This window comes from Telopea speciosissima, chromosome 3, assembly GCF_018873765.1.
Source record: "Telopea speciosissima isolate NSW1024214 ecotype Mountain lineage chromosome 3, Tspe_v1, whole genome shotgun sequence".
Lineage (NCBI taxonomy): Eukaryota > Viridiplantae > Streptophyta > Magnoliopsida > Proteales > Proteaceae > Telopea > Telopea speciosissima.
Window position 1 is genome coordinate 70500146 of NC_057918.1, and position 259124 is coordinate 70759269.

General features: G+C 38.7%; 9 protein-coding genes and 1 pseudogene across 13 annotated transcripts; 9 read left to right on the forward strand and 1 right to left on the reverse strand.

Annotated features, from left to right (window-relative positions):
• Window positions 1–23759: 23759 nt before the first annotated feature.
• Window positions 23760–48980, forward strand: LOC122653747 (annotated as a pseudogene).
• Window positions 48981–52825: 3845 nt separating this feature from the next.
• On the forward strand, window positions 52826–53324 carry LOC122655482 (polygalacturonase non-catalytic subunit AroGP2-like). The gene is made up of 2 exons (XM_043849673.1): window positions 52826–52909; window positions 53061–53324. The coding sequence occupies exons 1-2, from the start codon at window positions 52859–52861 to the stop codon at window positions 53322–53324; spliced, it is 315 nt and encodes a 104-aa protein (XP_043705608.1). The 5' UTR covers window positions 52826–52858.
• Window positions 53325–65748: 12424 nt separating this feature from the next.
• On the forward strand, window positions 65749–93653 carry LOC122654461 (26S proteasome non-ATPase regulatory subunit 1 homolog A-like). Its single transcript, XM_043848556.1, has 15 exons — window positions 65749–65836; window positions 65929–66139; window positions 67783–67846; window positions 77079–77184; window positions 77283–77394; window positions 77478–77646; window positions 80039–80176; window positions 80263–80624; window positions 89846–89981; window positions 90083–90331; window positions 90429–90649; window positions 90746–91004; window positions 91487–91719; window positions 91809–92328; window positions 92945–93653. Exons 2-15 carry the CDS (start codon window positions 65997–65999, stop codon window positions 93269–93271), a joined length of 3039 nt encoding a protein of 1012 aa, XP_043704491.1. The 5' UTR covers window positions 65749–65836; window positions 65929–65996; the 3' UTR covers window positions 93272–93653.
• A 1209-nt stretch (window positions 93654–94862) lies between these two features.
• On the forward strand, window positions 94863–113367 carry LOC122656364 (60S ribosomal protein L13a-4). 2 transcript variants are annotated; one of them, XM_043850845.1, is made up of 5 exons: window positions 94863–94880; window positions 110945–111259; window positions 111382–111498; window positions 111607–111694; window positions 113050–113367. In XM_043850845.1, exons 2-5 carry the CDS (start codon window positions 110988–110990, stop codon window positions 113191–113193), a joined length of 621 nt encoding a protein of 206 aa, XP_043706780.1. In that variant the 5' UTR covers window positions 94863–94880; window positions 110945–110987; the 3' UTR covers window positions 113194–113367. The 2 variants fall into 2 exon arrangements, with proteins under 2 accessions (XP_043706780.1, XP_043706779.1); XM_043850844.1 differs by lacking the exon at window positions 94863–94880 and having other exon boundaries at window positions 110903–111259.
• Window positions 100378–101877, forward strand: LOC122656363 (transcription factor FAMA-like). The gene is made up of 3 exons (XM_043850843.1): window positions 100378–101085; window positions 101250–101669; window positions 101752–101877. The coding sequence occupies exons 1-3, from the start codon at window positions 100393–100395 to the stop codon at window positions 101848–101850; spliced, it is 1212 nt and encodes a 403-aa protein (XP_043706778.1). The 5' UTR covers window positions 100378–100392; the 3' UTR covers window positions 101851–101877.
• Window positions 113368–114922: 1555 nt separating the features above from the next.
• On the reverse strand, window positions 114923–142433 carry LOC122656955. The gene is made up of 14 exons (XM_043851661.1): window positions 142311–142433; window positions 142143–142216; window positions 141922–142033; window positions 140576–140658; window positions 139718–139783; window positions 139045–139145; window positions 137180–137298; window positions 134849–134889; window positions 123127–123215; window positions 119975–120134; window positions 119773–119889; window positions 117071–117115; window positions 116198–116326; window positions 114923–115467 (listed from the first exon to the last, which is right to left on the reverse strand). The coding sequence occupies exons 1-14, from the start codon at window positions 142372–142374 to the stop codon at window positions 115333–115335; spliced, it is 1335 nt and encodes a 444-aa protein (XP_043707596.1). The 5' UTR covers window positions 142375–142433; the 3' UTR covers window positions 114923–115332.
• A 19788-nt stretch (window positions 142434–162221) lies between these two features.
• Window positions 162222–164470, forward strand: LOC122656203 (F-box protein CPR1-like). The gene is made up of 2 exons (XM_043850675.1): window positions 162222–163444; window positions 163981–164470. Exon 1 carries the CDS (start codon window positions 162251–162253, stop codon window positions 162968–162970), a length of 720 nt encoding a protein of 239 aa, XP_043706610.1. The 5' UTR covers window positions 162222–162250; the 3' UTR covers window positions 162971–163444; window positions 163981–164470.
• Window positions 164471–170048: 5578 nt separating this feature from the next.
• LOC122653463 (probable LRR receptor-like serine/threonine-protein kinase At5g48740) lies at window positions 170049–182943 on the forward strand. 2 transcript variants are annotated; one of them, XM_043847295.1, is made up of 16 exons: window positions 170049–170181; window positions 170751–171294; window positions 171387–171838; window positions 171954–172071; window positions 172158–172226; window positions 172315–172383; window positions 172464–172532; window positions 172730–172801; window positions 172899–172967; window positions 173059–173303; window positions 173390–173595; window positions 180704–180834; window positions 180964–181022; window positions 181128–181317; window positions 181395–181527; window positions 182401–182943. In XM_043847295.1, the coding sequence occupies exons 1-16, from the start codon at window positions 170106–170108 to the stop codon at window positions 182617–182619; spliced, it is 2721 nt and encodes a 906-aa protein (XP_043703230.1). In that variant the 5' UTR covers window positions 170049–170105; the 3' UTR covers window positions 182620–182943. The 2 variants fall into 2 exon arrangements, with proteins under 2 accessions (XP_043703230.1, XP_043703229.1); XM_043847294.1 differs by having other exon boundaries at window positions 180704–180830; window positions 180954–181022.
• A 7823-nt stretch (window positions 182944–190766) lies between these two features.
• LOC122654714 (protein PHR1-LIKE 3-like) lies at window positions 190767–222545 on the forward strand. 2 transcript variants are annotated; one of them, XM_043848928.1, is made up of 8 exons: window positions 190767–190984; window positions 191130–191323; window positions 205299–205375; window positions 205682–205736; window positions 206059–206140; window positions 206233–206302; window positions 206406–206848; window positions 222410–222545. In XM_043848928.1, the coding sequence occupies exons 2-7, from the start codon at window positions 191134–191136 to the stop codon at window positions 206832–206834; spliced, it is 903 nt and encodes a 300-aa protein (XP_043704863.1). In that variant the 5' UTR covers window positions 190767–190984; window positions 191130–191133; the 3' UTR covers window positions 206835–206848; window positions 222410–222545. The 2 variants fall into 2 exon arrangements, with proteins under 2 accessions (XP_043704863.1, XP_043704864.1); XM_043848929.1 differs by lacking the exon at window positions 222410–222545 and having other exon boundaries at window positions 191129–191323; window positions 206406–207038.
• LOC122654715 (probable calcium-binding protein CML22) lies at window positions 207958–209414 on the forward strand. Of its 2 annotated transcripts, none has more exons than XM_043848931.1 (5): window positions 207958–208026; window positions 208200–208400; window positions 208504–208706; window positions 208803–208977; window positions 209088–209414. In XM_043848931.1, exons 1-5 carry the CDS (start codon window positions 208011–208013, stop codon window positions 209198–209200), a joined length of 708 nt encoding a protein of 235 aa, XP_043704866.1. In that variant the 5' UTR covers window positions 207958–208010; the 3' UTR covers window positions 209201–209414. The 2 variants fall into 2 exon arrangements, with proteins under 2 accessions (XP_043704866.1, XP_043704865.1); XM_043848930.1 differs by having other exon boundaries at window positions 207962–208026; window positions 208152–208400.
• Window positions 222546–259124: the final 36579 nt, after the last annotated feature.

Below are 259124 nucleotides of genomic sequence, written 5' to 3' on the forward strand. Positions count from 1 at the left end.
CAAGGAGGAAGCAAAGCAACCAAGAGCAAACAGGTTAGAAGGCAGTTTAAATTTGAATTTGAAGTCTGGGTCCCAAGCTGAGGTAAAAGGAACAGAGCAGATATGTGGATCTGAGAATTCAATTGAGCAACCCAGTGACCGTCTCATGGTTGATAAACGAATGCAGACCAAGATGAAAACTGACCACTCAGAAATGTGGGATCTAAGAAGGTCCACCTCACCATCCAAAAAACATAACAAGATTGACACACAAGAGGTTCTGTAATGTCCATATTTTCTAATTCTTGCTGCCTATATTACTTGTATATCTCTTATTCCAAGTTGTTGGAGTTTTCTAAAGCTGTTCTCTTGATCTTAGTGCATAATTTTGAATACAACTGTTTTAGCAAATTCCTAGTTTCTGTTTTATAGACGCCATGATTCCCATGACCCATAATTCATGTATGATGTTCTTACAGTCAACTTTCCATGAAATGTTTAACCAAATATCAAGAGAAATCATTGAATTTTTGCTTGGATTTGTGTTTCTAATATTCATGATTGAGTCTTGGAAACAAATACAGAAGTAATCATTGTTTTGATTTTTAATTTGTTTTCCAAATATCTTCTAATTTAACCTTCTCAATGAGGGTCCACTTATTGATTCATTTACTTACTGATCTAATTGTTTATTTTCAGGTAAATCAGAAGTTTATTTACCATTTGAGTCTGCACTTTCCCTTCTTTAGAATGATGTTTTAAAGAAGAAAATGAAAGAAGAAGAGTAGAATGGGAAGAAGAAGTTGAAGGAGACAAAATATAAGAAGCATTGCAGAAGAGATGGAGAGTGGGAGCTGCTGCCCTGTTGCAACAGGGCTGGAGGTCATGTGAAACCATATGAGATGGTGAAAGGGTGAACAGTTGGTGGATCCACTGATGAGTGTTGTGAAACCATATCAGCCGGGTTCAAGAGATGTCCAACAATGTTAGGTCGCTCACACTATCAATCAATCTGGCCAAGAAGATTGATAACTCTTTCAGCTTAATAGCCAAGAAGATGATGAGGAAGCAGGTGAGGATGACAAAGCTGATGAAGTGGATGACAAGCAATCTGTACTAAAACTCTTCTTCATGACAAGTGAAGAAGAAGGAATCTCAAGTTGAACACCAAAAAGCCTCAGACCTCCAACAACACTTCCTGTGTAAATGGTGCAACTCCTTGAATTAATTATGTCCCATGTTCCCACAATGTGAACATTTCCTGCCCATTTTCACCCAGACAGAGAACTTCAAAAACCAACCACCGACACCCACACATACAAACCAGAGAATGAAAGATAATGAGATACTCTCACTAGTGACTACTACTTAGGTTTGGTTGTGGAATACAGGTATATATATATATATATGAATGTATTTGATGATGGAGGATGTAGCGTTTAATAAGAAGGAAAGTGTAGGAAGGATAATTGGATGGACATGGTTTTGTTGTTGGATATTTTCCATTGTGGGACTCCAAATCAAAAAGAAATACAACAGTTAAGGAGAGTCCGACCACCATCTTTGTGTGGGTCAAAAATTTTATTTTAAAAAAATCTATAAATAAAGAGTACCTATAGTTTGGAAGACATATTATAGTGTTTAGGTAGGGACCTAGTTAATTATTTATTTTCATCTACAAATGCATTTATCTGTTCATCCATTTGGTACAAATCCCACATTAATATATTTTTGTTGTTGGGTCTTGGGAATGAGATTCACAAATTCCTAATGCTAATGTATGATCTAAATTAAAGCTTCTGTATGATGATCCAATCCCTCTCTTGGCATGATATTTTCTGTTTTGCTCCAATGAGTCTCACGGCTTTAAAACGTGTCATATCCAATAAATTAAGGAGGTTACTCTTTATCTCTTCCTAACTCGTTGTAAGACTACATATAGTCCCAACAACCTACTCAAGTGATGCAACCCACCTGCACCTCATGAGCCTACTCATGGAACATTCCAAATGGATAATTCCATATGGAACAGAACAGTAGGGTGGATTAATACAACATAAGAAAGAAAGGGGTGGGAGAGTGTGAGTGTGTGAGTGTGTGTACGGGCAGCAAGAGGTGGGTGAGTTAGCCATAGCGAATGATCCATGAATTAAAAAAAAATTCTCAATATGTAAGGAACAAGGGAGAGTTTAAAGGACTTGGAATATTGAACTCTGGTTTGGAGATCCATGTACCTCTCATTTGGAAGCTTGTGACAAAGACATAAAATCCTGAAATGATTTCATATGTGCCCCAAATTCAGCCAGCATTTGTTCCTGCTTAGCCAACCTTGCATCCTGTTCATGCTCTCTCTTTCCACCGAGATATTTCCTCTCCCTGTTGAGAGACAATCTCTTTCAACTCGATCATTTTGCTTTCTTAGGTCTGCAATCTGAGATGCATTATGTTGGGTGCGCATTGCCTCTTTGCCCCACATCTTTGTTGGGGTTACTCCAGCACCCATCAAGCGGACTCTCGCATGAGAATCCTGTCCAGTAGCACCTTTGAAGATTTCTTCCCGGACTTCAGGGTTTTGTTGATCTTCTTCACTTCTCTTACTAAGCTCTATGTTTATGCTGTTCTGCAAGTTATAATGAACAAGAACACTTTAATTTAGGGAATATAGAAGAGGTCAACTGAAATAGCTAAGTTGGAATGCAAACCATTATCCTTTCTGATTCAGGGTCTATGAAATTTTCAGTCTTCGTCGATCTATGTGTCAAATCAAACATCTCAATACGAGAAGGAGATAAACGTTCTGAATGCTCAATTTTCTTAAAAAAAAAAAAAAGAATAGAAAGAAATATCAGAAAATGTTGGGACTAAGAGATAGCCAACTTCAATAAAAGAAATATTAATGTAAAACAAATCACTTACCTTCCTTTCACGTATTACTGCAAAGGAAGTACTTCCTGTCGTATGGCGCATTATTTGTTTGGCCTTAATATCTTTATTTCGCTGTGAAAGTTCCTACCAAGAATATTGCATTCAATTAAAACTGCAAAGACAGTAAACGTAGTAAAAAGTATTTAAACTACATTCAGTTCTATAGAAAAGTATGTTTACCAAATGGTTATTGTCCCCCCACATCTTGAACATAGCTTCCGATTGTTCTTTAGACATACATTTCAGATCAATGTTTGCAATACGTTCTGGATCCGTCTCATACTTATTGAAATGTTCAGATTTCAATAGAGATTTGTAATCCCTCCATCGAGCACAAAGTTTCTCTAGGATCCAACTCCGGCTAGATTCCGGTATGTCAAATTTCTCCTAAAAGAAAAAAAAAAAGAAGATATTAGTGATCATATTATTATTATGTAAGCCATACAAATTATGGATCTGATATTAATAATACCATGACTTTGGCGCATGCATCATCTTTGTACACTTGCGGCACTTTTCGCCAATCAGGGTACGTTAATGGTAACAAGTCGGCGTTTTTTGCTAACAACCCAATCCAAGTAGCTATTTTGGTTGTCCTTGTAGAGTTTGCTTGGCCATACTTGTTTACACCAATACAAATTTTTTCCCCACTAGGCATGTTTACAATGTCTTTTGCCATTGTTTTGCCCCTCTTGCCTCTTCCCCTACGAACTGTAAATGGCCCAACATAAGAAGAAATTAATCATCTGTAACAATAATACTTGACATCAAATTTAAAGAGTAACATTACAATTGACTAACCCGGAGTAGTAACGCCACTATCCTCCTGGGTCCAATCCTCCGACCCAGGAGGCTGGGTCGAATCATCCTGACTCATGATTCTTCCCTGTTTCACTCCTGCAAAATCAATAAACTCAAATCATATATCAGATAAATTTTCTATATGACAATATCAATAGTGTAAACTGATGAAAGTAATTAATCCATAATTACATGACTTTTGGTGTGAAGTATACATTAATGTAAGCAACGGATATGACCCACTATCAAGTAAAAAAATCTGAAGTCTTTCTATGTCACTACAAGACTAAAAATCGATATAGAATTGGGAGATGATGATCCAATTGCTCAATCTATCTTTCCCTCATATAGAGAAATAAGACCTTTAAATATCTCTCTAATTTGATGTCTCTCTACTGTAAAATTGTGTGGTTGCATTTGCTGAAGCCTGAAACATAAAATGTTGTGGCTGAGTGTTATGGTGATGTATCTACACATTCTCAGACCAGTTTGTTCTCAACTGAGCATGGTTTATAATTCAACCTGTATTCATTTTCTTTGGATGATTTGATTCCTTGCATTCCATAAAAATAAACAAGTAATAGAAAAAATAGAAAGAACGACTTATCCAAGTTGGAGAAAGAGGAACTTATGGTTGTGTTTATCAAATCAAAAAGAGAATAAGCTTAATCTATGTGACTAAAAGACTAAAAATCGATATAGAATTTATTGGATATTGGACTTTGAATGTTAGTGAAGGAATAAAGAACGCATTGCATTTAAGTCAGTACATTTCCATTTATTTCTCAAAGGATATGCGACTTACTTGATTTTAATGTTCAATCAATTTGATATATCATCATCTGAACTTTCCATTGAATTGATCAATCCGATGGGGGTGTCAATTATAATACCTTCCACATCAGATCTTACCCAACTAAGACTGGCATCACCATCATCCCCTGAATGTTCTACATATTGTCTATATTGTAATGTACTGGTATATGTCTCGATCTAAATCATCACGATCCGGATCCCGCTGTCCCATATCAAAAATATCCCTACTTTTAGGCCTCATGGTAACTTGCCATTCAGGCCTATGAGAATCTACAATGTAAAACACTTGCTCTGCTTGTGATGGAAGTACAAATGGTTCGGCAAGCTGATCTCGGCTACTATACAATAAATGGTTAAAATTGACAAGTACAAACCCCAACTCATCTTCCTCTACTCCCTTTCTGTTATCAACCCAATCACAATGAAATAATATTACTTTGAGATCCTCTGCATATTCCAATTCAACTACTTTTTTCAACAAACCATAATACGTGATAATTCCTTCAATAGGATGTCTATCTCTTGAACTGGAGTAATCTTCTAAAATTGCCGTAATAAGGACCCCGCTATTTTGAGTTTTCCTATGCTTCTCATGTGACTTACTACGAAACTTGATGCCATTATAGATGTATTCATTATAACTTCTCACATCCAAGTTAGGACCTCGAGCAAGCCATCTGATATGATGAGGCACCTCCTCCCCATTCTGGCGTAGATGCAAGATCTGATGACACAATATTAAGCCACATATAAGAAGATATAGGCTCTAACCTAGCTCCCAAACAATTGAAATGTGTTGCACTTACATGCTCATTGAACCAAGTTGGAAACTCCTTGGCATGTCTTATCGAAATAAGATGTGGGCGAGATTTACGACCCATTAATCTTTGCAACTTCTCTTTGTGGAGCCTAGAAGTATGTACATAATTTTCTTAAGAACTATTACTTTCTCATAAACATATAAAATATAAAGTTCAATCAAATATAAATATATTGTAAATAGAACATTGATATGTAATACTTACTTTCGGTATTCATTTAATCCATCATAGTTCTTTAGCACGTACCGATGAGCCTGGTCCCTTTCTTGAATGTCTAGTCGTAATATCTCACACTTCCCTACAGGCCTACCTGTTCTTGAGAAAATAGAGATTGGATGTTCTAGTTCTGTTGAACCTGCATTTCTGATCGCTCTATTCGACCTTGTTTCCACACCTTCAAAGTATCTAGAGCAGAAAGTCAAACACTCATCCCCTATGTATCCTTCTGCTATTGATCCCTCTGGCCGACTAAGATTGCGCACGTAGTCCTTAAGTTGTTTAAGGAACCTAAACACAAATAAATTTATGACATTATTTAATGATCATAATATGAAACCTACACTAGTAGCTTCACTTTTTAAGCCAAAAATTTCAAACTAACCTCTCTATTGGATACATCCAACGGTATTGTACTGGACCAGCCAAGCTAGCTTCATGGGCTAAATGAATAATCAAGTGAACCATAATATCAAAGAATGAAGGTGGGAAAAGCTTTTCCATATTGCTAAGTGTTATGCCAACACTTTCACCAAGCCTCTTAAAGTCCTCCTCTTTCCCAACTTTACTACACAAATCCCGAAAAAATGCACATAATTGTATTAATATAATGGTAACATTCTTAGGCAACACACCACGCAATGCTACCGGAAGAAGTTGTTGCATCATGATATGACAATCATGGCTCTTCATTCCTAATATGTTACGTTCTTGCACACACCGTGAGATATTAGTGCAAAGGCCATCTGGAACTTTTACACCCCTTAAAACGGAACAAAACAAATCTTTGTCAGCAGTAGACATTGTGTAGCATGCTGGAGGTATGAATATTTTATCCTTCCCTTCAATAAACTTTGGGTGAAGAACTGATCGTATTTCGATCTCTCTCAGATCTAAACGTGCCTTCACGTTATCCTTTGTCTTTTTTTTAAGATCCAACAATGTGCCAATGATACTATCACATACGTTCTTCTCAATATGCATCACGTCTAAATTGTGACGGATTAGATTAGATCTCCAGTATGGCAATTCAAAGAATATACTCTTATTCTTCCAATTAAATGGAAGCTTTGGCTGTTTTAACTTCCTTCGCCTCTTCTTCTTCTTTCCATGCTTGTCAATAATATCTTTCCCAAATAAAGGAAACTGAACACCTTCCAGCTCCTCCAAAATATCGTAACCCGATAGTGGCTTTGGTTGTAGTTCATGTTCCTCATAGCCATCAAAGCTCTTTTTATCACGTCGAAATCTATGTCCTTGGGGAAGGAATCGACGATGACCTAAATAACAGTGTTTCCTCCCATATTTAAGCCAACGAGAAGTAGTATTCTTGTTGCAGCATGGACAAGCGAAAACACCTTTAGTACTCCAACCCGATAATACTGCATAAGCCGGGAAATCATTAATGGTCCATAACAAACATGCATTTAGCTTAAACTTCTCCTTCTTATATGCATCGTAAGTTACAACCCCAGTGTTCCATAATTCTTTCAACTCTTCTATCAATGGCTGTAAATATATATCTATATCATTGCCAGGTTGTCGTGGTCCAGGAATAAGCAAAGTAAGCATGAGATACTCTGGCTTCATGCACATCCATGGTGGCAAATTGTAAGGCATCACAACAACAGGCCATATGCTATACTTTACACTCATTGACTTGAACGGGTTGAATTCATCACTAGCTAAGCCAAGTCTGATATTACGAGGCTCCTCACTAAAAGTAGGATGCAACTTATCAAACTCTTTCCACGCTTGCCCATCAGCTGGGTGTCGTAACCTTTGATCATTTGTACAACCCTCGTAGTGCCACCTCATGTTAAATGAGGTTTTAGACGACATGTATAACCTTTGCAACCTTGGGATCAATGGAAAATGGCGTAATGTCTTAGCGGGGATTTTCTTATCTACTGATGTATATCTTGAAGTACCACATTTGGAGCAAGTCGTAGCTTTCTCTTGTCCCTTCCAATACAACATACAATCATTTGGGCACGCATCAATCTTGTTGTAATTAAGCCCCAAGTCCTTGATGATCTTCTTTGTTTCGTACATATTTTTTGGTAAAGTATTCGGCTCGGGAAGTGCCTCTTGCAACAACTCTAACAACATTGTGAATGCTTTGTCGGTCATTTTGCAAAGGCATTTTATGTGATATATACGAAGAATGAAGGACAGTCTGGTAAACTTCACGCATCCTGGATACAACTCCTTCTTTGCATCTTCCATCAATCGATCAAATTTATCGCCGACGGTACTCCCACCCTCTGTACACTCACCGGTGACACCATCCTCTATTTCTTCATTTGTATTTATTCCACGCATCTCATTTAACATAGTATGTGTAACATCATATGTTTCACCTTCCTCATGTACCACTGTGTTAACATGGTGAATTGTATGTGAAGATGAACCTTCCCCATGGTAACTCCATTTCGTATAATTCCATACGATTCCATCAACTATCAAATGTTCTAACACTGTATCTCTAGTCATGCGTAGTTGATTTACGCAATTTACACATGGGCATAGTATCCGATTTCCTACTGCAATACTAAAAAATGCATACTCTATGAATTTGTTGACTTCTAATTTATATTGTGAAGACAGTCGGAAATTTGGATCCCTTGACTTTCCAATCCAACTCCTGGGCATGGTTTATCAGTGGTCTGCAATCAAACTTGAGATAAGAAAACCAAAAACAAAGACTTAGATCAAAATCAATAGCTTTTTTGTAGGTTTAAAACAGATCTAAGATGAGGATAAGAACCAAGGTACACAGAATAGAAATAAAGGTAAAGTAAGGCTGAAACTGATTAGCAGAAAAGTATGATTTTTTTTTGGATGAATGAAAAGTATGAAATTAAAGCAAGTAGAATCAAGATAAAAGGGAGAATTAACTTGCGCAATGTAGAGAAAATTTAAAGAAAACTAACCTGATCTACTTGATCAACGGAGAAAAAAGGATGAAGGCTATGAAACAGGAATCCCACCTGATCCTATCATAGCTGTCATGGGGGTTAGGCGACCCAAGGCGGTGGAGAGGGCCAAAGTTGAAGGTGACACCAAGTAGGCGAACAAGGCGTCTAAGGCGCCCGCCTAGGCGACCAAAGCGCCTGGACACCTAGGCGATGCCTTCACAACTATGGATCCTATGCCAAATCCATAGCAGAACTATTGTGCTGTTACATGTTACTTCATTCAGATATATTAGCAGTTGACCACCTTAATTAATCACCCTTTTATTAGCAAGGACCTAGCTTGATGGTTGAACCAAAGCTCTTCACAATGGCTCATTTATGTTGGATAATAATTTGGTAATTAAGACTGTCTCTATTATTCAGAAAAATAGATCTCTTATTGATCTAGTAAATAGGTTAATAATAGTAAGGGCCACATCTACTAGGACTGCAACTATATTTTGGACATCATCGTGAAACCAAGCTTATTAGCCTTTTCCGGTGACAGCAAAATCTTGTGTGAGCATCTGAATAAGATATCCATGAAAGGCCAATTAGCTAGATCTTCCATCTTGGTTTGTCTCAGACCTTCCTTCTTCACAGTCTCTTCCCATATACTTCCCTTATCAGTCATGAATTCCGAAAACCGTAAATCCGATGAAAACATTTCTTCTTCAATCAATTTCACTCCAAATTTTATTCCAAATGCAGGCCAGATATCCTTCCAAGTGAAGCTTGGGCCATTTGTGACATTAAATGCTTGACCTTTAGTAGATGAGATATTTTCATTTGTTTATGCCCAAATATGTTGTTCAGCAACAAGCCGTGCATCTGCACCATCAATATAAACTTCTTCCCAACACTCTTTTGAACCTCCAAATAAGAAGGGAAGGTTAAGATATTTACATATTGAAGCATAGACACAAAGCCCACCTATGAAGTTATAATAAGTTCTATTACAAATCCCAATAAGCAATCCTGGTCTATGAACTGACCAAGCCACCTTCCCTTCTAGTTTCTCCATCAACAAATCCTCAAGAATGTAGTTGAAGATGTGACCTTCATCAACTCTTGGGCTATCTTCATAGTAAAGAATTGGTTTACTATTAGAAGGGCTAGGGCTAGTAAGAGAGAGATAGTGCTTACCTCCAGTTTGAAGAGAGACATGTTTTAATGCTTTGGCTTTAGGGAGAATAGCATTCAAAGCATTGGACATCATAGCTTTGTTCTGTTCACAACACTCAGGGGAATCCAATGGGTATTGGCTTGCCCAAGTGATCCAATACACATGAGTTACATCTTCAAGCAAAGAGACCTTCTCTGTAGTTTGAATTGGGTCTAAGAGGTCACATGAGATGAACTGATAGTTAGAACTTGGAATTTGGAGTTCACCAGCTTTACGAGCTATGCCATACACCTTCCATCCAACTCTAATTCTCTCAAACACATCCTTAGAAATGGCAAAAGGGATCGACAGCAGGCCCCCCACCTAGAATCGATTTTTTAGAATAGAAACATTGCCATACAGAGCCTTATTGGCTTCGTTTCTAATTCTGTCCAGCTACTTTCTATTTGCTATACTAATTTGTTCCTTAATTTCTATTTTAAGGCTTGCTATTTTTTCAGTTAAGTTGCTGTTTGCTACTGATTCTAACCTTCTATTTCTAATTTTAGTCATCACAACCTCTTGATTTTTCCCAATCTAACTGTCGGATTCACTTGTAATTTTAGCAATCCATTCCTCACACGTAATATGCGTTGTGATGAGAGTTGCAAACAGATCTTGCTAATATTGCTCTTTTGGAGGGTTATTGACAGACCTGCTGTTCTAGACCATAGCAGGCTATTGGTTCACAGCTTTGGGTGCATTTCTCAAGATTTTTTTGACACGATTCTTATGGACTTCAGTTACAGGTCCTTTCTGGTAATGTTGACTATGCAAATTTTAGGTAACATTGGAAACAAATTATTGGTGACTGTAAGTAATTGGAAGTCAGATTTTTCCCCCTCTGGTAAGTATTCTTATTCTTCTCTTTCTTTTCTCTTTTTTATTTGTGGCTAGTCATTCCTGTACCACCATATCCTAGGTACTGAACCAAACCAACCCTGTCACCACTAAATTACAAACAAAAACTCATCACTGCCCCAATCCATCTCAATATAGGGTGTGGTGAGGCAAAGCGGGATCCTATAAAACCCCAACCATACATGAAGTACTAAATGTTTCTAATTTATATCAATTTTGAAATACTGAAAGAAATAATAGTTACTACATTCAATAAGACTACAGGAGTCTAATGAGACAACATGCATAGTTGGTATAACAAGGTAGACAAATTACATAGCCGTTTTTGTTAGGAAGCAATTAAGAGGTTCTTCAGAAAACATTCTAAAAGGGAGATATACATGAAATAAACATACTATGGTATCCGTCGTTGAAAATTATCTTTGGCTACGAAACATATTTCTTACCGTCGCGAAAAATCATATTTCTTGTAGTGATGCTTAATCCCTACAACTGTTCGTTAACCTACTGGAGTTGTGTTGCTGATATATTGTGAGTTCTGACCTTTTCTTGGAGTTCTATTGCTGAAACTTCTCCTTCCTTATATTTCTCAATCTGCCCAGCAGATCTTTGAGATTATTTGGATAGTTCCTCCACCACTAGTATTCTTCCATTGACCAGAAGTTGAACCACATCCACTAGTTAGTTCTATTGAAAATTAGTCAGTTACTAATTCCGAACTTACTTACTAATTTCAGAACTATGTCTATATTTCCTAATTTAACCATTGGATCTCAATCACACTTAAAGGAGTTATTCATCCATCTTAGAGGCCTGTTCGACCTTGTTCCCCACCCCATCTGAGTTCTGATTTATCAGATATCAATAGTTTCCAATTCTGGTCCTGCAGTCCTACCTTGTGGGTGATTCTGTACTTTGTTGTTTTTGAACCTAGAATAAAAAGAATTATATTAAATAAATGAACCTGGAGATTTGACTTGTTTGGAGTTTTTTATGACTGAAGGAAGAGAGGAGATTTTGTGACTTGTTCAACAGAGAAAAATTCTGCACTTTTCTATGGAGTTTTAGGTGGACTAGGGCAGTTTGGTATTATCGTAAGATTACGGATCATATTAGAGATTGCACCTCCTATGGCAGGTGATCAGATATATATGATTAATACAAACTATATTTATATATTATTGTCCATTAATTGAATGCTTGTTACTTTGATCTCTATCTGCAGGTAAAACATATAAGATTGTACTACAATGATTTCAGTTTCTTTATTAGAGATCAGGAAATAGTGAACCCTTGGCTCATTTACTACTAAGTAACTAGCCTTCAAGCATCAATGATGCTGCTGCCGATTATATTATTGAAGTGGCACTGTTCTATAATGAGGCAACAGTTGTTCAAGAGGTTATAAACAAGTTACAGTTAATTTCAGGGCTAAGGAAGAACAAATTTTCATTTAATTATTAGTATTATTATTTTTCAGGTTATGGATCAAGTATTTTCACAATTAAGCCTACTGCCATAATCAAGTATTGCACAGATTAATGATACCTCCTACTTTGATTTAACAACCGGGTGGAGCAAGAGGACAAAAAACTTAGAAATAGAGGACTTTGGGAAGTGCCTCATCCATGGCTTAATGTTTTTAAACCAAAATCACAAATAAAACCATGTAAAGACCTTCTGCTCAAAACCATCTCTGCCATTCCCCCTAATGGACCAATGTTAATCTACTCAATTCTTAGACACTAGTAAGAATTAAACCCAAAAATGCTTATAGCTTTAAACGATATACAAATGCTTTAAACCCAGAAAAAATTAAGCTGTACAAATACTTATATCTTTAAACATATACAGAGCTTTAAACCCCAAAAAAAAAAAAAAAAAAACATGCTCAACAAAACCATGAAATGGAAACATTGCACTCAACCTTAAATAGAGAGAGAGAGAGAGAGAGAGAGAGAGAGAGAGAGAAAGAGACAAACCTTGCAGAGAGAACTCTGTTGCCACCGTAGGCAACTCGCTCAGAGGGGGGGGAGGCAGACAGTAGAGAAGGGAGTGGGAAGGTTGCAGAGATGGGGGAGGCGATAGTAGAGAAGGGGTTGCGGCTAGGGAATCAAAGAGGTGTGAGTCCGATTGGGGGTTTATGAGAGATGTGAGTCCGATTGGAGGTTAGGGTTTCACGATGAGAGAGGCTTTTGAAACACTGAAATTGTTGGTGGCAGGTTTGAGATCGGAAAATGTAAAACTCATCGGAAAAAGGAGGTACTCCAGCAGTAATGACAGCAGGCTAGAAATCAACAGAGGGAGGCCTTCCACTTCGATTTCGTGATGACGGTGAGGAATAGAACTCCGAGGAGCTAGCGCTTGACCGCTGATCTCTTCTCCGTCGTGCGAGAATGGGGTAGAGATGGTTGGCTAGAGAGAGAGAGAGAGAGAGAGAGAGAGAGAGAGAGAGAGAGAGAGAGAGATGTTTCATGAGGGAATGGGATAGAAGAACGCGGGAAGCTGGAAACTCAGGAGCCCGCTAAAAATTTAAGGCAATTGGGCGACGGTATCTTTAGTACTGTCGTTAAACATATCATAAAATCGCGACGATAAGACTTATACCGTCGTTATACATGTATAATCCACGACGGAAAAATATACACCGTCCCCTAATTTGAGTTTCTATGACAGATAATTTAGAGCCGTCGAGGAAAATAATATTTTGCTACGATATTTGGCTACGGACCATGTTTCTAACCGACGGAAAAAATACAATTCCACGGCGGAAAATACACACCGTTGCCCAATTAGAGTTTCCACGACGGATAGTCACAAACCGTCGCCGAAAATAATATTCTGCTACGCTACTATATTAACCGTCGTAGAAAATTATATTTGGCTACGGACCATATTTCTAACCGTTGGAAAAAATACAATTCCACGGGGGAAAATATACACCGTTGCCCAATTAGAGTTTCCACGATGGATAGTCACAAACCGTCGCGAAAAATAATATTCTGCTACGCTACTATATTAACCGTCGTAGAAAATTATATTTGGCTACGGACCATATTTCTTACAGTCGGAAAAAATAGGATTTCTTGTAGTGTTGAATCCGTGGATTAATATTATTTTAATCTTTTATGCCGGTAGGTTAATCTTGATATGAAAAGAAGTTGATATGGAGGATGTGTGATTATGAAGATATTTGATTTAATGTATTGATTTTAATGATTGACGTAACAATTTAATTGGATGATTGAGATTTTAGCCATTAATTAATGATTGGTAATATTTTATTGGACAAGATGAATTGTTTATGAATATTTTATATGTTCCGCGAATTGAAGATTTCCATGAATTGGATTTTACCATCATATTATATTCTAGAGGAATTATTTAATTAGATGAATTGATTGATAATTTTATGTGAATAGTTATTTGGCAAAGAATGGTTTATGGGTGATTTAATGGATTGAACTAAGCAATTGGCCTAAGTGATAAATGGATTGATTTATCACGGGTTCAATTTAAGTTATGGGTCACCTCATGGTTTAATTCATGATTAGTTCATAATGGATTCAGTTGGTTCAATTTAAGAGATTCTTAGAAGCAAGGTTACTAAAGAGATCAAGTGACAGGTATTATTGGAATGAAAAGAGTTAAGTAGACTTGCATGGATCCCTATTCGTTGAAAGGATAATGGAAAGAAGAATTTAGTGAGGGCAAGTTTGGAAATTAGATAGTACTATGTTAAATTACTTTTATATATATATATACTATTATATAGGTGCATGAACTCATGTATCGTGGTAAATCTTTTGTATGACTATTTATCCACCTTTCTTATTCAAATACCTTATTTCCTTCTTTAATTTTTTTCTTCATCTTTTCACAATCTCCCCAAATTATTGGTATCCTTCTTATTTATTTATTTGTTTGGATGTTTAGGTTTATTTATAGGCATCACATTCTCTATTCTCTCTTTAAGTTTTCAATGTAGGATAAAAATAACTTTTTGCTTCAAGAGAAGAGAAATGACTTAAAGAATGCACTCATTTTTAGTCTCGCATTCTACCAAAAAAAAAAAAAGATTTTTAATCTCACATTCTCACAATGAAAATTTAAAAAGGAAAGAAGGAAATGAGAGTCTATAAATAAAAGAGATAAATGATGAATATTTTCAAAATTGGTTATTAACTCAAGGAAATAGCTTTGTTGGCATAGACCAACACTTTACAATTAAGATTTAAGAAGTCACGAGTTCAACTCCTCTTGGGGCCAACCTATAAGATGAAAAAGTTGATTATTGGTTGGACTAATCAAATGGTCTAATTAAAAACTTGGCCAAGCCTGCACATAGTGAGCCCAGCTAGGCTGAGTCTTGGGGGGTTATGGTTCCTGTGTATCTGGACAATCGGGCTGTATGTACAGCACTAGTCTCAAGGCGACACGCTTTGACCGCCTTACCCCCGTCCAGCCGGATGCACAAAATCTTTTTCGGTCATGAGGACCTTGTGAGAAATTGAGAACTGATTTTTTTTTTGTTTTTGGGTAAAAAGAAATAGTGGCCCATAGGTGTTTTCGTGAATGATCCCTTTTGTGCAGTCTTTCAGGTGGTTGGTAGTTACCATATGTCCGGACAGAAAACTAATTCCCTTGAATTTAATTGGACATCCACCGAAATCCCTGGCACGCGGGGTTCCTGACTCCCAGAGGATAGAGAGAGTGCAGATCCACCGTTTTTTCTATTTCTCAGGGAAGTCACTCGTGTAGGCGCTTTCCATGAGTTACGCAACCAGCAGAGGCCAAGTCCAAGTTCTTTGAAGAGGTTTAGGGGAAATTTTTTGGTTCCGAAGAAATTAAATGCTCGCCGTCAAAAGTTTTGGTTCGTCGAAGAAGTGCACATAGAAGATACTATTCGTCATCCAGAAACATGGAAGTTTCTTCGTCAAGGTGCATCTCTCTATCTCTCTCTCTCTCACCTATGCGTGATTCTTGATTTCTTTCCATTCTGTTGAGAAGGATTGAGGATTTGTAACGTTACTAAGCTAGGGTTTAAGACAGGGTTTGAACTACTGCTCTTTTTGTCATACTTTTTCCTCTGTGAATGAATGATGCAAAAAGAGCTCCATAATCTCTTCATCACTTTTTTTTCTCTTCCTTTTTGTTTTTTTTTGTTGTTTCCCTTGGGCTTAAAAATAAATTAATCTGAGTTTGTACTTTTCTACCATTTGTCTTTATTTTTATTGAACATGAGAAGGAAGCATATGGGTACAATTGAGACCTAAGTGAAAGGAAAGAATCCAGTTATATGATGGGATTGATATCCTTGATGGGTACTAAGCCTGTCAACTATCATCATACCACTATTTTTGGGAAATAACATCTTGAACTTTAAAATGGAAGTAGTTTCCAATCCTTCCATTTTCCAATTCATTTATGAAAAAACAGAATGAGGTGAGAAAAGATTCCAAAGAAAGTCAAATTAAGTTACCCGACTCTTCTACTCAATCAAATGGCAAAAGTTGTCTCTCAAAAATACAGCTTCTGGTGCCATATTCCAGAATGGGTATGGTTGATAGAATCTTTTGAATTCAGGGGAGGGAAGAATTATTACTCAATACACAGGGGTGGGGTTTGTCATTCAGGCTTATTCGAGGGGAGGGGAGAGTAGTTTACCCTTTTTATTATTATATGTATTCGGATGGATTTTTATCGGAGTATTCAGATTTTTTTCCAGATATCTCTAAACGAATACGAATGTCCCTAAACGGATACAGATGCGGATCGGATTCGGATTTTCGAATTTCCATTTACATCCTTACTCACATGTAGTTAAAGAATATGAATGACGCCATTTATGTTTTTTTTTTTTTTTTTGGTTTGGTAATTAGAAGTGAGCCTCAGACATACACATATCCTAAAGCCAAGGAGAGGAATTTGGTCATTCTATCATACACATGATAGACAGGGCCCTCCAAGCCAGGGTATTTGCAACTCAGTTCAGATCCCTTGGAACAAACATAAAGAAAACATGAGCAAAAGAAGCACCCAGCCGCTTCGAATCATCAATAACAATTGCCGCTTCAAGAGGGGGGGAGCCATGAGCTTCCCTGTAGGAGTTGTATCACTTCTTTGTTGTCCGATTCTACCAGTCTACCACCAAATGAGTGATCCCCAATGAACCTGCTTTAGACAAAGCCATTTGAATAGCTAAGGCTTCCTCCTTTAGATGTGTGGTGAAGCAGTGAGGGATGGATAATGCATGAAGGATCCTCCCTTGAACATCCTTGAAAATAATTCCCAATCCACCAGATGACGAGCCTTGCTTAAGAGCAGCGTCACAATTCACCTTTACACTTCCTTGTGGAGGGGGCTTCCAACGATCCTCAGATTGGGAAGTAGGCACAGTAGTGGACCTTTGCAATGGAGGCTTTGCAGTAGCACTATTGAACTCAACGAAGACATTCTCAGCAACGGAGATTACTTCATGAGGAGTCCATGTCTTACCTCCAAAAATGTAGTCATTTCTTGCTCACCAGAGGTACCACACGATGAATGAAGCACAAGATAGAGTCTCCTTCGCTAGCTTCTTATCCCTTCTAAAAAGAGTGTCCCAGCTTTGCAACCATTCCGGAAAAGAAGGAAAATTACCTGGTGGTGGGAAGTAAGAGAGAGAACTTCCAAACCACACCCCCTAGCAAAAGCACATCCTAACAATAAGTGATCAGCAGATTCCTGGTTCTCTCCATATCTTTGGCAGTTTGGATCGATTGGGATTCTCGTAGAGTGGAGACCACCTCTAGTTAGCACTCTATATACGTTTCCAGACAGAAGTAGGAATCTGCTCCCACTTATGAACATGAGATGAAGATGCCTCTGATTCAGTGGAGCTCTGCAAGTTGTCGGACATCATGGGACTTCACCGTGAAATCCCCATTTTGTAAACCACTCCAGGCATGTTTATCGTCTCCTGGAAAGATGCTTAAATTTATGCTTTTGATAGCCTTCCTCTCTTCTGGCCTAAAAAATCGATGAAGTAGATCCATCCTCCAAGACCTGTTCAAAGGATTAATTAAGTCCGAAACTTTTGAGATAGAACAGTCAGCAGGTTTAGGACTCTGAATCTTATGGTTTGGCAATGAAGGTACCCACCCATCCAACCTTATATCAATGTCAACCCCATTTCCTACTCTCCACAATAAGCCCGATTGGGGCACCTTATGTCCCTCCAACAAACTTCTCCAACCTACATGAATTCCATGAAGATTCCCTGCATCCTCTGCTTGTTTGATGATTGAAGTGAGGGATTGAGAGCACAATATAAAAATAGTGGGAGAGATTGGGTCGCCTTGTCTTATGCCTCTAGAAGGAATAATCGAGCCCTTGATGCAGCCATTAATGAGCAGATTATATGTCACCGATCTAATACACGCCATAACAAGCCTAACCCAATGTACATCAAAGCCCATTCTCAGCAACATTCCTTCGATGAAATTCCACTCCAGCCTATCATAGGCTTTACGCATGTCTAACTTCAAAGCAAGGAATTTATCCTTCCCTTTCTTTTGCTTCTTAATATAGTAGAACATTTCATGTGCTACCATGATATTGTCAGAGATCAGTCTTGAGGGTATGAAGGCCGACTGGGTAGGTGCAATAATCTGGTGCAAAGCTCCATGTAGCCGCTCCGCTATCAGCTTTGTAATGACTTTAAAGGCAACATTGCAGAGGCTGATAAGACGGATCTGATCTGCTGACTCTGGACACTTTACCTTAGGAATGAGGCCGGTGTAGGTATGATTTAACACCACAAGAATATGCCCTGTAAACTCAGACACATAGTCAAAAAGTTCATCCTTAACAACATCCCAAAACTGTTGGAAATACACAGGTGGAAACCCGTCAGGGCCAGGAGACTTTTGTAGGGCCATTGCAAACAACGCCATTTTAACATCATCTAGGGAAGGGGCTGCACATAATACATTGTTTATCTCATCAGTTACGCACTATTGAGCCATACCAAGAACTTGTAATAAAGCCTGATTATCCATAGGCTCAGAGGTGTATAGATTCTTAAAATGGTCACATAAGAGGGAGGATATATCAACACAAAAGTGGTCCATTGACCTGATGGAAGCTTCAATTTAAGAATCTGGTTTCGATGTCTTCTCTGGATAATTGAGATATGAAAGAAAAAAGTGTTTCTGTCTCCACATTGCAGCCAAGCTATTCTTGATTTTTGTCTCCAGAACTCCTTTAGTTGCAGTTGTTCATCCAGCAGGCGTTGGAGCTCTAATTCATGGTCCTGAGAAAAGGATGTCATAGGGAGACCTTGCAACTTCTCGAGTTCCACCTTTAAGGCTTTAATCTTCACATGGGATATCTCCAAAAATGTTCCTGTTCCATTTCTTAAAAACAAGCTGGCTATGTTTTTTTTTTTTTTTTTGGGTGAATAAATAATGTATTACCAAGAGGGGAAAAACGACAAGAAGGGGGGGGGGAATATACAAAGGGAGAGAGGGGGGAAAGGGAAACGAATCACTAGGGGGTCCTCAAAAGGGAGTTATCTAAACCCCAGGATACAACAATATGCATGTTCCTTGGGGTGTCAGGGAGAGTCTTCGAAGGCAAAACACAAAGTTTGGAGGAGAGGGCAAAGAAGATGGCTTTCCAAATCAAGTTGAATGAACGAGAGTTGGAGGTCCATCTTCTAAGGTTCCTTTCCATCCAAATGTGATAAAGGGCTGCAAAAAAACAAGTCTTCCAATAGTGTCGCAAATAGTTTGCCCAGAAAAGCTCATGTCCAACCAAAGCCACTCTCTAGCAAAGGGGAGAGGTCTCCTATTGCGAGGCCAAATAAAGGTAAGGGCTTTTTTCCAGATGGTAGAAGAGAAGGGGCAGTAAAAAAATAGGTGATCTATGTCTTCATGGCCGGTCCAACAAAGGATACAAGAGGGGGAAACTGGGATTCTTCTGTGAAGAAGGAAGGGTTGTGTTGGGAGGCAAAGTCTGAGGGCTCTCCAGGCTAGAAAACTATGTCTGGGGATGTGGCCTTTGAACCAGATTAGTTTGTGCCATAAGACAGCTGGCTATGTTTTAGTTTTGATATAACCTTGTGAGAGGCATTACCAGGAGGAGTAATGGACCAGCCTTTGATTCCCACATCTCTACATTGATTGTTTGAGAGCCACATGGATTCAAACCTGAATGGTTTTTGACCATGTGACCTTCCACCCAATGTATCAATCAAAATTGGGCAATTGTTAGATCCTAAAGCTGGTTTCACAAATACATAGGCCTCTGGAAAGGAGTGGCGCCACTCAGGGTCACAAAGAGCTCGGTCTAACCAAATTTTGATGTTTGAGTCACCTGACCGTTTGTTATTCCAAGTGAAGGAAGGCTCATTAAATCCCAAGTCTAGGAAACAACAAGAATCCAAGGAGCGAAAGCTATCAGAATCTCTAGAATTTGGTTGAGCACCACCAGTTTTCTCTTGCCAAGACAAGTAGGAGTTGAAATCTCCTAAACAAAGCAAGTTACATTGTTTTGAGGGGCTAAGAGAGATGATCTTTTCCCATACCTGATGGCGTTTATGTCGCATCGGATATCCATAAACGCAAGTGCAAAAGAATGGTGGGTTGTCTGTAGTAGAAACCTCCATATCCACAATTCTGGAATTTGAACTGAGGATAGAGATATTAATCGCATCCAACCATAAAAGAGCCTAACCACCTCTAGTGCCTTCCAGATCTACCACATGGAATGAATGTTACTTTGATCGTCTTCTAAGCTTCTCAATGCTTGGCAATCTGCTTCTTTTCTCCATTATAAAAACAATGTCTGATTGATCACTCTTGAGGATATGGCGTAAGGAACCTATAATTGAAGGGCTCCCCAACCCTTGACAGTTCCATTCGAGGATCTTCATTGTGACCAATGGTGCTGGTTCTCTTCAGCCACCATGGGGGTAATGCCCTAAAAAATGGGACATAACAAAGGTTTGATCACTAGTAGACATCTCAGTGTCAGAGTCCAGAGGAGAGTCCTCAGCAGAATGGACCTGAGGGCGTTTAGGCGGTTGAGCAGGTTATGGTGCATGGGAAGATGATGGATTTGATGGGTGGTTGGTACATGGAGGTTGCGGTAGAAGTGGAGTGTATGGCTCAGAAGGAATGTGTGTGTAACTGAATTAGGCATTTGAACTGCTAGTAGAGTGGGACATGGAGCGTGGGAATTAAGTGTTACGTGTAGTAGGTTGCCTGATGTGGCAGATGGAGATTGGACTTGATTTTAGTGGGATAAGGAGCACTCTAAGAGATGTGGAAGGAGAGTGGAGAGGGCGTGTAGCACTTCTGGGGATTGAGGAAGTTGGTGAAAGTAGTTCAAAAGAGCAGTGGAGTCATGGCCTGTGGTTAGTGGGTGTAAAGGAACTGAAATTGGAGGGTCTGGCTTGGGTAATATGGAGGAAATGGGCATTATTGTATGTATGGAGAGTGGAGGAGTCCCATGCAACATAAGTGGGTGGTTACTGAGGGAGAGTGGAGCACAACTTACCGCACGTGTCTGAGATGTGTGATCATGGCCTACAACTCCTTCACCGGAGTTTGGTTCGTACTGATCGTAAGAACTTCTGGTGGCAGTGGCTAGCTGAGGTGCACCTTCAGAAGTGTTGAGGATCTCAACATGTTCAAGCAATCTGTTGTCAGGAGGAGAACAATGAATGTGAGGATGATACTGATGCCGAGAGAATGGCGGGCAATTTGGCTTCAGTTGGCATAGATGGGCAGCCCGATGAATCTGTTCCTCCTCAAATAGAAGTTTGTAGCGCAGCTCATTGTGACCTTAGAGGCCACAATAATAGCAAAATAACGGCAGTCTCTCATACTGAATATCGGCCTTTTAAGATTACCAGTCCGTCCTTTGATAAGTATGGATGTCGGAAAATTATCGCCCCCAGTACTATTGGGGGTGCTGTGCGCATCGTGCGGTGCAGCACCACCCATGTGTGCACAGTGGGGCAGTACTGGGGGTGATAAAGGTCCATGGACATCTTAAGTGGTTTCCGAGCATCAAGTTGAACATGGGCTCGAAAATATTGAATTCTCTGCCCTGATCGAACACCTGAAATATTCATAATTTCTGTTGAGGGCCCAACCTTCTGAACCAACTTCGCCATCAGGTGAAGATCATGTAGTTCCTCTGGCACTTCAAGGACATGAATCCATATGTCAAAATTGATGAAAGATCAATCCCTAGTAGGTTTCCACCTCTCCAGAATGATGAGATTACCAACAACTGACCATGGGCCCTCATTGAGGATGTTGTTGAGATCCATTGGATGTTGGAATTTAAACACATAGGTATGAGCAGCCAGTGGGGAGACAGTCACCGTTTGATCAACATGCCATGCTGAGATCAAGGCTTCAGAGACTACTTGTTTACAATAGGGCTTCCCTGCTAAGACAAATCCGACCACAGAGAGAGAGAAGCGTCGTGACTTAAACGATCTTCTGTCTCATCGTCTATTACAAATGCATCATCATCATTAGGGCTTGTATCTTCAGTGGTAGGGTCTGGGAGTGGTGGAGGCGGTGGGAGAGGAAGAGGTAAGGCTTAGGGAATCCATAACAGCTATAGAGAGACAAAGGAATGTAGTTCAGTGAGTAGCCGAAATGCTAGAAGAAGGGTTAACTCCAAAAGACGAGAGGAGAAACTACACACCAGAGTGGTGGAGACGCCGTTTATGTTTTTTAATGAAGTAGATATGTTTTCTCTTTTACATGATGGTGCTTTTGGAATTAAAGAAAATCTGGCTTCACATGCCAAAGAGAATTGTAGGAAAATGGTGTTGTTAATAAATCATCACTTGTTAGGGTGTTACCTAAATGGAGACGGGAACGCAATGGAAGAGGATTTCATACGAGTTTGATTATTTGCTTCACGAACTTGAACGATCTTCTTCAAGATCTTCGAATATTTTGAAAGATTTCTCCACGAAGAAGAACTCCACACCATAAATCCTTGGGAAGAGATGGAATCCCAAGAGCACACAATTACTTGGAGAGTAGGGAGAGAGAGAGGCAGATCCTGGTTGCCAATGTTATGATGGGACTTAGGGTTAGAGCATCTATTTATAGCCAAAACCCTAAGTCCCCCCCCCTTTACAGTCTTTCACTCAAACAAGGAAAGGGAGAGAGGGAGTCATTCACATAAAGTGAATGGCTCCCTCCCCTTGCTCACGGATTGGGTTAGGCCGCCCCTCATGGGTACCATGGATCGGATCCGATTAATAGGTATAAACATTTTGTGTTCAATATTTAATTTGTGTTTTCTTAGTTCTATACAATTTTCTATTGCTTTTATCACAATTTCTATAAAATATTTTGGTTGAAACTAATATGAGCTTTATCATCTTATATTGATCAAGCTGTGTCTTTGAATATCAGACTTATGGTTAACGAGAGGCTAAACCATGGAAGCACTTGCAAGTTGCAACGAGGTTCTGTTTAGTTGTTTTACTTCTTTATTCTCTCTCTCTCTCTCCAGCAAACATTTAACTCTTAACGTAATAGTTCACACGGTATTAAATCACCCATTAAGGCTACAAAGGAGGCTGGATTACTTCTTTAAAAAAAATTTTAATATTTAGTTGGAATTGAGTTCCTTGTCCGACTGGTAACCGTATCAAACCATAGGTTTCTTGTGGATAGGCAAATATATGTCAACATTTGACAGTTCTATAAACAAATTATGTTGATGATGTTGTTTCTATGGTTACATTATTTGGAACTTCGCATATGTATATGCTATTTTAAAATTTCAATTTTTATTTTACTACCAGAATCCAAACAATGTAATGAATGCATAACTTGGTGTTCTTGTGATTTCAAGTTCTTCCTCTTTCCTTGTATTTTGCTTTAATTCACGTTAATTCTAAAATATTTATTGGTTAAATTCATCTCATATTACTAAGTTTCTATTTTTTCTATTGATGCTCCTTGATTGAACATGGACTGAATAAAAAATAACTGTAGCTTCTTCCCCTTTTTCTTATTTTTCTATGAAAATTTTACCAATTATCTTGCTCTTTATAGATTTTGAGACAATTTCTGTTCTATTTGTTCATTAACAGGTTCAAAACTACTTCTAAGGGTGGTATTGAGACTCCAATATTGGTCTAAATATATTTGGAATACCTAAGGTGGAAATGGTTGGGATTTAGATGATAGAGTTTGTCCAACATTTTTACAAATGGGCCTGCATCAATTCCAAATGTGGTATAGCTGACATGATTTGCATTGAACATACTTGAACTAAGCCACTACATTGCAATCAGGATAAAAGAACATCTGCAAACATGGATGTTTTTGAAGAATCAAGAAATGATATGAATATCTGGATATTTTTTTCGCAGCCTTCTACAACCATTTTTCTGCATGGGTTTTCTGCTTCTTCACACCTAATTTTGTTATTAGTCTTATCCATTTCCTGGGCTTCCAAGAGAGGCATGATGCCCATTCTTAAAAATTCAAAACTAATGTTGAAGAATACATACTTTTTATACTATTGGTCAGTCCTTATATCTTGCATGGGGCTGTTTTTCAGTGATCTTCTTCTATGTGTGTTAAACTTCGTCTCTGGGTATATACAAGGTTGGTCTAATTTAAAGCTTGTTGCGCAGTTTGATTTTGCATTCAGAACACTCACTTGGTTTGTGGTATTTGCTTACTTGCACATCCAGTTTTCTCATTCAAGTGAGTGCAGGTTCCCCATTTTTTTAAGGATTTGGTGGGCCCTCTACTTTCTAATGTTTTATTCCTATCTTGTTATACATGTTGATTTGTATTGGAAACATTTGTCCTTACCATTCCTGCTATGGGTCTCCGATGCTATATCCATTATTGCTAGTTTGTTCTTGTGTTATGTTGGGTTGTTTGGCAAGGGGCGAGAAGATGAAGATTTCCATCTTTTGGATCCTCGTTTGAATATTAGTTCTACTCAAAACAATGGTAATGATGGACAAGGATCAAGTGTCGGTGGAGAGAGTATAATTCCTTATGCAAATGCTAATCTTCTTAGCATTTTCACTCTCACTTGGATGGGCCCTTTGCTAGCACTCGGGTATAAAAAAACACTAGATCTTGAAGATATTCCTCAGCTTGCTAATTGTGATAGTGCAAATGCGGTATTTTCTCATTTTAGAAATAAACTTGAATCTGATGGCAATGGTGGTCAAGTAAGCACACTCAAGTTGGTGAAGGCATTGATTCTCTCAACATGGAAAGAGATTCTGTGGACTGCTCTATTCTCCATTGTATGCACATTGGCTTCTTATGTTGGACCATACCTTATTGATGTCTTTGTTCAGTATCTCAATAGCCCTCACAAACTAAAATATAAAGGCTATGTGCTAGTATTGATTTTCCTTCTTTCAAAACTCATAAGGTGCTTCTCAGAGAGGCATTTGTTTTTTCAACTGCGAAAGATGGCAATTAAGGTCCGTGCTTCCTTGGTCACAATGATCTATAAGAAGGGTCTCAAACTTTCAAGCCTATCAAAGCAGGGCCACACTAGTGGGGAGAACGTTAATTTGGTGAGTGTTGATGTTGATAGAATTGGCCTTTATAGTTGGTACTTGCACGATATATGGAGGGTGCCTATTCAGGTTGTTCTGGCATTGCTGATCTTGTACAAGAGCCTTGGGGTTGCTTCACTTGTGGCTTTTGTTTCTACAATAATTTTGATGTTAACAAATGTTCCACTAGGAAAATTACAGGAGAAATTTCAAGAAGGACTGATGGATTCAAAGGATCAAAGAATGAAGTTGACATCTGAGGCCTTAAGGAATATGAGGGTTCTCAAGCTCCAGGGTTGGGAGATGAAGTTCTTGGCTAAGATAATTGAGCTCAGGAACTTTGAAACAAGATGGTTAAAAAAGTTACTTTATACATTAGCTATGGCTTCCTTTGTCTACTTGTGTTCACCTATGTTTGTATCCATGGTTACTTTTGGGTTCTGCGTGCTTATGGGAATTCCTCTAGAGTCAGGGAAGATTGTATCTGCACTTGCAACATTTGATTTATTGAAAGGGCCCATTTATAATCTCCCAGATACAATTTCCATGGTAGTTCAAACTAAAGTTTCCCTCAACAGGATAACCTCATTCCTTTGTCTTGATGAGCTTCAACCGAATATAGTACAAAAGCTTTCAAGAGATAGTGTTGAGGTTGCAGTTGAGATAGTTAGGGGGAATTTTTCTTGGAACCTTCATTCCCATAATGTCACATTAAAAGATCTTAATATTCGAGTGTACCGTGGTATGAGAGTAGCTGTTTGTGGTTCTGTTGGGTCAGGCAAGTCAAGTTTGCTTTCATGTATACTGGGGGAAGTACCAAAGGTATCTGGAGCCATTAACTTGAATGGGACGAAAGCTTATGTTGCATAGTCACCTTGGATACAAAGTGGTAAAATAGTAGATAATATATTGTTTGGTAAGGAGATGGATAAGGAAAGGTATGAGATGATCCTTGAAGCATGTTCATTGAAGAAGGACTTAGAATTATTTGCCTTTGGTGACCAGACTATCATAGGGGATAGAGGGATTAACTTGAGTGGTGGGCAAAAACAAAGAATTCAGATTGCACGTGCTTTGTACCATGATGCTGATATTTATTTGCTTGATGATCCATTTAGTGCTGTGGATGCTCACACAGGAACTCATCTATTTAAGGTAGCTACTCTTTGAGCTCTACTTCTAATCTTTCTTTGATTAAATGGCTTGAAACTATACATCTCAGTGCTTACATCATAAAAAAAATTTCCATAAAAAACTAAATTTGATATAAAAATTGATTACGGAGAATGTAGTCATGGTTATTTAAACAAACCAAACTAACAAACACATGATATTGTGCGATGCATGTTTTTGCATAAAACCTATGGTTTGATATTACTTATCATTATGAAAAATAAATTATATTAATATGTATAAATATTTAACTTTTATGTAACCATGAAATTTTTTTCTGAAGTGGTGAAATGTTAGTGTCTTAATTTTTGTGGCAGGAATGTTTGCTGGGAATATTGAATTCAAAAACAGTAATTTATGTTAGCCATCAAGTAGAGTTTTTACTTTCTGTTGATCTTATCCTGGTGAGAATATACCTTCTTTCTACCTCAACTTCAACTCCCTTAACTTAGTTTAAGATTGATTATTTATATTCTTTTTGGTAGGTTATGAGAGATGGAAGGATTACTCAAGCAGGAAAGTATGAAGAAATTCTTAGCTTAGGAACAGATTTTATGGACTTAGTGGATTCACATAAAAAAGCTTTGGTAGAACTTAAAACTGTCGAAGAGACTTCCATTCAAGATGATGAGGAAAGAGAAACCAAAAACTACAAAACAGAAAAATTGATTGGATCAAAAGAGCAACTTGTTCAAGAAGAAAGAAGAGAAAGGGGTGGAATTAGTCTTTCATTCTACTGGAAATATGTTACTATGGCATGTAAAGGGGGTTTTATACCAATGATATTGTTGACACAAATTGTTTTTCAGCTTCTCCTAATAGTCAGTAGTTATTGGATTGTATGGGCTACTCCCATTTCAGAGGATGTAAGACCTCATGTTAGTGGATCCACTCTCATCTTTGTTTATGTTGCTCTGACCCTTGGAAGCTCTCTTTGTGTATTTACAAGGTCCATGCTCATTGTAACTGCTGGATACAAGACAGCCACTCTACTCTTTAACAAAATGCATTTGTGCATTTTTCGTGCTCCATTATCATTTTTTGATTCTACTCCGAGTGGAAGGGTTCTAAATCGGGTTAGTAAATCTGCTTAATTACTCTTGGGATACAAATGATTTGTTTGATCAAAATAAAAGTATATATAATTTGAAATAACTCTATTTTTGTATATAGGCATCCATCGATCAAAGTGCAGTTGATACCACTATTCCACGTCAATTTGAAGAAGTTCTTATCTCAGTCATTGGATTCCTAGGAACTACTGTAGTAATGTCACAGGTTTCATGGAAAATGTTAATAGCTTTTATTCCGATGACTATAACATGCATATGGTACCAGGTAATTCTATAGCCACTTCCATTTCTCATGATTAACCCCAGATGATTAATATATACCCTATAGTTAACAACTTAACATGCCTTAGTACAAGTTGGTTCAAGCTTGCTTTGATAAGTGATTTCTAAATTTGCTTGGTTCACCCCAAAATTGATTTTGTGGTGCTTGCATCTATGCTTGGCTATGAAAATAGTGATTTAATTCTTAATATTCTTCTTAAATTTGTAAAGAATATATGCAAGTAATCCATGTAAAAAGGGGGAATCCTATAACCTTATTCCGACCTAGGATAATAAGTTCATGAGCTTGTGCTATAGTCCTAGATTGGTAGGAGACCTACTAGGAGCTAGTAACCAGGATTTGATATGAATTGGTGGTCTGATTAGGTCAAAATAAGGTTTTAAGTCAAAATTAGGGTTAGGGTTTGAGGTGTTGGTTATGCTAGGCATGTGTAGGGGAGTCTATCAGTGAAGGTTCTAAGATGTTTTGATGGGTGGAAGTGTGTAAACTTAGTTGACAACAGGTTAGGTTTACGGGTTTCGGGTTTTTGGAAAGTGGAAATTGGAGGGATCTAGGGTTTAGGGTGAAGGGATTGCAACCAAGTTTGGATCAAGTGATCCCTAGAGGGAATGGAGCACTAGGCCAGCTTTTGGTGATGTTCCGATGGTTAGGATGGGCAGGGCAAAAATTAGGGTTTATGGGGTTTTAATGGAAGTGAGGTTTTCTAGGGTTTGAATGGGGGATGGGGCAACAAAGTGGATCGAGTTCTTCTAAGAGGCAGGGGAGTACTCGATGGGAATTTGACAGATTGTGATGGTGGGTTTGGTCTGTGCAGGTTTTTGGTTATGGAAAAATTAAAAACAAAAGGGGGAAAGCTAGAGTTGGGGCTGTAGAGGATTAGAAGAAGAATGGAGGAGATGGGGATCTCTTCTAACTTACTACTGTTGCAAAAATTCTCTAGCAACAACTTGTTGGAAGTTACAACTTGAATAAAAAATTGTATTTTGACAAGACTTGAAGTAAAACTTGAAAACGAACCACCCGGGCTTTACATCGCAAGGTATTGATTGGACCAAACACCAATCCCACCAGTTTTGATCACACACAAATCAAACCTTCACGGTGGAAGAGAAGGTGTGGCAGCTTGAAAGCAGTTTTTAATTTCAAAAGTGGAGAGTGAAGTACTCCACAAATTCTATTGCTTAAATAATGGCCCAAGGGCCTTACTCCTATTTAGCCTAGGAGTATGAAACTCCTAACCGACTAACATTATTCCACCTCCCTTCTAAATTTGTGGGAGTGTGGACCCAAAAAGAAAAAAGAAAACTTCATTAATAAAGAGGTGATTTATTGAACCACTGGTTCAATTTAAAACATGAAAATAAACTAAGTATAGAGCTAATCCCATATTCATCCTATGTACTCCTACTTTAGGCCCATAAAAGTATCCTATTACATAGAAAACCCATGGGACTAAAGACCATAGTACTATATCTCGCGATATATCGGTATCTCGGGCCTACCGAGATATCCGAAATATCCGAGATATCGTGAAATATGCCCGAAATATTGCATTTTTTCTGTAATATTTTGGGGGTCCATCTCGGGGGGTATTTGGCCATATCTAGGCCTGAAACTTCATGGACAGCCTTATTTAAGCTTAATAAACACATTTAAACCATAGAATTGTAAAAATGTGAATTCAAATTGGTGTTTTGGGCTTGCACCCTTGATTGACATACGGTCGCCGACCCTAATGTATAAATAGTTAAATACACATAGATTAATGAAATCACAACTTAAGTTATAAATTACAAGTGCTAAACTGCTAATAGTAGTTGTTGTGCCTCCCTGGATCAATCCCACTCATGTCTCGCTGGAGTCGACGTCCATTGCTCTCTGTTTGAAGGACATATGTGGACCACGGTATAGAATCAGAGAAGAAACGAGTGTAGTCATCCACAAGTATCACGTAAATGGAATCATCAACATACTATAGGTAACCTATCCTAGGATATAAACTAGGGTTACCAATCGATCCAGTCCGTGAAGAAGATGATCCACTGTGATATGATGTTGGCGCCGACGCAAGAGGCGATGGCATTGGCTGCATGTATGGCTGGTGAAGTTGGTAGCTAGGTCCGCTAGGGTATGCAAAGATGTTATCTACAAAAGATGATCCAGTATGTCCCTGGGACTGGGACTGGTAGTCATAGTCCCCTACCCCACTAAACTGCCCATATGATGATGATCCATATCCATATCCACCGTAAGGTTGTGATGCACCATAATCCGATGCCAATGGAGTGGCATGTGTGTCAAAAGATGGGGCACACCAATGTCCAGTCGGTCCTCCCTCCCTATCACCCATACTCAAACCACCAACAGAGCTAGATAGGTTATCAATGTCCATGTGATTAGCTTGCAACTGTGTTTGTCGACCCCTACGCTTCCTGTTGTATATATGTAGGGGGCCTCTCGAGGGTGGGGGTGCGGGGGCACGTGCTCCGTGGTCCGTATCTTGTGTGGCATGATCAAACTGTGTCTCTCTAGTGAATCGGAGTGGCTCTACAGGTGCCGTATCCTGAGCCTCCTAGCCTACCACATAACGCTCTCGCATACCGTCAAATTCTTCACCAGCATCACCACCACCAGCATCACCATCACCACCACCAGCATCACCATCATCACCATCATCATCATTTGAGGACTTAGACCAGTCTTCATCATCAGCAACATTGCCACCAGTGGGCTGGAATGGTATGGGTGAGGCTTCCCTTGCATGTATCTGACCCTCGTCAGCCATATACTCGTCCACATCAGCACCAATCTCAGAAGCTATTATGGGGTCGGGCCTACCTCCCTCCTCATCCAACACTGGCTCACCTCTATCCCTCACCCAATCCACAATAGGGTCCTCATCTTCTGAGTCAACTTGAAAGATGTCAGCTAGATCAATGGTGCCCCTCTGTCCCTCATGTCCCATGCGTATGTATTGCAGTTTCAGCCTCAAGTTGTAGTGCACATACACCATGTCAGATAAACGTTGAGACCCCAATCTGTTGCACCTCTTGGAGTGGATGAGTGCAAAGGTACTCCAGTTCCTCTCAAAACCAGATGCAGAACATGTTTGGGCAAGGACTTTAATTGCTATTCTTCTTAAGTTTTCAGCTGATTCCCCATGCAACACCCACCATTCAGCTGCATTACAAGTTTACAACAAAAAAGACATGTGTCAAATGTTGTTTCAACTTTCAACTTTCAAATTTCAATACATATGTAATTTAAAACTTAAAAGAATTACCAGCATCACCAAGTGCTCTGCCTTGTATCGCAGCCTCAGTTCCAAAATTTCCCAATGCATCCCTAAATACCTTGATCTACACCCATGTGGAAAATTAGTAAGTACTTCTTCACTACTTATTTGAAAGCATCAATAAGTTGAGTTTCCAAATGAATTCACTTCATTGTTGCAAATTGCTTGTAGTGCACCATCTGGCTCCAACTTCTTCACTACTTGTTTCACAGCATCAATAAGTTGAGTTTCCAACCCAAGCCTATTGTTATATTGATACTTAGGGTTCAAGTAGTATGCTGAAATATGACATATAGAATAGAGGTATTGTCAAATGCATAGGTAATTAGTAAATAATAATACTATGAATTAGTAAACATAAAACAAATTTACTCACCGACCTTATCTTTGTGGATGCATAAGTTGATTCTCCCAGCGAGCATTTATGATATCTAAGAAGTGTTTGCTACTGCGAGGAGCCACACTATAGACACTATCTTTCATCAAGTCTATTGCAGCATATAGGACTGGCATGGTTGGGCCCTTCAGAGCGGAGTCAGCAACATGTAGAAATTTAACTACTGGCTCTAAAACTTTCACCACTTTGCTTAGTTTGGTCCAGAAGTCCTCAGATGACATCGTTGTTTGTGCTTCCCTCCCATTTGCAGTCTTGGAACCCTTCCATTCAAACCACTCCTCAGAAGCAAACATGCTTCTCAGCCCGGCCTTCTTTGTCTCAATGCTTTTGAGAGCAATGTAGTTGGTGGCAAATCTTGTGATGCCAGGCCTAACCAAGTCACCCCCACATTTTTTCCTCAATAGATTGAGTGCATAGGAGTGGTTGTATACAAAGTTGGTGACTTGTCTTGCACTTTCAACCACAGTCTTCACCAACTTTAACTTTCCCATATCTTTTAGCATTAAGTCAATGTAATGGGCTGCACAAGGAGTCCAGAAGAGCCGACACTTACTATTGTTCATCATCTTCTCACCGGCCAGCTTGAAGTTACTTCCATTGTCCGTTATAATCTGGACAACATTCTCAATACCCACATCTTTTTCCACTACTTCTTTTAACAATCTGTAAATATATTTTGCATCCTTTATCTCTTTGGATGCATCCACAGATTTGAGGAACACTGTCCTCCCATCATAATAAACCATGAAATTGATGATGGACTTTCTTGTAGGCCCAGTCCATCCATCTGCCATTATAGTCACCCCATATATCTCCCACATATTCCTTATCTCACTAATGTACTCATCAATCTCACTCTTTTGTTGAGGTAGATAAACATTCATTACCTCATATGGGGTGGGGCCCTTGAATCTGGGCCAGCCTCGCAATGGTATCTATCATGGTATCATAATGGGGGCCTTGTGCGATGTTCTTTGGGATGGTATGGTATAGCATCCACTTAGCTATTGATTCTTTAACTAATCCCTTCATCCCCTTCCATGCTCCTTTGATTGGGTTGATCGCTTCCTTTCTTCTTATGCAATTTAGGATCGATGTTGATGGTGGTACTGCATGGTAGAGGTGTTGGGGCTGCCCTCACACTTTGTGATCTTTTAAAAGGATTCAAAGTTCTAGGACCTCCAGAATCGCCGACTCCTCCACTACCTCCTACTCTTTGTCTCTCCGATCATCTTGAAAACTTACTCTACTCCTTGAAACATCCGCCTAAAATCCCTAGCCTCCTCTCTGTTTGTATGTCATCAGTGCTCGCAATGTCATCATCATCATCGAGGAGTCATCATCATCATCATCATCATCATTGTATCGTCTTCCTCCTCCCATCGAACTCCTCACTGTATCCTCAAGTTGTTCTCTTATCCTTTGTTTGTCAGCCTTCCTCTTCTTTCTTCCCCTCAAACTATCACCAATCTCCCTGGCTACTTCAGTAGGGACCATATGACAACCTACAACATCTTTAGATCCTCCAGTCAGATGTTGTTCAAGTCTACTGGACCCACCTCCCATAAATTGCATGTGACAATAGTTACATATAGATTTTCTCTTATCCCCATCAATGGGAGTACCATGTAACCATGCAATGTCACCCCTATGCTGGCTGGCTGGTCTCTCTTGTTCCCTCTGTTCTCTTTGTTCCCTCCGCCCCCTTTGTTGACTACTTTCCCCCACCTTTTGCTTGCCCTTCGACGTTGTCTATCACGATCCGCCATAATGATACTTGTTTATCGCAATGTAAGTAACACAAATAATTAAAAAACTTAATGTAGATGCACTTCAATTGACACTTTTAGATTACTAATACACTTGTATAGTTATTTAATATTTTTCCCCTAACCCTTATATTTTTCACATAATTAAAACCAATTTTTTATATATAATGTTAATATAAGTATTGACCTAACACAACAAAACCAAAAATTAGTAAACATAATATACATGTAATGCATCTCAAAACATATAGAAATAACTTTCATATTTTTTAAACTTAAAACTCATATTTTTCCTTATTTATTTCTGTTTTTTTAATTTTTTATATATTTTTCTTAATTTTTGAAAATTAAAAGAATTATTTAAGAGCAGAAAAATAAATCCGACACTGTGAAGCCGTAGATCGGCCATTGGTGTCTAACATATATTTAATTCATTACCATCTAAGTCATACTACCCCTAATTATTTCCTATTTTAGTTGTAGGAAAATGAATTTTTAAAACCAAAAAAAAAATATAAAAAAATACATATGGGAAAAAAATTTCGACACCGTGAGGCTGTAGATCGGCCTCTGGTGTCTAACATATATTAATATCATCAACATCCAACAACATTTGTACAAAGTTTTTTTTAAAAAAAATAGTTTTAGAGAAATAGAATTTACCTTAAATAATGAAAATAGGCTTGGATGATGAGCTTAGATGACCCTCCGACGTCTTTCCGGCGACAAGGAGCTTCAACAATGCTTGGATGAGGCTTGGAAGGGAGGAAGAAAAGCAAAAAATGAGGAAGAAGAGAGAAAATTTGATTTTCAGCAGCTCTCGGTCGAAATATCGACCAAGAGCTGCGAAATATGGAATAACAGGGGCCTTAGTGTAACACTATTTGTCACTTTTACAATATCTCGTGATATATCGTGAGATCCACGATATATCGTCGATATATCATAATATATCGACGAGATATTGTATTTTTTTGTTTCGGAAGTGTTTCGTATCTCGGGCATGTCGAGATTCATGAAATATAGCGATATATCGCCGATATATCGCGAGATTTTATACCATGCTAAAGACCCAACATGTGTAGAATCTAACCTTAGACTTATTCCCATCAAAATAAGCCTCTTTTGGTGATGTATTTGCATCAACATAGTCTTAGTTCATCGTCGAGAAATGAAAGAAGACTTCGCAATGTTGTTGTGTTTGGGTTGTGAAAGACCCAAAACGCAAGCTAGTAGGGAGAGGCATAACAATCTTACAGTATAAAGAGGGCAGAACTTGCACCTCAAGTAAAAAAGAAAAATAGGAACTTGACATAATAAGTGCAACACAAAAATAGAAACTACTCTAATTAACTTTGACTGAAATAAATTAGAAGCATAATAAGATATTCACTCCTTCAAGTGGACCCCACCATAAGTGAATATCGGCCAGCACTTGAACTGCCAAATTTTATCAATAAATTGACAATAATGCCCCCACAATTCTAGGTTTGAGAGACCCAGCAACTCCCAACCCTTCTCCTATGAGTCCCCTTAGTGTATTTCTTGCAAATAGCTTGGCTTCTGCATCAGCTCCCCTCCTCTTAGAAACATTCATCTCCGATGAATGGAGGAATGACATCTAGCTCTCATACAACTCTGGGTTAAGGCACTTGAAATCGTCCGCATGGATCCATGTGTTGTCCTTGATTGATCGGCCTTTCCATTTGACTAGGAAAGAATAATAATGCTTACCACCCCTCATCATGGTGTACTTGTCGTCAAGCACTTCTTCAATTGCATCTTCCATTGGAGTAGTAAACTGGGGAAGCCATAGAGCATGTGCTAAATCTCCTTCGTTAGAATGGTGTCCAAGGTAGATGTTAAGGTTGGCTACATTAAATACATTGCTGATCCTCATGTCTAATGGTAGCTTCAGCATATACGCATTGGTTCCAACGCGTTTTAGCACTAAATGGCCCCATCTTTCTTGGATGAAGCTTGTGATTGGCACCTGGAGGGTAACGTTCAGCATCCACACCATGACCATATCTCCTGGCTGAAACTCAACGTATCTGCGATGGCAGTTGGCGACTGCTTGGTACCCTTCGTTGTTGATGGCGATGCGGCGTCTAACGGCTGCATGCACATTGGTAATGTGCCGTAGGAACTCATAGCCTCAATGCTAACTCTAGCTTGAGGTGGCAATGGCCTAAATCAATGGGTCTCTTGGGCTGAAGTATAAGAATTATCTCAAATGGCGTCCTTCTAGTAGTACGGTTAATGGAGCTGTTGTAAGCAAACTCAAATGTCTAAGATAGAGGACCAAGTCTTCTCATGATCACTAACAAGGCAGCGAAGAAGATTCCCTAAGCTCCTATTAACCACTTCAGTCTGTCCATCGGCTTGAGGATGGAAGGCCATTGAGAACTTCAGCTTGGTGTTTGTTTTCAGCCATTGTGTCTTCCAAAAATAGCTCATAAACTTCACATCACGGTCGAAGACTATGGATTTAGGCAGGCCATGAATACGAACAACTTCTTTGAAAAAGATTTTGGCTATGTGGCTGGCGTCTAATGTTTTCTTGCAAGGGATAAAGTGTGCCATCTTAGAAAAACGATTAACCACCAAAAAAATAGTCATACCGTTCACGGGTAGGTGGTAACCAAGAACGAAATTCATGCTAATGTGCTGCCAAGGAGCATGTGGGGCAGGCAATGGAGTGTAAAGGCCTGTGTTTTGTTTATCTCCTTTGGCTATTTGACAAACACGACACTGCTAAACTATGTGTTGCACATCACTTAGCATATGTGGCCAGTAGTACAAGTCACCCACCAGTGCATAGGTCTTGTCCTTGCCAAAATGTCCTTCCATGCCACCGCCATGGAGCTCATAAACAAGGTGTTGCCTCATAGATGTGTTGGGGATGCAAAGGTGCGTCCCTAGGAATAAATAACCATCATGCAAAGAATACTTAGCATTGTTTCCACCTTGCTATAAATTTTGTAAAATGTTAGAAAAATCAACATCAGAAAAATACTCATCTTTAATATGCTCCATTCCGGTGCTATGGGCTGCAAAGGTGTTCACCATAATCGTCTTTCTACTCAACGCATCAGCAACCTGGTTCTCTTTTCCAACCTTGCATTTCAAGGAAAAAGTGAACTCTTGAAGGTAAGCAATCCATTTGGCATGCCGATTGCTTATGGACCTTTGAGAGTGTAGGTACTTTAAAGCTTTATGGTCTAAAAATAGGATAAATTCCTTTCTAATCAGGTAGTGTCGCCAATGCTTCAAGATTTGGATAACAGCATAGAGCTCAAAATCATAGGAAGAATACCTCTTCTTAGCATCACTCAACTTCTCACTACAAAATGCAATGGGGTGGCCAGCTTGCATAAGATCTCCTCCAATGCCTATGTGAAGCATCAGTGGCAACTTCAAACATCAACTCAAAATTTGGGAGGCGAAGAATAGGTGCCTGAGTCATTTTTTTCTTAATTTGGTGGAATACCTTAGTTGCTACCCATGTCCACTGGAATTGCACTTTGCTTCCCTTCATACATTCTGTTATAGGTGTCATTATAGCGTTAAAGTTCCTAATGAATCTCCAGTAAAAGGAGGCAAGGCCGTGAAGACTACGAACTTCAGTTAGGGTCTTGGGAATAGGCCAATCCACCACACTTTTAAACTTCTCCAGGTCAGCTTCAACTCCCTTTGAAGAGATAATAAATCGAAGGAATATTACCTTGGGCAGCATAAAGGAACATTTTTTGAGCTTAATGTAGAGCTTTTTATCACGTAGCACTCTCATAACGCGCCTCAAGTGTTTAAGATGTTCTTCTTGGCTGTGACTGTAAATGAATATATCATCAAAGTACACAACAAGAAACTTCCCAATAAAAGGCTATAGGACTTGGGTCATCACCCTCATGAAAGTACTTGGCGCATTGGTGAGACCAAAAGGCATAACTCGTCACTAACGTAGCCCATCTTTAGTTTTGAAAATTGTTTTCCAGTCGTCACCAGGGCGTATATGGATCTGGTGGTAGCCGATCTTCAAATCTATCTTAGAAAAGATAGAGGATCCAGTCAACATGTCCAACATGTCTTCAAGACGTGAGATAGGGAACCTGTACTTGACCGTGATTTTGTTTATGGTACGGCTATTGGTGCACATCCTCCAAGAACTGTCCTTCTTTGGTGTCATCAATGCTAGAACGACACAAGGGCTCATGCTTTTAATGATGAATCCTTTGCATAGCAACTCATCCACTTGTCTCTTCAACTCAGCATGCTCACTTGGACTAAGGCAATAGGTGGGCTGATTTGGTAGGACCGATCCAGGCACCAAGTCTATAGCATGCTAGATGTCTCTCATGGGTGGTAGATCATTTGGTAAGCCCTCTGGTACAAAGTTTTTAAAGTCAGCCAGCAACTCCTTTATAGGCTTAGGAACTTTCACTTCTTTTGCTGGTCCAACTTCTGTGGCAACAAGAGCAAGGATCAAACCTGTCTCTTTACTTGTAGACATAAATTCATGGTGAGGGGGTGCTAAAATTTTCTTTCCAGCCTGTTGTCCCTTGATTTGGCACGTCTCCTTCTTTGGGCTGCTTGGTAATGGACTTTAGTATGTGTTGCCTCTTTGCTTGGGCTACTCTCAACTTGGGCTTCATTAATGGAATGTTGAGGGGGTTCAACACCAATGGCTTCCCTTTGAAATCAAAGAAGCATTGGTTCATTCCACCCACTAGAACATTGTTGTCATACAACCACGGGTGTCCAAGCAGCACATTGGTGAGCACCATGGAGATCACATCACACCAAACACCTTCTTCATAACCTGAAATTTTTAAAGGGACAGAACAGCGTTGATTAACCTCCAAAGTATTACTATTTAGCAATGATACCTTATATGGCTGCAGGTGTGGTTCCACTTTGAGCTATCCATCCACCACACAAGCTTGAGAAATAACATTCACGCAGTTGCCACTATCAACAATGACTTGTTGTAGTTGGTCCACTAGTCAGAAGTGTATAAAATATGCAATGACGCCTCCAATCTTCGCCCTACTGTTCAGCTACTAGAATTCTTATGACCATGTTCACCTCATAGAAGTTTTGTTCACCATCATCATCCCAAAGGGTGTCATCATCTTCCCCTTCATGGTCAACGTCAACAGTCCATGTAGCATCAAGTTGAGACTCACAAATAAGCATCTTTGGGTTATTTTCTATTGATGAAATAACAGTGTTTGCCTTGCTTTGGGGCAGTACTTGGCAACATGTACTATGCCATCACAATGAAAACAATATGTAGAACTGTTTTCCCTACTAACCATAGGGGCCTTGCCTTTCTCTTTAGCAGTAAAAGAAGATCATGTAGGCTGTCCACTAGGGCAAGAAGGTGTGTAGGGCTTTTTTTTTCCAGCAGCTTGAGAATTGTAATGTCTAGGGGCTGCCTTCAATAAATCTTCCGCTTCAAGGGCCTTCTCAAAGCAATCATTGAGACTCTCAATTGGCACCACTCCCATCTTGTCATGAATTTCAACTTTCAATCCCAATTTGAAATGGGGGTGATCATCTTCCTAATTGATTCCGATACGGGCAACCAAATTGTTGAATTTGTCCATGTACTCCTCTACGGACAAGGTGCCTTGGCGAAGGGTGTTAAGCTGGTCATGCAACCTTTTACGAAAAGTGGAAGGTAAATATTTTGCCTTCAAGGATCTTTCATCTCCTCCCAAGTAATAGGTTCATTGTGTTGGCAGCGCAGTTTGTCTTCATAATTTCTCTACCATTCTCTTGCTTGTCCAGTCAACTTGGTACGAGCCAGCTTGAGTTTATGCTCCTCCATCAAAGTAAACCAGTTGAAGTAATCATCAAAAGTACACAGCCAATCATAGAAGATAATAGGATCAAATTTCCCATTGTAGTCTCTAAGTTCAAGCTTGACCTTGTGCTTGTCATCTTGCCATCTAGAACCAAAATCAGCAGCTTCATCATCATCAGGGTATTGGTTGCGTAGAACTCTTTAGGGTAGACGAGGAGGATGATTAGGACGAGTTTGAAGTCTTCCCAAAGTAGATGTCCAGAATTTTCCTTTATCTCCTGCATATCTCTCTTCAATGTTGCCATATCTTCAGATAACTATCGAATAGTTAGAACAAGTTCATTAGAATTTAGCGAATCATGAAGAGGATTGTTAGAACTATCCTCATCAGCCATAGCTCTAATACCAAATAATGTAAGACTAGGTTACTAGTCCCAAAAACCCACAAAATTCAAATTAGCAACAAAACTCAAAATTAGCAGAATAGGGTTCTAAATCAAACCAACCAAGAGAATAACACCAAAGTAGGGATCTAGTGTAGCTTGTAGAGAGGGAAGGCTACATTGAAAGTTTCATACAATTCCAGTGGTGGAATTGGGAGATCTAGCTTCAACATCAAATTAGCAGGTAGAGCTCTGTAGGCCAAACCAACCACCAGGTGGGGCTTAAGTTTGGATCGAGTGGAGGTCCCTTGGAGATGAAACTCTACTGCAATTTTGAGTCAGTTTTGATGAATGGTTGAAGAGATCGGAGTTGGTGATGAAATTATAAGGTTTAGGCTACAGAGCAAACAAGCCCACAGAATGGGCTTAAACTGGGATTGAGTAGGCCTCCTGTAGGTGTGTGTTAAAATATTGTATTAATTGCCATGGAGGGTATTTTAATTTTTCTGGTTATTTTCCCCTATAACCGACTCTAATTAAATAGTCGGCTATGTAGGAGCAATTCTATAATTTTTCTCTCCCCTCTTCTATTATAAATAAAGGGGCTTGGAGGAATTAATTACTTGATGTGGTCTAGGTCTACATATCTCACTATTGTTGGTCGTGGTCTCACTGAACATATCACTGGTACTGCCGAGAAGCCATTTGTTGTTGGTCCTCTTCAAGATCGATGGATCTCTAATGACTCTCAAGTCATGTCTTTTTTACTGAACTCCATGTAACCAAATTTGACCAATGGTTATTTGCTACTAGAAACTGTTGCTCAGATTTGGATGGCTACGAAGGAAACTTATGGACAGGTTGGAAACGATGCCCAGGTTTATGAACTCCACCAGAAGATTCATGAAACTACCTAGAAAGACCTTTCCATCTCTAAGTATTATGTTGTCCTTCATAGTCTATGGCAACATCTAGACCACTACTCTGATTATCGGCCCACTAATACAATCGATATTGCTGCCTATCGTAAGCATGTTGACAGGATTTGGATTTATATCTTCCTAGCTGGTTTAATTGCTGAATATGACCATATTCGAGTTCACATTTTGGGCAGAGCTCTATTCCCTACCTTGGAACAGTCGTATGCTTTAGTTCTTTCTGAAGAAAATCGTAGAGCAGCCATGCTACATGCTCCCATCACTGGCTGATCAGCTCTACAGACCGCTGCTACTGCTGCTCCTACTGCTCCTAGTGATTCTTCTAAAGGAACTATGAGATGTGAATGTTGTAACAAACTCTATCACAGCAAAGCCACCTATTGATAGCTTCATGGTAAACCAGCTGATTTTGAGGCCAAGCGTGCTGCTCGTGGGATATCAAAAAACAAAGCCAATCATACTGAGACTGTTCTCAGAGCTCCTACTACTGACGTTGGTCTCTCCCTGGATGAATTTCAGGCATTCCATCATATGTTACAGGCTTCTACTACATCTACTACATCGACTCCTGCCAATTAATCCGCCACTTTAGGTTCCCATTTTGCTCACTCAGGTATTCCGTTTGCTGGTCATTATGCATCAGTAGTCTCCACTCCTTAGATCATCGACTTTGGTGCCACTGACCATATGAATGTATCCTCTAGCCTATTGTTATCGCTATTCAACCACTTCTGAGAAAGACAAGGTTCTAGTGACTGATGGTTCTCTCTCCTCTATAGCTCTATCTCTAGTAAAGGCTCTGTCAGTTGCTCTCCTTCTATCATTTTATCCTCTGTTTTACATATACCTAATTTTACTACTAACCTTCTGTCCATTACTAGTCTTAGTCATGACTTGAATTGTAAAGTAACCTTTTTTTCTTTCCACTATGTTTTTTAGGATCTGGCAACTGGGGCGACGATTGGATGGGGTAAAGTGCATGGTGGATTGTATCTACTTGATGATGGTTATCCTCCTTCACCACCACCACCATCGCCCATTCATCAAACTTCAGTGGTCTCTTCTGAAGTTCAAAAATGGCATAATCGATTAGGTCACCCCCCTTAGGAATTTTATCTCATTTATTTTCAGCATTAGTTAAGCAATGTAATAAGGATGACCTTTTTGTGACGCTTGTGTTCTGGCCAAACAGATTCATTCAACTTATTCTATTTCTAATAAAATAAGTTTTTCCCTTTTTCATCTGGTTCATACTAATGTGTGGGGTCCTAGTCAAAAACCTTCTCTTTCCCATTGTTGGTTTGTTTCCTTCGTTGATTGTCACTCTAGGAGTACCTGTGTGTATTTGATGCATAATAAAAGTGATGTTTCTACCCCAAGGGGTCAGCTCAGTTGGCAAAAGTCCAACTCCTCAAATAAGAGGTCATGAGTTCAAACCACCTTGGGGCCTATCCTAGTAATATAATATATAAGCTCCTGATAAACAAAAAAAAAGTGATGTTTCTCATCTTCAACATTTTTATAAGTTGGTTCAGACCTAATTCATTGTCACTCTCAAAATTTTGAGGAGTAACAATGGCAAAGAGTATATGGAAGGTCAGTTCCAATACTACCTTGCTGCCCATGGGATCCTGTACCAGATCAGTTGTGTTGATATACCTGCCCAGAATGGAGTGGCTGAAAGAAAAATCCGCCACCTCTTAGAGGTGGCTCAGGCACTTATGTTTGCCCGTAATGTTCCTCCCCAATATTGGGGGGATGCTGTTCTTATTGCAGCATACCTTATTAACAGGCTGCCTACCCGAGTTCTTGACTCCAGTACCCATGCTGCCCTTTTAAATGGTTCTTCCTCCTTTATAGTTTCCCCTAAAATTTTGATTGTGTTTGTTATGTTAGGGATACTCGGTCCCCTAGTAAACTTGAGCCTCGTGGCCTTCGGTGCATTTTCTTGGGACATTCTCCCTCCCAGAAAGGTTATAAATGTTACCATCCACCCACCCGTCGTACCATGGTGAGTATGGATTTTATTTTCCATGAAACCCTTTCCTATTATCTCCCTCCACCTCTTCAGGGGGAGAATTCTAGTGAAGAGGTGTTGACTCTTGGGGCCCCTCTCCTTCTTGAGGCTCCCGTGTTAACTAGCTTGAACCCACTCCTATCCTTCACATAGAAGAGGATCCTATACAGAAGGAGACCTTAGATACTGGTAATGACACAGTTCCTGTTCAGGGTTAGCTTACTCCAGTCCAGAAAACCATTGGAGAATTTCAGAGGAGAATTAATGACTCAAATCTCAAAACATATCAGAGATGATGTTCCAAATACAAGCAACTTCCATCCACTGCACCATAAGTACCCATTCAGTTTTCGACTCTGGATCCAGATCATCCTCCCACTTCAGGTAGGACCCCTTCTCCTGAGTTTCCTATTGCTCTTCGCAAAGGTATTGGGACTTGTACTCAACATCTTATATCTCATGTTGTCTCCTATAATTCCCTTTCTCCATCCTTTCGTGCTTTTGTTTCCTCTCTTTCTTCTGTTCGTATTCCTCATAATTGGCAGGAAGCTCTTACAGATGGAAAGTGGAAGGCAACAATGATGGAAGAAATGAGAGCCTTACAAAAAAAATGATACATGGGATCTTATGGTTTTTCCTCTAGGGAAAAGACCAGTTGGATGTAAATGGGTGTTTGTGGTTAAACAGAAGGTTGATGGCTCTGTGAATCGATATAAGACACAGTTGGTGGCAAAGGGGTTCACTTAGACATATGGGATTGACTACCAGGAGACCTTTGCACCTGTTGCTAAACTAAACACTGTTAGAGTGCTACTATCTTGTGCTGTAAATATGAGATGGGATTTACAACAATTGGATGTGAAGAATACATTCCTCCATGACGAGCTTGAAGAGGAGGTATATATGGACATTCCACTTGGGTTCTCATGTGACAAAACCAACGGTAAGGGATGTAAGTTGAAGCGTGCTTTATATGGGCTAAAGCAATCACCTCGTGCCTGGTTTGGAAGATTTCATAAGGCTATGATTTTATGGGATATAAACAGAGCAATGCTGACCATACTCTCTTTATCAAAAGGAATGGTGATATGGTAACCATTCTCATAGTCTATGTGGATGATATTGTGGTAACTGGGAATGATGGTGATGAGATCAACAAGTTGAAGACTTTCCTTGGCCGTGAATTTGAAATAAAGGATCTGGGATAGCTTAAATATATTCTAGGTATAGCGGTTACACGATCTTTAAAGGGCATCTTTCTTTCTCAATGAAAGTGCATCCTAGATCTATTGTCTAAGACTGGGTTGTTAGGGTGTCACCCTGCTAATACACCTACGAAAGCTACTATAAGACTGAAGGAAAAAGAGGGTGAATCAGTTGACAAAGGTCGCTACCAGAGACTAGTAGGAAAACTTATTTACCTCTGTCATACATGACCAAACATAGCCATCGTCGTGAGTTTGGTAAGTCAATTTATACATGATCCTTATTCCTCTCATTTGGATGTTGTTCTTCGTATTCTTTGTTATTTGAAGTCAGCCCCGGGAAAAGGAATTCTTTTATCTCCTCATGACCATCTACTAGTTGAAGCGTATACTGATGCTGATTAAGCTGGATCTTTTGATAGAAAGTCTATATTTGGTTATTGCTCTTTTGTAGGTGGAAATCTTGTCATTTGGTGTAGTAAGAAACAAAACGTGGTAGCAAGGTCCAGTGCTGAAGCAGAGTTTCGTACTATGGCACAAGGCATTTGTGAGTTGTTGTGGCTTAGAGGTTTACTACAAGATCCCTGTCAGGCTCCCTATGATGTTGTATTGTGACAACAAGGCTGTCATTAGCATTGCTCACAATCCAGTTCAGCATAATTATACCAAGCATGTGGAGGTTGATAGGCACTTCATCAAAGAAAAGCTGGAAGGACTGATTTGTTTACCTTTTGTGAAGTTTGTTGATCAATTGGTTGATGTGTTCACTAAAGGGTAAAGTGGGAAAGTCTTTCATTCTATTTTAGTCAAGTTGGGCATGTTTGATATTTATGCTCCAACTTGAGGGGGAGTGTTAAAATATTGTATTAATTATCTTGGGGGGTATTTTAATCTTTCTAGTTATTTCCCCCTATAACCGACTCTAATTAAATAGAGTTGACAATGTAAAGGCAATTCTATAATTTTTCTCTCCCCTCTTCTATTATAAATAAAGCGGCTTGGATGTTCATTAATACATCCAAGCATTTTGCTCTAATACTTCTTTCCTTTTAATAGTGTGGTTCAACCCTCAAAACCCTGCTAGAAACAGAGTGTAGGTCTTCAAGTTATGGTGGTTCGATTGGGGCTAGAAGCAGGAGCAGCAGCCGACCAGCAACAAGGTGATTCGATCCTCCTTATTTAAGAACAGTAGCAGTAGCAGTAGCATTTGAGTGTCCTTCTTAATGGATGGAGCAATATATCACAACAGGACTTAGGGATCGATGGTGGGACAAAGAAGATGAAGAAGATAGAAAATAGAAGGTCGGGAAATAGATTGATTAGGCTCTCACAGTCAGGCTCCTTCAGCCTTTCAAGTCACACACACACACACACAACTTAGAAAGGAATCATACTTGCAGCAAAAGCAATTTTCATTCAACTATGTAAATCGTGGGGAGAGGCATAACAGCCTTACAATATAAAGAGAGCAGAACTTGCACCTCAAGTAAAAAAGAAAAATAGAAACTTGGCATAATAAATGCAACATAAAAATAGGAACTACTCTAATTAACTTTGACTGAAATAAATTAGAAACATAATAAGATCTTCACTCCTTCAAGTGGACCCAAGTCCCAAAATTTTGTCAATAAATTAACAAAAATGCCCCCACGATTATGGATTTGAGAGACCCAACAACTACCAGCCGACCCAACTTAAAGTTGGTTGGCCTATGGCCCATTGGGTTGGTCCACCAATTGGTGAAGTGAACCAGCCCTTCTCCCATGAGTCCCCTTATTGCATTTTGTGCCAAACATCTTGACTTCTGCATCACTATGTTATCAAAGTACAAAGTGCACCAAAATGAAATGGTTGTGCTTTTGATATGCATAAAATATCTTAGATATATATGGATAAAAATATAATATAGCCTACTAGTTCTATTGGTTGCTCCATCGGTTGGAGCTCAATAGAAAAATAAGATAATACTTAACAAAAGTTTACAAATAATAAATTAATAAACAATTTTTCATTTTTGTACTAAAATAATAAACCAGATAATAATTGTGAAAATAAATTATTAAATAATTTTAAAATGATAAATTTGTAAACAATCTTAAATTAGTAAATGGTAAATTAATAAATAATTAATTATCATAACTAAACACTAGGGATTAAAAGGAAAAAAGTCCATCGAAAAGCCTTGTCATAGTGATCAAACAATTTTAGGTCATGTGGATGGCTGCTTGAGCCAAGTTGATCATTCTATAGTTGTTCTCAATTTGAGTTAGTCACGTATCAAGTTTTAGACCCAAACTCCATTGTATGGCCCATCATTTTTGGACTTCTACTCCTGTATTTTCAATGATTGAGTTGAATTTGCCTAAAGTTGTGGAAGTTGAATTCTCAAGTAATCGGGGTTCAAATTTAATACATGGATGAGTGGTGATTTAGAGAATCCACATCGCTAAAAAATTGAGCACCAATGGAACTGTCATGTGGTAGATATTTGAGATGTCAAGGGAAGCTATCTAGGTGGACCTCCTAGGAATCGGTGACACATTATTAATTAGTTGAACATTTGTAATGGGAAACTCTTCTTCCTTCCCATCTTTCCTTTATATCCCTCTTTCTTCTTAAGTGAAGCACATGCTCTGCGCTTTATGCTAATAAGCATGCAAAGGCGCATTTATCCTAAATGAAGTTCATAGGCTGGACTACGCTACACTTGCGTTAAACTACACATTCATTTGCTAGGATATGGAAACATGCAATTATTAATTGAATTTTAAATTTGATAATATGAATAAAAAATTTGAATGAAAAAAGAAAATGAATACCACAAAATTCCAGATATAGTTATGTTCTTGTTTATTGAACTTTCTATTCTAGAATTTAGGGAAAGAAATTTTTGGATATAGACAACATACAAGTAATGTATATATTTTAATCAACATCAAATAAAAATAGAAAATAATATCCCTTCAAAAGAGAACCATTGAACTAAATAAAAAGAATGAAATATTTTCCTACAATTTCATCCATGATGGCTTTGTTACTATCAACCATCTAAATGCAAGTAGCTCACATAAAGAAATCTCTCATTTAAAAACGCCTATATAATTCTCTTACTAACTATATATTCATTACACTAATTTTACATTGTACCTAATTTCCTTTTTCATGAACCTTGTCTTGTAGCAATACTACATAACTACAGCACGAGAAGTATCACGACTAGTCGGAGTATGTCAGGCTCCAATTATACAACATTTTGCTGAATCTAGTTTAGGTTTAGCAACAATTAGGTGCTTTGATCAAGAAGAGAGATTTATAGACACAAACCTCAAGCTGGTGGATGGGTATTCTCGGCCCAAGTTTTATTTCTCTGGTGCAATGGAGTGGTTATGCTTCCGCATGGATATGCTGGCATCCATCACATATGCCGTCTCTTTGATTTTCTTGATCTCAGTGCAAAAGGGATTACTGAGTCCTGGTAAAAAGTTGAACTTAAGATCTTATAAAATCAACTCTTGGGGCAACCATGATTGATTGCTTGCATGAAAGCATGATTTTGAATTTATTTTGTTTTCTTCTCTCTCTTGCAGGTGTCCTAGGTTTAGCAATCACATATGGGCTTAAATTCAGTATGCATAGTGTTGTATGGGATCTTAGTATCCTTGAGAGTAAAATCATATCTGTTGAGAGAATACTACAGTACACCTGCATCCCTAGTGAATCCCCTCTGTTAGTAAAAGAAAATATGCCAAGTAATGAATGGCCATCACAAGGGAAGGTTGATATTGTTGATCTACAGGTAATCCCCAATCTGGATTCCTCGAGTCTTTCTCTCCTCGCTAATATCCTCGTTTTATGGAATAGACCCTCTGAAGCCTAATATTGCTGGACAGTTCTTCATGCTCTTATGGAATTTTGCTAAGCTTTGATTTGATTATTTAAGATGTATGTAGGTCAAGTATGCCCCACACCTTCCTCTTGTCTTGCGAGGAATCACATGTAGTTTCTCCGGAGGGATGAAGATTGGCATCGTTGGGCGAACGGGAAGTGGTAAATCAACTCTCGTTCAGGCTCTCTTCCGCATGGTTGAACCTGCAGCTGGTCAAATTTTGATAGATGGTATCAATATCTCCAAGATTGGCCTTCATGACTTGCGATCAAGATTGAGCATCATCTTACAAGACCCCATAATGTTTGAGGGGACTCTGAGAAGCAATATTGACCCACTTGAAGAGAACACTGATGATCAAATCTGGGAGGTGGGGATTTTTTTTCATTTGATGAGAAATATTTAATCAAATATGTTGGGCATATCTTTTTCTTGATTCGTCGACAAAACAAATGCATCTCAATTGAATGATTAAGACATGTATCTCTATGAACTTCTTTCTTGTGGTTGGATTTTTTTTTTTATTTTGCTTCAATTTTTGAAACCCTTTCCGTTGAGATATTAAATCATTTCATTAGATGTACTGGATCATCTTTAGGTCAAGTTTGTCCTAAGAGATTCTCTTGATAGAGATATAGGAAGTGCACTATTTTTCTGACTTGTATTCCATTCCACTTGTTATCCGTTTCCTTGTTCATTTCATCTTTTGCTTAGCTCATCTTTAACGATCAATTCTCTGTCATCTTGAATAATCAATCAAGGAGGAAAGTTGACATTGAGTTTTTGTTGTCTTAGGCTTTGGATAGATGCCAGCTTGGTAATGAAGTTAAAAAGAAGGAAGGGAAGCTTGATTCTGCAGGTTGGTTTCCTCTCATATTCACTATGCATCAAAGTTGTTCAACATCAATTTATCCATACATAAGTGCACAATCTCTTCAAAATTCTTCCTGTATAAAATGTCTAACTTTTAGTGCACAACTAACTCCTTTTCCGACAAAAAGTAGAGTAAGAAAAGTTAATGAAGATAAGATCTTGAACGGCTAACTTGTTGTCATAATGGCTATCACAGTTATTGAGAATGGAGAAAATTGGAGCATTGGTCAAAGGCAACTAGTCTGTCTAGGGAGGATATTACTCAAGAGGAACAAAGTGTTAGTACTCAATGAAGCTACTTCATCAGTGGATACTGCGACTGACTATCTAATTCAACAAATGCTTCGGCAACACTTCTCAGGGTCTACCATCATTACAATCGCACATAGGTTAACATCAATTCTTGATATTGATATGGTCCTCCTTATCGATAATGGTTAGTAGCCAATAATTAATACACTCCGATCAAATATGTTTAATTGAGTTCGGTAATACGTCTTCACATTCTTTTTTTGTGCTCACCAATTCAGAATATTGACATGTTTTATTGTCTTAAGCAGGCCTTGTACTAGAATATGATTCCCCAGCAAAATTGTTAGAGAACAAGTCCTCATCATTTGCAAAGCTTGTTAAGGAGTATACTCGAAGATTTAGTTCCTAGCTTTTGGAAGGCTAAATGAGTTTTGAATGTTCAGATGTGAGCAGACTGCATTAGGCACATGCATTGCTATTTTGAGTATGACATAAATTGTTGGGAGAAGACAGTGGAATAATTAATGAATATGTGTGTAATGATTTGAGTTGGCATTGGAAATTAGTTGATGTATTGGGGTTATAAAAGAAGAGAATGAAAAATGAAATCTTTTTCTTCATGTATGTTTACAAATATTGGGAAAAGTATTAGTAGTCAGACAATATCTTTAGACTACAAAAAATATCTATCATGTGGCATATTGGATAGAGCTGAAGGACAAGTAGAGGTCAAGGTTTTTTGCTCACATGTCAAACTTTGGCTAAAATGGAGTTGACCAATTGGCAATATATATATATTAAATGAAACAGCTAGTTGAGAATAAAAGTGAATATGCCAATACATAGGGGGTATATTAATGAATCTGAATTTTAAATTTGACATGTGCCACACCCTATACCATTTTTTCGTACAATCAAAGTTGCCACATTGCCTTCAATGAGGCAAAACTTATGGATAAAAATTATGTCATAAAGCTTATAAAACAAAAAATTTTGATCCCTGATTTTTTATAAAAAACAATTGTTTTATCTTTTCTATGTCTAAATTTTTCTTACAAATTCATGAATAAATTTTCAAGTATATCTTCTCAAAGTTTTCCTTCCATGGTCATTTAGTTAATCTAAAAAACTCTCAAAATTGATTCTTAGAGCATTAATTAAAATTTTCCTATATCCAACCATTTGGGAGGTTATTCTGATGTATAAAGTTTTAGATGGAGAAGGTTTTGGTTCCTTTTGTTGAACTTTCTATTCTTGAGTCGACTTTTCTTGTTTTTGTCATTTACTTTTTCGGGTAAGAAATCCTTGTCGAGTTCACAACATTTTGGGTTCTTTATATCAAACATATCATTTTAGTGTGTGTAATTGCAAAAATAAATTTAATACTTTTGTCTTCCTTGGCAACTTCTTTAGATGGTAAATACAATCTGGTCATCTGGGCGCACAAGTTTACAATTGAAGTTCTAACTAAGCTGTCTTATTAGAACTATAGTTTTCTCGGATCCGACTCCTCTCCAGGGAGCCTAGCCCCCAGTGAGTGCTCGGGGCATCCAAGGGTTAGGCTGTGCCACACACATCCTGGTGTATGCCCAATCAACCATGGGAATGTGTGCGGCACAGCCCAACAGCAGGATGCCCCCTGGGCGCTGGGCTCCCTGGAGAGGAGCTCAATCCCCTTACATCGCCCAAATAATTGTCATGTGACAAATCAGGTGAGGCCAAAATTTGTGGGTAGATAAGTTTAAGGTTCCCTATTAAAATGTTAAGTTTGGGGCCTATTGCATTTGAACTTGTGGCAAAATAAGGCTTTACATATCGATGAAAAAAAATATATCTTTCTTTATGCATTTCTATAAACCTGGGGAGAAGTTTAGTAGTAGAACTGTATCTTTAAAGTGTCACAAATATCTACCACAATGGATAGAGATGAAATTTTATGAACAGTTAAAGCCAAAGGTCCCTAGCATAGGTGTCAAGTTTTATTCAAAATGAAGTTGGCCAAATGGAAAAATAAATCATGAGAATCTAGTAAAAATAGGCAGTTGAAACTACAGTGAATAACCAATACATGGGAGGATATATGCTTGAATCTGAGCTAAAGTTGACATGTGGTGAACCCTAGACCATTTTCTAACTATCCATAAACTAGAAATTGCCACATCTCTTTTCCATGTGGCAAAACTTAGTGGTGGTCTATTGATACCCTCTAGAGATGCATGCTAGTCAAAAAACTTTTGCCTAAAGCTTCTAAAACAGAAAATGTTCATGTTGTTACATTAGATATGACCTATTTCATCTATTAATTACCAAAATTTCTTTGGATAACAACTATGCCATCTTTTCTATGCCTAAAGTTTTCTAACCAATTTGTGCTTATGGTTAAAATTTCCAAGTTTCCTATCCTCTCAACGTTTTCCTTCCATGGTCATGCATTTTGATCCAAAAGTCAAAAAAATTGGTTCCTAGAGTGGCAATTTGAATTGTTCGTAGAACCAACCACATGGAAGTTATTCTAACCTCAAAAAATAAAATAAAATGCATGGCTTAGGTGTTTCACAAAAAAAATGTCTTCATTTAAATAGAATTAAAGGACAACAATTCTTTGATCGATGTGCTTTTATTTAAGATGATTTCTTACATCCCAATTTTTCTTAAGTTAGAAATGTCAAAGGAAGTGATCTATAAACTTTTAAAAGGTTCTTGGGTCAGTAAATTATCTTTTTGGGCACAAAATACTTGTTGAGTTCACAGCATTTTAATTTGTGTAATGCTCACACTAAAATAAGTCCAAATACAATGGCTTTACACTCAATTTCAAAAAGAAATTCTTATGGTCCGCTAATCCAAATCCACACAATATCCACCACGTGGAGCACAACCCATTGAAATTGATTGTTTGGACATGAAAGTCCTACTCGGATTGCCCACATGTAAAAAAACAAATCTTAAGCTTCATCTCTATTATATGGCCCACCATGAAAGGGTTTGTACCTTTACACAACAATAGTTTCCTCCATGCCAAATTTCTTTTTTTTTGGTAGGACTCAAGGTTCCTACTTAAAAACATCAAGTTTGGGTATGGATTCGACACATGACAAAGAAAGGCTTTAATATCAGTTAGAAATAAAATTGTTGAATTATTTGAAACAAATGGATGGCGGCTAAGAAGGTTAACCTTTTGGGATTGGCGTTTGGCATGTGGTTTGTGTGATTACCAAAAAAAAAATGGATGGTCAAGAATAGAGGGGAAAATGTCAATAAAGGGGGGTGTAAGGTTCAATTTGGCTTTGAAATTTAAAAGCGGGCAATCCAAACTGTTCTCAATTATGCAACAGTTGAAATTACCACATTACTGGCTCATGTAGCAAAAACTAGTTTGGCTGTATAGAAACCTTATACCCAATGGAGCAAATTGGTTCAAACAAATCTGATTTTTCTTTTTATTCATTTATTTATTTATTTTTTGTAACAATTCTTGGTGTTTTATTATTACTTTGAAAATAGTTTGAAGAATTGTTGAAAATTGTTTGAGAAAGTGAAGTTAACTGAAGCAGCATCAAATGACCTCCCTTACTCGAATTGAGCTCGTCTCCAAGGAGGCGTGCGCCCAGGGTGCTGCCAGGGGGCATCCAGCGGCTGAGCTGTGCCGCACACATCTCGGTGCATGCCTAGGAATGTGTGCGGCACAGCCCAACGCTGGCAGTGCCCTAGGTGTTCCCTGCTCCCTGGAGACGATCCTGATCCCCCTTACTACCCTCAAACTTTGAACCATAATTATCCCATGAACCTTGTTCTTATTTGTTTTTACCCCCTCTTCCACTTCACTTGTGCTTTCAGCTAACCATATCAACTGTCCGAAGAGAAAAAAGCACACATCAATTATAAAATGAGAAAATAATAAAGGTAGAAGATTCACAGAGGATGTGGAATAATTACCAAACGAAATCATAAGATGCGTTAACAGAACGGTTTCATACATTGGAGGACATCGAGGTCATTTCATATGAAGAGAGAGAGGCATATCCTCCCCTGACGGCTCTGAGAACCTTTTCTCATATATCAATAAAATAAAAAAAATAAAAACCGAATTTATGAGAATGATCTGAATTCAAGGGTAATTTTGGTATCTAAAAATTTGAGGGCTAAAGGGTATTTGAAAGTTTGCTTTAAAGCTAGTACTCATAAAAGAAAATTTATTCATTTCTTTATATATAGGAGAAATTGGGAAACTACATAATACATTTACCCATGTAGAAGGCTGATAAAAACTTCCACCTATTTTATTTGTTAGTACCACAAAAATTCTCCCTCTCTATATAAATTCAAACACACACACACACTCCGATCCATGAAACAAACCCAACTCATCCTATTCTCTATTTCATTTCCATCATGACACATCCCATTCTATTGCTTGGACTTCTCATAGTAGCATACTTTAGTGTAAGAAAAAATTTGCACGCATTTCCGTTATTCATTCATTTTAACTTGGTTATTGCTTATATATATATGGGGGCGCTATTCTTCCATTTATATATTCATGTGTTCTATTTCTTATATGGTTGCTGTTATTTTTTCCCCTATGAATTTGCAGGTTTCTGAAGCTGAAAATGTCTTCTCACAATACTGGGAAGAGCATATTGGTCTTTCACACCCTCCAAATTGGTTAGCTGCAAAGGCCTCTCCATTGAGCTCCGATCAAGCGGCAACATTTATGAAACTTATGGAGGAAAATAAATTGGGTTCCCACTTGCGTTCCTTCTGTACGCAGGCTAATGTTGCTTGTTCTACAAATGCGGTGTTGAAGAAGACAATGAATGACACAACCCTGCCACCAATAGCCTGTATGGAGTACTGAGAGCATGGAAGGATCTTATGAGAATGTCACAATTGGAGCTATGAAACTCATCTATGGAAACCTCTCTGAACCACCAGCCTTATGTCATAGTTTACCATTCCTATTTCAAGCCTATTATTGCCATGTTTTACAGAAAGTAAAAGTATATGCAGTCGCTATAAATACTCGAAAGAAAATGAATCATGTGATCATGGCATGCCACTATGACACATCAACTTGGAATCCAAACCATCTTGCTTTTAAACTGTTGGGTTTTGGCCCAGGCCTAATTGAAGTCTGTCATTGGATAAATGAGAATGGACTTGTCTGGACAAAGACTCTAGGTTGATCAACCTTTGGAGATTTTATTATCTACCTTCCAGATCTCTTGATTGTGTTTTACATGTTATTACTTATGCTATTTGAAAGATAAATAATGACTTATTTTGGTTTGATGTTTTTGTCTTTCAAGCTTCAATATATTTTTGTTCTCATTTTATTGTCTTTCAGATCTCTTGTCATAAGCAGACATTGTACTGGAATATTATGATTTGTCAACCAATTTGCTAGAGATCAAGTCCTCAATCATTTGCAAAGCTTGTTAATACTGAAAGATATAGTTCCTAGTTTTTGAAAGACTAAATAAATGAATTTTGAATGTTCAAATGTAATTAAGCAGGTTGTGTTAGACTGAGGTGCTTTGATATTTTGAGTATGACGAAATGTTGTTATAGGATCAAGGTAGCATAAAATCATTTGATTTCGCATTGACATTGATCAATTAAACTATTGAGGGTTAAAAAGATGATAGAGGGGATCTAAGAAATCCTTTTATTGATACATGTTTATAAATCTTGGGAGAAGTTTTAGTAGTACAACGGTATCTTTAGAGTGCCACTCTACCAAAGAGATATTGGATAGAGCAGAAATTTCATAGAAAAGAAGAGCCTAAGGTCCGCCCGGACTTGTCAATCTGGCTAAGCAATGGTATAACATGTTTTTGGGAAAGGAATGTAAAGTACAGAAAGAAAGTGAAGCATGAAGTACATGTTTTTGGGAAAGGAATGTAAAATACAGGAAGAAAAAGTGAAGCATGAAGAATATAAGCTTTTTGTTTAATATGATCACATGCAATATAAAATTTTTGAGCAATGTATGTCCATAAGTATTACTTTAAATTGGTAGTCACGAGTAGGGTTTGGGTTGGACAACCCTTATCATATGGTCGTCACTTTGGGTATGCCTAAACATGTTTGATGTTGGGGTACGAATGCGAGTATGCACATGTTGATGAGTGTATTGGCGAAGAATCTTATTTTGTCGATTCCCTCATGTATTACTATCAGATGTAGGTTTGGGATAGACATGTGTCACCAAGACCCAGTACCTGAGAGGGCCTTATCACTGTATGACGTGAGCATATTCTTTGGTTCACCAATGACTGCGGTTCAAGAGAACTAAAGCCGGTGTTCTGAGAATGCGTAAATATCATGTGAGTGAAAGAGTCACTCAACATGGTCTCCACTGCTCAATTGAGGAACATCAAGGGGAGTTAGTTTGTGGATGGTCGGATTTAAATCAAGATCCTATACCGTTTTGTTAAATGGTTTTTTACAAAATATATTTTCATATAAAATGATAACTTTTTTTTATCCCGAATATTATCTGGGACCCAGGTTGGCCCCTAAAATTTTATTAAATAAAAACTTATCAAAGAATAAACAAATACAAGGGCCCCACATGCCCGCCTTATCCTAACCCAAAAACAGAGAGAAAACACTCCAACACTCTGAGAAAAGCAGCTCACCACCCATACAAGGCCCCCTACGAAACAAAGACTACTTTCTTAAAACTGGGAAACAAACTGCGTCCTCCCTAGTAATATGATGAAGCTCCAAAGGTAAATTTGAATCTCCACTAAAGAACTTATCTGATACCAACTCACAATGATAACTTATAATTATGTATTTGATTAAAGAGTTTAATCGTGTTTTGCGGATTTCGATCACGTACACAGACACTTCGATATGGACATGTACCATGGAATGGGGTTTGGCAGTACTAGTGTACATGCCCTAGATTTCATGACGATGATGTTGTTTAATGGAGGGTTGGTGCAAATTTGATATGCAGGGGTATTTCTGGGATTTGTTAATAATTAATTGATTTGTTTAAACTAGTATGGGCTTGGTGCTAATTAATTAAAGGCTCATTAATGTTTAAATTAATTAATTAAAATTATTCTCTTTTAGATTCTGCTTCTTCACTAATTAGAACCTTATCACTTAAGCCCATCAGAGTTTCAAGTCAAACAAGAGAGAGAGAGAGAGAGAGAGAGTCAGACTCTCACAAGGAATGGGGAAGCTCATAAGAGCTTCTCTTATTTAAACACACAAAAAAGGGGGGCAGATTTTTTGGAAGAGCAACCCCAGCCTTGGACGGATTTTTCTACCTCCCCCTCTAGAAAAATCATCCCCTGGCACTCTCGCTCCTCTCTCTCTCTCTCTCCTCCTTTGTTCTCTTACTCTCTAGAGCTTTGAGATTTGGTTAGGGTTTTAGAAACTTGGTTTTTCGGATTGGATCCAAGTTTTGGAGAAGAAATTCTGGTTTGGCTTAGGGCTTTGTTGATCGGCTCATTAGGGGAAGAACCATTATCTGGAGGAGGAGCAACACCTGAGGCTCAATAGGTTAGCAGATCTTAATGTTTATTTTGTACATTAAGTGTTTTAATTATTTTATAATCATGGAATATGAAAGAAACCCGAATCGATCTATTTTCCGCTGCGCATTCGGGTATAGGATGGTTCCCTCTTTCCATGGGATGGAAAGGAAATTTTTTTTTTCTTCTTGTGGATCTCATAATTTTATGGGACAAGAAAAGAGAGGGTTTGGTAATAATTTTTTATACCAAACCCTAATTAGAGGGTTCCCATTGGAGACCATGGGAAACCCTAATTTTAAAATAGGGTGCCCATGGGCAACCATGGGCAGCCCTGGGTGCAAAACCCTAGTATAATATTTATTTGGTTTCCTAGGGAAACCAAGGAGATGATCCCATGGACTGTAGTTTGCCAACACATTCAGTGTGGAGCCCCAGTGGGGATTCAAGAGTTGTATCATGTATCTATCCCTTCTCAATGTAAGAGGGGTGTGTGCACTCCCAAATTAGTGCTGGGATGTTGGGTTTGATCGGATCATTGGTGAGGCATCAAAATGGGTGTCTTTGCATCGACGGTGAGTGTTTGGTACATCCAAGTTGCCAAATATAAGCTTGAGTGTGAAACAAAATAAAATCGGAGATAAACATGGCAAGTTTGGGCTTCTCGGATTTGCATAGGGTCGACATTGAACTGGGGTTGAGTTGACATCGAGGAGGGGGTGAGTCAACATCGAGATGTTGTCGATGAACAGGTGTTGACATCGGTGGGGGTATTTTTAGTGTCGATAAAAATGTTCTGAGTGCTAATGTGAGATAGACAATAAAAAGGCTCTGCTCGATAGTTAAAGGGAGATGGGTCGATGTCAATGGAAGGTAGGGTTGATGTCAACTCGGGGTCTTTAAATGTCGGTCTTGGTTTGGGTGTCGACAGGAGTGGTTTGGGCTATCTGGCCCGGTTCTGTGTTAGGCTAGGCTGGTTCCAAAGAAGTCTGGGTTAGGGCTAGCCTTTCCAGAGGATCTTGGAGGGCCCTAGGGCTCTGGTTTTGGCTTCGATAAGGGTTAAAATGATCTGTGGATTGATTCGGGCAGGAAGCCTCTGGGGGAGAAGACAAAATGAGGTGTCTACACCTACAACACTGAGGTGAGTCTTATAATTCCTTTGGAATATAATTAGTAAATAGTAATGAGTCAACTAATTTTAAAAATTTTACAAATGCATATAGATAAAGAGTTTTAGGGAGGAAAGTTTTGGAACCGAATCTACAGGGTAAGGTCGGTCACACGGTGATGCTGGTACGCAATTCAATACCTTATTCTTTAAATTACATATGTATTGAAACTTGTGAAATGCAAATAACATGTCTTTTTTGTTGTAATGAAATTGGATGGTGGGTGTTGTATGGGAGTACGACAAAGAATTTAAGGGAAATAACAATCAATATCCTCTTTCAAACATGTTCCACTTCCAACTATGAGCGGAACGAGAGTACGTTTTCGCTCATCCACTCCAAGAGGCAAAACAGATTGGGTTCCCAAAGTCTAGCCGACTTGGTGTATGTGCACTATAATATGAAGCTGAAAATGCAGCACATACGAATGGGACAAGAGGGTAATAGGGACACTATCGATCTTGCAGACATTTTCCAAGTGGACTCAGACAATGAGAATCCTATTGTGGATTAGGTGAGGGATAGAGGTGAGACGGTGATGGATCAAACTGGAGGTAAGCCTAACCCCATGATAGTCACGGTGATGGGTGCTAATGTGGATGAGTAGATGGTTGGAGAGGGTCAAATACACTCACAGGAAGCGTCACCCATACCGTTCAAGCACACAGGTGAAAATGCTGATAAGGAGGAAGATGATTGGTCCATGTCCTCAGGTGATTGGGGTGATGCCTCGCATTTCATTCCTATTAATTTATTAGTAATTGTGTGGTGCTGGCAGGTATCTTATGTTTTTGCAGAAGCTTGAGTTAATTGGGTGTATTCTCGTATGCTTAAGGTATTGTTTAATCAATGATTTTTATTGTATGTTTATTTATATTTATTATTATTTTATTAGTTATGAGCATATTTTAAGAGTATTTTGTTTTTTAAGTATTTTATACCTTGTATAAGGCTATTGTTATTTATGGATTAAGAGGTTTATTTTGTTTAAGTCTTATAAGTCCTTGGGTTCATGTGGAAGAGAAGGTTTAACCAAGGGTTGGTTCACCTTGGGTTGTTTTAGTTCATTTTAAGTGAAAAATGTTATTTTTGCAATTAGAGGATTTGACCAAGGGTAAGATAAAGGTTGTACCCAGTGCACAAGGCTCCCGCATTTTAGCAGGGTCTGGGGAAGGTCTAATGTACGCAGCCTTACCCCTGTTTTCAGAGAGGCTGTTTCCAGGACTTAAACCCGTGACCAAGCATTCAGCAAGTGAGCACATGACAAAGGGTAAGATTGGAAATATAAAAGCTTAGTAATCATGCAAGTGATTCTATTGGTCAAAATCGAATAATGGAGAGTGATTTTAGTGACATTATAATGGGAAGATCATTGATGCGTTAGGATATTTACAAAATTGTCATTATGGCTTATAAGAGCATTATGTTGTAGGAAAAAGATTCTTTACACCAAAAGAAAGAGACGAGAAAGGCTTATAGAAGAAAGGGAGCCTGAAGAGCATTCTACTCTCTAAAATCCTTAATATTTGAGAGGAATTTGATGATTCTTGGTTTAAGAAGTTGATAAGAGCTTAAGAGAAAGAGACAAACCCAGTTTACTCCAGGATGAGCTTGAGTTTGAGGTATAACATTTGAAATTCGTTTGATTTTGGGTTGGTTTTGTATAATGATGTTAGAATAGTTTAGATGTGTTATCCCTGATCGGTTTTAAGTGATTTAAGAAGGGGATCCTTGGATTTCAAAAGACTGGAAGAGAATCATCATTTTTTAGTGAAAACAAGGTAAAAGAGATGGAAATGAATTGATTTTGCATCTAAGCTTTGATTTGTATCTTGGATGGTTTATTCATGTTAGTTATGATGTATTCTATTAGGTCGTAACTTAAATTGAAGAGTTGAAACGATTTGATTGAGGAATCAAAGAGAAACTCTAGTTCTTGAAGAACAAAGAGAGCATTCAAGGTAATTTTCTTTTTGGTTTTGTGGATTCTTAATGCATGTTTAATTAAACATGCTAGTATTTTTAGGATGCTTATTTTGATGGGATTATATGTTTAATTTTGTGCATATAGGTTTAGGTGTTGAAACTCTCCTTGATTACCCCATTTCTTGTTGAATTTTCAATTCTAGGCAGACTGACCTCTACGTTCTCGGGGTGGCATAACTCACTCATTTTAAATGAAAATAGGGTATTTAATGAGGCATTGGAAATTAGACTCATAGGGATTCATTATCTAGGTTTTGAGTTTTTTCATAAAATTCATGGAAGTGGGCCAATAACCCCCTGGAAGTTTGAGGCAGAGCATGAAAATTTTGCTGTATTTTGCCCAATTATCCTATATAATGCTCAATTCTTTTGAGTGCTTTCTTTAGGATTTTTTCAAGGACTATAAAGAAAAATTTTGGTGACTAAAATACCCTTGAATAGGATGTTTTCTACTGTAGGACCTCTACCTTAGACAAGAGAATGAGAACTCAGGAGATTAGTTGAAGTTTTGTATCGAAATGATCAAGTATTGGACTGTTGTGAGTAATCGAACTCAACTGATGGTTAAATATGGAATGTAATGTAGGAATATTATGTGCTATGAATTAGTAAATGATTATATTACAATATGATTGATTTTATGAAAAAGGAATGCTTATGTTCATGATGAGTGCTATGGATTATTATTGGTCATAGTACAAAGTGAGTAATCTAACTCAATTGATGGTTAGCTATTACTTGTAATGCATGAACGATGTGTGTTATGAAAAAGTAATGATCCTAGTACAATATGGATGATTCTACAATAAGTAATATGTATATGTCCATGCTTGTTTTGAAGGGTTATTGTGAGGACAATGACCGTATGGGGAGGGATAGCCACGTGTCGTCCAGCTCATCCCTCTTTTTTTTTTAGGGGGGGGGGGAAGAGAGAGGTGAATTGAATGTTGAAGTTGCAACCTAGAAGAGGGTCTAGGACCCATGATGTAAATGTAATGACTCTCATGCAACACCCTTTTGGGGACAAATGGTCTGTTGGTCTGGGTACGGGTCAAGTTACGGTCCGAGAAAGGTATTAGGCACCCCAGTCCGTCCGGACTTGCTGGTCTTCCTATTGCTAGGCATTATGGAATGAATAACATGCTTTAAAAGTATGCAAAATGCAAGTACAAATGCAAAGAAGTAAAATACAAGGGGAGTGAAGAGAACACATACCCGGAGGTTCGGCTGCAAGGCAAGGGTTAGTATACTAGAATGTAAAATGAAGGGTCCACAAACCTAAATAACCTAAACATGATTGACTCTAGGCTAAACATAATGATGTGATAAATGCATGTAAATGTAGATGATAATTTAATACATATGCATGGAGGAATCTGGGAATAATGCAAGAAAGAATATGTCAATGATGAATGTGTATGATGGAGTCTTAAATTACGAGGGATTGGGATCATGGAGATAGCTGCATGGGAGATGAGATACAACACATAAAAATGAAGAAGAAAGAAAAAACAATATAGGGTGTGATCACCGTTGTTAGAGTTAAAATAATTACCGCAAGCGTACGGGTCAATCGTAGCTACGGGTCGAACACGAGGAGATATACGCCACTCTATTTAACTAACTTAAAAGTAATGCAAAGTGAACCAAATTAAAGTGTTAAATTAAACTAATTAAACTAATGAAAATTAATGCATCCTAACTCATAAGCATCTAACAAAATTAAGGGATTAAATTGGCGTCCTAACACATGAGCATCTAACCTATCAAACTAAAGCGAATTGAAAGGAATAAAATTGCAGCCACACATAATAACCATATAAAAAGAAATAAGGGAATAAAAGTGCACCCACAAACCACAATCATATAAAAAAAAAAAAAAAGAAATAGAGGGAGAAGAAGAAGAAGATAGAGGAGAGGGAGAATGAGATACCTTGATGTGCTTGAACCGGATTGAACTTGCTTCCTCTTCTAAATCTCCAAGTCTTGTCATCAACTTAAAAACTTAGACTAGAAAGCTTAAAACTAAATTAGAATTATTACAACCATATTGAAGACATAAAATTAAAGCATGAATCAAAAGCATCACAACCATGAAATTGAAATTATAAAATCAAACTAGAACTTAGAAAACCAAAAACTAGAAGAAGAGAATAAGAGAAGAAAAAATTTCACTAATTAATTGAACTAAAAACTACACTAAAAACTGAATTAAAATTGAACTAGAAACTAACTAAAATTAAACTAAAAACTAACTTGTTACAATCCAAAGGGCAAGGGGTATTTATAAGGGGAAGGGAGAAGAGAGAAGAAGGAAGTGGTAGGAAAAATATTCCCTAAGAAAAGAGAATATTCTCTTCTCCTTCCTCTACATTGCCTTGAATCCCAAAAAAAAAGAAAAAAAATAGAACGAGGGAGAGAAAATAATCCTAGATACATAAACCTTCTATTTATTAAAAAGTAATTTTCTAATTCTAACTTGTGCTTCCTTTTCTTTGTAGGTGTCTTCTCCAAACAATGAGATCAAGGCATCTTTAACTTTTCAACCTTCCATAGATGAGAGAATATCTTTCAAAAGAATTCTATCTCAAGTAAAATTCCAAAAGTGCCCTTGAGAATTTGGAGGAGAGAGAGAGCAAGGGTGATGACTAGAATTCCACTCACAATTAATAAAATATCAAATCTATCCTTCAAAAACCGTAGAGCATGGGATGCTTATATGGGCCTCACTATTGTATTCCTTACGAAAAATCACCCAAAATAGATCCAAATTTCGTCCAATTTGGAGTTCGGGAGCCCAAGATATCTTAAGTTGAAGTTTGACTGCTCCAGAGCCTTCCAAATTGGAATCTTTCGGTTGACAGAAAAATAACTTCTGTGAATTGCGCTAAGACCCCTGGAATCCGAATTTCCACTTTATTTTGTCTCCGGCCGACTGTCAATAATTATAAATAAAACCCTATCCATGGAAACGGCCGTAACTTCTTCATTTCAACTCGGAATCAGGTGTTGTTTGAACCGTTGCAAAGCTGACTCGACGGGCTACACATCCATACTATTAATACCTCAAAATTATGCTAAGGGGTCCACTGTAATCACATTCAAATTTGATTGATTGGCTTGATTCTTTCAGTGCTCAATCCAAACTTGATTTTCTCGACTCCTGGGCGCTTCCGACTATTCTTAGCATCTTTTGCTCCATTTTCACAAGAATTCACCTAAAACCTAAAAAGCACAAGAAAGCACCGAAGTAACTCTGTCCTATATGGTAAAATGTATACTTTATGCCCTAAGATTTCACACATAAATGTGCTCATCAACTGTCTAGAAAGATGGGATCATACTCCTCTTGAAGATGCAAAACGCGATAAAAGTAAGAAAAACAGTGAAAATTGAATAAGATAAAAGACCAAAGGGCCTACGTAATGAAAGAATGTCGAAGTAAGAGTGTGGAGGTTTCCCTTATGTAACTCAAGAGATTCGTACGCTGAGCAAGTTTCGCCGCTTGTTGTGGCTGCTCTTGTCTCTTGTACTTGAATGCTTCATCGTCAAGCCGAAATTACCGGATTGGTGTCTTCAAGTCTTGATCTTAGGGTTTTCAAGCAAGGGGGTATTGCTCAAGAGGTGAGGGGAGGCAATAGGCTAAGGTCAAGTAAGGACCAAAGGCTAAGGACTCAAGTCAAGAGAGTCGGGAGCTGAATTGGGGCAAGCAAGGGCCAAGGAAGGATTGTCTATGAAGTAGGACCTGGCAAAGCTCATAGGAAGTGCATGTAACCCTTCTCAACATGAGAGGGGGTGTATTTATAGATGTAGAGGGGTATGTGTACTCCCAAATTCGTGTAGGGTTGGTGGAGTGAATCCAGTTCGTCAAAGATGACTGTCTTTACATCGACGATGGGTGTAAAGTCAAGGTAGGGACCAATGGGGTATGGGCAAGTGTTTAATTGCCTTTGGGGGTGTTTCTTGGGGCCTAAGGATGCCAAGATTGAGATCCAAAGTGCCAAAAATAGGCTAGGATGCTAAAGGAATCGAAATCAGAGCTAATCGTGGCAAGTTTGGGCTTCTCGGATTAGCAGTTATTCGACAGTGAAAGTGCCCGATTCGATATCGAAATGGGGTATGGTTGACATCGAGTGGCTGTCGATGAACTGGGCTCGACATCGAGGGTTGGTATTTGAGTGTCGATTGCCATTTTCTGAATGTCAAAGTGAGATAGACAGTAGAAATGTACTGTTCGATAGTGAGAGAGTATGGCTCGATGTCCATGGCAGGTGGGTTCGGTGTCGACTCGGGGCCTTTGAGTGTCGAGATGGGTTTCAATGTCGATGGACATGGTTTGGACTGTTTGGGCTGTTTGGGCTAGGTTTTGGGCTGGGCCAGGCTGGTTCCAAGGGGTCTAGGTCTAGCCTTTTCAGGGGTACTTAGACGGCTTGGGAGGCTCTGGTTTAGGCTCCAGCAAGGGGAAGGAGTGATCAATAAACAGATTTAGGTAGTGCACACTGACGCTACATCCATAGATACACCGGCTCTAGGCATTGGAGGGTGTTCATCATCGTTATAGGAAACCTTCGGGGATAAACAAAATGAGGTGTCTACAGTTATACTACATGAAATGATTTGCTTATTATTTAATCGACTGTTAAAAAGAATGTAAAGATTGTTATTAAGAGCATGATCATAGACATATGAGTTGATGTATAAATGTAATGTTAAGAGGAAATAAGAGTTCAACAAAAAAAAGAGGACATAAGAGAACCAATAAAAAAGAATGATAAAGAAAAAGAGTAAATGATTAAGAAAAGAAATGACCATCATGTGACCATGCAGAGTACATAAAGAGAAGTCTGGTCCTGAGGCTTGAATTTATAAGGGTTTCGCACTTTGAGCAGATTCGTCGGCATTTTTGTAGTGCCTATGAGCTGATCTGGATTTCATACTGGACATGAGAATTGTAGTTCGTCGAGTGCTCTTCGAAACACAACTAGAATCGTGTAATTATGAGTTTGGACGGCGACGTTACAGCGATACTCGTTTGGCACCTCAAAATTAAGGGCATTTTGTGTGTGCTCGTGCACACGTGCACCATCAAAACTTCAAATGATGATATCTCCCTTATCCGACCTCCGTTTGAGACGATTCAACTTGCAGAATTTTTGTCTTGGAGAGCTCTACGCACAGGGTATGAGAGAATATGTGGGTTGTAGCTTTCACCAGTGCAGAAATTGCAAAAATCTGCTTAGAGTTATTTTAGTCATTTGGTAGTGATTCGGCATGTTGGTGGCGATTCAGGAGTTTTTGGGCCTACATGGCAGCATAGGGAACCTCATTGTAGTGTCCTACAGTGCTTGACAGCCTTGGATACCCTCAGGTGAAGGCTAGATGCATCAAAATTTTTAATTTCATAAGGGTTCCGCACTTGCAGCAGATTCGTCGGCATTTTCGGAGTGCCTATGAACCTTTATTCTTTACATTCTTGTATACTAACCCTTGCTCTGTAGCCGAACCTCCAGGTATGTGCATCTTATCCTCCCTTGTATTTTACTTTTTTATAATTTTTCTCACATTTTACATTCTCTCTCAAAGCATGTTATGACCTTACTCAATTGTGCCTATCAATAGAAAGACCGGCAAGTTCGGGTGGACTAGAGTGCCTAATACCTTCCCCAGATCGTAACTTCACCCATACCCAACCAAAGGACCATTTGTTCCCCAAAAGGCATCACATGAGAGTCATTATATTTATATTTTTGGATCCTAAACCCTCCTCTAGGACCACCACCACCGTCACCACCACCGCTGCTACCACCATCACTAGCACCACCAACACTGCAACCACCTAAACAAATATAGAGAATATTTTCTTAGAAATTGAACTACCATAAGAATTTTTTTATTCTTGAAATATTTCATTTTGATACAACCAAAATAATTTTGTTGTTTTGACCAAAAGTCTATTTGTTGACAAATTCATAAAATCAATGCAAAATTGGAATGAAAATCATACGAAATCAAAACCCAATCTTGATTAATATTTAAGGATAAAAGATTTGTACAACACAAACTTAATTTCAAAATTGCATGCTAGCACCCCTCATAAGACTCAGTTTACTATAGCACACCCCCTGCAAAATGTATCATATGCCCCCTATTTTTAATGTTTTTCCATAGGGATGATGTTCTCTGTGCTACAGCACAGCCTACACCCAGACACATGGGCCTGCCATTCAGGAGGCAGCCTGCGCCTCCGGCACAGAAAACTTTCTCCCTTCCCCATAATGCCCCTCTTCCAAGGCATGAAATTACACACTGTCCGTATAGCAAACCTCTCCTATTTTAATTTTCCCAAATATTTTTTAATCAATGTTGTTGTACATATTATTCTATTAATCCAAAAAAAAAAAAAAGATTCTGATCCAACGGTTTTGACTGCAGGATGAAACTGACGTGGACTCCAATAAGACATCCATTTCAAAATTACAACTTGAGGGGTAAAATTAGAATGTTTCACACAGCAGCGTTTGGCAATTTTCTTAGACGGAGCAGGCAAGTAGGTGGGGGTTGCTGGATCCACAAGAAAACCAAACCCAGAGAGTATTCTATGGGTTATTTCTTCCTTTTATAAATCTTGTTGTAGTAGTCCTACTGTTAGTCTTGTCTCCCTGTCTCTGTGGTTTATTTCTTCGTCACCTCAGAGATTGAAAAGAGGAAAACGGAAGGTTGTTGAGGCCTTAAAAAGGTTTTTTTCATGTGTATTTCTTCATTTCAATCTAATAATTAGTAATTTATATAGATATAATTTAAGGGAAAACAGAGACGAAACCCTAAAAAAAAGGAGGTGAAGGGGAAGAAAGAGGAAGACCTGTTCGAGTTTGTATTGCCATGGCGACGATGGTGAGTTCTGCAAGTGGTCTCTTGGCGATGTTGAACGAGCCTCACCCTACGTTAAAGCTCCACGCTCTATCCAATCTCAACACATTTGTTGATTACTTCTGGCCCGAGATTTCCACCAGCGTCCCCATCATGTATGTGCTGATATCCTGGATTTGTTATTTCCCTTGAAGTAGTATTTTACACTAGTTCGTTCTGAATCTCTCTCCGTGGCAGATAAAGAAAGGTTCTTTTTTTGTGTTTTGTTGGAGAAATTGTTATTCAACGTTTGTAGATTGTTCTTATGGTTTGGTCTTGGGAGTTTTGAATTAGGGTTCGGGGTTGTGAAGAACTAAAGAACAAAGAATGTTAAGAGAATGATTTGGCTTTTTGGGTTAGGGTTTTCGAGATAATTACGGATTATTATTTTATCATGTGTCTTCTTACTGAATTTTGCTAAGGAATTTCCTATTGTGAATTATGGAGTTCCTCTTCTAGTTAGTAATTGTACTCTTGCGTTAACTGTGTTTTATACGGTCTTGGTTGGTCTATCATTTTCTTAGATTGGAAGACTGACACTTCGTACACACCTTGAACCCATTTCTGCTTGCTGGGTAAACTATGTTAGAACTCCTCAGATTATTAATTCAATTCGATTATAAAAGAATATATTGTACATTTATTAGGCATTATATTGTACACTTAGGGTCATTTCCTGATGCCAAGACGACTTCTTTGAAAATGTTACAGTGTACACTAGAAGTTCTTTGAATTTTTGGTGTGCAGCAAACACAAAATTTTATGATGAAAGGATTAAATGGATAAGTTCTTGGATATGATGGTGTTCATGTGTCCTCTGGGTTTGGTTTTTCAGTCAGTTTAGATTTAACTAATCTCTCCCAAGCTTGTTGCTGCTGATTTTGATTTCTTGCATGATCAAAAACCTGTTTGGTATTCTAAGTAAAGGCAAATCCAACCTATGACCATGGTTACCCTTTGGCTTACATAGTTACATATGCACCTGAGGGAGGGTTTCGTTAGATTGCAGCAGGCCTATATGTAAGGGTGATAAATGTGGATCACGTAATCAAACAGCTCAGCGGAAATGTGCATATTCTGAGATCTGCCCAGAGTACATCATTCAGCTCAAAGGATTTTGTATTTCAATTTGGAAATCGGTACTTGGTAGAAACTATTCTGGGTGAACTGGGAAGGTGAATTGGTAGTATTTTTTTTGACATTCAAATGATATCAATTTCTTCGTTAACTTAGCAGATACCATTATATCTGCTGGAAATTCTCTATCAATTAAAAATTTCAACTCGATACTTTGTTCTTGCATTCTTAGAACAGGAAGTATTCTTTTATTGTGCTGTGATCCTGTGATTAACTCTTGCTGAAAGGGAAAGGGAATCTTTGAGTTGGGTCTTCCCAATTCCTCATCTTGATTGTACATGTCAACAATGTTGCATGATGATGAACATTTATTTTATTTTGTTTTTGAACAAGCTGAAAAGCTATAGTGCGCAACAGTGCTCGTGGATCAGCTTTAATTTTAAAGTGTTCGGGCCTTTATGTTTCTCGACTTGACCAACAGAACGTCAGTCTGAGAGAATGTAGTTTCCTTTTGTTTAACTTTGCAAACAATGGGAAATTTATTGATAACATATATTTTATCTATATATGAACCCAAGCCCAAGACTACGGGTCTGGTTGTTCGTATATGTTGGAACTAGTTTATTATGGCATTCTAAATTCATAAGCATGATTTATTGATAGCATCCTTTTTTATGTACAGTGAAAGTCTGTATGAGGATGAAGGATTTACACAAAGACCACTGGCTGCCCTCCTCGTTTCTAAGGTACATCACGAGCTTCTGATTTCGCTCCTCTTTATTTTTAGTACTATTAGATCATTCTTCATGTTTTTTCCATCCTTGTTGTTTGCGTATCTGTATTTAGTGAAGTGCTTCAATTCAATTTTATGCTTTTGGGATACATACTAATTGCCAATATACAATATGTACTCATGACCAATGAATGAGGCAGTTTTATCTATTGCAGAATGCATTTTTCAGTTTTTCAATACAAATGTTGTAGCGGCACAATGAATTGCTCAGAGACAAGATGCTGAATTACGACTTTTCTCTTTATATTGATTATGGCTGTGTATCCTAAGGTTTTGAGTTAATGTTCCCTGAGATATGGGGTGACCTGTGTGTAACATGAGCAAGGGTTAGCTAGGGCATACCTTGTAAGTGACGCACTGCATCGGCGCCCGGATGCAGTGACAATTAGGCAAGGCTTCTCGCACCATGGACGAGTGTGGGTAAAGAAGAGTTCAGAATCAGAGTTGGGAGAATGATCTTGTCATTAATGACAGAGGTCATCTTTATTTAAAAAATTATAATAGAGTTACAACCCAAAAGGAGTAAAAAAGGTAAAAAGGGAAAATAAAGTGAAACTCTAATTTAACCTAATGTAAGGTGCTAACATTCTATTCCCACGGTTTTCAACAATCCCTCTCAAGTTGGTGCAAATATATCATACACGTTCAACTTGGAGACTAGTGGATGAAACACCTTACAATTCAACCCCTTTGTAAATACATCAGCAAGTCGATTGACAAAACTAACAAAAGGGATATAAAGAATTCGTTGCTCAAGCTTTTCTTTGATGAAGTGTTTGTCTATCTCAATATGTTTCGTTCTGTCATGTTGAACTGGAATATGGGCAATGCTAGTGGCAACCTTGTTGTCACAGTATTGGCTCATAGGACCTTCAGAAGTAGCCCCTAGATCACTCAATAATCCCATAAGCCACATGTGTTCACAAATCCCTTGGGCCATGGCACGATACTCTGCTTCAACATTAGACCGAGATACAACATGCTGTTTCTTGCTTCGCTATGTGACAAGGTTACCTCAAACGAAGGAACAATAACCAAAAGTAGATCTTTGATTATCAACTGACCTAGTCCAATCGACATCAGTAAACGCTTCCAGTCTTAGTGATGTAGATAAGTCACCTTAAGGGTTTATTTTATTGAAAATAAGCTTTGGGTTGGGTCATATATGTATTGAGACTTTAATCCCATGGTTTTACCTTGTAATTGGCCAATTTATGAGCCTAAAATATGGGTAGAAAGTAGGAAAACGGGATTTGCTTCATTAATTTAGTTAGAGTCCTATTCTGAGTCTGTTTTCTTTATTATTTCATTTTCCTAGTCAATTTATGTTACCTTAGTTAACATGGGTAGACAAGTCGTGCTTGGCGCGTTGGTCAAGTGCTCGCTTGCTGAATGCTTGGTCACAGGTTCAAGTCCTGGAAACAGGGGTAAGGCTGCATACATTTGACCCTCCCCAGACCTTGCTAAACGCGGGAGCCTTGTGCACTGGGTACGGCTTTTAGTTAAGGATAGGGTTAGGCCTTTCCTTTTTAGTGTATAAGTCTATTTTGAGTCTTCTATATAAGTTTGTAAGGGAGGCCAGCATTGTTCACGAATTTGATTAATGAATATTGGCTTGAGCCATTGTGATAATCCTGAGATAGGATGGGTGAGATGCCCATGCTGAAATAGCCAACCCCAAGCTTTCCCCATCCCCTTCCATCAATTCTTGATTCTAACCCTTAGTTTCAATCAAATTGAGTTCAAGAGTGCTACAAGCCTTTGGGATTTCTTCAATTGATTGTTAGGTCTAGTAGTAGTATGGGACAAGTAAATCAGCCAGCGAACCAGTCTCTGGTACTATTCTCTATCAACCGAATCACCCATGGCACTACATAGCTGGTGATTAACTTCAACAAGGGAGTCTATAGGCTTACATCCAAGCATTCCTGTTTCTTCAAGAAGGCGTATTTTCGTTGGGAAATAAAAATGCCCTTGTTTGATCTTGCAACTTCAATCCCAAGAAAATACTGGAGAGGTCCCAAATCCTTTGTTTCAAACTCCTTTGTTAACAGAGATTTCAGATGGGAGATTTCGGTATCGTTATCCCCAGTGATCACTATATCATCTACATCCACAATGAGGGTTGTAATTTGGGTACCACTCTTTTTTACAAAAAGAGTATGGTCAGCTTGCCTTTGTTGATATCCAAACTTCTGCATGGCTTTGAAAAAGCGACCATGCCCTAGGAGATTGTTTGAGTCCATAAAGGGACTTCTGCAATCTGCAAACTGTAAACATGGCCAATAGCAGATGAAGAGCCAAAACCTGGAGGCAAGTCCATATGCACTTCTTCTTTAAGATCTCCATTCAAAAAGGCATTCTTGGCATCCAATTGTTGAAGGTTCCACCCCAGATTGGCAGCACAGGACAACAATACCCTAACCAAATTCATCTTTGCAACCGGAGCAAAGGTCTCTTGATAATCTATCTAAGGATGTCAAAATGGAACCGAAACCGAATATCGGAACTAGAACCAACCGTTTACGATCGAATCGAACCGCCGCATAAAAATGATCCGGTTTTGACTTTATAGGTTCCCTTTCCGGTTCGGTTTTTATTTTCACTGCAAAACCGTGGTTTTAAACTGAATAAGAAACCGGAAAAACCGAAAAGAAACCGATACCTCTTACTCTAATACTAACCCATGCATCAATTGGATTAATTAATAACATATAATTAATTTAATAAACATAATTATTGCGTCAACATGAAACATAAAATAAGTAAAATGCCATGGGTTAACTATATATTATATTTGTTCAAGTATGAATTGAAAATTATGGATGATGTTAAAATGGATTAACAAAATCTACTTTTTAATAGAAGAAATAGTTTGTTCATCATGTGAGAGTTGAGAAGAAAAAAAAAAGGAAAAACAAAGAATAAGAAAGGAAAAGGACGGGTGAAGAAGGGAAGTTTTTTATTTTTATCACATAGGCATAGGAAATATGATGAATGAGGGAGAGAATGGGGAAACACGGGAATATAAAGGCCTTGAAAACCAAGGTTGTCTTCATTACTGATTCCCAAAACGACACTACACAAACTGCATGTAAACCAGTTGTGAATCGGATAACAAAAACCGAATAGAAACCGGTAAAACTGGACCATATGCAAAATGATTCTGATTTTAGCTGATTCCTATCCGGTTCGGTTTTGATTTCACCTTGTCAAAATGTAAACCGCACCGCAACCGAACCAAATAACCAGAACTGCACTGTTTGACACTCTTAAATCTATCCCATAGGTTTTGTTATTGGTGAAGCCTAATTTCGGTCTAGAATGTGCGGCTGTGATCTTCGGAGGGCCATTTCGGCCTCGAAACGATCTCGGATTGCCGAAAAATGGTGTATGGCTGTGAGTTGTGTTAGGCTCGTCGAGATCTTTGAAACGGTATATTTTGGGATATATGTTATGTTTTGGTCTGACCCTATCCAGTTTGGCAATTTCTGGGTCCAGGGGTATTTCTGTACTTCCTCTGGTTAAGGCTTCTCTATATAATGTTCTTATCTCTGAGAGAGTTGTGAGAGAGGTTTTGTAACATTTCCAGAGAATATTGAAATTTGTTCTGTTGCTCGACTGTGGATGTAGCTTCCATTTTGGGGGTGAACCACGTAAATCCTGTGTGTTTGTGTGTGCGCTTGTTCTTCTCTGTTTTTTCGTATTTCTTCTGCAAATCGCCACTTTTGGGCGTTGTTTTATTAATAGGTTTGGGTGAATCCCTTGGCAACTAGGCTTGCCTTATATCTCTCAATGGTGCCATTTGCCCTTTGCTTGTCTGTAAACACCCATTTGCATTCAACCAACTTCTCCCCTTCTGGGCGAGGGACAAGTTCTCAGGTACCATTTTTGTTCAAGGCCTGTATTTCGTCTAGCATGGCAGCTTTCCATCATTGCTCTGTGTATGACTGCAAATAGAGCTGAGTGGAGAGCGAAGATCCACATGAGCGAATCCATTGTAGTTGGGCTATGATGTTTATGACAATGGTGCTAATACTTTCCTTTCTTGAGGCCTGAAACTCAGTTATGATGCGGTCTGTTGCTAAGTCGGGTCGATGCCCTAGAGTTTTAGTTTGAGCTTGTATCATTGTTGTGTGCACCTTCCCTTGTACATTATTAACTTCTGTTACTTTTGGGATCCATGTAGCCGACCCCATTTAGTTGGGAAAAGGCTTTGTTGTTGTTGTTGATGGCTTTTTTCCAATCCTGTGGAATAAACACTGAGGACAAAGAGGAAACAAAGGGCTAATAGGAGGGTGATAAAGATTCATAAGAGACAAAATGGGAGATAGGCTGTTGTGTGCAGGAACGAACACCTTTTCTAATAGCAATGGGATGGTCATCATGTATAGAGTTAGCAGGATCAGGCATATTATCAAAAGTAGGAGAAATATTACCCGATGGTGAGGGCGAATCTGGTGGAGGCGTCGCAGCGGGTAATGGTTGGTCGTTCATGGTACCCTTTTTCTTGAATCTACTCTGAGTGTAGGTTATAACTTCCGGATCATGAACAGAGTGAGCCAATGTCTCCCCCTCACCATTGGTACTGTCATTCATAGGCTCCCCTTGGACTAGGAGCTCCCCCTGAACTGGAAGACTATTAATAACCATAGGGACAACTGGTAATGACAACTCTTCCTCAAGAGTCTCCCCCTGAAGAGGTGTCGTAAAATATGGTTCAGACTCGTGGAAGGTGACATCCATGGTGACATAGAGATGACGAGAAGGAGGGTGATAACACTTGTAAGTATTAACCCTTTTGAGAGGCCGAATAATGTAGTCCTAGATAGGTAGGAGACCTATTAGGAGCCAGACAACTAGGACCTGCTGGTTCGATGGGGGCAGAATTGAGGTTTTAGGTTAAGTTTAAGGTTAGGGTTAGGTCAATGAAAGTGTATCGTATATGGTAAAGCTAGGCAGGTGTAGGGGAGTCTAATGAACTAAGTTTTTTGGGTTTTGGATGGGTAGAATTAGGTTAGATGGATTTGGGCAGCAACTAGGGTTAGGGTTTTGAAAGGTGGAAGATGATGGAATCTAGGGTAGGGAATTAGGTGGTTGAATGGGCTTAATATTTAGGTCAAGTGTGGGTAGGGTGGAGGGGAATATATGCTGAAAGTTACAGCTAAATCAGAGGGTTAAATATGGAGTTATGGAGGTTTCCTAGTAGAGATAGGAGAGAGGGGTAAAAGTGTAATTTCAGACAATCGACTATCAGCCTCCTCCGTCGGCTCTGGCAAGTTCTCCCAGCAGGTAAGTAATTGTTTTTTTTTTATTTATTTGGTAGTTCTTCTTATTCTTCTCCTCCCAGTCCTCCAACGAGAGAGAGAGAGAGAGAGAGTCATCTTCTTCACTTCCGGCAACTCCTCTTCTCTTTTTTTTTTTTTAAATTTTTATTTATACGTAACACAGGCCAAGGCGGCAAGGCCACTCTCAGTCTCTCACAATCGGCGCACACATGCAGAGAGAGACAGAGGGAGAGAGTCGACACTCGACAGAGTGGTTTTTTTTTTCTTGCCTTGCAGAGTTGCAGGCTTCACTACAATTCCCTCTCTTCTTTCATTCTTCTTCTTCTTGTCTGGTTTCTCCTTGAATCCATCCCCTGTACTGGTTCACAAGTCACAACAGTTCCCCATGGTTGTGAATTGTGAACTAAGCTCGCTCATTCCTTCTTAAGCCACATGCAGTCATGCACTGGGCGACCTGAACTCCAGAATCTTAAGCCATAATACCTCTCTTGCTGTGAATTGGAGCTTTGCAAACAAAGCTAATTTCCTCTCTACCGCCACCTGCAATTTCTGGGACTTTTCTTTAAGTTGTTAGTTGCTATTTCTGGTGACTACCACTTGGAATCAACAGGACCTGGGTTGAGAACCTGGTCCAAAAGTTGCAGAATCATCAGAGTTCTAACGAAGGAGAAAACTCTTTCAAATTGCCTCTGTTTTCCTCCTCTTGTAGCAGCTTGAGCCATTGAAGATTCTATTTGATTACAGCATTCCCTCTCTGTTTTCTTTCTTCTTCCCTTGCACACAGCCACACACACAGAGAGACAGAGGGAGAGAATCGAGAGACAGAGATGGGGGGAGGGATTTATTAAAGTCAGTACTCAGTAGTTCAGCAAGACTATTGCTATCAATTATTTGATAGGCTAATCCATGGTTTCATAATTCATATACACTAATGGATATTACACTGTCATGAATTAAACCATAGTAGACTAGGAGTACACTTTCATGTTGATTTTTTATGTTATAGGGTATATATTATTGCATAATAAATGACATTAAAAATAGAGAAAATAAAAAATAAAACATGGTCGACATGTCGATATATCGATTAGACACCCCTCTATTGACTTGGATTGCCTGACGATGTGGCAACTATGGTAAGGTGTCTATGACTTATGTATTATTCATTGTACTTAGGTTGGGTGTCTGTGTAATATGCATTATGAACACTTCATTCTATCTTGTGGTTTGTAGTAGAAATTTTAAAGTGTTTAACTATTTCTTAAATAATTATTCAATATTATGTGCATAATTTACTTGCCAATTATGTCTTATATTATTCAAACAATGTGTAGAATAGGCAATATTACATTAAGGGTTCGGCCTTTACTGCCAACCAAGGGTGCAAATCCAAAACACCAATTTGTTTTTTTTTCCCTTTTATGATTTGATCCTTTAAATATGTTTATTAAGCCTAAAACAAGCTTACTTTAAAGTTTCAGAGCCAACTATGGCCATATTCCCACCGAAACATTTAAAAAAAAAAAGTCGCGCCAAGATTTCGAGATCTCAAAAAACTCAACTTGGTCGAGACCATGGTCGATATCTATCGAGTTTTAGAACCTTGCTGATGCAGATTCATCATCAAAATGGGCTTATTTCTTTATAAATAAGTCTAGGGTTGGGATATATATATATATATGTTGGGCCTTTGATCCCAAGGGTTTTTTATGTAATATGCCACTTTTGTGGGCCTAAAGTTGGGGTACATGAGTTGCATATGGGATTAGCCATTTACTTAGTTTATTTTCATGTTTTTAATGTTTTAAATTGAACCGGTCCAAAGTTGGTTTGAACCGGTGGTTCAATTTAAGTTATTTTATTAGTTTTTCTTTTAGTTGTTTAGTTGGGTTGGATTAGGATTCTATTTTGAGTCTATTTCAGTTTCCTAGTCAGTTTAAGTTAACTAATAGGTTAAGGATTTGATTAGGCCTTTCCTTTTTAGTGTCTAAGTCTATTTTTGAGTCTTCTATATAAGTTTGTAAGGGAGGTCAGCATTGGATACGAATTTGATTAATAAAAACTCAGCTTTATGCTTGCTGCCTTTGCTCCATTGTGAGTGTGCCTTGTGAGTAATATTAAGGTTGTCTTGTGAGTAATATCAAGGTGAAGGGATTGGTGGATCTCCAATCGACTCCTTGTATCGTGAAGATCGGGAGGGCTGCTACTTATCTCCTTGCATCTTGTAGATCGGGAGACCCCATTGTTCATCTTCAAAGCTGCTGCCATTGAAGATCAGTGTTCAAGTAAGTACTTTACAGTTTCAGCAATCACCCTTCTTCTCCTAATCCTCTAAACCCGGCCCCATCAATCCCCATTGCCAATACTCAAATCATTACTACTCTTCTCATCCACCATTAATACCATAGATCCCTTAGAATCCTAAAACCTGCAACTATTCTTCTTCCCTTCTAGAAGGTCACATGCAAGGTGATTTTCGTGAGAATTCTGCCCAGCCAAATCTAACCGTTAGAATTTGCTAAAAATTTGAACGAATCTTCCTCAAACCCTAAGAGAGACTCGATTCAAATTTCAGCACCATACACCCAGCCGATTGTCTGAAATTACAGTTTTACCCCTCTCCTACTTCTACTAGGAAACCTCCATAACTCCAGATTTAACCATCTGATTTAGCTGTAACTTTCAGCATATATTCCCCTCCACCCTACCCACACTCAACCTAAAGCCCTTGCCCTAACTCTACCTCTAAACCCTTGATTCTATCACTTCCCTATTTCCCAAAACCCTAACCCTAGTTGCTGCCCAATTACATCTAAACTACTACTCATCCAAAACCAATAAAACCTAGTTCATTAGACTCCCCTAAACCTGCCTAGCTTTACCATATAAGACTCATCCCCATTACCCTAACCCTAACCCTAAAATTTGACCTAAAACCTCAATCCTGCCCCCACCGAACCAGCAGCTTACAGATCCTGGTTGAATGGCTCCTAGTAGGTCTCCTTCCTATCTAGGACTACATTACTAGTTTTAAGCCTTGGTGTAATGGTCTCAACAGCTCGGATGAAGTTAGTTATATCTGGGCTGAGTTTGACTTCACCATCTGAAGGTTTTCACTTGGGAATAAAGGGAGATTTGCTTTTAGTGATTGGCTGGTTATTGATAGACCTGAATGGCCAATGGTTGTACTCCCATTTTATTAGGAGAGCCCTGACCTGGAACATCTCATTCTCTTGGGATAAGTCTTATAAATTACTGGCTGATGATCTTGGCATTGGAGAGGATGCGAGGAGTGTTATGCATACAAGGTTTTATCTACTAGTTTAATTTGGTTACTAGCTTCCCGAATTCCTGGAATAGTTCCAGTTTGACCTGCTGGAACCAATGAGCCATTTTGAAATCAACCACTTAATGCCAAGCCTAATTTATTTTGGCCATCATTGTGTGAAGGTCTTTTCCTTGTTACGTAAGCTTCTCCATCATCTGGAGAATACAATATAAGATTTTCAATGGCTGATTTCCTTGGTCTAAAGCTGACAAGATTATTTGGTTTTGTCATTAATGTTTCGTCTTCATTGCGAGTCCCCAACATTTTTGTGGTGTGGCTCATAACTCAACAGCTCAATAGTTGGTTCAGTTATGTATTCATATTTATTTCGTGTAGGGACACATACCAGTATCCTAAAATTATTTATCATAAACAGGAAATTAGTTGGCATTCATAAAATAGCTAATGATACTGTTGAGCTGTTATAAGCTTGGATCCAAAGACCATGAATTGACAAATATTTAGAAACTTGGGAACCATGATGCGCTGGTTGTTACTGCTTACAATTTTTTTTGCATCTTTATTATTTTTAATCTTTCCTTTACCTGTGTCATATGATTTGTCCATAGGTCTTTTACTATCTTGGTGAGCTCAATGACTCCTTATCATATGCCCTGGGGGCTGGACCACTGTTTGATGTTTCGGAGGATTCTGATTATGTTCATACACTTCTTGGTAAGAAGCTGCATTTTGTCTTGAACCACGAGTATATCGTCTATTGTTATTGGTGTATTTATGTGGTAATCAGGGGTTGTTTTTATCCTTACTTTCAGCTAAAGCTATAGATGAATATGCGAGTCTCAAGTCTAAAGCAGCAGAATCAAGTGAAAATGCAGAAAAGGTGGATCCTAGATTGGAGGCCACCGTTGAAAGAATGCTTGATAAGTAAGTGGGTCATTTCTATTGTTTTTCAGATGCTTCTTAACAGTATGACTGTCTGCTTGCTTACTTATTCTTGCTTTGTTTAGGTGCATCTCTGATGGGAAATATCAACAAGCTATGGGGATGGCTATTGAGTGCCGAAGATTGGATAAACTTGAGGAAGCGATTATAAGGAGTGATAATGTTCAAGGATCTCTTTCTTATTGCATTAATATTTCTCATTCCTTTGTTAATCGCAGGGAATATCGTCTTGAGGTACATAATCTTTTCATCCTTGCCCATCTTTGCCACCCCACCACCATAGTTATCAAGGCGGCAAGGCGACCATGGCGTTTGAGGGCTTTCCTAAGCGCCTTGGCTATAGGGCGGCCGCAAGGCGTCGCCTTGGCAAACAAGGCGTTTAAGTGTTCTTTTTTTATATAACCATTTTAATAGGCACAAATAGCATATTAATTTTTATACAATTCTACTTATATACTAAAGAAATATGAAAGAATTGAAGTATATAATCAAGGAATTGCAAAATAGCATAATCATAGAACTACAAAATCAGGGAATCACAATTACAAAATCAATGAATCACATTATGACTCACTCACATGATGTTAGAATTATAAACTCACATAATCACAGAATAAATAGTTACATAACCACTGATTGCATAACTTACAATAACAGATGCATTTCATAAATTATACTAAGGAATGCACAATTCACATTGAATCACAGAAATTACAGCAACAGCCACTCCGGCAGCAGCCAAAGCCACCGGCCACCACTAGTAGAAGCCAGCCATAGAAGAATAAGGTATACGAGAATAAGAAAAATAAAAAAAAATAGAAGATGGTCAGACACGGAACAAAGAAGAGGAAGAAGCTAGAAGAATAAAAGGAAAAAATGCAGCTGCCAAAGCCACTGGCCAGTGGCCTGAAGAAGTGAAGAAGTGCTGCTGGCCGGAAGAAGTGAAGAACTGAAACAAAAAAAAAAGGACACTTGCTGCTGGCCGGAATGCCAGAGTAAAGGAAGCAGCGGTGCCGGAAGATGTAAAAGGTCACCGCTGCAAAAGGAAGAAACACAGAAGGTTAGAAGAAAAGGGAGACTTTAGAAGAAGGAAAAAAAAAAAGGCACAACACTTCCGTGGAAGCTGGAGATGTCGCCGGTGGGGGTGGAGGCTGAAGATGGTTAGAGAAAGGGTTTAGACTTTAGAAGATAGAGGTTTAGAAGGAAAAAGAAAAAAATAATGCACAATACTTACCTTCAAGGCTGGAGACGTCGCCGGATGCCCGTGGAGGTTGAGGCTGGAGATGGAGATGTCGGTGGAGAGTGAAGAGGATAGAAGAGGTTCAGATTTTTTAAGGAGAAAAGAGAAAAAAAAAGAGCACAGTACTTACAAGGCTGGACATGTCGTCGCCTCGCCGGCCGCCGGTCGAGGATGGGGATGAGAGGGACTGAGGAGTGAGGTCTGAGGGAGTCGCCCTCGCCGCTGCTTCTTTTTCTCCTTTTCTCTTTCGCAGGTTTTCTTTCTTCTCTTTTGGTTATGGGTGAGACGGTGAGAGTGAAGACTTTCGTTTTTTTTTTTTCGTTTTTGTTTGGCTTAGGTGATTCCATGTAACACAATATACAGAAATAATGTATACCAGTCTATGAAAATATAAGAAATAGAATAAAACTCTACATATTTTAATTTTGTTTTGTTTTTAAATGATTTGGTGTATTGCAGTGTAAGAAAATCATATACACAAAACCAATAAAAATATAGAAAATAGAATAAAATGCAAAAAATATAATAAAATAATGAAATAACGCCTTTCCACTAAGGCGCCTAAACGCCTTGACCCTCCAAAACCGCCAGGACGCAAGGCGACGCCTTAATAACTATGCCCACCACAAGAGAAAGATTTGGCTATTGTGTGAATAATTTTTTATTTCCATCATAATTCATGGAGGGTTTTATTCTTACTTTCTCTATCATTCATATGCATATTGATATGATGAGGTTGGCTTTGTTATGGACTCCATGTTAACAAAATCACTGTTTTGGGCATGTAGTAGATATGCATCTGACACATGGCTTGGCTACACATTCAACACATTCAGTTGAACAAAATGCTTATTTCCTTTCCCTTCTCTTATTCGGTTCACAACTCAGTTGTTAAGTGTAAGAAAGAACTACATGTGCTGCTTTCAGTTATAGACTGGATATTTAGAGCAACTACAAACAGAGGCTAAATGATATTACTGAGATGAAACTAGTGCAATGCAGTGTTTTGACCGCTCCACTGGGGACTGTTCTAGCTGGAGAATGTGCTAGGTTAGTTCAATTAACTATGGATCCAGTATTGTCAATTAGTGAACAAAGTTTTCAATGCCTAAAACTTAGATGCTGGTTCGGAAGTATATGTTCTTATAAATGTCAAACCTAGTTCACCTCATGATATGAAAAACTTTCAGGTCTCAAAGTTGAGAAATAATCATCTTACTTATTAGCATTTTTCCTATGCTGGATGCTTTCCTTGAATTGAAGCATGTGTTTTTTGCTAAGACTTTGTTGAATCTTCAAAACCTTGTAATTGAGACCCTTAAAGGGATTCATGATTGTTATTGTCAATAAGACTCTGTTCTGATGCTGTCCTGCTTGTGCTAACAGGTTCTTCGGCTTCTTGTCAATATATATCAAAAATTGCCTTCCCCTGATTACTTGAGCATTTGCCAATGTCTAATGTTCCTGGATAAACCTGAAGAAGTTGCAGGAATATTGGAAAAACTTTTACGATCTGAAAATAAGGTATACCTGCTGTTTGTTTTCTATTAATTATAAAGTTTGTCCTGGTATTAGGAATTACAGCAATGCAGTTAAATGTGGTCTTGCAGGACGATGCTTTGCTGGCCTTTCAGATTGCATTTGATCTTGTAGAGAATGAGCACCAAGCTTTTCTGTTGAATGTTAGGGATCGCCTCTCCAGTCCCAAATTACGATCTTCAGTGGCTGAGCAGCATGGATCAAGCGAAGCAGATTCTGCTCAAAATGGGAATGCTTCTGCTGACAATGAAAATCTGACAAATGCATCAGGTGATGTTCAAATGACAGATGGCGCTCCTGCTCCCAATGCAGACATACATGAAATGGACCCAAATGAGGTGACTTATGCTGAAAGGCTGGCAAAGATCAAGCGGATTTTGTCTGGGGAGACATCGATTCAGTTGACTTTGCAGTTTTTATATAGCCACAACAAGTGAGTCCATCTTCTTCAAATGCTTGAAACTTAGGAACAAGTAATTACAACAACAACAATAGTAACAACTCAGCCTGATCCCAACTAAATGAGGTCGGCTGCATGGATCCATATCCTCCATTCATTCTGTTCGTGGTCATACTTGATACAAAGCCTAAGCTACGGAAGTCTTTCCTCATGACTTCTCCTAGTCATTTTTGGTGTGTCCCTGGCTAAAACTACAACTACAACTACAACTACAACTTGGCCTTATCCCAATTAAATGGGGTCGGCTACATGGATCCTTACCCTCCAATCAGTTCTGTTCAAGGTCATATTGGATACAAAGTCTAAGCTATGCATGTCTTTCTTCACTACTTCTCCTAGAGTCATTTTAGGTCTACCAGTCTACCATTGTCTTTTTTAGCTCCTTCAATTTGAATCAAATCACGCCTTTGTATTGGAGCATCTGAAGGCATCCGTTAAACATGGCCATGCCACCTTAAACGATTTTCTTGTAGCTTATCATGTATTGGAGCTACTCCTAAATCAGCTTTAATATGATCGTTCTTCCTTTTTGCTTCCTAGTTTTGCCACTCATCCATCTCAACATCCTCACCTCAGTTACACCGAGTTTATCTATAGGATGCTTCTCAACTGTCCAACATTCAACACCATACATTATAGCTGGTCGTATGACTATCCTATAAAAATTTCCTTGAGTTTTAAAGGAATTCATTGTTCACACAACATTCCTAACATATTTCTTCATTTCATCCATCCTATTTTAATTCTCTGTGAAACATTATCCTCTATATCATTTTTTTTTAATATTTATGGTTGATCTTATACAACAACAACAACAAACTCAGCCTTATCCCAACTTAATGGAGTCGGCTACATGGATCCAACAAACACAGTAGGGAAAACGAAGGTCTAAACAGAAATAGGGGGTGAAGAGGTGGGAAAAGAGGGATGGGGAATGAAAAACGGGAAATGACAGATGAAAGATGGAAAATAACAACAAAATGAAAGATGAAAGTAAGAGGAGTGAGACACAACCCAGCAACTTAGGAGAATCTCATCTAAATGGGGTCTGCAACATGGATCCTAACCCTCCATTAGGCTCTATCTGAGGTCATACTTGGTACAAGACCCCAAAAATGCATGTCCTTCCTCACAACTTCTCGTATGGAATTGTTAGGCTTGCCTCTAGTTCTTTTAGCTCCTTCAATCAGAATCATATCACTCCTCCTTACTGGGGCATCCCTAGGCCTCTATTGGACATGACCGTACTATCTCAAATGACTCTCTCAGAGCTTGTCATTGATCGGGGCAACTTCCAAGTCAGCTTTAATACGATCATTTCGTATTTTATCTTTCTGAGTTTTTCAACACATCCCTCTTAACATCCTCATCTCTGCTATACATAGCTTCTCAATATGATACTTCTTAACTGCCCAACATTCAGCCCTATACACCATTGCTGGTCCTACAACAGTCCTATAGAATTTTCCTGTAAGCTTTAAGGGAATACTTAGGTCACATAGTACACGTACCTCTCTACTTCAACTGTCCCACTTTAATTCGTTACGAAACATAATCCTTTATGTCACTTTCTTTATTTATGATTGACCCTAGATATCTAAACTAGTCATTTTGCGATATCTCTTTTTCCTCAATTCGCACCATGTCAGTATCCATCGTAGTGTGACTAGAATTACACATTATATACTCCTGTCTTTGTTATACTAATCTTAAAGCTTCTTGTTTCCAAGGTTGATCTCCATAGCTCTAACTTAGCGTTAATCTCTTCTTTTGTCTCATCCACCAAAACGATATCATCAACAAAGAGCATACACCACGGGACCTCGTCTTGAATGCTCTTGGTTAAGTCGTCCATAATAAGCTCAAATAGATGAGGGCTTAAGGCTGATCTTTGGTGTAACCCAATAGTAGTTGAGAATTTCTTGCCTCCCATAGATATAACACTAGTCACCACACCTTTATACATATTCTTTAATTACATCCACATATTTACTCAACACTCCTCTCTTCACTAGAATATGCCGGATTAATTTTCTAGGGACTTGGTCATAGGCTTTTTCCAGGTTAATAAAGACCATATGAAGATCCTTCTTGCTATCTCTATATCGTTCCTCCTCAATAGGTAGATAGCTTCTGTCGTGGATCTACATGGCATAAAGCCAAACTGGTTCACCGAGGTACGAGTCGTCTCAAACAATGCTTCAATAACCTTCTCCCAAAGTTCTATAGTATGGCTCATTAGCTTTATGCTTCTATAGTTATTGCAACTTTGGATATCGCCTATATTTTTGTAAATCGGGACAACTATGCTTCTCCTCCATTCATCTGACATCTTCCTTGTGTTCATAATGTTGTTAAACAGCTTGGTTAGCCATTAAACCCCACAACCTCCTAGGGTTTTCCACACTTCTATTGGAATTTCATCTGGGTCTGATGTCTTGCCTGCTTTCATTTTTCTTAGGGCTTTTTTAACCTTTGTTACACTAACCTTTCTTACATAACTATGACGGGTGATATCATGTGGAAGAAAATACTCGTCCGGGTCAAATCTACTCGACCCATCTCCATGTTGTAGGTCACAGATATGCTCATCCCTTACCAACACTCTTCCATCGTCAACCTTGATACACCTCATATGCTTAAAATCTCTGCTCTTCCTTTCTCTCATCTTAGCTATCTTATATATAACTTTTCCTCCTTCTTTTGTGTTTAGATTGAATAGAGATCCTCATATTTCTTTGCCCTAGCCATCCCCACAATCTTCTTAGCTTCTTTTCTGGCAGCATAATACATCTTTTTATCTTCTGTTTCATTAGTCCTTTGCCATGTCTTAAAACAATCTTTCTTGGTCTTTATGGCTACTTGGACCTCATCGTTCCACCACCAAGTCTCCCTAGGGTCCTGGCGACTACCCTTCGCTTCCCCAAGCACATCTTTGGCAACCCTCTTAATATAAGCATAGTCCGAAATCTCGCGAGATCTTGCCGAGATCTCGCTGAGATTCTCGGTTTTCCAATTTCCTGAGTCAAGATGGCCTACAAAACTTAAAATGTCAATATCTCTCCGAGATGGCGAGATCTCGGTATGACAGAGGAAAATTCCCATCTAGGTCCTTTATATGAGTGCCAGATCTCGAGATCTTGGTGGAAATTCTTGGTATACAGATGGAAATTCTTGGTATACAGATACCTATCTATGCCAGGAACCAAGACAGAGAAGACAGACACTTATTTATGCCTAATATCATTTAAGTAAATGTTTTTGTATTTGTATCATTTACTTAAGATATTATTCATAAATAAGCAAATACCCCCCCCATTTGAATCCAATAAAAATAGTTAAAAAATCAAATTCCAAAAGGAAAAAAAAGTCAACCCCCTAGTTCAAGAACAAAAACTGGATTTTCGGCGATGGGTGTAATTTTCAACTTTCTAATGCTGGGGCTTTTCTCAAATCTAAAAATTCCATAAATCTTATTATGGTAAAACATTGCTAAAAACCAAAAGCGCGGTAAAATATTCATTTGTTTTGATGTCCAAAAAATTATTTTCATTCGGAGCGATTTTGACACATTCGCGCACATCGAATTAAGTTTGACCGGTACATAACTCTTTCAATATAAATCAGATTTTAGCAATCTTGGACTTGTTGGAAAGCTATGTTTTGAAAGCTTTCCAAAAAGTCCAAGATTGCTTAAATCTGATTTATATTGAAGGAGTTATTTACCGGTCAAACTTAATTTGGTGTGTGCGAATGCTGTCAAAATCGCTCTGAATGAAAATATATTTTTGGACATCAAAACAAATGAATATTTTACCGCACTTTTGGTTTTTAGCAATGTTTTACTATATTAAGATTTACGGAATTTTTAGATTTGAGAAAAACCCCAGCATTAGAAAGTTGAAAATTGCACCTACGGCTGAAAATCCATTTTTTGTTCTTGAACTGGGGGGTTGACTTTTTTTCCTTTTGGAATTTGATTTTTTAACTATTTGTATTGGATTCAAATAGGGGGGTATTTGCTTATTTATGAATAATATCTTAAGTAAATGAAATACAAATACAAAAGCATTTACTTAAATGATATTAGGCATAAATAAGACTATTTGTCTTGTGTCTGTCCTGCTTTCTCACTAACTGAAACTCATATTTGGACTTTGTTTTTGCAAAATCTAATAATGTCATTGTGTTTAAATGGCCTAAAATAGGCTGTATACCGATTTTCAGACCCAAAAGAGGTCTAAAACCCACCGAGATGGGCTTCCGAGTCGGAAAAAAAAAAAAACACAAACTCGCTGAGATTTTGGCCCAACTTGGTTTTTTGCTGGGCCGAGATGGCTCCGAGACCCGAGTTTTCGAACCTTGAATACAAGACATCATCTCGTTCCACATCGCATTGTGTCTCCCTCAAAGTCCCACTTTCCTTGTTTGACCATAATATCAGTAAATGTCCTTAAGTGCTCTTCTTTTAATCTCTGCCACCTTATCTTAGGATGCATAGGTTCTCTCCTCCTACACTTCTATGTACTAAGGGACATATCTAAGACCATCGGTCTATGTTGGGTGGTAAGGCTTTCCCTAGGGATAACCTTATAGTCCTTACACACCAATTTGTCTGCCCTTCTTGTAAGGAAGAAACCTATTTGGCTGCGATGATTCCCACTTTTATAGATATCTTAGTGTTCCTCTCTTTTTTCGAAGAAAGTGTTCACAATTGGAAGAGCATAAGCTACCGCAAAGTTGAGGTCCCCTGGTCGTTCCTCTCCCCAACCCCATAACTGCCATGGCCACCTTCATATCCTCTACAATCACTCCCAACATGTTCGTTCAGGTTAGCTCTAGTAATAATCGATTCATACTGACCAAATCCCTGCATTAAATCATACAGGTATTCCCAAAATTGACGTTTAGTACTTTCATCGAATCCTATTTGGGGGGCATAGGTGGAAACGATATTGATATCTTCTTTCTCCAACGCCAGTTTGATGGATATAATTCTATCTCCTAGTCTTTTTACCTCTACTACATCTTTCTTTAGATCTTTGTCAACTATTATGCCCACTCCGTTTCTATCACTTTTGATCTCCCGAATATCCAAGCTTGAAGTCGTCCAACACCTTAGCTTTGTTACCCTTCCATCTAGTCTCTTGGATACACGCGATATTTATCCTTCGTCTCCTCATAACATCTATTAACTCCATACTCTTACCCGGTAAGGATTCAATTTTCCAGGAAGCAAGTCTTATCGTACGTTTCTGGGCTGGCAAATTTCTTCTCACTTGCCCTTGCATACTTATCATCGTGTCCGGGTGTCGATGCGACATGTCACAAACGGTGGATGCCCTAGCCAAATAAGGATGAAAAAACATGAAAATAAGAACGAAAAAGGGTTCAGGAAACCCGAGGATCCATGCAAGAGGTAATTGGCTAAATAAGTAAAGTGTCGGCTGCATACCTGACGCACCACTAGGAAAATAGATAAAAGTAGATACGAAAAAAAAGGGTAGAGGAGAGAGAATACCTAAAGTTATACCTAAATTTATGGTTGATCTTATATACCTAAAATAATCAATTCGTGGAATCTCCCTCACATCAATTTTCACCACCTCATTATCCATCCTAGTGTAACTAAAGTTATACCCTATATACTCTGTCTTTGTTCTACTTATCTTAAAATCTTTTGATTTCAAGGTTGATCTCCATAGCTTCAACTTGACATTAATCCCTGCTTTTGTCTCGTCTACCAAAACAATATCATCAAAAAAAAACATACACCAAGGAACCTCATCTTGTCTATCTCTAGTTAAATAATCCATGATAAGCACAAAAAAATAAGGGCTTAAAGCTTATCCTTGTTGTAGTCCAATTGAAATTGGGAATTCACTACATTGATCCTCCACAGTTCTTACACTGGTCACCACACCATTGTTCATATCTTTAATTATATGTCTACATATTCACTTGAAACACTTCTCTTCTCTAGTACTCTCCAGATTAACTCTCCTAGGACTCGGTCATAAATTTTTTCTAGGTCAATAATGACCATATGGAGATCATTTTTGCATTCTCTAAATCTTTCCATTAGTCTCCTAAGTAAATAGTTTCTATAGTGGATCTTCCCAGCATAAAACCAAATTGGTTTTCCATAAAAGTAGTTTCTTATCTCAAGCGAGTTTCAATAAATCTCTCCCATAATTACGTAGTATGAGACTTAGTTTTATGCCTCTATAGTTATTGCAGCTTTGAATATCTCAACTTTACTTTTGTACCTTGGAACCACAATGCTGCTTCTCCATTCCTTTTGGCATTTTCCTTGTGCTCATAATCTTATTAAACAGCTTGGTTAAGCCAAGATAAACCACAAATTCCTAAACTCTTCCACACTTCTATTGAGATCCCACCTGGACATGGTGCCTTGCTTACTTTCATCCTAAAAAAGTTTCTTTTACTTCAAGCACCTTAATTTTTCATATATATCTACGACATGTGATGTCTTGATGGGTCGTTCGGTCTTTTGGGACTCTATTACTCAAAATGTCTTCATTTAGTAGGCTATAAAATTAAACTTTCCATATCTTCTTAATGTCCTCTTCCCTTATTAGTACTTTACCATCTTCATTTTTAATACATCTAACATGGTTGAAATCTCTGCTCTCCCTTTCCCTCATTTTAGCTAGCTATCTCTTAAAACTAGTTTTCTGTCTTAATGGCTGCTTGAACCTCATCATCTCACCACCAAGTCTCTCTATAGGAATGACGTTTTCCTTTCGATTCACCTAGGACATCTTTAGCAACCTTCGTTAATACAAGCAGTCATCTCGTTCCGCATCGTATTAGGGCCTGCATGATAACACTTCTGTTTCGTTATTTTTTTGTTTTTTTGCCCCTGGGAACAAAAAAATAAGAGAAATCTGTTTTAATACCGGTTCTTTTTTTTGTTCTTGGGAATGAATCGGGACAAAAAAGTTGCTGAGAAATAGAAAAAAAGAAGCTCCATTTTGACGCTTCTTTATCCTAGAAATAAAAGGAAGAAATAAGGGGGAATTGCTCTTTAATGAGCACATGGTTAATATGATGGGCAAAGCAGTAACTTCATGTTCAAAATAAAACACCACCTCCAATGCAAATTCAACCACCGCCACCACCATTGCCGTTGCCACTACCTCCACCCCCATCCTCACCTCCGCCATTGCCACCACCACCACTACCACACCTTCGTCACCGTCATCACCACCTCTATGTTTGTATCACCACTATCGCCACCACCATCGCCACCGACACCACCACCATCTCCAACATCACCACCACCACCACCACCATCACCACCTCCGCCACCACCCCCTCCACCAGCGCCACCACCACCACCACTACCACCATCACCTTTGCAACCGCCACCATCACCACATCCATTGCCACCACCTCTACCTCCACCACCACCACCTCCAAATTTTTGGGTATTTAATGGCATTTTTGAAATTTTATAGAAGTTATAGAAATAGAAATGATTGTGCGTAACAAATGCGTTTCTGTTTCTTTTTTGGCCTAGAAATAGAAATTATTATATGTTATCAAACACATTTTCTTTGCCCAAAAATTTGGCCTAGTAACAGAGACACAAAGTCATTTCTGGAATAGAAACATGGCCCAGTTGCAGGCCCTTAGTGTCTCCATCAAAGTCTCACTTTCCTTGTTTGACCACTTTATTAGTAAATGATTTCAAGGTATCTCTTTTTAAGCTCCACCACCTTATCCTAGGACAAATAAGTTCACCTTTCTTACGATTCGGCGCAGTGAGACATAGCCATGACCACTATTTTATGTTGTTTGGTTAGGCTCTCTCCTGGTATAATTTTGCAGTCCTTATATAACAACCTAGCGGACCTTCTAGTTAGAATGTAATCTATTTGGCTACTATGATGCTCAGTTTTGAAGGTAATTAAATGCTCCTCTCTTTTCAAAGTATATGTTTACAATGGATTAATGGTAAGCCACTACAAAATCTAAAACTGAAATACCCTTCTCATTCCTTTCTCCAAAACCATGTCCTCCATGTACACCTTCATAGCCTCTATGATCACTTCGAACATGTCCATTCAGATCAACTCCCTATAATAATCTTTTCTCCTTGACTAAAACATTGCACTAATCCATCCACGTGTTCCCAAAATTGAAACTTACTATTTTCATCCAATCCTATTTGGGGTGCGTAAGCCTAATTATATGGACAACCTCTTTCTCCAGCACAAGCTTGATGGCTATAATCATATCACCAAATCTATTAACATCCTGCACATCATTCTTTAAATCTTTATCCACTACTATGCCGACTCCGCTTCTATTACTTTTATCCCCCGTATACGAAAGTTTAAAGTCATCCAACTACTTAGCTTTTTACCCTTCCATATAGTCTCTTGAGTACAAGCTATGTTAATCTTTCTTCTTCTCATAACATCTATCAATTCTAGACTTTTACACGTTAAAGAACCTATGTTCCACCTTGCTAATGTAATCCTACGCTTTTGGACTAGCTTCTTTACCCGCACTCGTCCACGCTGTGAGAACCCTTGCCTACTTATCACCTCATCCAGATGTCGATGTGGTGCGTCGCTTGTAGGGGACGCCATAGAAAACTCTTGCTCACTATTCTCTACACCCGGGTTGAAGTTTAGCATGTCGCTTGCGGGTAACTCCCTAGCATAACGTTGAAAATATAAGGTTCTAGAATCCATGTAAAAGGATTTTGGCTAGGGGTCTTTTTTTTGGTCCCAGTTTTCGGTCTGATGCACTAACCCAGTAACCCTCGTTTATCCGGGCTTCGAACTGGCAGCAAATACTTGCTGATTTAGGTCTGCCCCTGTATCTGTTAGTTAAATGTGGTTAAATCCAGTTGGGCTGTTAAACTTGTTTGCTGGGATAGAAAAAAAATATTTAAATTGAAAAATAGAAAATAGAAAACCAGTCGAAAGAATTGGTTGGTTTGCATGATTTGCAAGAAAACTGTAAAAATCTCTGTCCGTAAGCTACGGTGTTGATCCTATCTTTTTCCTTGAAGGGGTGGGGTGTTCGACTCAGTGAGTTGTCTGGTTTTCCAGTTCGTCTGGATCTTAAAACTGTGGGAACAGTTGGGTTGAAGTTTCTTCTGAAATTGTGTTTATAAGGTGCTTAAACTCAGATGATCATGCTTTTACGCATAGGTCGGATCTTTTAATACTGAAGACAATAAAGCAATCAGTTGAGATGAGGAACAGTGTGTGCCACAGCGCAACAATCTATGCTAATGCTATTATGCATGCGGGAACAACCGTGGATACATTTCTTAGGGAAAATCTGGTGAGTTCTTTTAATTTTTTATTCATCCTTTGCTATTGTTGCATTACTAGGGAATCTAATATTTAATGGTCATATACTAATCAAATTCTGTACCATGGCAGGACTGGTTGAGCAGAGCTACAAACTGGGCTAAATTCAGTGCCACTGCTGGGCTAGGTGTTATTCACAGAGGTCACCTGCAGCAAGGGAGGTCGCTGATGGCACCTTATTTGCCGCAGACGGGGGCTGCCGGGGGTGGTAGTCCGTACTCAGAAGGTGGTGCCCTTTATGCTCTAGGTTTAATCCATGCCAACCATGGTGAGGGTATCAAACAATTCCTTCGTGACAGCCTCCGCAGTACCAATGTTGAGGTGCTTATATGGCCGAGTTTAATTTGTAATTCATCCGATTCTTGTGTGTCTAGATATAAACCGGGCCATTACCTTCTGAATCTTGCACACATCGCAGGTTATCCAGCATGGGGCATGCTTGGGTCTTGGTTTGGCGGCTATAGGTACTGCTGATGAAGAGATTTATGATGAAGTCAAGAATGTCCTTTATACTGACAGTGCTGTGGCTGGTGAAGCTGCGGGCATTAGTATGGGCTTGCTAATGGTTGGAACTGCAAGTGAGAAAGCCAGTGAGATGCTTACATATGCACATGAAACCCAGCATGAGAAAATTATCAGGTAAAGCTTAGTTTGGATATTGAATAGGCTTCCAGTCATAACTATTCTTGTAGATTTAATTTTATCTGGTTATCTGAAATTCATAATATTGTGCAGGGGGTTAGCACTTGGAATTGCTCTTACAGTATATGGTAGGGAAGAAGAGGCAGACACATTGATTGAGCAGATGACTCGGGATCAGGATCCAATTTTGCGATATGGTGGTATGTATGCATTGGCATTGGCCTACAGAGGAACAGCAAATAACAAAGCCATCCGTCAACTACTGCACTTTGCAGTATCAGATGTAAGCGATGATGTAAGGAGGACAGCTGTACTAGCTCTTGGCTTTGTGCTTTACTCTGAACCTGAACAGGTTGGTATTTCCTATTCTCTTCCAGTATTGTTGTTCCTGAATCTTTGAATTGTTCCTTCATTTGGTGTAGCTGATTTGCCTAATCTCAGTGTCAGGTCTAGAGGATGTCTGGATCTTTATTTGGGCAAAATAGTGAAACTGCTTATGTAGAAAGGGAGAGATGGTGTGAGCTTATAAGATAATGGACCCCCATTATTCATTAGCACTTTTTGACTGAGAATTCTTTCAATTTGATAGTTGGCCTGAGATGTTCATGCACTAAGCTAATTGGGTTACTTGCTCTTTTGATCTAAATCTGACAATTACAATTCCTGTGCTTAGCCTTCGTTTTGTATGGTTATTTGTTTTTTTCTTTCTTTCTTCAGCCTTTATCTTTCATGTGGGTTTAACAGTCTACATCCAAAACAGCTTTTTGTTTAACGAACTTGACTGAATATTGAATACTTTTAATCATGCCAGTGACTCTGCTTTTGAATTTGCAGACTCCTCGCATTGTGTCCCTGCTCTCTGAGTCTTACAATCCACATGTTCGATATGGTGCGGCTCTGGCAGTTGGCATTTCCTGTGCTGGTACTGGTTTGGGTGAAGCTATATCTTTGCTTGAGCCTCTTACATCAGATGTTGTAGATTTTGTTCGTCAGGGGGCCCTCGTTGCAATGGCCATGGTCATGGTTCAGACCAATGAAGCCAGTGATACCCGTGTTGGAACATTTAGGTACTTTTGTTTTTGGTTATATTTGCACTTTATGCTTATAGTTTGTGTTTGTAGCATTACATCTTATCTGTTTGTCTTATATTGTGTAGGCGGCAGCTGGAGAAAATAATTCTTGATAAGCATGAGGATACCATGAGCAAGATGGGAGCTATACTGGCTTCTGGCATTCTTGATGCTGGTGGAAGGAATGTGACAATTAGGCTGCTGTCCAAGACAAAGCACGATAAAGTTACTGCAGTTGTTGGGCTTGCTGTTTTTAGTCAGTTTTGGTATTGGTATCCCCTTATCTATTTCATTAGCCTGTCATTCTCAACCACTGCATTCATTGGGCTCAACCATGATTTGAAAGTTCCGAGGTTTGAATTTTTATCACATGCAAAACCTTCTCTTTTTGAGTATCCCCGACCAACTACTCTGCCCACTACAACATCGGCTGTGAAACTTCCTACTGCTGTTCTGTCAACCTCTGCGAAAGCCAAGGCTAGGGCTAAAAAAGAAGCAGAGCAGAAGGTCGGTGCCGAAAAATCATCTGGGGAGGAATCTTCTTCTCTTGTTTCTAATGCAGGGAAAGGAAAATTATCTAGTGAGAAGGATGGGGACTCTATGCAGGTATGTGAACCCGTTTCTGTTTGCTTTGTTCTTGGGAGGTGCAAAAACTATACAACAAACTTACAATGCTTCAAACATAATTCTGCTGTTTAGAACACAATCTGATGATGATAAATTAGGTCACTCCTTCCTTGATTCCCTGCTCTTATAACTCAAGAATATAATGAAGTGGAGAAAAATCCTATACTTGTGCTAGTTGCAAGTTACAAAGAGTGTGAGCTGAACCAACATGCAAAAGCTCTGCCAGATATATTGTATAACATATGTATTGTCATTTAGGTCCTTTACCCTGTTAGCGGTCCTATAAGCTGGCTTCAATTTGTTCTTGTATGCCCTTTTATCCCTTCCATGCCAGATGGACCAGGTAATTGCCGTTGGAACTAAAAGCTGTTTCTTTTTCCTTTTCCTGTTCCTTGGTTTAGAAAGTTATTAAGATAGTACCTGTTTCACATCACTGTCCTTGGCCAGACAACTAACTAATCACTGAAAATTAGTATTCAAGACATCCGGGGTAATATAAGATGACGTGATGAATCACTTGTTAGTGCATGATACATATACGAGGAACATCCATCCTGAGAGAGATTAATGGACACTTGGTTACTTTGGTATGCAGGTTGATAGTGCATTGGAAAAGAAGGCAGAATCTGAACCATCGTTTGAAACTTTGATAAACCCTGCCAGGGTTGTACCTGCCCAAGAAAAGTTCATTAAGTTTTTGGAGGAAAGCAGATATGTGCCTGTGAAGTTGGCTCCTTCAGGGTTTGTTCTATTAAAGGACCTACGACCAACTGAGCCAGAGGTACTTTCTTTAACGGATTCCCCAACTTCTGTAGCCTCATCTGCAGGAGGAGGGTCAACTGGTGGTCAACAAGGATCAGGATCTGCTATGGCTGTTGATGAGGAGCCTCAGCCTCCTCAGCCATTTGAGTACACCTCATGATTGCGGTCTTCGTTAAGTTTATTTGGGGATTGAGTCTTGTTTTTTACCAGAGGAGGTGGTGCCTTATATGGACAAATGAGACAAACAATTGGGCAATGACTCCTTACCAGGCGGCTTGATATGAAGGGGATTGTCCCTTCACCATGGGTGAGTTGGCGGGCGATCTCATAAGCTTCTCCTGTGAAGCTGCTCCCCCAATTTGAATGAAGTGATTCGTAAGGGGAGCAGGACAATGAATCTGAGATCGTATTACCCAACTGTAACGTAGAAAATTGTTTATTTCCAAAATACTGATATTGAAAAGAACAAGGGTGCAGTAGCAACCTTTTTCTTTTTTGTAGTATGTCCTGCCTTTTTAGAGTTAAAAACCGTGCAAAACTCACCCATCTCTCTATTTGCTTTCATGAAGTTAACAAACAAAGAGTTTTCTTTATTGTTTTTGGTTTTTTTACTTTGAAAAGGTTAGAAGTTTACCCATACACGTAAAATAGGGTGTTGGGGAGGAGAGGGGAGGGGAGGGGGGTGGGGTTTTGAGTTTGTTTTGGTTTGGAGTGTGTTCCTAACTGAATGCAAGTCGGGTAAATATCAAATAGTGAATCAAATGTGGAACTGAATAAAAATCGAATTGTATCAGTTCAGCTTTGGTTTGGAAACATAGACTCCTACTCGATTTCGGTTTCTAGATGTTGTATTTTGAACCAACACAAAAGTGAACCGATAGACATCCATAAGGGATAGACATGTGTCATAGAGACCTAGTACCTGAGCATCTTGTCGTTGTAAAATATGAACGCATTCTTTGGTTTATCAATGACTGAGATTTTAAGAAATATATTTTGGGAATGTGCGAACATTTTGTGAGCGAAAAAATCACTCAACATGGTATCAACTGTCCGATTGAGCAACATCAAGTGAAAGGTTGTTTGTGGATGGTTGGATGAGCATCAGGATCTTGTAGCATTTTAGAAATGGTTTTGTACGTAAAATTTATTTTCACATAAAATGATAGATTATATGTAAATTTAGCTCGTCTCTAGGGAGGCGTGAGCACAGGGTGCTGCCAGGGGGCATCCAGCGGTTGAGCTGTGTTGCATACATCTTGGTGCACGTTTAGGGATGTGTGCGGCACAACCCAATGGTTGGCAGCGCCTTGGGCGTTCCCTTTTCCTTGGAGACTATCCTGATCCATTATATGTATGTTTTGATTAAAAATGTTTGATCGTGTTTTGCGGATTCTGACAAAGACGCTCTGATATGGACATGTAATATAAAGTGATGTTTGTTATCCAAAAAAAATATGGGATGAAGTTTGACAATATTTGTATACATGTCCTAGATTTCATAATGATGATGTCAATTAGTCGAGGGTTGGTACATAATAAGATATTATGTGAGGGTAATTTTGGAATTTGCTATTTTATAAAGAAAATTTGAAATTTGTTAATTGATTAATTTAATTTAATGGATGTGATGCTATTATTTTTTATTATCCATTAAATAGAAATAAATAATTGATTATTATTCCTTTTAAGATTCTGCTTCTTCAACAATTAGAAGCACATTATAAATAGACAGGTTTAAGCCACCTTGAGAGAGAGAGAGAGAGAGAGAGAATGAAGGAAGTACACCTCATGGGCACTATAAATAAATCGGCCAATAGGGGAGCCAAGCTTGATCGGATTTTTGGCTCTCTCCCTTTGGCCGAAAATCTCTTGGCATTCTCTCTCCTCTCTCTTGATCTTTTCTCTTCTTCTTCTTGCTCTCTTATTCTTGAGAGTTAGGGTTTCATCGGGTTTGGTGAAACCCTAGTGTTTTCTTGAAGATTTTGAAGAGATTCTTGGATTGGCTTGGAGAACCTTGGTTGCATCAAAGAAGGTTCAAGATTGTCTTACCTGGTGTGTTTGTTGGAGGAAAAAACATTATCTTGAGGATGGATAACATTTGAAGCTCTCCAAGTTACGAATCTTGATGTTTTCATTATCCCACATTAATGTTTTAATCATTTGTTATTTATGGGATATGAAAGGTTTTAACCCGAATCATTCTCTTTCCGTTGCACATTCAGACATGTGGTGATTTCCTTTTTCCATGGTGATGGAATTTTTTTTTTTTTAATCCTTTCCTTAATTCTTATAGAACAAATGAAGAGATGAATCAAGACATGATCCCATGACTACCAACACTCCGATGTTGTCTTAGTTTTAAGAGTCTTTCTAAACTTCCTCAGAGTATAGACTCCCTTTCACCACGAGAAAGCCGCAGTATTTTTCCAAAGCCCCACGGGTGGTCTCGGTTAAACCTTAGCTTTCTGTTTCACATGAATCTTGACTAACTTTTATCTACAGTAACCCTTTCTTCAAAGACAAGTAAGCTTTTAAATGTTGGACGCTTGGAAAATTTGAGTCCAATATGTTTAAAATCAGATGAGAAGCTTTAAGGTGATACAGACCCTCCTGACTTGCCACGTGTATGTTCTTGTCCATTTCAGACTTTAACCCCCTTACAACGTTTGATTAGTATGGGTCGATCCCTCTGCACAGTTACAATCTGGTCGGCCACGTGTACTACCATGCTTTGTTTATTTTGGGATCAAGTTTTTTTTCACCAACAGTGAAGAGAGAATCTCTTAATCCATGGTTTGGGAACCCTAAAATGGTGTGGTGAACCTTCATCACATGGTATAAAAATAAAAAAAAATAAAAAGGGTTGGGGGAGGGGGAGATAGGTATGGAATTGAGACTCAAAACTGAGATCAGAATTGACGGATTAAAAATAAAAAACGATCAAAAATTCGTAACAGATTATTAATGGTAACTCTTTTTTTACTCAATATTTCCCTTAGGCCAAACGTATTAAAAATGTTCATTATTTTTGTTTAGGGCAAGAGAACGCTAACCAGTCGTGTAGCCCCTGCACCAATGTGGTAGGCAATAAAAGTGTGAGCAGAGGCATTGGATCGGATATGATTTTCAATTTCAGTGGAAGTCTAACGGTTTTTTCACACATAAAGGAATTGGTTTGTGTCTAAACTCAAGAACCACGCGAGCCACACAACTGGTAAGTTCTTTTTCCCTTTTGTTTAATATTATCATAGATTTTATATAGGCTAAAAAAATACTTTCTTTAGACTTGTTAACTCTTTGAGAAAAGGCTGGGCACACAGCCCGCGTACCACGAGCTTGCGCCCACTATGTCTATCTCTCTCTTCCCCCTTTAAAATGGCCCACTGTCCTTCCTATATGATGCTCGTCCTATTCCTCCATTGGTGTAGTCCACTACGCGGGCGGTATTATGATTATCATTTATAGGAAATTTGTGTTTGCTTCTATAGATTTTGGTTATACAGGATGTGCACAGGAGGCAAAAGCAAGGGGATTATTCCAAGGAATGCAAGCAACTCAATCATTGAGAGGCACAATCTTAGGCATCTGGATTGATTAGATAACACAAAGATTAAAACGGCAATGATTTGCAATAATGATTCCTAGCATGCCATATAAAATAACATGCGATAGAAATAACTTGGAGTAGAAATTTCATATCTTGTAGAGATGGTGAAGATATATTGAGGAAATTAAAGAGCAATTCAAAAATTGAAAAAGCTTGGAGGAATTCAAGACGCAGACTCAACAATCCTGCCACTCAAATTCTCTCACAAAAGGAACAAGATATAAACAAAGAAAAAAGGATTATGTCTGGAAGCATGGCTCCTACACCCAAACACAGAATGGCCGAGGCGAAATAACCACCCCATCACCATGAAAGGCTCCTTGATGACTGCATTCCTTTGGAAAGGTACTGACAATAACATGTTTTTCCATTCCATTAGTTGGGATAGGGTTTGTTTACCTTTGTTACTAGACCTTTAATGCTAAGTTTTATTTGCTAATTTTTTTTTTGGGCCTTTTCCTTTTCCTTTTCCTTTTCCTTTTGTAGATTTTCCAAAAGAGTAAGAGCATAGTGGAGGGATTTTCATCTCTTCAAAGGAGTTGGTGTTTCGTGAAAAGATTATTGCATTAGAGTCGGACTTCTTCCAGGAGTGATTTTAATTTGGTCGTTGGGAGTATGGCTGCTAGAAGTCTTTTGGGTCTTTTTTTTTTTTTTTTTCTTTTACCTTGGTTAGCCTACTTCCTTGTGTCTCGAATCGGCCGAGTGTTAATTCCTTTATCAAGAAATGACAAGCACGACTGAAGTGTCTATACATACAAACAAATCCATTCACAATGTCAAGTTGGTTAAGAAAAGAATCAATGGCTTTCCCACTCCGTTTAGCTAAGCGGTTGTTATTATTTTAGCTGTTTGTATTTCGATCATTCCATATGTATGAACAAGAGCAAAAGGATTGACCCTCGACTCATCGTGAACTGGGTGATTTTTCACTCCCTTGTGTCAAGAAGGGCGAAGAAAACTTTGTGGCTCCGCTAGACGAGATGAAAAAAATGCTGTCACAAAAAATTATCACCTCAATTTGCTTACTCTTCAATTTTCTTAATTCTCTCTAATAGAGGGAGGTGGACCTCATCTAGACAATGTGTTCGAACAGGGGTAGGGTGGTAATTTTCACCCCCTATTAGATGGAAATGAGAAAATTAACGGACAGGTAAATTGGGGGGATAAAGATCCCACAATTGATTTTAAAAATTAAATGAAAATCTTCAATGGCCAGCTGTCATTTTGATCCAACAAAAAAAAAAAAAAAAGGGTTTTTTACAATTATCATCTTAAAAATTTTGATATCTACTATTATCTCCCTAAAAATTTTCAAATAACTATTACTCTCCCCTATTGCATACTAATAACTAACTCGCCTCTACCGTTACATATCCGTAACGGAAAGGATTAATCGTGAGAGTGTGCCGTTGTCACGAATTTTCTAGGATCAAAATGCTCTTTTGGGATGGGAATTATAAAAAAAAAACCCCACCCCCATCACCGTCCCTTCTCCTTCTTCTTCTTCCTCCTCTGCAACCCTGAAATTCCACTTCTTTTGCTCTCCAGATCCACTCTGTTACTTTCCTTGTCTCTTTTAGCTTTAAGGTATGATCAATTCTTTACTCTTTACTTCTCCTTGAATTGCGTTTCCCTAATTTATTTCTCTGTATTTTCTTTTCATTTAAAAATTTCATGGCTCGTCAGTGGTGTCCGCCGTCCGATGATTTTTGGTTTGGAAAGGGATGTTAAAAAAAAGGAAGAAACCTTTTGTTCTTCTATTGTATGTTTGGTGATTTTTTTTCTCTTGAGCTTCTCCATTCCTCGTATTGGATACCTTTTTAAGCATTTCTGGTGGACTGGATTATGTTTTGGATTGCCAAAATTTTGTTCCTGTGAATGGACGAGAAGATTCAAGGTAAAGAACAGGCATGGAATCATTTCTTCTCTAATCGGTTGTTGCTCACTGGATTAATGCAGAAGCCTCTCTTTCGTTTTTTGGGTATAGAGAAGGAGGTCTTGGAAAGAGAGCTAGAGAGAGATTGGGGCGGTTGGGGTTGCAGAGGAAGAAGAAGGAGGAAAAGAAAAAGGAGGAGCACGAGGAGGAGGAGGAGAAGAAGGGACGGTGATGGGGTGGGGTTTTTTTTTATAATTACCACCTCAAAAGAATATTTTGGTCTTAGAAAATTCGTGACAGCAGCATACTCTCACGAGAAACTCTGTGTATTACGTGTATGTAACGGTAGGGCCTAGTTAATTATTAGAATGCAACAGAGAAGGGTAATAGTTGTTTGAAAGTTTTTAGAAAGGTAATAATAGATATCAAATGGTATTGGTTCTAATTAGTATTGGTTCCAAGGTTTAGAAATATTAGTTTATCCGGACGATTTTGGTCCTTGTTTCATAAAGGTGGAACCAATTAAGATATGTAGTCTCCAGAACCGTCCCAATCAACATCCCTTACCTGTAAAGCCAATTCTATCCCTTTCATTCTTTTATTAATTTTAATTTTAATTTTATCTTCTTTCATCCTGATCCTTCAAGTATGAGACACGTGGTTAGTTATATAGTCCATTTTATTTCAAGTTTTAAGATTTTCACAATTTGTTGATTTATGATTTTAGGGATCTTTATCCTCTCAATTTACACAACAAGGCAGTAAATTACCGTCTTACCTTTGCCCAAGCGCTTTGCCCAAGTCGGTGTAAGGTGGTCATTTATTGTTTTGCTGTGTCTTGGCAGTAGGTCCTATCGCGCAGCTCGACAGTAGAGGATCCAAATTGTTCAACTTACCTGTCCTTCAATTTTCTCAATTCCATCTAATAGGGAGGACAGAAATGACTATCCTACCCCCTAACACACTGCCCGAGTGGTCCACCTCCCTCTATTAGAGGGAATTGAGGAAATTAACGGACAGGCAAATTGGAATTTGGATCATCTATGGTGCAGCTGCCCGCCTGTGCTATGCAGACACAGGGTTGTGTGCAAAGACCGCCTTACCCCTGCCCGAGCGACTTGCCCATGTGGGGGTAAAGCGGTCTTTGCATGCAGCCCTATATCTTCGCAGCATAGACAGGACGAGCAGCTGCGCCGTAGAAGATCTGCATCCGACAAATTGAGGTGGCAACACGATCCTGCCGGGCAGCTTGGCAGTAGATGATCTGATTTGGATAATTTTCCTGATTTTAGGAAAAGCAAAGAAAGAGAAAGAGCGTTGTTGGTCTGTGAGAAAATTAAATTGGAGGTGGTGAAAAGGTGGGATTTAATATCTCTCTCTCTCTCTCTCGCTCTCTTTCTCTCTCTCGTGTTCAAAGCTATCTTTGAGACGTAATAAAATGCATGCAAGGAAGGGGAAGTGGGTAAGCTTCTCCATCTATGATTCACCACTTCAAAGAAGAAAGTCTTATTAGATGTTCTTTGCTGTTCTCTTCCCCAGTGGATGAAGAAAAGAGAGAAAGAAATCTATTTTGCTCTGTAAACCCATAAATGATATAGCTAGCAAAAATTAGACTTGTAACCCCACAAGATGAGTACTCCAAAAAAACCCAATTCCAGAAACTGAAATCTAATCAAATATTTGTTTAGATTCTCAAACTCTTCCATTTACTACCTCTAAATTCATCTTTTATTATTACTTTTTCACTGATCTGGTTTACCTCTTCTTGAAGTCAACACCACAGTTATACACAGCTATGGATGACAAGGAAGAAGAAAACTACTCGGTAAGCTCTCACTCCATTCACTCTTATTTCAAATTATTTTCTCTCTCTCTTTCTCTGGGTATTTCTGTGGCCATGTTTTACTTGGAACCTCAATTGTTGCAGGCTAGCTTTACACCCTTGGATTACACTCTAGACCATCATTATCATCATCAACAGCAGCAGCAGCAGCTCCTTAGGCCATTCCATGGAGAGAATTCCAATGCTGGAATGGTGGATTACATGTTGAGTAACCCTCCACCTCAACAAGCATCACCAGCTGGTTTCTGCAGTGCCTCCTCTTCACCTCTAGATAGGTTGAGCTTTGCCGATGTGATGCAATTCGCCGATTTCGGACCCAAGTTAGCCTTAAACCAGACCAAGATCGCAGATGAAGAGACCGAGAAGGCAACAGTGGCTGAAGAGGAGGAAAGAGAGGAAGAAGAAGAAGGTCAGGTTTCTGAGAACACATTGGTGCAGCGGCGGCGGCAGCTTCGAATACTTCAAAAGAGCACTAGTTGTGAAGCTAATAAGATCCGGCGAAAGAGATCGAGGACTATCAAGACTAGTGAAGAGGTTCAGAGCCAAAGGATGACTCATATTGCAGTGGAACGAAATCGAAGAAAGCAGATGAATGAACACCTTAGAGTCTTGAGATCCCTCATGCCTGGTTCTTATGTTCAAAGGGTACTAATTTTAATTTCTTATACTATTCTTTATTTTTTTAGGGTTTCATCCAAATCCCCTCTCTTTAATGGCTAGCTTTTAAGGATGAGTTGTCTCAAATCCATAACAAGTGAAACCCTGAGCATTAAATGTTTTTTTTTTTTTGTGGTTACAATTTTGTACAGGGAGATCAAGCATCAATTATTGGTGGTGCGATTGAGTTTGTGAGAGAATTAGAGCAACTACTTCAATGTTTAGAGTCTAAGAAGCGGCGTAGACTCTATGGGAGCGGCGGTGAGCCTCCACTTCCAATTGTAGTACAATCTCAACCATCATTCAATCCTCCAATGTTTCTTCCAAATGATCAAATCAAGATTGCAGACTTTGATACTGGATTTTATGAAGAAACAGCTGAGAATAAATCTTACTTAGCTGATGTTGAAGTAAAGCTCTTAGGGTTTGATGCTATGATCAAGATCCTTTCTAGAAGAAGACATGGACAACTCCTTGAGACCATAGCTGCTCTTGAAGATTTGAATCTTGATATCCTTCACACCAACATCACCACCATTGAACAAACAGTTCTCTATTCCTTCAATGTCAAGGTAATACATCAAATCTTCATTAACAATTTAAATCTTAAAATGCTCCTCAAATTAATAATTAGTTCATCCTTATCTATTATAGGTTTCAAGTGAATCGAGGTTTACAGCTGATGATATCGCGAATTCAGTCCAACAGATATTCATCCATGCAAGCAGCATCACCACCAACAACACAATATGATATGCAGGAACTGAAAAATTAAGTTGCAGTAGTAGTCTTCTCTTAAGAAGGGCCTTTTTTTTTTCTTTTTTTTTTTAAAATTTTTAAGTTTGTTAGTGAAATTGAAAACTTTATCATCACATATAGGAAATGATGAGATATTTACTTTTCTATGTATGAATTTGTTTATTTGAATTGAAGAGCCCTTTGTGCAGTCATATCAGTAGTGTTTTATATATCCATGATAATGAGAAACAGCTTTTGTTTTCTTCTAGTGAGAGTTCTAGCTTGGTTGAATTTAGAACAAACACCAAATAAAATACGAATAAAAACTAAAACAGAGCAAGATGACACCGAGATTTAACGTAGTTCACACATCAGTATGGTGTGCTATGTCCTCGGGTGTAGCTGAAGATTTACATTACTATATTGTAAATCTCACTTACTTTACAATAAAGAGGGTAAAGGAAATAAATACTCCTCCATTAGATCGGGTTGATTTGTACCTATCGGCTCAAACCCTACGTTACCATCACAGATCTTAGAAAAAAATTCCATTTCAATCATCATAAAAAATATCGGAATGGATCATTTTTCAAAACGAGTACAAGAATTCGATACATATATAACAATTGAGAAGAGAGAAAGGTGGGGAAGAGTATAGGAGACAAGCTCTGGGAATAGTATTTGTCCGCACTTTAAAATGTTTATACATGTATCATGTAAGTGAGATAGTGAGAGTTGTGAAAAGGTCAACGTGCTTGGTACTGTATTGATGTAAGTTGACTTGTCAGTACTTTCAGTTTTGTTGGTTTTCGGATGTGGATGTTATTGTAGATCAGATGGTGGGGACTAGTAGACCTTGGACCCAATGAAACCCTAATAAGGGGAGTCCTATGGCTAGTGGGTTGCCCTAAATCTGCATGCCTTCACTCTGTATACAAAGCAGCTCAACTGATAATTAAGGGACAGTCAAAGGATAAGGGTACCCCTCCAGCAAGAACTTAGAATCAAAATCCTAAAATGAGTCAGTCTGATGGATGAATCCTAGCTAGTTAATGGACTGGTTGGACCACTCTACGCCGTGCATGAGGATATTGGATCTATGTGAACAACTGTCCATGTTTCTGGTATGACAAGGTTGACCCTACACACCCCACTGACCCAGTTGACTTGATGCCCTATTTTTATGATATAAAACACTAAACATCACTGCAAGGATACCCAGTTGAACCAAACAATCATTTTTTGGTGACACCATTAGATAAGCAGTATAAACCACGGCCAAAAGGTCGCAGCGCTCAAGCGCTGCCATTCCTTTATAATGTTAGCAGTACTCCATCAATCTGAACCGTTGAATTACTATCATTTAATCTGAAACGTTTATTTTATTAAACACATTACTTGTTCTTTACCCACATTCCACATAGTCCGTGAACTTTTCATCTCTTTCAAACACCTCTCTCTTCTTTTTCATACACCATCCCCCAAATCCCTTTCCCTTCCTTTGACCCATCGATACAAGATCGACCCAGAATCGATATCGGTCTCAACCGATACTAATCTAAATCGATCTATCAGTTAGGTTTACACTTTTTTTTTCTTTCAAAAGTTAGATTTTTTTTTTTACATTTTCACCCTTGTCCGTACCAACCCACCGATACGGGTTCGGCTAGAAATCGATATCGGTATTTGCAATCTAATACATATCGATCTCCATCTCCACCGATACCGATCTGGGACGGTATTTATCGGACTGCATCGATTAGGTTAACCTATGTTCTTCAAAAAAAGTACTTATTTTTTTAAACATATTTTTACCCTTGTCTATACTGACCCACCGATACAAGATCGACCCGGAATCGATATCAGTCTCAACCGATACCGATCTAAATCGATCTATCAGTTAGGTTTACCCTCTTTTTTTTGTTCAAAATTACATTTTTTTTTTTATATTTTCACCCTTATCTGTACCAACCCACCGATATGTGTTCGACTAGGAATCGATATCGAGTGGAATGACAAAAATGCCCTTACTTTTTTTTTTTTTTAAAAAAAAAAAAACCTGCAACCCTCGATTGGGGAAGATGGGTTGTAGGTATCATTCAACCCATTGGCAATCATCCCTGCAAACCCCTTTGATTGAACCCATTTGCAATCATCCCTTGAAACCATATGTGCTCAGCATTTATGCCTCTTCCAGACTCCGGAGGTGGCTCGGGAAAAATCTAGAGTTTTAAACCTCCCCATCACGGAGATCTGAAATCGTTCACATTCTAATAGAACCTTTGAAACCCAGATTGGATCAATCATATGCTCCAAAACAGCAGGAATTGGGATCGGGCATAGCGGATTCGATTTGAATCTGCCTATTTTTCTATCCGATTATGATTTGTATATATCCATGAGGTGAACCCAAAGTGGTAAACATCCGCCTGTTTGGTGGCTTGTCGACTTTGGAGCTGCAGAGATTCTCGATATATCGTAGATGAAGGCAAACATAATCCAATCTTAAGTGGTGTACAAGACATCATAAATACTTGTTAATTTGCCATACGAGATTGCGTGGCTTTGGTTTACAAGATAAAACTAGGGTTTAACATAATGAAATTGGATTTGGATTGACCCTCTCCCATTCCGATGCATCGACTTCATTTTGAATTGATCGGCTTATCGAATCAAAATTTCGAACATGAGTCAATCAAAATACAATGTGATGCACCTTGTGTTCCCATTTCCAAAGCCGAGTTAAATTCGCCCACAAGATTTCACATCGAATTCATACTTGTTAGCTCTGGGGAGTCAAAAACCTCACTTACGGTCACAGCTGCGACTGTGTCCATTCTATTATTTTTCATTTACTGGAACTGGAAGCCACAACACATGAAAAACCTGCTGGGTTTTGGTTAAAGCAAACGATCTGGGAAAGAAGAGTTCCCACTACATTACAACAACAGTCCAAAGTTTATTCTAAAAATCTTCCCAACTTGCAACCCATCTGAGAACACAGGGAAGAAGAAGAAAAGGAAGATTAGAAGAAATCGATGAATGAAGGAAAATGGGGGTTGAAGGATACCTGCAACTCATCTTCCCCAATCGATTTGGGGAAGATGGGTTGCAAGTTTTGTTTTTTTATTTTTTATTTTTAAAGTAAGGGTATTTTTGTCATTCCATTCTATCAAGGGCAAAATGGTCTAACCATGTACAAAAAAGAAAGAGATGAAAAGTTCACTGGCTATCTGGGTAAAGAACAGGTAATGTGTTTAATAAAATGTACATTCCAGATTGAATGGATTAAATGATAATAATTCAACGGCTGAGATTGATGGAGCACTGCTAACATCACTTTATAATGGTAGTGCTCAAGCGCTGCTACCGCCCGCCCATAAACCACATAGTTTGATGGAACATATATTTTGACTGCAGTGATATAGTACACTACTAACCTAGTGGTTCTGCCATGAAATATCAAAGAGTTATGTTAAGGCATTCACCAACAAATTCTGAATTCACAGCAAACTAATTATCCTGTAAGGGGCAAAGGGAAATATAGCTAATACCTCTAACTTCAATGTTGCAGGATAGTGTTTATAATAATTTTAAGGGCTGATGTTCTTTGTGTCGCTGCGTAGCCTGTGCCCAAACACATGTTCCTGCCATTCAGGGGGGCAGGGTGATCATTTTGCCCACCCCATGTGTCTGGGTGACCTAATTTTAATCCAAGACTTAATCCCCATGTAGCCTAAGTGTGTTCAAAACCTAAACATACAAGAAAGACTTAGCTAGGGTTATCTGATGATCCACATGTGGATTCTCACAGGGAATACAACTCTTGAACAAATCAGCAGCCATAGGTAGAACTACTATAACCTCGTGAAGATCACGATGAAGACATTCTTCAAATCACAAACTAGAGAGAAAAATCTCTCTACGTGCAAGAGAGAGAATGGAGATCTCTCTTGCACAGGTAGAAGAGAGAAATAGAGAAAATGTAGGTAAGAGGGAGAGAGTTTTCTGACTTGCGTAGAATACTCTCTCTTTAATTTCCTCCTACCTCCTCTTTTATAATCTCTGAACATGTTAAGTCAGTTGTCAGATATGCCAAGAGGTGAGATCTCATTAGGTGATTCTACTCATGTTTCTTTATATGAGTACAATTTTATTTCTAAAATAATGATCTTCTCATTTATAACAATTAAGCCCCCAAGTAAATAGTTTTCTTACAAATAAGTCTTTTCACTTTATAATATCGTAGAATATTAATGGACCTACATGGATGGAGTTTATTAGTGTCACCATCTTAGTCCATTGGAACACCGTAATCAGAAAATCTGAACCATTGATTGGAACACGATGGAATGTTCACTGTTAGCTTTTTTTCTAGAGCCTCATAAAAGAGGTATGTATGCTTGGGGAGGGGCTTCAAACAAGAAGCAATAATGGGATGAATGTTTTTATTGATGGCAACCGATGGTGGATTCTTAATCAAAAGTTTTTTGGGGTCTTGTGCTCTACTGATGGCAATGCTAAAGGTAAAATTTCAGATGAAATAGAATACGTTTCATTTGTCGATGCAACACTCACGATACACATTGCTACATGGCATCTCCCCCTCCCCTCTCTCAGATTCTCCCTCTGTCACCCCTATTTGCTCTGCACCCCGCCAACAATACCCAACCCCAACCCAAATAGAAGGCTTTCCACTACACCTCGAACTCCAACTCCTCTGAGGTCAACATGTTGTGTCCTTCTACATCGAATTATATGACCCTGCCCAAATCCTAGCCCTCTTTGACCACGTAGAACAAACCTCCCAAACCCAGCCCCATATTCCATGAAGGAAAGGTTGTGGGGGACAGCTAGGGTGTAGGGCTTGTAATGAATAAGAAGATGAAGGGGATGATAATGGATAATAATAGTAAAACTCATTTGATTACATCAAAGAAGAGTTCTCCATGCTCAGACCAACCATTAGGGTCCTTTTTGTGCCTTCTCCACCAATTGGTGGTAATCGTAAAAAATCTTCTTCTTTTCACTCCAAGAAGAATGGGAAGGGCTGTAGGCAAAGGCAGGGGCAACAAGGGGTGAGGGCAAGGGCAAAGGCACCTAGCATGGAGGGGAGGGGTTCATGGAATATATCATTATTTAAATAGTCATCAAGGGAAGTGTGGTTGGATGATGTTAAAGCTTGATATGTCTAAGGCTTATGGCTAACTTAAATGATGGTATTTGAGAGTTACGATTTTTTTGTTTTTTTTTTTGGTAGAAAGCAAGGCTATTCATTCATGCGTGCCCAACACCAAACAAAGTAAAGTACAAAACATAAAACCGATAGATAACATGATAAACACGAGGTATGGATATACAATATCCAAAACCAAGGAATGGAAACTGACCCGGTCGCACATGTCATTGACTGTGTCATCCATACTAGGGGTTGGTTCATAATCACTTCCCTAGAGAACAGGTTATAAACATAGCTAAGTTTAAGCACATACACAGACGTACCAATAAAAGGATTGCTATACGTGCCGAAAGTAAAAAATCCCCATTCCCCACGCATGCCGCCATACTGCCACAACCTACTTTCAAACAGACATGTCGTATAGGCAAGGGTCTGATGGATTGGCGAGTGGAACTTCAATTGACGGCAAGAAGACCACCAAAATTGCGACCACAATCTACTTTCAAACAGATCTGCAAAGATCTACTGGATCGACGAGTGATGCATCGTCCGGCGACAATAGGAGCATGTGGTTCAAGTAACAAGGAGAGGAATCACCACCTACCCTTCCAAGTTCCATAGCTGGGCGACTTGGGCCTACAAGGATCTATTTCTTCCTTTGTGGCCTTGCACGTATATATCCAACCCACATCCTTTATATGAGATTTTCTTTCCAGCCTTTACCCTTTTAAATTAGTCTTAGTCACATGGGCTTTGGGCCCAACGTGTTTGCTTGTGGAACCCACGGTCCAGGTTAATTGAATTGTTTAAATCGAAACCGGCAATTCGTTTAATAAATTAATGGTTTAATTTTAATTTAAAAATCAAACCGTTTAATAAACTATTCTGTAATGGTTTCTACCGTTTAAACCAATTATATAAGAGTGTATATATTAATATAATAAAGAAGAGACTGTATAATATTGTAACGTATGTATAATATAGCGCAAGAGATCTCTACTTGGTCACATGGTCTCTATACAAGCGTCTGGACCAATGGGTGAGCACGTCCACATGGCGAAGGAATTGAACCTTGACCATTTTGAAGTAGAACTAATCGCTAGAGCAAGTAAAGGAGGGATAGCAAGAGGAGCGCCAAGAGAGGCAGAGATACGGAGGTTGGGGGCTAGAAAGCGTTAGTGTGTGAGGTGGGTTAGCCCAAGAAAGGGTCTTACAGAGGAAAGCTTGGCTGCATGGGGAGAGGTTGATCCTGAAGTATCCATCATGTATCTTTATTAGGATGGACGAAAGCAATAGAGATACAGACAGAGACATAGATGGAGATGGATGTCGCTTCATTCTATTGACGACCAATTTATTTTAGAAATTATTGACCAGTACTGGATTTGTAAGATTAGGGCACGTCAGGTTGATTCCTGATTGATTTTGACTAATTCTGATCTGATTCAGATCCCGATTCCGTTCTTTTAAATCTTGATGATCTTGTGTGATGATCGCAAATGCATTCATCACCAAAATTATTATTATTTTTTTAAATAATGAGCATTAATATTAATATGTGTTTATTACGATTTGAAATGGAAACACTTTTTTTCCTCATATTTTTGAAAATATTGTAAAATTACATTTATTTTACTTTACAAAAAAAAAATAAAATAAAATTCATTGAATCATTGATATATAAGTATATAAAACAATTATTTACTTACTATGTTGCTAGCTCTAAAAAGGGTTACATATAACATATGGTACCAAATATGAATTACAACAATAAGGACTAACAAGTCCAGTCAACATTGCACTTAATTTTGTCAACTGGTGAAATAGGACCACAATCATTTCAAGGTAGGAGTTTCTTTAATCTCACGAAAATATTGGCATTATACTATATACATCATTAATTAATGGTAGTACTATCTGAATTCGTCACAAAATCCGGTTAATGTTGGTCCAACAGGGGAGTTATTGCCAGTTCAAGTAAATATGGGCTAATGTTATTGATTTAAGTTAAGTTAATTGAATTTGATGGTTTGGTGATGAATGAGTTAGATTGACCTTAGGACCAGTGTTGACACTACTGTTGGTCCACGATAAAGAGATAGGACTGTCGGAGTATGGTTTAGGGTGAAGCAGCGACCTCATTCGAGTTTTAAAAGACCTTTTAGTTAGAGTTTCTGGAAACCCAAAACACAAGAAGCGAAGGTAATTGTTTTACCTTCCATGTAGAAAAAGACTCAGGCTAAACAGGATTGAAACGAGCGAGATATAGCCAATCGAGCGGGAAAGGGTTAGAGGATCTGATCCTGGCAGCAAGATCTGGTGCCGATCGACAACTTCCAGTGTGTTGCCGGTCGAAATCGACAGGTCTGCCAATCAACCAAATCATCCCAATCAAGCTGTTGGTTGACCGGTAGGCGATCGAGAGGTTCAGCGGTACAACCAATTAACTATCAATCGATTGAAAAGTCATGGAGGTTGACCGACATAGCTTGAGAATGACCTTTAAGTTAGGGTTTTGACTCAGTTTTCTTATTTCATACTTAGAAAAAAATCGGAGGAAAAAGAGAAAGGAGAAAAGAGAGCTAGGGAGGAGGGATTCGATCACGAGAGCTTGAGGATTTGGACCCTAGGAGCATAGTGGCTCGAGAAAAACCAAAAAACAAAACTTCAGTTAGGGTATTGACGTCCAAAGGTAGGGTTTCTATCTTCCTTTAGCCCATCTAGGTTGTTAGAAGTAGTTTTATTGATTGTCTGGAGTCATATGAGAGTCTATTGAAGTATTGAAGTGGTTATGAGTGAAAGAGATGTGAATCCCATGGAGTTAATGGGGAAATGGATGGCAAAGGTACCATTCCCAAGCTATTTTCCCCGTATCGGTCGATCGGTGCGACCTAGAGGTTGACCAATAGCACCCCGGATGCCCTAGGAAAGGCTGTTTAGAGAGTTTTTTTAAGTGGGAATGGTAGGGGGGGGGGAGGCTTACATGCTATTCTAAGAACACTTAAAGAGGAGCTAATGTATATAAATTGTTATGTAGGGATCTTGTGAGTTAAAAATTGGAACGTTTAAGGTTGTTTAAGAGTAGTTGACCGACAAGTACACAGTAGAGACATTGACGTGAGGGGAATTCTATCACAATGCACATGTTTTGTAGTATTTCCTATTGCAACATGTTTCATTTATCATGTAGAAATTTTTAGCACAATGATCTAGTATGAATATGATCCTATAATGATGTGATTTGTAGTATGAATACTAGTCTAAGTATAATATGATTCTTATGAACCACATGAATAGAAGAATAGGAAGAGATTGAAAGAATGAAAAGCCAATTAATGTCATACTCAACAAACAACTCCGATCCATTGAGCAAGATTAGACACCCTAACTTAAGAAATGATCCAGATCCATTGAGCCTTGTGTAAGGGGCAAGAAATGGGTGAGACGTTGAGAGGGATGACACTCTACTCAAGAAATGATCCAGATTCGTTGAACTCCGTAGTGGGCAAGAAACAGGTGAGACGTTGAGGGTAGGCAAACAAACGCTCAAAAAATGACCCAGATCCATTGAGCTCCGCAGATTGGGCAAGAAACGGGCGAGGCGATCCGTTGAGCCCCAAAGGTCGGGCAAGAAACGGGTATGACCTAGAGGCTTAAGAGTAAAGAAGAGTGAGGTAAAGACAAGTAAGAAAAGAAAAGAAGGCCACATGCCTCCTTTTGGTTCTAACCCAATCCAACCATTGCTTATGTTTGGGTTAGCCAGGCCTGGTTGTGGCCAACCCTGACTACGTGTCGTATGACTGGTATCCCTACGGAGATGGCACAGAAGTAAATAGATAAGAAAAACAGGTCTAAAATGGAAAAACAAACCACAATATAAAGAAATAAACCCTAAGAGGGCATATCCCTAATAAGCGACGGATTGAGAGCGAGAGAGCGAGAGAGCGAGAGAGAGCAGTGACAGAGGAAGAAGATGGTCTCAGGGTCAGGGATCTGCGCTCGAAGAGTGGTGGTGGATGCTCGCCACCACATGCTTGGCCGCCTCGCGTCGATACTCGCGAAGGAGCTTCTCAATGGCCAGAAGGTAGTCGTCGTCCGCTGCGAGGAGATCTGCCTTTCGGGTGGTCTCGTTCGTCAGAAGATGAAGTATCTTCGTTTCCTCAGGAAGAGGATGAACACGAAGCCCTCCCATGGCCCTATTCATTTCCGTGCTCCTTCTAAGATTCTCTGGAGGACCATTCGAGGGTATTCTCTCATTTGCTTGTTTTCTTCATTCTGTATCCTAAAATGTTGTGTTGTGTTTTGTTTTTTTCCCCTTCGCTTTACTGATATACTTATTGTCTCTGTTTCTGTTTGGTTTTATGAAGGATGATTCCTCACAAGACCAAGCGTGGAGCTGCGGCGCTTGCTCGTTTGAAGGCTTATGAGGGTGTTCCTCCTCCTTATGATAAGATGAAGAGGATGGTTATCCCCGACGCTCTTAAGTGAGTTTACTCGTTGTTTGCATGTTTGTTCTGTTAATTGATTCGATTGGTTTCTGTTTTTAGCTTGGATCGATCACTAATTCTGTGCTTGGGTTATTGTAAAATCAGGGTCTTGAGGCTTCAACCCGGACATAAGTATTGTTTAATGGGACGCCTCTCCTCTGAGGTTGGATGGAACCATTATGACACTATCAAGGTACGTTTTGACTACTATTACGTATTTAGTTTATGCTTTATTTTGAATGATTGAAAGGTATGAGTTTTTGTATGTAGCAAGTTAAAAAAATTATCTTTTGGATTGTATTAGATAATCTAGCTGGACAGTTTGCATCAACGTTCTTAGCATGACTATTCTTTGCCATGGTTTTTTTATTCCACTGGGTTCTTCTGAGTTGGAAGAATGACTATTCATAAGCAATGTAGTTTATTTAACCTAGTGATATTGCTGATTCATTGATCGTCTTTGTTGTCTGTTATTTGAAGTTTTCAGTTCACACAATCTTATCTGCATTTGTTTTGGTTTTCGTTATTGAGAAACTTGGTATGACAAGGCATGTAATCTATATCAGATGATTGAGTAGCAGATCTAGTGACCTAAATGCACAGGCAGTGAAATTTTAACAGTTTGTATAAGAAAAACCTGTGTGTTAAGTTCGATGAGCAAGTCTTGCTATCTACCCTTTTGTGGGTTTTCATCTGGTAATCCCGGTTAGGTTCAGGTTACATGCCTTGTCATACCAAGTCCAATCCGGTCAGCTTCATACCCCACCATGGTCTAACCTGATTGCATTTCCTACGAGGTTGAATTTGCTGTCAATTTGGCTGGGTTTGTATTATTAATTTAGGCATTGTAACCTACCTACCGGGAGGAATGGTGTTTTGGTCATTAAAATAACTTGGTGGAAGTAGTCCAGAGTCCGTGTTAATAACATGTAATGCAATTTACCTGTAAGTTGGTTTTTTTATTTTTTTATTTTTGTGTTATTGTTTGTTGCTATTAAACACAGCTGGAGAATTTTGATCCTCTCTTCAATATGGACTAGTTAGTGTAGTGTGTTTGTGTTTTTCTGTGAGCTCATTTTATGGATGTAGGTTAACTGTTATGTTTTGCTCTTATGCTTCTAGTGCCTACTTGAAGCAAATACAATTTCATTGGGTGGACACCCCCACTGATCTCTTGTAGGTCTGGGTTTGTGCAATTTGTCATCTATAGTTGCAAAGCCCTTACAAGTAACTTTTAAAAAAATTCCCCTCTAATGTGGTTAAAATCAATATTTACCAATTTGAGCAGGCTTTAATGGCCTATATGTTCTACAAATGTGATGCTTGGTAAATTATCATTGCAAGTAACATTAGTATTCTTCTGCATAAAAAGATCATAGTAAAAGCACGGATCTGTTACATGTATGTTGGTCTAATAGTACTTATAGGTTGTGTTTTTTTTAAGGTCTCTCAACTTTGCAATTGAAAGTTGTAATCAATACAGTCAAGGATCATAGCTTAAGCACTACTTTGTTTCTTAATCATTTGTAATGATTATGTTACTTTCAGGAGCTCGAGAAGAAGAGAAAGGAGAGGGCTCAAGTTGCATACGATAGGAGGAAGCAGTTGACCAAATTGAGAGTCAAGGCAGAGAAGGCAGCTGAGGAGAAGCTTGGTGTCCAATTAGACGTTCTTGTTCCCGTTAAATATTAAGTGTTTTAAGATTTAGTTGTTTTTCAAATGAGAATTTTGCAGAGAATTGTTTTGTTATTGAATTTAACTTGAGTTTTGGCACTATCTTTGGGAAGAATGGCATAATGTTCTGATGCTTTTTGGTATTTTAAGTAGCATTGTAAAACTTTTGGATTCACTTGTCTTTTACCTGAATGAGATAGCGGAATTTGTTGGTCCAGCCTATTGGTCACAATGAAAAATAAGATTCTGGGAACCTTGGAATTCATTTTTAAGTTGACCGAAGAGAATTTTAAACATGTGAAAAGGGTTTCCTGTACTTGTAAAGTAATAACATGTATTGCTGGTTTACTTGGATATAGCCAAGTAATATTATATGTCGCACAATTAGCACGGTTAAATCTTCTGGGGTTTTGCTTCCACAAACAATCTTAAATGATCAGATCATTCAGGCCCTCAAGGAGTCTATCCAAGATTTTAAAACCTGGAATTGGACAGGAACTAACTCTATTATAATTTGTATACACCAGAATCTGCTGAGATCTTAGAATGCGGAATAGGAAAGGAACAAATAATTGACGTGTTTTGTTTCTTTATTTTTGGGAGAAAGTTTTCTTCGACCCATAGATGACGGTTCACCTACCATCTAAGGGTTAGCAAATCTTTATTGAGATTTAGTATGTTTCTACAATATCGTCTTGATGCCCTCTCCCACCCCAGTGAATGGGAACGCCATATTTTTATTTAAAATTTCCTACTGATTAACATTAAATTTCCAATTTGGTAACCTAGATCCCAATGTAACAAGAAGCCCCAATTCTAGAATTGGAATGTATAATTAAGGTGAAAATTTATATTGATGAATCGATTGAAATGTTGTATTATAGCTGTTCTCTTTGGAGCAATTACTACGAGGGTAAAAAAGGTTTATGTGGATGACCTGAGATTGGGCTTCATCACTGCAGTGACGACGGTCACATATCTTCCCTGCAGGCCATGTCTCTGTTTTGATGTGAAATGTCTGGAAGTAATATTCTCAATAATCTATTTTATATTTTTTTGGGTATGAAACTGAGGGCCTTGGTTAATGACTACATGTCTCTCGTGTTGCTTCATAATGGAAACGTTTCTGGTTCATTCGTTTTCTTCTACCCTATTTCTTACCATCCAGGCTTCACGGTTTTTTCCTCTTTTTTTCGATAAGGATCTAGGTTGCAAGATCTACACAACCATAGTTGCAATTTGCCCTCTTCTTGGAGATTAAGGGTAGACAATTTGTAGTTTTGTTTAACGATCCATTGTTTGATTCCAAATTTTCCTACTTCCCTATGTAGGGCATGAAAGTGTGTGATCATTTCCAGGAGTACATGCTATCAACAAGGTATATAGCTGTGTGCCCCTATATCCTATGTGATTCAAGAGTTTTTTGAGAAATGATAGATCAAACACTGTAGAAGGGGGATAGTCACAGATCAGAGAATGTTCAACTCTACACCAGGACAGCTTAGCAGGGCCTCTGGTGTAATGCTTGCATCCCAATAGTTAGTGGTCCTGCAACTGGTGGTATTACTACTGCAATATTTGTTCCTATTATCAATTTTGCATCAAATTGTTGCAAATGACGAGGGAGAAATTCCCATCTTCATTATTGAATTCCAAACATAAAATTAGTTATTTTGCCAGAACTCAAGTCTAGGGTCAAATACTCTCACCCCCCTCCCCTCCCATTAAAACAAATGTTGGAAACAGATGTTCAAAATGCCTATTCATATTACATATATCTTCTCGGACATGCATCGCACACCTAATTCGGCGAATCCAAGTTCTGAAATTTTTTACTTCGCAAAATTCATCACTGCTGAAGCTTCATGATGTACAAGCGTCCTAAATCTGCACTCAAAATTAGGGGGGACAACCTATGATCTTCCAACAAACATTGGCAGGTCATTCTATAGCTATAAATGTTTTTTGAAATAAACACTAAAAAATTTTATCTGCCGCAATAAATGAGGTCAGACCAATACCAGGATTGTTGTTTCACTGGGTAAGCAAATTGCTTGAGCATCTCCGTAGACCGTATATCCCTTTTTACCTGCTTCTCTATAATGCATTGGCTGTGGAGTACAAAATATGCTTTGGGGGAGTCAAAAGCCATGATCTCTATTTGGTATTGTGTGTCGGCACACTTAAGTAGACTTTAGTATTCTTGAAGTCATCAAGTAGTGGGTTGTACCCATCCTTAGTCCTTGTCTTCGAAGGCAGACCAAATTCTTCCATGAATGAAGCTGTATCAAGCTACACAAGGAGGATCAGTTAGAGCAATTACACAGGCAGACACAATAAAGAAAAGTTATTCACTAAAGACTATGAACAAATAAAGAGAAGACTGCAGATAACAAGAAGAAAAGTTCTCCTAGCACATAAGAGCCAAAAAGAAAAGAATTCAAAGCATAGGCAACATTTAGCTGAAAATGAAATTACATAGATGGGTTGCACTCTGATAAAACTAGTAAGAAAAGTTCAGAAATCAATGCACTAATGTAAACTAAGAAGTGCTACTAATAAGTGATAAGATTATGTGAAATTGACTGAGATGGTCTGATAATTTGAAATGAAAGCTTGTCATTGCACCATTAAGACAGAGTGCTCTGGGGACAGTGGAGATATCTAAAAGAAATATGGGAGACCAGAAAGGATTTCATCCAAAGAAGTGAAAAGCTGTGAGAGCTTAACATAACGCCCTGGATAGATTGAAATGGAAAAACAAGATTCTTGTCACTATGACATACTTGGCATAAGGAACTATTGAGTTGAATCCGATATGATATTAACTTTTTTGACACTAATTGTTGGCATTTAAGAAAGTGCAAGCAGGCTGCATTGATACTACCCTCTATTGAAGTTATACATTTACATGCCAAGTTTTGTGAAAAATCGACACTTTTGCAAATTTATTTTGCCCTTCAACATTCATGTCTTACAAAGGTTAACGAAAAAAAAATCAATGAATGAGGATAAAACTAACTGTGATTGTCCGTCTCTTCCTCCCTTGCTTGGACGGGTCATCCTTGTGCAGAGTCTTCCATCCAGAACAGTAGTGGTCAATTAGCTCCAAGAGCCAGAAGTCTGTTGGGAAGAAGATGTCAGCATCACCCTGCCATGGAAACAGCATGGAAATCTTAGAGACTAATCTAACTTGAATGAATATTACTCACTTAGAATTTGGCATGGTTTCGCAAGATGGTATAAGAACAACCTTGAAAAATATAGTTATCAAACTGTTGTTGCCATTTTTTATGACCAATCGAAATCAGATTGTTGCATTAATGCAATTTTCTGACAGGAAAAAGAGTTGTCTGTCTAAACTTTAGACCAGACAATGTTCGAATACTGATTGTGACATGACATATTAACTGCTGATAGAAGGGTACCAGGAATAAAGCTCACAATAAAAAAATGTCAAAAATATAAATGATGCTAGCAGTGAAGTTCTAATAATACTCTTCTCAAGGATGAATGGAAAATTAAAATAGCATTCTTTGTTGTAGAGACAAACTTGAATAACTGGGTATGTGGGAAAATTAAAATGCAGATGATAAAATAAAACTTGATAACATGATCGGATAAATGAGAATTAAAAAGACAGGGTGATGATTCGTGAAAAACTTTCCTCTACTCTCATGACTTATGCTGCCATCTAATGCACCTCCAATGCCAAGATTAATCACCAGAAGCAATGAAGATTATGGATTGATAATCAGAGACTATAAGAACTACGACAGAAATTGGTAAAGCATCTAAATTTGAAAGAGGTTTTTAATAATGCACTATCAAATAGATTGTTGTTAACTTGATTAGAAACTTTCTACATTACTGGACGACAAAAGAAAATGCATACCTTTGCATCCAGGTAGCTGCTATGATCTAAACTGCTGCCATCTTTCTGCAAGACATAGAGGAGATGTGGTGAATGAGACTTGACACATAGTCTACTAAAACTGAAAATGAGAATTTGTGAAAAAATAGAAAAGGTGAATTACGACCTTTATCATCGTGGAGCTTACGTTGGAAGACATTTGGTTAAATAAAGTAGGGATAATAGAACTACAACATTACTGTATGTATGTGCACTTTAACAGTGCTTACATTTTCCTTATCTTACTTGTAGTCTTAATTTGATGTAGCAGCTGAGACTCATAAACTTCTCTAATTTATGTGATTACATCATGATGGGCATTTGCTCATTCTCTGGGTCATAATTTACCCTTCACATTTGAATGAACTTGTGAAATGTTGTAGTTGCTTTGATGAATACCCAGTTAAATTGAACAAAAGAAAGGAGAAGAGCAAGCAGGTAAAAAAAGAAATAAGAAAATTGAGTAACTAGTAAGCTAGGATGAGTCCTTTAACAGAATTTCAATTAAAATAAAATTGAAATAAGAAACGTGCTGAGAAGATAATAAAGAGAGGTTGAGTCCTTCCTAATGTGCTTCTGATATAGATATAAACAGCACCAACAATAGGATATACAGAGAAAGAAATTCCAGATTCAAGAGAGATTGCATAAGATTAAACCAACAAATCAGAACAGCAGGAAACTCTGGTCGAGTGCCCCTTTTTATGGTATAATAGTTGTTGAAAAACTCAGCTAGATCCAACGGCTGGATCTGCTAATATGGCCAACTCCTAGTGGAACTAGAATAACTCAAAATCAGTCAAACTGGGAATCGAATGAATGATCAGATCACAGATCTAATATATTCAACAGAAACTTGATCTATGCTATTGAATTGATTTCAGGTGTAACAGATCCGTAAAAAACAGTGAAAGACTAGCCTTCAGAATAGCAAGAATCAATTTCCAGTCAAACTGGGAATCGAATGAATGATCAGATCACAGATTTTATATATTCAACAGAAACTTGATCTATGCTATTGCACAAATTCCACTTGGAGTAGGGTTGTATCATTCACGCAGCAGATTCAAAAACTGTTATCATAATGATGATAGAATACTCTCTTTAATGGTTTATAAAATCAGAACTGGAGTCAGACCTCTAGATCACCTTAATTCCAACAATCCTAGTATGACTAGAACAGCATTCTTACATGGACAAAACTGAGAATCGAATGCCAGTACAGACTAGGACAGATTTGAGAACTTGAGAAGAAATCAAAGAATGGAATGCAGTACCTGGGCTTCCCATCGCAAGGTATTGGTTGGATTCACCACCAATCGAGCCTTGCTTCACCACAAGGTAAGAGCACTGGTCATCCAGAAATCAATAACTCAGATCTGGTATGGGAGATATATTGATCCAGGCAGATAAACCAGCAGCATATAGTAGTCCTTTATGTAGATAGCATGATCAGACCTAATTCTCATGATGTTAACTAGATCTCCACAGAAATAATTGCAGCAAAAGGGGGCTGCATACCAGAGAAGAGATCGACACTAAAAACCTCTCAAAACCAGAATCGATGGAAGACCACTAAGTTATTATGAGAGCTCTGATACCATGCAATAAATCCGAACTTAAGAGACCACAAACCAGAGCAGTGGAAAGAAGAAGGAGAAGAGGAAGGTGCAAGAAAACCGATAGATAGGGAAGGGAGAGGTGAGCGATAGAAAGGAATAATGATCTATCACCCCAGCTAGTTTATATATTAATGCTGGAAGATTACTTAATCAAACTATGAAGTCTAAACATAATAGAAGACTAAAGCCTAGTTACAATAAGAAAAGCGAAAATAGTAATTATCTAAACTACTTAGACAATACAATCCCGCGGTATAGAGGTCCATGGACCCCCATGGACCACCAACCGAGACACTAACAGATACATATTGTGATAATTGTCATCATGATCAACTATTGGGTACTGTACGTTTGTTGGTGGTAACCTTGTTATTTGGCAGAGTGAGAAACAGACTACAGTGGCTTGATCTAGTGTAAAAGCGGAATATAGGACCCTGACGCATACTGCAACAGAATTTTTGTGGTTAAAGTCCTTTATTCAGGAGCTTGGATTTCTGGTTACTGAACCTATTGATACATATTGTGATAATCAAGCCACTATCTACTGTTGGTAATTTGGTTTTTCATGAACAGACTCCATTTTGTGCGTGATGTTGTGATGAAGAAATTGATCTACACTCCTTTTGTTGGCTCTGCTCATCAGCTAGATGATTTGTTTACCAAGGCATTGTTCCGGAATGTGTTTCTTCAAGGTTGTTCCAAGCTGAGTATGGGTGATGTTTACGCTCCAACATGAGGGGGAATGTTAAAGTTGCTACTTTATTCCTACTGTACTGTCTATTGTCTTACTATCAACCGTAGGGTTAAATTTAAGTCTCTTATGTTATTTGCTTATTTACTTGACAGGGTTACCTGTGTGATTCTCACTTTAAGTTCTATAAATAAACATACTGCTCACTGTAGGGTACAGTTTTTCTCTCCCACTGTGAACCTCTTCTCTCTTTGGTCTTTCCCCATCGCAGGTACTGTTTATTCCTGCCTTTGGTTTTGTCACAAAAAAAAAGCGACAAGGTTGAGAACCATAAAGCAACAATGATTACAAATAAGATACGACAAGTATACCTTTGTTGAAACCAATGGAGCTCTTTCACCAGCTATTTTCACATCAGGTAGGTAACTGAAGTCAGAGGCAATTATAGACATCTTTGGTAAGGCCCCATGTAGGACCTCCAGCAGTCGCTGCAAATTAAATGGGGAAGTGACTACCATTAGTACATTAATAAATATCATATAAAACTTGATGAAACAAATTCAGGTTCCATACCAAGCATCCAGTTGGTAACCAAGATCTTCGTGGTTTTGGGAAAACTTTTGACCAAATGCTTCTTGTGGCTGAAGCCTGGTCCTTGTCCAAGCCAATGATCTCAACACAACGCTTAATTAGTGGATCTTCTAGTGGCTTATATATTTCTGAGATCTGTAGACTATCAAGGAGAGGAAATTAGGTCTATACGAAGAATAGACTTCTGCTTTTGAGGTTTCTCCATCTTACTAAATTTCTTTAATAGTTATCAGAAAGGAATTGGATTTAAAAGGATTTAAGTATGAATACTGGATTTCAGATTGTTCCCAAGCAATATCGATTTGATGAGGGCAAAGTGGATCAACTATTTCACAATGAGGTACATATTGGATTCGTCTCACCAAAACTGGATCTAGATGGGATCCACTGACTCTTGAAATCTTACCAGGAGATCAACAAGTATGATAGATGTCACAGATCACATAGGGAAGAGGCTCGACAGTCGTCTCTTCAAATGTTTTGATTGACCCCACAGCTATTATTTGTGAAAATGGAGAATTGAAAATGAGGGAACTGTCTTTTCCTAATTTCTAATAATTATTATTAGGGAAAATTACACTGCCACCCCCTGAGGTTTGTACTAAATACAGAGCGACCCCCTGTGTTTCTAAATTATACAGCCGCACCCCCTGAGTTTAGGTTAGTTGTTACAGTCAGCCCCACTCCGTTAGTTAGGTGTTACGGTATTGGTAAAGTTTGCCTTAAAATGACTAATATACCCCTAATGGGGTGTGAGATTACCATTTTGCCCATAGGACATCCCTAACTTCATACCCCTTTCCAAGTTCACTGTTCTTCACATTCCCTCTCTTGAGAGCTCTCTGCAACTCTAATGGCACCCAGAAATAGAACAGGCAGTCCCGGCCTAAACCCATCTCCCCATCTTCCCATCTCCTCTTCTGCAAAACCCTAAAACCCCATCTTCCCGTCTCTTCTTCTACGAAACCCTATTTCCCCATCTTTTCTTTATACTGTGCTTAGTGGTGCTGCCGACGATGGCGGACAGCAGTTCCTCTGGCATTGCTGCAAATCCTCATCCTCAATTGAGCTGCTGTTGTTCCTCCTCTACAAATTAGTACGGTGATTCTAACAAATCCAAAGATTCACTGCTTTCCAGTTCCCACCATGGGTCCAATTACCACTACGAATAAAAAAGCAAAAGTAAAAAATTTTGGATTTTAGGTAAAAGTCATTGCAACCGTCTTCTGGTCCCGTCCCGGCATCCAGTTTACCTTATCTAATTCTCTATATATAAATAAATCCCATCAAGCAAACGGAATCGATGTGCCATAAAATCATAAACCAAGTGTAACAACAGCAGCAGAACCCCACCTTTTTCTCTTTAGAAACCAGAGGTTTTGCTTTCGCCTAAGGGAACACATTCCTTTACTTGATAAAAACCTCACTGTTCCTTCTCCATGGCTGAACCAAGGTGACTTTTTTCCTCTTTCTGTTTCTCTCTCTCTCTCCCACCCCAAATACGATTTGGGCTATTTCTTTATGGATCTTAAATGTTCCTAGCTCTTGCTGGGATTTTTATTTGTTGTAGTGCCATAGCCATTGTGACTGTTGACGTCCATAAGGCTAAGGATCTCATTCATTCAGGCCATCGTTACATAGACGTTAGGTATGTGGATTAGTTACTCTCTTTTACTTCTTAGGTTTCCTTTTGTTTCTCTCTTTCCTGGGTTACTGTTAATTTGTTCTTATTATGGGATTGCCATCGCTTCCATTCACAGGACCACAGAAGAATTTCAGAGAAGTCATGTTGAGGTTGAAAACATTTTGAACATTCCTTACTTGTTTTTCACTCCAGAAGGTATTCTATTCTGTGTTTTTTTTTCTTCAACTATTTCTCTGCTGAGAAACAAGAGATATTTAATTAATTTTGGTTCTATTTTCTTGTTGGAAATCCCAAAATTCAGGGAGGTCAAAGAATCCCCAATTTCTGGAGCAGGTTTTTTCCGCTTTGCAGCAAAGATGATCCTTTAAATTGTGTTATTTAACAGTTTTTGGTTGATGATCTTAGAAAAGGCCAAAGTTGGCATTTTACATTGTATTATTTAACACCGTCCACTTAGGAGGTGCGGCTGTATAATTTAGAAACACAGGGGGTCGCTCTGTATTCAGTACAAACCTCAGGGGGTGCCAGTCTAATTTTCCCTTATTATTATACGCACCTGATTTCCTAATAAGTAAATTAAACAAGTACAGAATCCCTGACGTTACTCATGTCAATTACGTTCACTCGAAAGAAAGCATCCTCTTGGAAATTTTCTTTCCAATTGGAAACAAAAATGGCTGAGGACTCTACAAAAATTTTGGAACATATGAGAAGGTATAAAACAAAGAGAAGAAAACCTGCAAGAAAGGGAGACAATGAAAAGCTATAAAGATTAAAAAAATAAGGGGGGTGCCACAGACCCAACAAACATCTCTCACCCCTGGCAATAGTTCCCAGCATCTAAGCTTAAATATACAGAACTTCCCCCGCAACCACACTATTTGTTCTCCGGCTGTTTGGGATAACTTCCCCAAGTTTGTAATTCCCCTAGAAAGGCTCCACCAACCCCCCCAAGCAAGGTGCACTGACTCTTATAAATGGACGAAGTACAAGTGTTAGATATCATTGCTGATTTACCTTTTTACCCTAAAACAACATGAATTTTTAAAAAGCTTTCCCTTTAGTGGACATTGTGACATTTAGGTAAGGTTCCTCCATTGCAACCTGGTGGTGTGGAGTCGAATCAGAAAACAACCTCTCTGCAAAGCGGGGGTACGGCTGCATACATATGCCCCTTTCCAGACCCGCCTCGTGCACTGGGTACACCCTGTATACAAAGTGGATCAGCCAAATCAATCTGCAATATCAGTTTCTTGCACACTCAATCGCTGATCAACTCCAGATTAAATTGATATTGCTCAGGAATTATCCAAAGTCTGATCTTATCTTCTCAATCCTTGTGTCCTTGAGTTGATCTTAGTATTTTGCAGACAAAGAAAGGCAATTGGAAGATTTTGTCCAAAGCAAAACATCCATGCACATGTGACATCCATGAAAGGAGAAAAGGAAGAAAAACAAAAGCATTCAAATTGACTACATCATTGCATACCTATCTCGTTGCTTCTCAAGCCAGACTTCCATCCACGGAGATACTTGATCTTTGGAATATACAACGTCATGTGGAAGATTATCAAGCACCTGTAGAGAGAGAGAAAATCAGTAAGTCTCCAATGCTAGAGAAAGAAAAGCAGTAAGTCTCCAATGCTTAGAAGTACCAAAGCTGTACAAATAGAAGGAAAGAGAGAGGGAATCAAAGGAATATTGACCAATCAGTTTAACAAGCATCCAACATAAGATTATTTGAATGCTACTGGCACTAATACTAGGAAAGGTCCTAGACGTGCTGATTTGTACTATCAAGGTGCCTTCCTTCCCCCCCCCCCCCAAAATGCTTGTCATAGTAGGGGCGTTGAATGCAGATAATGGATGCACCAACTCCAGGCTTCAGTCAGGTATCAAGCATCAAGCAAAGTTAAAATGCACCAAAGGGTTTGACAGTTTGAAATGGGAACTTGCAGAATACTTTATGAGGACACGGTTTGCAGTTGGCTAGAGAACAGGATGATGAATAGCGCTTCTACATGATTTCTCTAATTTGCTAACAGGGGTTCAATTGGGTTTCTCCTGCAGCTATCATCTATATCTGTTCAAGTTTATTATTACAACCAAGACCCAAAGTTAACTTTTTAAACAAGTAAAAAGGGTTGATTAAATGCTTTAAAATAGAGATAGAAGCATAGTTGTCAAGGCGACTAAGTGACCCAAGATAGTGGAGGGGAGCCTAGATTCCTAGGCACCCTGGGTAGATACTATATATATAAAATATATTATGCTAGTATCAACGTAGATGACATATCAATGCAAAATGATATAATTTTGCTAATAATGACCTAATATGAGAAAACCAAGATGTAATAAAGCAAGCATATGATATAATATAAGCATATTCATCAAAAAAACACAAGTAAAAACATAAATCAATGTGAAGTGTCAAAAAACTCATATAATATATGTTCCACTGTGAATTGGCATACACAATAACACCAGAAAATGGGCGGTTGAACAATAGTAGAGGTAATCATCTATATCTTCAAGAATTCTATATGTTATAGTTGAACTATATTGGCATACACAATAATAACATATATAATAAATAAGAAGAAGGGGGAAAAAAAGGAAGAAACTATACTCTATGGCGCCTGCCAATGCCACAAGGCAACGCCCAAGTGACCAAGGCAGTTGTTTTCCTGCTTCAAGTAAGACATGTTGACTTGGCCTAGGAAATCTACTTGGATGTGTAGGTGACTGATGCAGGAAGGCTAGGCTGCAAGAGAATAACACCAAAACTCCTATAGAAAATCAGGATCACAATGAACAAACACACAGAACATAGGGACAGAACTAAAAGGGCGTACCCAGTGCCTGAGGCTCCCGCCACTGCGGGGTGTGGGGAGGGTCATAATGTATGCAGCCTTACCCCTGCTTTCACAGGGAGGCTGTTTCCAGACTCGAACCCGTGACCACAATGGAGCAATGTAGGGACAGAATTAATAAATGTAAATCAAACCATTAGATGGGGCTGATGTTACATGAGGAGGAAGGTTCTGATATGCTGATTGTATGCTGAAAAAATAAAATCAACCAATGGCTAGATCAAGAGAAACAATTAAGAACAGAAAATAGAGAGTAACAAGAAACTAGGTGCAGTTTCCAATCCAATGGTTAGGACAAGTCCAGACTTGGATCGAAGGGCCTAGGGAAAGTGACACAGAGCATCCGGCTGGTTCAACAGCCCAGGTTCAAGTCCAGCCCAGTTCTGTCCTGCCTGGACTGAACTAACTCTGGCCCTTACAGCAATTCTGGACCCTTGGGACTGCCAAGTTCTGGCCTACAAGTCAACAAAAAGTCTTGTGACTTCTCAGCTCCCTAGAACAATTTATTATTTCTTTTAACTAGTCTCTAAGTTTCCTATTTCTTGTTCTTAGGTATTGAAGTTTCCAAGTTTATTGAGGATAGTTTCTATGTATGGGGAAATGTTTTCTAGATGTGGGAACTCCACTAAGATTGGGAAGACCAACAGTCCACTTTTGTGATGCATATAACCAAGAGACTTTTTGTGCTCTTCCTCCCCCATAAACAGAAATCGTGGAGGTTGTTTCTGCAGCCAGAATTGAAAAAAGGAACTCTTCTCTTGAAGGACCACATCCTATGGACTCAGGTGGGCTCTGGATCTCAACAACTAAATCCAAAAGTGGATCTCTTTTGCTGGACCTAGGTCGACTCCTAAGGTGAGACGCTAGTGGGGCTTTAGCTGTCTACAATTATCTTTTTTTTACTCTACTTATGAATTTCAGTTCATCATCATCTACCCAGCCGAAATCACCAAGTAAGTCAGCCTCCTTCATCACAACCCTTCCATTCATCCTCCTTTCATTGGCAATCTTTTCTCTCTATAAAACCCTCCATCCTTGGCCCCTTTCTTTACCTTCCATTATACCAGAATCGATCTTGGCAGCAGTCATCTTTGTCTACACCAATTTGGATGTAGTTGTTGAGATCCACAGCCCTGAAATTCTTAAGTAGAGAAAACAAAAGATAATTGTCGACAGCTAGAGTCCCACTAGTGTCTCACCTTAGGAGTCCACCCAAAGAGATCCACTTTTGGATGTAGTTGTTGAGATCCACAACCCACCCGAGTCCACAAGATATGGTCCTTCAAGAGAAGAATTCTTTTTTTTTTTTTCCAATTCTGGCTGCAGAAACAGCCTCCACGATTTCTATTTATAGGGAAGGAAGAGCACAAAAAGTCTCTTGGTTACGTGCATCACAAAAGTGGACTGTTGGTCTTCCAAATCTTGGTGGAGTTCAAACACCTAGAAAACATTTCCTCATACATAGAAACCATCCCCAATAAACTTAGAAACTTACTTCAATACCTAAGAACAAGAAACAAGAAACTTAGAAACTAGTTACAAGAAATAATAAATTGTTCTAGGGAGCTGAGAAGTCACAAGACTTTTTGCTGACTTGTGGGCCAGAACTTGGCAGTCCCAAGGGTCCACGGAATTGCTGTAAGGGCCAGAGTTGGTTCAGTCCACGCTGGACAGAACTGGACTGGACTTGAACCTGGGCTGTTGAACCAGCCGGATGCTCTGCATCAGAAAGGGATGAACAGCATCACTGAATATCAACATAATCTGATGGTTAGATCTTCTAAAATCAAAGGATGAAAATTATTAGATGATGCTGTCAAAACTAACTTATCGCACACTGGAAAACTCAAGAACAGGATTGGGATATTGAGGCACAGGAGCATTCAGTTGATCAAACATCAAAGCAATGACTGATACCTGTAAATGGCCTGTGACAATGATAGATGAATGCTGATCCTTCGCTGGACAGAATAGCAACTTAAGAACAAATGAAAAGAAAGAATAGGGAGAGGTAGGACAGGGAAGGGTCTCTCACCCACGGCCTCTCACCATATTTTGGTCTCTCACCAATGGCATCTCATCCTACTCTCTCACAGAACAACTGTCTCTCACAGCCCACAAAGCACAAGCTATGTTTTCTTTTCTCCAAACTCAAATCGTGGCCTTCGTCCAGCCCCTTCTCTTTATCAAATAGTGAGCAACTATTACAAAATCGGAAATTTCAAAAATAGAAACTACTCCTATCCTAAGATCTTTCTTCTAGAAAAGTTATAAATTACAAAGTAGTAATAAAAAGGAAATCTGCTCTTAGCTATCTAATAAAATCTAGCCTAAAATGACTTCAAAACAGAAAGCATAAACTAATTAAAATCTAACTTAAAACAACAACAACTCAGCCTTATCCCAACTAAATGGGGTCAGCTACATGGATCCTTGCCCTCCAATCAGCTCTATTCAAGGTCATACTTGATACAAGGCCTAAGCTATGCATGTTTTTCCTCACCACTTCTCCTAAAGGTCATTTTAGGTCTACCCTTGGCTCTTTTAGTTCCTTCAATCTGAATCAAATCACTCCTCCGTTCTAGAGCATCTGAAGGCCTCTGTTGAACATGCCCATGCCCCTACAGTTCCTACACTTGTCAACGCACCCTCATACATATCTTTAATTATGTCCACATATTTACTTGAAAGTTGAAACAGTTCTCTTCTCTAGTACTTGCCAAATTAACTCTCTAGGGACTTTGTTAGAAGCTTTTTCTAGGTCAATAAAGACCGTTTGGAGATCCTTCTTGCAATCTCTAAATCTTTCCATGAGTCTCCTAAGTAAATAGCTTCTGTCGTGGATCTTCCTGGCATAAAACCAAAATGGTTCTCCGAAATAGTAGTTTCTTGTCTCAGGTGGGTTTCAATAACCCTCTCCCATAATTTCGTGGTATGACTCATTAGTTTTATGCCTCTATAGTTATTGCATTTTTAAATATCTTATTTTTGTAAATCGGAACCACAATGCTTCTCCTCCATTCATCTAGCATTTTCCTTGTGCTCATAATTTATTAAACAGTTTGGTCAGCCAAGGTAGACCCCAGATTCTTAAGCTCTTCCACAGCTCTATTAAGACCTCGTCTGGGCCTTGTGCGCCTTGCCTACTTTCATCCTCCTTAAGCTTCTTTTACTTCAGACACCGTAATATGGTGTCTTGATGGGTAATGCAGTCTTCCAAAACACTATTACTCGAAGTGTCTTCATTTAGTAGGCAATGGTTAAAACTTACAAAAATAGAAAATAAATAAATAGCAATTAAACTAAACCAGCAAATAAATCTTCCTTCTCTTGCTATCTTCAACGGGACCCACACTAAGTGTATGTGAACAGTAACAACGTGAACAGTATTCTTCCCAAATTCTGTTTTGGTCTTTCTCTTCTTCATGCTTCAATCTACATCAGCGACGTCTCGACAACTATATGGGAGGTACCATTCTTGTATGTTAAGGTGCTTCTAAGTGGCCTCTGTTGCAGATTGATTTTGTTGTGAGATTGAGAAGTCTTAAGGACAGTAATTTGTCCAGCTTAGGAAGGATGGAAAATGTCTATGCACCAACTTATATGGGTCTTCCCTTAGGAGTCTCCTGAATGGTAAAGAATCTCCCCCAAAAACATTCCATCGAAGGAAAGTGGGTATCTCTCCGATGGTGGTAAAAGGGCTCCAGTTAAAGCTGCATTCCTTCCCCTGTTCATAATAATAATGGAATTGTTAGAATCTGAGAAGAAGAGTAATAGAGCTGAAGTGCTTGAATGATCAATGAGATCAGTCAAGCTTCTATTTATAAAGAGTCACTTAGAAGTGAAATTACACAGGTACCCCTACTCTAATTAACTCTAATATTTAGAGTTATTAGATAGGGGGAAAAAGGAAATAAAGAAAGGGAAAATTACATAATAGAATACCAAGTATACCCCCACAGTATACATCATACAATTCAACACTCCCCCTCAAGTTGGAGCATAGATATCAATCATGCCCAACTTGGATACAAAAGGATGAAATAACTTTCCACTCAGCCCCTTAGTGAACACGTCAGCAAGTTGATCTTCAGACTTCACGAAGGGAACACAAATACGACCACTTTTAAGTTTTTCCTTAATGAAGTGTCTGTCAATCTCCACATGTTTAGTACGGTCATGCTGAACTGGATTGTGGGCTATGCTAATTGCAGCCTTGTTCTTACAATATAGCATCATAGGAAAAGGAGTAGGAACACCAATGTCTTGAAGTAAACCTCGAATCCATAACAACTCACAAATGCCTTGGGCCATTGCACGAGATTCAGCTTCGGCACTTGATCTGGCCACCACATTTTGCTTCTTGCTACGCCATGTAACTAGATTGCCTCCAATAAGGTGCAATACCCTGTCACTGACTTACGATCTGGAGAGCCACCCCAATCAGCATCTGTATAGGCTTCAACCCTCAAGTGATCATGTGGGGATAAGAGAATTCCTTTCCCTGGAGCTGCCTTCAAGTAACGGAGAATGCGAAGAACAGCCTCCATGTGTATGGAATAGGGATCATGCATGAACTGGCTTACAAGGCTTACAGCAAAGGCAATGACAGGTCGTGTGTGAGATAAGTAGATCAGTTTTCCCACCAACCTCTGATAACGACCTCTTTCAACTGGTTCTCCATCACTTTCCTTTAGCCTGGTCTTAGCTTCAAGAGGAGTATCACTTGGATGACAACCCAACAGCCCTGCCTCTGATAAAAGGTCTACGATGTATTTCCTCTGGGAAAGATAGATGCCTTTTGATGATCTGGCAACTTCTATCCCAAGAAAATACTTGAGCTTTCCCAAGTCCTTGATCTCAAACTCGCGTCCGAGGAACTCCTTAAGGTGATTTATCTCCTCACTGTCATTTCTAGTCACAACTATGTCAACTACATATACAATAAGGATTGTGACCTTATCACCATTACGTTTGATAAACAGAGTGTAACCAGCATTGCTTTGTTTGAACCACACAGAAGTCATGGCCTTATGAAATCTGCCAAACCAAGCTCTAGGAGACTGTTTGAGGCCATATAAAGCACGCTTCAACTTGCAAACTTGGCCACTGGTTGTGTCAGAGGAAAAACCAGGAGGAACTTCCATGTACACTTCCTCATCAAGCTCTCCATGGAGGAAAACATTTTTCACATCAAGTTGTTGTAGATCCCACCCTAGATTCACAGCACATGACAATAAAACTCTAACTGTGTTTAGCTTGTCAACTGGGGCAAAGGCCTCTTGGTAATCAATCCCATAGGTTTGAGTGAATCCTTTAGCCACAAGTCTTGCCTTGTATCTGTCTACACTGCCATCAATTTTCTGCTTGACCATAAACACCCACTTGCACCCAACTGGTTTCTTCCCTGGAGGAAGAGCTACAATGTCCCATGTGTTGTTTTTCTTTAAGGCATTCATTTCTTCTACCATGGCTGTTTTCCACTTCAAATCTGTAAGGGCCTCCTGCCAATTGTGTGGAATACCAACAGAGGAAAGAGAAAAAACAAATGTACGATAGGAAGAAGATAATGCATCATAAGAAACAACATGAGATATGGGGTATTGAGTGCAAAACCTAGTACCTTTACGATCAGCAACAGGTAAATCAAGATCAAGAGAAGGTTGAGGAGAAGAGGGATTACCAGTGGAGCTCGGTTCTGGCTCAGGAGGCTCCAATTGGACAGGTTCAGGTGTTGTTATAGTAGTGATCTCAACTTGCTTGTTCTTCTTTAACTTCTTCCGATAAAAGGCTGTGAGGTTGGGATCATCTATCAACTTCTTGTTAACCTGAGGAGTAGGCTCCCCCTGTGTTGGAATCTGAGTGATGATAGGAGGAAAAAACTCATGGACAGCCACATCTTCACTATTACTAGTACTCTCCCCCTGAAGAGGAGGTGGGGAATAGTAGGAAACTGACTCATGAAAGATAACATCCATACTCACCATACTACGGAGAGTAGGAAGATAGTAGCACCGATAAACCTTCTGGGTTGGAGAATACCCAAGAAAAATACACCGCAGCCCACGTGGTTCAAACTTGCCAGGTGAATGTGTGTCACGGACATAACAAACACATCCAAAAGTACGGGGAGGAACAATAAAAGTGGAAGACCCCTCCAGTATTTCATTAGGAGATCGAGCATCCAAAAAACGAGTAGGCATGCGGTTTATGAGATAAGCAGCGGTAAGAATAGCATCACTCCAGTATTGGAAAGGGACATGGTGAGCAAACATGAGAGCACGGGCTAATTCCAAGAGGTGGCGGTTCTTTCTTTCGGCCACCCCATTTTGGGCAGGGGTGTCAACACAACTGGTTTGGTGAATAATGCCATGATCAGCTAGGTATTTTTGGAACTGGCCCTCTGTGTACTCGGTACCATTATCACTCCTAAGAATTCTAATGGTAACTTGGTACTGGGTTTGAACCATTTTATGGAATAGTTGAAAACAACGAAATACCTCACTCTTATGTTGCATCATATAAACCCAAGTAAGATGGGAATGGCAATCTATAAAAGTAACAAACCAACGATGACCAGAAATGGAAGTACGACAAGAGGGACCCCACACATCAGTATGAACCAAATGAAAAACAGCACTGCTTCTTTGATTAGTAGGAGAATAAGTAGAAAGAGTTTGTTTATCCATAACACAGGCTTCACAAAAATACTCAGTTCGATTACATTCTTGAACTAGTTTAGGAAACAAAATAGATAAAATCCCTAAGGGGGGATGACCCAAACGACAGTGCCATTGATACAAAGTAGTAGAAAATGCAGACGGAAGCTAAGGATGAGAAGAATGAAGCTGAGAAGGCAAGGTTGTTGATGTAGAAGTGCCCTCAAGCAAGTAGAGACCACCATGCACCCTACCCAATCCAATCGTCCTCCCATGCGCCAGCTCCTGGAAAACACAATGATCAGGATAAAATGTTACTTTACAGTTCAAATCTTGGGTCAAACTACTAATAGAAAGAAGATTAGTAGTAAAGTTAGGAATATGTAGAACTGAAGACAGGGTAAGAGAGGGAGAGCAGCTTATGGAACCCTTCCCAAATATAGAAGAGAGGGTGCCATCTGCTACTCGAACTTTGTCTTTACCAGATGAAGGGAAATACTTATGAAATAGATTTGAAGAATCTGACATGTGGTGAGTAGCACCGGAGTCTATAATCCACGGAGTGGAAACAACCGATGCACAATGACCACCGAAAGGAATACCTAATGGGCAAAATGGGAACCTGAAGTTGTTGGTGCATTGGCAGTGGAGGATGCAACAGAAGCAGATGAAGCCCTCAACATGCAATGGAAGGCCTGTAGCTCCTCTAGGGAAAGACCCACATCAGTAGGAGGTGAAGTGTGAACTGTCTCTGTGTGATGAGCTTTGGTCTTGGGTTTACCCTTGGCTGCATGTTTGGCTTCAAAGTCAGCTGGCTTCCCATGGAGCTTCCAACAAGTAGCCTTTGTGTGAAATGGTTTGTTGCAATGCTCACATCGAACAGCCTCTTTTGAAGAAGCACCCAAATGAGCTGAAATCTCTGTAGTGGGAGTAGGGCTGGCCCCAACTTGGAGGGCTGATCGGTCCATGGTAGGAGCGTGCAACATAGCAGCTCGGCAACTCTCCTCTGTGAGGACCAATGCATAGGACTGCCCCAAAGAAGGAAAAGGAACTCTACTCAAAATCTGAACCCGAATCTGATCGTACTCGACATTTAAACCAGCAAGGAAATCATACACTCGAATCTTGTCCACATGCTTGCGATATGCAGCAATATCTGCAGCATTAGTAGGCTGGTAGTCGGAATAATAATCAAGTTTCTGCCATAAGCTTCGGAGGGCTGCCCAGTACTGGGAGACAGATAGTTCCTTCTGGGTGGTGTCATGAACCTTCTTACGAAGTTCATACACCTGGGCATCATTCCCAACCTGACCATATATCTCCTTTGCACCTGCCCAGATCTGGGCTGCAGTATCTAGTAACAAATATCCAATAGAAATATCAGATTGCATCGAGTTGAGTAAGAAAGACATCACATTAGAGTCATTTGCAATCCATCTTTTCTTGGTAGGACCTTCTTCAGCTGGTTTAACAGTGGTGCCAGTGATGTGTCCAGTAAGGTCTCGGCCTACAATAGTCAAGTACATGGATCTGGACCACATCAAGTAGTTGGTACTGTCAAGCTTAAGGGCAGCAGCATAAGGGAGATAATCACTCCTAGGCTGTCCATCGGAGGATGCCGAAGTGACATCTGAAACAGTCCCTGAGCCAGTCATGTTGAAGATGCAGCAGTGTAGAAGGGCTGAGAAATGTAGCAACAGTAACCCAAGAAATCTTCAATGAACTGAGCTAAAAAATTTGATTGAATACTCTTCAATGAGGATGGAAGTAGTCCTCAAATTCAAACCAATTGGAGAAGGAGAACTATAAGAGGCAATTCATCAAACACCTGTTGAGCACCCTGGTAGCAGTGTAGAAGGGCTGAGAAGTGCACCAGCAGTAACTCCAAAAATACCCAATAGAAAAGGCTCAAATTTGGATAGAGTACTTTCCTAATATGAGAGAAACTACCCTAAAAAAATCAGCCTCAACAGAAAAGGGAAACCCTAAATCGATTAGGGTGTTAGGGTTTTGAAAAACCCTAAATGCTGAGATCGACTTTTCTGCTTTTTAGGGCTGAATCTGAAAATTTTTGATGGAGATGATCAATACACTGCTGTCCAAGGTATGCTGATGTGGATCTTCAAGAGGGAAGACTCGAACTCCAATAGTTGGCTCGATCTTCAATGGATGAAGACTCCAAAAATGCAGAAATAAAGGCAGCAACTCTTCTCAATCTCCAATGGACTGTCTTTAAGACATATTCTGATTGAAGTAAAGGAAGGACAGCACAAGATCAATGTCTACCTCATACGTGCTGTCCTTAGTACAAATTTAGGACCAAGGAGAAGAAGGAGAAGAAAAAAGGTTCGAAGCTGAAGAAGGGGCTGTTAGAGAAGGAGAGAAACAATGGAGATGTTTGTTCTAGTCTCTAGATCAGTTTCAGCTCTGATACCATGTTAGAATCTGAGAAGAAGAGTAATTGAGCTGAAGTGCTTGAATGATCAATGAGATCAGTCAAGCTTCTATTTATAAAGAGTCACTTAGAAGTGAAATTACACAGCTACCCCTACTCTAATTAACTCTAATATTTAGAGTTATTAGATAGGGGAAAAAGGGAAATAAAGAGAGGTAAAATTACATAATAGAATACCAAGTATACCCCCTTGGTATACATCATACAATTCAACAGGAATGTTAGAGAAATTCCAGAGGAAAGATGGCAAAATGTATACGCACCAACTGAGGAGGGCAGACTAGCGGGTCATAGGTCAATGTCCCTAGTGAACAAGGCATTACTATGCCATGGTTTTCTCTCCTCAGAGCATAGCAGTTTCTGGTGACAAGTCACTGTTTTTGCCATGGATAGCCTTTGGATGGGAAATAGCTCCTGCTGTAGCACATCAAGCTAGGCTTGGGAAGATCCTTTGTCAGTCAGGGACAGTAGACTGTTGTTTAGGGAAGTAAAAGCAATTCAGTGTACGTCCTACTAAAACTCTTCTTTCCAGAAGCAGTTTCATCTTTCCACATGGATTAATCTAGTGCACTGTTATTAAGGCATACAACTTTGGCATATGCCTTCCATCTCAGGTGCAGGGAATGCCACCTTGCCCTGCCACTCCTTCACTAAGGCATATGTTTTTGAGCCATCTTGGTGGGCTGCTCTACTGAAGCAGATAAAAAGTATAAGCTTTGTTAATCATCCGTTGTGGACCCAAGGTATTCCTCTAGTTGAGCAGACAAATCCTGCTTTGTAACCTTGCACAGTAATTAGGCTTTGTTAACCAATGCCTTGGTTATCTGTTATAGAACTTCTAGGGAAGTCAAACGAGGATGGTTTTCTAAAGAGCATCCCTGTGACAAGGCTCCCACTGCAGGGTCTGGGAAGGGCAAATGTTCGCAGCCTTACCCCCTGCTTCACAGGAGAGGCTGTTTCCAAGTTTTGAACCTGCAACCAACAGGTTTCAATACCACAATTTAACCATTGCACCAAGGCTCACCCACTAATTGAACTAAACTGGCATGTAACCATGTGATTCAGGTTTTATTTTTCCTCTCTCTTGGTCTTAGTTCTTGAAGAACCAAATCAATAGGCACTGGTGCAAGAATGCCAATCAATTCCAAAGAGATTACTGATATCTAATGATTTCAGATATTCATAAAAGATTGCCAAATGAAGATGACTGGTCGTAGCATGTACCTCGAGCATTATGACCCAACATGGCTGTGGATTCACATCTCCTGTTTAAAATTCAAAAGTATGTTGTCAGTTTCTGAAATAATGATAGATACCAGTGCAACTCCAGCTGCAGATTTCAAGAAATAAACATATAAAATACCAAATGTAGCAAAACAAGGTATGGAGAAAGAGAAAACTTGCACAAGACAAAAGCCTCAAGTATCAAAAGCCAAAATAACATTACATTTCTCTTCAGAAGTTGAACAATAATATAAACAAATTTCCTACATGAAACTATCACAGATTTTAGTGCTGATTGTTCACAATTCTGTCAGTGGCTCAACCACTCAGATGACCGCAAAGAATATTAGTTCGGGAAATAGGGAAGAAACAAAGGGAATTTTGGCAGGGTAACATTGTCAAGCACTTACCAGGTGTATGATGCTGGATGCATCAAGAAACGACACAGTGCAGGTGAAGACCCTGAAAGGGTCAACCCTATTAATGTACATAGGATTCAAATGTTCAAGGTTTTAAAGAATATGGGCTATGGAATGAAATCACAAAATTGAACAATGGGATATGACAAATTAGGATCAGAGACAAAATAGGAAAGTGCCAATAAAAGAAATTGACTTCATCTCAAACTTCAGAAATAGGATAAAGAACCTGAATTATTGGGAACGTTTGAGAAAAGATAAAATCCTCTCAAGATCTAAGGGCTGGCTGGTGTAGGATTGATTTCTTAAAGAGAAATTGTTATGATTAGTAGGAGCAATCAGCCAGTTATAAGATCAATAAAGGGTTGCAAAGGAAATTTATCGAAATTGATAATCTAATGAAAACAGGTCACGAACTTGATGAAAAATATCAAGAATATGAAAGAACAAACCTAGATCAGTAGGAAATCTAGTACCAACTATAGAATTTTTATGTAGTTCATGGGTCCTATTTCTTTTAAAATTTAAATAATTATAAAGGAGAGTCTACAGAGAGCTTTATGAACACGGTAGAAATCTTTCCTAGATCAAGAAGAAATTACTGAAGGTCTTGTTACATTGAAAAACAAAGTGTCCCAATATTAAAAAACAATGATGAAAGCAAATAACCAAATGTAAAATTTGATGATAGAGTCCAAAAAGTAGATTCAGGCAAGGACCAAATCTGCCATTCCATATTACTCAGCTCACAATTAACATTATTGAAGTTTGCAGAGTCCCTCCCACCCCCCACCCCCCTTCTATTCCAAAGGTGCACAACCTAAGGAATAATGAAGCAAGCAAAAGCCAGAGTGGTCCATGAGGGAATCACTTCAGGTTCAGGAAATCTGCACAGCGTGATGCAAAGGATGCCAACTAGATTCATAAAAGAGACAACAAGCCCATCATAGGCATGAGGTTGATAAGCAGATGGTCAACAGTTCTCAGACTATCTGAACAAACAAAACCACAAATCAGCCACCTGCTTCCTCTAGTCATGAGGTTGTCAACTGTAAAGTTCAGAATATCCGAATAGACAAAACCACCAACCAGACACTTGCTTCCACTAGAGTAGACATGAGATTGTCAACTGTAAAGGATCTTATCAAGGAAGCTAACTAAAGAAGAAATGAAACCTTGGTTGGTGCCAGAATTTTGAAAAATAAATTTACCCCAAAGGTTTTCCGATTATCTATATCCAATGATGAGATAAATGATCGCACTGAAAAGGGCATTTCGGATTCCCAAAATGATAGCCTTTTGTCCAACAAAGAAAGGAGAAGAAGGCCAATGCTCCAGGATCCAAGTTTTAAAGGGTATTCCTGCAGGCATCCAGTAGCCGATCCATATAAACACTCTTTCTTAGAAGCAATGCAAGGCCACAGAGACAGATTTTTAAAGGTTACAAAAGGGGAAGCTGAATGCATATAGACAAATGCGCAAGAGTGGGGTTGGGAAGGGGGTAACAGAAGTAAAAAAGTTTCCCTAAAGAGTTTGTACACCCCACTCTTCTCCTTGACCAGTAGAAGTATTACATCATAAATAAAAAACAAAAAGAAAAGCATAACAAAAGAACAAAAAGGATTAATCATGCCATCCTTTAAAGCTAATGTAAGCCAATACTTTGATTTAATTTACTAACTGCTATTCTCATACACAAAAAACAAAAAAAACAAAAGATTCATTTGACTATGTACAATCATTAATTATGGAGTGGGTTGCTTGCTCTTTTAGCTTCTGTGAACCAGATTAATCCTACTGCATCTGATCAGCTTAGGCAAAAAAGGTTAAAGAAATTTACAATGGTTATACAATTAAAAAGTACAGATTTTGAAAGCTACAAAAAGAAAGCACAGAGTTCAAGTCAGCATACCCCATCCAGTTCGGTCGGTAGCATCACGACATTCAACTCTATACCTTGATAAGTGACTGCGTACTTCACCAACAGTTTCCATCTGTTTCTTGGCCAGTGAAGAACTAATTTCTACTGAGCTACAATCAGTAAACACTTGCTTAGAAAAATTGGATGCTTACTCTGAAAACTGAAATAAATTTGGTAATAGTAAATGTATTAGGTCTCTATGATATTTAGACTTTGGTTGAAGCACCACTACTATGGAACCAAAACAAAAAGAACTCTCCTAGCACTTCAAAATGACCAGGAAAATTAGCCAAAGATTCCACCTCTATAGTGTCGAGGAAATATAGAACTCATTGATTTAAAATGGCAAGGATCTCATGAAAGATAGTACTTTATTAACTGAAAAGCATGTCTAGCATTTCCTGCAACACATTGAACCTTATTGAAGACTACTATAGGAAAAGATTTGTGCTATAGTTCTTTCAGGTACTGGGAGTGCACCATAGCACATGGCACGTGCAATGTAGCACAGCGGCCACAGCCTAGGATTCAAGATTCTTGGGCTTGACCGCTGCAACAGAAGGTAGTGGGCAGAGAGAAAGAAATTAATTCATGCTAGAAAATTTAGGGTTTTCAAGAACTAATGGTCTGAATTCTTTAATTAAGGAAAATCAAGAATAAGGGTTTTGTCTAGAAAAAGGAAAAGAAAAAGCATCTTTCGATGGGTAGGGAGAAAAAAAGTCAAAGGTTAGAGTTTTGATGATTAGGTAGGGAGTAAATATTGAAGTTGAGAACCTACCCATCTCAGCCTAATCAATTCCTCAACTCTACACAACCTAGTCATACTGCCTACTTTCTGTAATCACATAACATGCTCCATACACCTCACTATTCCACCACTATATTTTATATACTTTATTCTTTTAAAACCCTAGCCTGTTCTCTTCATCTGTCGGAAACACACTGAAACCTTAGCCATAGTTTAAAGCTCTAGTTTTGACTCTTCTTCAACCTTAGTCCTAAACAACAGTTTCTACTTCCTGTTTCACTTCTACTGTAGGCCACTTTGATATTTGATCTATGTCATTTTGCTATTGGATGGAAAGCAGAGAGTCCCTTTGCAGCCTTGGTTGCTATTTCCTTGTTCATTACCTAATACACTATGATTGAACAATTACTGCTGCTGTTTTCACGATTTTTCTTTTTCCTAACTGGTGAAAAAGAATTAGAGAAGTTCTAGAAATTGTATTTCTTGTTTGCACTATTCCCAACCACAAACTCTACAGCCAGCACAAGCCTATGCTCTTTGGAAATGGTTGAATATTGTTTTTAAAGGCAAAAGCGTTTGTAATACTAATCAGTTAAGCTCTTCCTCAAATTCCCAAAAATTCTAGCAAATGTGTTTTAGAGTTATTCCGTCTTTATAAGTGTGCTTATTATTAAACATCAGTAGAACTTCTTCCTATCAGCAGAGTCAGTTTTCATTTAACAACTCAGGAAAAAAAAAGAAGCCCTTGTTTAAGAGATATTAGCTCCACTAAAATGACCATGTAATCCCACGAGATACCAACAGCAACAGATTGAAAAGGATAAAAGGGAAGATAAAAAGGAAATGGAAGAAGGATGCCCAATGACAACTTAAAGGCCAACAATAAACAGTTGAATTTCCAAGTGGAATGCATGTAAACATATGAAAACTAGATCTCAATGCTGCCCTAAGTAGACAACAGATCAATCAGTTTCTTCACACAATATTTAACATTTAGCTCTCTTTAGAATTAGATAGCTATCAAGTGTGTGGACAAGAAAGTGCCTGATTTAATATATGAAAGTCTAACTTTTCCTTAATAAATAAACGAAGTTAAAAATTCACATACATGTAACTCATATTATTGTAAACTCTCGCAGGCGCGTTCAATATTATGTAATCCATAATGCACTTGGCACAAGTTCCAGATCCACCCCCAATTTCATATATCTGATTCCAAAAAAAGGGGGGAAAAAGAAAAGAAGGAAAATGATTGTTCTTTAGCCACAACATGCCAAAGGCTATAAATGAAAATGATAAAGACTAGCCACAACATGCCAAAGCCTATAAAAGAAAATGATAAAGACTGTCCATTATAAAAAAAAACACAATGCCAAAGCCACCACAGATAATGAACTAGAAGGAACATTATCACCAAATCTTAATGGAAGGAAAAGAGAGATCACTTCATCTTGGGAAGAATAACAGGAGATCTGAGTAGAAAACTCAGTTATAAACAGTGCTTGTAAATTGTAATAAACCACAACATTTATGACCTAATAGAAATGAAAAGAATGGATTTTCTGAAACTTTGGTGAAAACAATAAAAGGATCACATGTGAAGTACATACTCAAGACTACCCTGTTACTCTTAAGAGGGAAACCAATAAACAGTAAGAATCTAATAAAAATTACTACCACATATCAAGGTCAGGTGAAAACCAAAAAACAGTAAGTATCTAACAATAAACTACTCATCTACCAGGAATAAGATTTTCCTAAGAAAGAAATAGAAGGCTTACTTTAAGAGGAATGGAAAGGTTAGCAGTGCGCATTATGGCTTCAGCAATCCCATGTGCATACCAAGGCTGCATAAAATAAGTTCTCCATAACATGAGAATAATGTCAGCAAGGAAAAAGAAATCATCTTGACCAAGTGGAAAATAATATTTAACTTCTTTAGTATGTATGATGGTAAAGTCACAATGAAAGCTTAAATAGTGTTCAGATCATTTGAACACCCCCCCTTCCCCGCGCGAAAATTCTAAAACGGTGATCAATGCAAGAGGAATCAGCTCACAGACCAATGAATTTTAAGAAATATACTTATTTCATTTTATCTCTGTAACTCCATTGCCTGGGTGGCCCATTGGATTCCCTGATCGGTATGTGAGGCCAATCCCCTCACGATGACTGTCAGGGTAACAAAATTCTGTTCTTTTAGAAACAAAAAGAAAATTGATAAAAATGAGAGAATATGCAAATTTCAACAAAACATGCCGTGTAGAAACAATATGGCACATAGATTCGTAGACATCTTCTTAAAGCTAAATACTTTATTATGTTTTTCAAGGAGCTACATTTGTCCTTTGATTTCACATTAAACGTAAGCAACGAGCTGCAAGTGACTGAACACAATAAAAGGGAAAAGGAGGAAACGGTAACAAGAAAAATGGGAAGATAGTTACAAATACGACAGCTATATTTATAGTCCAATCACAGTCACCACACACTATAACAAATTAGGTTTTACAAAAAGAAGAAAAATTCTTCTCCCGTTATACTCCAAGGAAATTCATTTTACACTCCGGAGAACATCTCAATAAGAAGACCCTGCTACACTTTTATGGTCATAGACCAATTATATAATCAAACATTACCTTAAAAAGCTCCACAGGAGTAAACCATGATATGTCATTCTGCTTGTAAATATTATCCAAGTGCCGCATGTAAGCCTTCCTACCTGAAATATCAAAAGTTTATCAACAGGGTGACAAACATATATTGCAAAAACAATCATAATGTACAGACGATCAGTCCCTCAATATCTGTCCTTTTAACTACATTGTGGTTGAAAACCTGCTCAAGTAATCCTCCTCCCTCTCTCTCTCTCTCTCTCTCTCTCTCTCTCTCTCTCTCTCTCTTACAACAATAACAAACTCAGCCTTGTCCCAACTTAATGGGATCGGCTATATAGATCCAAACAAAACAAAGTAGGGAAAGCAGAGTTCTAACCAAAAAGGAAATGGGGACAGAGATGGGAAATAATAAAGAAAAAGGCAAATGAAAGATGTGAAATAAATACAAAAAAAAAAAAAAGAAGGATGAAAGATGAAAGATAGTAAGAGGAAAGAGGCGGCACAGCCCAGCACGTCAGGAGATTCTCAGCTAAATGGGGTTTGCGACATGGATCCTTGCCCTCCACTATGCATGTCCTTCTTCACCACTTCTCCTATGGTCATTTTAGGTCTGCCCCTAGCTCTTTTAGCTCCTTCAATCGGAATCATATCACTCCTCCTTACTAGGGCGTCCCTAGGCCTACGTTGTATATGACCATACCACCTTGAACGATTTTCTCGGAGCTTATCATTGATCGGGGCAACTCCAAAGTCTGATCTTATATGTTCATTATGCATTTTATCCTTCCTTGTTTTTCCACACATCCATCTTAACATCCTCATCTCTGCTACACAAAGCTTATCAATATGACACTTCTTATCTGTCCCCCCCCCCTCTCTCTTACGTTCTATTAAATCATAGGCACTTATATCTTTCCCTGACCAAGAAACATCTGGCAGTAAAGGTATGCTGGTTTGATTCAAAACACTCTTAATCCTAGTTTACACACTCATAAGCACCACAACCTCTTGAACCTAAATATACAATACATTGTTTTAGAACCAGAAATTTTAGTCCATCAACATCTACACTATATTTGACTCTCAACTTTTTTCAGCACATCGTAATCTCAGCAGGAAACTGAACTGGATTTCAATCTCAAAAGTTGGAATCACAACTCAATAATTATATTGTAATCCAAAAGAACGGGGGATATCCCAAATAGAAATCAGCAGTAAGAGTCATCTGCCGAAATATTAATTTAATAAGTTGGAACAATAAAAGGCTAATTCATAATTCCATCCGAGTCTCTGACAATAAACAAGCAGAAATACTTTTTTTTTAGGGGGGGGGGGGGGGGGGGAACTCTTCTATTCAATCTGATTACCTTCAAGCTGATTGAACTTGATGCTCTTCTCGAGCACTCCAACTGAACCCGATCTTTGAGAAAAATACCCATGCTTCGGGTCATACAATGCAGAACGAATGAAATCTCGAACCTGCAACAACGAAAGACAGAACAAAACAGAATTACTCAGAGAAAAAAGAAAAATGATCACTTGAATCCCAACAACGAAACAGACAACTATTAACAGAGAAAGAACTCACAAGAATGGGCGTGTCACCAACAATGTCAGTCGAGAAGAAAGCTACCGATGCGCATCCGATGTGTTCCGCTGAAGCTATGACAGAAAACTTCATTAACCAAAGAACCACAAAACATTAAAAACAGAGTCGAGAGAGTCGAGAGAGACGAGAAGAGACGAAGGTTGGTACTTTTGGCTGAACGCAAGGAGAATAACAGAGAAATCCTTCTAGGAGTCATTCTGCGAAGGGCCATCGCCGGCTGCTACGATGGGGAAACACTACACTGTGCCTGTGAACCGTGCGTGTTGGTAATCAGCATACTAGAATTAGTCATAATGACCTGAATACCCCTCAGGGGTGTCAAAAACCAACCCGAATCACAGAACCGAACCGAAATCGATATGATTATTTAGGGCTGCAAGTTTGGCCCTGTCGACCCGAACCCGCCCTAAGCCCGAACAGGGCCTGGGCTAAGATTTCTGTCCCTGAGGGCGAGTTAGGGCCAGAAATTCTTGGCCCTGGGTCAGGGTTGAGACCTCGGGTCAGCGTGACCCTGATTTTGGCCCTAAAGAAATTTCTTTATCTATAAAAAAATAGAAAATATTATTATAAACAAGTGCTTAGCGCCCTTGGCAATTTGTGTTGTGGAAAGATCAATTGCAACCCAAAGGTCTTGGGTTCAAGCTTCCTCTCTCACATCTTCTATAGTCTTATTATTTTAATTTAATTATTGCAAGGCCAGGGTCAATCAGGGCGGGCTTGGGCTGGACTTGGCCCGTCAGGGTCAGGGTTAGGGTCAAGGTCTTTAGGCCCTAAGTCAGGGTCAGGGCAGGCTTGGACCCAGCTAAGGGGACTCAGGGTTGGGCTTGGGTTTTAAAAAACTGGCCCAACCCGACCCTGTTGCAGCCCTAGATATGAACTTACTGGATTATATTCGGATTTGGGTTTTGTGACACCGAAACTAAACTGGACATCACCAAACCGATTAGACATCGAACCAAACTTAAAAATCGGACCAAAACTGATATAACCAGATAACCTAAAATTCATAAACAAACACATTTTTTCATACTTTTTAATATACTTACATGGCAAACCGAAACCAAACTGAATTGAAAACCCTTATTGGATCATGTGTTGGACTCACTAATTCTCACACTGAAACCAGTGAAACTGACGGATTAACAACCCTATCTAGGGATGTAAATGGATAGCCGAAAATACGTGTCTAATTTGTGTTCTAATCTGTTTAGCGGTTTCCAAATCTGAAATTTTGGTTTCTGAAAAAATATCTGAATCTGTCTAAAAGATAATCGGAGTAGGTTTTTTTTAATCCAACCATTCCAGTGGACTGGTCGAGACCAGCAGCATCGACAGAGCCAATGCCGGTTGTGTGAAGGCAGCAGATCGGGATCGAAGAGCAGTTGTTTAGCAAAGTTATGAGCCCGACATCCCATTATGTTCCTTTCGAAATCCAGCATCCGATCCTTTATTGGAAACACCTCACGATTGCACCTCACGAATCAATCATCTAGCTAACTGAACCGGATAACTTACCAGGACACTAACTGCTTAACATTCAACTCAACGAAATTAAGATATTTGAGGGTGACTTATCTCTACTATACTTGGCTCTGGATGGCAAACGAACTAATGGGTGTAGTACTAATTGCTATACCCGCACCCCGGGATATAATTATATATTATTTCTTCTCGTGAAGTGTAGATATTGCTGCCATATATGCTGGTGACCTGTTCTCCATGATGGTCAAACCTAGTTACAAAATCATTGACCACAGTACGGGTTTGCCTGTGGAGGAAAGATTCCTCAACCGCCAGTGGGGAAAGTTCATTGACGGCGACTTCGTTGACTATCCTCCAAGCACCAGCCCGGGAAGCGAGGAGTTTAGGAGAGAGCATCCTGGACCGTCACCTCAGTTGGATACTTCATTCAGTGATGAGCTTGGCATTGCCTTGGCGAAGCTATTCGAGGTCATGGGTGATAAACCATGATAGGGAAAAAGTAAGTTCTAGCCCTCAAGCTTTATTATTTATTCTTTCCTTGTTGACCTCAAAGTGCAGGTCAAGGTCTAAATCCGCTCGAGCTGTTTCATGTGAGAAGGGAATATTTAATTTTGGGTCCCACTTATCTTTGGGAAGTACATTGAAGACTTATACCCATCTCATGTGAACCCATCTTAAAGTGGGCTTTTCCCTAATTAAAGCTTGTGGGCAGGTCCACTTAACTTAAGGAGCCATTTAACTTGTATGGCCCATTTAACCCATTGACCCAAGGATGGGTTATTTCATTTACTTACCCACATAGAACTAATGGATCAACTCATTTAACTCTTGACCCATTTGGCTTAAGAGACCCAAGATCCACTTTTTATAAATAAGCCAAAGGGGGAGAGAGCATTCAATTCTCAATTACTTCTCCCATCTAACCTAAATCGTGGAGGAGAGAAAGAGGAGTGAAAGAGGAGGAGGAAGGTGGAGAAGCTTGGTGGAAGGTTGAGACCCCACCTCTTGGAGCCATAAATCGTGGAGCTCTCTTATCTTGGGGGTAGGTAAGCCATTTGAAGCCTTCTTTCTTCTTCTATTTTGGGTTTTAAAGGGTTGAGAAATGGGAGAGATTTGACCTAGAGTCTCTTGGAACCCAAGAAATAGATGGAACCTTAAAACCTAGGCTATGGTGGAGTTATTTCACTCTATTATGAGCTCTAATGTTAGTAGTCTCATTCTATTTGAGAGAGTTAGGGTTTGGACCCTATTATGCTTTAGGTTAGGTTCTTCTCGGTTCCTTCTCTTGAATCTATTGGGTTGAATGGACCTAGAGAGGTGTTAGAACCCTAATGAGCTTAGGATGGAGCTTCCTTGATGTTCCTATGCTTTAAACCACTTGAAAATGGAACCCTTGGAGGGGGATCCTTTGGATTTTGGACCTGCAGGTGTGAGGTTTTACATGTGGTTTGAGACCTGCAAGAAACCACCCTGAGATTACCTCCCTGAGAAGGCCCCTGGAAAGCTAGGATTTATGTGCGGTTTCATTTCCTGAGACAAACCACTCCTGCAACCACACTTGACTGAGACTATCCTAAGCCCCCGGTTTTCTAGGATTTACCTGTGGTTTCAGAAATTGGGCATGAAACCACTCCTGCAACCACTCTGCTTCTGAAACCTTGTACTTAAGTGGTTATGGGAGATATTTTGGGGATCCTTTCCCTTTCCTTGTTTAACCTTATTTTTTTTACTCCTTGTTTAGGTTAATATATCCATCTTGTGGCTTATTGCTTGATCGAGGCGACAACTTATAATCTTGGTGCTTGACATATATACTGTGAGTGGGTTTGGTCTTGTTTGGGCATGCTATCATTAACTATACATGTATCATGCTAATAGTTTATCTTATAAAGCATGTCTGTGCATTTTGCATACTTATTATTGGATTTGATACATTGATGTTGTGGTTATTTTCCTTTTCTTATTGGGTTACGATGTCGGTGAATACCAGAGCTGGAACCCCAGATAATATACATAATATGTTGATTGAATTCATATTGAACTGTATGCGCCATGTTGTGCTGGTAACCAGGCACTAAATCAGATAAAAAGTTGATGCGCTCGGATTACCTCTCGGAACGATAGGACTTGCATGTAGTATATCTGCGGCTAGGACTTTGCACCCTATTGCTACGACCCTTGCCAACAGGGGTTTAGGTGCTGGATAACCAGAGCCCGAATTCTGTGGTGTGAGAGAAAGCCAGTCATGGTAGTGATGGTTATATTGGGGTCTGTCACTGGAATGTTTTGGTGGTATTGCCCGGCGTAGGCTCCCTGATGACAATTGAGGTTTCATTGTGCTGATGAATGGAAGTGACCCACAGTGTCTCCCGAGTTATTACAGTAGCATATACCTCTGACTTAATTGTGTGATAGGTGAAATAAAAATGGAATTAACATGTGCATGCATCATTGGACTATGTGAATTGCGTGTTTGTGCATCCCCATCCCCTCACTGGCTCAGTGGAGCTAACCCCCTCGTGCGCACACTTTTTAGATTATGATGTAGGCGACGAATATCTTGCTGGACTTAGAGTTCAGACCTCGGGATACGATGAGATTGGTGAGGAGGAGCCGAAAACTGTGTTCGAGGAACATGACGACGAGTGTCCTTGCGATGATTGCGCCTACGGGCCGTGAGGATCTTGGGACTTGATCCCTTTTTTATTTACTTTTGGGACTTAGGCCTGTGTATAAATATTTACTGTTATACCCTTTTGATAGTTATTAGATGGTCATTCAAAATGTAACTAACTACTGTATTTATCATCTAGCCTTTGAACATCTTGTAACTATTTGATTTTATATGCTTCCGCAATACGAGTGATATTTGGAATGTAATATTATTTTTTTCGTATTCTGATATTATATTGTATTAATATTAATTATGACTGTGTATTGGGACACTGTGTCAGTGATCCGGGCAGCTTAGTAGGATGACACGCGTCGTCCTAGTCACCCTTTATATTATATTATATTCCTTATCAGGAATAGGGGCGTGACAGCATGGTATCAGAGCGAGATACTCTGCACCAGCCACAGTCTAGCGGACTTATGATTTACTCTATACAATAGGGTTCTAATTTAAAAGCTTCCAACAATGCATAATTGGAATGTGTGTGAATGCTAGGGAGAATACTAGTTTAGGGAGAAAGCCAAAGACAATAGCAAATAATAGGCGCAATAGTAGAAGGAAAAGACATATGTATACATATATTCTTTGGTTTCAGCTGTTTAGTATATTTTCCATAAGCCTGACGGAGAAATTACAAAATTTCAGCTGAACTATAGATTTCAAGTTCTTACAACCAAGAAATAGCTAAAATTACTAAATAGTAAGACAAATAACTAAGAGTCCAAAAGAGAGCATGGTGGGAATGGACAAGAGGTCTACTGCTCCATCTCATCATCACTGCTAGGCTCATCCTCTGTGCCCTCATCATGGAGGTAGGAGTGCAAGTCCTGCATCTGCTGCTCGAAGCTCTCGATTCGTCTATCTGATGCATCAAGCCTAGTGTTCACTCTATCAAAGCCCTGAGCCATGCTGGTGCTCATCTGGCCTAAAGCTGCAAGAATCCTGTCAATGTCAGACCCACTAGGAGCAGTGCCAGATGAAGAGGCCGCATGTGCAGCAGGCTGAGGAGGAGGCTCCTGTACATGAGGCTCAGGCCTGTAACCCTCTGCTGGGGGAATTGGTTCCCCATCACTATATGCGTCCATCACAATTCGCATCCTCGCCACTACATTGCAATCTAGAGGTGGATCTTCAGTTAAGTCTTGATCATCCCCGCTCAAGTCAACTCCAAAGTGCTAGAATATAGTGGTGAGCAGCCTCCCATATGGTAAATCTAAGTTCTTCTTGGGATTCTGCCCCGCATGATCCATGGTCCGCATGATAATGTAGGGTAGGCAGATTGGAATGCCTTTGTAGAGGTGATATGCCATGTAGCCTACAAAGATGGAAAGCATGGTGCGGTGACCTGCTATAGGCACGATGTTATGCTGCACAATTCGGCTCAGTATCCTTGGAGATTGGGCCAAAGAAGTCTCAGGCACCTTCTTCTCAAATGCCCCATGTGTAAACTCCCTGTATAATTCTCTGTATGCTTCTCTCCTGAGAAAAGAGTAGGGATTCTTCCATGGTGCGCAATAGGTCTTCTCTACCCAAATAGCTACATTGAGGATACCTGCCAACTGTGCCCCTGTGAATGAAATAGTGACTCCCTTGACATATGAGATGATTCGGTAGTTTCGTGTGCCTAGGTTCTCGGTGTGCAAGTTAGAGTAAAAGTGGTGGATGAGCTTGGGGTAAAATGGTTCTGGAAGGTTGAGGAGGTTAGACCACCCCAGTGCTTCAAATCTTGGCCCTACTTTATAGGCTTTGAGGTCTTCCGATACTACATCCCTCCCCTCCATAATACTTTTGAAGCGAAAGTAGTCTTGGTACAGCTCTTATTTCTCTAGGTCTTGAAACTATAGTGCATCCAAAACAACTGGGGCAGCTTGTTCAGCCCATGTACGTCTTATTCTAGGAGCCATTGAATTGCCCTAACTTGCAACCAAGAAAGGCCAAGAATATAGAAATATATCAAGTCAATGCTTAGATATTAAGGCCTAAGAGGATGTTCAATGAAAAGATTTGAGGAATTAAAACCTAGACCTTGATTCCTACCACAGATTTAATTAAATTACAGCAGGAAATTTTTACTAGAAAATTTTGTTGTGAATGGTTTAAGGAGTTAGGAAAAAGGGGAATGCATGGCCACCATGTGAATGTAATCATAGAGAATAAATGTACATGGCCACATTATGCTTAGAGAATATTATACTATGGAAACAATTAGTTCAAACAAGAATTGGACTGATTTGATAAGAAAATATGCTAAGAAATCCAAAAAGAAATTTTCAGATTTGGGTTGAAAGTAAACAATAGAAATCCATGGCCATGTTATACCTAGAACATGAGATTTTATACCAAATAGCAAGTTCAAACAATATATGGAGCTAATTGATAGTGAATCATACTTAGAACTTCAAAGAAAAAGAAATTTCAGATATGGTGATTGGAATTTAAATCATAGGGAACAACGATACATGGCCATGTCATGCTGGGACACAAGCTCTCTTATGAAATGATAAATTCAAACAAGCAAGGGGTGCATTTGATCATGAGGCATGCTGGAATCTCTAAAAGAAAATTTCAGATGTGATTCTTGAAGTCCCAAATGAAGAAGTAAATTGGTTATGGCTTGAGACAACCCAAATTTATATACATAAAGCCTACATAGCAAAATCGAACTTGATTTGGGCAAAAAAAAAAAATAATATAATAAAATAAAATTTTTGATTAGGGTTTTGAGATTTCTCTAAAATCCAACCCAAATCCATGATGAAGGTGCAAAATCGGGGGAAATACCTCACCTAGATTGCATATGATGGGAAACGAAGAGAGAATGGACAATAATCCATCTATTTAGCAAGGAGAAAATCAAAAAAACCCCAAGCCTTGTAAACCTGAAATCGATTTTTTAGGGTTTCTCCATGAGAGAAATCGAGGGGAGAAAGAGATAGACCGATAGAGGGGGAAGAAACCATACCTGAACTCGATCGGATCTGTTGAGGAGTGATTTGGAGTGCCAAAAATACACCAAGAAGGGAGATGGAGCAAGAACGATCGCGACTTTGGGTGTCTCCAGAGCGTAGGGTGTGTTTTAGAAATAGGGAATGGGTTTAAAAAAAAATCACGGGTTTGAGATTCTAATTTTTGGGCCATGCGGTTTTACCCTCGGTTGCAAAATTATGAAATCGACTGTGAATCCACAAATTTCCTGAGACCAAATTTTGGTTCTGTGAAAGCTCGGATTTACCTGTGGTTGCAGCTTAGTGAAACCACACCTAAAACCGCCCAGGCCAGAAAGGGGTTTTGGCTCTGTTCTGCTTAACCAACTTGTTTCTAATGCTTGTTACCCGGATTATTGTTGCCCTTGCCCCTCTTGTAGACTGTGTTTACCTTTGTATATCAATTTTTGGTTGGTTTGCCTATGATTGCTATTGTGCCTATAACTGTGAGTATTGACTATAACCAGGTGTGAACCATGGTTAATACACGATCAAATGCCAACCGTTCCCCTGCTAGAGAAGAGGTCGGCGAGACTTCGAATATGATTTTACCGATAGCACCACTAGTTAATAATAATGCGGATGTCGCCGCTTTGTTGAGCAATAGGTTGCAATCCATAGAACGAGAGCATAGGGAGGCACAACAAGAGCAGCGCCAATTTATGCAAAATATGACTGCTATGTTCCAAGACTTTGTTAGGGAAAGGCTGCCAATGCCCCCTCCTGTGCAAGTTAATCCTCCCCCACCTGCCCTTGTGGGTTCTGCCATACCTAGTGTTCCTCTGGCTCAAGCTACCATCGGAATTCCTTTGACAAAAGAGGTGCCAGCACCCACTCTACCTCCCACTTCAGTGGCTCCTCCAGCCCAAGTGGTGGCTCCGGCTTGGTCAGATGCCTCCAAGCTGTCAGAAAGGTTTCAAAAACACTGACCTCCGACCTTCTACAGGTTGGCTCATGATTCCATGTTCCCGGCAACATTTATAAGGGACCTGGAGATGATCTTTGAAGTGTTACAGTGCAATGACATAGACAAGATCCGGTGTGCAACGTACCAACTTCAGGGTGATTCTGATGCTTGGTGGCTCTCCTTTAAGGATCATTTTTGGGTAACTCATCCAGAGGCAACTTGGGCTCAATTTAAAGAAGTCCTCTTAAAAAACTTCTTTCCTCGGAACTTTCGTGATAAGGAGTCTAAGTTCATGAACTTCTATCAAGGATCTAAATCAGTCCTTGAGTACCAGCAGGCTTTTGAGGAGCTGTTCTATTTTGCCCCAATACACATGAAGCCCGAGGATGTGAAGGCTAGGAAGTTTGAGAAAGGGCTTAGACCTGGCATTAGTACTTCTGTGGTGCTTCACAAGTACCCCACTTATGCTGAGACGGTCCAGGCCGCCAAGGTGATTGAGGACCAGCAGAAGGAGAATTACAGAGCAATTTAGGTTGGAAAAAGGCCTGCAACCTCTTATGAACCTAAGGGATCTACAAGGTTTCGAAAGAGGGGATCCGACACTACCACTTCTCCAGTACAACCCCGTAGGTCAGATGCAGTGCAAGCACCAAGGACCACATCAGTTCCTCAGACTTACATATGCTACAATTGTAAGGAATTCGGGCATATGATTCGGGACTGTCCTCATCCTCGGATGATAGGACCTCCAAGTGTAGCTATGCAAAAGGTGCCCCAAGCCAAAGCAGCTGTGCGTTCTCTTCTTCCTACTCCGGCCCACAGATCTCAAGGTCGGGTGTATTCTGTGACAAATGAAGAGGCCCAGGCTGATCCTAGTGTTATTACAGGTAATGCACTCAACTCTTATGATGTGCATCTTTAGAGCTTTTATTTCTATGATTGGTTGTCTGTTGCTTATCAGGTGTGGTTATTGTTTGCTCTCAGCCTGCTTATGATTTATTTGATTCGGGGGCATCACATTCTTTTGTGTCCCCTAATTTTGCTAAGAAGATGTCCATTGAACCAAAGCTAATGGCCCAAAAATTAATAGTCAGTACACCAACGGGAAGCAAGGTTGAGCTTGACTCGGTTTATGATCCTTGCCCGGCATGTGTGTGTGGTCGTAGACTTGAAGCAAGCTTAGTACTGCTGGACATGAAGGACTTTGATGTGATTTTGGGTATGGATTGGCTATCAACTCACAAGGCCAGTCTAATCTATTCAGAGAGGAAGGTTCTATTCAAACCAATTGAAGGTGAAGAGTTTGTGTTTATGGGTACTAGGCGGGAGAGACCCAAGAAAGTTATCATCTCTGCCCTCCAAGTACAAAAGCTATTATTAGAGGGATGTCGGTGTTACCCGGCATCGGTGATAGACACTGAACTAAGGTTAGGCCTTCGGAAGAACTGTGTAATGAAAGATTTTCCAGATGTCTTTCCTGAAGACCTGACGCGGTTGCCACTAGATCGCGAGACAGAGTTCATGATAGATCTGATCCCAGGTGCAGCCCCAATGTCCAAAGCACCCTAAAGGATGGCCCCAACTGAGTTGAAGGAGCTACAAGAGTAGTTGAATGACTTGTTGAAGAAGGGTTTCATTAGACCCAGTGTGTCTCCTTTGGGAGCTCCTGTGTTGTTTGTGAAAAAGAAGGATGGAAGTATGCATCTGTGCATCGACTACCGTGAGCTCAACAAATTAACAATCAAAAATCGATAGCCTTTGCCTAGGATCGATGACCTATTCGACCAATTACAGGGTGCCAAGGTGTTCTCGAAGATTGATCTCCGATCAGGGTACCATCAGTTGAAGATCAGAGACAGTGATATCAGTAAGACAACATTTAGATCTCGCTATGGTCATTATGAGTTCTTGGTCATGTCCTTTGGGCTGACCAATGCCCCGGCCGCCTTTGTGGAGTTGATGAATCGGGTGTTCCACGATGTTCTAGATAAGTATGTTGTTGTCTTCATTGATGACATCTTGGTCTATTCCAAAAGCGAGGAGGAGCATGCAGACCATCTTCACCTAGTGCTGTAACGCTTGAGGGAGAAGCAGTTGTACGCCAAATTCAGTAAGTGCGAGTTTTTGCTGCAACAGGTGGCATTTCTGGGACACTTGGTTTCTGGCAAGGGTATAGAGGTTGACCCTGGCAAGGTGAAGTCAGTAGTTGACTGGGTGACACCCAAGAGTGTGGTAGACATTCGTAATTTTTTGGGACTAGCTGGGTATTACAGGAGATTTATAGAGAACTTCTCAAGGCTTTCCGCTCCTATGACACTACTGACCAGAAAGGGAGTGAAGTTCGAGTGGTCTGATAGCTGTGAAAAGAGCTTCAAGGAGCTCAAGCAGAGGCTGGTTTCCGCTCCAATACTTACCATTCCTAATGGTACTGGAGGGATGGTAGTCTACAGTGATGCATCTAAAATGGGCTTGGGTTGTGTTCTAATGTAAGATGGGAAGGTAGTGGCCTATGCTTCTCGACAATTGAAGGACTATGAGAAGAATTACCCGACCTATGATTTGGAGCTTGCAGCTGTGGTTTTCGCTTTGAAAATCTGGAGACATTATGTATATAGTGAGACGAGCGAAATATACAGTGATCACAAGAGCCTCAAATACTTCTTTACACAGCAGGAGCTCAATATGAGGCAGCGGTGGTGGTTGGAATTGTTGAAGGATTATGATTGCACTATCCATTACCACCCTGGCAAGGCAAATGTGGTAGCTGATGCTTTGAGCCAGAAATCTCAGTCCTTGTCACTGGCATCATTGGCAGTTAGTGAAAAACTTATTGAGGAAGCTAGAAGAATGGACCTGGAACTATTGGTTGATGGTGTTACCTCGTCCCTGTCAGCTTTATCAGTACAGTCAACACTGGTAGGGCGGATACAGTCAGCCCAAGCTTCAAATGAAGAATTTCAGGAGATCATTGGGGCTATCAGGGAAGACACATAGCGGGAACTAGATTTTACTTTGACAGAGAGTGGTGTTCTCATGTTCAGACAGCGGCTATGTGTCCCTAGTGACCCTCAGTTAGGGGTGTCAATACCCAACCCGAATCGATGAAACCGGCCCAAACTAGCCCGGACCAAACTCTTAATGGTTCGGTTCGGTTTGTGGATCCAGAAAGGCAAACTGTTTGGTTTGGTTTGGGCTAGCCCGACGGTACACCGGTAGCCCAAACCGTTAGGCCCAAACCCAAACCGAATCGACCTAACCCGATAAATGAGTAAATCAGTAAATGCCTAATGCCCCATTGCCCCCTAAATGTGTTGTGATAGTTTCTCACTTTATCTCATATCCTTTGTTAGTGATTACCCAACCAATTGTATCCATAGGCCATAGGACATAAGATACAAAGATGCATTGTATTTGAAATATTTTATGTACTTAAAAGAGAAAGAGAAGAAAAATTAGCACTAATCGGACCTTACTAGTTATATAAAACCGGTACCAAACCGAATCCAAACCGATATCAACCCGTTATCATAAACCGAAACCGACACGAAACCAAACCGCACCGAAATCGAATATTTCTTAATGGTTTGGTTTCGGTTTCTATAAAAGTCACACCGAAACCGAAAAGCCCAAACCAAAATCGGCCCAAACCGGCCCGTTGACACCCCTACCCTCAGTTGAGGAAAGAAGTGTTGGCTGAAGCTCATGACTCTCCTTATTCTATCCATCCTGATAGTACGAAGATGTATAGAGATTTAAAGGAATATTATTGATGGAGTGGAATGAAGAAAGATGTGGCTGAGTATGTGGCAAAATATCTCACATGTCAGCAGGTGAAGGCAGATAGACAACGACCTCATGGCTAATTGCAATCGTTGCCTATTCCGGAGTGGAAGTGGGAGCATGTCACTATAGACTTCGTCACCGGGCTACCCCGCACACCAAGGGGTATTGATGTCATATGGGTTATTATTGACAGATTGACAAAGACTGCTCACTTCATCCCCATGAAGATCACCTATTCGATGGACAAGCTGGCTCGCTTATACATTGATAATGTGGTTCATCTGCACGGAGTTCTAGGTAGCATCATCTCCGACCGGGATCCAAGATTTACATCTAAATTCTGGGGTGGTTTTCAGAAGGCAATGGGTACACTGTTGAGTTTTAGTACAACCTTCCACCCTCAGACAGACGGACAGTCGGAGAGGACTATTCAGACATTGGAAGATATGCTCCAAGCTTGTGCCATTGATATGCAGGGCAGCTGGGACGAGCACCTCTCACTCATTGAATTTGCTTCCAATAACAATTACCAGGCTACTATCGGTATGGCACCGTTTGAGGCTCAATATGGGAAGAAGTGTCGAACACCTTTATACTGGGATAAGGTGGGTGAACGGCGTATTCTTGGTCCTGAATTGATTCAGGTAACATGTGAGAAAGTGGATTTGACTCATGAGCGGATCAAAGCAGCTCAATCCAGGCAGAAGGGTTATGTAGACCTGAGGCAGAAAGACCTTGAGTTCACTATCGGTGATAAAGTGTTCCTTAAGGTATCGCCCTCTAAAGGGGTGATGCGTTTCAGCAAGAAGGGCAAGGTGAGCCCGAGGTTTATAAGGCCTTTTAAGATCCTTGCATAGATTGGACCAATGGTGTATCGGTTAGCACTCCCTCCAGCTTTAGAAGGTGTGCATGACGTCTTCCACGTGTCTATGTTGAGGAAGTATGTCCATGATCCAAGCCATGTACTGACACATGAACCACTAGAACTTGCGGCCGACATGTCTTACAAAGAGCTGCTTGAAAAGATTTTGGACAGCAAGGTTGTTCATCTTTGCAATCGATCCATCCATTATGTGAAGGTGAAGTGGTGCAATCACCCTGAAGAGGAAGCTTTTTGGGAGGCAGAGGTAGAGATGCGGGCGAAATACCATTTTCTTGCCTATCTACAAGGTATGTCAAATTTCAAGGATGAAATTTCTTATAAGGTGGGGGGGATGTCATACCCACACCCCGGGATATAATTAAATATTATTTCTTCTCATGATGTGTAGATACCGCTGCCATGTATGCTGGTGACCTATTCTTCATGATGGTCAAACCTAGTACGGGTTTGTCTGTGGAGGAAAGATTCCTCAACCACCAGTGGGGAAAGTTCATTGACGGTGACTTCGTTGACTATCCTCCAAGCACTAGCCCGAGAAGTGAGGAGTTTAGGAGAGAGCATCCTGGACCGTCGCCTTAGTTGGATACTTCGTTCAGTGATGAGCTTGGCATTACCGTGGCGAAGCTATTCGGGGTCATGGGTGATAAACCATGACAGGGAAAAAGTAAGTTCTATCCCTCAAGCTTTATTATTTATTCTTTCCTTATTGACCTCGAAGTACGGGTCAAGATCTGAATTCGCTCAAGCTATTTCATGTGAGAAGGGAATATTTAATTTCGGGTCCCACTTACCATTGGGAAGTACATTGAGGACTTATACCCATCTCATGTGAACCCATCTTAAAGTGGGCTTTTCCCTAATTAAAGCTTGTGGGCAGGCCCACTTAACTTAAGGAGCCATTTAACTTGTATGGCCCATTTCACTAAAGGCCCATTTAACCCTATTAACCCAAGGATGGGTTATTCCATTTACTTACCCACATGGAACTAATGGGTCAACCCATTTAACTCTTGACCCATTTGGCTTAAGAGACCCAAGATCCACTTTCTATAAATAAGCCAAAGGGGGAGAGAGCATTCAATTCTCAATTACTTCTCCCATCTAACCTAAATCGTGGAGGAGAGAAAGAGGAGTGAAAGAGGAGGAGGAAGGTGGAGAAGCTTGGTGGAAGGTTGAGACCCCACCTCTTGGAGCCATAAATCGTGGAGATTTTTTTATCTTGGGGGTAGGTAAGCCATTTGATTCCTTCTTCCTTTTTCTATTTTGGATTTTAAAGGGTTGAAAAATGGGAGAGATTTGACCTAAAGTCTCTTGGAACCCAAGAAATCGATGGAACCTTAAAACCTAGGCTATGGTGGAGTTATTTCACTCTATTATGAGCTCTAATGTTAGTAGTCTCATTCTATTTGAGAGATTTAGGGTTTGGACCCTATTATGCTTTAGGTTAGGTTCTTCTCGGTTCCTTCTCTTGAATCTATTGGGTTGAATGGACCTAGAGAGGTCTTAGAACCCTAATGAGCTTAGGATGGAGCTTCCTTGATGTTCCTATGCTTTAAACCACTTGAAAATGGAATCTTTAGAGGGGATCCTTTGGATTTTGGACCTGTAGGTGTGAGGTTTTACATGTGGTTTGAGACCTGCAAGAAACCACCCTGAGATTACCTCCCTGAGAAGGCCCCTGGAAAGCTAGGATTTATGTGCGGTTTCATTTTCTGAGGCAAACCACTCCTGCAACCGCACTTGACTAAGACTGTCCTGAGCCCCTGGTTTTCTAGGATTTATCTGTGGTTTCAGAAATTAGGCATGAAACCACTCCTGCAACCACTCTGCTTCTGAAACCTTGTACTTAAGTGGTTATGGGAGATCTTTTGGGGATCCTTTCCCTTTGCTTGTTTAACCTTATTTTTTTTACTCCTTGTTTAGGTTAATATATCTATCTTGTGGCTTATTGCTTGATTGAGGCAACAACTTATAATCTTGGTGCTTGGCATATATACTGTGAGTGGGTTTGGTCTTGTTTGGGCATGCTATCATTAACTATACATGTATCATGCTAATAGTATATCTTATAAAGCATGCATGTGCATTTTGCATACTTATTATTGGATTTGATACATTGATGTTGTAGTTGTTTTCCTTTTCTTATTGGGTTACGGTGTCGGTGAATGCCGGAGCTGGAACCCCAGACTATATACATAATATGTTGATTGAATTCATATTGAACTGTATGCGCCGTGCCATGCTGGTAACCGGACAGTAAACTAAATGAAAAGTTGATGCGCCCGGATTACCTCGCGGGACGATAGGACTTGCATGTAGTATATTTGCGGCTAGGACTTTGCACCCTATTGCTACGACCCTTGCCAACAGGGGTTTAGGTGCTGGATAACCAGAGCCTGGATTCTATGGTGTGAGAGAGACCCAGTCATGGTAGTGATGGTTATATTGGGGTTTGCCACTGGAATATTTTGGTGGTATTACCCGGCATAGGCTCCATGGTGACAATTGAGGTTTCATTGCGGTGATGAGTGGAAGTGACCCACAATGTCTCCCGAGTTGTCACAGTAGCATATACCTCTGACTTAGTTTTGTGATAGGTGGAATAAAAATAGAATTAACATGTGCATGCATCATTGGACTATGTGAATTGCGTGTTTGTACATCTCCATCCCCTCACTGGCTCAGTGGAGCTAACCCCCCTCGTGCGTACACTTTTTAGATTATGATGCAGGTGACGGATATCTCGCGGACTTGGAGTTCAGCCCTCAAGATACGATGAGATTGGTTAGGAGGAGCCGGAAGCTGTGTTCGAGGAACATGACGACAGGTGTCCTTACGATGATTGTGCCTACGGGCCGTGAGGATCTTGGGACTTGATCCCTTTTTTATTTACTTTTGGAACTTAGGCCCGCGTATAAATATTTACTGTTATACCCTTCTGATAGTTATTAGATGGTCATTGGAAATGTAACTAACTACTGTATTTATCATCTAGCCTTTGAACATCTTGTAACTATTTGATTTTATACGCTTCCGCAATACTACTGATCTTTGGAATGTAATATTCATTTTTTCACATTCTAATATTATATTGTGTTAATATTGGTTATGACTGTGCGTTGGGATACTGTGTCAGTGATCCGGGCAGCTTAGTAGGATGACACGCATCGTCCTAGTCACCCTTTATATTATATTATATTCCTTGTCAAGAATAGGGGTGTGATACTAATCTAACCGGAAGAGCTTGCCAGGATGGCTTGGTAAGCAAGCCACCAGTTATGTAGGTGCCAACTTCCAGTTCTTTCTCTTCTTTATTTTATTTTATTGTTTTCCTTCATGGTGGTGTACTTGGATGATATTGTCATCTATAGCAACACTTTGGAGGAGCATGTACAACACCTATGGACCATCATCAAGGTACTAAGGGACAATCAACTCTATATCAAGAGGGAGAAATGCTCATTTGCAAAGGAGGAGGTGATGTTCCTTGGCCACAAGATCGGAGGCAGAACGTTCGAATATTCCATTTCGGATCCGGATGATATTCGATTAATTTATTATAGTAAAATGTGATTAGTTTAATATTTCTCTAAAAACATATGATATATTACTATATTACCCTTATTATAAACACTTTTATAAGAATATTTGGCAAGCGGAGTCGGAAATCTGTAATCGGATCAAATAATATTTGGATATCTGATAGACTCCCAAATTTGAATATGATATTAGTTTTTAAAAAGTCAAAAATTGGATCGGATATTGATATGTCATTCGGTAACCGGATTTGGATAGTAGTAAATCCGAGCCAAATTTAATCCATTTACAACCCTACCCCTATACCCTCAGAAGCCAGAACCTCGAAAGAGAGGGAATAGAAGAGAAAAGATCATCTATTATCTTTTTCCATAGAACGTTTACACAACATGTAACCCAGGTAAGGCCTTAAAGGAAATGCAAAAAAGTTATTTGAACTAAGGCTACAACAGGGTCGGGTTGGGTTGGGATAAGCCTTTTAAAACCCCATCCCAACCCTAAGTGCCCTTAGTTGGGCCCAGGCTCGACCTAGCACTGACTCAAGGCTAGAAAAATCCAACCCTGACCCAACCTCAGGTTTGGACCGGGCTGATCCTGATTGGCTCTGACCATTGGGGGGGGAGGGAGGGAGATATATGGGCTGGTCAGGCTGAGAAGAAGAAGAAGAAAAAACAGGAAGAGGAAGACAAGGTCGGGTTGGGCTAGGACGGGCTCAGCTCGAGGCTTAACCCTGACCTGACATGGCCCTGATTCGGGTCAAAAATTCCAAACCCTAACTTGTCCTCAGGGCCAAGGTATCTCAACCTAGGCTTTGTTCGGGCTTAGGGCGGGCTCAGGGCCAATCTTGCACCCCTAATTTGAACGGTTCACATAGAAGAGCTTGCTTAACAGCCTATCTTATAGCATTTGGAAAGACAATGTGGCAATTCTGATCTTAAGATAGAGAGTAGGGGGTGTGTAAGGCAACGTTAAAAAATATATATTTGGAATACATTTGGAATAGAACATATGAGTGACATTTGATTTGTTGTGTGTGTGTTTTTTTTTAGAATGAACTAGGTAAAAAAAGCACATTTCTTGGTCATTTGAGAAACATAGTGAAATGGTTTTTCAAAAACAAACAAAATTGGACAGCAAAAATTACATTAAACTTAAAAAAATTGGTAACTCCCCACGGAAGTGATTTCCGTGTTTTTTTATTCTTGAGAAGAGTTTGAGAGTGGAAATGCAATTGGTCTATCCGGTTCATTTCTCTAATCGCACGAAGTGAACTGGAGTTGCAATTGCTCTTGCAACAATATTTTGATTCCAGGCAAAAACTTAAGAGTTCGGTTCCTCTGCACGTACCAACAAGTGAACGTACATGTGAGAGCCAACCACCTGTCCTATTTTTGCCATTTACAAGGGGAGGAGGGATTTTTTTGGAAACAAAATTAAAATGTGATTGGTTCTGATGCAGTTGATCCTTTGTCCTTATTTCTTGATTAAGTCGTTACTTCTCCTTATCTTTCCTCATTCCCCACGAAAAGAGAATTTTTAAAACATTGCAATCCCTTGAAATGGCATTTCTGTAATTAAAACTCCCAAAAGTCGGAATGACTTTATCAATTGTATATCAATCAGTGATTCTGTTTTGAATATACTCCAAGATCATTTCCAACGAAAGTTTACCAATCGGTGATGTTGTTCCCAATAATCATAGAATTAAAAAAAATGATTTTGCCCAAAATCATGACACTTCTTAACTGCCCAATATTCCGCCTTGTACATCATAGCAGGTTAGACAACGGTCTTATAGATCTTTCCTTTAAGCTTTAAAGCTATATGACATTTCTTAAAAAATATTGTATGGAAAACCTAGAAAAAAAATGTTTCTACTATTATAGAAAAACAGAAACAAGTACTTTTTTTATGTTTCTCAAAATTCTTTTTTACACCAGTTTGTTTACATATATAAAAATAAAAAAATAAAAAACATAAATATGTTCTAAAAACCTTCCAAAACACCAGAATCTCTTTTTAACGTTGCCATGTAGACCCTAAAAGCAACCTTAAGAAGCTTCACTTCTCGTGGTAAGACAAGGTCGATGATGAGGTGTTCAAGATCTACAATGGAGGAGGCGAGAATGGAGCGTGGGGCTCCTCTGTAGCGCGACACAGTGTGTAGCGCATCATCCGACGGCTTGCAATGCTTGGGCACGCAACCCAACACACCAGTGGGTGTTGGGCTGTGTGCCCAAGCATTGTAGCCCATTAGATGTGCGGTACACACTGTGTCGCGCTACAGAGGACCCAAGTCAAAGAATGGACGGGCCTTCGTGACTCCTTTGCAATGAGGTTGAGTATTTGTCTCAGGGAGGCCTAAGAATAGTAATCCTCACAAGCTTCACTTCTCAAGAGTAATTGTAGTTTTTCCAAGTCCTAAGAGGCTATTCTTAAGAGTGATTATGGGGGCTATTCTCAGGATTTGGGTCCTCTATAGCACGACATGGCGTGTAGCGCACCATCCAATGGCCCTGCATGCTCGAACATGCAGCCCAACACACATGTGGGGTGTTGGATTGCGTGCCCATGCACTACAGGCCATCGAATGTGCACTACACACCATGTCGCGCTACAGAGGAGCCCCATCCCCTATTCTCAAGAGTGATTATGGTTTTTTCACGACACACTATAGTGCACAAGCACCACTGCAAACACTCTCCTAGAAGGAGGGTAAGTATTAAAAAACAGCCTCCATTGCAAGCTCTGTTGGAGAAGTAGGGTAGGTATTTAATAAAAAACATGATTCATCCTAACCAGGTTTGACTCGGATGAGTTAAGTTGAAATACCTGGTTTTGCAAGTATGTTCTATACGTAGAATTTTGTCCAAGGTTAGTATTTAGGAGAATTTTGTTGAATAACAAAAATGGAGGGGAATCGTTGCTCGGTTGCTGGCCATTGTGCGCCAGCATGGGGCCTATGGACGTGTACATACGAGCATCCAACCAGGGGCAAAGTAGTCATTTCAGGGCACCCTGAGGGTAGGGGTACTCTGCTTGGTAGTGTTTTTTTTCCTAACAAAAATTCAGCTATTGCTTATGAAAATAGAGCATAGGTTTCTGGAGAGCCATACAACCAATGAGAGGCATGGTTCGTAGTCGTGGGATCACTCTCTAGATCAGTAGCGGGATTGGTCTCAATGTCACCTTGAATAGGGCCGAATCTGACCGATTCAAGGATTGAGATTGAGGAGAGAGCATAAGATTTTACCCTTGGGTTGTACCAATGGATCGGTATCAGATTGGTCAAAGATTGGGATCGGTCTCTCAGTCGAAATCGATCTAATGCAGACGAACCCACCGATCCGAGAAAGATACATATTGATTAAGGAGAGAGTATCTTTCACGGTTTGAGCCAATGGTATCACATCGCTCGTATCGGGCGATACATACTGATTTTGTAAGTGACCAATCCTAATACTGTGTCGATACCATATCAGTGACACGATATGGATAAGGGGTAAAATGGTCAAAAACCCTATTTTTAAAGGAGAGTCAGGGGCAAATTTATTCGATACGACCAATCCATGCAGGTACGAATCCAATACCATATCGGTTTCTAAGTTGACCGATACCCGTTCCGATACCGTGCACTAAAACCATGGTCACTTTGGAGTTTGGACTTGGATCCCTCAAGTCAAGTTATGTGAAAAACGTGCAGATTCTTTCCCACGCCGGCATTATAGAACTTGTTCGCTCTTCAATTTCCAACAATCCGTGATAAGAGTTGTATCTTAGGGTTCCTTTGCACCAGCCTTGACCTAAGATGGGACTTTCTGGGTTTGAATTTAGCGCATGGAATTGGGGGAATGGAAGTTGCAGTTGGGGCGAAGAAGTGAAGGTAGTAAGTCAGTGCCGAATCTCCCGCTAGAGGTTATCATGATCATACTTCACAGACTCCCCGTCAAGTGTCTTCTACGTTTCAGGTGTGTTTGTAAATCCTGGCGCCAATTGATTAATGAGCCAATTTTTGTTGAGATGCACCTCAGACGATCAATTGAGAATAATCTCAGTCTCATCATTTCAAAGGATCTAAACCATTTTTACTCCATAGACTATGATGTTTGTGATGATGAGAAGAGGGCTGTAAAGCTTGACGAAACCCAGTTTCCAAATTTCAGGATAGTTGGTTCTTGCAATGGATTGTTGTGTTTAGCTAATCAGAAAAATGTATTTTTATGGAATCCTTCCACCAGAGAGTTCAAGCAATTGCCCGATTTTGCAGTTAAATTTCAGGGTCGCATTGTTAACAGTTGGGGACTCGGTTATGATCCGAAGGCTAAGGAGTACAAGGTGATAAGGATTGTCAACATTTACAATGCTGAATTAGGTTCGCTTCCTCATCCAACTGAAGTCATGGTTTGCACGTTAGGTACTGATTTATGGAGAAGTCTGGGAAATGTTCCTTGGTTCATTTACTTCTGTAGTAGTAGAGTTCTAGCGACGGTTGTGGATGGTGTTCCTCATTGGAGGGAAACAGGGTTCTTTTATCGAACCAGTTATCATTTCCTTTGATGTAAGGGTTGAAGAGTTCAGGGAGGTTCAGTGGCCCGTGAAGGACTGCAACGAGCAGCAATTCCGACCCATTTATGAAATTCAGTTGGGTGTAATAGGAGGATGCCTTTCTTTATTTTATTATGTTTATCGTGAATGTATTGAGATATATGTGATGAAGGAGTATGGGATTAGGGAATCTTGGACTAAACAGTTCACATTTGGACTACGAAAAGGAGCTAGGGATTTACAATTCTCTCAGCCATTTGGATTTTCGAATGATGAAGTTCTACTGCTCGAGATGTTTTACAGAAAGCTACTTGTGTATAACCCAGAAAATGATATGGTAAGGGATGTTGCAATTCAAGGTTATCCTGGTTGGATTATATTGTGTTCTTATTCTGAGAGTCTTGTTTCACTTGAGTCTAAAAATGGGATTGAGGAACCTCAGCAAGTGTAATTGTGGCAATGAAGTGAGGAAAATAGGAGCAAGAGGTAACACCAAATCTTTCTTTTCTTATCCTTTATCTTTGTGTTTATATAATATATTTTTTTCTCAGTCTATTTATTATACAAAGCTATATTTTCCTTGATTTGGTGTTATTGGTAATTGAGTTTTTTCTTCCTTCTGTAAATGGATATGGAGACTTCGTTTTTCTCATCAATTAAATGGCATAACTTCAATATGATTGTTTTCTGGTTATTATAGATGGTTTGATTGTCTAAATGTGTTTGACTAGGGGATAACTTCCCCCTCCCCCCTTTTTTTTTTTGGGTTGGGTGGGGGGGGGGGGGTTGTGAAGGTTAAAGGTTTAACTGGGGCATTACCATACTTGTTTATTTTAGTCATTCAAGAGATTTAGCCATTATGGGTTGTTCTGCATGTTTTAATCTTCTATTCCTATAAATAGATGTTGGAAAAACCATCCTCTAATTCATTTCATGTAGTGATGTAGAGGCATAAAACTATCAATCTTCTTGACTTATTTTCACTTTATGACTTTCAATTCTTAGTCTCTCATTTCTCTTAGGGACTATTATGTTGGAGCAAAGGTGTAAGCAACAATGAGAATCCAAGCAAACAGAACACTGAAAACGGAAGTTGAAGATCCAAACTTCGATGTTGAAATGGATTTAAAGAAGATAGTAGAATGAATGGCTCAACCCAATGATTTTCTGTTGTCTCTTGTGTTAAAGAGTAACTTTATCTTGTTTATACTCCTTCCTTTTTGTGTTCTTTTCTTAGACCTGATGTTTAATTTGCTGCAGAGATGTCTACTATGGTGTTACAATATATACTGTATGCACACCTGAATCTCCTACAAGCAGGGCATAGAATGGTGGGGAGTCATACCTGAGATCCACCCCATATCCATTTTGGCAAAGTTTAAATCATAATATCATATCCAATTTGAAAAATCAGATCTAATTCGAATTAGGCTGTGTCAATTCTCAGTCACATTCATATCCATTCCCAAATCCTGGCTTGATAAGTTCCTATATAGTTTTAAGGTAGAAGTATAATAAGATTTAGTCTAAAGTCCCCATCTGATCTATATTAAGGACATAGAGATGGTGGGGTGGGAGTGGCAGTGGTGGTGTGACGCTGCTGGTGGTAAGACCATCAGGAGAAGAACTAGTGTTTTATTTTTAACATGAAATTACTGCTTTGCCCATCAAATTAACCATGTGTAGTTATGCTCGTTAAAGAGCAAAGAGTGAAATTAATTTGGTTTTCAAAATTGAAATAGCTCCTCGGCTATTTCACAATTTAAAGTGAAATTAAAATTTTTTTTTGGTAAAACAAGTGAAATTAATTTCAATTTCTCACAAATAAAGTAAAAAAAGACATACTAAACACCCCTTTATATATGATAAAAGGGGGTGGTTATATTTACTCCTATTTTACAGTAGTGGAAGATAAATCAATAAATCAATTTAATTATAGTAAAACATGGTGACTGTGCAATAATGTGATCTGTGATCATTGGTGTATACTAATTACTAAAGAAGTCTCTGAGACGAATGTTGGGCCTAGTGAACATAGGAGAAGTGGTGATGAAAGACATGGATAGCTAAGGAATAGTAACAAGTATGTCTCTAATTAGAGAAAGATGATCCATGAAGTTGATCCCATGTAGTTGGGATGAGATTGAGTTGATTGAGTTGAGTTGAGTTGAGTTGAGTTGCATGATTGAACCCTTCCCCAGACAGAATTCACTCTTGGATCTTACAATGTCATGAGATCCAACAGGTCAACAAATGTGGGTCAGATTGCCCTCAAGTTAATATCTTAAAGATTCCTAATAAACCAAAAACATGATTAACCCACAAATTGCACCAAGACATTTGATGAAATTTTTAATTTTAAAAATAATGATTCAAAATATTTGCTAGAGGGTTATTTCTCTTTCAAGTAGGCACTTAAGGAACTAGTTAAAATGCATGTTCGAAGGGTCAACAAACATGTTGCATGGGAAAAAAACATACTTATTGGGCCTGTCTTTTGGAGACAACCTTTGGTGGTGTCCCTATTTCTTCTATATATAGAGAAATTGTTTAGACTATTTCTCTAACAATATTTTAAGACAATTCCATGTTTTTCTCGTTTTTCTTTTTTCTTGGTTTTGTTATTTTTCTATTGAATATAACAGCTGTCCAATTTATGTTTTGATTATCCTAAGGTCATGACTTAAATTGTTTGCAATTAGGGATAGAACAAAGTATTTTGTTCATATAATTGTCGTATTATATGTTGATACGAATGGTGATTCCAAATACAAAGTTGATTATTTATAATTGTGTGTATCAAACTGGATCACTTAACACTATTGTTAGATGTTTGTGAAACAAGATTCTCAGTAATTGTTTATTTTCGGTCCTGTAGACTTCAGAGGTCCTTATAATTACAGTTAATATCATGCATTTTGGTTTACGAATGGTTCATTATATCAATGCATTGGCTTCGTAATGTCTCTTTGCCTGTGAATGAAGATGCTTAATAAGGAATCCATTTCCCGAATAATGAACATCAAGAGAGAGATTTGATTGTGATTAGACAAAGATTCCAAGCTCAGTGGCATGTTTGTAAATAGTTATCCATGTAAAAATGGAAGGTGGAGTTTTCAAAGATCACAAGGCAAATTAGAGGAATCTATTTTTACATTTTATTTAACCTAAGCCGTTTTTTCCAACACAAAGTTGGGAGAATCCATAATAATGTCTACAGTATTGGTACACGTGCAAGCACATAGACGAGGATGTGTACCAATACAAAATGGATTATTTGATTGAATTAGACTTCGAAATTTAATACGTGACTAATGTAGCCTATGTCCTCTCCATTCCAATGATCGGAATGAACACATGATTTGTTCACATGGCAGAATAGATGTTTAATGACATTTGAAAAAATAAAAGACATTTGTGACAATAATAATTCGTCTTATTAATAACATATTTTAAAAAGATTTTGAAAAATGCTTTTATGCCATTTGAGATTAAGATTCTTTGTATAAGCTATTCCGATGGATTAAGGTGGTGACTTTTTCTATGTCCATAGGTTTCTTATGTGATATTGTTAAATGGATGGACTAAATGTAAGGAAACTTTTTATTTGGGGACTTAAATATTATATCTACTTAATATTGTCTTTAAATACAATTACCTATATTTATAGGGCAATAGAATTTTACCACTTAGCATGTTTTTTTTGCTCCACTAAAAGATCATTTGTATATAAAAGAAAAGACCAAAAAAATAAGGATATACAAGAACAAACTGACCATCGACACTAAGACAAACTAGAAAATTAGCTACTAAAACAAGCGAAAGTTGGGTCTGCCTTGCGCATTCACTTGGGGGCTCATCATTTAACCACGAAGGCCAAGTAACCAAAGGAGATGAGTTTCAAACTTGGTTGCCGACTTTGCCAAAAAATCTGTAATAGGACTTGCTTTCCAAAAATATGGAGAGATTTTCCATTCAATAGACGCTAGATAGGGTTGAATAACCATCCACCTTTACCAAACAAACCATGGAACCACTTTCTTGGAAACTAGAATAACCATAGCAGCCGAGTCAAGCTCCACCCAAAGCTTGGTAATAGTAAGGTCTTTGGCCGTTTCCAAACCAATAATCAGGGCTAAAAATTCAGCTTCAAAGTTGGTTTTAACATCCAAAAATTTTTTGAAGAGTAAAAGAACTTTTGCGAGGTTGTCTCTAAAAAGCTTGCTAACACCTGTTTTACCCGGATTTTCCTTAAAACAGCCATCCACATTAAGTTTCAACCAATTAACTACCGGAGGACACCAAAAAATAGTTAATCCCCAGTCTTCTAGAGCATAGCAAATCCATCGTGGAAGTCACCCGACCCCTGAAGCTAGGCGACAACGCTTTGATTTCCCTCAACACCCAAGCATTAATCTGCTGGGGTTTTTTAAAACCCCATCAAACCTTCTAGAGTTTCTCTCTAGCCAAATAAAATATGGGATCAAAGTTAAACCAGACAACCACACCGCCTTGAGAGAAACATTTCTTGATTTTTGCTTCCACCGATCTACACCAAAGCAATCTGAGAAGGACTTCTAGAAAAATTGAGCAAAATGACACGCTAGAAAAATGTGAGAAACCGATTCCTCCTCTTGATAGCAAAAATCAAGAAGGAATTTTTATAGCCGATGCCAAGTTAAAAACTTCAATCGTAAAATACGATTCCACCTGGGGAAAAGACCATTGGAAATCACATATGAAATCTGAAACACTCGTCTCATAGCTCTGAAATAATGAGCCATCAAGAACCGACATATCGGAAACTGATGAAGAGCCCAACCAACTATTAGACTAAAACAGAATTTTTTTTCACCATTACCAACTGACCATCTTTCATTTGAAGACACAGTTCCATACTGTCCTCTGCCCAGGCCACACTTAAGAGGATTTGTAACCCTTCTTTAAAGAACCGTTCTTATTAACAAATTTATCGCGGAAGAAATTACTCATGGCCGATTCTTCATGTTTGATTTGCCAAACAAGCTTGCTAAGACAAGCTTTATAACATCACACAAATGCCGGATACCAAGACCTACTTAAGATTTAGACCTACAGATATCTTCCCTTTTAACTGAATTTATTTTTTTAGAGAATCAGCATCTACCAATTCCAGATGAAGTTACACATCCACCTTTCCACCGTTCTAAACAGAGATTCCGGCCACCGATAGATGGAAAAGTTGTGGATTGAAAGACTAGAAACAACTAACCAACTCCACTCTACCACTTAGTATGTTAAATTATACATGGATTCACTGTAATAACCGTGCCTAAAATACATGGGTATTTTGGACTTTTCACCTTGCCGCGGACTCTGAGCTGGTGACTAATGGAGAATCCGATCACTTGATTCTCAAGATTGGTTCATAAATCATAATTGATCTGCCACATGGGCAATTATTAAGATCATGATGGAAGAGTTTTAAGTAATTGCATGGTTGAACTTGGATCTTTATCCTTTCAATTACCGTGCTAGTACTTGATGTCAAGTACATCTAACAGGGGAGACAAAAATGACTATCCTATCCCCTGCCCGAATACACTACCCGAGGTGGATCCACCTCCTTCTATTAGATGTATTTGACGTCAAGTACGGGCAGTGTAGTTGAGAGGATAAAAATTCTGGTTGAACCCTTCCGCTAACAGAATTCTCTTGCCTCAGCCGGTCCATGCCCACCCAGCTTATATCATCTGCATGGGTCCCCCCCAAAAACGTAGATGACAAGTGAAGCCTAATCATGCGAAGCAATTATTAAAAAGAGTGGGTAATCGATGGAACTGCATATATTGAGATCATTTAGGCATAAAATTATCTCTAAAGAGACTCTTTTTCCCCCTCATTGATCAAAGAGAATGATTAATTGGAATCAACTGGGCTAACCAAAATTGAAGACCGTTTTATCACTTCTATAAAATTCTAAATAGCCGTTGGACCCATCAAGCATCCTATGGCCCATTTTTTTCTATTTTCAAGTCAAAACTTCAACGTAAAGGATGGGAAAAGCTTAACTTTAATTCCAACTTGTTTTCCATTGAAAGCGGAATATGTGATGTGATCTTCTTTTTCTAAACATAAAAATCTATAAAAGAGTTATTAGTCTGTATTGGTGGTTCAACCCAACCTCTTCGCCAGTTTCAACATTAACCAAATGAACCGGATAGCTGGATTTCATGCAGATTTGACTTCCTATATATGCTGAACTGCTGAAGTTGAACTTGTTGGGGTACGATGTCCTGTATTCTGTTGCTCAGATTAGCGGCTTGATTCTTAAGGGTCGTTAAGAGGCCGTAGAGGTTGAAATTTTTTTAAGAATTAGATGGGTCTCTCGGTAAAATACCTGTATAGGGTTTCAAGGTTCTTTTTCTGTAATGCAATCTGAGACAGCCGTGAGGACATGCGACTGAAATTCTATTCTCCATTGATAGTGAAACAAATCCCATCTTACCGTGGATGTAGGCAATCTTATCAAACCACGTAAGTCCTTGTGTTCAATTGAGTGATTATTATTTACGATTTCCCTTCTTTTCTGCATTGTTATAGGTTTTGTTTTTTACAAAACTGACCAATCAAGGTGGTTGGATCCCGAATTCATTGGACAACCGGCCGGTTCGACCGATACCCAGGTCATCTTAGATTAAGGACTAAGCTGTTCATCATTTGTCGTATTAAAGAGGCCTTAGACATGGATTGTGGTCTATATACTTTTGAAATTGGAACATCGATGACCCAGTCCACACTCCACAGTGAGAGAGACATGAAAACTCTTCAAGTTCAGTTGCTCCACCTTCTCCTGCTTTTGAAGTACAGTGGAAGCACAAAGAATTACCCAACGGTAACCCAACATGGTCATCATCATTACCTCCCAACACCCCTCATCATCACCTTCTCCTCCATTCCCGCTACTACTACATCAACTCCAGAGCCAGCCATCTTCTTCACTCATTGCTACAATCGATTTCTCAGTCCCCAAACCAGAAAAAGTTCTGTGTACTATCTATCTCTGTTAATCGTTTTTTCATTTGTTTCAACTCTTCTCTCCCCCTCCAATCAGTTCGAACTTCAAGCTGAGTAGAGGACTACTAAGTTCCATTGAACGTGAAATTTGATGGACTTGCATCGTTTATGTATCGGGTTTCTTCTCATTTATGAGTTCTGGAGGGCTGTTCATTGTGATCAAGGAGGTACGCATTGCTTTAGTTCTAACTCAGACAAGAGCAAACCATTAAAATTTGGCTTGATTTCTATCTGAAAATATGAAATTTAATAGCCCTCAATTTTCTTTTCTTGAAATGCACTTTCTTTTTGTGCTATATCCTCATGAACTTACGTTCTAATTGATAGTTTGTTGCGGATAGACTTTATTATATAACCATTTTCGGTATTCTACATCGGTGCTTGATGGCTGATACTTCTTTTACTCTGTTCTGTTGGAGCTATTGCAGTTTTCTAATTGAACTTATGACTTAGTTTGATGGTTGATTGTTTCTTTCACTACGGATATACTCTTTTTTTTTTAACATTTTTGAATGTTGAATTGAAATGTCAAAGACATGGGCTTGTTTCAATCTGCAAATTCATTCAATTCCCCCCCCCCCCCCCCCAAATAGAATTCTGTTTACATCATCTACATTGATGGTTGATAGTTGATACCTCATTTACTCCATGTCCTTGAACTATTCCCATTTTCTTAAATGAACTCTGGATCTTCTTTTTGTGAGCTGACAATTGTTATTCATTTTGTACTCAACAGGTTTCTTGAGTTTATATTGTGGAGGAAGCAGGAGTTTTGTGGATTCTTCAAACATTTCATGGGTTCCGGACGATTCTTATGTGAATGCAGGAAACATCACTACAGTTGACTTCATTGAAGGTTCATCATCATCTCAAGTCCCAGTGAGATTCTTCCCAGATACTCAAGACGTGCGCAAGTGTTACAAACTGCCTGTAAACAATATGTCGTCCATGGTTCTTGTTAGGCCACAGTTTTACTACAAGAACTATGATGGACTAGGGAAGCCTCCATCCTTTTCAGTTTCTCTTGGGACAGCCATCACTACTACCATAAATCTTACTATCAATGATCCCTGGGTTGAAGAGTTTATATGGCCAGTTACTAAAGAAACTCTCTCATTCTGTTTAGTTTCTATTCCTAATGGGGGAGCTCCAGTTATTTCTTCACTTGAAGTCCGCTCGCTCCCTGAAGGAGCTTACACTAGTCACATGGAGGACTTCCCAAATACATCACTAAGGAAGCGTTATAGAATCAATTGTGGTTACAACAATGGATCAATAAGGTAAAAACCCCGTTAGTCATCATTGTTATTCTTTTTTAGTTTCTCTGAAAATCTTTTGTTCATACACATTTTTTTTTCCTTTATAAAACCAGGTACCCTGTTGATTCTTATGATCGTATATGGGATGCTGATCAGGGTTTCTCACCTTCTCATCTATCATCTGAATTCAACATTCAGCTTCCTTTAAATCTATCAGAAATTAAGGAAAACCCACCTCTTGATGTTCTTCAGTCGGCAAGGGTTGTAGCACGAAAGAAGGCTTTGGTTTACAACTTTCCTCTCAATACGCTAGGGGATTTTTACGTTGTCCTTTATTTTGCTGGGATTCTGCCTGTATCACCCTCATTTGATATATTAATTAATGGGGATGTTGTTAGTTACAACTATACTGTGGAGAATTGGGTGGCCAGTGTTCTCTTTTTTGCACAGAAGGGCATCCGAAGCTTGAACATAACGTTTCAAAATATCAGTTTCTATCCACAAGTAAATGCAATTGAGGTGTATGAGATTGTTGGGATTCCCTCTGAGGCTTCTTCAACTACAGGTGCCTTAAGTACTGAAGAAGATAACTGTTGTTGTCTCTACTGCTTCTCATAACAGATGCATTGTCATTTTTACTGGTGAAAAGGTCACTCATGATATGTTAATATGTGCTGCAGTTTCAGCCCTCCAGGTAATCCAACAGTCTACGGGCTTAGATCTAGGATGGAAAGATGATCCGTGCTCTCCAACAGAATGGAAACACATTGGATGTGATGGAAGCATGGTTATATCATTGTGAGTGTAATATTTAGAAAGATTTATATTCATCTCTTTGTCCCACGTGATCTTATTATGGCTTTACCATGCTTTTTCTCTGATAGGGAGCTTTCAGATATTAACTTGAGGGCAATCAGTCCAACATTTGCTGACCTGCTGGATCTCAAGACATTGTAAGACCTCTAAAACACTCTTGTGAGTAATTATAAATAACTTTTCTTAAGTGTTTATTGTTTCTTTCCCCTGGGAATCTTGCTTCAGGGATTTGCACAACACATCACTTGGTGGACAGATACAAAATTTGGATAGCCTGCAACAACTTGAAACATTGTAAGGTTCTTCCTGGATAACTTATATAATCCAAGTCCATACTTTGTGAGTTTTGAGATAACATGGAATAAATATTGCAGGAACCTGAGTTTCAATAAGCTGACATCCTTTGGATCTGATTTTGACACCTTGATTAGCCTTCAGATTCTGTAAGTTCCAGCATAAAGCGCTTATGGAAGCTAGCTTTAAAGTTTTCTGTCACATATATTTATTGGATTCAGGCTATGTAATAATAGCCTTGTTCATCATAACGATGAAATTTCATGGCCCAAAATGTCTGCGCTGGACCCACAGATGTATATGAAATTTACTAGTAATGTTGCATTGTATTTTTTTCTGTATGAAGGGACTTGCAAAATAATAGATTAGAAGGTTCTGTTCCAGAGAGCTTGGGAGATTTGAAGAATCTTCATCTACTGTAAGTTGGCTTAACAAATCAGCTAGTGATGCACCGGTCCTGTTTTCTGAGTCCAATACTGACTAGTGTTTTGATATATACAAACTCTTATGTGCAGAAATCTAGAAAACAATAAACTTATTGGCCCCCTTCCACAGTCTTTAAACAGAGAAAGTTTGGAAGTTAGGTATGCATTGGTGCTTTATCATTTCTCATTTACAGAAAGATACCTTTTCCAGCAACAAGACTCCAATACCTTTATGCATCTCTTTGTGCAGAACATCGGGTAATTTGTGTCTCTCCTTCTCATCATCAACATGCAATGGTATTACAGGCAATACTTCAATTGAAGTCCCACAGGTTACAGTTTTCAACCCAAAGAAGCATAGTCATAGTGATCATGATCAAAGGGTAATTATAATGAGTACAATTGGAGGTGTCTTGTGTGCTGTTCTCTTTATTGCACTATCAGTATTCATGTACAGAAGGAGGAGAAATGAAACAGAAGCCACAGCTACAACAAGTATGCAGGGTTCAGAGTTGACAAGAGTGCTATTTTTTATTACATTTTGTCTTCAATCTTATACAATTGCTGCTTGTAATTTGTAGGGACAGAAACTGCAATGTGGAACTGGAATGCAACAAAGATCTTATCTTACAAAGAGATCAAAGCAGCTACAAACAACTTTAAGGAGGTTATCGGTCGTGGTAGTTTCGGTTCTGTTTATCTTGGAAAACTCCCAGAGGGAAAATTAGTTGCTGTGAAAGTGCGGTTTGACCAAACTCAACTTGGAGCTGATTCCTTTATTAATGAGGTTTACCAACCTACTCTTCAGAATGCTATAGTGATCATTATCTAACATTTAAAAGTGTAGACAGCTCTGAATATGAATGCTTGAGTGATCTGAATCGATCACCCAGGCCCTTTATTTATAGTAATCTGAAGTACATGTAATTGAAGTAAAACTCCTCAGTCCTAATCCTACTAGGAATTCCTAGTACAACTAGAAATCCCAGAGTAGTACTCGGCTGAGGAGGAAAATACAATAAAACAGTGGAAAATAAAAAATAAAAGAAAGAAAAAGAGTAATCCTAACACAACTAGGACTGCAATCCTAACACAAACACAACTAGGACTCTGCAATCCTAACACAACTAGGACTAGTTCCCCCAATCGGGTAACTAGCCTATCTCAACACTCCCCTCAAGTTGGAGCATAAATGTCAACCATGCCCAACTTGACAAGAATAGGATGAAAATCTTTCCACTTAAGCCTTTAGTAAACACATCAGCAAGCTGGTAGAAGATTGCACAAACGGAACACACACTAGCCCTCCTTCCAACTTTTCTTTAATAAAGTGTCTCGCAACCTCCACATGCTTAGTACGATCATGCTGAACCGGGTTGTGAGCAATACTAATAGCAGCCTTGTTGTCACAATACAACATCATGGGAAGAGGAACAGGAGTCCCGATATCTTGTAATAAACTTTTGAGCCACAACATTTCACAAATACCTTGTGCCATAGCACGAAACTCTTTCAGCACTAGATCTTGCCACGACGTTCGCTTTTACTACGCCACGTAACAAGATTGCCGCCAACAAATGAGCAATAGCCAGAAATGGACTTTCTATCGAGGAACCAGCCCAATCCGCATCGTATATGCTTCGACACGAAGATGACCATTCGAGACAAAAGAATACCTTTACCCGGTGCTGATTTTAAATATCGAAGGATCCGGATAACAGCATCCATGTGAGAGGAGTGTGGATCATGCATGAACCGACTAACCATACTCACAGATATCTGCTATGTCGGTCTTGTATGAGACAGAGATAGATGAGCTTACCAACCAATCTTTGATACCGACCTTTATCAACAGGAGTTCCCTCCTTTTCTTTAAGTCTTGTAGTAGCATCCATAGGTGTATCGGAAGGATGACACCCTAGCATTCCAGTCTCGGTCAATAAATCTAGGATGTACTTTCTTTGAGAAAGAAAGATGCCTTTAGAAGATCTAGTAACTTCTATCCCTAGAAAGTACTTTAGTTTTCCTAGATCTTTTATTTCAAATTCTCGCCAAGATAAGTCTTCAACTGGGTGATTTCATGATTATCATTCCCGGTCACCACAATATCATCAACATAAACTATTAGGAGAGTTACCTTTTCACCATTTTTCTTGATAAACAAAGTATGATCAGCGTTGCTCGCTTATAACCTGAGAGACCATTGCCTTATGAAATCGTCCAAACCATGCACGAGGGGACTGTTTCAGTCCATATAAAGCACGCTTCAATTTACAAACTTTCCCGCCGGTCTTATCACAAGAGAATCCAGGTGGAATGTCCATGTACACTTCCTCGTCAAGTTCTCCATGGAGGAAGGCATTCTTCACATCTAATTGTTGTAACTCCCGGCCAAGATTCACCCACAAGAAAGTAGCACTCGACGGTGTTTAATTTCGCGATCGGTGCAAAAGTCTCTGCAATCGATCCCATAGGTCCGAGTAAATCCTTTTGCAACCAAACGTGCTTTGTATCTATCCACAGTGCCATCTACCTTTCGTTTCACCACAAACACCCACTTACATCCAACTCGGCTTCTTTCCGGAGGAAGAACCACAAGTTCCCATGTATTATTCTTTTTTAAGGCTTGCATTTCTTCCATCATGTTGCTTTCCACTTGCCATCTGCAAAAGCTTCCCGCCAATTTTGGGGAATACAGGAGAAGAAAGAGAGGAGACAAATGTACGAAATGATGGAGAAAGGGAGTCATAAGAGACTACATGAGAAATGGGGTCTTGGTACAAGCCCGAACACCTTTACGATGAGCAATAGGTAAATCGGGAGATGAAGGAGAGGATATGTTACCGGAGATCGATCCGGTTCCAGGGCCGACAATTGTGGTGGTGCTGAGCTACAGTGGATGGAAGCGCTTGTATTGGGAATGTCCCCTGTGATATGTTTTGAGATTAGAGTCGTTAATTTTCTTTGAAATTCCCTAATGGTTTGTTGGATGAGTCACCTCCCCGAAGGGAATTATCACCAATAGGATTTTCAAGCATCCTCTAAGTTCTCCCCCGGGGAAAAGCCAGTGGGGAAGTAGGAGAGGGGAGAGGGGAGGAAACAACAACGATCGAGTTGAGGGTGGGTGAAATAGGTAGTTGGACTCGGGTCCGGTCAGATGGGAAGGTCAACCATCACATCTTCACCAAAAGTCTCCCCCAAGAGGTGTGGGGTGATAATAAGATAGAGTTTCATGAAAGACAACATCCATACTTGGTGAAGGTGCGACGGGTAGGAGGATGGTGACACTTATATCCCTTTTGGGAAGGAGAGTAACCTAAAAAATACACCGGGTCCCACGGGTTCAAGCTTACTGGAGATCGGGTATCGCGAACATAACGACACAACCAAACTCCTTTGGTGGGACAACAAAGGTGGAGGACCCCCGAAGAATGAAGCGGGGTGGCAGAGTTAAGGACTCGAGTAGGAGCCTATTGATAAGATAGGCAAGTTAGGACAGCATCTCCCCAATATTGGGAAGGGACAGAATGGGCAAACATAAGAGCCCGAGTCACCTCAAGAAGGTGGCGGTTTTTTCTTTCAGCCACACCATTTTGGGCTGGGGTATCAACACAACGGTCCGATGGAGTATTCCATGGGCAGCAAGTGCATTAAACCGACCATCCATGTATTCTTTACCATTGTCACTACGCAATATCTTGAGAGCGACATGTATTGGTCTGAATCATTTTATGAAAATTTTGAAAACAAGAGAAAACTTCACTTTTGTTGTGCATTAAATATACCCATGTACACCTAGAATAACAATCAATGAAAGAAACAAACCAACGGTGGCCTTTAAGAGATGGTTTCGGTTAGGCCCCCAAACATCGAGTGAACAATATTAAAAGGAGAAGAGCTTCTTTTATTAGAAATAGAATAAGTAGAACGGTGTTGTTTAGCCAAAATACAGGCTTACAAAAAAATCATCTTTATGACATTCTTTAGCTAATCTTTGGAAATAAAAGGGATAATGTTCCTAAAGGGGGTGACCTAGTCTATTATGCCATTGTTGAAGTTCGAAGAAACTAACGCACTTTGAGGGATGGGAGAAGCCAAAGGCAGTGGTGAAGTAAGACTCCCAAGATCAGAGTACAATCCACCATGCATCTTACCACATCCAATCGTCGCCCGCCGTTGCGGATCTCGAACACACAAGTGTGAAGGAAAAAAGGTTACTTTACAATTTAGGTCACGGTAAGACTACGATAGAAAGAAGACTAGTGGTAAATTTAGGAATATGTAAAACAGATGATAACCGTAAGGAAGGTGTGCAATTGATGGAGCCCTTTCCGGAGATAGAGGAGAGAGAGCCATCGCTACTCGTACTTTGTCTTTACCGGATGTAGGAGAGTAACGAGTAAAGATCTTGGAGGATCGTCATATGATCGATGGCACCGGAGTCTATGATCCAGGGAGAGGAGACTACCGATGCACGGTGACCAACAAAAGAAATACCGAGTGAGCTACATTTGAACCTGGAGGAGTGGAAGAATTGGCGGTGTTGTTGTAGCAACGAAGCTTGTAACATACGACGGAAAGCTTGAAGTTCATCCTTGGATAGTCCAAGGTCGTAGGAGGGGTAGGAGTGACAGCTTAGATGATTAGCTTTGTTTTTCGATTTGCGAGCAGCACGTTTAGCCTCAAAGTCGGCTGGTTTGCCATGTATCTTCCAAATGTGGCCTTGGTGTGCCACAATTTTCCACAATACTCACATTTAACCTGTGTCTTCTCAAATTTAGAAGTATCAAGCAACTAAAGGAGTAGAACCAGCCCGCCGCAATGCCGATCGATCCGGAATTGTAGTATTGAGCATAGCAGTTCTTCGGCGATCTTCATCATAACCAAGGCATAAGACTGTTCCAATGTAGGAAAGGGTCTTTGCCTAGAATCTGAACCCTAATTGGGTCGTATTCCACATTAAGTCCAGCCAAAAAATCATAAACCCTAATTTTGTCAATATGCTTTCGTAGGCAGCAATGTCGGTGGCATTAGTGGGCTGATAATCGAGTAATGATCAAGTTCTTGCCAATACTATGCGGAGCTCAGCATAGTATTGAGGGATTGACGAATCATTCTCGCTTGGTGTCATGGATTTTCTTCCTTAATTCGTAGACCGAGCATCATTCCCTACCGTGAATAGGTGTCTTTGGCAGCCTTCCATATCCGGGCAGCAGTGTCTAGGAGAAGGTAGCCCGATGCAATTGAAGGATGCATAGAATGAATAAGGTATGACATGACCATGGAGTCGAGTGGATAACCATTTAGTCTTGGCAGCTCCTTCTTCGAGTAGGGATAGGAGTAGTGCTCGTAAGGTGTCCCGTGTAGCCACGGCCAGCAACTGTAAGGTAAGTGGATCGGACCACATTAATAGTTTGTCCCATCTAGTTTGGTGGGAGAAGCAAAAGGAAGATACTCTGGTCGAGAAGATCCATCGAGTCAGCTGAAGTGATGTCAGACATCATGTAAAGTTCCTTCAAAAATCAGAAAAAACTGATGATGTAATAGGAAACCCTAATCGAGTAGAGCCCTGGGTTTTAAGGCTGTATGAGTTGCAGCCCTTAGAACTGGCTGAAACAAGGTTCGAGTGTCTTCCTTGTAGCAGAGAAAGTGTCCTCCAGACAGTGGCCCCTTCGGATGAGCCAATAAAAGCCCTGAATTGGAGAAGATTTAGATCAGCAGGGACAGATCTGAATGCAAAATAATTGCAGATTTGGATCTGCTGTGGATTGAATTCAGATCTGCAGTTTGAATGCAAAAATTGCAGCTTTGGATCTGCAGTTTGAAAACAATAGGTGTAGATCAGAAGGTGCAGGAATCAATCTCCAAATAAAACCAGAAATCCAGCTCGATTAGGGCAGCAGCTTGATCTCCAAGGTTGGAGGAAACCTGCGGCAGGTTCAGATCACCCCAGTATTTGAATGATTTTCAGAGAGGTGTCATGGAGGGCAGCAGCTAATTCTTCATTGAATCACCTCAAAGATGCTGCCCTGCATGAAGTAGAGAGTCCGAGAGAGTTGGAGAAGAAGAGAACCAGAAGCCGAGAGTGTGTTGAAGATGGAAACCAGAAAAAAATCGAGGGGAAGCTGTTCTTCAGATCAGAGATGGCTCTGATACCATGTAGACAGCTCTGAATATGAATGCTTGAGTGATCTGAATCGATCACCCAGGCCCTTTATTTATAGTAATCTGAAGTACATGTAATTGAAGTAAAACTCCTCAGTCCTAATCCTACTAGGAATTCCTAGTACAACTAGGAATCCCAGAGTAGTACTCGGCTGAGGAGGAAAATACAATAAAACAGTGGAAAATAAAAAATAAAAGAAAGAAAAAGAGTAATCCTAACACAACTAGGACTGCAATCCTAACACAAACACAACTAGGACTGCAATCCTAACACAACTAGGACTAGTTCCCCCAATCGGGTAACTAGCCTATCTCAACAAAAAGCATTAATGATGATCATCATCGTGATAACACCATTTATGCTTGCATACGTTAGATAAAAGGCAACTTGGTGCTTCACAATTCTGGGTACTAAATTCATCTGTGATATTTTCCTTTCTCCCTGCAAAATGATTGAAAAAAAGAGAAGAAACAAAGGATTTGTTGGTAACATTCAGAAATGCACTAGTGTAACAAAATTTGTAATAACATCTCAACATATATCTATTAATTGACTATCCTTGTATGTATCAAAATTTGTTTATAAAATACCCTTTCCCCTGGGAAGTTGGGCTAACCTGGATTGGAAATTGATGGGCCAATACTTGTCTGTGTTTACAAGAATACCTTATTTAAAATCTAAAACAAATAAAGTGGTTTTATGGATTAGATACATTGAGAATCCTACAACCTCTTTATATAACATAGTCAACTGATAGAGTGATTAGTTGGTTGAGAGAAGTTTCAGCAATTAGTTCATTAAGGATCATATGACTTGGTTAGTTTTAAAGAAAGCATGGATTGAAGGCCGAAATATATAAATTGGTATTAAGAAAAGTTAGATATTCCCAGGTTGTTCCATTGGTTTCTATAACTACGATTTATTATGCTAGTTTATTTACAGCTCGTGAAATATCAAAGTCTATCATGCTATTTCTGTTATGCTGCTGCATTCAATTTTTTCAGCTTGCCGGGGGCATCTTTTGCTAGACTATTAACTGATCTTGTTCACCCTCCTTAAACTATATGAAAATTTTGACATCCTCTAACATATAAACGTTACTCAACTTGTCTTAATTTCTTCAGACTTAATCTTTAATACATGACACCAAAAGATATGTCCATTCCTTCTTGTTAGGCATGAGGAATTCTTCCTATTGTAGAATACTCATTTATTCTTTTCTTGTCCTTCTACCACATATCACTGCTCTCTTTCTTCTGGAGCCTACTTGAGCATACCCCCAATATATTGTTGGTTCTTCCAAAAAGATAAATAAATGTAAACCTTTAAAGAGTTGATTTTGATCACAGGCTAGCCAAACCTTTCCAGGGTGAGAACTAAGAAGTCAAAAAAAGTATATTTCTTTTGAAATATAGTTCCTTGTATTGCTTTACAAGAAGGAATCGCGTGGTCTTCCATTCTTGCTCGGAATGTTATTGGTGGAAATTATCTGGTCTTCATTTAGTGGATTCTATGACTTCTGTGTCTTTTCCTGAACTTCATGCTTAGAAATTTTAAAATTTCTCCTGTGAAATTATCCACTTTCTTTTTCCTTTCTGTATTTGTTGTCAACTCAGTAAACAAAGTGGATCCCTTAGAGAAGGTTCCAGGATCACTTGGTTCTCCCTCATCTCAGTGCTTCTTGTTTGATTGAAGTCTCATGATTTTCTCTGTTTCATTGGGGGTGCAGGTGCATCTTTTATCCCAAGTTCGCCATCAAAATCTTGTATCCTTGGAAGGATTTTGTTATGAATCAAAGCAGCAAATCTTAGTTTATGAGTATTTACCTGGTGGATCATTGACCGATGCTCTATATGGTATGCTATATCAACCAAATTGTGTTTTTATTTTATTTTTTATCTCCAACTCTTTTACCCATAAATCCATTCTTTCAACCTTCTACTTCTTCCTATAATTTTTAAGTACGCAATTTTTTCCAGGTCCAAACAGCAAAAAGGTAATGTTAAGCTGGGTGCACAGATTGAAAATTGCTGTTGATGCTGCAAAAGGTACATCTCTTTTCTACTATTATAATCTTTCCATTGACAGAATTATATCATTAAAATATGATATATAATATTAATGATTCTCTTCCTCAACCTTTCCCTTGAAAGGATTGGATTATTTGCACAATGGAAGCAATCCACGAATCATACACCGTGATGTCAAGTGTGGCAACATTCTTTTAGATTCAGAGATGAATGCCAAGGTCTGCGATTTTGGTCTCTCTAAGCAAGTACTTCGGTCAGATGCCACTCATGTGACCACTGTTGTCAAGGGCACTGCTGGCTATCTTGACCCTGAGTAAGTCTTTGAAAGTCATCCTTTATTTGATTCTCAATGAAGTAAGTCTCATTCTCATTCATAATTTCTTTGTGCAGGTATTATTCCACCCAGCAATTAACTGAGAAAAGTGATGTTTATAGCTTTGGCGTTGTACTGTTGGAGCTCATCTGTGGTCGTGAACCGTTGAGTCATGTTGGCACTCCAGATACATATAATTTGGTTTTATGGGTACTCCCGATTTCCTGCTTTCTTCTAACCAATTATTATGAAGCAATCAGAACCAATTTCCTTGGAACATGGTTTTCTATTGACTCAAAGTCTGCATCTATTCTTATCTAAATAGATGATCCAGAGTAATTGAAGGGATTGCTTTTAATACTTAAGAAAGAAATAGGGAAATCATACCTTTGCCTTTGATTAGGATACACAACTCAAGGATTCTATGATAAGAATATAGTCTTGATTTTTAGTGCATAGTAGTGGTATAAGTCTATTTGTTTGAGGTGTTGCTATCGCTTTGATAGCTTAAAACTATGTCGGGTGTATAAAGGTTACTTCTGCAAGGAAGAGATGGAACAAATTCACTTTGTCATTGCATTAGTATAACTTTGATGCTTCAATTGAGTAGCATGTTATTTGTATATGCTGCATGCACTGTATGTATCTGTTTATCTTGTAATTTGGGAGGTATATAATCCAATCTTAGATATAGTTGTTCTTTCCTTTTTCCTTCTTTGAGGTGTTCTACTTGATTGGGTCCACATCTAGTTCAAATTTTCATTATGATTCATTTTTTTTTGGTGGATTTAAGTTTTTTTTCCTGGACCCAAAGTGTTCTCTTTCATGGGTTCTTTTTCTTTCTATTTTTAAATAATAGTCTTGGGAGCATCTTGGAGTTCGATGGGATTATCAGATCAAGTCTTGAGACATGTTTATGTTTCTTGTTAATGCTAACTTTTGTTCATGCTTCTTCTTGGTTACATTGAAGATTATATTATGAAATTGGTTATTTTCAAGGTCTATTATAACATTTACCATCATTCATATTCAGACAGTCAGTTCTACAGTGTTCATGTTCTGGAGTTTGATTTTCACCTGCAGGCCAAGCCATATTTGCAAGCAGGTGCTTTTGAGATAGTGGATGAATGTTTGAAGGGAACTTTTGCTCTAGAGAGCATGAAAAAGGCAGCTTCTGTAGCTTCAAGGTCTGTGGAGAGAGATGCATCACAAAGGCCAACAATGGCTGATATATTGGCAGAGCTAAAAGAAGCCTACAGTATTCAGCTCTCACACCTTGCAGCTGGGGGAGATATAAATTGATTTCTACTACCTCTCTTTTGTCCAGTGATTCAGATATTTATCTTAAACTTCATTTGATAATTTGTTTATGGAGGATGGGATAATAAAAGGCCTGAGATAGAGTTTCATTAGGAAGTGATGTGATCAAAAAGTATTTTATAGCAAGATTTCCTCTTAAGCTCATGTTTATATAATTTTTTGTTTTTAAAGCTACTCAATATAGAAATGTAATTACATAATTACCATTTACATTATTCGTAATTTATCTGTTCATTGGGGTATGAGTGTGGCTACAACATATGCCTTAACTTTCTGACCATTAAGTAGAATCTTTGTGCTTCTCTCCTTCATGTTTGGATATCATTTATTTCTAGCAATTTAATGATCACAACTACCAGTGATCTGCTTTGGTTGTGCAGGAATTAGCAATAACTAATCCATCCATCTTCTCAAGCCTTAAGGTTTAGGGCCTCCTTGTAGGTAAAAAAGTCTGCACATTGAAAACAGGGTATGCCGAAAATGCTTATCATAAGGTACTTCTTTGGTAGGAAAGTGATTAGTTGATGGCAAATACTGGTTTTTAGGGATCCGGATCCTCTCCAACTACTTGGGTATCCAACTCCTCTCCAACCACCCATCCAATGGCTGGGAGGACTTGGACACGCATCCCAACACCTGCCAACACTTGGAGATGCGTCTCCAAGTCCTCCCTGCTGTTGAATGAATGGTTGGAGAGGATCTTTTTTTGGTTTTTAGAGCCAAAATCTCTAAAAATAGTTTGTTTTGTCATGTGGCCAACTCTGTGTGGGTTGAAACTTTTTTTTTTAATTGGTACCTACTTATATATGCGGGGAGGGGCAGGTGATGACCAAGAGGATCGAACCCAAGACCTCCTGGTGAGAATAGACTTTTACCACACCGCACTACAACAACTGTGCTAGGCAGTTGTCCTTTGTGGGCTAAAACTTGACATGTGAGTAGGGGATCATGGGGGTCTATCTGTCAACAAAATTTCAGTTCCATCTAACCTGTCACATGGCAGAACTAGGTGTCTGGTAAGGAGCTTCCATCTTAAACAGCTGTTTAGGAAATCCAGTCCAAAAAAAGGAATATAGAAATGGCATGTTAGTTTGGCTCAATTTTAGTGATAGATAAGCCCTACTCTCTCCTACTTATGTGCTAAATTTAGTCCAATCCAACTTTTCCATGTGTCAAAACAAATAATATAGTATTCTCTTCCCATTCAATGTTTGCATTTGTCCAGTTGGCATGCCACATGGCCATAATCGGGGGTGCAGGCACAACAATCGCCAACTACATCACCAGATGTGCATCCTCTTTGCCATATTGTATAAAAATTGGGGTTCTGTTCTCTGTGCCGCAGCGCAGCCTGCGCCCAGGCACATGGGGGTGGGTGCAATGACCACCCTGCCCCCTGCACAGGCTGTGCTGCGGCATAGAGAACATTCTGCCATAAAAATTAAACGAAACTTTTCATAAGCTTTTCAAGAGCCCAACCCACCTGATTATAAATGAGATGGGCTCAGACAGGCCTGCTCTTACCCATTTAAAAATCAGGATAGTTTGGACTGGGCTTATATATTACATATGTTACAGAAATGAATAAAAAAGGATTTGGGCTCAAGACCCAACTTAAATGATAGAGATAAAGAATGATGTCCGGCTGTGTAGCGTACACTAGTGCCTCTTATATTTATTTCTCTTATCCCATAATAGGGGTAGAAATGTCATTTCATAAAAGAGAGGAAAGTGACGGACATAGAGAGGTTCTAGCGTACGCTATGCAACAAAACAGCATTCTTAATGATATTACATAACTTTTGGCGCATATTGTTTGATCCATAGAGCATGCTCATATTTTTGGGATGAATTTTTGACCTTTGAACGAGGTGAGATCCTTTATAACATAGACCCAACTAATGATGGTTTATGAATATAACAAAACATTAGCCTTCGTGACTGTTATCAAAGCGCAAAAGAAATATGGGGAAATCAATATAGGGAGAGGGTTTCCTCGGATGCCTATGTGCAGTTTTGCACCAATGAGCATCATAGGTTTCGAATCGTCAAATAAAAAGGTTTTTTAATAGAAGAAAGAGATTATGAAGCACACAATCCTGTGAGGGGGAGTGCGAAGGAATCTACATGACTGACATCATGCAATTCCTTTTTCCATCAATATATTTCAAAAAGGATAAAAAGTTGAACGACTCATAATACAAACCTATGTCTAATCCCCGGATTTGGATCTTCTGCGGCCTGGGGTTGAGTGGCCATCGTGCTACACTTAACTCACAGGTCGCCACGTAAATTTCATGCCAGTTCAATGGTTGGTAGATGAGCTCAATTCAAAATTCAAAATTCAAAATTGCTGCTCAAAATTCAAAAATGTCAGGCCACCATCTACCAACCATTGGACTTGAGCCAATCCAATGGACTCAAAATTCCATCCATCTATTGGTTAGGAATGTTGAATTATCTTGTACGTGTAGGTGTGGGGGGGGGGGAGATTAGGGATTTGGATCCTCTACAGCCTGGGGTTGAGCGGCCATCGTGTTGGGCTCAACTCACAATGTAGATTTTTACCTATGTCTTTTGAACAATTCTATTGTTCAAAAAATGCAAAGAAGAATTAACTTTAAAACCATTATTATGGAATGTGGAGGAATCAAATTTGTCCACAATTTAACACATAAAGTAAGTGATCCGATAAACATAAATCAAAGTATGACAATTTTAAAGTTTCCATTCAGTAGCTATTAGCAGTTAAAGTGGAAATGTGGAAAAGGATTTTTACAATGGTTATTATGTTGTGGTGTCTTTATTTTTTTTTCCCTCTCTTACTATGGTTATATGAATAATACTGTTTTCCGCACCACCATTTATTTGGTGTGCCACACTGATATCATGAGAAACCTTCTCCCGTTTGTTAATTACTATGTTAAAAAATATAATAAAAAATAAAAATAAAAAAAGGGAAAAGTTTTCATACACGATCGTGTAAACCGTATATGTGAGAGGGTGAGAGTTTCAAGACATTAATTAATGGTTGGGGATTTATGACTTTTCCAACTCTTTGTGAGAGACCCTCTCACATATACTGCTTACACAGCCGTGTATGGAAACTTTCCCCATAAAAAACCTATGGCCCATTAAAATTTACAAAAGAAAACTAGCTAGCTAACATGACAAGGATGGACCCAAAATTGTGAACCTATGAAGCCCATCTCTTTTGGCCACATTTGTTACCTATCAACTATTTATAGGTTTACATATAGATGCAATTATTTAGTTGGTAACTAAACAACTTGTCATCTACCACACAAATAAATAAAGTAGAAAAAATTTGTCTACCTGGGCCAACTTGGGAATTGGGCCTTGAAACCTACTTTGGCTTGCTAGCTGATCCAACCCCTTTGCTTCCCAAATACCTTTTTTTTTTTAATTTTCCCATCTTTCCCCCATGGTTCTAAGTATCGGTATCATATCACTTGTATTGGGCGATACATATCGATTTTGCTAATCACCGATACCGATACCATATTGGTAGCACAATACGGACAAGGGATAAAATGGTCAAAAAAAAAAAATTTAAAGGAATTTCAGGGATCATTTTGTCCAATACAACCAATCCAAGCTGATACCGTATCAATATCTTATCGGTTTTATGTGTTGCCGATACCCGTTCCGATATCATGCACTCCCCCCCCCCCCCCCAAGCTAGTGGTAAGGAAACGCCTCCCTCAATATTTGGAAACAAACAATAAGTTGCAGTTAGAGTTTGATAAGAGATAAAATCAAATAACATAAGAAAGATATTCACATGGGAGATATCAAAATCTTTGTTTGGTCGCAATGAAATGGTCCCAACCCTAATAATTTTAGGGTATGAATTAATTTTAAAGTCCAAATTACACATGGGAGATGATATGGTCCCAACCCAATAATTATTTAGGGTTTTTGAGTCAGCTTTTTAAGGCCAAATTAAATGCATGGATATGAACCTCAATTCTCTTTCTTCTAATTCCACCACCATTTTCTCATTGAAAATAAATCAAATCAAATCAAATCCAATCAAATAATGAAGAAAGTTTTATTCAAACCCTAATAATAATCCCTTCATATATGATAATCTCTAGGGCAGGTACAAAGGGAGGGAACTGTACCCATGTGGTACACCTGTACTGTAATGTTTGTTATGGACATGTGAGTGTGGGTGCAATGCATGTATCTTTTGTATAAACACAATGTGTTGCATTCTACCAGACAAAACACATAAAAGACTCTGCATTAAAGTCATTAATAGTACTACCAAGGCATATATATATTTTTCACATATTTAATGTGAATCTATGAACTCCTTGGCCCTAAATGACGAGGTCAACTTTAACAACTATGGCATTTTAATTGTTATGATTTGAGCTGAGAGTTGTTTTTGAGTAAGGTTTGAACCTTTTACAGGTATTTGGCTGGTCAGGCTTCCATAACCATTCACTATCTAGAGCTTATTTAATGGTTTTTTTGTGGTGATGGTGGTGGTCCTGGAATTGGTTGATCACAAGTCACGCAAAGCTTTTCACCTGTTTCCAATTTGAATCGGATCGGAATTGTTCATAATACGCTTGAAATTGAGAAAAAGATACCAAGATTTTTATACATCTATGTCTTTTTTAGAGTGTTTTATTCAAAAGATTTGTAGATCTTGTTACATGAGATGAGTTTATTTGGATTTCTACTATTTCACTGATTAAAAAAAAAAATAATTAATAAAACAAAAACTAATAAGCGTTTATGGCCGTTTCTAAAACTCAATTCCGATTTGAATCGATTGATATTGTTATTTGCGATCCAATTTTTGAAATTATGTCTATAACAAATAAATCCTATGTGGTAAAGTAGTAAAGTACAGCTTTGAATACATCACTTACAGAAAAATGATTCCAAAAGCTTACAATACAACACTAACTTGGGCATTTGGTGGTGCCTTATACTGTTGTATCCAAAGATGATGAGACTGTCTGAATGACATCTCTATATGTGTATTTAGAACTTGATCCATTTCGATTGTCTCTTGTTTTATTCACAAAAGTTTGTTAAGTTAAAAGTAAATAAGGGTTTTCAAAAATAATTTAAAAATGGCTTATCGTTATGTCACTAACAAAAGTTGTCATTGTCTTGCATATTTTTCGAGTATATATATAAAATAAAAGGAATTACCCTCATTGGAAAAAAAAAATGGCATACTAATAGAGCAAAAAAACAAGTTTACAAGTTGTTTAACACTTTAATGGCTATCAATAAGAAAATCCCAAAGATGATATATGTAGTGTAACTAGCTATCGTGATTCAGGTTTAGAACATGTACAAAACATGGAACTCACTCTCTTCCTCAAAGGGACAGAATTCAACAGCATGGGGCATCTAGTTGTGCCCTGTACTATTATATCGGAAAATTATCTGTTCCATTTCCCACTCGGTCCAGTTCCCCAAGTCCCTCTAATAGGAGGGTGGATCCCACCCGAGCAGGGGGTAGGATGATCATTTTCGCCCCCTATTAGAGAAACTTGGGGAAATGAACCGGACAGGGAAATGGAGCAGATAATGATCCCTATTATATCCAAAGATGATGGAGTTGTCTAAATGACAATCTATAGGTGTAATAGAACTTGATACATTTTGATTGTCCCTTGTTTTGTTTACAAAAGTTCTTTAAGTTAAGGGTAAAAAAAAATAATTCAAAAAGAATTTGAAAATAATTATTATTATGTTACTTTCTAGAGTTGTCATTATCTTGCTCGTTTTTCTAGTATCCATGTGAAATGACAGGAATCACCTCATAGAAAAACTATGCCATTCTAAAACAGGAAAAAAAGCAAGGTTTCAAATTGTTTGACACCTTAATTACCGGTGTCAATAAGAAGTTCCCAAAAATGATACATGCAATGTAACTAGCTACCAAGATTCAGGTTTTGTAAATGTACATGGGACTCGCTCTCTTCCTCAAAGGGATAAAGAATTCAACAGCATGGAATTCAATCATTGGTTCTCTTAATATTCTCGTCTTCTTATTTGTATACAAAATTTATTATAGGATGTCATCACAAATGTGCTCTTATTTGGTAAGGCTTCATCCACCCAATTCAACATCAACCATAAAAATCGGCATTTTGAAGTTGTAATAGCAGTGCTATGGTAGGTTTATTTATTAGCCCTTCGTGTCAAATCATGGTGTTTCTTTAGTATCTTTGCCGTATAGAAGAGATCAATGTGATCCCAACGAACCAATGATCTTATTTGAAAGTGACTTATCCTTATGTTAACTCAAAAGTTGTCATTGTCTCGCATGCTTTTCAAATACCCGTTGTGAAATAATAGTGTTACCATATTAAAAAAAGAAAAGAAAAAGATGGACTAAACAAAGAAACCAAGAAAAGAAGTTACAAATTGTTTGACACCTTAAGAGGGTGTGTCAATAAGAAAGTCCCATTAAAAAAGGAAAAAGTTTTCCATCACCACGCAGTGAAGGTTCACCACATTATCTAGGGTTCACAAACACCAAAAGGTTTTAGTATGTTCCCCAAAATACCCCCACGCACATTGTCTTGAAGAAAACTCGATCCTTCAAAAAAATATATAAAAAGTTTTTTTTTATTAACACCACTTATGGTATTAAATAAATTGTAAGATTATTTTTTCGCTCTTTTAGTATTACACAAAATTTTTCTACGAGGATAAATATTATCATTTCACAAGCGTACTTGAAATATATATAACAATGATACCTTTTGATAATGACATAATAGTATATCACTTTCAAATTGTTTTGAAAACCCTTTTATATCCCTAACTTAAAAAACTTTTGCAAATAAAATAAGGGACAATTAAAAAAAAATGTCAAATTCTAAATACTCCTTAGAGATGTCATTCAAACACTCCCATATCTAAAACATAAATAAAAAATAAATTAGACAACTAGGTTTTAGAGAATTTTTTTTAATGGATGGATGGTTTGGATCCATATAGGCTTTCATAAGCAAAGTCCTCTTGATAATGATGCAGCTACATTGATAGATATTGCATAGAAAGCGATGTTTGTTCAGTAATATAGATATAATAATAAAACTTAGGACCACATTTTGATTTGTTTACTAAAAATGTTGATTATAATGTTTTTTTTGTGTGTCTGTAACAACTCACTCCTCTGCAGAAGCTATGAAGATTTCATATATATTAATAGACTAATCGACGTAAACTCAGAGCAAACCACTCCCCTTAAGGGGATTCACTCTTATGTTTTTGATATAATCAACAAATAAAGTAGACCCATCATGATCAAAGCAACAATAATTCATACATTTCATGCATAAACATGGGATTAATCACATGCTTTTCTGTCATCACCAATACTCAAATAGTATTTAATTTAGTCAATTTCATTACCAACTTTTATATTAGAAGATGATTTGTACTGTGTAACTAACATGATCAATCAAAGAAAGAGAGAAAAAAAGTGGGGTTGAGGATAATAAGAAAGACAAACATACGCAGACAATATTGACTCTGGAGTTCCTCTGTATCTGAGAATAACTAAAAGACTTTCAGGATCAGATCACTGGTTTCAAACCTCTAATGATCTAATTAGAAACTCCACTTTTGATGGGTAGAATCAATGTGGTTTAGCATTCTTCATAAACCCATTTAGGAATCAAGAAATAAACACAGAAAAACATGTGGGTTTTTCAGTATTCTTCTTCATTAACACTTTTATAGGAACTCAAAAACAGTGAAACACAGAAAAAAGGAAACTTATCTCCCCTTAAACTGGAAAGATCACTTTGTCTCAAACCTCTCATTGTCTCTTTAATTTTTGTTAGTAGTTTATATAAATGGTGGGACCCCTCACAAGCCGCCCTTGTTGTGTAGACCTCACAGTACCCAATCCCTTGGACTGGCTCTGTCACCCTTCCTTGTCCAACATCTCACCCATCACCAAAGAGTGTAGCATTAACTAAAGATCTTTCAAGTGCTAAATAATAGGGGTGTGCTTGGCTGCTGTGCTGTGGGCTGTGGTGGGTCTCTGTCATTGTTCAGTGTTCTCACACTATTGTATTGAGGATTTGGGTGTGATATTGGCTTATTTAGCTCTCAAGAAAAAGAACAAAAGCAAGAAAAAAATTGCCAGCCAGAGGCCCAGAATAGCCAGTTCATCCTTTCTTAGTATCTTTACCCACAAAGACCCAACACATCGCTTTCTATTCTTCCATGCATGCCTTCTCCTTTCTCCTTTTTGGATTCATAAAGCTTTTGACGCATTGATTACTTTCTGGGTTTGAAGATTTTCAGGGCGTCCAGCCCTGGAACCCAGGTGGGTTTGTGTCTGTTCGTGTGACTGGAAAGCTTTTCTCTTCCTTTCTTACTTTTAATTAAAAAAAAGAAAAAGAAAAAACGAGTTATTGCTTGTTGGGTTGTTTCTTCTTCGCCTTCCTGATCTCTGTTTGTGGGTTTTTCAGAAAAATGTACTCTGGGATCCATCTGATCGATGGTAGCGTCGGCCATGAGAGTTTGCCTGGATCTCTTGAAGGTACTAATCTCCCTGGTGATGCTTGTTTAGTTCTTACTTCCGATCCGAAGCCTCGATTACGATGGACTGCTGAGCTCCATGAGAGATTCGTTGATGCGGTTACTCAGTTGGGTGGCCCTGACAGTGAGTATTCTTCATTTTAACTGCCTCGGCCTTTTCCCTTTGGTTTCATTTTTTCTGCTGTTAAAATTACCTGATTTTGTTCTACTTTTTTTTGGGGGTTTTATTCATCAATTCTTTTGCTACTTTCCACATTGTAGTTTCTTGAGTTTCTGCCATTAGATTTTGTATAATAATTTTAGGTATATGCTAATGGTGGGTATCTCCCCCTCACATCCCCCTTCCTACTTGGGATGACTATCCATTTTAGTTTTAATGTCCTTAATTTGATGGCTTAAGTGAAGTGTATCATAAACATTGTTGCTTGTATGTAACAGAATCGTGTGGGATTGAGGGTCTTTAAATTTCATGAGTTTCCTATTTTAGGTCGTTATCGATGCTGCCTCCTCCCTTACTTGCTCTTCACCCCTGTAGTGCCACTATGGTTGTGGATTGAGTATTATTGTGATCCGACTATTTTTTTCTGTCTCTTTTCCTGTTAAATTTGTTTCTCTTCTTATGCTTGTTCTTAGGTTTATATTACCATTTTTCGGATTGTAAATATCTTGATTTTTTTCCAAGCAAATTTGCAAGGAGTTTCTGAGGAATCATATACATGCTTATGGGAGTTCTGTTACTGTGATTTGGGATGCTGGAGTACAAAATGGAGAGTTATGCAGCTGAAATGACAAATGGTTTGGTGGGACCAGTCACCAGTCAACCTGCACATAGAACAGAACAAGATTCCGACTAGTGTTGTATTAGAAGAGCATGTTTGCTGTACAATATTCTGTGATTCTGCTTATGGTCATGGCATCAAGCAAACCATAGAAATTTACTGTAGTTGGAACAGATAGAAACAGTGTCAATCGTACATATACAGTTTTGGGAAGTAGTTCTCTGCCCGGGAGTATGGCCTACGCCAGCACTCCCATGTGTCTATCTTTCTCCTCCTCAAAACAAGGGGGGGCAGAGACGTCTTTTCACGTGGGGAGGAGAGAGATAGACTCATGGGAGTGCTGGCGTAGGCCGCACTCCCGGACAGAGAACTTTTTCCCTACAGTTTTTTATGGAGAAAATAATTATGTTTCTCTGTTATGCATGTCTCTTTAGTCTTTACCTCAGAAGTTTGTCCTAACTTGATTTTTGATACTTAGCCCCTTTTATGTGATGTTAAATATTTGTAAGAACTGACAGGGTTTTATTCACATAAGATGGATAGTTTAAACCAAATGCTAGTTACTGTGGTGCAGTCACAAAGCACAATCCCCCCCCCCCCCACCCGGGAGTTTGGAATAGATAGCCTCTTGAGATGATTGGTGGGTAATTTGAACTTATGGACTTATGGAGATGGTTCTGAAAATGAGGATATAACAATTTGGAACTTTTAATTAGGACTAGGACCTTGTCAAGTTCAATTGATGCAATTTAGGGATGCTTGCATTGTTTGAAGACTTGAGATTAGTTTCCTGTGAATTGATTGGCGGGCCTGCAATTTTAAAACAATGAGTGACACAGGTCTTGACTTTTACCCATCATGATAATTGTAGTTAACTATTGTTACACAGCTTGTTCCTTTCTTATTACTTTTAATGTTTTATACTTCTATTAATCTCTCATTTGGTGTTAAATGTTTCCTGATATTGGGAAATTGATTTTGACACATGCTTCCTTTGTGAGCTAGCATCGCATCAGATGTTGCTTTATGGTTTGAGGCCTTCCGGAGTTCCTTAGGTTATGCATTCTAGCCCATAAGATCTCATTCAAACATAGCCGGTAAAAAAATTGAGTCTGCAGGGTGTTGTTTAATGCATCCATTGGGAAACTGGGAAGGAATGAAAGGTTAATATCAATAACTGTCCACAATTTGTCTTTTATCCATAAGGTGTTCAGTGGACTTCGTTGCATGTCTTCTAAGTAATTTTTCTAATGCTTCTGTGAATCAATATGAGATTTACTTGGTCTATTGTAAAATTTGTTGCATCATTTGACATGTGGGGCCTCTGAATTTAATAGTCCGTGGGCTGTCTTCCATGTGAATATCGTCTTATCAGTATAGTGCGGATGCTTCTTAAACATAATCTACCAAACACTTTAGTGAAGTTGCTTAGGTTTTACATAGATGGGAAACTATTAGATGCAGAATGTGGAGTCATGGTACTGTTGGAGAATGAACCATTTAAAGTTATACCCTTGAATAGATATCCAACAGAATGACGTTACATTATGCGTTATTTGGAGAAATTTGATTGGTGTATGCTCGATTATGGATTTCAAACATTTTATTAGCAGTCATCTAATTACAATGACTGACAAGTACTTCAGCTTAGCGAATCTAGCAATGTTGGAAGTGTGGTCATACACAAACTGTATTTCTCACATGTGTTATGTCAATTATGATATTATATGGTAGAGAATCTTAAGATTGTGGTTTACTTTTATGATGATGTAAAAAGTTTCTGTGGATTTCAGTTAATGACATGGAAAGTAATGGAGCTCATTTGTTTCTATCTCTGTATGCCTTGAGATCGGTTTCGGTACATCTCTGCTCTCTCCCCAGGGAGAAAGAAGAAAGATCACAGTTTTTCTGTTTTGAAATATCAAAACTTTACTTCTTATCTAAAAAAGAATCTTAAAACTGTGACATAACTTTTTCCTTTTTTTTTTGGAGGGGGGTTGGGGAGAGCTGATAAAATTTTCAGAAATCTCAGATTGAAGCAGTCTTGATAAAAAATCAGGATAGGAGAATATAAGAAAAACTTAGTATTAAAGATAGTCGAGGGCTTTCTGTGCTCTGTAACAGGCATCATGTGGAGTGCTTTAGTTGGATTGATGGATGCAGAAACAGATGGCCTGGGAAGTCCATTTCTATCCACAAATTTATGTTCAGGATCATCCATCAAAGATAATGTTTTTGAATTTTTGTTTTATTATTTTGGGTAAATAAATCTACCATATATGCATCAGTTATAGGGATCTATGCTGCATTTATACTTGATTTTGTATCCTATCTTAACTGATGCAGTTAACGGCCTCAATAGGGGTTTATAGGGATTTGTTTACTTGTTTAGGGTTTATTTTTGTCATTTGCTATTCAGTATTTTTTGTTATTTTTTCTGTTAGCACTCATTGGGTTGGGCCAAGAAGTTGAGTTTGATTCAAACTCTACCCCAAAATAGAGTATGATTGGGAATGGTTTAGTCTCTTTAAATAAATGTAAGTAGTCCATTGAATCAGAGTTTATTGTTTTTTTAATAAAGTTATTTGATTAACCTGTGCTGCTGTGAGTAGCAATTGCATGGTTCCTCCTTCCCCCTCTTTCTCTCCTTCGAGTTGGCTCCTTCCTAACAGGTACGACTTTCTGGTTCTACTCCATGGTAACCACTGTTACTTTTCTTCTTCCTCCATTACTGCTCTCCTGCAGTACTTCTTCATTTCACTATTGGATTCTTCTGGCATCTCTTTTCTGGTTTGGTGGTAGTTGCTGTCCTACTGTATTGGGTTGAGCTCTCTCCTCCCAACTCCTTTCTTCCCAAGACTTTGGGGTTAATATCACTACTCTAGGGCGACCTAATAACTAGACTATTATCCCCCAAATCAACCCCTTTTGTGAGTTACAAACCGGCAACCAGAACTGTCCCTAGCTTTACCGCCAGCCCTGTTTCATGGTTTTTTTTTTAACTTTTAATTTTTAATTCTCGGATTGTTTTATCAAGTGTCTGTTGCTTGGGGTTCAGAGGGTTGGGGATTAACAACCTCTTCCAGAAATTTCGATTTGATTGGAGTTGAACCGACAGAATTCTATCAACTCGAGTCAGGAAGGATTGCCACTGGTTCCTGTTTTCATGTGAGGAAGAAGAAGAAGATCAATTCTTCTTTATTTGTGAATAAGGCCAGAAATCTTGTTAATTACACTGAAGACTTTCCTCTTTAAGTTCACCTTGTTTTTGTCCCCATAGTTCAAGATTTCAACCTGGTTTTTGACCCAGGTCGAAACCAAAATATTTTGAATAAATTTTGGTCGAAATTCAACCGAAATCTGGTACATTTCGGTTGTCAAATAACCATAAATTGGCCTGAAACTGTAGTGAAATTTGGTAGCCATAATTAAAAATCTCTAAACACATTTGAACCATTGGATGGTAAAAAAAGCACTGCCAAAAAGGTAGTTTGGCTTTGGACCCTAGGTTGGTACTGTACACTATGTTTTAATGTCTTTCCTCTTATAGAACTTATTCTACACATAAATTAGTTCTAAAAAACAGAACATTCAATAAAAGCAATTGAAATATGTATTAAGAATGAAGAAAAGCCATTTAATAATTAATAATAGTACACCAATGTCAAAAGATGTCATCATAGACAATTAATAGGGATAGCTTATTTAATCATCTTTACATATGTTTTATGTATTAGATTGGAAAAAAGGACTCTCAAATTTGTAGTTTGGCTTTGGACCTTATGACATATGGTGCCCATGTCATTCTTTGGCTGAAGAATCTCTTAAAGTCCGTCACAACCCTACAGGTGGAAAATTTGGCTAAATGATGCTTCAAATCCACTCAAATGTTGAAGTGGATGCTCCATAGTTGACCACCAAGTCTTGATTCAGTAGCAAAATGAAGGACTACGAAAACATATTAGTTTTGTAGTTGTTTTGCAGTTCTCAAGCAGAAAGGGGCGAAATCTCAAAATTTTGCCTGAATGAGTCCAAATTTCCGAGATAACCAAAAATTCAGTCGAAATCTGGTATGCTTGCAGATTCGAATCCTGTTTTCTTTCGAGGCTTCTCAAAACCAAAGTATTTCACGAAATTTCAGTCATTTCGACCAAAATTTCAAATCATGTTTATCCCATGCTTGTTTAATTCCATATTTATCTTTCCCCTAAGGCCCTAATTGCTATTGTCCCAATTCCTATTTTCTCTTTCCATATTGTTCTGGATAGTTATGAAACTGCCGATACTCATTCAATTTGAATTATTTATCACTTGTGGGCCCATATCGATCCAAATTTAAGGTTTTTGGAACTCAGAATCACGTCATTAACTGGGCACCCACCATTTACGGGGCTTATCCCCTTATTTTTTCAATGGGCCTGTTCTTTATACAGAATGAATGTTCCCTAACAATTTTACAGCATTATTTTGACCCCATTCGATAAAGTTTGGACTGAAAATAAGGCATGGTTAGATGATGTGGACATGCTCCCATATTTTTAACATGGTTTTTCAAAAACACATAAGTTGTGAAATAGTGTAGGGAAGTTATGATCATTGTGACACATCGCTAAAGGCACCAAAACCAACTCAGAAGAAAGTATTGATGTTCCTTGGCAAACTGCTTGGGGTGTGAAAATGCTAATGATCACCAACCATGGATTAAGTATCAACATCCCTGAGGAGGCTGCAGACTTACTCTTTTTGAATTTTCTTGGGTTTAATTGGCTTTTGAGTATTAAATGTATTTAAGCACCTCCACCAGATAGAGTTGGAAAAGCTCTGGGGTTTCCTTCTCTACCTGTCTCTCTCTAATTTTTGGGTTAATTTAATGTCATGGAGCTTTATGACATCCCATCCCATGAAGAAAAACTATTTATCCCTGTCAGAATTCTTAATGTGTTATAAATATGAGCATAAAAAAGTAATTTTACCCTCTTGTCATTTCCCAAGATTTACCTGTCCTTCCCTCTCCTTTGTCTCTCTCCCTTTCTTTGCAACTCTGCCAGTCGCAATCTCTCCCCTTCTCTTTCTCCTATAACTCCAACAACTGCTCTTCTCTATCTCCAACAATACTCTCTCTATACCTTCAGCTTTCAGGTTTCTATTTCGTGGTTTCGTGGCATTTTCCAGTGATTTTCCGTAGAAGAAGAATGACATGTTTTTCGAGCTTTTGTAAAATTAATGGTCCAGATCCATTTGTGACAAAATGTAGTTTCACAAATGGTTGTCACTAATCATGACCCTTAATTAATTTTCAATGTGGAAGCTCTGGAGGGATTTTGCCCTTTAGAGTTGTTTAGTACGGTTTTACTAATTGGGGTCGGCAGTGCTGACCAATCATTACTTTTCATGGTGACATTATTTCATCTAGTGAAGAAGTCTCATCAAGAATGTCTACTGCTGTGGTAAACAAGGACAGAGTCCTGTTTTGAAGAAAGACAATTCTTTGGATGCCCATAAAAAAGGTCGTTAGCCAGTGCACGAGACTCCCGCCACTGCTGGGTCTGGGGAGGGTCATAATGTACGCAGCCTTACCTAGGTTTGTTCAGAAGACTTTTGATTGACAAAGAGATGTATGAGTATATGTTGCTTCTTAGATATTTGAATGAGGCCTAATTGATGTTAAGAGTGATATTCTTTTGGCTGGAAGGATGATGCAAAGATCACTTTTTGGTTGAATTGCTTTTTAGGACTTTTGCATTAGAGATGCAACTATTCCTCCCATTAGAAAATATATGGAGAAGGCCAATTCCTCCTAGTGTTACAGTTCTCAAGAACTTGCTTAGTAGCACTCCATTGGGTGTTAATGGTGGATCACCTTAATAGTCCTGCCTGGTGTCTAATAAAGCTTGCAGAACTTGGGAAAGAAAATGCTCTAGCGGACTTCCCTTATATAGAATGCCAAGAGATGTATATCTTACCAAATGGCAGCAATACAATTTTTGATGGTAGGTATTTATTTTATTACCTATGATTCTACCTGCTTCTTCAAGGTCTTCCATTTTAAATATGGAGAGAGAGTTTTGGTGACACATTTTAATCCACACAAAGACAATGCATGTTGTTATGTTTGAAACCATACCATCATTAATCGTGTGCCACCATGACAACCATAGTTGTCAAGGCATTCAGGTGCCTTGGTTGCCTTGTTGGTGTCACCTTGCATCTGGCATGGAACAAGAACTCACCGAGATCTCGACGAGACAATGCATTCCTCCTATTTCACCTATCATCTTGTCTCGGTGTTTCAAAAAAGCAAGATATTATCGAGATCTCGTGTCTGGCATGGAACAAGAACTCACCGAGATCTCGGCGAGACAATGCATTCCTCCTACTTCGTGGATCATCTTGTCTCGATGTTTAAAAAAAGCGAGATATTACCGAGATCTTGGCGAGTTCTTTGACTGCATGGGATCGAAAGACTTCCAGTTTCATGAACGTGCCCATAACTTTCTCATGGATCTAATTTGGATGAATACACGGTTCTTGTTCCATGGATAATTCCAATAGGGCTGTTGAAGCAGAATCCAATTGATGCACTTGAGAAGCATGTGTAGAAGCATGAACCGAACTAGGAGAGTCATCAAGCAAGTAAAAATCACTACCAAGTCTACCACAACCAATTGTTCGCCCCATCTCCAAGTCCTGAAAAACACAATGAGAAGGGAAAAAAGTGACTTTACAATTTAAATAACGAGTAAGGCTGCTAATAGAAAGGAGATTGGTGGTGAAGTTAGGGACATGAAGAACTGAAGTTAAAGGAAGTGTGGAGGAGCACTGAACAGACCCCTTTCCAGAGATAGTGGAAAGAGAACCATCAGCAATCCGCACACATTCGTTACCTAATCAGGGAGAATATTTGAAACAACTAGTCAACTACTAGACAATCCGGTCACATGATAAGTAGCTCCTGAATCAGTAATCCAGGGAACAGGGGCTATAGATGCACTATGACCAGCAAAAGCAATACCTGAGTGGACAAAATTAGAGAAGAAGAAGCTGAAGACGAAGATGGGGCAGAGCTGGCAGCAATATATGGCGTGGCTGGTGCAGGCTCAAGCTTGGTCATAGGACGCTTGAGAATGGTAAGCTCATCCTCAGAGAGTGAGATACCTATGGATGCAGCAAGAGTTGCTTCGGTATGGTTAGCCTGTGATAAATCAGAAGTGTCACGGCCTCAACCACCTCCACCATGACCACAGCCACGACCATTAGCCGGTCGGCCATGTAATTTCCAGCAATAATCCTTCGTGTGATGCTCCTTCCCACAATACTCACATTTAACAGGTTCCCGATCAGAAGAGGAACGATCACTAGAATGAGAAACACCCCCTTTGAGCTGAGAACCAGCCCCTGTAAATAATGCCGACCTTTCCTGAGTAATAGGCTGCAGCATAGCAGCACGCCTGCTTTCTTCCAACTGAACAAGGGAATACGACTGCTCCAGAGTAGGGAATAGGTCGCGAATAAGCAGCTGAGTGTGAATATGGTCATATTCATATTATTGAGACCAGCCAAAAAATCATAAACACGCAACATGTCCTCACGCTTCTTGAAATTAGAAGCATCAGTGGTGCAAGTAGCCTGGAAGGTCTCATAAAAATCCAGCCCTTGCCAGTGACTCTGCAGTTCAGAGTAGTAGTACTGTGAAAAGGAAAGCTCCTTCTGCTTAATCTCATGAACCCGTTTTTCGTAACTCATATACTTGGGCAGCATTCCCAACTTGGGAGTTTGTCTCCTTGGTGGCCTTCCAAAATTTTCCTGTAGAATCTAACAAGTAGCCACGGGCAATATTGGGTTGCATTGAATTGATCAAAAAAGTCATTACCAGAGAGTTGTCAGAACTCCACTTCTTCAACAACGGACCAGCATCAGTAGGTTTCGCAACTTCACCCGCGAGATATCCAGTATACCCACGGGAGTCAATTGAAAGGAAACATGAACGTGACCACATGAGATAATTACTCCCATCAGCTTTATGGGACTGGGGAGGGAAAATTATTTTGGGTACCCTGACCCATTCTCTCAATCCCGGTCGAAGTAACACTGTCGTCTGACATTGTGAAGAAGAAGGAAGTTAACCTTGATCAAAGAAAATCACCAAAAGGACAGCCGCAGCACATCAAATATCACGAACACTCGATGCGGTAGCAAAATTTGCTTAAAAAAATCATCCAGCAATCATGTCAGGCGCTGGATTAGAGAGAGAGAGAACGGTGGTGGTTGGCGACTGGTTTAGGGTTTCGGTAGGTTCATGGGCTAGGGTGTGAATCCCAAGAGATTTGCCCACTCTGATACTATGACAAAATCTTTGGGAGAGAATAATGACTTGTGTCAAAGTGACACAGGCCAGCTTTGTTTATAATAGAGATTAGAAAGATCTAGAACAGGGAACAAAAACAATATTATCTCTAGGACAATTCTACCCTTGAATCCTGTATTACAACAGTATCAACAACATATGAACATAAAAGATTTTTAATGCAATTGAAAGAAACTTCATCTCATCTTGCCACCTAGTAAATATGCACCATCAATTAGTCTAATTTAGCTAATCCATGTTTGTGATATGACTTTGAGATTTACCACACTTGTTTGAACTCCATACTATAAGATAATGGTTTGAAATTGTCTTTTAAAGTTTTTTTTTTTTAAATTAAATAATCTCATAGGTGTCAAGTATAATTTGAAGAGAAAATTACATCCCCCTCCCCTGTACTTTTCCCTAATTACAAATACTTCCCCTCTATTTTCAATTATTACTCCCCTACCCTACAGTGTATAACCTATTACAATCAGACCTAGGCCTCTAGTGTCCGTTTGTTAAGTCCTGACGTGGGTAAGGAGTAAAATGTTAATCCCCAAAATACCCTCCTCCTTCCTCCTGCAACCCCACCCGCTCCCATCCCTCTGCACCTTTGAGTGACCAAACATTGCCGGCTTACCGCCCTCACCACCGGTATCTTAGCCCCCCACCCTTGGGTTCGCAAGAACTGACCCTGAGCTATCTCTGTGAGAAAGAGATTTCAGGGAAGAATCTATTGAGTGCGCTGGAGAAGGATAGGTACAAAGGGGAAGGAGGTGATTCCGGAGAATCTGAAGGAAGAGGAGAGATTGGTGAAACGAGATTTTCTGCAACTAAACGGGGTTAGAGCAGAGCAGGGACGAAGCGAGAGCTCGAACAAGAAATAGAAAGAGAGAAGAGAGAGAAGGCGGGGAAGCTAGAGATTTTAAATCTCTCTCTAGCACTCACAGTTGTGTCTCTGACTCTTACCTCTTCACAGAATGCAGATCATTTTGCTCCTCCCAAACGTACTAGATGCACTCAATCATTGGCTTCATCGAATAATAATACACATGAGGAATTCAAGAACTCCGAGATGAGACAATTGAATCTGCAAAGGAGCACATGAGGAATCTTATTGGGTCGCCTCAGAAGAGAAAGGAATTAGCTAATTTGCAGAATCGCCTTGAGATAAGATCAGACGAGGTTGATTCTGTTGAAGTACAGTGTGAGAAAATAGAGGATAATGAGATAAAAGTGGGAATAACGGTTCTCATTCAAACATTGGTTCCTCAGATTGCTTGCATGCAAGCTTGAGGAGGTTGTACAGATCCATGAATGTTCGAGTGCCCAAGCCTCTTCCATCATGAATGTTCAGCAAAACCAGAATGGATACCGGTGGTAGCAGTGAGGTCAGCGATGTCATTGTGATGCGGCGGGATTGCAGATAGTGTAAGGGTAAAATAGTCTTTTCCAAACTATAACTAACAGCAGGCTAACACTGTCAGCCAGAGGGGGTTTGAGTGTAATAATTGAAAATAGAGGGGAGGAATGTTTAATTAGGGCAAAGTACAGGGGAGGGGGATGTAATTTTCTCTAAATTAAAATAAATATTTATATAATTAATGTAGTCATGCTTGTGGATGCAAGTTGGAAAATTAGATTCCTCCCTAGCACTAAAGGGTTATGGAATTTAACCATTCCTTTGATTTAAACATTGTACTGCTAGCCCTTGCAATGGCTGCTTGTTACATTGAATGCTGATAGAATGTGACAGTTTGGTTGGTGTGTCTTTTGAAGCTTAAAAGGTCTTGGTACCTTTTGTAACAGACATGTGTCCCTTGGCATTCTATATGGGGATGTTTCTTGAGCATTTTTAACAAAGTTATGCGAGTTCTACTTTATTGACATGCTTTCTCACATTTTGGTTTCAAATTAGTAACACATAATGCTTCAACCTAAGGAATAACATAATATGATGAAGAACTCATAGTGGTTCTCAGGTTTGCTCTCTACTAATCCACAGTAAGGCTTCATTATACTTTGAAGCAGTTTGGTGGTGTACCCTTCTGGAAAACCCTATTCTGAGTGTGGGCAGTTATTGCTTCAAAGAAGTGCATTGTTATGAATCTCAAAGCCACAATTTGTTGTTTCTTTTCCATCATCAATCCTGTCATGGGAAATGCCTAGAAGGTCAACTCTGTTGTAGATGAATTTCAAGTTCAGTTCCCAATTATAGAGAAAGGAGCCGTTATAGCGACAATTTTAGACTAAGGTAGGTACCAATTATGCCTAAAGGCTGTCTAGTTAGGGCTGGCAGCAACATACAAGAGGGAGACCACGATAAAAACAACGAGCAATGGACAATAGTAACAATAGTTTAAATGCATTCAACTAAACAAGGTTCCAATTGGATGTCATAGGGGTCAGAAATCAGGCAGTACTTAGTCAAATACATGTGTGCATTAACTTTCAAGAATCCTAAAATTGCAAGTCTAAGCAATAGTAGCAGTAGTAGCCAACATCCATGTTAAACAGTAACACATTCAATATAAGTAACTATAGAAAGAGGAAAACAAAGAGGAAAAGCAGTATACGAAGGGAAAAAAAAGAGAACAGAGAGAAGAAATATAGAAAGAGAAGGGAAAGAACTCATGGGGGAACAAAGAAAAGAAAAAGGAGAAGCAATAAAGAAGGAAAAACAGTTACAGGGGAAGGATTTACAGCCATAAAAGGGAGAGAAGAAAAAAAAAAAACAGCTCAAACCGTGGGGGGATGGGAGCAGTTACAGCAGGGATAATAAAAGGAAAAGAAACAATAAAAATAAACTAAGCTGAGACTAGTAGATAACATGTGCAGGGCATGTGCCACTGCATGTGGGGTCCGCCAGCTGGGCTCTGTCAATGTGGTAACCTTGAAACTCGTGATCAATCCACATAGAAGCAGTGGATGGCTGAGATCTGTGATGCCTCCTCTAGTATACTCTGAATCCACGATCAGCTGGTATGATGTCCTCATCAGCTTTACTTTCCCCTCCCCCTTAAATTAAGGTTCTTGCATCTTTCCTCCCTTCACCTCCTAGTCCGTTGCTTGGCATGATGGTAAAAAGCTCAGCCTGCCATCAATGAGGATCTGGGCTCAAATCTGAGGCGGCCAGCTGGTGACCTCGTGCAAAAAATGCTGAAGGTTAGGACTGACTAAAAGTGGAAGAGTGAAAAGAAAAGAAAGTACAGAGTGTACCAGAGTTTGAGTGCAAATGATTATACTTGAATTTTAAGTGGCTTTGCTGCACCATTTATTAAGTGAGAGATAAACTTAAATGGAAAAGAGAAAGGGAGAGGATAATAATAGCTACAGTTATGAAATAGTACTTGAAAGTAGAAATCAAATAGAAGAGGGGTGACTTGGTCACCTTTATTACTAGCTTCTTAAAAAATGTTTTTTCCCCCTTGGAACATCAACAGATTGTAATTTCGTTAATCAAGATATATGAGTATAACTGAAGTATGATTACAAGGCCCCCCCCCCCCAAAAAAAAAAAAAAAAAAAAAAAAAAAAAAAAAAAAAAAAAAAAAAAAAAACTATACAAGGTACACAAAAACTAAGCATCAAAAAACAACCACAAATAGAGGAATACATCAATTAAATTATTTCCATGCCATAGACCAATCAAATAAAGACTTCCTATGTTTCCATGAGGACTTTAAAGTTAGTTTGTTTGATTTTCTCTGGGCCTAAGCCTATTGGTGAGGTTTGAATGGTGTACAGAAATGGGTTTGGAGATATTTATGGATCTGGGGGCAGAATTAGTAGGAAGTTTAGGGGTATATTGGTCTTCCAAGGGTGAAGAGGTAATATGATAGAAGCATTCTGAATGGGACATAGGATTTGACTGCAACTCTCAAGTTATTTTTGGGGTGCAAAAGAACATGTCTAAAGGGCAAAATAATTACTTTTTCCAGTAACTGGGGTGAAGAGTTTTTATGATAGAAGCATTCAGGTATATTTCCAAGGCTTATTTTTGGAGTTAAAAACCTAGGACCATTTGAGAATTAGAAAATTGGTGAAAATTTTCAAATTCAGAACAGAAATTTAGCATTAGATAGCTAGCTGAATTAATTATCCATCAAGCCCAAGGTTATGAAATTGGACTTGATTTGAGCAAGTTATGGCTTGTTTTTATGTGTGTGAGGGAAAGTTTATGGAGCACTTAAGCAGTTTAACTTCGTTTAGTAAGAACAAAGGCATTACAAAGAAAAACCTCAGCAATGATTCTTTTGAACTGGAAATACTGCTCTTATAGAAGCTTTAGAGGGAGGTGAATTGAATAACATGCATGACCTTACTTTTCCAACAGCGGGGGATTGCTTTAGCTTTGTTTATTTATGGGTTATTTGTTAAGCTTGCATTCTGCAATTCAGATTTCAGTTATGGCTGAATAAATATGGTTCGTATCTATCATGGTTTTTACAAGTTCTGTTTAACTACTTTCTTTAGTTAGATCTACTAAAGACAAATATTTCTGTTCTTTTTCCTCCAGGGTATTTGAATTAATGAAGACATAAATAAGTTTGGGAAGTAGGAATTCCGGAAAATTTTTTGAGTTATATCTTTAGTCATTGGAGCTAACAGGCTTGTAGATGCATGGGTTGGCCAGCCCTAAGGCCTTATTCAAAGTCCTTGATGGGCTTTACTTACTATTTCTGAGTATAACCCATTTAAAATCCTCACGTTAAGCACAGGCCTGTATCATGGACCCAGTAGTGTCCAGTTGACCTATGCCTTCAATGCTCTAGCCTGGCCTATCCCCCCCCCCCTGTGCGGGATGGGGTTTAGCAATTTCCAGATTTTGTGCTTCTTTGCTGTGTATAGATATTATAAAATGGACCTTTATCCCCTTATATTTCTTTTTTGTTTTGTTTCGAGAGTTCGAAACCCTTCAAAGTTGATTAACAGTTCTTTTTCTTTCATTTCCTTTTTGAATTGCCTTGCAGAAGCAACTCCAAAGACTATTATGAGAACAATGGGGGTAAAAGGCCTCACACTCTATCATTTGAAGTCTCATCTACAGGTATCTGTCTGGACATATATCTATAACCATTGTCGTCAATTTTTTTTATCTTTTTCAGTTTCTTTTATTTAGAAGTAGTAAGTCTAAGATTTCAGAACTGGATTTGAATTCCAGGATGTTTACAATTTTGAAACACCAGCTCTGACCTAGTAGTCCTTGATGTTGCCCTTATTTTTGGTCATCTCAGTTTTTCATGCCACAGTTGCTGGTTTCCAGTTCTGAAGTATTGGGGAAGGCATTCTATTTTTTGGTGTACTTCAAATAACAGTTATCTATAATTTGTATCCAATGTCTTGTAACTCGCAGAAATATCGGTTGGGGAAGCAATCATGCAAGGAATTCACTGACAACTCCAAGGATGGTACTTGTCTCTTTTCTAATGGATAAAGCTTATGCACTCGTCTATGCATTGGGCTTACCCACTTTGCATATTTTTTATCATCTTATTTGAATTTGATTGATGATCCTTGAAAAGAAATGGGACAACACATTAGTAAGTGCCTCAACTAGAAATGGCCTTGTGGGCTCTATTCTGCCATGTCTCATGCAGGCCTTATTTTCTGCTCTGATACACAGGCTCTTCCTCCTTTGGTTTTCCAATTTCTCAGCATGGGCCTGCTGTGGGTAATCAATGGTTTTTGTCAAAATGCTCATCCAGTTACCATTCCTGTGTGGTTTTGCAGCTTCTTGTGCGGCAGAAAGTCAGGGTACTGGTTCATCATCATCGTCATCCTCATCAAGATTGATGGCCAAAGACATAAATGAGTATGTTAAAATAACTGGATTTCATGTCTACCACCAAATTTGTTTGGCTTCTCCTGACATCACATTCCTCTCCTGTTTTCAATTTTTAACAGTGGTTATCAGGTTACTGAGGCACTACGACTCCAAATGGAAGTCCAAAGAAAGCTGCATGAACAGCTAGAGGTCAGTTTGTCCTGTAGTGATAGTTTTTGGTTTTCCAATTAAGTCAATTAATCCTAGATGATAATACCTAAAAATCATTTTCTTTGGATTTAACCCATATTAGGTCCAGCGTCATCTCCACATTCGGATTGAAGCGCAAGGCAAGTACTTACAATCCATACTTGAAAAAGCCTGCAAAGCTCTCAATGAGCAGACCCTGGCATCAGGTGGGGTTGAAACTGCTAGGCAAGAGCTCTCTGGACTGGCAGTCAAGGTCTCCAATGACTATCTAGGCATGGTCCCACTTGACACACTTAAAATGCCTACTCTGTCCGAGATTGCGGCGGCTTTGGAAGAGAAATCTGCTTCTAATGGGCTGGCAAGAATTGGAGATTGTTCTGTTGAAAGCTGCCTGACATCGACTGGGAGTCCAGTATCTCCCATGGCTATTGCCATGAAGAAAAGATCTCGGCACATCTCGGCCACAGGGGATTCGTTGCCCTGGGATAGTGATATGCGGGAAGATGTCGAGTGGATGATGACCAGTATTTGATGAAAGAAAGGGCCAAGCCCCCAAAGTAAATGCCTCTTTTGTGGCAATTAAACTGACCGATCAATCTGTTATCCCACGTGTAACACCAGTAGTCTGTATATTCTCTAATCAGATCCTTGTACTTAAGGGACACCTCTCAGTTGGAATTTAAGTTTGGCATCCTTTTATGCCTAGAAGTAACAGAATCAAGAAAATTTCTAGTCATTGTAACCCAGGCATCATTTTTACCTCCTACATACTGTTCAAATGTATCCGCTATGTCTAGCCAGTCAATATGGGGATGTGAAACCAGTAATGTGCAATTGAAACTCATTGGTTTAACCTGATAGATATAAAGAGTTTTAATAGAGACACCAAAAGAGGACCAGAACAGATTTTTTAAAATTTGATTGAAGGAGTGACTTTCACTACAGCATGTCTCTATCCATTAGTAGAGATTCATTCTGGCATGGATTTTAACACTTCTGAAAGACATAATTGTTTATTCATGGATCTGTAGAAACATACCATAATGGACTTAAATCTGAAACCATAGAAGTGCAAAGCAGAGAAAGGAAATCATCAATGTAGATCGTCCTCGCCCTCCCAATCTGTTTGTTTTCCCATCTCTGTTGTTTAAATGTCAAGTTCAGGTCTGAAGTCTGGACTGCTTTCCTACCATTTGGGTTAGAAAGAATTCCAGAGTCTATTGTTTGGTTTTGTTTTATTTCCTTCTGTGTTATCTTCCAAGTACTCTGAATACCCAGAGGAGGGGAGGAAAGAAGAAGAAAAAAAAATGTGCCCATGCCTCAATGATTTCAAAAGAGTAATATTCAGTATTAATAGTCAACTTGGGAGTTGATTGCGTCTAAGTGCCAAGCCATGACCATCTCTTCTCCTGTATCTTTTTCTTGAATTTAAGCTTTGCTTACTTATATGGTTTGTCAGAGTAATGGTATTAGAAATATAATGTAGACAGATAGGCGTGCGTGTGCTATGTGAAGGTGCTTATCATCAAAGCCACTTTCGCATCTTCTTTATTTCACACCAATCTATATGCTTCCACTTTCTTTTGTCTCTCTCTTCGTGGGTGCTTGCTCTCCTTTTTTATTCTTATTCTTTCCTTTATTCAATGTGAAGAAGGGAAGAGGTTTGCCGAAGCTTGGGCAACGCTTCCATCCTCTCGGATCAAAAACCATGAAAGAATCACCAGGTAAATATCTTTCATTGTTCTTTTTTTTTTTTTTTTTTCATTTAAGAAAATTGTTTCATGGGTTTTTCTCATAATGAAATCTTGAACTGTTCTTTCTTATTGAAGCCTTGCTCATCTTCTTTCAGGGACATCACACATCTGCCCTTCACTAAAGTCATTTTTTTCCAACAAAGTTGGAAGCATGCTTTGTAATTGCAATTCATCAAACAAGTACAAGAGATTAGATGCAAAGCTTGAAAAGAAGATGATGGAAGCCATCAAACACAGAGGTGCATCAGGAAAGAATACATTCAGATCAATGAATAGCATAATCATGAAGTTTCCTCAATTCAAAGTGGAGCTGAGAAACATCAAGAGTGTGTTTGTGCAGTGTGGTGAGTTCTGGTTTGTGTTTGCTCTATTTATCTTTCTTACATTCTTGTTAGATGGTCTCTGAAGAGTTACTTCTGACCTGTGTTGATATTCTTCTTTCCATAGATGAAGACTCAAATGGAATTATTGACCACAAGGAGCTCAAAAATTGCTTAAGCAAACTGCAACTACAATTGTCAGAGAAAGAAATGGAGGAACTATTCCATTCTTGTGACTTTGATGGCAATGAAGGAATGCAATTCAATGAGTTCATTGTCCTCCTTTGTCTCATCTATCTCTTGATAGAACCTTCAAGATCTTCGCACACTGTATCCATAATTGAACTTACAGGTTTAATTATTATCTATCACATCTAATTGAAAATTTAATATTTGTTTTCTTTGACAACTTATGGATTTGCTTAGACATCGAAGATGGGATCAGCACAGCTCGAAGAAACTTTTGATACAATTGTTCAAGCATTCTTGTATCTAGATAAAAATGGAGATGGTAAGTTGAACCAGAATGACTTGGTCAGGGCATTGAACGAGGGTTCTCCTTGGGAAAGATCTCCAGGGCACATCTCCAAGACGCGTTTCAGTATATCCTATTCCTTCCCTTGTTATACATGGTTCCATTTTTCTTTGAATGCATTTCATTTCTGTGCTTTTAGCCATCTTTTATTGTGATTCTCTCTGAACTAAATGCAGAGGAAATGGATTGGAACAAGAATGGAAAGGTCAGTTTTAAAGAGTTCCTTTTCGCACTAACCAATTGGGTTGGGATTGATACTGATGATGAGAAAGAAGTCCCTATTACATGAGGTATTGTGAAGTAGATGATAAACAGTAGATGTAAAGAAAAATGAAGCAAACAAACTCTATTAGGTAAAATTGCGTTGACGCAGTTCATTTGTATGATCTATGTGCCAAAATACTATCTCAAATGTAACCTGTGCATTGAAATCATAACTTTCTATAAGTTCTTTACGATGGTGTATCGATAAGACATTCAAACTATAATGGTTACCAATATAATTATTACCTAGTCCATATTCATTGCTCTCTCTCTTTCTCTCTTTGACTAATTCTACTTGTATCACAATGTAGTCCTGATATGAATGAAAACAGAGATTGAAGACTGAAATATGAATCACTAGCGAGTTAGACAGACAAGCTCTAGAATTCACAAGTAGTAAGATATGCTGGGTTTGTTGAATAACCAAGTTATATTGGATATGAATGGAACAGAAGGAATCATACAAGGAGTTCTCACATATTCAGTTCATGGCAAATCATAATTTCATTTCTATTTACATAGACGACCTGGAACAGTACAGTGTTTATATTCAGGTACAGGGATCCTCATTAGTTGTGCTGATTAATTCACTGAATCAATTTATCGACTCATTCATATAGCCATATAGCTGTTATATAGCTGTTGCATATATAGCTATGTTATATAGTCGTTGCATATATAGCTATTGGAGTGTCTTTATTCCCTAACGACTATATAGTTCCACAACAAAGAATCTCCCATTCCCCTTTATTTCCAATAAATAAAGGATCCATTGACCCATGCCTCATGAAAATGGATGAGGCCTAGCCACCTCACCAACATCTCTTACTTGGCCATATTGGCCACATTTACACTTCACATTCTCATTTTCAGGAATAAGCTATCATGATATTTGCATCTTCCACTTGGCCATATTGGCCGCATTTGCGCTTCACATTCCCATTTCTAGTAACAACAATCATGATGCATTTATGCTTCACGTTCCCATTCTAGGAACAACCATCATGATGCATTTACGTTGTCACATTTCTATTTTCCTGGAACAACCATTATGATGCATTTGTATTGTCACGTTCCCATTTTCCAGGAACAACCATCACGATGCATATACAGTGTCACATTCCTATTTTCTACGAACTATCATCATGATGTATCTACACTGCCATGACGAGAAACATTCAGTATTTATGTTCTTTATCCGCTTTATTGTAAAGATGAGTAAGATTTGGGGTTTTTGTTTTAGGGTTTCTGGGAGAGAGCAGCAGCGCCGTTTTGGGTGTTCTTGAGAGATCTCCATTGTAATTTTTTTCCGATTTGCATAGTGAATCATCTTCGCCTTCGTCTGTGGATATAGCACTACCATACTGGTGTATGAACCACGTTAAATCTCTGTGTCATCTTGCTCTGTTTTTGCTTTCTTTCGTGTTTTTGGTTGGTGTTTGCTCTAGCACAATGTAGTCCTGATATGAATGAAAACAGAGATTGAAGACTGAAATATGAATCACTAGCGAGTGAGACAAGCTCTAGAATTCACAAGTTGTAAGTTATGTTGGGTTTGTTGAATAACCAAGGTGTTATTTTTATTTTTTGATAGGTTGAATGTTAAGAATTGAATAACCAAGTTTTATTGGATAGGAATGGAACAGAAGGAATCATACAAGGAGTTCTCACATATACAGTTCATGACAAATCATCTTTTCATTTCTATTTACATAGACGACCTGGATTTAGTGTTTATATTCAGGTACATGGATCCTCATTAGTTGTGCTGATTGGTTCACAAAATCAATTTATACTCATTTATGTAGCAGTATAGCCGTTATATAGTTGTTGGATATATAGCTATGTTATATAGCCGTTGCATATATAGCTATTGGAGTGCCTTTATTCCCTAACAACTATATAGTTCCACAAAAAAGAATCACCCATTCCCCTTTATTTTCAATATATAAAGGATCCATTGACCCATTCCTCATGAAAATGGATGAGGCCTGGCCACCTCACCAACATCTCTTACTTGGCCATATTGGCCACATTTACACTTCATTTCTAGGAATAAGCTATCATGATATTTGTATCTTCCACCTGGCCATATTGGCCGCATTTGTGCTTCACATCCATTTCTAGGAACAACCATCATGATACATTTATGTTTCACGTTCTCATTTTGGGAACAACCATCATGATGCATTTACGTTGTCACGTTCCCATTTTTCAGGAACAACCATCATGATGCATTTATGTTTCACGTTCTCATTTCAGGGAGTCACCGGTGTACGCTACGCAGCTGGTATAGCTAGCATACGTTTAAAATAAGTCACAGTTTCTCAATTTCAGTTAAAACTCTAATCTTGTGTTTGCAGGCTTGTAGGTAACTGGACAAACATCAATTGCGCTCTCACCAAACTAATATTCAATAAAGCAATTAACTGAAAAGCATAAAATAAATATCATAAGAAACAACACAAGTCATCTACACATACCAAATCTTGATATGACCCGTCTACCTTTCCATGAGATTTTGTCAAGCTCGGGTAGGCATTATTTACCATAGTTGTCCAACCTACTTCAGAATCATCGCTATTCTTTTACTCATCTATATTTTACTTGGGAGAGGGTTTCCTAGGATGCTAGCGTGGGGAGGAATTTGCACACTACAAAATGGGTGTCTTGAAAAGATATCATCCATATGGGTCCCACATTTTCAATAATTCTTTTTATCCTACATTTTCAATAACAAGTGAGAAAAAAATAATAAAAGGGAAATCTTTTTTATATAGTGATATTGAATTTATACATGTTTTTCCCTCATGTTGGTTGTTTCATTTTCTGTAAAGCTTATTACCACTTGATTATTGTAAAACATGTCCCTTGGTCCATGTACAAGATCCAATCCAAATTCCATTAAGAAGCATCCTATTCAAATTACATGAGTAGCCGCAATACTACAAGTAATGTACTCAATTTCTTATGTGTGCCTCGCAACACACCCTTGTTTTTTGCTACCCCCAGAAACAGTTTCAACTTCGAAATAAGCGCATGTTTGGAAGTGGATTTATAGTCGTCTCTGTCAACTTCAAGATCAACATTAGAGTTTTCAAAAATCTCAAGCTTTTGATATACGCTCTTCTTTTTTGGGCAATCAAAGCAAAATTCTTTAATGTAAACAAAGGAAAGATTGCCACGACACCAGTGTGCAAATCCTATACATCCCATACTATCTCTCTCATTAAACGCCCTCATTGGACTATTCGATTACCCATCCGTCCCCTCATTGGTGGGAAACTGTACTTTGATGTCATAGGCAAGAGTGAAGCTTCATAAAAGTGTATGAAACTGCACTTGATCCCTTGGGAAGAGAGAGATAGACATAGGGAGTCACCGGTGTATGCTATGCAGCTGGCATAGCTAGCATATGTTTAAAATGAGTCCGAGTTTCTCAATTTTAGTTAAACTCTAATCTTGTGTTTGCAAGCTTGCAGGTAACTAGACAAACATCAACTGCGCTCTCACCAAACTAATATTTTATAAAGCTTAACTGAATTGCATGAAATTCATATCATATGAAACAACAAAAGTCATCTACACATACCAAATCTTGATACGACTCGTCTACCTTTCCTAGGGATTTTGTCAAGCTCGGGTAGGCATTATTTAGCATAGATGTCCAACCTACTTAGAATCATCGCTATTCTTCTACTCATCTATATTTTACTTGGGAGAGGGTTTCCTACGCTGCCAGTGTAGGGAGGAATTTGCACACTACAAAGTGGGGGTCTTGAAAAAGATATCATCCATATGGGTCCTACATTTTCAATAACAAGTGAGAAGAAATAATAAAAAATAGGTTCAATAACAAAGTGAGAAAAAATAATAAAAAATAGGTAAGAGATCGTTGCCTAGTCACGTGGACCTTGCACTAGTGTGGGGGCCAATGAGAGCACACACATGGGCACTAACACGGATGGGATTTTTTATTTCAACAGGGTGGCTGTAATTTCGGGCACTCGAGTCTGGGAGTAGGCTGGACACGACTAGACAACGTTCTTTTTCCATAAATAAAAAAAAGGAAGAAAGTTTCCTGTTCAAGAGCATGATGGCTCCTACACCTGCACCCTTGTGTTTGTCTCTCTCCTCCTCCCTATAAAATGATCTCCCTACCTCCATGCTAAAATGCGGGCATTGGTTGGGTCCCATGCTAGTGCAGGAGTCATGTTCTCGGACAAAGAACACTTATGTGGGAGGGAAACTACACACTACAAAATAACAATCTTTTTTCCATTTTACTTTTAACATTTTGCATAAAAATAAATGAACCTACAAAGGAATAATTATAATGGAGAAAAAAGTTCTCTATGGGAGAGTGTACCACCCATGTCCACACACAGAGGAATGCGAAATGACCACCCCGCCTCCATGAAAACCATAAATCCTCCCCTCATAATGCCAACATGCATGCTCTCATTGACCCTCGTGCATACGTAGGAGCCACACTCTCCAACAGATAACGCTGATCCTTATAATGGGTGCATCTTGTTGGCATCAAACAACATGGTACTTGAGGACAGCTGCCCTGCTTGAGGCTAGTGCAGTAGAGTCTAGACATGTTCTTAGTTAGCAATTGATATCAAGAAAGTTACTTGCTTTGACCAAATGATCAATACAACAATTGTATGCCAAATTGCTAGTAGACTCAAGACTTGGTGTCTTAGTCGTTGGCTAATTGATTATAATGCTCAAGTGTTCAACCATACGTATGTTCTATCATTTTTCAACAAGTGATGAGTAAAATTGTTTGTTGGTTGTTTGGGCAAGAATAAGGAAAGCAATTGAATGTATCCGCAACGATAAGAAATAGTTATATGTGGAAAAGGAAAGAGAATGTTGCCTGGGCCTCTAGATCCTGCACCCACGTTGGTCAATAGGAGTGTACGTGTGCAAACATCACCTTGGGTGGGATTTCCACCTTTCCATGGGGGCAGTGCAATACTTTTGTGCGCTTTTGTGTCTAGGCGTAGGTGCCACACGAGCCACATGGGCCACACAACCAACTAGCATTCTTTTCCCCATGTGGAAAATAGAAGAATCAAGGGGGAAAAAAGAATAGTCGACCAAAAATGACCTTAGAGAAAGTGGTGAGAAATAATGCTTTGGTTAACATACATGGAGTGGGATCGTCATGCTGTCAACACACACGCACCATTGAGGTCTGAAGTAACGATATCGGATCACCCATATGGGTAGGATTTTTGCCTTTCCATGGGGGCAACATAGTACTTTTGTGCGCTTTTGTGTCTAGGCGCAGGGGCCACACAGGCCACGCGATCAGGTAGCATTCTTTTCCCCATGTGAGAAATAGAATAATAGGGGGGGGGGAAGAAAAAGAGTAGTAGACCAAATATGACCTTAGAGTAAGTGGTGATAAATAATATTTTAGTTAACAAATGTGGAGAGGGTTCGCCATGCTATCAATGCACAAGCACCATTGAGGTTTGAAGTATCGGTATCGGATTGCCCATATCGGTATTGCTAGCCACCGATCCTGATACCGTGTCGATACTGTATCAGTGAAACGTTCAGACTAGGAGTAAAACAGTCAAAAAACTTGCTTTTTTAGGAAAACTAGGGGCATACTTATTTGATATGGGCCGATCCATATCAACATTGAAGGTGACCGATCAATACCGTGCACTAAAACCATGATGGGAGGGGGAGTTGATGATCCATTCAAGATGAGCCAAGGGATGGAAGAGAGTGAGAGAAAAAAAAAAATCCCAGGTGAGAAGATGGATGTAGGTGTGGTGGCATGTAAACCATATTCCTCAACGATACAGTTGACTACAGATAAGTGGTTTAAGTTTAGGTTTCCTCTCCTCCCCCCTTAGGAATAAAAGAAATATATGTATGTAATTTGGGAGGGGGTTCTTTGTACAAACAAGCTACTTTCTACCCTCTCACATAAACATTATTTATGAGCAGAGTACATGCACCCCCTGGTGTTTGAAACAATAACAGAACACTCCCCCTAGTTTCACCTTTTACAGTATTAGTCCCTGATGGCTCACGGTGTCAGTGAGCTCTTAGTTTTTAAAATGAAAAGACCATTTTACCTTTTTACATCAGTGACTAATTCAATTACCATTTTACCCTTACTTACTTCTTCTCTTCCAAACCAAAAATCGCTCAATCAATTTAGGGTTTTGTAGAAGACCAAATCTCCGGCGGACATTACCTGGCCCAGCCACCCTCTGGCGAAGGTTTGTCTCTCCACCGCCCCTCTTTCTCTATTTTTTTTTTTGTGAATTTTCAAAATAGAAATGGATTTCGGTCTCTTAGGACCATTTTGGTTCTCGTTGGGCGGTCTGTGATATGGAATCAAGCTTCAACGAACTACGACCTCAGAAGAAGAAAGAACCCCACAAGCAAAGAAAGACAAAGAGGAGGAAAGAGAGGGAGAGAGAAAAAAAGAGAGCTTTGGAAAAGCCTGGAACGAAAGAAAGGTTAAATGCAGATGGACCTCATGAGATTTGTCCTGTTTGAATTGAATCAAAACTACATCCTTCTTTCAATTTAACGCCGCCATGAATGCCCTGTGGCATTCAATTCCCTGAAGGAACCTGAAATCTCAAAACTGTTGTTTCCTTGCCTCAGAAACCCTACAGTAGTTTCTCTAGAGTTATGAACGTGAGTGTTACTAGATGTTGCGGGTGAAAACCTCCGGTGCTCGGTTCGCCCACGGATGAGCCTACAAAAACCGAGCGATGAGCACAAGAGAGCCGGTGTGGCTCCGGCCTAGGACTCTCCGACGCTCAAGTCAGGTCTCCAATGCAACAGCGTAACTGCGTAGTGAAAAGCCAGATCAGGAATGGTGCTCCATACCTGGGTATTTATAGAGTGAAGATGAGATGAGGCGGTTGGGAGAGTCCTAGTATGGTAGGAGTCCTTCTTTTGGAAGGCTCTCTCACGTAGAGTGGAGTAGAGAGCTATTTTCGGGGTCGGGCTCTTATTAAGGTAAGAGTCTGTGTAAAGTGTGATTTCGTATTGCGCTGGGATCGTGGCTCGATCCTTATCCCGTGATTCTTGGGATGTGCTGTTGTGGTCCCGTGATCCCCGGTGGGGCGTTATGGTAGCTTCTGTGGAGGAGGGCTCAGCCTGGGAGGTCGGCCTGGTAGGTCAATCTCGGTAGTCACCTCGGCTTGGGAGGTCGGCCTGTTAGGTCGGTCTCGGCAGTCAGCTCGGCCTAGGCTGTCCTGTGTATGCTCTGTCAGGAGTTTATGGCTGACTTGTGTGAGCTCGGCTCTGTCAGGTGACCCATCGGAGATCGGGTCGGCCCAATTTCCTGCTCAGCTCAGTTCGGTTCTTGGATTGACCTCAGGTCGGCCACGTGGCAGTTTCTAATTGGTGAGGTGATTTTATGCCCTATCACGGCCTCAGTGCTCGGCCTCGGCCTCAGGCAGCCGTGACCTCAGTGCTCGGCCTTGGCCTCTGCCTCGGATTCAGTCCCTTGGCTCGGTTCGGCCAGGTCAGCTCGGTTCCATGATAGCTCGGCTCGGTCCTCGGATTCAGTTCCAGTATGTTTACTTGGCAGCTTTTGGTTGGTTAGGGGATTCTATGACGCATCACCAGACATGCCTTCATCTCCTAAGTTCTTCTACCCTCGCCAGCCATGGCTCTCTTACAACCAGAAACCATCTCTTCTAATATGTTGTCTTCTTATCGGGATTACTGGATTTTCTTTCGGATTGGTTGCCATTTTGAGGTCGAGCTCTGGGTATAAATGTAGGAATGCTGAACCTAGATCTGTTTCGATTGTTTGGGAGAGGAGTAGCAGCAGCGGTGGCGTTGGGGTTGGGAATCGTGTTGGTTCTGATGGAGATCAGGAGAGGTATAAGGTGATGGGGTTTGTTGGTATTCAGACCGGTTTTGGATCTGTTGGAAGGCATAAATTGTTGAGGAAAACTTGGATGCCTTCTGATCACCAAGGCCTTCAATGGTAACTCTGCCCCTATATGTCTTGAAATCAAAAAAAAAAAAAAGAAAAAAAGTTAGCATTTTGCTTTTTGGATCTTATCTGTCTGTTTGAATTGAAAAAATCAGAACTTTGACGATCAAGTAAATTTGGTTCCCACTAAGAGGAGTGTAGTAATTACTGAATACTGGTATTTTAGACTTAATTTTGTCTGCCAGCTTTGCTAATTCCTGAGATCTAGATCTACCGTTTGTTTGTGCTCTGAAAATGGTGGAATATGGATTTACTCTTTTGATCATCTCTTGCATCATGGAAAGGAACTCAGTACTGATTACACCATCGAGCAGGCAAGATTTACCGGAGAGGATAGTGGAGCAGAGCAGTGCAGAGATGGTTTGTAGATTTATAGCAGCAGCAGAGTGGAGCTCCCTCACTAGATCGCTCCCCGGCAATGATTTATTTCTTCACAGATCGCCGGAGAATAAAGTGATTGGTGAAGGAAGATGACAAAGGAACGTTGGTTTTGGAGGAGATGGGTTTGGGCCACCCTTATGTCTCGTAAGGGTAAAATGGTCAATGTTAAAAATTGAAGGGTAATATAGGATTTTTAAAAAATTTAACTATAATTAACGGTTTACAGTTGACGGTAAGGGCTTATTTGTAAATCATCCAATAATTTAGGGGGTGCACGTAAAAAGTGAAATTAGGGGGTGTTCTGTTATTGTTTCAAACACTAGGGGGTGCATGTAATTTGCTATTTATTTATTTATTTATTCAAGGAAAAAGGAAAAAACAATAAAAAAATAAAGATGTGAATAGGTACAGTATACACATTAGGCTTAGAGAGGCTTTTCCCATGTTTTTTTTTGTGGCAAAATAAATACTTGTGTTAGGGGTGTCAACGGGCCGGTTCGGGCTTTTCAGTTTCGGTGTGACTTTTATAGAAACCGAAACCAAACCATTAAGAAATGTTCGGTTTCGGTGCGGTTTGGTTTCATGTCGGTTTCGATTTATGATAACGGGTTGATATCGGTTTAGATTCGGTTTGGTACCGGTTTTATATAACTAGTAAGGTCCGGTTAGTGCTAATTTTTCTTCTCTTTCTCTTTTAAGTACATAAAATATTTCAAATACAATGCATCTTTGTATCCTATGTCCTATGGCCTATGGATACAATTGGTTGGGTAATCACTAACAAAGGATATGAGATAAAGTGAGAAACTATCACAACACATTTAGGGGGCAATGGGGCATTAGGCATTTACTGATTTATTCATTTATCGGGTTAGGTCGGTTCGGTTTGGGTTTGGGCCTAACGGTTCGGGCTAACGGTGCACCATCGGGCTAGCCCAAACCAAACCAAACCATTTGCCTCTCTGGATCCACAAACCGAACCTGAACCATTAAGAGTTCGGTCCGATGTGGTCCGGGCTGGTTCGGGCCGGTTTCATCGATTCGGGTTGGGTATTAACACCCCTAACTTGTGTATATCTAACTGAACTGTTTCTCTGTGTTTTCCAACCTTAGCTTTTCTTGTCAACTTGCTGGCCTTCAAAATTACTAGTCTATCCTTTTAAAACATATTAACAGAGGTAAAAATAACAATAAATTTAGATACATCATACAAAGGGGAAAAACTAGGGCTGGAAAACGTTCGGCCAGAATTGGTGGGTGTTGTGATCTTGGGATCGGATCAACCGACATTATCCGGATCGGATTAGTCAATATCAGTTGGTATCGGTCAGTATCAATCGGTATCAATCAAGATAATATAAAAAGCTTAAAAATAAAAATTAAAAATTTTGAAAAAATAAAAAAATATTCAGTTGGATCGATCAAGGATCGGATTGGATTGACCGATCCAACCGAATTGGCTAATCCAATCAAGTAGTCAACGATCTAGTCAAACCTTGTTGTATCGGTCTAATCTTGGAATCAACCTCGATCGATACCAATCCGATCCGAGATTACGAACCACGCTTGGCGCAGCCTGGCCCCCAACTCAAAGAACATTTGGCCAAAAAAAATATGTTTGACTGGAGACTGTTGATGGTAAAACCACAAGCTAATTGGACTGATGATTTTCATGTTCGATACAATGGTCTAAACATCTAATCCGAGATAATTGATAGCTTTATGGCTTGATTCATAATTTTTCTTTATATTTTGGCTGCGTAGATGGGTCACTGGTACAACACTGCATACATCAAAGACGAATTACATCGAAAGAGAGGGGAGAGCCCATACGGTAGGCCCAGCTGGCCTGATAAATTTTCACTGGTAATTACTACTTTAACCTCTGTCCCAATCCCTAGACTATAAAATGTTGTTTTGAGACGCCTCCATTTACCCGACTCTGATGAAAGATGGTTTAAGGAGAAGAGAGCGTCTCCATTCTTCCAATCTACATCTGCTATGACGGCCCTTTCAGTCCTTGCTTTATCCTGAAGAAACTCTAGTTTTGCTTGTTCTCCATTCTGTTGGGCCTTTCTTTAAGTTTTCCTTGTTTTAGCAACATCAAGGTACGAATCTCTGATTTAATTTTTTAGTATTTTAGATTTCTCTCCTCTCTCTTCTTCCTTCATTCTTTATTATTAATCCTGCAACTAACCTCTCTTATTTTTAATTTTAATCCACATGGGCCATTTAGAGCGCTACAGTAGTTAGCTAACTGGGTTTATCTAGGAAATCATGCTGTCCTTTACGTTTAAATTGAGTTTGCCTCTTATATGATGGAAGATTTCAGATCTTATTTTCTAGAATGAGTTATTCTATTATTGTTGTCTTGCAGATTATTTAAAGTCAAATAGCAATGGGGCCAAACCATTCTATTAATTGGCTCATCGTAGTAATCGCTGATGCAGAGTTTGCCATAGAACGATCACATCTCTTGCATTATAATTACAAGGTATTGGTTGTTTTCATTTAACCTAATCCCAAATTCTTGCTTAATCTAGTCGTTTAAATTGTGTCATGCATGGAAGTGACTATGATCTTTGCGTCGCAGTTAATCAACAATATAGTGGATGTGTGCACAAATTGGATCATCGATTTACCAGGGAATTCTAAGGTTTGTTTACCATTTTTTTTATGTAATCAATGTTTTTTCAAGTAGAACATATATTTTCTGTGTGTGTGTGTGTGTGTGTGTGTGTGCATGCATGCGGGTGTTCTTGCAGGCGTGTGTGTAGGAGCATTGAGATGACATTCTATAACTCCTGAAGCAGAAAGCTATAATTTATATGGGGTGATGTTCTCTGTGCTGCAGCGCAGGCACATGGGGGTGGGCGCAATAATCACCTGCCCCCTGCACAGGCTGCCCATGTGCCTGGGCGTAGCCTGCGCTGCGGCACAGAGAACATTCTCCCAAACTCAAAAGGAAGATACAAGATTTCTTGCATCTAATAAATTGTAGGCAAAAGTTATACTTCTTCCGTGGGAAGAAGAATCACTTCAGCCACTTTTTTAGGATCCCTCCCCTTCAAGAAAAGCAGGCAGTGGCTGCACTTAGGTAGAGTATATGGCGACGGTAAATTTTTACCGTTTCTATATACCTCATTAAACTGCAGTTTTAAACAATGTTACTATATATAATTATTCAGCAGTTTTTATAGACCCCGCCTATGATTGTCCTAATTAAAAGTGGTATAGCATTAATTGTAACGGAAGTGAATGCGGTATTATATTTTCAATGGTGGTAATATTTTACCGCCGCTCGTTGGTCCTAATTAAAAAGGGTAAGTTTTAACCACAAGTGGAGTGAACTATTTTTTATATTTAATGGTGATAATGACTAAGACACCTCCTTAAGTCATTAAGATTTTTTCCTAAAATGCTGAAGTATTGTAAGTTGTGAAATCTTGAAAGCATAACTTGAAGAGAACCAAATATTTCAAGCTTGCTCATTGAATCTAGTTCTTCAGGTTACTTCTTAGTGATTCACTGTTGGAATTTATTGATCATTGCTCATTCCTTCTTGAACCCATAACTTGATTTCTTGTTTATTCTATGTTATACATTTTATTTTCTTATCTTCTAGTTTTCTGAACTAGTTGTTCTATGAATCTATATATTAATTATAGATAAACTAAGTAGATTGTTATATACTGTTATGATGAAATAATGTCCTCCCTTTATATATGATTACTTTTTATGAGTTTTTTTTATCATTTTTGGGCAGAACACAATACAGAGGAACGAGGGAACCAACCTTCTTAATGCAGAAGGTTTAGATTCAAGTAGTGGAAGCAACCCATGCCCACCTAAGAATAACTGCTGCCGCCCCAAGAGGGAAATATTCCAAGATTCAAAGGGGTAGTGATGCTGCCGAATGGTTAGTGCATCAATCAAACTTGGAAGAAGGGATTCACATAGAAACTTGCCATTGATTGAGCCCACTGTTCAGGAGCCTAACTTCCAAAATCTTCACAGCACTGAAGCCATTCTTAACATGATCAAAGTTTATGGATTTCTGCATGAGCCATTGCTTAAATATTGGAAACAATGGAACCATCCAAAGACAGGCAAGTAAAGAAGGGGTCTGGTACCATGAGCTATTTCACATTGAGTTAACCCCTAGTGATGTTGGGAAGCGTAATAGGCTTATAATCCCAAAACAATTGCAATTCCATATTTATTCTCTCTAGCTCCTGAAGACCATGCATTTTTTTTTGGATAAGCAGCTTAAGCTTTGGATCCTCCAGTATAGTTACTGGAAAAGAAAAAAAAAAGAAAAGCAGCAGGAGTTATGTTATTAACCAAGGATGGAACAGTTATGTTAAAGACAAAGAGTTGAATGCGACTACAGAAGAATATATGGGGAGGTGGGAACGATCATATAAATCGATGCAAAGAAAAAGAGTGAAGAAATTAGAAATGACAGTAATTAAGTGGACTCACAACTTGGAATGGAAGAGAACCTTGGAGTTTTAATAGAGGAACAAGGCAGGAGAGGAGAGGAAATTAAAAAAAGTTTCAGATTATTTGGAGTCTATATTGGCTAATTATAAAGAAGATGGAGAAGATGCTTTCAGTTAAAGATTGTTTCTTTTTCTTTTTCCTTCCCTTTTTATTCATATGTGAAAAAACTTGTATTCTCAATTTATAAGGAGATTCTCAAACCTCTAATGCATATGCTTTTAAGACATCGATATTCAGTTTACTAGTGTTTTGTACTTTATAAATGGAAGTCAAAATCCAGATTAGCCAGTGATATTGTGGGAAGATGTTGAGTGGATTATAGACCTGTATTTGATGAAAGATGGGGCCAAGCCCCAAAGTAAATTCCTTTTTTGCGGCAATTAAACTGACCGATCAATCTGTTATCCTAAGTGTAACACCAGTAGTCTGTATATTCTCTAATCAGATCCTTGTACTTAAGAGACACGTCTCAGTTGGAATTGAAACCAATTGGTTTAACTAGAACAAAATTTTAAAATTTGGTTGAAGGAATGACTTTCTTTACAGCATATGTCTCTACCAGTTAATAGAGACTCATTCTGGAATGGATTTTAACACTTCTGGAAGACATAATTTGCTATTGATGGATCTGCATAAACTTACCAAATGGACTTAAATCTGAAACCATAGTAAGTGCAAAGCACAAAAAGGAGATCCTCAATGTAGATCAACCTCACTCCCAATCTGTCTGCTTTCCTATCTGTTCTATTTTTATTTTTTTTGGGATAAACCTATCTCTGTTGTTCACCCCTCTGTGGTTCAGTTTTATTTTCATCTTTGTTATCTTCCAAGTACTCTGAATCATACAAACTATCATCTGTATTAGAAATATAATGTAGACAAACAAGTGTGCGCTGTGTGAAGATGCTTATCATCAAAACCATGAAAGAATCACCCAGGTGAATATCTTTCATTGTTCTTGTTTTTTTCCATTTAGGAAAATTGTTTCAGGGTTTTTTAAGCTTTCTTCTTGATGCCTTCAAGATTTAAGTCATAGTGTGTATAGTATGTTTATGCTTACAGATAAATGACCCCGAAAGTTTTAGCATCTCATTGTGAAGAAGGACAAAACAAAACAGAACTGCTGTAGTAAATTCTTGGTCATATTCTTCTGTCAAGCACATCACACATCTGCCTCTCATTAATCATTTTTGTCCAACAAAGTAGGAAGCATGCTTTGTCATTGCAATTCATCAAACATGTAGACGAGAATACATTCAGATCAATGAACAGCATAATCATAAAGGTTTCCTCAATTCAAAGAGGATCTGAGAAACTTCAAGAGTGTGTTTGTGCAGTATGGTGAGTTCTTATTTGTGCGCTCTATTTATCTTTCTTACATTCTTGACGCCATCCTTCAATTTTTTGTGTTCCACTCCACCCACTAGCTCCACCTCTATTACTTTGGTCTCCCGAATTCCAAATATTAAAGTCAACCAACACGTTGGCTTTTTCTTATGTGGAAATAGAAGAATCAGAGGGGGAGGAGGGGGAGGGGGGGGGGGGGGGAAGAAATATAGTAGACCAAAAATGACTTTAGAGAAAGTGGTGAGAAATAATGCTTTGGTTAACAAATGTAGATAGGGATCACCATGCCATCAACGCACACACACCAATGAGAGGCATGATTTAAAGTATTGTTATCGGATCGCCCTTATCGATACTGCTAGCCAATGATCCTGATACATTGCCGATACCGTATCGGTGAAATGGTACATACGAGTAAAACAGTCAGAAAACTTGCTTTTTTAGGAAAATTAGGGGCAATCTTGTTCGATATGGACCGATCTGTATCAATATTGAAGGTGGCCGATACTTGATCCAATATCGTGCACTAAAACCATGATGGTAGGGGGAATCGACGGTCCATTCAAGATGGACCAAGGGATGGAGGAGAGAGCAAGTGAAAAAAAAAATCCCATGTGAGAAGATAGATGTAGGTTTGGTGGGCATGTACAACATTTTCCCCAACGATAGAGTTGACTAGAGATAAGTGGTTTGAGTTTAGGTTTTGATGTAACCTCACCTAGGTTACTTGAACAAAGGATCAGGAGAGTAAGTTTATACAGGCTCAAAAGCAATCACAAGTTGTGCAGAAATTGACAGACTTGCACGGCTTCAAATAAGGATTGGAACTTCCTTAATACATATTAGAATCATTGAAATACAATGGACAGTTAAAGAGGATTCACGGGGCTACAACTTTGATCAATAAAGTTTCTTCAAATTCTCAGTGAAGGATATCCAAAGTTGTGCTAGAAGTGATAACAATTGCAAAAACAAAAAAAAGGTAACCTGGATGGAGTGAAGGGTAGAGTGACTTACTTCTCTTCTAGGATGAAAATCTACTTTAATGGTGACCTACAACTCTTCTAGGATGTAGGCGAATAACAAAACTCCTACTCTTCTAGGAAGGAGAGAAACTTCTTCAAGATTTCTTGGTTGAACTCTTCTAGGTTCAAAAGGGAGAACTCATCATGGTTCTGACATATGCTCAAAACAATTTTTATTTTCATCAAATTCTAATCTATTACAAATAAGATGTTAAGGTTTAGGGTTTAAGCACAAGGTTGCTTAAAGCATTACACCCTAAGTATCTAGTTTGGAATACCCAGACTGCTGCTTCCAGCTAGTATATATAGGAAAACTAGGGTTTAGGTCAGATGGACTAATTATAAGATTGCCCCTCACAGCCTGAGCATTAATACAAGTAGGATTATATTAGAACATATGAAGGGATATTACATAAATACCCTTACAATCTTCTCCTATGTTCTACATATATCCACCACACATGTATAGAAACCATTGTTCAATCAGTAATTGAATCAATATAAATTGAATATCAATAATCCAATAAATCAAATAAGTAAACTTCAAGAAATAAAATTAGGGTTTTAGATCAAAACTAAACCCAACAATAAATCTGAAGTTCCATATGCAAGTGGCCAAACCAAAAGAAATAATCAAAACGAAAAGTCCTTGCAATCCATGTGACTTTACTCATCAAGTAAGTCATCCTCATCGAGATCCAGGTTCAACTGTTCTCCTCCATCTTTGTCATTCTCTGTAATTTGTCAAATATGAATTTCATAAGATAATATGAATTCAATCATTTGTACAATAGTATCTAGTTCAACAATAAGAACTTAGTACATTCCATATATGGCTGAAGGTAAATAAAAAACAATAAGCATCATCATCAAGTTTCTTTACAAGAACTCAATCCTATATAGTCTCTATCATAAGGACCATACCATGTTTCCATTTGGAATACTGTGTTTGTCATATCAGTTATAGATTTATGTTGTATCATCAAATTTGGAATGGTACACCATACTATGAAAGAAATGTCATCAAATTTGGAATGACATAAAGACTAGCACAATATCATTGAAATATATCAGACATTTTTCATATTCCTTTGTGGAATAACAAAGTAAGAAAACTTCACATGAAGAATTTACTATACCATCAAATTTGAAATAGTTTCACAAACCCCCATACTTAGTAACCTAACCAAGTTATCTGAAACATGTAAACTGTCCCGAATGCTTACCAAGGCTAGATGAGATTCGAATAATTCGAAATAATACTGGATTAGGTTAAGACCTGACTAAATGGTCTTTAACCCCATCTCCCCCGTAGTTTTGAATGTTTGATCTTTATTCAACCTCTTTGTAAGGGCATCTGCTGTATTATCCTTCGATCTCACATCAATCAAAGTGATAATCCCTTGTTTTGTTCTATAATTCAGCATAGCTTGTTTCAGCCTGATGTGTCTCCTCTTACCATTAAAAAGTGAGTTATTCACAATCGTTTTTGTTGCTTGATTATCACAGAATATAGATATGAAGTTTAACTTAAAACTCCTCAATGGAATATTCATGATTAGATCCTTTATCCACTCTGCTTCATCTCCTGCAGAGGCTAGAGCATAAAATTTCAATTCCATAGATGACAGAGCAATACCAGTCTGTCTCTTGGACTTCCATGCTACAGCTGCTTCTCCTAGTGTAAATACATAACCACTAGTGGATCTGCTGTCTCCCAAATCTGAGCACCAAGATGCATCAAAATATCCTTCCAAAGTTAGAGGATGTCTAGTATAATATAGAACATAACCAAGAGTACCCTTAAGGTATCTCATCAGCCTCGTCAGGGCATCCCAATGCTCTTTTTCAGGATTACTACTGAAATGACTCAGCATGCCTATCGTAAAGGCTATGTTTGGCCTAGTGCAACTCATTACATATATGAGACTACCAATCAGTTTAGAATATTCTAACTGATTCACGGTGTCGCCTGTGTTAGGTTTTAACCATTTGTTATAGTCATAAGGTGTCTCAATCGGTTTACAATCACTGTATCCCCAACTAGAAAGTAGCCTCTCAATGTAATGAGACTGACTAAGGGAGATCCCTTGCTCATCGAAGCTGACTCTCATTCCAAGAATGGTGTCTCCCACACCAAGATCTTTCATGTCGAATTCTTTGGACAATGTTTCTTTAATGTTACTCACTACAGAGATATTAGAACCTAGAATCAACATGTCGTCTGCATACAAGTAAATAATTGTGACCTTGTTTAACTTAGACAAAAAGTAAAGACACTTATCCGAGTTGCTGGTTTGAAAACCAAGGCTCTTTACTGTCTTGTCAAACTTCTCTGCCATAATTTAGGTGCTTGTTTAAGACCATAGAGAGATTTGTGTAATTTACAAACTCTTTTTTTTCAGAACCTTCCATGATAAACTCTTCAAGTTGGTTCATGTAGATTTCTTCTGTTAGGTCTCCATTAAGGAAAGACATTTTTACATCCGTTTGATGCACAATAGTACTCAATAGATGCTATGGCAAGAAGAATTCTTATCGTTTCCAAATGGCAGACCGGAGAGTAGATGTCAAAATAATCTATCCCTCTCACCTGGATATAGCCCTTAGCTACTAATCGTGCTTTATACCTGTCTATAGACCCATCTGGATTAAGTTTCTTCTTCAGTACCCACTTACACCCTATTGTCTTGGCCCCTTTAGACAGATCAATAAGGTGTCAGGTCTCATTCTGCATTAAAGAGCTCATTTTCTCATCAATGACTTCTTTTCATAGCAGTGAGTCCCTAGATCTCATCGCTTCCTTATAAGTGGATGGATCAACCTCTAAATGGTAAGTCACAAAATCCTCACCAAAATCTTTAGGTACTCTATCTCTAGTAGATACTCTTTTAGGTTCTGATTCAGGGAGCATTGTGGGAGTAGTGTCAGAAACAATTGGTTCAGATTTCAAAGGTGATTCTGTAACCATTTCAGTCAAACCAGGCATGGTCAGGCCTTTATCTCTGAGGAATTTATCTTCAAAGAATATGACATCCCTAGATTCTATCACCACATTGGTTGATAGATCCAAAAATCGGTCTGCAGCAATGTCTTCTGCACAACCTAGATACACACAAGTGTTTGTTCTAGGCCCCACCTTAGGTCTCCTAGGATCTTGTATCCTAACATAAGCTATACAGCCCCAAACTTTAAGAGTGTCATATTTAAAGGATTGGTTATGCCATAGTTCATAAGGTGTAGAAGTCAGTTTTGAATGTGGTAGTCTATTTAGAATGTGATTTGCAGTCAACACTGCTTCTCCCCAATAGCAAGAGGGCATGCTAGCTGTCAATAACATGGAGTTTAACATCTCTGTTAACGTCTTGTTCTTTCTTTCAGCTATGCCATTTGATTGAAGTGAGTAAGGAGCAGTTGTTTCAAGGATTATGCCTGCAGATGCACAAAATTTCTTGAACTCTGTCAATTTGTATTCTCCTCCCCTATCACTTCCAAATCTTTTAATTTTCAAGTTCAACTGATTTTTTACCTTATTCTTGAAAATTTTAAAATTTTCAAATGCTTCATCTTTAGATTTTAACAGGTATAAATGACAATATCTAGAAAAATCATCTATAAATATTATCAAATATTTTCGACCTCCTCTAGTTGTGAAGCTTTTAAAGTCACAAATGTCAGAATGTATCAGTTCAAGAAGTTGAGTGCTCTTAGAAATCGGTCTAAAAAGTTTTTTAGTTATTTTGATTTGAGCACACACTTCACATCTATTAAATCTAATTGAAGTGTCTAATGGTAAATTATGAGTTTTAATTAATTTGAGCATTTTCCTATAGTTCACATGTCCTAACCTACAGTGTAGTATTTTGGGATCAAGTGAAATATGGTTAACCTGGTTTATTGTATCATTAGCTAAACTCAACTTAAACATACCATTCAAATTATAAGCACATCCAAAATAAAAAGAGAACAGACAGTGTTACTCTACCACTACTAAAAGTAATAGACATGCCAACATCAAGCAAAATTCCAATTGAAATTAAATTCTTTTCAAAATCAGGAAAGATTTTAATATTTTTCAAAGTAAGTATTTTACCTGATGAAAGAACCAGGTTTGCTATCCCTTGTTGAATCACTTCCACGACGTCTCAATTTGTAATAGTGACAGTCTCTGCTACTTGAACAACATCAGTGAGCAGGTCCTTGCTATTGTAAACATGACAAGTAGCTCCAGAATCTAACCACCAATCTGAAGATGTATTGGCCAACTCCTTACCCTTGTCAACCATGACAACAAAGTTAGTAGGCTCAGTCTTGTCCACCAACATGTGAACTTCCTTCTGTGGTGTGTCAGTGTTCCCTTTCTTAGGACCCCTACACTCAGATGCATAGTGACCCCATTTTTCACAGTTGCGGCACTTGCCCTTCTTTTTAAAGTTAATCTTTTTGGCCTCCAACTGTTGGGGTTCTTTCTTAGGTGACTTAAATTGCCTAGGATTTTTCTTGGATTGTGAAACTAAATTGGCAGATGTCCGTTGTTGTTTCACCATCTCCAAGTTATTCCTGGCTCTGTTCTCATCTTCGATTCTAATGAACCGTTTGAGATCATCTAGCCCCACTTGTGTTTTCTTCCTATGCATCTCAGTTTTAAAGGAATGCCAGGTAGAAGGTAACTTAAAAATAATTGCACCCACTAAGAATGCATCAACAACAGGGATATTTTCTTGGTTCAATTTTGTTCTCAAGTTCTCAAAGTCTGTTACTTGAGGAAGTATTTCCTTGTCTTCTTGAAACTTGAAATCCATAAACTTGTCAACTAAGTGAGTTTTTTATAGGTCCTCCTCCTTTTTGAATTGGGCTTCTAAGTTTTCCCAAATCTCTTTTGCAGTCTTATATTTACTATAGGTCTCTGCCAGTCTATCTGACAGGCAGTTCAATAGGTAGTCTTTGCAAAAGTCTTCATCACTTATCTATTGGGCTTCAGTTAGGTCCGTGCAATTAAAAAATTTATTTACTACAGTGTAGAAAATATTGAGGTACTTCAGTCCAAACTGAGTCCTCCTTTTTCAAGAACTGAACTCAGAACTACTAAAGCTTTCCAATTTGATAATCACAATTGGAACAACATGTTTCTTCATTTTTACGTGATTTGTTTATATGCCCAAGGAATAACTCAAATAAAAATAAATGCTCAAAGGAACAATCACACCTGAGATGGAGAACCCTGGATTTAAATGGCGGAGGAAAGGATCGCAAAATTACAGTGACGTCGGCTCTGATACGATGTTGACTGCTCGCAGATAGTGGCCGAACCCAAGAAAATAAAACTTTCTGCCAAAGCTGTTTTTTTTTTTTTTTCCAAACAACCAAAAGGTTTGTACGGACAAAAACTGATTTTGTCTTCTTCTACTTTTCCTTTGTTTTTTTTTTAATTTTTAATTTGAATAATCAAATCAAAGGAAATAGAAAAGAGATTTGAAAACAACGATTCTGTAGATCTTCCACTTCCACTTTATTTGATTTGACAAAACCAAAAGAGACTTAATGCTTTTCCAAAGCAATATATCAGTTTGACCGTTTGTAATCAAACCACCATGGAATACCTTTGATTAAAGGTTCTCTGACAAAAAAACTGTAAAACGTCCTTCTAATTTTCTTTTTTTTCTTTTTAAATATAAATCAAAGCACGCAGAACCTTTCTTTTGAGAAGATGCAAAAAGCCTCCTGACAAATTCTGTAGACGCACTTTGGATCAAAGTAATAAACAACGTCTTGCCGTGAACGACAACGCACAAAATAAAGCGAGAGAAAGAGATCCGAAATCCTAAGCCGATCACAGAGATCACCTTGTCGTGAATGATAAACGCCAATAAAATAAGGATTGCAAAATCGATCTTCCAACTGTAATTCGATCTCCAAAGTTGATCGAGATAAAATACCTAATGCTTTAAGATTGTTAGGGTTTAGGGTTTAAGCACAAGGTTGCTTAAAGCATTACACCTTGAGTATCTAGTTTGGAATACCCAGACTGCTGTCTCCAGCTAGTATATATAGGGAAACTAGGGTTTAGGTCAAATAGGCTAATTACTAGATTGCCCCTCACAGCCTGGGCATTAATACAAGTAGGATTATATGAAAACATATGAAGGGATATTACATAAATACCCTTACATAAGATTAGTAGGCCTTTTATAGGCAAAACAAAAGGAATCCTAAAAGTTCATACGATATCTCAGCTGTTGAGCAACATTGATTTTCAAGGGTTGAGATTACATGCATAATTCCCAAGAAAAAAAACTCTAGAGAAAACAAATAAATAAAAGTAAATTTCAAGACATAGGGGCTACTCCAATGTGTCTTGATGTAAGCTCCAAGGTTGAATTGGGTGATTCAATGGAGAAGATTTTAAAATATGCTTGTTGCTTCCCAAGAACGTTCACAGGAGAATGTGAGCTTTATGGGGACATGAAGAGATACAAATGAGATGAAGGTCATGGGTGAGCTGGCCTACAAAAGTTCAGTATAAAAGAGACAACTCCTTCATTTTAGCTCATATTGACCTTATTCCAAAGCCATTTAAAAGATGGCTCAAAGGGCTATAACTTTTATGTTTTGCATTGTTCTAAATTCTCAATAAAGATAACCCGAAATAGAACTTCAAGTTGATATATGTACTACTAGAAATCTGGGTTATATTGTGGATAGCTTTGGACTTGGGCTGGGTTTGAGACTTTTGAGCTTGGATCTAGATTGATCTCCTAAGAGCATGAGAACTGGTTAAGGTCGGCCACGTGGGTGCGAGCGTGACCTACATTAGGTTTCTTCCCCCACCCCTCTTACAAATGAAAGAAATATATGTATGTTTTTTTGGAGAGAGTTACTATCCACCCTTTCGCATAAACACTGTTTATATATTTATTTAAGGAAAGAGAAAGAAAAAAAAAAACAAGGGTAATTTACACATACCACCCCTGAGGTTTGACGAAAGGATAACTTTACCCCCCAATTTTGCAAAATTCTGCGTACCCCCCCTGAGGTTTGCAAACAGTAACAAATAAGCCCATTCTATCAGTTCATGACTAACAACGTTAAAAATTTAAAGTGAACTGACAAAATTGCCCTTATAAGAAAACCAAACCAAAAAAAAAAAAAAACTGCAACTCATCTTCCCCAAATCGTTTGGGGGAAGATGAGTTGCAGGTATCCTTTCATCAACAATACCAGATGACCGTTGAAAACTTTGAAACTGCTGAGGGTTCACAAGAGAAAGACATAAAAGGTATTGAGTCTTCCTTGTCTGTTGTCTGACAAAGAGGAAACCCTAGATTCCGAACTGAAATTCTTAGATGTGAAGAACAGCTTTGGTTGACTGAAAGAAGATGGAGAAGCTTATGTTTCTAGGGCCTTAGGTTGCAATCTTGGTAATGTCCACTTCGTTGGCTTGTTAATATCTTCATTCTCCTTTGAGTTCTTAGAACTTCAAATTGAAAGAATCCTCTCACCAAATCCATAACTCTTCCAGAACCTGGTTCAAGGATATTGCAGGTATCCTTTTAAGTTCTTTGTTATTGTTCACTTTATTTTCCAGCAACCTGTGGCACTATTGGATTGATTAACTTTGAATACCGATAAGCCATCACTGGTTGAAAGTTAGGGCATAGATTGTTCCTTCACATACAAATCAAACCCCCAAAGCAGACATCTGAAACCCTCTCCCATTTAGAGAACCAAAGCTATAAACCAAAGTGGTTCATAACTTGCCGCCAGATCTGATATTAGACTGTGACCACCCGGCCCCAACCTCTATTGGAACATAACCCACCCCACTTCCTCTTCTTCTTCTTCCTCATTGGCACCTATCACTTGGCCAGCTCCTGGTCCTTCGACCTCCCCCTTCTCCAGATGTCATGCTTATGGGTTGTCTGATTAATCGCTGATCAATTTTGGGCTTACTCCATTGGAGTCTTAGGGTTTTGTTTTCTATAGTTTGGTCTTGCAAATTGTCGATCTCTAGTGAGGGAGATGGATCGGTAGTTACTCCGAATCTCTACTGCTTCAGTTATCTGCTTTGTTTGTCTTAGTATGTATTCTTTCCACTTCAACTCTTACATGGAAAATTTTCGTAATAGCCCAAATTAGGAGCTTTTGGTTTTTTAAAAATTACAATATGGTTGTACCTAAATCGGGAATCCTTATTCTTCCTCTTCTGGTTTTTTGGAAGCCCAAAGTATGCGCTTGAGCATGCCATTGAAATTGAAACATTTAGGGTTAGGGTTTAAGAGATTGGTTAGGGAGCAAAGAAATTAAGGGTTCATTCCATGTCCATGGAAACGGCTGCTAAGAAAGGAAGATGACTGAGACTTGGGTTGGTTGAGGGACTTTGGGTGGACATAGAAACAGAGAGAAAGAGAGATCAAGGAAGAAGAAGATGATAATGGGATTGGATATTGATGATCAGTGATGAGACTTGAGAGATGAGTAACAAAAATCTAAGTTTTTGTTCCCTACAAGGATACCTGCAATTCATCTTCCCCAATCGATTTGGGGGAAGATGAGTTGCAGTTTTTTTTTTTTCTTTCTCTTACAAGGGCAATTTTGTCAATTCACTTTAAATTTTTAACGTTGTTAATCATGAATTGACGAAATGGGCTTATTTGTTACCGTTTGCAAACCTCAAGGGGGTACGCAGAATTTTCCAAAACTAGGGGGTAAAATTATCCTTTCGTCAAACCTCAGGGGTGATATGTATAAATTACCCAAAAAACAATTAAAAAGATGAAGATGTGAGGAGACACGTCTTAGGCTTAAAGAGGCTTTTCCCATGTTTTTTTTGTGGCAAAATAAAAACCTGTGTATATCTTTTTTTTTTTGGTGGTAAAAACCTGTGTATATCTAACTAGACTGTTTCTATGTGTTTTTCAACCCTAGCTTTTCTTGCTAACTTGTTGGCCTTCGAAATTATTAATATATCCTTTAAATATATTAACAGACCTAAAAGTAACAATAAATCTAGATAATCGTACTAAGGGAAAAAAAATTCCAAGGCCAAGCCGTCTGACCATCCCCGACAACCACAAAATCATATCTTGACAATTAGTCCAAATATCTAATTCGTCTCACCCTTGCTCCTATGCTTCTTGTAATCCATGCTGCAGTTCCTTTATTTCTGAATCCTGAACCATCCTGAAACACCATGATCTACATAGGCATAAGAAATTGAGAGTTAAAAAATAGAACAAAAACCCAACCATATTCCCTAGTAATTGGATCAAAGCGAAATATATGTATGATAATAACATCAGATAAGGATTACACGAAATTTATTGCAATCAATGATCTATATATATTCTATATGGTATTCTCTAATATAAGAGATGTGGCATTCACAAATACATGCAGAATTTTTGGTTAATTAGATTCTAATCTAACAATTAAAAGTTTGGATTGCACTTGTCCAAATTATTTTTCAAAGAGATTCTATCAATTATAAAAATAAAAAAAAAGCGTAGTAAGACGCTTGAATGGACTTAGAGCCACAAGCTAATTGGACTTTGGAGCTTTTCATCTAGATTTACAATTTTATATTTATATTGACTACAAGAGAGGGGAGAGCCCATACGGTAGGCCCATCTAGGCCAAGTAAATTATCGCTCAAAGAGGAATTACATCACAAGAGAGGGGAGAGCCTATACGGTTGGCACATGGTGAATTATCATTCGCTCTTATTATTTTAACCTATCAGTTCTAGATTATAAAATATTGTTTTGAGACGAGATAACTCCATCTACCCTAGCCGATGTAAGCGTCTCCAATCTACATCTGCAACGAAAGTCCCTACCGTCTTTGTATTATCCGGAAGAAATTCTCTTGGGCCTCCTCCGTTCTTTTGGGATTTTTAATCTATTTTCCTTTTCATGAGTTTTTCTTCATCCCCAAGGTATGGTTCTTCTTATTATTTTTTTTAGTTTTGAATCATTTTTAGTATTTCTTTTTCCTTGGGTTGTTGTTGCGGGCCAGTTCCTAAAGGAAGAAATCCATTAAAAGGGGTGGAATCTACCTTGAGGTGGAATGCACGCTGAAGCTCAACAGTTCTTCCTCAGAAATTGTTATGAATTTCATGTATTAGCTTCCTTTTCCGTTTCATTTAAGCCAGATTAGAGTCCCGACTGAGTTGAAAACAACAATTGTTTTTTGGGACCCTCCTTGGAAGGATGAGAGTGGTGGCAACAACTGTATTTGATGGAAGATTCAGATCTCATTTTCTAGAATGAGTAACCCTATGATTGTTGTTTTGCAGATCACTTAAAGGCAAATAGCTATGGGGCCAAACCATTCTATTAATTGGCTCCTCATAGTAATCGCTGATGCAGAGTTTCCCATTGAACGATCACACCTCTTGAATTTTAATTACAAGGTATTTGCTGTTCTCATTTAACCCATCCTTAATCCTTGCTCAATCTTCTTGTTAAATTGTGTCATGCATGGAAGTGATTGTGATCTTTCCTTCCATCTCAGTTAATCAATGATATAGAAGATGTGTGCACAAATCGGCTCAACGATTTACCAGAGGATTATAAGGTTTGTTTATCTTTTTTTTTTTTTAATGTAATCAATGTTATCTAAATTACAACTTTCTGTGTGTGAACATTAAGATGGCATTCTATAACTCCTAAAGCAGATTATATAATTTATGGGAGAATGTTCTCAGTGTCGCAGCGCCTGCCTGCGCCCCTGCACATGGGCAGGGGTAGGGTGGTTTTTGCGCCCACCCCATGTGCCTGGGCGCAAGCTGCGCTGCGGCACAGAGAACAACACCTTATAATTTATTTATAACTCAAAAGCAAAAGGAAAAACACCTCAACACTAGATATAAGATTTCTTACATCTAATAAATTCTAGGCAAAAGTTATACTTTCTCCGTAGGAGAGGAAGAATCCGTTCAGCCATTTTTTTAGGATCCGTCGACTTCAAGGAAAGGGGGGCAGTAGTAGTTGTATATAGGTGGAGTATATGGCGGCGGTAAATTTTTACCATTGTTATATACCTTATTAAACGGCAGTTAAAAAATGCCACTACTATATAAAAAATTTCAGGAGCTGTAATATATTACGGCCACTATATACTAGTATTCAGTAGTGGAAACATATTACTGCCTCCATTTATCACTATTTGGCACAGCAGTTATTATAGAATTCCTATGATTGGTGGTATAGCATTAACCACAACCGAAGTGAGTGCGGTATTATATATTTAACGGCGGTAATATTTTGCTGTCGCTATTTGTAAGGAGTTAGCAGCGGCATTAAATTACCTCCTCTGGTTGGTCCTAACTAAAAGCGGTAAAGTTTTAACCGTAACTGGAGTAGACTATTTTTTATTCAATTGTAATATTATATTACCGCCTCGTTTATTGGAAGTATGCACAAGCTGTAATATATAGCTGCCTCTTTTTGGCATTATTTGGCAGCGGTTATTATGGGCTGCCTCTGATTTGTCTTGATTAAAATTTGTATTATTTTAACCGCAACTGAAGTGAATGCCTCTATTTATTTAAGTATTTGGCAGCAGTAATATATTACTGTTTCTATGTAAGTATTTATTGGCTCTCTTTCTCTCTCTCTCTCTCTGCAATTGCTGAGGAAGGAAACATTTTCCATATTTATTTGGGGATTTTTTCTTCTATTCTGTTTGTTTTCCCATTGTAATTGTTCTTCTTGTTGTTGTCAGTGGTTTTAAAACTGTGAGTTCATGATATGGGCAGTTGGTTGATTGCAATAGATGAGAAAGTTTGGTTCCACTTGCTATGCAGTATGTAAAGAAATTTATATATACAGATTAATAAAACAGTCTGAATAATAATCAGTTTAACATGATTTTTTTTTTGGTGGAATGTTTAACATGATTGTTTGATGAAGAATATATGATACTATGATCCCTTCCCACCCTCATTGAGGAACCAGAGAAGAAGATGTGGTTGAACCTAGGATGACTTGATCCGACCAGTTGTTTACCTAGTTGTATGTTCTGTTTGGTTTTGGATTACCTAGATTGTCCAGTGCTATATATCTTGTGTGTTCTTATTACTGCATTTCTGATTGGGATGTTTGTTGTTGGTTATTGGACTGTTGGGATTTTTCTTCTTTGTTACTTAAAGTTATTTCTTGCTTCTTGTTGTTGGGATATCATTAATGCAGTTCGTTGTATTGTTTGTTTTACCTTCAACCTAGGGCCTGGTTTTTGTTGATTGGATAGGTTTCCTTTCCCTTGAATTAACTCTAAAGCTGCTCTTGTTTAATTTTTCCATATGATGTTTGTTTAATTTTTCCGGCTGAAACACTTACCCCATGAAACAATGGTGATTTGATGAATGTTTAATTTTTCTGGCTGAAACAACTTACCCCATGATACAATGGTGATTTGACGAATTGGACCCAAGACCACATCTATGTGCATAGAAATTGGTCTGAGGAGGGTCCCATTGACATTTCTAACAGAGGAGCATGAGTGTATTCACTCAAAAAGAACTTGCCCACAAAAACTGAGCAGCATATTGAGAGCAAAATGGGGACTTTCCAAACTTAAAGGGATCTCTTGAGAAGGAATAATAGCCATATTCCTAAGGTTTTCATTTTGGGGATTTACCAATCTTTCCAAATTAAGAGCACCACCACGTGGAACATCTCCACCTGGAGTTGCCTGAGCTGGCGGAGCACCTCTACCCTGAGCCACCTGAGCCGGCGGGGCGACACCCATTGCCAGCCTAGATCTCTCCTCTTCCTCACCGTACAAAGCCCTAGGATCTCCCTGGGAGGGCTGCCCACGAGCTGCCATTGCTTCATCTTCCTGCTTCGACCAACATACATTGATGACATGGCCCACCTTCTTGCAATAACCACAATGGCTGAGCTCATCTTCGTATTTTGCAAATTGCTTGAAACAAAAAAGTTCCTCCGAACGAGGTTGTTTTCGCTCAACCTGGAATTCTTAGATTCTAGAGAAAGAGGGGGAATCCTCCACTTCCACCAACACCCGAGCAAAATGCCCCATAACACCATTACGCGTGCGCCTATCCAAAGCAACAGGGAAGCCAATAACCCTTGCCATGGAGAGGACATTTTCGTGCCAGTACTCGAATGGGAGATCCGGAAATCTTACCCAGATAAGTTTCATGTCTACATGCTTTTCATGAATACTGAAATCTGGCTTCCATCGTTGAAAACAAATCTGTTATTTGCCAAATCTCATCGGAGATCTCCTCCACATATTGAGAAGTTTGGATTTGGTATTCTGTATGAAGTTCTTTTTTAATTGGGCTATGGGCTTTCTCAGGAATTTTGGATAGGGTTCTTATTCTTTTTGAAGGGTCGGAGATAGATTTGGATTTGCCTGCAAGGGGTTTGTTCTTTACATCTTATTCTTTCATGAGGTATGCTCATTACCGCCTGCTTTGTCGGATGTTGTTTTCTTGCATTTGATGATTAAAAGAGAAGCTACGCTTGTAAATCAACTTGAAATAGCTTAGGTTGCTATTCTCTTCTGGGTTTCATCTTATTCTCTACTTTAACAAGCTCTACTTTTCTTGAAGGGAAGTAGTTAAATGCCTTCATACTGAAGTGCTCTACCATAAAAGATGTAACCCACCTTAGCCTTAGCTTTTCCCTTTTGTTAGTTCCTATTTTTGTCTCTCACCAGGCTCACCAAGTAACCTTGGAATCTCTCGATGAGTACAGTACTAAACCAATTACTTTTATCTGATTGAGTTTGGATTTCAAGCAATAATTCAAAGGTAGGAAATAGTATTAGCCCATAAGTACATCACAAGGGGAGTCCTCCAAATAAGCTGGATAAATATGAAAAAAGAATGAGAATTAACTTAAGGCCAACCAATAACAAAATTCTGACACGAGAAATGATTTGCCTGGCATGAGCAGTAGATTAGTTTTTTTTATTTTTATTTGGGGGGGGGGGGGGAGATGAAGAGCAGTAGACAAATTGAAACTGAACGAATCCAAACTCAGGATCTCCTTGTTGCTTGCTTATCAGAGGGGTTGCTTTTGTAAACACACTAAATAATTGGGGTAAGGGTTATTTAGGGTCTGTAAACACTAAATAATTTCAAGTAACCCTAGAATCTCTACATCTTCCAACTATTTGAGGCTATGAGAGTTTACTTATTAACTAAGCATATTAAGGTTTTTTTTTGCAAGAATAGAAAATGTTTAGGGTTCTCTAAGGATAGAAAATGTCAGATTGTTGCGATCATTGATGTGCTCTCTTCTGTTGGTTTCTGTCTGATCAAACTCTAAATCAAAACTGGTATATTGTTTATCTTCTCTTCATATCCCCTCCCCCTTATCAGCTCTTTCCTGGTTGTTTTAAGAGTGAACTGGTGTTCCGGTTTAGGTACTGCAAGTTTGGTCCATCTTGGTTGGATTGTAGGTCCCTGAAATGTTTTGGAATTCAGATGTTAAATTTCAAGCTGATATGGAAACTCATTGTGGTCTTAGGCTCATGGCTGTCTATGTGACACATTTTGATAGGCTTATTTTAGTGGAAATAAGTCTTGGATTGGGTTTTACTTTATTAATTTAGTTTACATGTTCGGCCTTTGGTCCAACTGGTTTTCATTGTAATATGCTTAAAATAGAGGTAGGAGTTAGGAATACAGGATTTACTTTATTAATTTAGTTTAAGTTGGAGTCTAGTTAGAATATGATTTGTTTTTAAGTCTTTTATTGGCCAATTAGGTAGCTAGTTTGATTATTAATTGGTTCAGGTCTAATCATGTTAGGATTTACTTTATTAATTTAGTTTAAGTTAGAGTCTAGTTAGAATATGATTTGTTTTAAGTTTTTTATTCGCCAATTAGGTAGCTAGTTTGATTATTAATTGGTTCAGGTCTAATCATGTTAGGAGTCATATTTTAAAAAATGTACATGCCCCAAATTGAGTAACCTATGTTAGCCCATTCTGACACATCGACCAGCCTTGATTGGAGGAAGATATTTTCCAGAATATTTCCATATTTACCAGATTTCCTTACTTGTTAAGGAGGATTTAATTATCAGATTGTATGGGCCCCATGGACATCTAGCTGGGAGATAAAGATTGAAGATAATTGGCCATGCTTGGAGGAGTACTTGACAACTTCTTTAGTCCTAGATTTTAGGGAATAGTTGTTACTTGCGTATGGGTTTTATTAGCTTAGGGATAGTTTCTACTTTAAATTATATTGCTGAAGTAATTAGGACTTTATCTTGCCAATTAGGATTGGATTTGTTTGGAATGTTTCTAGAAGATTTAGGACATAATTGGTTTTATAAATAAAGGCAATCGATTTCTGTGAGAGTTCTGCCCTGAAAATTACGGAAGCCATTAAGGTCATGACCCATGAACCTCCTCTGTGGTCCGTGCACCATTTTGTTGAGTTCCAGATTTTTGAATACTTTGTTTTGTCACTTGAGCAATTCGTGTGGGCTGAAACTTAACATGTAAGTTTGTCCATAAGAATTTAAGCCACATCCATCCAAGAATTTAAAACCCTGAATTGGACATGGATCAAACCTCCATTATTTTTTCATGTTTATTGTTAAACAGGTGGCAGCAATGAGGTTGATGAGTTTTATGATGGTTCCTCAAACTCCAGATGTTCAAGTAAGAGCACAGACTTCGTTACTCATATTTTTGTGGATTAAATGAATTGTAAATTTGTATTTAATAAATATTGAATGTTACAGGTAGTGGAAATTCCAGAGGACAAGCTCGTGGCAAGGAGATTATATCATTGGCTGCTGGAACAAAAATTACTATAGATTTGGATCGTAAGCTTAATGATCTTATAAAAGAACTACTAATGATTACTTCTTCTTTTGTATGCTAAATTCAATATTTTTTTGTTTAACTTGTTTGTGTCTTGTCCAATGCAGGCTGAAATGAATGAAAAGCTTAGTAAAGTACCTGATGAAATGCGTGAGGACAATCATACGCAAGATAAAATCTTCAGGGAAACTGTAGGTGAAGATATTCATGGTAGAGTATGCATGTACGAAATTGGATCAACTCCGAAACAGATTCATGGGACAGCAGCAAAACAAGCTGCTTCATATTCCTGAGAGAATGCACAGTTGCGGACTCAGGTTGTGACGTTGGAGGAAAATATCAACGAACAGAAAGCAGAGACCAGTGAACATAAAGCAGAGATAAATGAATTGAAGGATAAATTTGGAACGCTCCAAGTCCTAATGGAAAAGTTACATTGGTTCATCATAGTAATCGTTGATGCAAAGTTTCCCATAGAACGATCACAGCTCTTGCATTATAATTACAAGGTATTGGCTGTTCCAGTATTGTTACTGAAGACAAAGAGTTGAACGCTAATGACATCATTAGCTTTTATAGGGTTGACTACTGGAGAACATCTGGAGAGGTGGGAATGATCATATAAATCGATGCAAAGAAAAAGAGTGACGAAATTAGAAATGACAGTAATCGATTGATGGACTCACAACTTGGAATGGAAGACAACCTTGGAGTTTTAATGGAGGAACAAGGCAGGAGAGGAGAGGAAATTAAAAAAGTATCAGATTATTTGGAGTCTATATTGGGTAATTATAAAGATGGAGAAGTTAAAAGTCCTTTTCTTTTCTGTTTTTCTTCCTTTTTTAAATCATATGTCAAAAAACTTAATTATATTCTCAATTTAAAAGGAGATTCTCAAACCTCTAATACATTTGCATTTAATACATTGACATTCAGTTTGTTATTGTTTTGAACTTTATATATGGAAGAGAAAATTCAGATTTACCAGTATTTGATGAAAGATGGGGCAAAGCCCCAAAGTAGTCTGTACATTCTCTATTAAGATCCTTGTACTCAAGGGACACATCTCAGTTGGAATTTAAGTTTGGCATCCTTTTTTATGCCTAGAAGTAACAGAAACAAGAAATTATGCATCATTTTACCGCGTACAAAATGTTCAAATGTATCATCAATGTCTATCTATTCATTATGGGGATGTGAAATTGAAACTCTTTGGTTTAACCCGATAGATATATAAAGAGTTTCAATGGAGAAACCTAAAGAAGACAAGAACAGATTTTTAAATTTTGGTTGAAGGAATGACTTTCTTTACAGGATGTCTATTGATGGATTTTAACACTTCTGTAAGACATAATTGGCTATTGATGGACTTAAATCTGAAACCATTGTAAGTGTGAAGCAGAAAAAGGAGAGATCATCAATGTAGATCAACCTCACTCCCAGTCTGTCTGCTTTCCTGTCTCTGTTGTTCAGTCTGGAGAGGGGAAGTGGTTTGCTGAAGCTTAGGCTACGGTTCCATCTTTCATCGTTCTTAATATCCAGTTATGAAAATTGTTTCAGGGATTTTTCTCATCATGAAATCTTTAATTGTGCTTTCTTCTTGACGCCTTCAAGAAGCAGCACATTCTGCATGCTTGTCCTCTGAGTATGGAAACTTGACACTTAATGATCCAAAGATTTAAGTCAGTGTGTGTGTAGTATGTTTATCCTTACAGATAAATGACCTCGAAAGTTATAGCATCTCATTGTGAAGAAGAGGGACAAAACAAAACAGAACTACTGTAGTAAATTCTTGCTCATAATCTTCTTTCAGGCACATCACACATCTACCCTTCGTTAGTCATATTTTGTCCAGCAAAGTAGGAAGCATGCTTTGTCATTGCAATTCATCAAAAATGTATAGGAGAATACATTCAGATCAATGAACAGCATAATCATGAGGTTTCCTCAATTCAAAGAGGAGCTGAGAAACATCAAGAGTGTGTTTGTGCAGTATGGTGAGTTCTTATTTGTGCTTGCTCTATTTATCTTTCTTATATTCTTGACACCATCCTTCAAGTTTTTTTGTACCACTCCGCCCACTAGCTCCACCTCTATTACTTTGGTCGCCCGAATTCCAAATATTAAAATCAACCAACACCTTGGCTTTTTCTTATGTAGAAATAGAAGAATTAGAGGGGGGAAAAGAAACATAGTAGACAAAAAATGACTTTAGAGAAAGTGGTGAGAAATAATGCTTTGGTTAACAAAAATAGAGAGGGATCAATGCCATCCATGCACACGCACCAATGAGAGGCATGGTTTAAAGTATTGGTATCGGATCGCCCTTATCAATATTGCTAGCTACTAATCCTAATACCGTGTCGATATCGTATCGGTAAAATGGTACATACAAGGAGTAAAACAGTCAGAAAACTTGCTTTTTAGGAAAACTAGGGGCAATCTTGTTCGATATTAACTGATCCGTAGCAATATTGAAGGTGCCTGATACTTGATCCAATATCGTGCACTAAAACCATGATGGGAGGGGGAGTCGACAGTTCATTCAAGATGGGCCAAGGGATGAAGGAGAGAGTGAGTGAAAAAAAAAAAAATTCCCATGTGAGAAGATGGATGTGGGTCTGGCGGCATGTACAACATTTTCCCCAACGATAGAGTTGACTAGAGATGGTTTGAGTTTAGGTTTTAATGTAACCTCACCTAGGCTATTTGAACAAAGGATCATGAGAGTAAGTTTCCACAGGCTGAAAAGCAACCATAAGTTGTGTAGAAATTGACACACTTGCGCGACTTCAAAAAACGATTGGAACTTCCTTAATACGTATCAAAATGATTGGATTACAGTGGAAAATTAAAGTGGATTCACGTGGCTACAAATTTGATCAAGAAAGTTTCTTCAAATTCTCAATGAAGGATATCCAAAATTGTGCTAGAAGTGACGACAATTGCAAGGACAAAAAATTGTAACTTGGATGGAGTGAAGGATAGAATGACTTACTTCTCTTCTAGGATGAAAATCTACTATAATGGTGGCCTACAATTCTTTCAGGATGCAAACGAATAACAAAACTCCTACTCTACTAGGAAGGAGAGAAACTTCTTCAAGGTTTCTTGGTTGAAGTCTTCTAGGTTCAAAAGAGAGAACTCATCATGGTTTTAACAAATGCTCAAAGCAATTTTCATTTTTATCAAATTCTAATCTATTACAAACAAGATAGATAGGCCTTTTATTGGCAAAGCAAAATAAATCATAAAAGTTCATATGATATCTCAGTCGTTGAACTACATTGATTTTCTAGGGTTGAGATTATACGCTTAATTCCCAAGGGAAAAAAAACACTCTAAAAAACAAATAAATAAAAGTAAATTTCAAAACATAGGGACTGCTCCAATGTGCCTTGATGTAAGCTCCAAGGTTGAACTAGGTGTTTCAATAGAGAAGACTTAGAATATACTTGTTGCTTCCCAAGAAAGTTCATGTGAGAAGGTGAGCTTTATGAGACAATGAAGAGATACAAATGAGATGAAGGTCATGGGCAAGCTGGACTACAAATGTTCAGTATAAAAGAAACAACTCCTTCATTTTAGTTCATATTGACCTTATTCCAAAGCCATTTGAAAGACGACTCAAAGGACTATAACTTTTATGTTTTGCATTGTTCTAAATTCCTAATGAAGATAACCCGAAATTGAACTTCAAGTTGATATATGTACAACTAGAAATCTGGGTTATATTCTGGATAGCTTTGGACTTGGGCTGGGCTTGAGTCTTTGAGCTTGGATCTGGACTGATCTCCTAAGAGCATGAGAGCTGATTAGGGTTGGCCACATGGGTGTGGGCGTGACCTGCATTGGGTTTTCTCCCCAACCCCTCTTACAAATGAAAGAAATTTATGTATGTTTTTTTGGAGAGGGTTCTCTATGCAAACAGGGTACTCTCCACCCTCTCGCATAAACATTGTTTATATATTTATTTAAGGAAAGAGAAAAAATTATAAAAAATGAAGATGTGAGGAGGTACAGTGTACGCCTTAGGCTTAAAGAGGCTTTTCTCATGTTTTTTTTTTTTTGTGACAAAATAAAAAACTTTGTATATTTAACTGATCTATTTCTTTGTGTTTTTCAACCCTAGCTTTTCTTGCCAACTTGTTGGCTTTTGAAATTACTAGCCTATCCTTTTAAAATATATTAACAGACCTAAAAATAACAATAAATTTAGACACATCCTACTTAGGGAAAAAAAATTCCACGGCCAAGCTGTCTGACCATCCCCCAACAACCACAAAATCATATCTTGACAATCAATCCAGATATCTACTTCTTCTCACCCTTGCTCATATGCATATTGTTATCCATGCTGAGTTCCTTGATTTTTGAATCCTGAACTTTCCTGAAACACCATGATCCAGATAGACACAAGAAATTGAGAGTTAAAAAAAACAAAACCGAAGCCCAACCGGGTGCCTTTGTAATTGGATCAAAATGAAATATAGGTATGGTAATAACAATAGAAAAGAATTACACGAAATTTACTACAATTAATGATTTAAAAAAAAATTATTATTGAAGTATATATTCTATATGGTCTTCTTTAATATCAGAGATGTTGGCATTCATAAATACATGCAGAATTTGTGGTTAATTGGATCTAATCTAACAATTAAAAGCTTAGGTAGCACTTGTCCAAACTATTTTTCAAAGAAATTCTATCAATTAAAAGAAGAAGTTTAGTAAGATGCTTGAATGGACTATTAATGGTAGAGCCACAAGTTAATTTGATTTGCAAATTTATTTTTATATTTTGACTACGTAGATGGGCCATATACACTGCATACGGTAGGCCCAGCTGGGCCTGATAAATTTACACTAAAAGAGGAATTGCATCACAAGGGAAGGGTGAGCCCATACACTCACAGTAGGCACATCTGAGCGTAATAAATTATCACTTGTAATTACTAATTTAACCTCTGCCCTAGACTATAAAGTGTTGTTTTGAGACTCGAGGGAACCATCTACCCTAGTCGATGGAAGGTGGTTTTGGGATGAGGAACCGTCTCCAATCTACATCTGCAACGAAACCCCCTTTCGTCCTAGCTTATCTGAAAAAATTCTCTTGCGGCTCTTCCATTCATATGGGGTTTTGGTCTGGTTTTTCTTTTTCTTGAGTTTTTTTTCATCTCGAAGGTATGGTTCTTATAATTTTTTTGAGTCTTGAATCGTTTTTAGTATTTCTTTTTTCCTTTTTGCATTGTGTCTTTCCTACGTTTCTCCTGGAGATTACACGGTGGGACCATTCCATTGCCCAACAGAAATGATCTTCCCGCACTAATTAAAGGAAGAAATCCATTAAAAGAGGTGAAATCTACCTTAAGGTGGAATGCACGCTTAAGCTCAACAGTTCACTCTCAGAAACTGTTATGAATTTCATGTAGTAGCTTCCGTTTCTACGTTTATTCTATAATTGAGGTTGCGAAGGAAGGTTCAGATCTTATTTTCTAGAATGAGTCACCTTATAATTGTTGTCTTGCAGATTAATTAAAGGCAAATAGCTATGGGGTCAAACCATTTTATTAATTGGCTCCTCATAGTAATCGCTGATGTGGAGTTTTCCATTGAAAGATCACACCTCTTGCATTTTAATTACAACAAGGTATTGGCTGTTCTCATTTAACCCATCCTTAATCCTTGCTCAGTCTTCTTGTTAAATTGTGTCATGCATGGAAGTGATTGTGATCTTTCCTTCCATCTCAGTTAATCAATGATATAGAAGACGTGTGCACAAATCGGACCAACGATTTACCAGAGGATTATAAGGTTTGTTTATCTTTTTTTTTTTTTTTTTTGGAAATGTAATCAATGTTATTTAAATTACAACTTATTCTATGATGGCATTCTATAACTCCTAAATCAGACTATTTAATTTATTTATAACTCAAAAGCAAAATAAAGAACACCCCAACACCAGATAAAAGATTTAGGGAGAATGTTCTCCGTGCCGCAGCGCAACCTGCGCCTAGGCACATGGGCAGCCTGTGCAGGGGGCAGAGTGATCATTGCGCCCAACCCCATGTGCTTGGGCACAGGCTGCGCTGCGGCATAGAGAACAGCGCCCCAAAGATTTATTACATCTAACAAATTATAGGCAAAAGTTATACTTTCTCCGTAAGAGAAAAGAATCCCTTCAGCCACTTTTTTAGGAACTGTCCACTTCAAGAAAAGGGGACAGTAGCTGTACTTAGATGGAGTATATGGTGTCGGTAAATTTTTACTGTGCTATATTCCTCATTAAACGGCAGAGTTAAAAAACACCATTAGTGTATATAAAATTTCAGGAGCTGTAATATATTACAGCTACTATATACAAGTATTCGGTAGTGGTAACATATTATTGCCTCTTTTAACCAAAAATAAAAAAATACTGCCTCCATTGATCTTTATTTGGCAGCAGTTATCATAGACTTCCTATGATGGTCCTAATTAAAAGTGGTATAGCATTAACCACAACGGAAGTGAATGTTATATTTAACGGCGGTAATATTTTATCGCCGCTATTTGTAAGGAGTTAGCAGCGGCATTAAATTACCGTCTTTGATTGGTCCTAACTAAAAGCGGTAAAGTTTTAACCACAACTGGAGTGAACTATTTTTTATTTAATGATGATATTATATTACCGTCGCTTTTGATGTGAATATGCACAAGCAATAATATATAATTGCTTCTTTTTGGCACTATTTGACTGCGGTTATTACGGGCCGCCTCTGATTTATCTTGATTAAAATTTGTATTATTTTAACCACTACTGAAGTGATTGTGGTATTGTATATTTAGCGGCGGTAGTATATAACTTCCTCTATTTGTTTAATATATAACTGTTCCTTCCCCTGAATGAACTCTAAAGCTGCTCTTGTTTATTTTTCAATATGATGATTGTTTAATTTTTCTGGTTAAAACACTTACCCCAAGATACAAAGATGATTTGACGAAATGGACCCAAGAACGCCACATCCAAGTGCATATAAATTGGTCCGAGGAGGTCCCATTGACATTTCCAATAGAGAAGCATGAGTGTATTCACTCATGAAAACTTGCCCACAAAAACTGAGCAACAAAAAAGCTTCAATGTGGCAAATAAAAGTTGGTAAATTATTAGCGCCACCCCCTAACGTTTGTCTATATTTTAAAGCACACCCACTAACTAACATAATATCAGCCGTAATTGATATTCTTCTTACTACATAATTCTTTCTCAAACCCAGATAAAGTTTCTTTTCTTTTTTCAGATTCTGGGTTTCTTTTGTATTTTATTGTTTTCTCTTCTTGAAAATCTCAGCTTTTCACCACTGTGAACTCTTGTTATTGTTATAATATAGGGAAAATTAAAGTGCCACCCCCTGAGGTTTGTGTAAATTACAGTATGACCCCCTGTGTTTCCAAATTATACAGCTACACCCCCTCAGTTTTGATGATTTGTTACAGTCAGACCCATTCCATTATATCATTCCTGTTATGTTGTACGGAGATGATAATTCATGACCTAAAATGACTAATTTACCCCTAATAGTCATTTGAGCTTCCCACACCCTTCCCTGCCCTGTTACTCGAACTAAGGAGCTTCCCTCCCCGTTCTGGTTCTCTGCAACTTCAGAAGAGGGCGATGTATACAGGGAGGGTTCATCGCTATCCCATCTCTGCTACACGATTTGAGAAGTGTGCGACCACCGTAGCGACGTGAATCCATCTCTGAGAACTGCGATGTTGGAAAGCCATCATCGAGATCTGCAACCTGCGACAAAGGTCACTCTAGTAGGTAGGAGTAACTCCACACACTCTGATCAAGTTCTGATGGTTAGATCTGGAGTTTTAATATTTAGGTTCCCGCAATATTAATAGTAGGGATTAATAATTGGTTTCATCGAACTCAGCTTCATATACCAATCTGCATATCCTGATGACCACCACCACCACCCTTCACTTCATTGGTTTCATCGAACTCAGCTTCACATACCTCCTGGGCTCTCTTTTCTTGCTGTAATGGTTGCATCTCTTCCTGCCTTGGAGGCTCAAAGGGTTCAACACCACAAGCACCCCACATGAGATTCTCATCTAAAAACCCAAACCCATATGGAATTATTGGAGATGAGGAGATGGGTATGCTCTGATCAATAGAAGATCGACTAGCAAAATCAAAAGAAACCTGCAAGTTTTGGCCTTTAACATTCCAAGCAAGATTGGGATTTTGGTATTCATAGGAGGGATTAATAATTGTCATGGATTCATGAAATGGAGTATGAATTTGAGTAGAAGCAGTATATGCAAAAGATGGATGAGGAGGTGGAGGTGGTGGTGGTGGCAATGTGATAAAAAGTGAACTTGTGTTCATTGGTCCATCTCTCATCTGTGAATTTACTGAGAAAATTGAAGTGGGTTCTTGGTAGATATGAAGATTATTGCATGCATTGTTATTTTTATTGCTGGTAAACTGATGAGAAGGGAGGAGATTGTGAGTTTTCAGATCCAATCCTTGTGCAATCAGCTTTTTCTTAATGCATGAGTTCCAGAAATTCTTCACCTCATTATCTGTTCTTCCTGGTAGATGCTTAGCTATCTGGGCCCATCTGTGAAAAATAAATAAATTAAGGAACTTCATCTGATGAGAAATCGAAAATGCTAAGAAATTTGATGGGTTGGGATTTTAAAGAATTTGATCACACAAACAAACCTGTTGCCTAGAATTCTATGAACATCAGTGATGGTTCTTTCTTCTTGTTCAGAAAAAGAACCCCTTTTCAGCTCTGGTCTTAGGTAGTTAATCCATCTCAGTCTGCAACTCTTTCCACACCTTGCAGCCCTGCAACCTCAAATCAATTAAACCCCTTAATTTATTAGAGCTAGCTAGAAGAAAATTATTAACTAACTAGATAGCTAGAGATGATCGAGAGGAGAAGTTTATTTCTCTAGTTCTGAGTTCTGACCTGCTTGTTTTGGAACAAATTTTTTTAGGGTTAATAGCAAATGACTGAGAGAAACGAAAAAAAATCGGAGAGAGCAAGCATAGAGGGAGAATAGATGAAAGAGAGAAATAGATGTATACCTGTACGATGGAGTTGTAGTTCACCAATGGGGATGGAGGCAACTTCACATTTGGATTTGTAGGTCAGCGATGGAGTTGCAGTTGCAGGTCAGCGATGGATTTGCAGGCCAGCGATGGAGGCAACTTCACATTTGGGGAAGAAAACGGTAAAAGGGTTTGGGTTATAATCTTACATCCGGGCAAAGATGGAATTTCCACTAAGTTTAAACAGCATATTAGATGAGGGCAAAGTTGGTATATAAAATGTATAAGTTAACACCATCCACTTACCGTCAGCTGAGGGGGTGTAGCTGTATAATTTGGAAACACAAGGGGTCGCACTATAATTTATACAAACCTCAGGGGGTGGCACTGTAATTTACCCTATAATATATGTTAATTGCTCTGGCAATTGCGTTTAATTCCTTTTTCCCTTTTCAGAATAGCTGTTGTCCCTGCTAAAAATTTTCCTGTCTATTGAAAATAGAACTGTAAACCTGCCATTGGGATTTTAAGTTCATCTGATGACGGGTTTGTCTGTTGTTTTCTGCTGTGGGGAAAAAAAACCAGAACTTCTCCTGTTCCAGTTGTGGGTTGGCCTCCAATTCGTTCATTGAAGAAGAATTTTGCAAGCAGCAGCTCTTCCAAGCCAGCATTTGAGATTCCACCACCAGCAGATGTGAATGGTGAAAAAACTAAAGCTCCCAGGAAGGGTTGGTACATAAAGATTAACATGGGTGGAGTCCCTATTGGAAGGAAAGTGGATCTCAAAGCCTATGACAGCTATGAAAAACTCTCTTCAGCAGTTGATGAGCTCTTCAGAGGCCTTCTTGCAGGTTACCTAAAATTTATTAAAGATTCATATTTGTTCATGTAAAATTCAATACTGGGAGGGTTTAGGCAAAAAAATTTAATTTAATGTGTTATTTGTTTGTTTTGGGCTTGCTGAACTGTTGTTTTACAGACTTTTAGTCACAATTCATGGTGAAGAAAAAGAAACAAAAGAACAAAGAAGGGGTTTTTTTATAAAGGTCTTGAAATGGTCAAGAATCTACTGCAAATTTTCTGTTTTGAATCAGCATTGTTCTCTGATGGGTTCTGCTTCTGATTTTGATTCAGTTGAGGTTTCATAAGACTTGATGCAGAGAAGCTCAGGTGCAAGTCACAAGGATTGTTTGTGCTGGTGTTGAAGTCCAACGGTAAGAAATGATTTAGACTAGGTTTTTTATGTTTTAGGGTGCGAACCTAAGACATCTCCTTAGTCAGGAAGATTGTTTCCTAATATGCCAAAGTATTGTAACTTGAAACTTGAAATGTTGAAAGAATAACGTGAAGAGAACCAAATATTTCAAGCTTGCTCATTGAATCTAGTTCTTTAGGTCACTTTCTTTATGATGCGCTGTTAGAATTTATTGATCATTGCTCATTCATTCTTGAACCCATGACTTGATTTCTTATTTATTCTATGTTTTACAGTTTATTTCGTTATCTGTTAGACTAGTTGATGGTCTATGAATCTAATATATTTGTCATGAGAATAGTGAATTTCTCTTGCATTGATTATAGAAAAACTAAGCAGAGATTGTAATATATTGTTATGATGAAATCATGTCCGCCCTTTTTAATGCAGAACCTTCAGATTCAAATAGCAAAAGCAACTCATGACCTCCTAATAAGCATCGCCGCTGCCCAAGAGACAAAAATTCAACTTCCAACTCAAGATTCAAGAGGGGGTTGTGATGCTGCTGAATGATCGCTAAAGGTGCAATGGCTTATGATAGTGCATCAATCAAACTTGGAAGAAGGGATTCACAAAGTTATGTAAAAGATGATTGGAAGGATAAGGTCACCCATTAATAAAATCCGAATTTTTAATTCCATCATCTTTATAATTAGCCAATATAGACTCCAAATAGTCTGAAGTTTTTTTAATTTCCTCTCCTCTATTAAACCTCCAAGGTTCTCTTCCATTCCTAAGTTGTGAGTCCATCACTCAATAATTATCATTTTTAATTTCTTCACTCTTTTCTTTGCAGATATTCTTCAGTAGTCAATCCTATTAAAGCTACTGATGGCATTAGCCGTCAACTCTGTCTTTAACTGTTCCATCCTTGATTGAATATACTATTATGTTTGCAACCAAGGATGGAGCAGTTATGTTTAAAAATAAAGAATAGAAGGCTAATGACATCATTATCTTCAGACCATTTGGAGTCTATATTGGCTAATTATAAAGATGGAGAAGATGCTTTTCTTTTAATTCTTCATTTTTGTGTTATATATCAAAAAGCTTACATTCTTGACTTAAAAAGAGATTCTAAAACCTCTAATGCATAATATTCAGTTTACCAATGTTTTGTGCTTTATAAATGGAAGTGAAAATTCAGATTTGATTAAAGGGTGAACTTAACCTTCCAATTATTTTTTTTGAAAGTTGCATGAGTAAATGATGAGTCACCATGACTAAATATGAGGTTATGATGCACAAATGTAGAAGCATGCTAAGCCTTGGTTTCACCTATTCAATATAATAAACTGATAAAGGAAGCAGCTTCCCAGATTTGTAGGGATAACATTTTTGTTTAAAGGAATTTTATTTTTTTATTGACATCCCTCTACGTGTCAAATAATTTTTACCATATTTTTTTGCTCTTGAAGTAATACATAATTTTTTCTAATGAGGGTAAATATTGTCATTTTACATGTAAACTCGAAATATGTGTATTATAAATTATAATGATATCTTTTGATAATGACATAATGATGTTACTTTTAAATTATTTTTGAAAATTTTTTTAAACTCCAATTTAAAAAATTTAAGAATTTTTGAGAATAAAACAAGGGGCAATTAAAAGAAGGCTTCAAGTTCTAAACACACCCTAATAGAGTAGAGGTATGATTCAGACACTCAATTATTTAAATTATCCTTCTTTTAATGTTAACATAATATTATTTATTTTTGGGTGGATGAAGTGATTATACTTGTACAATGTATAAGTATTTTAGGATATTTAAAAACTATGACCATGCAAGTTTAGATCCTACCAAAATCAATGTCTTGTTATCTTTACCAAAAGAAAATGTCTTTTGGTCATAATCATCTTTGGTTAACATCCTCAAATAAAAAATAAAAAGCAAGCAAATAATCATCTTTGGTTAACATCCTCAAATAAAAAATAAAAAGCAAGCACATGAATTAGCATGGACAACCAAATATTATCAAGGTTCAAGATTGTGGGATTAGGGACGTATGGGACTGGTTCCCACCAATTCCAATGCTGGCCGAAGCTCATCTAGAATCAGTCATAATAGGTCGAAACACTACAAATAGAATAAAAAAGAAGCAAATATTTTACAAAATTCCAAAGATTTTTAATTCTTTTGGGGACGAGAGTTATCAATGGGGGAACCTGGCCTCTACTCTGTGTGCATGCGAGGGCCAATGAGTGTGCATGAAAGCATCAATAGGACATATATTTTCGCCTTTCATGGGGAGTTGGGCGATCATTTCGCCCCTCTAGTCTCTAGGCACATTGTGCATGCTCTACCCCATAGCTCTTCTTCCCTTCTTTTTTATTCAATAAACTTAAGGATCTTGCTACGGGTTAAGCTTCATTGAATTTTTGCTATTTTACTAACTAAAAGAGGGAAAATGGCAACCAAAAAATAAATCAATATTAAACATGATTCCTTATCCACCTCCCAAAAATATTACGATTCCTCAAACCTAAAATCTCATTTAATATGGAGTATTGTTCTTACTCTTCTCTCGTTTTTAGTACATATGCTACTTTGTTTGATTATAATCTTTACTCAGGTTAAAAGTACTAAGAATGGAAGATAAAGTCACGGTAATCAAGTATTAATACTTAACTAGCCAAAGTGGTAAAAACATTGTAGTCGATCACCCTTTGCAGTTCCATTAGGGATTTTCTTAAGGGTGCCAAATATTTTGTAATCTTGGTTTTTTTTTTTTTGGCCCTCCTAGTATAACACATTCTTATTTGTTTTGTTGTTTTTTTTGTTTTGTAATAACACAAACTACATGCCAATTACGAAAGTTTAACCAACTTTTGAGATCGTAGAATGGCGGATATACATAACACACACCACAGTCACACACTCGATGTGGGAAGAAATCCACGCACTCAGCACACATACAATGTTTCTTTGGATAAAATATTGTCATTTCACCTATCTATTTAAAACATGTGCGACTCAACAACAATTCTTGAAAGTGATATAATTGTATGGGAAAAAGGCCGCTGCTTAGTCGCATGGTAGCACCTGTGGAGAGAGTATATGTATGCAACAAATTAAATGTTTAAATGCTAATGCGAGGACAGAGAAAGAAGAATTTTTTTTTCGACATGAGCTTGCAATTGAACATAGAAAAAGTAATTCAATGTAGTTACTAATAGGGGTGGAAGCATCACTCGGTAAGTATTGGTACACAGAGAGAGCTTAGGTCTTTTTTTTTTTCATTTTCTTCTAATAAGACGTCCCTTTATGTGGAAATATTCCCCGGGCATTATATGATGGGGCTTTTCATCTAGTATCTTATTTGGAAGTTACCTTGTTTTCCTAAAATGCATCAAAATTTTTTGATAAATAAATCTATTTCAAGTATGGCTAAAATCTAGATAAGATACCAAAAACACATCTGTCATGGTTAATCCAATTACGAATTTGTCTAGACATGGATGGTTTCTATTTCTGATAAGAGGTTATATTTCTCGGAGTCTAGATGGAATGACAATAAAGAACTACCCAATGCACAAGGCTCTCGCTACTGTAGGGTCTAGGAGGGGTAAATGTACACAACCTTACCCCCAATTTCGCTGAAGAGGTTGTTTCCAAGTTTTTAACTAGCAACCAATAATTACAATAGCGCAACTTAACCGTTGCATCAAGGCTTGCCCACTTCTAGATGGAATGACAATAGTTATTTATTTTGGATGCAAGAATTATTCAGATGGAGAATTATTCAGAACAATTCGTTTTGCTAATTTAATTATTCGATAAAAAAAAGAGGCAAATTCGGAGTTGGATTCGGGAATTATTCTTTTGCCAAAAAACAAAATCGGATGTTACGATACCTAAAAAGACCAAGCCTCAAATCATCGGGAGCGACATTGTTACAAAGGTAGCCAAGAGCCTCCCCCGCCCCCCCCAACAAAAAATAATTATATATATATATATATATATATATATATATATATATATATATATAGAGAGAGAGAGAGAGAGAGAGAGAGAGAGAGAGAGAAAACCTCAAATTTTAATCCAAATCATGAAAGCAACAAAGGGGAACCCAAAAAACATTCTCAGACTTCGGTGAAATCCTACAGGTTAATAGAGTCTATCTAATAGATAGTTCGACCCGAGTTTCAGGTCATTTTGGCCTGTCCTTTGCGAGATATAATTTCCTCTTATTCACCCTTAAGTTTGAGCTTGCTTAGCTATTCTTAGGTCTTGGAAATCCTGTGTTTGCAAATCACTCTCTAGTTTTCTAGTTTGGGATTTGATTTGCACCAGAGAAACTCAAATTGGTCATTACTTTCTGTTTTTTGTGATAGTTGAGACCTATATAGTTTGCCTAAACTGTATATATAGACCATATCCTTACATTTTTTATTATACAACAACGAATGTTTTTCCCCTATTGTAAATGGTAAGTTTCTTTTAAATATTGTAATACAAAGGTTTTTCATTTTTTATAAAAAAAATTGGGACTGCAATGGCATTACACATTTCGACAAGGCATGGATCCATAGAAAATGCCTCTTTTTTTTTGTTCCCTCGTCATTAATTCTCTGCAAGTCAATTTATAGATAAATGCTTGGTTTATTTTAGATTAGCTTTTCTATTGCTTCCACATAAATCAACTTTTTTTCTATTCACTCTTGTTAAGTTAACTTTGCAAACTAATTTCATTTATTATATTCATACTTATGTCCCATAGTTGGCAAGGAGTCGCCTAGGCACCGCTTAGGCGTCTAGACGGATTTTATGGGGTCTAGGAGGTGGCTGTCGCCTTAGTGGTATTAAACCCTTTGGCCTTTATTTATATCAAATATCATTTAAGTAACTTAAGATATTATTCATAAATAAACAAATACCCTTATTTAAATATAATAAAAATAGTTAAAAAAAATTCAATTCCAAATGAATAAAATGTCGACTCCCAGTTTAAGAACAAAAATTAAAATTTCAACAATATATGAAGGTTTCAACTTTCTAATGTTGGAGTTTTTTTGAAATTTAAAAATTTCATAAATCTTAATATGGTAAAACATTGCTAAAAACCAAAAAAATTTGCAAAACAAATATTAATATCTAAAAAAATATTTTCATTTAGAGAGATTTTGATAGCATTTGTGCATACCAAATAAGGTTTAACCAGAACATAACTCCTTCAATATAAATCATATTTAAGCAATCTTGAATTTGTTGGAAAACTGGTTTTGTGCTATAACTAATACAAAAAATCTCATGTAAAACACATCATTTAACCAATCAAACTTCTTAAAGAACAAGAACATTTCTCTAAATCGAGAGCAGTTTAATTACTTATAGATAAAATCATATTTTTTAAGAACAATATTAACCAAATGTGAGACTATGTGTACCGTGAAAATGACCAATTCCAAGAACAATATAAATCAACTGTTTGTTTTGATTGTTTCAAACTTCCAATATCTTGCTTCTTCAGTTCTGTTGTCTTCTAGTTCTATGTTGATTTTTTTTATGATTGATGTGGCTTAATATTGATTTTTAGTGATTTAATGTTGATTTTTGATAACTTAATGTGACTTAATGTTGATTTTTTTGATGATATAAGGTATTTATTGCAACATACTAACTCATGTTAGAAAAGAGGAGAAATAAAAAATAACAATTGGGTACTTTTTCGCCTAAGCGCTTAAGTATCCCTCCACCGCCTTGAGAATTTGTTTTGTCTTGCCGACCCCGTTTAACTGAGATAAGGATACCTTCTTCTTGTTGTTGTTCTATATTCATATTTGTGTCCACGTCTTATTCTAGAACTCTGACCTATTTTGTTCTAGAATCCTTTGTTGGCTTATAATCTGTAGGCTATAAAACCGTCTTGCATCACAAAGACTTTGGTAGATTGGTTTTAGTACCTTCTCAAAACATGAACAATGCCTTTTCGGGCTTCAACTCAATTCTTTTGTAGTTTTTGTGCAATTTTTCTTGCATGGGTTCATAAGTTAATTAGAACCATCCAAAAATTTGAACTTTGAGGAATAACCATTACACTTAAGATCCATAGGTGTCAACGTAAAGAATTTAAGAATGATTGAAGGAAGTTTATTTTATAAATGTCTGATTTTCTATTGTACACTTTTCTTTTCTGAATTACGGGAATTGTCTTCCCTCACTTTTGTACATACATTTTTTTAATACATGTTTAAGGTTATCTTTCAAAGAATAATCAACAGAAAACAAAATCTACAAAATTAACTGTAAAAATTGAATCACGAATATCAATCAAGAGAGATGACCGCATGGGAATGTAAAACATAGATAAGCATTAACATTTATAGTATGAGAGATTTCTGTGATAAAACTTGCCCATTGCCAAAGGAAAGGGAAAGAGAAAGGAAACCCAACCAAGGTGTATATAGGCAACAAAACACATCTATTAATCAAATTCTCTAAATCAATTTCTATTTCTCTTCTTGCTATGCTCTTATATTTCATCCGAACCTATCTTCTCTGAAATGCAACTTCTTTTGATGACTTGGATGACCAATAGGATTTGAGGGACCACGGGATTGTCAGATGCTGATTTTGGGTTTTAGGTCCCTTTTGACTCTTCATAAAATATTTCTAATCGGGATCCGTGGTCGGGAAAGGTGAGCAGTACCTCCTTCAGCATTTGGTAAAATGGTCTTTCTTAGGAGAGAGGTACCAATGTCTGTCTGTGTCCTATTGTCTTCATCGTCGGGAGGGGGGTGACAAAATTCATCGTCTACAATATCATCATGAAAATGTGATTTACAAGTCATGGATGTTAATGCAAGTATATGGTTATAGGGGACATGCTGACAAAATTTTTTGGAAAAATGAATGAAAAATGAAAAAGAAAGAAAACTTTCACCGTTATTTAACGGTGGCCCGCGAGGGCCTGCACCAATATCTTACCCGAATTTGGGGGTGCTACACATGCTCTTTCCATTCTCCTTTGCTCAACGAAGCTCTTGGTGTTCGTCCAGCTCTCCTCCACGATATCTCATAGTGCGTTGAGAAATTCAGGTGGCATCTAATTGCAAGGATCTCATCTTCTTCATTCCAACCCATCAAAGCCCCCCCTTCAGACGTGTCATTTGTGATCAGAGACATGTAGTTGTTACCTTCTCATTTCGAGGAACGTCAGTTCTTTTATAGTCTCAGTGAGAGTAATTGCACTGTAGACTCTCTAGTTAGGAAGGCATTGTCCTTGGAAGCAATATATTTTGACATATTCCAACTCCTTAGCTCCAAGACTTATGTAATTCAGACGTCTCAACTAGGGTTGCAACAGGGTCTGATTGGGCCGGTCTTTTTAAAACCCCAGTCCAATCCTGAGTCCCTTTAGCTTGGCCTGGGCCAAGGCCCGACCTTGACTTAGGGCCTGAAAATTCCAACCTTGACCCTCCCTCAGGGTTGGGCTATAACCATAGGGGGGGGGGGGGAGGGGAGATGCATGGGTTGGCTATGATGGGAAGAAAGAAGAAAGAAGGAGGAAAAAAAAAAGAACATGAAGAACATGGTTAGGTTGGGCTGGCCGGGCTCCGGGCGAGTCAGTGGACTTAGGCCTTTTCATTGCCAAACTTGCAACCCTAGTCTCAGCTTTGTCGATTTTGTGTCTTCAATAAATTTCAATTTTTACCAAAAAAAAAAAAAACAAGAAATTACAAAAACAAAATCCATTCTTACCTTAAAGAAAATGAAGCATAAGAGGGGTAATAGAAGGGACAACACACATATCCACATGTACAATTTGGATCCTCTATTGTCGAGCTGCATGGCAGGACCGTGCTGCCAAGACACGATAAGGCGTGCAATGACTACCTTATCCCCAGTCGGGCAAGGCACTTGGACAGGGGTAAGGCGATCATAGTGCACCTTGCCGTGTCTTGGCAACATGGTCCTGCCAGGCAGCTCGACAGTAGAGGATGTAGATCCCCCACATGTATCATTACCGAACAACTATCACATCCTCATTATTATTAGTATTAATAGTAGTAGTTGATCGTTCAATTAATGACTTTTCTTTTTGGATAATCCAATACCTGACCTTTATTTTTTATTTTTGGTAAATTCCACCCAAGATGATGTATAGGGAAATGGTGACGATTACTGTTTGTCACCACTAACCATTGGCAAACTGTAGAGAGTAAAGTCAGCAATCAAACAATGCATTTGTATATTCCTATCTTATTTTGATTTTTTTATCATAAAAAAAAATGTCGGCAGAGGAGAGCTGAAAAAAAAGATCTACCTATCACACAGTCCACACACTGGTCCTCGTAGTCGCCTCACGTGGGCCTCGTGATGCACTTAAGAAATTAGGATCTCCTGCCACGTGTATACATTGCATGATACGAGTGAATCTACGGCGATTACGCAGGCTAATAGATCAATCACGTGGGTTAATGTGGGACCCACAAGCGTTAGCTAGAGTCCACTCCTCCGGCCTTAGATTCTCCACCGTGATTCTCTTCTAAAGTTGCAGAGGAACAACCAACCTGCGGTGGAAATTGCCGGCTCGAAGAAGAACCGCCGTCTCGGG

Coding starts and splice junctions, on each gene's coding strand:
- LOC122655482 (XM_043849673.1), top strand. CDS start 52,859: ATGACACATCCCATTCTATTGCTTGGACTTCTCATAGTAGCATACTTT. Junction 52,910..53,060: donor TCATAGTAGCATACTTTAGT/GTAAGAAAAAAT, acceptor ATGAATTTGCAG/GTTTCTGAAGCTGAAAATGT.
- LOC122654461 (XM_043848556.1), top strand. CDS start 65,997: ATGGCGACGATGGTGAGTTCTGCAAGTGGTCTCTTGGCGATGTTGAAC. Junction 90,650..90,745: donor CAGCATGAGAAAATTATCAG/GTAAAGCTTAGT, acceptor AATATTGTGCAG/GGGGTTAGCACTTGGAATTG. Junction 91,005..91,486: donor TTTACTCTGAACCTGAACAG/GTTGGTATTTCC, acceptor TTGAATTTGCAG/ACTCCTCGCATTGTGTCCCT.
- LOC122656363 (XM_043850843.1), top strand. CDS start 100,393: ATGGATGACAAGGAAGAAGAAAACTACTCGGTAAGCTCTCACTCCATT. Junction 101,086..101,249: donor CTGGTTCTTATGTTCAAAGG/GTACTAATTTTA, acceptor AATTTTGTACAG/GGAGATCAAGCATCAATTAT. Junction 101,670..101,751: donor TCTATTCCTTCAATGTCAAG/GTAATACATCAA, acceptor TATCTATTATAG/GTTTCAAGTGAATCGAGGTT.
- LOC122656364 (XM_043850845.1), top strand. CDS start 110,988: ATGGTCTCAGGGTCAGGGATCTGCGCTCGAAGAGTGGTGGTGGATGCT. Junction 111,260..111,381: donor CTCTGGAGGACCATTCGAGG/GTATTCTCTCAT, acceptor GGTTTTATGAAG/GATGATTCCTCACAAGACCA. Junction 111,695..113,049: donor ACCATTATGACACTATCAAG/GTACGTTTTGAC, acceptor TGTTACTTTCAG/GAGCTCGAGAAGAAGAGAAA.
- LOC122656955 (XM_043851661.1), bottom strand. CDS start 142,374: ATGGCCCTTCGCAGAATGACTCCTAGAAGGATTTCTCTGTTATTCTCC. Junction 123,216..134,848: donor GTTGGGTCATAATGCTCGAG/GTACATGCTACG, acceptor CTCTCTCTACAG/GTGCTTGATAATCTTCCACA. Junction 117,116..119,772: donor CTCCATTGGTTTCAACAAAG/GTATACTTGTCG, acceptor TATGTCTTGCAG/AAAGATGGCAGCAGTTTAGA.
- LOC122656203 (XM_043850675.1), top strand. CDS start 162,251: ATGGAATTGGGGGAATGGAAGTTGCAGTTGGGGCGAAGAAGTGAAGGT.
- LOC122653463 (XM_043847294.1), top strand. CDS start 170,106: ATGGACTTGCATCGTTTATGTATCGGGTTTCTTCTCATTTATGAGTTC. Junction 171,839..171,953: donor TGAGGCTTCTTCAACTACAG/GTGCCTTAAGTA, acceptor TATGTGCTGCAG/TTTCAGCCCTCCAGGTAATC. Junction 173,596..180,703: donor CTGATTCCTTTATTAATGAG/GTTTACCAACCT, acceptor TTGGGGGTGCAG/GTGCATCTTTTATCCCAAGT.
- LOC122654714 (XM_043848928.1), top strand. CDS start 191,134: ATGTACTCTGGGATCCATCTGATCGATGGTAGCGTCGGCCATGAGAGT. Junction 205,376..205,681: donor ATTTGAAGTCTCATCTACAG/GTATCTGTCTGG, acceptor TGTAACTCGCAG/AAATATCGGTTGGGGAAGCA. Junction 206,303..206,405: donor AGCTGCATGAACAGCTAGAG/GTCAGTTTGTCC, acceptor AACCCATATTAG/GTCCAGCGTCATCTCCACAT.
- LOC122654715 (XM_043848930.1), top strand. Junction 208,401..208,503: donor GAGTGTGTTTGTGCAGTGTG/GTGAGTTCTGGT, acceptor TTCTTTCCATAG/ATGAAGACTCAAATGGAATT. Junction 208,707..208,802: donor CTTCAAGATCTTCGCACACT/GTATCCATAATT, acceptor GGATTTGCTTAG/ACATCGAAGATGGGATCAGC.